The 288,358-nt window shown below is 39.7% G+C and overlaps 2 protein-coding genes across 12 annotated transcripts; one reads left to right on the forward strand and one right to left on the reverse strand.

Moving 5' to 3' along the window:
- Positions 1-46,637: 46,637 nt before the first annotated feature.
- On the reverse strand, positions 46,638-160,452 carry COL21A1 (collagen type XXI alpha 1 chain). The gene is made up of 30 exons (XM_089531143.1): positions 160,363-160,452; positions 138,365-138,490; positions 133,460-134,011; positions 128,891-129,059; positions 128,534-128,750; positions 126,590-126,763; positions 123,940-124,017; positions 123,453-123,461; positions 122,175-122,258; positions 119,585-119,647; positions 109,949-110,002; positions 109,114-109,167; positions 105,870-105,923; positions 104,521-104,574; positions 101,032-101,085; positions 100,844-100,897; positions 93,992-94,045; positions 75,420-75,464; positions 74,802-74,855; positions 69,245-69,298; positions 68,189-68,242; positions 67,176-67,247; positions 61,700-61,735; positions 59,832-59,876; positions 58,836-58,868; positions 56,454-56,600; positions 56,297-56,351; positions 55,068-55,265; positions 50,606-50,683; positions 46,638-48,073 (listed from the first exon to the last, which is right to left on the reverse strand). Exons 2-30 carry the CDS (start codon positions 138,450-138,452, stop codon positions 47,886-47,888), a joined length of 2,871 nt encoding a protein of 956 aa, XP_089387269.1. The 5' UTR covers positions 138,453-138,490; positions 160,363-160,452; the 3' UTR covers positions 46,638-47,885.
- A 10,645-nt stretch (positions 160,453-171,097) lies between these two features.
- LOC149311482 (doublecortin domain-containing protein 2C-like) lies at positions 171,098-242,998 on the forward strand. 11 transcript variants are annotated; one of them, XM_089528582.1, is made up of 14 exons: positions 195,194-195,243; positions 195,817-196,133; positions 201,811-201,859; positions 205,757-205,833; positions 209,176-209,307; positions 212,178-212,315; positions 213,639-213,698; positions 217,913-217,961; positions 226,485-226,638; positions 230,622-230,722; positions 231,729-231,791; positions 238,780-238,842; positions 241,543-241,623; positions 242,062-242,998. In XM_089528582.1, the coding sequence occupies exons 2-14, from the start codon at positions 195,835-195,837 to the stop codon at positions 242,149-242,151; spliced, it is 1,356 nt and encodes a 451-aa protein (XP_089384708.1). In that variant the 5' UTR covers positions 195,194-195,243; positions 195,817-195,834; the 3' UTR covers positions 242,152-242,998. The 11 variants fall into 11 exon arrangements, with proteins under 11 accessions (XP_089384719.1, XP_089384708.1, XP_089384718.1 ...); XM_089528592.1 differs by having other exon boundaries at positions 226,485-226,595; positions 242,062-242,121; XM_089528583.1 differs by lacking the exon at positions 195,194-195,243 and adding an exon at positions 195,417-195,488.
- The last annotated feature ends 45,360 nt before the right edge of the window (positions 242,999-288,358 follow it).

Genomic DNA, 288,358 nt, shown 5'->3' on the forward strand with positions numbered 1-288,358 from the left:
GTGCCTCTGTTACATAGCTAAGTATGCATAAAGTTACATAATGTACTCTGTGATAGAGGATTCCAACCATTATTATTAATTAGATAGCCAATCCCCAAACTGTAAATTTTTAAAGGTCAAAGCCAGTAGTTTTGATTGAGCCCAGAAACATATAGGACTGCAGTGGAGAAAACATAATATTGTGTTATATGATGAAAGAATCAGTCTCTCATCAGAGTGACTGCTGCTTTCTTAATGTTTGTATTTTAAACACTAGAATCCATGCTCTGAGCAGGGAGCTGCCAGTGATTTCAATATAGATAGATAGATAGATAGATATGAATACAAGGGTTTCCCCCACTTTTGGAAGTGGTGAAAACAGTATTCAGCTTTCATATAAAAACACAAAAGAATGCTGAGAAGCCTTCTACATGGGCTCTAGGTTGAATAAATGTATTTCGGAATATTCTGAGTACAAGTTTATACAAATCCATGTCTATGTCTTTCACAGTCTGGTTCAAACATGCTTAAAATATTGACTCAGCCATAGTGCACTGCATGAATTGACCATGGCCCGGTAGATATGGGCCTTTTAGGTGCCCTCGTCACGTGCTAGGGGTTGGCTGAGGGCGGAGCGCCAATACGCCCTGCAACCTTCGCACGTGACAAGGGCGTAACAATGGTGGCACCCTATATACATGGGCGGCACCATTGTTATGTAAGTGCTGCATGGCGTCCGCACGGCACTGCATGGCACTTACGTAATGAGTGTGCCAGTAGCGCACTTGTTATGCTGCCACCATGGCTTCAAAAGAACCCGCTTTTTGCGGGTTCTTTTTCTGCCGGTGGGAAGCCTCGCGGTTTGGTGGTTGAGGCTTCCCTCCGGTGGAAAAACAGGTGCCAGCAGGCTGCCCTTTTTAGGTGGTCTGTACCCCACCCATGATTACCAGTCTGTTGAATTAAACCATAATTGTTGAATTAGCAAAATGTATCTGGCTTTGCACAACTAGATACACTGAAGGTTTGAAAAAAATTAGAGCTGGACACATTATGCCTGTCTCAGGGAATTCATGACTGTTAGAAACCCTGTGTGAGCCCACAACATGATGCATCTCTCCAACCTCATAAAAGAGGAGTATAGGCATCTCATACATGTGTGTATGGGGTAAATCCCTCAGCAGTGGGGGCAGCCTTTTAATTTTGTACCATGGAAGACTTCAAAGAGTATCTGCTGGTTAGAGAAGTCATCTAGTGACTGAATATTGTACTGCAAAGTTTGTTTGTTTGTTTGTTTTAAAAAAATACAAATTTAAATTAACTTAAATATTAATTCAAATTAGTTTAAAAAATTAAAAACAATCTGAAGGCAAGCACCCATAAAGGGCATTAATATTATTGCTTATTATTTGCTGTCAGGTCACCTTTGATTTATGACAAATGAGAGATCATCAATAGTCTTGCGCAGGCCCTGCAAATTCGGGATCATGGCTTCCTTTATTGAATCTATCCACCTGTAATGTGACTATGCTCTTTTTGCTTCTGTTTCCACTTTACCAAATATAATCATCTTTTCCAATGAGTCATGCCATCTCATGGTACAATCAAAGTACAATAGTTTCTGTTTAATCATCTTGGCTTCTAGTGAGAGGTCAGGCTTAATATGCTCATGGACCCATTCATTTGTCTTTTTGGCAGCCCGTGTATCTGTATTTGCTCCACATTCCAGTCACCAGGTGCCACAATAGGTTGTTACAGTCCTTAGAATTCTCTGCTAATGAACTCTAATACAGTGCACCCCATCATATATGGGTGCGCTATAGGTGGCTTTCAGCTTACGCTAAAAGGTGCATGATAGAGAGGAAATGGTGTGTGTGCCTGTGGCATGGGCGCCGCACCGCACCATGTGCACAAGCCCCATTATTTTCAATGGGGATCAAGCATATGCGCAACGTGCCTTATGCAGTTTGTGTGTGTGTGTGTGTGTGTGTGTGTCCGGAACATAAGGCAAGGGCATACTGTATTGTCATTCAAAGGGGTGGACTGCAGCTTTCTAGCTAAGAATTGTGCACTACTTCACCAAACTACAAATCCCTGAATTTCACAGGATATAGCCATAAGAATTAAAGTAGTAATAAACAGAGCCTTGCCTAAGAAAACCCTCTGAAATTCATGGGGTAGCCATAAGTCAACAGGCACACATACTGTGTGTGTGTATACACACACACACAGATACATTTTAGGTTTCATGGCCTTGGAGCTATGGTCCTGACAGCCAGGCAGACATACTTTTTTATTACTATTTATAGTTCACATGTTTATGGTAAAGTATTAGAAACCAACAAAAATGACTTATGGCCAAACATGCTTTGTAACACACTTCATTGAATGAAAGAATGAGAACATACTCCTGAAAGAAATCTTTTGAGTTCCTGTCCTAAGCATCTTCTGCCATCTAGTGACCACTGCTTTATAGCACTTAGTAATTGAAGGCCTGTGTGAGTATGCTTCCTAAATGCAACCATTTTTTAGTTTTTGTGGAGACATTTTCCTTTAAGGAAAAAACAACTCAACCCTATTGCTTTTCAGACATATTTCTTGGGGCTCATTCTGTAGTAACTTCCAGCAGTCATCTCCCTTCCCCTCCCTCCTCCTTAGAACACCCTGAAGAGAAATTGACAAGCAACTGCTACAAATGTGGCTTAAGGTAGGAATTAGATAGATGAGCAGAAAGCAGTGTGCACAGTCTAAAACAAATGGACCATAAGCAGCAAAGTGCTCAAAGAAAGTAGGAGAATAGTACAATGTATTAGAAATAAATGCTTTGGTATGGGCAAATCCAGATCCAGATTCCAAATGAGGTTAAGTAAATTCAGAATGAGGCCTATCTGTCACAAGAAATGGGGAATATGATCATGGCTACTGACCAAAGGCATAGACTGGAGGAAAGAAGTAAACTCCCTCCCCATTGCGAGCCCTACTACTTTGGCAGAACATGGACTGGGGCCAGGCATAGGCAGTAATTGACTGGAGGCTAAGAGGCAGTGCCCCTCTCACTCCATTGGTATCTACACCACTCCTGAAGCTCAAGCCCTCAGTCATGCAGGTTTTCCAGCTGTATGGGGGCTCTGGGGCATGTAGTCAATCATTTATTTGGTACATTTATACTTTACCTTTCCTTAGGCTTGCCATATCCCACCTGGGGGCGGGACTTTCCCAGTTTGGGGTGGGGCCACACAGTCCCGCCCCAGTTTGGCCCCTCCCCCAGGACAGCTCCCCCCCCCCCCCCCAGCAAGGCCCTGGAGGCAGCTCCACCCCTCCCTCCCCATGGCTGTGTGCCACCACCCTCCCCGCCTCCCTGCCTGGCTTAGCCTAGAGAGCAGGTCTTCAAGACATCTGCCACTCAGAGCTATTGCCAGCCCACTTGGTATATATACCCTGCAAGAGGCATTACTTTCAGGTTACAGTGAGCAAAGAAAAAAAGGCCACCAATCGTTCCTGTTTCCCTGGGAGTCTAAATGCCTCCTCATCTTTTAAATGTCTACCGCTCAGTATTGTTGTAATTCTTTATCACAGGGTCGTTTTTGAGGCCCTAAACACCTTTCCTTGTAATATGCAAATTTCTCCCGAAGCTGACCAATGGGAAAGAAGCAATCAGCCCCCCTCCCCTTGGGTTGGTTTTCAAGGGCTTGGAAGGAAGAGATTTTGCCTTGCTTGTAAATAGGAAGGGCTTTGGGGTAGCAAAAGGCTGCAGAAATAGTTTGACCCCCCCCCCTTAAACATCCATGGCTCAGTGCTATGGGATTCTGGGAATTGTAGTTTCTTGTGGCACCAGAGCTCTTTTGACAAAAGGAGACTGAATGGAGGCATTGCCTGGCTGGGGGCAGAGCCTCTTGCCAGCAGTGAGAAGGCTGCGATGATGAGGAAAAGCAGGGGCTCCTCTGGTGGTCCTGGCCACTTGCCTTGGCTCCCTCCCTCCTCCTCCTCCTCCTCCTCCTCCTCCTCCTCCTCCTCCTCCTCCTCTCAGAGCTCATTCACACTCCCTGGCTTTTCTCTCCCCCCCCCCCCCCTCTGCACTTTGAGACCCCTTTAACTGCCAAAGCTCAATGCTCTGGAATTCTGGGGTCTGTGAGGCATTTGGCCTTCTCTGTCAGAGAGCTCTGGTGCCACAATAAACTACAATTCCCAGGATTCCATAGCACTGAGCCCTGGCAGTCCAAGCAGTGTGTTTTGGACACAGAGATCCTCCAAATGAATCCAGTCCCTAGCTTTTATATCTCTCACACACACTGCAGGAATAATAACCCACTTTGAGACTGCTTTAACTCAGTGCTAGGGAATCCTGGGAATGCGAGTGTTTGGGAGACATTGAGACTTCTCTGTCAGTCATGGCTCTGAGGCCACAATAGACTACAATTCCCAGGATTCCCCAGCACTGAGCAGTCTCAAACTGGACCATTTCCTCAGTGTGGATGCACCTGGGGAGGAATTCTGGGCACTGCAGTTCAACTACGTTTGGAGGGTTATGGGACTCCCTGTCAGAGATAGCTCTGGGGCCACAATGTACTACAATTCCCAGCATTCCCCAGCACTAACCCAGGACAGTTAAGTCACTCTCAAACTGGATTATTTCCTCAGTGTGGATGCAGCTTTGGTGAGGAACTCTGGGCATTTCAGTCCAGCATTGTTTATTTCTGCAGTGTATTTTGGACCAGAGACAAGGTGACCAGGCATCCTCCTCCTTTTCCAGGACATGTTCTCCATTTGGATCATGGCTAAGAAGCATGGATTTATAATTACATGGGTGTTTTTAGCTTTTATTTTTGGCCATGTCCTACATTTTTTTGCTTGGGTGCCCTACATTTTGGGGTGAGGGCATTGGTCACCTTGGTCAGAGAGCTTTCCAGGGGTTAACTGCCATTCTGCTGTGGTGCTGGAACAAACCACCATTCCCAGAATTCCATAGCATTCAGGCAAGGCAGTTAAAGTGGTCTCAAACCAGATTATTTCTCCAGTGTAGATGCAGCCCAAGCCTTTTGCCTCTCTTATGCCTGAGATTTCAAAGCCCAGCCTTGGCACCACAACAAACTACCAATCCCAGGATTCCATAGGATGGAGTGATGAGAGTGAAAGCAGTGTGGCAGCAGCCTAAGTGTGCTTAATGCAGTTCTTAACATGGTGCACCTCTTGCCTACAGAGTCTCACAAGACTTTTTCGTTTAACAACTTGTACCCATTAACTCCATTTCATGTCTCCTTTATTTAGTGGGGAGGAATACAGACAAAACAAGTCAAAATGAAGAAAAACCAAAGTCTCTTGACCAAAGGGTTTGGTTGTGGAATAAGCCTCTGAAATATGCAAGAGGCAATGTTAAAATAAAGCCATGTTCAATGCCCAAATGTGCTGTTTGGAATGGGGAGAGGGGGGTGGCCAGAAAGGGAAGTACATTTCCGTGATCTGTCTACGAATAATGTCAAAATGTCCTCCATTTTGATCATGCCTAAGAAACATGGATTTATATTAACATTTCTAAAAAAGCCTCAATTTTTTGCGTGTCCTCCATTTTTTAAAAATGTGTCCTACATTTGAAAATGTTGTCCTGCATTTGTCCTACATTTGTCCCGGTTTGGAGGTCCTCACCTATGGCAACCCTACCTTTCCTCCAATAAGCTCTTCTGTTTCCTACTTTATCCTTAGAAGAAAGGTCCGTTTATACCACCTATTACATCTGGGAGGTAAGCCAAGCTGAAGGAAAGTGTGCGAGAGAGATAGACTGCCCAGAGTCACCCAATGAGTTGTGTATTTCACTGGTAACTTGATCCAGGATCTCTTAAGTCTCAGGCCAACACTCAGATCATTACACCACACTCCCATACTTTTACAGTGGCCCCTTGGATTCTGCTGCTGTTTGGTTGCAGGACCCCCTGTAGATACCAAAATCTGTGGATGCTCAGGTGCCGTAAATACAATGACATAATGAAATGGTGTCCCTTATTTAAAAAGCAAAATCAAAGTTTGCTTTTTGGAATTTATATTTTTTTGAATATTTTCAAGCTGGGAATGATTGAATTCATGGATAAAGAATCCGGGGATAGAGAGGATCAACCAGGGGACATATGGCTGGGAAGAGCTAGCAGATTCATGAATTGTAGAGCATTTTTCCAACTTAACCACCCTATTTCCTTTCTATCTGTTCATTCCGTGAATTCATGGAAAGGAACATCAGAAGAAGGTTCAATCTGGTCAATAAACGTAACACTCATGGTTTTCAATGGGACTTGAGCAGTTGCCACACTGCAGAATGAATGCAGTTTGACACTGCTTTAACTGTCATGATTCCATCGATGGAATCCTAGGATCTGTAATTTGTTGTGGAGCCAAGCTCTCTGACAGAGAAGGCTAAATATCTCACAAAACTCCAATTCCCAGAATTCCATAGCATTCAGTCATGACAATTAAAGTGGTGTCAAACTGCATTAATTCTGCAGTATAGATACAGCCTTAGCTATGCCCAGCTTGATCTCAGTCAGGGTCATCATCTCTAATGTGTTCAGACTAGCGTTCCAAGTGGTCTGTGTTCTGTATCTAAAGGTTTATCCCGAGAGGAAAGTTCCTGGAAGTATTGAGACGTTCCAGTTTTGTTGTTGTCGTTGTTGTTCTGATTTTATCTACATAATCATGGTTCTGCATCCAAACTCTTCCTTGAAATATCCATTCCCCCTCCCTTCTGATTTTCCTTCTTCCCCTTCCACTGATCATGTGCCACATCTAGACTCAGGCAATGTCTCAGAAATTTATTTTCACAAATTTCTACCGAAACCTTTCTAATTAATATTCTGGAGTTAGAGTCAAAGTGTTAAACTGCTTTAGCAGTATTGCACCACTTAAGCACCAGGGTGATTTTCTTTTATTGCTAGCATTCCTCTTTCCCCCACTTGATCTCTGTTGAATCTGGGTGGGTCCCGGAAACCATTGCTGTGTGATTATGTCCAGTTTAGCTAGTTTCAGTATAACACAAACAGGCAGTACATGGAAAGGTACATTTCATTTCATGAAAAAATGAGTTAATTTAAACCTATTTGGGGAGTGATATTGAAAGGTCCTTGGTAATGCTGGGATTTCCCTGGGGATAATTTGGGATGGAGAAAATGCCATGTAGAACTTCTAAATAAAATCTTTTTGTACAGGTGGAAAACCTAGGATGTTCAGATACTTTTTTTTCTTATCTGGAGAGGTTCTTAATAGGGTCATTAGTATGACCAGCTCACATGACAACTTTTGCTTAAGGTATTTATATGGAGGCAAGGCAACCATAGTTTAATTTAAACCATTTATTTTATTTTAAAAATAGAATAAAGTCCTCCGTTTCAACCGATTTTTTATCCACAGAGCCAAACATCCAGGGCTTCTAAATATTCAAAAATATTTAATAATAATAATAATAATAATAATAATAATAAATTATTTATATACCGCCTTTCCAAAGGATCAAGGCGGTTTACTAAATTACATAAACAAATACATAAAATACAAAAATTACTTACACAATACTTAACGTATACAAACTAATACGTTTGAATATTTTGATTTTTCCATTTTATGTAAGAAACACCATTTTACTAGACCATTGTATTTCATGGGACTTGAGCATCCATGGATTTTGATATCCACTTGGAACCAAGCCCCGGTGGATAAGAAGGGCCCACTGTATTTTTCTTGTTCCGCAGATACGTTCTCTCACTTGCTAATGTATTGCTGATGATCTGGTGACCATCAATTGAACTCTGTCCTGAAATCCTGAAAAGGAGACAAAGACCAGACAAGCACTTGAAACGAACCTTGCTGGATGTCTGTCTTGCTGTTGTGGCAGATGTCATAGCTGTTGTTTCCCTAGAGCAGTCAGGTTTCAAACAAGCACTTGAGATTAATGTCAGGTGAGCACTCTGTGTAGGTCTCCCAGGCGATCTCTGGTTACCATCTCCCTTTGAAAACAGGCAGCTGCACTTGAAATGGCCATCCGCTCATCATTTTGGCAGGGTGGCAGAATGAAAGCTTGATGGGGCAAAGGCAGATGTACTTCATTTATCAAATTTTAGAGATGCATGAAGTAGTGCAAAGAGGCACTCCGTCATAATCTAAAGTAGAAGTACTCTGTTCATATCTGAAATAGCAGTGCTCTATTCCACTTGTTTAATGAAGTGGGAGATTTAGGGAAGTACAGCTTAAAATAAAGTAGTACGTACAACTGGCTCTCTTACCTCCCACATGAATACTTTAAGCAAGAATTATTCTGTGAGATGCTTCTCCTCATGATCCAACTTTAGCCAGATAAACACATGAAAGATGAAGACCCTGACTGAGCTTAAGGTAGGCATGACTAAGTCCCACCGAAAGCAATGGGAGTTAAAGTCGCTTTCTTTTTTTCCAGAACAAGAGCAGGAACATCATTTGCCAAAATACTGGTAAAATTGCCAAAAGGCGAAATTAGAGGGGAGCCAACAATTCCCTGACATTGAGGAAGTGTGCCAGGATTTCACACAAGTGTGCTTCCTTAACGTTTCAGCAGCGATTTACCAGCACATACCCCATGGTAAGCTCTGGTCTGATGATCTTCATTGTTTCAACATAGGGGAAATAACAAAATGAGGAACAAAGGTCAGATACTTATTTCCTTTTCTTTGAAGGAGGTTCTGCTTCACGCTGTTAGTTTAAATCAAGCATGGGAGGTGCATAACCTTTCAGATTTTAATTACTATTCTACCTTTTCCTCCAAAATGATGGTTTACAGTAACTTTGAATAAAAAAGTACAGTTACAACACAAAGCAAGCTGAAATAGTAAAACAAAAGGAAATTAATTAAAACACAATTTAAAAACACATCATTAAGGAAAAGACAGCTGCCGATGAGGCCCTTCCTTGGTAACTGATGAGTTGTCAAGAGTAGGGTTTGATTTTAAACATCTTTGCTTACTGAAGAAAGGGCAGCAAAGGTTGTTTAGCTAAGACCAGGGCCTTCGCTGAAGATCTCAAATCTTGGCGAGTCTCTTATGGCAAAACATGGTCCTTCAAATTGCCTGAATTCAAGTTGTAGGGGACTTTATGGGTCATAACCTGTACTTTTTAAAAAATGTTTTTAATTGTACTGTTTTTAATGCTGTGAAGCCGCTCTGAGTTCCAGTCCTGGGAAAAGAGCGGGATACAAATAAATAAATAATAATAAATAATAATACTTTGTATTGTGCTCATAAATCCAAGTTATCAGTAAAACTGTCATAAGAGTGGAGCTCTGTGTTCGTTGTAACTGGCCCCACTGACAGTATGGCCACAGCATTTTGGAATACCTGCATTTTGAACACTTTTAGAAGGAAACATCATGTAGAGTGTGTAATAATAATCCAACTAGGTTGTAATTTAGGCAATTGTCAGAATAGCCACATCAGGCATCTCAAGGAATGGGTGCTAGTGACATACTAGCTTCAACACTATAAATGCACCCTTGGCCTCTATCAAAACCTTAGCAGTATGGCTTAGGGATGAATCCAGGAATGCACACAAAAAATCATACATGAGTCTTCAGAAAAAGTGTAACCTCATCCTACAGGGGGTCATTTTTTGTTCCCCCACTTGTTGTTAGACTGGAGTCTTATGAGATCTAACCAATGTAGCAATTCTGAAGTGCCTTTACTTCCAAATTTACAACTCTAAATCACTCCTCTATTCATAGACATTTCTAACTCCTAAAGGGATAATAGGGGATGCAATCCAAAAAAATATCTGGAGTGTAATGGGTTTGCATCAGGGTGGGCCACATACAATCCTTTGGACCCTTAAATACTGCCCTTTGGACCCCTTCCACTTTTAAAAAGGGGCAGCTTGGGGGTTATTTTATGTCCCAAACCCAGCAAAATCTTCCCAAACTACTTACCAAAGCAGCACTTAGCTTCCTTTAAACTTGCCCAGACCCTTCCCGAGTCAAACATTGGTCAAAATAGCAGCTGAAAGTGACGTTGCATCACTTTTGACACATTGAAACATGCTACCATAGCCACGTGTAGGAAAAACAGGCTCCCATCCCATGCTCAACAGCACCCCATTTTTGCGTTTGGGGGCTTTCTTTGTTAACAAGCTGAACCAATGAATCTTTTGTTGTTGTTATCCACCGAGTCAATCTCAACTCATGGCGAACCTGTAGATGAGACATCTCCAAGACTCCCTGTACTCCACTGCTCTACTCAGTTCCTGCAAATTCATACCCATGACCTCTTTTATAGAGTCTTTTGTAGAGCCTCTTTCCTCTCTTTCTGCTTCCTTCCACCTGTCTTAGCATTATTGTTTTTTCCAATGAGTTGTGCCTTCTCATGATGTGTCCAAAGTACGGCAGCCTTAGTTTAGTCACCTTGGCTTCCAGAGAAATTTCTGTTTTGACTTGTTTCAAGACCCATTTCTTTGACTTCTTGGCTCTCCACAGTGCTCAGCACTCTTCTCCAGCAACACATTACAAATGAGTTGATTCTCTTCTTATCTGCTTTCTTAACTGTTCAGTCCATACATGGTAATAGGAAATACAATGGCTTGGACGATTCTGACTTTCATGCTCAGTTGCATATCTTTACATTTTAGGAACATTTCTAGTTCTTTTATAGCTGCCCTCCCAACAGTCTTTTTCTGATTTCCTGGCTGCATTCCCTGCTCAGATCAATGTTTGATCCCAGCTATGAGTATTCTTTTGCCTAAATTGAGTATGTGTACATTTTTCATGTTCATTATCTTTGGAGATTATCACATGTGAAAAAAGAAGCTCCCATCATCGCATGACTGCATGAAGATTATCACAGATGTCATGCTTATCCCATCATTATCCCATCAATGAAGTGGAATTGTCCCATCACTTTTCATTAGTGGAAACTTCCATTAATGAAAAGTGAAGCAACAATTCCACTTCATTGACGGATAATGACAGGATAAGTCCAGTGTCATCTGATAATCTCTGTGCAATCACGCGATAAGGGCAGGAGCGATCTGCTTTGCTTCCATCCTTTTTCACATGTAATAGGCGGGTTATAGACCGCCATTTCGGACGTCCTCAGGACGTCCTATTTTAAAAAAGGGGCGTCTCTTCTAGACGCCCCTTTCCCTATCACGGACTCAGTCCGTGACAAATGGCGGTGGCCATTCCACATGGCCGCCGCCATGTTTACATCTTGGACGCATAGCGTCCAGACGGGTCGCAGCTGTTATGACGTTGTGGGTGTGCCATGGGCGCCTCGCAACGTCATAACGGCGCCGCAGGAAGAAGCTCCATTTTGGAGCTTCTTTTTTGCTCCGCGAGGGAGTCGCGCGGTTTGTATGCTGCGACTCCCTCGCGGAGCAAAGAGCAGCGCTGGCAGACCGCCGCAAAGCGGCGGTTTGTAACGCCTCCTCATTTTCTTTGTTTATCTCTGTGGTCACTATCTACAGAACAACTGTCTACAAAACTGCAGTTCTACTGATCCTCATAAAGTAAATAGGATATTAAAGTATATACTGCTGTACTTTGGTGTGTAGTGATTGAGGGATATACACACACAAGACAAAAGACAACTTGTGTCCTTTGTGAGACATGATTGGACATTTTAATACATGACCCCTATGCCAGTGTGGTGTAGTAGTGTAAGCATTGGACTATGACTCTGGAAACCAGGGTTCAAATCCCTGCTCAGCCATGGAAACCCACTGGCTGACCTTGAGCAAGACACACACTCTCAGCTTCAGGAGAAGGCAAAGGCAAACCCACTCTGAAGAAATTTTGCCAAGAAAACCCCATGATGGGTTCATTTTAGGGTCGCCATAAGTAAGAAACTACTTGAAGGTGCACAACAAACTGCTTGAAGGTGCACAAGCTGACCTAGGGTTACTGCACCATGAAGCCCACAAATTTCTGGCTGTAGCCGACAATTCCATGTCACTTCTCTGAAGTTACGCAGAGCAGGCTGCCATGTTCTCTGGCCTTCTGTTGCAGCCTATGCAATACACAGGTAACCAGGAATTTCATTTTCACCCAGAAAAGAAGGAATCCCTTCTTCAGGAATAATCCAGAAAAGACATCAAACATTTTGTACACTAGAGGGCAGTACTTTCTTTTGAATATTCAGCAAAAGTGCATTCACTGTTAAGTTTGGAAGAACATTCTGTATTTTGTATGAAATCCAAGACATCCATTCAGCTGCTTTAGCATTTCAGTGGGCACTGCTTCTTAATTCTTGGTCTGAAAAACTGATTTACTGGATATGTAGATGTTGTTGTTTTAAGCCATGCTGGCCTAGGTCTTCAGGACCACCTCAGCCATGCTTCCCACCTCCCTGCCTCAGAACAACATTGAAAGATCCCACACAAACTCCCTCAGCTCTACCACAGGATTTCCTTGGCTGTAGTCCTCATATTTCCAGACTAGTTACAATGCACACCTCCAGGATTTGTTCTTTCCTTCCTTGCATTAATAATCATGGCTTGATTCTTACCATTTCTGTTCACCAGCAGCATAGTATTAAAACCTGGGCACCCCAAGATGTTTCGTTAACATCTTTATTCTATATTACTTATCTCAGTATTTATAAGCAATCCTAAAAGGGGATATGTGCATTGATTGATATTTGGCTTTGTTCAAGCATAAACATAACCCATACCTTCCATTGAGCTACCTTTGCCATTAATCCTCTGTGGTCCCACTGTTTTTGGTTGTTTTATAAAATGGCCCAGTTTTTCTCTCCCTTCTCCCATTTTCTCATTCATCCTCAGCATACTTCAATGGCTAAGAACTAATTTCAGTTTTCGGTTGCTTTTTAAAATGTCCTAGTTTTTCTCTCTTCCTCCCATTTTCTCCTTCACCCGCTGCATATTTCAATTGCTGAAAACTGACTTCAAAGTGCAAAAGTAACTTGGGTTCAATTAACTCAGTGAAGAGAGTAAGTTTGCTCTTCTCAATGATTAAAGAGGGATCATACACAAGCTGGGGAGCTGCAGCAGTTTGCTTTTCCCTATATCTACTGGGAAGGGCAAGACTCCACCTCCTCCTCTCCTATCCCTTCCTCCAGAGTTAACTGTGTGCAAATTACTTTTTTGCACTTTGGACTCAGTTTGGTGCAACTGAAGTCAGTTGAGGACAAAAGGGAAGAGTGAGGGAAGAAGAGAGAAACTGGGACATTTTAAAGCAACTGGGAAAAATGAGATAACAGAGGATTAATCAGGACTGTTTATGCCAAATCAGGACAGTTGGAGGATATGTCAGCCTCGGTGACACAGATGTGCCAACTGGTATGTTCCAGCCCATTATTGGTAACTTAGACAAACTCCACACCTTGAAAAATGGAGTTTTTCACTAAACATTGCTGCCAGAGAGGGTCTGACTCAGAAGCACCTTGGCTGCTCCCCAGCTTAAGAACCTGGCTGCCCCTGCTTGAATACATAGTACTTAACATTCTGTGCATGAAAAATGTAACATAGCACACTTGGTACGTATTGTTCTGCTGCTGTGAATGAGTGCCTGCAAACACTTTAGCTAAGCCAGTTCTCTGAGCACTGTAGAGTTTCTCAGTGAAAAAGAAAATAAGATTTTACAAACATCACTAGGGGGAAAAGTGCTATTTAAAAACATCTTTGTGTTGGAGGGGAATGGAAACAGTTTATATTAAGCCAACATACACATCTATTCACCATATGTTTTGAAGACCCAAATTACTCTGGACTCTTAGGCTGCCTCTGCTCTACAGGATTAATGCAGTTTTACACTGCTTTAACTGCCGTGGATCAGTGCCATGGAATTCTGAGATTTGTAGTTTTGTGAGAGATTTAGCCTTCTCTATCAGAGAGCTCTGGTGCCACAAGAAACTACAAATCCCAGCATCCCATAGGCTGGAACCATGACAATTAAAGTGGTGTCAAACTGTATTAATTCTGCAGTGTGGCAGCAACCTTACTCACCTTTCCAGTATATTTATCACTGCACCACAATGTTTAAGGGAATTTTCCAATGTTTTTGTTGTTAGCTGTCCTCTAGTCAAGTTTGACTCATGGTGACCCTATAGATGAGACATCTCCATGTCTCCCTGTCCTCCACTGCTCTGCTCAAGTCCTGCACACTCATGCTTGTGTTCTCCCTAGTTGATTCTAGCCATCTGGTGTGTGGTCTACCTCTCCTTCTTCCACCCTCAACCTTTCTTGGTAGTATTGTCTTCTCATGATGTGGCAAAGTACAACAGCCTCAATTTAATCATCTTGAGGCCCATTCACACTATGTTATAAGCCAGTTTGCAAACTGATTTAAAAGGGGATTATTCATACTTGCACTGGGTTTTCCCAACCCAAACGCACCCTTGGCCTCTGGGATATTTCTAGCCTGATTCACTCAAGAACCCATTAGTTTGTCTTTCTGGTTGTCCACAGAACTCTTCTCCAGCACTGTGTTTCAAATGCATTGATTTTCTTTTTATCTGCTTTCTTCATAGTCCAGCTCTCACATCCATACATAGTAATTAGGAATACTGTGGCTTGGACGATTCTAACTTTGGTGCTCAGTTTACTCTTTAGGATCTTCTCTAGCTCTTTCATGGCTGCCCTTCCTACTCCTCCCACAGGACTCACCTTCCTTCTACCATTCCCACCCCCAACATAGTCATGCAGCAACTAGAGCAGGGGTAGGCAACCTTTTTGAGTCGGGGGCCAGGTTGCTGTCCCTCAGACAACTGGGGGGCCGAAGCCGGGGGTGGAGCTTCCACCCTCCAGGGGCGGAGCCACATGCCGGGGGTGGAGCTTCCACCTTCTGGGGGCGGAGCCACATGCCAGGGTGGAGCTTCCACCCTCCAGGGGCAGAGCCACACACTGGGGGTGGAGCTTCCACCGAAGCATCATCATCATCATCATCACCACCACTATCATTGTTACAGCAGACCTTTGTTACAGCACTTTGGAAAGTCACACTCTCACCTTCATAAATAATAAAAATAATGAAATGAAATAAAAAGCAATAATAAAAATAATGAAATAAAAAACAAAAATAAGTGTTATATATTTTTAAAAATTAATGGAAAAAACCCAAGGCAGACCTGAAATGACTCACCTTTCCACCTCCTCCCCCTCTTTCTCCTCCTCCTCCTCCTCCTCCTCCTCCTCTTTCTCATTGAGAGGGCATTTTGCAGAAAGAACACCCAGGGCAAGTAATAATAATAATAATAATAATAATAATAATAATAATAATAAAGTTATAAGCAAGGAAATTACCAAAATGCAATTGAAAATAAACTGCAGCAAGCATGCACACAGTTTCAACCCAGAAAAGCCACAAGTTGGTGAGAGAGCATTTTGCAGAAAGAACACCCAGGGCAAGTAGTAGTAGTAATGATAATAATAATACTAATAAAGTTACAAGCAAGGAAATTACTAAAATGCAATTGAAAATAAACTGCAGCAAGCATGCACACAGTTTCAACCCAGAAAAGCCACAAGTTGGTGAGAGAGCATTTTGCAGAAAGAACACCCAGCTAACCCCCTCCCCCAATGAACCAACCTCTCGCCTTGCTGTGGCTGCAGCTGCTGCTCTGGCTCCCTTTCTCCCTCGCTCTGTACTCCTTCCTTCTGCCTCCTCCTCCTTTCCCTGCTCTTAGGGAGGAGGAGGAGGAGGGCGGAGGGCGAGGTGGAGTGGAGCCCTGTTGGAGTGCTCCAGGGGCTGCACCAGGCCTACTAGATGGGCGCCGCCATTTTGTTTTTCAAAATGGAGGCCGAAGTCTCGCGTGACCTTTGCCATCCTGAGGTCACGCGAGACTTTGGCCGCCATTTTGAAAAACAAAATGGCGGCCGGAGCGGCGCGAAAACGGGGGAAATCGGCGGAAATCGGCGGCAGGACTGCGCAGGGGCCGGTAGGAAGGCCTTGGCGGGCCGGATCCGGCCCGCGGGCCGCAGGTTGCCGACCCCTGAACTAGAGGGTAGTGGTGTGAACTAGTGTGGCCAGCTATGTCCTTATAGCTGACTGCTCAATGACAATGTCATCCTCTGGGACCTCTGCAGGACCTAGGGGAGGTTCCACTCTCCCTTGGCCACTATGTGGCTATGCTGAGTGATGGGGGTGGGTTGCAGGAGGAAAGTGAGCTTTGAGAGTAGTGAATTCCTCCCTCTACAACAGTCAAAAAGGACATATACTAATAATCATTCAAGGGTAGCTGTGTTGGCCATTTAACAAATGCATCAGTGATACTTTTATTGGCCAATTGAAATGCACAATATACTTGTTTACTCAGGCCTTCCCTGAATAAAAATGATCAGCCAAAAAAGAACGATTACCACCTCACACCGGGTATTTGCTGTCATCTTGCCCATGTTCTGCTAATTTTAATTAGATATTTTAAAATTTTGATTTTAATTGTGATAGATTTCATTCTTTTTTAAGGGGGGGGGCTCTATCTGGCTCTATCTGGGGTTAGGGTTACGGTTACGGTTAGGGTTTAGGGTTAGGTTTTGTGTTAGGGTTAGGGTTAGGGTTTAGGGTTAGGGTTAGGGTTAGGGTTGGGGTTGGGGTTTAGGGTTAGGGTTTAGGGTTAGGGTTAGGGTTAGGGTAGGGGTTAGGGTTAGGGTTAGGGTTAGGATACCCATCAGTCAGGAGAGCTTTGATGATGTGTTCCTGAATGGCAGGGGGCTGGATGTAACCCAAACCCTAACCCTAACCCCTAACCCCATGTTGTAGCATGGATGTAATTTTGTGTGATAGATTTACCGTAATTCTTTTTTAAGGGGGGGGGTTGTAGCATGGATGTAATTTTGTATAAGGATATTTTAATTGTTACCTGCTTTGATTGTGTCACCACAGAAAAGCGGGATATAAATAAAAGTTTTTTTAAATTGTATTTATTGTTGCAAGCTTTCGAAGCTCCATGGGCTTCTTCATCAGGCAAGATGTTACAAACCAAACAGGAGAAAAAACCCAAAAGAATTGGAAATGTTAGTCAGATGCCTGCATGTTGTTTCAGTCCTTAGTAAAGATCGTATACTTGGGAGAGTATATTTTGTGCAGGCAGGCTCCTCTTCCTTCTTGCCATGCGGCAATAGGGAGATTTTCAAAGTCCAGGGAATTTAAAGTCCATTTGCTCCTCCATTCCAGTGAGGTCACAGACCTCTTTGTAGGCAGAGAACAATGAATTCCTCAAGAAGTTTCCATGTTTTTGCATCAGGAATATTTTGTTGGTTTTTGTTTTAACATCTCCAATTGTGTTGTTGTTGTTGTTGTTGTTGTTTTCCTTTCTCCTGTTTGGTTTGTAACATCTTGCCTAATGAAGAAGCCCACGGAGCGTCGAAAGCTTGCAACAGGTTGGCCAATAAAGGTATCACTGATGGGTTTTTGTTGACATATACTAGTGTAACAATGGTCTGTCACTAAAGGAATGCCAGCTGTTGCTGTTGGTCCCTATCCTTCACACTGATTACTGTGTTTACATTTATCAAGTTTAACAGTGCTCCTGGCCCAGACCTTGAAAAAATTTCCTTTTAGTTTACAGTGCCCAGATTTCTCCAGCCAACACTGGTACTGGGATAGTGAAGGTCCAGAACAGGAAGTTTTGATACGTATGCCGCATACCTTCCAACTGTCCTAATTTGGCTGGGACAGTCCCGATTAATCCTTGATCAGCCCACTTTTTCAGTTGCTTTTAAATTTCTCAGTTTCTCTCTTTTCCTCCCACTTTGCTCCTTAGATCCCGGCTTACTTCAATTGTTGCAAACTTAGTTCAAAATAATTTGCACTTAGTTAATGCATCAGAGAGGAGAGGAGAGGAGAGGGCAGAAATTTTTTCTTCCCTGTAGATGCAGGCACGGAGCAAACTGCTGCAGCCTCTTCTAGGCTGTGTGGCCTTCTTTGTTAGTAAGTTTTGCCATCTTGGCCACACATGTCCAGGTTTCCTCCCCCCCCCCCCCACACACACACACAGACCAATTCTTGTGGGTGAGATGGTGACTGTGGGTACACACACATATGTGTGTAAGTATATGCACGTGTACATGTGTGTATCAACACTCCTCTTTAAGGGGCTTGTAATAGACATCATAGAGATATACTGAGAAAAGCTACATAAAAGACAGGAAATGGGCTTCTTTAAAAAATCTGCAGATATATTGTTACTTTCATAGCCTTTTTCTATATAAGCAAAATAATAACTCCTTAGAAAACCAACCTGTTCAGAAACAATGTGCAACTGCAAACAATGTTTCTATAGCAATATATAACTATCACACATATGAAAAACAAATCCCAGTGAAAACCTAATGATCATTTAACTGCCTTCAGACTCTTGGAACACTTGTTTAAACACATTTTTCAAGAGGAGATGCTAGAAACCTGAATGACTATCATAAGCCATTTTTGTCTTTAATGGCCACAGCACAAGTGTGAATAGTGCATTAGAGACTGAGGACATCAACAACCTCTTGCTAGATTAAAGGCATTGGAGCCAGAAAATGAGTGCCAGGATGTCTTCAGACCATACCTTCCTCCACAAGAAATTTCTGAACCAGATATGGAAGCTGACAGAAACTGATGAATTTCAGGTCTGGAACTGGACAGGAGCTGGAACTGAGTCAAGCATAGAGTACTAGATTCAGTTGGAATAGATTCCAGAAGGTGTCTCATGATTTCTTGTGAATGGTGTTCCAAAGTAAAAGCAAAATTATCCTCTATAAATCTTCTAGTAAGTATCATATACTCACTTAGATCAGGAAGCTGCTGTCAGTGAAACTGGGTATGAGCAAAATACTTTGTATGGTGTAACTTCACTAACATTTATAGCAGGTGAATAGAACAGATGAGATGGGAAACACATATACGTGGAGACACACACATAAATACACATACCTAGAAAAGAAGGAGCACTCTTTAACTGCCCTGGATAAATCTTTGATATGTAGACATTCTAGGAGGCTTCCTTTGACCTGTATTTCTGTCCTTATTTGAACTGCAAGAAAACTTACGCATTAATGCCTCAATGTCTCTTTCAATAAAAGATGTATTAATTTTCACATTTGGATCAAAGGATGCCTCCTTAATGAGTTATACAGCCTTTTCCCTTTGCAGATCTCAAGTAGTTTTACAGCCCAAGTGGTATACCTTCAGATGCAAAGCTTTATACGCCTGAGTCTATTTGCAGCCCTTATATGGATAGATTAGATGAGGCAACGAAAAATTTGCTTTCAGCGTGTAGTTAGTGGTGACAGATGCTATATGCAGAAGAAGCTGGTGGGTTTCATGGGAGTGTGGTGGTGAATCTGTTCTGGGGTTTAGTTCTAACTTCAAAGGAGATATCCAAGGTGTGTAACTCTATTTTCAAAATAGGTTTTAAAGTCCTGAGTGAAACCGGGAGTAGATACACCATCCACCTGTCATCAAATGCACCTGGTACCCTTGCATGTAGTATCCTTACTGCTATTCCTATGGGCCTTCAAGCTGACATCTGTGTTTGGTAACCCTATCCAAAGGTTTTATTGCTAAGATTCATAGGAGGTTTCCCCTTTCTTCTTCTTGAGCTAGGAAAGTGTGACTCCTTCAAGGTCGCCCAGTGGTTTCTGTGGCTGAGCAGAGATTTGAATTTGGCTTAGTCCAACATGCAAACCACTATATCATGCTGGTTCAGTATAGATAGTAAATAAAATCACAGCATATTCCTTAATCTTTGGATGTTTGGGGACTTGATTTCTACCACCACCACCCCATATTCTAACAACAGCTACAGAAAGAAAGAACTTTTCTGTTCAATCACTAGATTTCTCCCCACAGCTCTGTACAAGAATGCCTAATAGCATTATTTTGCCTTTCCAGATTTAATAAGAATTTGACAGGGTTTCCAAATCACCATATATTACATCATTTAAAGCCCAAAGCGTTCAAAGCTCCGAAAGGTCTGGGAACTGTATGCAGAGAAAACAGTATTCTGCAGATAAAAATCTCTGAACCATTTTGACCTTTGCTAAGGGAGGGGGCTGACGGTTATGGCAGGATATCTTCAAATTAGAAACATGCCTAGTAGAAGGCAAACTGTAAGTGCAGCTAAAGCATATTTTTAATATATACCCTGAGGTTATAATAATAATGGCTGTTAGTAAAGGCGTCTCCAGATTGTCTTAGCCTGTTTACAGCAAGGAGTGTAATGTTTTAACATTAGGCAGAAAAGTAAGTTTCCAAAAGCACGGCCTTAGCAACAAGCAACAAGATGCCTTTTACCAGCCAAGACATGTGGTAGTTCTATTAGCACTGTGGTTTCAAGCAAGAATCCCTCAAGATCAACTGCACACAGAAGCTGCTTAATTTTGTTTCAGCTGCGTGTATCCCCCCTCCCTAAAATTCAGCACACACTGCTCAAATAATTTGGCAGAATATGAAATGATTCCTGGAATTTAAGGTTCTTGGAACAATATATGTTAAAAGCGACTTTCTAGCCTTTTATCAATATGTTTGAACAATTAGGAAGAAAAAGAAACCACAGAAAAAAGTTAAGATGTCAAGATGAAATGGGAGATGAGTGAAACCATCCAAGAGGATTCTGAAGAATATTCCAAGGAGGCCATATTTCATGGAACTTGGAAACCAGGATAATTCTGGACAAAACAGGGTACTTAATTCAAATCCATCTGGTCCCACATCAGCTATTTGTCTTGACCAATACTGTCTGTAGATCCTGGCACTTACTAAGCTCTGGGCCACCCCTGTTTAGATTTAGAGAGTCCATAGGGAAGGATCCATACAGGTTGCAACTGCTAGCAGGTCTCATATGTGCTATGCTAATAGCATACCTCCAATTGTCCCGATTAATCCTATGTCCTTCCACCTTTTCAGCTGCTGTCCCACTTTTCTCTCTCTTCCTCCTCCTTTCTCCCCAGCTTACTTCCATTGGTGCAAACTAAGTTTGGAGTGAAAAGCAGTTGCCATTCGGTTAACTGGAGGAGGGGAGAAAGTGTGAAGGGGGCAGAATCTTGTCCTTCCAAGGAAGCTGCTACAGCCTTTCCTAGTTTGTGTGTAGCTACATTAATACGTTTTGCCAGTTTGATCACAGTCTAATGTTGCTTGGGCAAATGTGTCCCAGTTTTCATTTGTGAAATGATGGAAGGTATAAAATAGTAACATGAAGCTGGTGAATTAGAGGAGAGTTATGGTTTCTCCCTGTCAAGCTATGAATTTGTGTTAATTGGAAAGACAAGTAGACTATGTCACCATTGTATACAGTTGCATAATTGCACTGGTTTGTCTGAATCATAGACTCATATAACTGGAAGAGACCCCAAGGGCCATGCATTCCAACCCCATGCCATGCAGGAACACACAGTTGAAGCACGCCTGAAAGATGGCCATCTAGCCTCTGTTTAAAAACCTCCATAGAAGGACCAGTGGTTAAATTTGTTAAAAGATGTAGAGACTGTGGAGGTTAAAAGGGGAGCCAGGAGTACCAAAGGGGAGGAGGAGGAAGAGACCAGAGGGGATGAGGAGGACAAAGTGGTAAGAGGGTCAGAGGAGAGGGAAGAACTGGATCCTCTGGAGCCATGAGAAAGAGCTGGGGATGCAAATATGCTGAGTGAGCCACCATCCAGCATAGCTGCTGCTGCCAAGGGCCAGATGCAGAGCTGAGGCAGCAACATTGCCAGCTCCTAGGATCCCAGCAGGGAGGCAGTAAACATAACCAGGTGAACAGAGACTGGTTGGGCACATTTACAGATGTACACTTTGGTGGTGGATAGACATAACTTATAGTTAATTACTTTGAATGACACTACCAGTTATATATGTTGTGTGCTTTTGAGTTGTTTCCAACTTATGGCAAGCTTAAGGCAAATCTATCATGAGGTTTTTTTAGCAAGATGTTTTCAGAGGTGGTTTGCGATTGCCTTCCTTTCAGGCTGAGAGCATCTAAGGTCACCCGGTGGATTTATGGGATCAAACCCTGGTCTCCAGAGTCATAGTCCTATGCTCAAACTACTATGCCAGACTGGCTCTATATATATTTTAGCACAATGTAAAAATAGAGTGTAGGTAATGCTGGATTCCACCATTGCATAAACATTAATTATAGTGCCATGGTTCCACTTTAAGTGCCACAGCTGCATCCTGTGAAATCCTGGAGTCTGTAGTTTGGTAAGGTACTGGAGCTCTCTACATTGAAAATCTCAGGATTCCATAGGATGTTGCCTAGTGCTATGATTGTGTGAAATGGCATCTATTGAAGCCTTTAAAAAAAACAACACCACAGTAATAACCCCATTTCCATCACAGCTGGGTCCCTTCCACACTACACAATTATACCAATGTGATTCCACTTTAACTACCACAACTACATACTACAGAATCCTGGAGTTTGCAGCCTGGTCAGCGTCACTAGAGGGGCTCTCTACCTGAGAATTTTAAATGCCCCACCTAAAAATGGAAGAGGAATCATAGTGCTATAACTGTGTAGTATGAAAGGATCCTGGGCATTATCAGAACCATAATAACTTGAAGGTTTCCTACTTGAGGGAAAGTGCCTGGGGAAAAAGGTGAACAAGGAGCTAACATTTGCAGAAGAGTCTGGCTGTCTCCCAGAGGGAGTACGGGAAGAAGACACCCATTTAGTTGTTAATGTTGAGATTGCTTAATGTATTTAGATCTTCTAAACCTCAACTGTTTTTATAGTCAAATAAATAGTTTTAAGTTAAGTGCTGTGTCTATTCTCAGCAGAAGCCTGGAAGCACCACTGAATCTTTATTACCACAGTTCTCTGTCCCCTTTTCCTTCCTCTAGGTCCTGTCTTTTGAGCTTTGCATGAGGGCAGACTTTCTGTTGTTATTCATCTGGAAACTATTCCAGAAGTCCTCTCTGGCTGAAGACTGAAGTAAATGGTTTAAATAAGTGAAGGAATAATTAATTTGTGAAGAATTCTGATGCACAGGGATATCAGGGTTATTTGGAAGATGCTTGGCCCCCTTTCTCATTTTTCATTCTACAGGTGGCAGAAGAACATATACTGTAATTGGATTATTTGCAGTACTATATTTTTTAAAATAAAGTATTATTGTAGATCATATCTGTCCCTAACCACTATAATGACAACCATGTGGCCTTGGATAAAATATGTACTGAAGTTTCTTTAAACAACAGATTACATAGTATATGAAAAGGATTCTGTAACAGAAACTTTCAATTATGTATGAAAGCAAGCTCTGGATTTCATCAATAGCCTTATGTACAGATTATCCTGGATGGCCAGTATCTACTAGTGTTGCCAGATTTTCAAAATAGCAATAAGAGACAGTCGGCATTCATGACATGCAAGTTGACAATCCAGAAATAGCTATTAAGAAGGTCGTATTCTATCTAAATACCAAATGAAAAGATCCACAGGGAGAGGTGAGAAATACAAATACAATTTATTATTATTATTATTATTATTATTATTATTATTATTATTAATTTTGGTTATCCTAGCTATTTATTTCTCTGTCAAATTAACATAGGCAGGAATTCTGTTGGCAGCTACAAATGTGTAATTTAGAGTTATGCATTTGTGACAGTTTCATATTCACAATTCCTGCATAGCCCCTATTTTAGGGTATAGATAGGGACCATCGAACTTTCCAAATCCCCACTTACCAGTCAGTAATGGAGCAGCTGACTGATGGTCTCCCCACCAACATATATGCAATCTCTAGCATAAGGAGGAATCGCAACAGGGGTTTTCCTTCTGTCTGTCACAACAGAGACTGTTCATGAGTGGAGGTGGGAATATCAGTTAGCTGCTTCCTGATTCCTGTTGCTCACAGAAGCTGCTGCTGGTGGTGATGGTGGTGGTGGGGAGTTGGACAGTAATCATATGTAACATTGGCCTGTTACAGACAGCCAAAATAAAGCTGCTTCGAGTCACAGTGGAGATATGGTGTTTCAATGATGCATGTGTCCTAAGAGTCCAGAAGCCACACCAAAGCTACGTTCCAGTCCTTAGGGCTGGAGCGTGGCTTTGGTGTGAATTCTGGACTCTTAGGATGCATGCATCATTGAAACACCATATCTCCACTGTGACTCGAAGCAGCTTTATTTTGGCTGTCTGTAACAGGCCATTGTAACTATAATTCTATACTCTGTATAATCTACCCTGTACACCTGGCACCCTAGGATTCACAGATGTATCATACAACACCAAGACTACCCACCTATACACACACATCTGGAAGTAAGTACTACTGGATACAGTGGCACCTACTTCCAAGTCCACATGTATAGAATTGTGCTGAATTTTCCTTATTCCATCCCTGGTGATGTGCATTTTGTTTGTGTCATCTCTTTACAGCACTTTTGTATAAACACATATTTGAAAGAATGGTTTGATGGGGATGGGGAGGCTGGGTGCTAGAATTAATTCTGGGTATCCAGAAGTTCAAAATTTAGTTTGGCCATAGAATATAAGTGGTTTTAGGCAAACCACTATCACTCAAAGAGAAATTACACACCGCCCAGAATAGACAGGTACAACCAGCCTGATCTGCAAATTCATTATAAGGAAAACTGAATAAATGCATGTGGATTATTTGCATGACAAGAAGTAAATCCAATATTATACAGCAGTATTGTGAAATTTGGGCATCTTTCCCTTGAAGCCCTCTCTGGTGCCAAAACCCTAATTTGGAGAGTATCTCAGCTCTCTGGAGCAGGTTTTTAGGGGGCATGGAGTTGTCTCCCAATTGAAATTCTTCCTCTCATTAAACTTTCCTCTAGTACCCATATTTCTTGTACTGCAGTAACTTCAACCTTCAGCTGATCATTTAGAAATACAGCACAGGCATCCAAAGAAAATGACCAGGCAGTTATCAAGATTATGTGATCACAGCAAATATACTGTAAGAGTTCTAGATGGGAACAATTTTCAGTGTCTCACTCTGTGCAATGCTAGAAATTTGAACACTAAAGGAAAATTTCATTTGGGCATCAGGATTCTTATTCAGGGAGCAATGCCCTCATTATTTTGCTCTCCAGTAGCTATACCCTTTTTGTCCCACTCCTGCTTTAACTAATGGAAACTGCTTCAGTAAGTGCAATGACTACATTGGATAGTGGCCTAAGTAATTACTACATACGTTAGAATTAATAAATATAATTATGGTATAATTTCACCAAGGCATGATTTTAGATTGAAATTTTTTAAAAAGGAGTATGGTAACTGCATTTATGGTTGTCAGTAACCGAATGTGACCTCAAAACTCACCTTTTTAGCTTGGCAGCACCCTAACTAAACGGTTTTGGAGGTGCTGCAGTTTAGGGCACTGGGGAATTACATTTGCTGTTCTTTCTTTCTTTCTTTCTTTCTTTCTCTTTCTTTCTTTCTTTCTTTCTTTTTAAAATATCTTTATTAGTAATTTTCATTAAAAACAAAATTGTAACATAAGTACACTTTTCCAGCAATAAGTTTCATTTTTCGTTGCAAATTATTTTGGATTTTCATTTCCATTTGATAGGTTCAAGTGAGCAGATTCTCTGTTTATGATATTTGATTCCTCTTTGTAACTTTTGCATCGTCTTTTTTCTATTACTTCTATAGCTTAAACCCAGTTTTCTATCAAAGTTAATGATTACTTCTATATTATGGTTATTTTGTAATTTGTACGGTGCTTGCTGTCCATTCCCCTCCACTTTCTGTGATATTAACCCATTTTATCTCTTTGATTTCCTTTTATAAGGAGAAATCTACCTCTAGATAAATAATAATCTGAAACAACCTCTAATTGTATTGTTTTTCTGTTGGGTGACCCATTCTGGTTATTGTAATCCTTCTTTGATTAGCTTTCTTAATCCCCCATACTTCTTTCCAATAGTCTACTATAGGGATCCATTATTTTTCAAATTTTGTCATGTCTATTTTTTTTATCCATTTCTCTCAATTCATGTAGTTTTTGTAACCAATTTTCAATTTCTGGTGTCTCTTCATTTTTCCAATTTTTCGCTATGATCAGTCTGGCTGCTGTCATTAAGTGTATTAAAACTCGCCATTCTCTTTTTTCTTCTGGACAATTCATTATGGATGTCAAGTTTAGTAGATAAATTTCTGGTAACATCCGAAATTGGATCTTGTACATTTTTGGGGGATTATTTTATGTATTTTTCTCCAAAATACTTGCATCTTTTCGCATGACCACCACATATGGTGCATTGTCCCTTTCACTTTCTTTCATCTCCAATATCTGTCTTCTTTTAGATTATACATTTTTAAAAAATTTACCGGAGTATAGTACCAGCTGTTGTAGATTTCCAAGAAGTTTTCTTAGATGTCTTGTGATGCTGTAAATTGATGTGTTCTTTTCCAAGTTTTCTCCCAGCATTCCAGACTTATTGTGTGTCTAACATCTTTGGCCCATCTAATCATACAATTCTTAATTATTTCTTTATCATTTTCTCTCTAATACGATTTTATACAAATTTGCTATTTTCTTCTTATCTGGTTTGCACAGTATTTCATCTATTTTGTTTTTCTGTTCTTCAGTTCTTTCTTTTCTTGCATCTTCTAGATACTTATTTTTAATTTGCATATAGTTGAACCAATGTAGATTTTTCTTCTCCTTTTCTTTTCTTTTCTTTACATTTGCAGCACTTTCCCAGTCATAGAGCCCATTGATCCAACCAGTTGCAACAGCACCCCAAATGGTCCTCAGTATGCAACCAGTGCCCTGAGCTGCTGTGTCTTTGAAATCCTTCAGATGAGGTATGTTCAGGCTAAAAAGGTGGGTTTGGAGGTGCTTTTGGCATTGTCAGATATAACTACAGCAATGATGCTCCATCATCATAGTCCCTTGAGGCAATGCAGGATCTAAGCCACCGTATTCAAGTCCTTGAATTTACCACAACGGGTACAATTAATCCAGACAGAGTTTGGAAATGAAGTTAAAAATCTCTAGATTGAATTAATTCCCATTTTCCTCCTCTAAAGATGTTTCCTGCTATTTATTCCTGCTGGAATTATTGTTGCTCCCTGATGGAAAAGAGTAAACAACATTTTCTCCATCCAACATTTGGAAACTCCTGTGCTCTGCAAATCCAGAACAAGTATAAAATACTATCATTATCCTCCAAGTTCTTAAAAGTCTCAAGAAAACATCTTTAAGCAATAAATCTACTTTCCCCTTTTACTTCATTGTAGTACATTATTTTTTTCCATAGAAAACCTCAACCAATGCTATGAATTGAAGACACTTCACATTTTATCCCTTAATAGTAAATGTGCTAACTTTTTGTTTAATCCCATTAGGCATTTCTAAGGCACATGATGAGATCTAGACCAGGGGTTCCCAACCTGTGCTCCAGGAAGATCTCAGCTTCACATGCACTTCCCAGGTGCTCCTCGGCCACTCCAGGAAAATGAAAGAAAGAAAAAGTGAATGAAATCAAAGAATAAGAATACATTATTATATATATTCCTAAACAGCATTAACTTGTAAGACATAAGATAAGCCTCTTAGAGCCTCTGCCATAGAAAAAAGAGTTCCGTGAGTCAAAAGGTTTGGGAACCCCTGAGCTAGACTATACTTATATCATTTTTAAAGTTATCTCTCTCACACACACAAAAGCTTCAAGTCAGAAACTTCACAAGCATCTGCTAACTGCCCACCCTTACCTGGAAGGTTAATGTGATGGCAAAATAGTGCATGTGTGAAATTGAGGGAGAGACTCTTTGACATGAATAGTACAATTGTTTGCCTTCTCTTTTATCTCTCTGCCCCAGTTCCTTCTCATCAGAAGTATTAAAGGTGCCAAAGCATTTTAAAATTTAAAATTGATTGTTTTGATTAAACTTGAAATAGCAAAAAGGCCAATAACTGATACTCCAAATCAGCTACTTGGTTAAGTATGTGTAAGTAAGTAAATGAGCATTGCCTCCTGGCCTGATTCCTCCTGAGCCCACCATAACAGCCAGCAGCTGCACTGGACAACAGAAATCTGTTCAACCGTTGATCAGGGTGCAAGGAGGAGTATGTTTCCACACCAGAGAGAGAGGCTGCAATGAGCAATTGTGATGGGGCCCTGCTTCTCATTGTTGCAGGTCACTTGCTGTTGGGAAGTGGATGGAATCATCATCCTTTTTGCAAGCTAATCGGCCACTGAACAGACCTTTTTTGCCCAATGCTGCTGCTGAATATTAAGGCAAACTTGGGTAGATATTTACCACTGTGGCAATAGTGCCATGATTATGAATACATAAGACTTACTGAAAACAGAGCAGTTACAGATCCATAACTCTAGGTTACAAATCCCTAACTACAATACAGAATGCCAGCCATTTAAATTATTACATTAAGCACTGGGTAGGCACTATTTCGCAAGATAATCTAATAAATGAAATCCTTTCCTCTTGTAGACGTAATGAAATGTTACAATTCCCAAAAATCATTCCTGTCACCATAATAACAATCTAAAATATATTTCAATTTGTCAGTGCTCCCCCCCTTAAAGGCCCTAGGATACAATCACTGATACTAATTTGTTGAAACATTTGTTTTAAGTATTTTTATATGGAAGAACATTTTGTTATTCATTTATAAATTGTAAAGGATCCAGATATTTCTCTGGTAAAATGAGCCAAGATTGTTCTGGTCTCCGTAATTCTTTACCTGACATATTAACAACACAGCTGGAGTATGTTTTCTGCTACCAGTGGAAGATTGTCATTGCATCTGAGATATGGGAGCTGACATTCAGCTTTAGTCAAGATGGCATTTGTAAGAATTTTGCAATATGCTCATTATACATGATCTATTTCCCAGAGGCTTAGTTTAAATGAAATCCATCAAGACAGAGCTGGAAATATAGAGTAAAATATTCAATATGGAACCTAAACAAACATTCTGGCACACATAGGATGGTTCAGTTGAACATGGGTGCCATGTTCCAGGTGCTGGGCCTGTTTCTCTTTCCCAGAAACCCACATAATTTCCTCAGACTTTGTATTGAATAGGAAGGCCAGCCAATCAGAGACAGTCTGGATGATTGGCTGGAGGTGGGCTGGGAAGCAGGTGAAGGCTTCACACCATGCTAACAGTCTGTCAGCTCTGATCACCATCCTTACTTTCTCTGCCCCAGAAGTTGGGGTTATGTATAGATTATTGCTTTGTTAATTGCTAATAGTCATGAGTAGGCATGATTCATTAGAAAATCCAATGATGCTAGGAAAGGTAGTAGAGAGTAGTAGAAAGAGAGGAAGACTGCATGTCAGATGGCGGACTCAATCAGGGAGGTCACAGGATTTGCAGGATCTAAGCAGAGCAATGTAGGACAGGAGAGCTATATCATCCATGGGATCACCATAAGTTGGGGGTTGACTTGAGAGCAGTTAACCACAATAATAGTGATTTCACAACTTTGTGTGGTTTTCGCATGGGCGGGGGGGGGGGGGCTGATCCACTTGGGAGTAAACAGAGTTCATGAGCTCATCATACTTGATATGGAGGACATGCTTTTAAGTAACCTTGAAGATTAGGCAACCAGGACATCTCCAAGTCAGGGGGAGATGTCTCTGTGTCACTTCCAGGTGACAGAGGAATCATAGAATGGCTTCTACCTGAGTGGATTCCCACATCAGTTATTCCATTGCTATACTGCAGGTGGGCTGGATAAACAGATTTCCATTGTCTGGTAGGCAGGTTCACCAATGTCTGGATCTGAATCCATGCTGTGGGCCAAACTATTTACCTGCAACCAAAAAAGTTGTAGCCTTTTCCATTCCAACAAAATGGAGTCGATGCTCATTGCTGCTAAAAGCAAGGCCTCGTGCTTATCACTATGTGTCTGCAATAAGCACTATGCTCCAACTCTCATTATTTTACCTACCCACACACAGTCTGATTCAAGGAATTTCTTCTTATTTACTGCAAGTCAAAATTGCAGTATGATCTTATCATTGGATCGTAACCCATAATCTATCATGGTTTGTGGTTGTGCAATTCTAAACCAACCAAGATTGCAAATCAGCTTCAGTCCTGGTGTGGAAGGTGAATACAAGACATAATTTTCCATTTCTTACATTCTTTCTAATAAGGGAGTAAGGCGGGTTACAGACCACCATGAAAGTACGCGCAGAGCGCGTACTAGGGTTAGGGAGGTGCGGTGCTTCCGCACCTCCCTAACCCTAATACGCACTCTGCACGTAAAAAATGACGGCGGCCGTTCCAGACGGCCGCCGTCATCAGGACGTCACGGCCGCGCCGCCTCTATACTGGGCGGCGCGGACGTGACGTCCTCGCTCCACACCAGGGCGCCTAGGGCGCCCTTAGCGCGAACCAGGAAGGAGCTCCGTTTCGGAGCTCCTTCCTGGTTTGTGGCGCCGCTTTGCTTCGCTGGGCGCAGCCTTCAGATGGCTGCGCCCAGCGAAGCAAGGGAGAAAGGGGCCAAGCGGCACCTTTCTCCCCCTCCCTGCCGCCGCGGGGTGTCCTTGGGGCTTGAAGCCCCAAGGACACCCCTTTTCAGGCTGCGGGGCAGCGGCGTTTTGCCACTTCCCCGCAGCCTGAAAAGCATCGGATTGGCTGCTGTTCTGACCGCTGAGGCCCCGATACACTGGGGAAAGGGGCGGGTACAGCCCTCCCCAAACAGGCGGTCTGTAACCCACCTAAGACATTCAGTCATGTTGCACATTAAGAAGAGTAAAAAGAGGTGAGAGGGAACCTATCAAGGCTGGAATCCTCTTGGTTAGGCCTGCTGAATCAGTCATTGAATGTTGAGTCAATATGTAAGTATAGCCAATCATATAAATGGCTCTATTAATTTTAATAGGATTTAGGCTAAGCACAGTTTGTTTTTGTATCACCAAACCATTGTTTAATGTTATGTCTGAGCCAGTGGATATTTTCTAGAGCCACAAATGTTTAGCTGTTTTCTAGAACCAAAAGCCATGGGTTGGAAGTGAACTTATTGCTCAGGTTTTTATCAGTTTTGTATAGAGAAAACAAAACAAACAAAAATTGTGAGTTCTGACATTTGTTTTTAATAGACTGAATGGATTTTTTGTGTGTGGGGGGGAACTCTCCCTCTGCACAGGAACCCTTGACAACCACTAATGAGCTTCAGGAAACCCTCTGGCACAACATTCGCTAAAATACAACAGGCAGTAGTCCAAATAAAAGAAATTGGCAATGCCGTGTCACTATAACTAAGTACTTTAGATGTGGCCGCAAAGCTCTTTGGATCCTTTGCCTCCAAATATATTTAGCAACAGAGAAAGAAGGAGTCCAAATGACATTCTTCTGCACATATAAGCTTCATGCTTCCTGACTTCCTTTCCAAAGAACAAAAGAATCCAATACGATTAGCATCCAGGCACCTTGCTGTGATATTTCCTTGATTAGTTCTGTGGGTTTTTAGTAAGATGAACTTCCAGCTTGCTTGCCTAAGGCAAAGACACAACAGAATTTAGAGCAATGTCAAGGACCTTCTTTATTCAGAAAGAAAGAAAAATAGATACCAGTAAACACCATAGCATCTGGTGTTTCCTTTAACTATAATGCACCCAAACCATTTGTAACCAATTTGAAAAGTTACTTTTAATGGGTACTTTGGTATGTAACTCAGTACAACCCCTCTTCTGATGTAACTTGTTACTGTAAACGTGGTAATTCATTGTGTTACTTGTTACTTTTTCATTATTTTTTATTGTGGAGAAGATTTTAAGATTTATGAGAGACTGGAACAAAACCTGCAATTTATAAGTTTGAAATGATTTTATTATTTTTGCTTTCATTTTAAAGAAATAGATTAATTTGTATTTGTAGAAGTTATATAAATATCTATACTCAAAAGGCCACTAGAATCATTAATAGGGACAGGGAAGAATGTAATCTGGTCTCTCTCTCTTTCTCTCTCTCTCTCTCTCTCTCTCTCTCTCTCTCTCTCTCTCTCGGCTAATTTTGCCAGTTTCTTTTCTTTTTTAAATACTGACCATTGCGTTTTAGTGGATGCTATGAATTTCCTCCCAAACTGTAAATAAAATCATTAAGGGGAAAAAACATGAGCCTTGAAAATATAAAATTTGAGAGAAAGTAAAATGGACTGATTTGTGTATCTAAACAGAATACCTAAGAGATTAGCTCTTTGAATGTTTAAGACACTGAATTAAGGTTGGCTCTAACTGTCTTTTCCCCCCTGACATTCATATTTCCAACTAATTCATGACCAGTATATACAGCACAGTCCTCTTTATGTTGGTTTTAAAAAAAGTTAAGAAAGGTAGCTAGAATTGCTAAAAATTAAATGAAAACAGACTAACATAAGTGCTGAGCATTATTGCAACAGCATAATTTTTATTGTATTTCAGTGACTGCCATGTCTCCTTTTCCGAGAAATAATGTGAAAATGTTTGCAACATATATCAAAAATCTTATTTGCTTTCATAAAAGCAAACACTGCTTAGGAACTTTTGTTTCCCTGCCAGTTTCCAACACAGATTTTAGATAATGTCCAGCTAAGACTCAAGATTTTTTTGACCTGGAGTACTAGACATTTCCTAGCACTCAGCCCAGATAGTTTTCTCTAGAATTTGCTGTGTAAAGTCATCATTGCCTTGAACCAGATGCACAATTACTATGTTCAGAAATTAATGCTTATCTATATAACATTTACAGCAGTGTGAAGCAAAACTTGAGCCATGTTTATACCAGTGAAAAAGATGTTAAAAAATGAGATATGGTGAAAATGTGTGATTGGTCATACATTACTTCATTCAGTTTATCTGGCTCATGCTCCTATAGGTATTTGGAGAAGACAAAATTGACTTGGAGGCATGGACACCCAATTATTTTTCCATTCATACAGAACTGTGTGTTGGCAGCTAATGAGACATGCAACTGAGCGTGATGTACAATGTGAGAAACATTTGAGTGGCCAAAGAGAAAGGCTGTCATCTTACAAAATGTCTGACTCTGAAAAATCACTAACAATGATTAATACCTGCTCATGCGAATTCTGGGTACTATTATTGCTAGTGAGTGCACATACTCACACACATGTGCACATACACACGTAGACCCCCCCCCAAAAAAACCCTGGAGATCTGTGCCTCCATGGAGAGCTATTTTCTCCTTAAAGAAGCCTCCTCCTCCTCCACACACAGACACACACACACACTGTAAACAACCACTTTTTTAAAACAAAATTAATCGTCTGTTCACTTCCTCACTTCTCCAGCAATTTTTCCTTCTGCTGGAGATTATTCATGTGGAAGCAGGTGTCAGCCAACTACTTTTCAATTATCAGAGGAACAGACTGCCATCCATTGCATTGGCTGCTGCTAGATAAGTAGAGATTGAGGGCATTTCAGGATCTCAACATAACTCCTAAACTAAGGGGCTGCATAGGGATCATGAATACAGAAGAGTCACAAGTGCACAACTCTAAGTGACATATTCATAACTGCCCAACAGGATTCCAGCCTATAGTTGCAAACAGAATTCAAATTGCTTTTGACATGGAAAAAAAAACTAGCATCCTCACTCTGAATGTCACTCTGGATTTATGTTGTTACACAATCTGTTGTATTTTTTTAGAGGTTGCACAAGCAGGGTATACGGTGGTGGCATGTTCAGTCTTTGTGACTGCCACTGGGTGGTTGGACAAATTCAGCCCTTATTGGTAGATGAAGAATCATAGAATCATAGAGTTGGAAGAGTTTGCAAGGGCCATCCAGTCCAACCCCCTGCCATGCAGGAACTTTCAATCAAAGCATCCCCGGCAGATGGCCATCCAGCCTCTGCTTAAAGACCTCCAAAGAAGGAGACTCTACAACACTCCAAGGGAGTGTGTTCCACTGTCGAACAGCCCTTACTGTCAGGAAGTTCCTCCTAAGGTTGAGATGGAATCTCTTCCCCTGTAGCTTGCATCCATTGTTCCAGGTCCTGTTCTCTGGAGTAGCAGAAAACAAGAGTTGAAGAGTGAATAGAGAATCAAGAGCCATGCTACACATTGTGCAGTGGGTTATATAACAGTTTAATCCACCAGAACTACTACATCATATCTATGCTTGCTTAATTTTTTGTAATAATAAATGAAGTCTTGGCCTGTGTGACTCTGCTAAGCATGTCTTAAAAACAAAGAATGACCACTGTCTTGACTCTCATTCTCAAGCCAATGGAGGCAATGGCAAAGGAAGTGAGTACTGAATATGATAGTTGCGGTAATCTAGCAGCAAATCTAACAGTATGGAAGCACTGCTTCTTCTTGGTATGATGAGCATTGAATCATTACAAGCATGCTCCATTTTTCATTCAAGGTGTAACATGTGGCTTATTTTTTATATATTCATTACTCTTTTCTTCTTGCTAGCTGCAGAGGAGAATTTGTGACATACAGAACCCTTAATCCCTCCCTTGGCCATCCAATCCCATCCCATCAATACCTGGTCTACTTTCTGCCTCCTTGTCTGTACAAATGGAAACCAGAGATTCTCACAATATTACCTTTATATTAATTAATTAATGTTACTGTAACCAATGTGGTAAAATAATTGAACTATATGACTCTGGAGAATAGTGTTTGAACTCCCACTTGACCATAGAAATCCATTGGATGACCTTGAGCAAGACACACTCTCTCAGGCTCAGCGGAAGCCAAAGGCAAATCCCCTCTGAACTTGTTAAAAAATCCTTGTGTTAGGGTTGCCTTAGTCATATGTCCGAAATTGTTTAAAGGCTCACAATAACAATCCATTTTTTAGTATTTTCATTTCACCCTTCCGTCTAAATGAACATCACAAACTTTTGGCATAAATATAACAGCTTGGATCCTGAAGTGCTCTATTTTTCGCACAAACAGATAGTGACCCCCCCCCCCTTTTTTTTTTTTTTTTCATTCTCCTGTACCATTTCCAAGTGTTTTCCAGCCTCCAGGAAAAAGTAGCAATAAATAATAATTCTTGGATACTGCATGTTAGGGTGAGACAAGAAAGCCTCACTGCAAGGATAGCTCTGTGTTCTGTTCATGGACAGGAAACTATGATCCAAGCCAGTGTAATTTAAAGGCGAAAAAAATTACCAATAAAGCAGGGCAATGAAATCCAAACACTTCTGAAAGTTAAACATTAGGAAGAGGAGCCAGAGGCATAAAATTAAAGTTGGACTAAAAGAAAACTAAAATAGAGCCAAACAGACCTTCCTTGGCAGAGGGTTCCAGATTCGGTACTGGGGGCAGAGGGAAAGACCTTGTTCCTTCATGCGTGCCTCATCACACCTCCAAAGATGCAGGGACATGGAACAGGGACTCTGGTATCAATTTCAATATCTAGGTAGGTTCACAAATATGAACAGCATTTTTAAGGTAGCCCTCTGTCTTCCTAAGCCTGGCATAGTATAGTCTTAAAGTTTCATGAGTCCTCTAATTGTAGTCTATGAAACAGACTATCTTTGATTATGCATGACCAACTCATGCATGAAAACAGTTCTCAGATCTGGCACTGAAAGTATGTTTTTGGGCCACACCACACTGAGCTGTGAGTCAGAGTAAGCCCCGCCAACATCATACATCCACAAAATGTGTAATCTGTAGAGGCTGCCGCTTTTTATATGCTTCAAAAACCGATTCCAGTATTTGACCAAGGATATACTGAAGACAACATTTCCAGCTCACATTACGAAAATGTCAAGCTTGATTATTCTCCTCCAACATCACTAACTCTCCATATTCTCTTATAGTTTTCTTGCAGTTTTTAATAATACACACAGCATTCAGAATAAATACAGAACCTCATTACATTTAATGGGAGATGCAGAAAGATCCTGATCCTGATTATACCAAGATTTGAATTCTATTAATAGGATTGGTAGAATCCAGCTAGTAGATACATTGAGAAAGAGCAGTGATATTGAGAGAAACAATGGTGAAGATGCCATAGTGCTCATTGGAAACCACAGAGGCAGAGGAAAGGAGGGAGGCAAAATACTTATGTGCCTGCATCTAAACTAGCTGGTTTTCAGTCATTTAACATCATGAAACTAACATTTTAGTTTATGAAATGGATGACCCCATGCATCCCTATGGATCAAACACATGAAGTACAATGTATTTAGGACTGTGCAGGTCACTAAGGGAGAGCCAGTGCACTGTAGTGGTTTGAGTATTAGACTAGGCTCCTGGGAGACCAGGGTCTGAATTCCTGCTCAGATACAGAAACCCACTGGGTGACTGTTGGAAGGTTACTCTCTCTAATCCCCAAGGCAAGTCAGTGGCAAATCTCATTTGAATTAGTATTGCCATGAAAAATCTGAGTTGATCAACATAAATTGAAGCTGACTTGAAGGCTTGTTGCTGTCTCCCTTCAAGTCATTTCCAATTTATAGCTACCCTAAGGGTTTTCTTCACAATATTTGTTCAGAGGAGGTTTGCCATTGCCTTCCCCTGAGGTTGAGGGCATGTGACCTGCCCAGGGTCACATAGTGGGTTTCATGGCCAAGCTGGGAATCGAACCATGGTCTCCAGAGTTGTAGGCCACACTCAGACCACTACACAATACTATCTCATAACATAGTCCCCATTGAATTCAGAAGGATCTGTTTCTGAGCAAACATGTTTAGGGCTGTATCTTACTGAAGTTTTGTTTCTGTCTTTCCATTAAATATATTGTTTTGAGATATCCTGCCAAAGACCACACAGTAGACCATAGTAGTGCCAAGAAAATAGTAGTTTTAAAAATACATTTATGTACTCATTTGGTTTCCAAACCTCAGGTTCCAAAGTGGCCTGAAGTATTTTATAGTGCTTATTAGCAGGGGATGTTATATAAAGTGTTAATAACACCAGGAATTAAACACAAGATCAGAATCTTTTTCTGATGGAGCACCAGTCCAGATTATATGAAACTGTGCTGAATTTTCCAAGCTGTTACTTAATAGTGGGATGAAAATAAAAGAAGAAAAAAGCCTTTATGTCAGCATGATGGACAGACTGTGTGGACTAACTCATAGGAATGCATTTGGAGAGGCTGATGACTGCGACTCTACTAACAGATGAGAATTGGACTTCTTGGTCTGTTTGAAGGGTGTCTAAGTCCTTCAGATGCTGTTGGAATACAATCCCAGCATCCCTGGATAAATGTCAGTTATCTATAAAGAATCACAAGTTCCCATAATCCAAGTTTAATTGAAAGCAAGAGCACACCATGAAGTTACTACAGGTTGAGTTTGCTGTTTGGGGAAGGATGGAGCATCCAAGTGCTGGAAAATAGCACTGAGTTCTTTTCTTCTTCCCAGAAGGTCATGTGGCTTGTGTGGGCTTTGAGGGAAAGCAGGAATCTCCAGCCAGTAAATTGAGATCATTGAGTAGTGAGTAGATACTGGATTGACCCAGATGTAAGTTTTATTTGGGTCAGGAGATGGCTTATAAAACAACTCCTCCAATGCTCCAATCTCAGTTGCCTTCAGAACTCCATCTTACCCTCCCTCCTTCTCATGTGTTGCATTCTATTAAGCTTGTATTAATGTATCTGCAATGATTTTATACTTCTTTGTCACAACGTTCTTGTGGTGGTTTGACATGGGATCAAGATCTAGAAGGAAAGTATTCAGGGTCCACATACATATTAGTAACAAAAGGGGGGGATCTTCTTACAGGGTTTAGGGGGTGTAATAGATAAAGTCATGCCCAGCTTGAGGGGCATCCATCTTTGTCACACACACACATGGTGACAGAGGTATTGCACAGTGGCATCTATCCATAAGGAATCCTACCTCTTTCACCTCATTGGTCACCCTGCAAGTGTGCTGAGTTTTGTGCATCACTGATCAGCAAGCAGATCAGTCGATGCCTGAATCCGTACCCATAGGTGCAACAAATCTATGTGCAGCTGTAACCAATAAAGGCTGTGGTCTATTTTGTTTCAAATAAGATATGTCTCTGTGTTTTGTATATAGGTACAGCAGGATCCATCCCGGAACATGCAAGTATATGACAGTACCCCTTTCCAGGTGAGAGAAGGCAGCAAGGAACAGATTCAGTTCAGTCTGACCACTTTGCCATCAGAAGTCCCCCCCCCCTCGCCTTTGGATTACTTCTCTCTTATGCTTTTCGGGAAAACAATTAACAGTAAACAGGGAGCCTTTTCCTTGGTTTATTAATTACTTTTATCTGTTTTGATCAAACTGTGGTTTTAATGTTATTGGTAGCCATCTAAGAAATCCTTGTGATTTAGGATAATAAGGATAATAAACCTTACAAACAAGCAAAACAGTTGAATGCTTTCCATGACATACAAGGATGTTTGCAACTCTGGATGTTATCCAACTAAAGTTAAACAATTTGAAGTCCCATTGATTTCAACAGACTAATTAATGGCTGCAGTATTACTCATACCTAGATGAGAGTAAGTCCCATTTAACTCTATGAAACTTCTCAGTAGAACTGGCATAAGATTGGGCCATGAAGCATTTGCTTACTTGTCCCATTGAAATTTAAAAGAGCCAAAACTTGGATAATACACATGCTATAGAATAGGGACAGGCAACCTGACATTTGCCAGATGGTTTGGGTTACATTTCCCATCACTCTTTAACTGTACTGGCTGTACTGGTTGGGGCTGGTGGAAGTTGGGGTCCAAAATAGAGAGTAACAGAATCCTTATTTCTCATATAGAGAACCATCTATACTTTCCTTATTTATGTGGTACAGGTGTATACAGAAATTAGAGCAAAATGTGTCTCAACTACAGTGAAATAAAGTAAATTTAAAAAATCACACATTTAAATTAGTATGGAATTATGCCAATTTCAGTTTTCTCATATAAGCTCCTGTTTGCATCACAAATGCATATTTGGTCCAAAGTTATAAATACAATTGAATATTGATTCACAGTTTATTGGCATCAGATTGATGCAGTTTAACTTGAATGGCAAAAAGAGCAAGGCGCTTTTGGGATTTATTACTTTTGCTGTGGCTGCCATTGGAATGTTCCCTCTGGAGTCCAGAAGTGGTGGACGTAAATAGAACATTTTGTTGTTTGGAGTTTCTTCTTAAAAGATGTCTTGCTTCTAAATTAGATCAAGAAGATTATGGTTTTAAGCATTCTAGACAAATTCTTTGCGGTTTAATGATGAAGACAATGCGCTGATGATGACTGTAGTAGTACTTGTTGAGATGGTGATTGTGATGATTGAGATGGGGATGTTTAAACAATTTTATGCTGTTTTAAATTATTGGTGTTTGAACTGGATAGTGTAATTGCTTTTTAAATGTTCCTAATGTCTTTTAAAGTTATGCTTTATTTTTAAACTTTGTTATGGATAGGTTTGGATCCCATGTTGGGGCTCAGGAGAAAGGTGGGATATGTATTAACTAATTAACTAAGGTGGGAATCCTCTATGGTATTGCATATGCATAAGCACCATATCTATGATGCTATGCAATGACTCCCAGCCAGATGCAACCAATCCCCACTTACCAGGAAGCAGCTAGTACAATCGACAGGGGTCTGTTCCTACTTATCAGGAAGCAGCTGACTGTTGCTCCCACCCCCTCCCTTGAGCAATATCCAGTGCAACATGCAGAAGTAGGCAATTCCCCCCTTGTGCTGGAGATCACATGCACAAGTGGAGTGGGACCATCAGCCAACTGCTTCCTGATTAACATGGAAACAGACACCTATCAATCACAGAGGCTGCAGTCTGGTAAGTAGGCACATTCACAGTCCCTACATAGACCCTAAACTACTAGCTATGTAGGGATCATGAATACAGAACAGTCATGAGTGTGTAACTCTAGGTTACACATTCATAACTGCCACAACAAATTCCGACCAACATAATTGTGCACCAAAATTCTACATTAGAAACAATGCCACAAACCTATCTTAGCAGCCAGCAGCCACATCATGAGACAGAGGTCTTTTCTGTGGCCATCGAAGCACAGCAAGATGACATTTTCAACCATCCCTAGATCTCTAGTGCAATGGCCAGGTGCAACGGTGGTCCTGCTTCTGATTGTCACATCAACTTTGGTGGGACAGAGTTGAAAATATCCTCTTTCTCTTCCACAAGCACCAGCAGAACAGACCTCTATTCTGGTTGTTAAGGTAGGTTGTGAATGTGGGTGTGTCAGGGAGAGGATTTATGATTGTGACAATAGTACCATGATTGTGAATACAGAGGATGGATGAATACAGAGCAGTTACAGATCCATAATTCTAGGTTACAAGTCTGTATCTCCTGTGTAGGATGCCAGCCGTTGTGTTTAGAAAGCAGAAAAAGAGAAACACACTAATAAAAGAACAGCCAAAAATGAGTGTCTGTTACAGAATTGTCATGGCTTCCTGTCCAATAACACTGTCCCCGGAGACTTGGAATTATCCACTACCTTATGGGGAAACTTGTCTTATGCATTCTGTTCCTTTAATGTTCTTCTAATGGCTTTTGTTTTTTTAAATGACCGTGGGAAAGTCTTACATTACTACATATATTACCACTGCCAGGGGGGAAAAACAGTAAATACTATGCAATGGAGGATCAATATTTGTACTTACTGGCCCATTTGTCATTAATTCACTGCATACAAAATGTGTCAGTTGAACAACTCATATAGTTACTATCCAGATGTTGCAAGTATTCACTGAAATGTATAGAGATAACAGCATAACACTCTTTAATATGGCTTATATTCTATATTAGCTATCAGTAATTCAGAGGCTGAGCAAACAAGCCAAGATATCATAGGATGAGGTTGTGTTATTCTAGTCCCAATGCTCACCCGGGTTGGTCACTGGGATGACGTGGAGACAGGCAGATGTTTAGACACCTATTCTAATGCTGACGTGGGACCTGCTATCAGCGCTATCACTCCTACTACAAATCTACTAAGAATCCCCCTGTCACTGCATCTGATGCAGAAACAAGGCATCTGGCTGCACCCACATATTTTCAGGTCAGATGCAGCAACAGGTGCTTCTCAGCACCAGTAATGGCATAGCAAGATAAGGAGAATGGGGGAGGCATATAAAATGTCAGGGTTTGTCATGGAGTTTCCAGGTTTGCACTGGCTGTAGGAAAAGTAGCTGATCGAGAATACAGGACTATATTGTTCCTTTGTTGTGGTTTGAATTGGTTTGTTGAAGAGCTGATTTGTATATACAGTGAAGCCTCCACATTCACTGAGATTAGGGACGCAGGACCCCTGTGAAAGTGGGGGAACTGCAAATTAAAAAAAATTGTTTTGGATGTCATGTAGTGAGTTTATTAGCATGCTGTGGGCAGGCTTCATTGTTTAGAAACAGATTGCTGAAACCTTGGAGTTATGCTGCATTGCAGATGTGAGAATCACATGGGGATGGGTGGGTGGCTGTTCACACACCTATCTTCATGCTGACCTGGGACCAGTGCATGCTCCTTACCTTACCTCTGCTCCCATTGCTGTGACTGACATGATACCTGACCACATGGGTGCAGCCGGGTGCCCTGTTTCCATGTCCAGGCGACATTGCTTCCTATTGACCTAAATCAATTTCCCCATTGAATATAATTTGTGGGTGCCCTCCTCAGACCCTCTGCAATTTAGGTAACAATACTCAGCTTTCTACTTCTCCTGCTAACACTTTTTTTTGGCTGTAGGTCTACAGCTAACCTAAAATGCCAACATCCATGGATTTACATGGATAGCTGAGTTATTCTTGTTAATTGCCACCAAGTCAGCTTCTGACTCACGGCTGCAACTTTCTTCATTGAGTCTATTCACTTGTAAAGGTGTTTTCCTATTTTCTTATTGTCTCTAACTTAAACAAGAATTTCTGTCTTTTCTAACCTTCTCTAGTTACAAATTGCTGAACTCCAATCCTCTACAGAATACTCACACACATAGGAGCTTATCCCATGGCTTACTAAAACGATTTACCTCTCTCTGGTTTAAAGCTTAATTTGGGTGGCATCCTGATGTTATCAGAAATACAGCCTGGGTGCATCCCCACTTCCCGGAGCGCACTGGCAACCATTTTCTTGAATCGGAAAACTTCCAGATCCAAAAAGAGGCACCAGGAAATGTCATATTTATTTTATATTATGGGGAGGCCCTGGTCACCTCATTGCATTTGAGTGCTATGAACATGGGGAGAGGGGGAGGTTGGAGCTGTGTTGCATGAAGAAGTAGGGCTGAATTTTTTTAGTTGACTTTTGGGTCACTTGGAATGCCTGAAATGGCCATTAGAGGGCCAAAAATGTGACAAATTGCCCGGCCCAACCACTCAGGGGGTGTAGGGAGGCAGTTGAGATAGGAAAAACAAATCTAAATTTGCAGGGATGTAGTCCTCAAAGCCCTCTGAGGGGGACAATGCTGCCTTCATCTCCCAAGTTGGACACTTCTGGTATCAGACATGCTTTCAACATTCCAGGTGCCATGCCATGGATGACAGTTCAATTTGTCTCCCCACTTTGCTCCATCTGATGTTATGCCAAATAGGCTTATTTTGCAGTAGGACATCTTCCATTGCTTTGAAAATCAAGAAGGGCCTTTGTTTTCTGGGTTATAGAAGCATTTGAAAAACATTATTTGATTCCAAAATGTCAGCAGTTCAAAATATACTCCAGTAGCTGAAGTATTCCATACTGGCAGAAAAAACAAAAATCTTTTAATTTCTGGTTGTTTTCTTCTTCTTTAAATCAGTGCTTATCCTACCTCCATCCCATTGCAAATAACACGTGTGGGGAGCCCTTAGGTTGGGACTGCATCATAGACACTAAAGATTACCCCCACATTCCATGTCTTGGTCCTGATCCAGCTCACCCCCTCAACTTTTGAAACAAAGTGGATGATCTCCAATTTAGTTTGAGCCTAAAATTTCATTTAGAAGTGCACCTAAGTGCATCATTTGGTAAAGTAGTCTTTGGTCCAAAACCCACTGTAGAAATAATCCCGTTTGAGACCGCTTTAACTGCCCTGGCTCAATGCTAGGGAATTCTGGGAACTGTAGTTTTCTGAGACATTTAGCCTTCTCTGTCAGAGAGCTCTGGTGTCACAATAAACTACAATTTCCAGGATTCCCTAGCACTGAGTCAGGGCAGTTAAAGCGGTCTTGAATTGGATTATTTCTGCAGTGTGTTTTGGACCTTACTGAGTTTTCAAAGAAAAGCATATATAAATAAAACTGCATTTTTGTAGAACAGAGGCAAACAAGAAGACTATTTGTTATGCAGTTTAAAAATCCAATTGTTTTGTCAGCCTGCCCACTTCAGTCACATTTCGGATGCACTTGAAACAGATGAGTTTGGAGCAGGAGGCTAATTCTGCATTGAATCAAGGCTTTAATGCTCTGAGAGCTGTCCATTCATAAATTGTATGGTGCACCATTTGTCTTGACAATAGTTCTATTTTCAGCTCCAGCAAGACATGCCAAATAGATATAGCAAGAGAGATGTTTGAAGAATCTCACTTTCAGATCCCTGAACAGGCACTATTTCAGATTTCTTCTACCCCTTCTTCTCTTACCTTTTGAAGTAAACATATTGTTTTAGCTTGAGTCAGATGGAAACTGGCACACACACCCTTCCCACACACAAGTGGAGACTGCAGCCTGTTTACTGTGCATCAATCTGGGGATATATGCCATCAATTTCAATGTGTTTTAGCTGTTTACATGTGTGCTTCCTACAGCTGCTCCATATACAGTATATAACATTATATACATATAACATCCAATCTAATGACTCCTCAGGAATAAAAGTCCATTTGTTTCAATGGGACCTTTTCCCCATGAAGTGAGAACTTCTTTTTTGTGCAATGGTTTATGTGGGCATCACAGGGCTTCTGCAGTCCTGAATAGGATACCAGCCTTGCACAATCTCTGAGAAAGAGGAAATATTTGTGCAAGAGCATTTATGCCAGGGTAAAGTGACAGGAAGTTTCGGACCCTAGTAAGTTGTTCCCAATACTGTGAATGAAGGTTTAACTGTCTTTACCAACAACCAGGACCTGAAAACCAAATGACAGTGCATATAGAAGCAAAGTTACTGACATTCTATCTGAGCGTAGGAGAGAAAAATATGGGACTCTAAACCACCCTCTTCGCTCTATGTCACCAATTCCTTGATTGTCAAATAGCATGCAACAACCATTCCATCAGGATATAGAGTAAGGGCAGATGGAAAGCCAAGCACACCTTCTGGTTCAGGTGAGAGACTGTAACTTCTAGGCTCCTTTCCTGAAGTGTTTACAACATTTCTGGTATTATTTATTATTATTATTATTATTATTATTATTATTCCCTTATTCTTCCTCTCCTCTCTTCTCTTTTGTATAGGAAGGAAAGTTCATGTTTATCATTGATCTTTAATAAATCACCTGGCTTGGAGGCTTCCTGGCTAAAAAGGGAGGCGAAAATGCATGTTATTTATTTATTTCATTTTTATACTGCCTTTCTCCAAAAAAGGGACCCAAGGCAGCTCACAATACATACATATCTACAAACAGTATGTAACTGAGAGTAGAAAGGATCATGGACCTGGGATAACCTCCAGGTCAGCCTTAACTGTTATCTTTGCTTATCCAGGCCTTAAAACATAGAAACTTTAATACAGCTCTCACATACAATCCTAAACACATTTAAAAACCCCCATAATGAACAATTGCTATTCCTTCACACTACAGTCTCCCCTCCTAATGCATGGATCTCAGATCCGCGTTCTTGAATATATACGGAGGGGTGATCTCCACTATTTGCAGTGGCGTGTGCACCTGGCGTGTGACTCTTGCCACGCACATGCAAGCACGCTCCATTCAAGCCTATGGGGCTTGAATAAGTGTGAGCTTCAATTGTGTGTGGGGGGGTGTGTGTGTGGTCCGGAATGGATCCCCCGCAAAAATAGAGGGCCAACTGTAGTTCCAAAGAATTTTCCAAATCTAACTAAGACTGCAAACCTATGTTTAGGATTGCAATCCTAAATAGATCTGGAATTTGGTTTGGAACTTGTTGATAAGACTGTCCTCATGAGCACTCTTCTAACTAACCTAAGTTAAAAATTGTATAAATTAATGTATATTACATTCATTGGGTAAAATTAGTGCCAAAGGGTTTTGCTTTGCTGCCACCTGCTGGATATAACATGTGAAGTAAGACAAAGTATCCATAGTAGTAATATGTATTGCTTTATAGCTTCCCCTCAAGCTATAAGTGCTGTCATAGCCTCAGGGGGAGGCAATGGCAAGTTTCCTCTGAACAAATGTTGCCAAGAAAAAAACCCGTGATAGTTTTGCCTTAGGGTTGCTATAAGTCAGAAACACACACAACAACAATTGTTGACAATATTGTTGGTTTTCATTTTTCAAAGTCCATAATCACTGGATTTATTATTTTCTTGAAATTGTCTTTCAGATGATACCTGATTTCTGACTTTATCACTTGCAGGAATCCTTCAAATTAGAAAAATGCTTAGGCATTGCATTTTAACTCAACTTCATTAAGGTTGTATTTGAGATAGTTCAGATTTATTATTAGGGAGCTATACAAGTTACTCCCTGTGAATTCTTGTAAGATGGAGAGGAATATTATTATGGGTAATAGAAAACATATATTGGGAAAATGTCTTCAGAAACCCCTCCCGTAACATCATATTAGGTTTCTGCATATGATCAAGCACCCATCCTGAGATAGCTGATATGGTGTGATGCACTCAGCATGAGCAGAAAATTCTAAGGTTAAAAATATAACTGATTATCATTGACATAAAGATGATATGGAAGGCCATGTGACAATGTAAGATTACTCAGGGATACAGTATAAAAAGAAAACAAGAGATTAAGGACTGAACCTTGTGGAAGTCCAAATGAAGAGGGAAAGATGATGATGCATGGTCTCCAGCCAACACATTAAAAGAAGAGCTGGAGAGATAAACCAACTAAGAACAGGTTACAGGTTAAAATTATATTTCTAGTATGGATGCAACCTCAATTAACGTTAAGGGAATCCAGCATCCTAATATTTAAGACTTAAATGTCAACACTGCACATATAGGCATGTTAACACAGGACCAAACCTGACTAGAGATAATGGCATATATTTCCTAAAAAAAATTCATTTTATTTTATTCAGTTGATAGAGAAAAATAGAAAATAAAATCACAAAACGTAACAAGTAGGAACAGCCAGAAACTCATCTGAACTATTCATCAGATTGGCAGCACACATTTTCTTTTTGTCAGCCATCCAAACTGAATTTCTAGTCCTTTTTACAATAGCCTACTTGTAATAACAGTCTAGACATTAGAAGCAAAAACTTATCTCTTTGAATCCATGTATGAAAATTCAGGTTCCCAGTGCCTTCCAGACTATCTGGGAACACATTTTCTCTGCTTTCAATTTCCCATCATCCATCTACTTCTGTCCTGCTCCCAGCTACTTTTGTCTTAAGCTATGTGTAGTTTATCTACCACACCCCTTTTTCTTTGGCTAATGGAGCAATGTATGCACATAATGTATACCCCAACCTTTGCAGACATAAAGGGAAATCTGTGTGTTGGTTCAGAACATGGTCCTACAGAGAAGACAATGAGAAACACATACATGCATTTGTTGGACTAAATTCAGAGATGACCGAACACATAATCCATTGGGGAAATGATAGTTGCAAATGATGCCTTGGACAGAAATGCAGCTCAACAAGTGAAAAAAACATACAAACAAATTAATAAAAACGACTTTTATTACCCCAATTTCTGTAAAAATTTATTTTACCTTGAATGTCAAGCATATTACAAATGACAAGAGAAAAACCAACAACAAAAGGCCAGTTATAAAGCTTTGAATAAGTGCAATAACAGACTCTTTGCATTAATACTTTAAAAAGGATTCAAATGCTGATGGAAATTGTACAACTGAGTTGATCAGAATGGCAGCAGTGCTTCGTGGTCGCATCTCATTTCACAATATAAACACAGAAATGCCTTGCTTAAAACGTACAATGAAGCAGCATAACAAAACACTATAGTTACATAGTGAGCATAAAAGTATATCTTGTAAACTTTTGTTTGACAACTGCAGTCCTATGGAGCATAGCAAACATGACAACATCAAGCTCTAGAGTTGGGCTGAAAAATTAAATATGGTTAAGCTTTTTGTGCAAAGCTTTTGCTGTTTTGTTGTTGTTTTACTTGATAATTTTTTTCCAGATTTTCATTAAATGCATTTTGTAAAATTGTTTTAAGGAGCCTCCAGAGATTTCTTCAGTTGTAGATGAAAATGGATCATTGGATATTTGCACAAATTCTTTGAGGACAACATGGGTCATAAAAATTGCATTAAAAAAACTGATATTAAAATAGCCAACAAAAAAAGTGATGACAACTTGGTTCATGAATTTCACAGAAGAATACTGTAGGTGATAAAACATGAAACATATAGGGACTGATGATATTCACAAACATCTGAAATAACTTGCCATGTTCCATTAAAATGACAAGAAGCTGTATATATGGGGTTAATGCAAAATAGTTCACAGTGATTTATACCTGATCACCAACCACTGGAGGCCCAATCCAGCATCTGACAGTCAATAAAAACATTATTAATGGACTTTTAAAAAAGCAAGTCTCACTGGGCAAACGTCATATGTTAAAATACACTCCTATGATATCAGAGTCCCAATCCAGATAAAGTGAGTCATGGCTGAAATGAGTGGGAATTTAAGTTAATGAGCTAAGAAGGTTTTATTATTATTATTTTCTCCTTCAAAGGATAGCGATAACCAAGTTTAACTGGATCGGGGCCCAGAGATTTAATTAGACCAAATGCCCCACATTTTTAGAGTCTCACACTAAATATGGAATATTTTACCATATTACATTTTACATACCGGAGGTAATTTAGTTTCTGGGGAAAGGAGTGATTGCCAGCCATCTTCCTGAGACTTGAAAGATCATATAAGGCAAGCACCAAGCCTAGTCTGTCACTAACACATTCCAGCTTAATAATTTGGTCCCTTTCTAAATGGATCTCGTCCTACAATTACACTAAAGCATAAAGATGGATCACAAATTCCAGGTGGTCCAGTTCGTCCAGGAATTCCAGGACTGCCACGTTCTCCATCTTTACCGGGTTCACCACGGTCTCCAGGACGCCCTTCTTTACTTATCCCAGGTGGGCCTTCAGGTCCTGAAAAATAAACAGGAACAGATACATGGAAAATATTTGGGTCCATACACTATAACTAGATGAAGCTTTTCGGTCTGATCTATCTGGTCTGGATAAATTAATGACTATGGCTGCAAATCTGTATCACCAACTTAGCTACATAGAAACTTTAGTGATGTAGCTATGAAGTGTCTCCCAACCTGATCTCCACTTACTGGGCAGCAGCTTATGTTAGTGATAGCGGTCTGTTTCCCTGTCAACTAGGAAGCAGTTGACTGATGTTCCCACCCTCTTCTATGGGTAATCTCCAATGCAAAAGGTCCCTGTGGTAATCCCCTGTCTCACTGGAGATAGCTTGTGCAAGCAGGGTGAGAATATCAGCTGCTTCCTGATTGACAAGGAGGCAGAACTGTGTCATTTGCCTGGTTGATGCCTGCTAAAGTGAGGATTGGAGGGCTTTCATGGTCCCTACATACCCCCTAAACTAGAGAATATGAAGAGATCATGAATACAGATCAGTCATGAATGCATTACTGTAAGCTTTAGTGAACCTTGGCCTACTTGTTTTTTTAATCTAGATCATGGATGGGATGATGTTTTCCAGATGGTCTTGGCTTAGAGCTCCCAGGCTTAACTAGCACAGCCAGTGATGAGGTATTATGGGAACACTCCAAAAAACATCTGGAGGGCCACAAATGCCCACTCATTGTTTAGATTAAAATACTATGGGTGAAATACTGCTTAATGTAAATCTGTACATGCAGTTACAGATTAATTGTGCTATGCAATCATTGTGTAGAAAGGCAATGTTATGCAACGTAATGCATTGTACTTGAATGTGCAGCTAAATGTGCAACTGAATGCGCACACACATGTACATTATCATGCACAACAGCACTTTGCTTCTGAACCCTTGAACTGAATACAGCCATTCCGCATCAGACAAAAATTTCCAGCTTCTTCCATGGAGAATAGTTATGAATGCATGAGATACCACCATGTTTTCAGCTGTAACTAACACATAACAAGAGATTGTGCCTTCAAAAATACAGAAATAACCTGATAGGGTAGTCATGATGCTGTTCACCAAACAAGTCCCAGCCATGGCAGAAGAGCATCTCCCTGTCATCCTGGCAAGTAAGTTGATGCTCTTTGCTGTACTATTTTGGATCTGTACAGCCACCAGTTGGGCAACCTTTGCATCTCAGTATCCATCACCCCGTATATAAAATAAATGCAAGAAAAAAAATGACTGTATAAGAGATAGGGGAAATGTTGCTTCTGAATGGAGAGCTAGGAACTGTGGATTATGTGCACTGGAAATTTACCAGCCAACATATTAAAAGATTTATAGAAATAGAATATTCCCTAATATACAAAGACATAGATTAAATCAGTAAGTAAAAGGATCTGGCAGCACCTTTGAGACTAACTGAAAGACAGAAGTTGGTAGCATGAGCTTTCATAAACTTGTGTCTACTTCCTCAGATCCAAACATAACTACAGTCACAAGAAATGAGCTTAAATTTTGGCAAGTTCATACTCTGTCAGTATTTTTCCAGAATTAAAAATTTCAGTCTCTTTCAACTAAGAATGAACATCTTTAGTTTTCATGGTACTTACTGAAGTTTTCTACTTTGGGGTAGAAACCCAGGACCTTATTGCACCAACAAAAAACCCGACTGCTTCCCAACTGGATAGAGTTGCCTTTTGGATTGCTTCCCGGTTTGAAAAAATGGCCTCCAAAGCGCGGCTGGGACCCAGGATGCAGTTGGGATGCAGCTATCTGGTGACAGTGGCGGCAAATTACATGTGATAATTCCCAGTAGCAACCCGAAAGGCGACTGTATCCCATTGGGGAGCAGTCAGATTTTTTGTCGATGCGATAAGGTTCCCAGTTATAAGGAAAAGCTGTTAGTACATACGTGGGCCCTTCTCCAGTTCTGATCAGAAATTCAGCTGCTGTGAAGCATTTACCAATTCAATCCTTTAAACTTTCCAGTTCAATTAGTCAGTATATTGGCAACGATCCTACATCATGCTTGGTAGTGCAAGCCCAAACTCACATAGTTACACACTAATTACATTACACCTCCCTTCTGCTCAATCTTCTTATGAGACCAAATATGTATTTGCTAATGTGCCTGCTTATTGTCCCACTGTGAAACGGAGAATGCATAGTGGATATTTCTGCAATCCCAGGGAATAAAGTGGTATATTGAAGTCAGGGATTAATAGCTATGCACCATTCAAGAATGTACAGCTACACTTCCACTTGTGGAACTCCACTCATGCAACCATGAATAAGATACATCTGTTGCACAATGGTCCCAAAGGTACAATCATAAGTGTAAGTCCCCTTACACAGCAACAGCAGAAATCCAGTCTGTCTTCCTTGAATAAAATCACAATTTCAGTTCATATATTCCCAATGACAGCTCCTGCAAAACTGTCCCACCAACACCAGCCAATTTAGGCAGGAGGAATCAGGTTAAATCCTTACAACACATGTGTTCCAGGCAATTAAATAATAAAAATATAAGCAAACAATACCTGGTGGTCCTTGAGGTCCCGGTATCCCAGGAACCCCAATTCCTTGGCTACCTTTAGCTCCATTTTTCCCTGGTGGTCCTGCAATTTAACAGACACAATGAAGCTATTTAGTCAATAATTCTCAGATGGTGTGCACTAAGGCATATTAGTGTATTTGAGAAATAAAGATTTAAGATTCACCCCTTAGCTCAATTGATCCCTTTTTGAATGATTCAGTGCTTTGACAGCTTATGACTACAGAAAGGATCAGTCTCCTGCATTTCTGCATATAGTACGATGTTGCCATTCAATCATTTCCAGTGCAGATAGGGAGCAGAATTATGTAGCCTCGGAGGAGACTGCTCTGTAAGTCTCTGTGAGTCACTCTTCTCCTTCCATTCCTAGGACATGCCAGAACTAATGATTTATGCACAATGCACTGGTTTCCACAATCATCCCAACTGCAGGTTACTTTCACATGCTACAAGAATCAATTAAATTTGGGGAGAAATGTTAAACAAGTTAAGGATATATTGGCCTGAATCCACTAATTATTTCCTATCAAATGCATCATCATCCCAATTCAGCTATCATATGCTACAAGTATCAATTTAAATTTGGGGGAAAATGCTAAACAAGTTAGTGATATATTGACCTAAATCCAATAGTTATTTACTATTAAAGTAGGCCACTGAATCAATAATAATAATAATAATAATAATAATAATAAGTTTATTTATATCCCGCCCCTTGAGGTCAATCGGGGCGGCTAACAGCAATAAAATACAATACATTGTAGATCAAAATTCCCTCCTCCTCTTAAAAAATTATTAAATCAATTATAATTAAAACCAACTAATTAAACAACATTAACACATACACATTATTACAAGACAAAAACAAAACAGAACAAAACAAATAAAACAGTAAACTACAGTAGCATTTCCAAGGAGGACCTTGGGGACTCTCATAAGAACAGGGTTCCTGAGGCCAGGGTTATCTATTCTGGAAATAAAAACTCAGTAAGTCAACAGTGTAGTGTAGTGGTTTGAGCATTGGACTGTGACCCTGGAGATCAGGGTTTGATTCCTGTTTAGCCATGAAATCCACTGGGTGACTTTGGGTAAGTCACATGCTCTCAGCCTCAGGGGAAGGCAATTTCAAACCTCCTTTGAACAAATCTTGCCAATAAAACCCCATGATAGTTTCACCTTAGGGTCACTACAAGTCAAAAAAGACTTGACGGCACACAACACCACAGCACACCACACTACACACACACACACACACACACCAATAGTTATATAAATGCCACCAATTCCACAGATCTAAATTGGGTCTTACAATTGGATTTAGTTACTGTTCGTTGTTGCGTGCCTACAAGTCATTTCTGACTTATAGTATCCTTAGGCAAACCTATTGTGGGGTTTTCTGGGCCTGAAAATATGACTTGGACAAAGTCACCCAGTGGGTTTCCATGGCTGAGTGGGGAATTGAATCCTAATGTCCTCAGTTGTAGTCCAGCACTCAAACCATTGTTGTTCTTGACTGCCCTCAATTCTGTCCTGACTCATGGCATCCGTGTGAATGAGACATCTCCATGTCTCCCTATCCTCTACTACCAAGCAAAAATCTCTATTCATCAATAGGCAGCCTCAGATCCATCACTCATTCCCTAACTAAACTCATTCACAGGGTTGTTGTGAAGCTAAAATTAGGTTGGTGGGCTTTTAGGCTCCTTGGATATCAATTTAATAAATAAATAAACACATAAATACAGTGCGCCTTTGACACGCGGGCGTGCCTTGTGCGGCTTTCAGCATATGCTGAAAGCTGCGCTGGGAAAAGGGGCAGCACACCCCATAAAGGGTAATGACGCGTGAGCCCGTGGTGTGTGTGTGCTGCTGTGCCACCACGTGCATGAGGCCCATTCATTTAAATGAGGTTTGAGCATACGCAAAATAACCTGGGGGGGGGTCGGAACGGATCCCCTGCGTGAAGGAAGGGCGGACTGTAGTCTAGGGCCATGGCATGTGTGACAAAGATGACATGTGTACCAGAGATGGCATGCGAAGCCATTTTTCCATGGTACGTGGAGGGCAGGGGAAAGGAGGAACAGGTGTATCCCTGTACCCTCCTGGGCCTTCATCTGCCTCTAGGGGGCAAATGAAGGCCCAGGAGGTTACAGGGGGAGGAGGAGGAACAGGCATGCCCCTGTTCCTCCTCTTTCCAGGCCTTCAGCTGCTCCAGAGAGGCAGAGAGGCATGCAGCTGTTCTTCTTCTTACCCCTTCGCCCCCCCAGGCTTTCGTCTCCGGGGAGGCAGATGAAGGCCCAGGAGGGTAGGGGGAAGAAGACCTGCCCTGGAAGTCCTACCCCCAGAGGGCAGATGTCCTGTCCCTCTTGGAACACCCAGTGCCAGAAAGCCTTTTAGTTTGGGCACTCAGTCCCTAAAAGGTTCGCCATCACTGGTTTAGGATCCTGAGCAAGTTGTAGGAACAACATTCCAGATATAATTTAAGGCTGCATATCATCAAATGTAATTACTGGAATGTGAAACAACCAAAAATATTTTTACTGTCAGACTGCATACTGAAATTATTCTGTTTATGCTTTCAGACCACAGACTTCAATTAAAGATAGGCTTGCACTAATACTGTGGTTCATGGATATGTTACAAAAATTAAATATCTGGAAAAGCACAAACGCAGCAAGAATATGAAGTCGAAGGCTTTCATGGCTGGCATCCATAGTTTTTTGTGGGTTTTCGGACTATGTGGCCGTGTTCTAGAAGAGTTTCTTCCTGACGTTTCGCCAGCATCTGTGGCTGGCATGTTCAGAGAATGCTTGCCTGGAAAGGAGTTGGGTATGTACATCCTGTGTGACCCTGGGAAGGCAGGAGTGATTTGCATGTGTATTGTTCTGTTGCTAATGGCAGGCCTCAGGGTGGGAGGGCCTGCAAAAGAGGATTAGTGTCTGCTTGATTAGTGCTCATTGTCTGTTGGGAGATTTCTCATTTGCATTGAGTTTTTATCTTGCTGTTTTTCAGGACTTTTTCAGTTCATATGATTAGATTCAAAAAGGACTGCTTTACATCATGGTACTTACAGACAGTAGCTGCCTGACTATGGCCAATTGTGGTCTTTTACTTTATGAGTCAAATTCTCCTTTTGGGGAGGAAGAGGAGTTGAAATTGATTCAAAATCTTCTCAAATGTTAATGGGTCATTATTTCAGAAGCTGTAGTCTCACAATCTGCATGCCAACTTTTTGGAAAACATTCACAATATAACTGAGCTTTTCTAGACAAAATTAACACTGCAAACCTGTACCTATGTACTCAAGTACTGATTGTACATGTGTGTGATTTACAATCTCAGGTTACAGTCCTAAGCAAACCTATCAGAAAGTATGTCCCATTTAACTGAATGAGACTTATTTTTCTGTAGGAATAAACAGAATTGCATTGTTAGTTTTGAGTAACAAGGTGGTTTTTGTCTTGATGTATATACTGCTGCTGTTGTTGCAGCTGAAGTTCAGAAGCTTTGCCACAGATTGAAAATATCTTTAATGCTGGTTCTGCCTTCTGACCATCACTGATATTTTCCAATAATTATTCTCCCTTGTCCATAAGAGCTTTCAAGGGTGAATGGCAGATTTCCCAGACCTTCCAACATAAAACACAGGAACAAGCCCAGCCTAATCCTTAAGTAGGTGGAATTATTTAAAAGGGAAAAAATCCATCTGCTCCCAAGGCTCTGAAATTTCTTCTATTAAATTGCCTATACAAAATTGTGCAATTTAATAGAACAAATGGACATACAAAACCAGAAAATGCCTTTAGCAATGTTAGGGAAACACCACTGTTTTTAATAGCATGGACTCAGACATGAGCATTAGCAAGGAAAACTGAACTGTACTATGGATGGAAGCTGTTAGGGTTCTCCTGATTTTATGTCTCCCATTGAGTGTCTTAAAGGAACTGAGTTATAGAAATTGGAATGCAAATTAATAGAACATGGAAATATAAACCAAGTTCAAAGAATGTTCATGCTCTTCAAATAACTGTGCTAATGCAATCCTCCTGTGAGAAGTAAGCACAGATACATGTGGACATTTTACTACAATAATTATTTTATGGAGTGGTGTTTTCTTCTTTTGCAATAGTTCTTCGTTTTAGAAGGCAATGCAAATGGAATGGAAGCACTAGCAGATTTTAATAGGCTAGCAAGGCTTGGAGTAAGGGCCAAGTGATGGACTGCATGTCTGCCATTTGAGAACCAGCATAACTGAACAAGGACAGAACATCACTAGGATGTTCATCAATGGAGGATGAACTGGCCAAAGTTGCATGGAATAGCTGCAGTTTTCATCTGTGGAGGAACTACCCATATCAATAAAACCGTCCATTTTAAAGTTATTTAGCTGAAAACTCATCTTAAAGCTCTAAAGAGAAATTTTCTTTGCAAGACATCCATACCCATACCTTTCACCCCACGAGATCCATGGCGTCCAGGAGCTCCAATTAGTCCTGGAAGGCCATCATTTCCTTGCAAGCCAGGAAAGCCTCGGGGACCTTGTGGACCAACTGGGCCCGGGGGACCAGGAGGTCCTGGGGCAGCAGCATGAGACTGGCACTGATCACAATGTAGCCTTCCATTCCGAAGTATAGTTGGTAACTGGGCTAAGGAGAAGACAAAACAAAAGTACATCAGACACAATTGTTGTTAGGTCAAATATACGCCCAGCTAAGCTAAGCACTACAAGGTTACTGATTCCAGTGATAAGAGGCTTAAGACACATCCTTACCTTTCCTTATGAAATAAGAGTTTAAATGCACTTAATACTAGTTGGACTGTTCCCAAAATCTACTATTTACAACCTTCGGCATTATCACACTACACTTTTATAGTGCTGCTATTCCACTTTCACTGCTCAGGCTGCCTCCTATTGCATTCTGGGTTTGTAGTTCAGTGAGCTTTCTGACTGAATATTCTAAATGTCCCTCTCTAAACTGCAATTCCCAGAATGCAACAGGAAGCAGCCAGAGCAGTAAAAGTGGAATAACAACTCTATAAGAGTGTAGTGTGATTATCATTCTTGTGAATATTGTAGATATTATAATCTTAACGGATAGAATTGTTTAATCCTTTTTTAAGGGTGGGAATTGTATATATTGTATTTTTTAAAGGTTGTACGCCGCTTTGATTGTGGTAACAAAAAGCGGGATATAAATTAAAGTTTTATATTATATATTATAAGAATGGGGAATGTTTTTCAGCTTAGGAGCCAAATTCTAATTTGGGAATTTTGTTCTGACAAAATTTGAATATTTTCCCATCAAGTGCACAGAGTTCAGCTCAATTTAATGCATGCCAGCTAAGGAGGAAATCTCAATACAACAATTTTCTTATGTATAAAGCACAGCTCATCCCTATGCCACAGCCTTTTGTGTTACAAAGCACAGCTCATTTCCATGCCACAGTCTTTTGGGCTGCAAAACATAGCTCATCTCCATGCAGCAGTTTTCCAGGATTTCAACAGATTTGTATCTCCAGTCACTGAATGGACATACAGCACAAGGAGCTCGCACTGCAAGACTGGGGGATCCCTGTGAGCTTTATCCATCTTGGGGCAGCAGAGGTTCCCTATCCATGTTTTAGGGGACACTGGCCATGCAACTCTCTAAATTAGCTGTGATAACTGAGGACTCACTTCTCAGCACATCTGCGCAAACTTGTCGAATAAATTCTTCTGAAAAACCTCTTCCCTGAATTGAACATAGAAGTATTAGAAAGATTACATGACTTCATTTTAAAATTAAGTCGACCAGCATGAAAGAAAGGCTCTTTGTCTCAGCTGCCATACGTACAGGTTTCCCATCTGACCCGGGAATTCCTGGAGATCCCCTCTCTCCTTGGCCTCCCCTTGCCCCTGGTGGACCAACCAAGCCATTCATGCCAGGTTCTCCCTTTTGTCCACTGATGCCGCTAATACCAGGATCACCCTTCTCGCCTTTCTGAAAAGAAAAGAAATACTGTTAATTGCTTTTACTGAATTTTAATTATCTATTTATTTAATGAATGTTTATTATATTTTGTTGGGTATCATTTTTATCTTCTACTCTGCCTTGAAAACATTCTACCCTTAAAGACAGCTAAACAATATTTTTATACAAATTACAAATCAAGATGCAAGAGAACTATCCTATCACCATCAAAGAGATTTGAGGACAGCGCACTCGCGACACAAGCGATGTGTGGCACTGTGCAGGTGCTGTGTGGGCACTGCACAGTGCTTACATCACAATAGTGTACATGGGACGCCGCCATTAGTACGCCGCCAATCCATATTAGGGTTAGAGACCGTGTGGTTGGTGCGCGGTCCCTAACTCTAGTATCGCTGTTGCCACGCCACAAAGTGTCCATCTGTATCGGGCCTCATTTTTCTTTTCTATAAACTCAGCTTCCATGAGCCTTTTTACATGCACTGAGTAAAAGGATTCAACAGCACCCAGCAGTCCCTGTGCTCACTCAAATTTTTGGCCATCATCAATGCTTATGAGTATAGAAGGATTTCAGCTCTCTGTCTCTTTCTTATAAGCAGAGGTGAAAATGATTACACATCAAGGGAGTCCATCTACATTGTAAAAAATAATGCAATTTGACACCTCTTTAAGTGCTGTAACTCCATCCTGTGGGATCCTGAGATTTGCAGTTTTACAAAGTCTTTAGACTTCTCTGCCAAAATGTGCTGATGCCTCACACAACTACAAATCCCAGGATTTTGTAGGCTGGAGCCATGACAATTACAGTGGTATTTCTACAGTGTAGATGCACCGAGTCTTTTATTCTTTAAATTATATGCAAATACATGCGAATGACTAAAAATGTGTACATTTGAAAAATGCATGCAACCAAATGGACCTTAGTCAATGGGAGGAAATGTGTAAAAGCATGTACATTTAAAAAGATCTGTAGAAATTGCATGCATTAGGAAAATGTGTACCAAAATATGTAGAAATTTCCATATAGAAATTTGTCTTTAAATGTGTTGTGATTCATTATAGAACCTGGGACAAGAATGCTGGTGAGAACCTGAGGATCAGAACAAAACTGAAATTGATAAATTTTCACATCCCTAGTTATAAGTAAATCTACCTAATAATTTCAGCCTGAAATTTCCAGAAATTTTGTAGCCATAAAGGGAAAACTCTTTTGCCTTTTTTTGGGGGGGGGAGTGTAAAACATGATTTTTTTGAAACCCTGAAATAATGTGATATTAATGCCCTTTACAGATTGAAAGTATTTTTCTTATTTTATGAACATGAAAGGTATTATGTATAACTTGATTTGGCATAAAATTATCATATTTGGAATATGACAAGTATAATTCATTCAAAATATAATTACAAAATGGTTTTGTTATAGAGTTACAAGGTCCTGAACTTTAAGAAACACCTGAATAGTAAAGGAACATCTTTGGTTTTACTAATTTATAGGACGAAGGCCAAAACAATAAAAACAAATCACAACATCAGTATTAGCAAAAAATATTATTTTGTCTCTTCTAGTCCGCCACAGTGTCAAGCACCATAAAGCACCCACTCTATACAAAGAACTGAGAAAAGGAAATTAAGAACAGGAATTCCAATCATATGATTTGGTACATAAAGGTATTTCCTTGACACAGACTATATAAAGTGTTTTGAGGGAGTAAACATATGGACACCTTGTCTAAAACATTTTATTCATCATTCTAAAACAAAATATTAAATAATCAATTTTTCCTCCATGCGGGATATCGGGGGGGGGGGGGGGGGGGACAATTAAAAAACCCCAATACTTCTTTAATTTTCCCATTCAAATGTCTCCATTCCCCCCTCAGCCTTCACATCTCTCCTTGTAAGTCTGGGAATCAGTATACATCACCATGGATTATTTTTCTCTCTCATCTATCTGTCTACCACAATTACTGAAATTATTTACAGAAAGTATAGGTTTAAAATCATTACTACCTCACACACCATCATAACTCCTTTCTAAAAATATTACTGAAAAACAGGTGATCTTAATTTGGAATCATATTTATAAAAAAATATACACCAACCCTTATGTTTCAATTTGTGTTTTTTAAACTGTTGAGGTGGCCTATAACCACCAATAAACACAAAATAAAAGCTGAAACATTCCAACAGAAAAGCAATGGGAACAACAAATACAAATTTCAGAACAAAAAAAAAGTAAATGCATACCTCTCCTCTGGCTCCTCTAGAACCCATGTCTCCCTTTTGGAAATAAAATTGGACACTTTATGAGTTATTGTCATGATCTGTTATTTCTACCAATACAAGGTTAAACTGAGAATCAACATAATGAAGTGGTTTGAGTATTTCACTATGACTGGAGTCCTGGGTCAAAATCCTCACTTGGCCTTAGAAACCCATTGGGTGACATTGGACAAGTCAGACTCTCTCAGCCTTAGAGGAGAGCAAAGGCAATCCCCCTCTGAACAAATTTTGCCAATAAATCCTGTGAAGTGAAGAACAACTTGAAGATACACAACAACAAAGGCAAACCTATAAAGAATAAGCATCTTAGGCAAGAAAAATAACATGCCAGAGATTTGGCTGAATATCTAGCGGTATAGTGTCAGTGGTAGGTTGTGAATTGAGTAAGTGATTGAGGAGACACCCAAAATGGTGAGATAGGTGCCCTACCCACATTGTGTTGTCCATGAAAAAATCTTACCCTGAAAAATTCACTCTACAAATGTAAAAAAGGGAAGACCAGTATGAGTTTAGATACAAGCACTCAGTATTGAACCCAGATTTCCTGTGACACAATATTCTCTTTGGGATATGTGGGGCAGCTGCCTCCCACCCAAATTCCTCTTTACAGCCACAGGTCCTGAAAAACTGTTTGGAACAGTGTGGAAACCAACTAGAACAGTGAGTAAGTGGGTAGATGTGGTTGCAAGCAAAAAGTGGCAAAATGCCACCTTGTTTCGTTCAGCAGGATAACTTTATGATGCTCTGCTAATATATCTGGATCTGAGAAAAGCATCCATAGCTTCCATGCTGTACTGTATTGTAAGGATGAATATTTTTATAGATAATGATAAAGGTCTGCATCATAAAGGTCACTGAGCAGGTTTCCTATGAATCATATGTAAGGGCCACTTCAATATGCATACACATGTTTTGCAAAAGTATTAAGAGTTCTTTTCCTATCGAATTTTTTTTTTTTACCTTTTGGCCTGGACTACCTGATCTGCCACTTTCACCCTTCTGACCCTTTTTAAAAAGAAGAAGACAGAACAGTAAATATGTCATCACACGAAAAAGGATATTAGATTAGAACCAGAGTAAGTTATATTTACAGAAGACCAACTGAAATCAGTGGGATCTAAGTCATAACTAACTGAAGTCCAATGATTTCAACAGGTCTGGTTTAAGGACAGCTAACTCATTGTAGGCATCCATTTATTTATTGGTATAGGTTGAGTCTCCCTTATTCGAAACACTTGGGACCAGAAACGTTTTGGATTTGGAGTTGTTGGGTTTGTTTTTTTTCCTTTTGGATTTCAGAATACCTGTATTAAGATACCTTGGCTATGAGACCCAAATCTAAACACAAAATTTATTTATGTTACATTTACACCTAATATACATAGCCTGAAGAGTCTGCATATTTTAAATAATTTTGTGCATGATGCAAATTTTGCATGCACTGAACCATAAAAAAAGCAAAGGTGTCACTATCTCAGGCTTCCATAAAATACATTTTGGGTTTTGGAATATGTCTGACTCTGGATAAAAGAGACTCAACCTGTATTTACATTCTACTCTTCTAATTTAAAGTGACCTTTAATAAGATCACAAAATCATATAAAAATCCAACTATTTATTTTTAAAAATATTAAATAACAGAAGTTTACAAACAATATATCTTTACATACACACTTCTTTTGAAAAAAACATTTGGGCAAAAAAATATTTTCTGCAAAATATAATGTTTTGGAGGCAAAATGTTACATTTTACAAAAAATATTAATAGTTGGTATCTTGAAAAAGTATTTACACTATTGTAAGCCAAATTTATGATGTCATAAACATTACAATTACACAATGCTCAGACCCAGTTCAGAGTAACTTTGATAGCAATGCGACTGGCCAGCTCCCAGGGACCATTTGGGAAGGTAATTGCCTGTTGTTGCCATGTTTTGCTGCAGTAGATAAAAGGGGGGAGGTTTCGAGTGAAATATGAGGCCAGAATACTCTGGAAGCAGTCCAGTATTCTGCCAAATGTAGATAAGCCCATAGTTACATCTACACAGCCCCATTGTTACAGCTAAATCTGACGATACAAGATCTAGGCCATTATTTTCCTCATAAGGACAAGATTACTTATACATTTTCTTTATAGCATAGCATATCTCTATAGCAGTGATGGTGAACCTTTTTGAGGCTGAGTACCCAAACTGCAACCCACAACCCACTTATTTATTGCAAAGTGCCATGTCCCTCTGGCTTTCTAGTAACAAATTCTGGCAAACTCTGTGCTGGGACAATGGCACATGTGCCCACAGAGAAGGCTCTGAGTGCCACCTCTGGCATGCGTGCCATAGGTTCGCCATCACTGCTCTATAGCATAGCAACCAAAGTTGGTAAAAGTTTCTTGGACAATGACGAACTTTGGACATCCAAGTTTAAGAGTTTCTAAGAATTAAAATCTTAGCATAATAACTGGATTACATGCATGCCAAAAGTCCATGCTGTTTACATTAACCCAGGGTTAGGAAGATGGCATGCAAAAGGCACAAGATTTTAACTTGTCATTTTTTGATACATATGGCTAGCTTTAAAAAAATGTACTGCCTTTTAAATCAGGTTTTGGACAAGTAATGGATAGGTTCATTTAAATGCCATTTCTGCACTATGATGTTTATGAAGGTTAGCAGAAAATGCCTTTGATGAGCTTGATATGGTTGGTGGCCTTTTCTACTTTACAGTATGCTGTGATATACTGTGTCAAAAAGATTTATTACAATTTTAAAATATTAATAGCATTTTTTACATAAAGCAAATATTCCCAGTTAAATGTATAGGAAATATACCTGGATTCCTCTTTCACCTGAGTTTCCTTTGTCTCCCTGAAAAAAGGAAAACCATCATCATTTTTATTATAGTTGGAAAATATTTTTATAGTAATATCATTATATCTTTTTATAGCTTACATTTCATGTGCACATACTTGTGTAATCACTATTGTAATTCACTAAAGCAACAAAAATGACACAACAAAAAAACCCTTGCATAATAAAAAATGTGCAGCAAAGGGCAAGCTTACACCAAAAAAGACTATGTGGCTATTTATGTGCAAGAGTTTTGTTTTTTCACAAGATTTTTTTGGTGCAAGATTTCTGTTGTACAGATTCTAGTTGAACAAGATTACTGGTTTCAATGTAAAAACAGCAATCTTTTTTAAAAATTAAAATTTTAACAAGATGTTTAATCTTGATACCATATTTTCTGGCGTATAACACGACTGGGCATATAAGACGACTCCCCAACTTTTCCAGTTAAAATATAGAGTTTGGGATATACTCACCGTATAAGACTACCCCTTCTTCCAAAGCACACCAAATACAAATTAAAAAAAAACATCAGATTTGATTTCAATACGGTAATTTTAATTCAAATGACATGCAGGTACTTAGCAAGAAGTCTTGTTGTATACAAAGCCTGCTTGGATTGGTCAGCACTCCCTGCTTGCCCAGCCTTCCCTGTCTCCAAGACTATCAGAGCGGTAGCTGCTTTCATATGATCGTCACATACGGTGGGGATGTGGCCGCGGCCGTTTTTGAGCTCCCCCCACCATACGCAGCGACCGCAGATTCTCCAGTCCAACTCAGAAGTTTCAGCACCTGCCCTATAAGATGATACCCGGTATATAAGGCAACCCCCGACTTTTGAGAAGATTTTCCTGGGTTAAAAAGTAGTCTTATACACCAGAAAATACAGTATATACAATAAGCAATAGCAAGCAACAGCATTCACATTTCTATATTGCTTCATATTGAGCTAAGCAATCTCTAAATGGTTGCCTCCCAACAAGCTGGGTACTTATTTTACCAACCTTTGAAAGGATGGAAGGGTGAGTCAACCTTGGAGCCCCTCAAGAATGAACTCACAATGTTGTGGCTGCAGTACTGGCATTTAATTATTGTGCCACCAGGCCTCCTTCCTGTACAAATATTGTAATTTACTTTTTTACCTTTCTCCGTCTCTTATCTCCTCTCTTCCTTCCCATCTCTAAATCATGAACCTTTATCCCTGTCAGTCACCATGAATACGAATTGTCTTCCAAATAATTACAAGTTGTTTATATATAAACCATAATCTTCAATACTTATTTTTACGAAACCTCTCTTGATCCAAAAGAGGTTTAAATCCAACATTGCCTTGAGTAATATAAACAATAAATGGCATCCAAGTATTCTCAAACATATCTTCTTTTACATCACTTCTTGTGACTCTGTTTTATATGTTAATGTTTTTGTAAGAGCTATGGACTATTAACCAATACACAATGGATATGTAGTGAAGTATCAACATACCCACAGGATTAAAATTGTGAAAATGAACAGCCGATATTAAGGATGGCCAAGATTCTGTATTGGCTATTTAATTTTGTAACTATCTTGTCATTTTTGTTACATAGCTAAGTGGTATCTTACAGCCTGACCACCCACTCCTGACATATTGGACTGCAGCCATTATGAGCAACAGAGTCTGCTTTCCTGTTGATTGGGATGCAGCAGACTGACATTTTCACCGCCTTCCCACAAGCAATATCCAGTGTGGCAGTCAGAAGTAGGATACTTGTCACAATTCCTCCTCACACCAGAGACCATTCGCAAGAGGTGGGTGAAAATACCAATCTGCTGCTTTCTATCAATGTGAGACCAGACCACGCCAAATGCTTGTAATGGCTGTTGCTTAGTAAATCAGGATTAGAGGATTTCCGCAATCCCTATGTATTTCTTACTCTATTGAATATGTAGGGATTATGAATATGAATCGATTACAAATGTGTAACTCTAGGTTACACACTCATAACTATCACCATCAATTCTAGCCCATGTTTGTAAATGATAATCCAATGCTTCCATGGAAGAGACAAGATTCCCATGGCTAATTGTCCTGTGAGAAGAATTTCTCCCCAGCCCCATCAACTGATAGCTGACCAACAGCTGGCAATGACCCCAAATTTCTAAAAACAAGGCAAACCCATATAAAGAAGAGGGCAGGGGAACACCAGAAATGGAATGAGGGCCAATTCAGCACTCCTCCTTATCTGGCAGAATAGAGTGAAGCCTGCCACTTCCAACATCCACCACCTGAGACACATCCCCAATGCCTATGTCCTGGTGATCTGGAAAACTTCAGCATCACTTCAAGATCTGCACCCAAAGGGAAATCTTGGTAAGCAAAGATCAAGTACATTTATTTGGCTCCATTAAAATATGCTTTCCAAAATTTAATTTGAGCAACTAAGCATGTATTATGGTAAACATGTAATGACAGTGACTACAGTGACTTTATTTCTGTGTAAAATATCTTTAGAGAAAAGTGAGAGCAAGACCTTTCAAAATAAATAGGAGTCTGAGTAAAACATTCATCTTAAAATTGTTTATTTTTTCTCACAGACACATTGGATAACCTGTCCAGATTTGCATTCACTCAAGTAAATATTTCATCCATCTCAGTCAAGATCTCTTTCTGTACTTGAAACTGACAGGACAGTAAATAGCTGCCATAATTGAATTACTTCTCCAAAAAAGTATTACAAGCCAACATATACGCAACACTCAGTCTAACGCGTTAATTGTTTTTTAAAATGTCCCTTTCACGATGTTGGCTATTCCCAAAATTATCCAATATCAACATATTTTTTTCTCATGGGTTTTATGTTTCCAACTTAGTGTTTTTCTAATTTGAAACATTAGAAAAACTACAAATCCAAATCATGGGATATCTTCCAAACTGGCTGTTACAAGCTTTAATTTTGGCTCACTTGCTCTCTTTCTCTTGCATGGTAAAAACTGACGTTGGCCAAAGCATCTTCCTCTAAAATGTCTCCTATTAAAATATTTCTAAGACTTATAATAGTGTCTAAGAAGCTTTAGTTTGTAATATTTTTCTCAAAGCTTTGCCAAGTGAGGACAGCCTTGCTGTACAGCCGTAAGAAAAGAAAAATAAGTAAGTTAATATATTAAATGTTATACTGTATCATTCACAAGTCAAGTCATCATGGCTGCAATCCCAAATTTAACTGATAAATTTCCTTCTGCTAGATTTGGGAAGGAGTTAATTCCTTTCCCTCACTAAGTCCCCCCCCCAAAAAAAAAAAAACAACCCATGCTTGTGATGTTTAGGAAACAACTATTTTTTGCATGGTGCAGAGAGATGCAAGAGGAAAAGAAGAATCCATGATACTGGCAGATGACATGTTTTTAGCCCTATTTTTACAAAGAGTACTTATTTTCACTACATTATTGCTATTTGAAAACAAGACATGATCTCTGCACAATAACCCTCTAAATTTATCACAGTTGTGATGGTTATCCAAAATCCATTGGCTTCAACATGAAACAACACTGGTTTAAAACTACATATTTAAATGATAGTATACTGTATAATGCTTTGATCAAGAGAATAGAAAGTTCTGTGGTGAGGAGAGAGGAGAATATGATTAGGTTGACCCAGAAACCTTGTAAAATGTAATTTTCTGTGGTCTCTAAATTGTCGTTTCTCTTACACAGATGGGTTTCCATGGCCAAGTGGGATTCAAACCTTGGTCTCCAAAGTCAGAGTCCAAAGCTGAAGTCACTATGCCATGCTGGCTCCAAATATAGTATTTTTTTCTATGGGTTTATATGTTAGAGGTTTCTGGAAGGCGGGGAAGGGGGGGGGGTAGAAGGAACAACTTGCCATACAGTGCTCTGCTGTTGGGCTCCTCTCTTGTAGTTTAGAGTAAGCCCAGACACAGGAGTAAGAGCGAAGAAGAGCTAAGAGGAAGAGAGCAGGAATGAGGACATGCATTTACCATGAAGGATTCAGATAATAAGGAGTGCAACAGAAGTGATTCTTGAACAACTTAGCTGTCAGGAAACCTATTTACATAATACTTTAATTCAAGCAAGCGTGGTGTAGTGGTTTGAGTGTTGAACTGTGACTCTGGAGATCAAAGTCTGATTCTCCATTCAGGCATAAAGACCCACTGGCTGACCTTGGACAAGTCATACTCTCTCAGCCTCAGAAGATCACAATGCCAAACTCTTTCTGAATAAACATGCCAAGAACTCTATGACAGATTTGCCTTAGGGTTGTCATAAATCACAAATGACTTGGAGGCATACAACAACAAGAAACTATTAATTAATAGTAGTTACTTAATACTTCCTTCTGTTAAAAATAATCAAATTGTTGAGATCTGATTGCTTTTCCTTCTTGTGCGTTTGGATGCCCCTTCACCACCAATCCAGAGGCTACATAAAGCTCTCCAAGCCAGCTTCAACAATGTTTGCCCAGCATGGAGATGTTTAATTTAATTGCTAGTTCAAAAGGGAATAAATCTAATGAATCAATGGGACCTATTGGTGTACTATGAAAACGTCATATTGGCAGGCTGGCGATCCATGGATTTGACCGCCCACAGATCACCATACCTCATTTAATTCAATGGTGGTGCATGCAAGCAGGCACGTGGTTCCATGTTCATGTCACCTTCATCGCATAATATGGGGTGTGACTGTCTTATGTTTTTGCCACCCAAGAGGGGCTAGAACTAAACCTCCATGGATGGGAAGGGTCCATTGTACTTTCAATACATCTACTGTATTTGGGGCTAGTAAATGGATTTAACCCTGAATTGTTTATTAATAATTTCAAATCCAGGAAAACAAGACATGTGGATTAATGGATGAGGGAATATCATATATGCCAAGAATGGTAGGTACAGAATTTGTGATAAAACATATCACTGATAAAATATAACCAGTACCTTTTGAGATACCACAGTTAGGTTAGCTTTCCTGGCATTTTTCACACACGTTGAATTTAAAATCCCACCATCCTCATCAACTCAGTGACTTTGGGTTTGTAGTCCAAAACATCTATGAACTATCAGGCTGGGGAAGGCAACTGAGTTAAACCAGCAAAAGCTAATCAAGCCAATGGGTCAAAGCATCTTCTCCTAAGATTTCTTTTAAAACCAATAATTTAATGTTTAGCAATTAACTTAATGCATAGGAAAATCTCCCCAATAACAATATCATGAACTGAATTAAAGTTGGCATCTCTTTAAGTAAAATCTTGATGTGCATTCTGTACTAACTCTGATTTTACCAACCACTGTTGTAATAGTAATTTACAGTTAACATCTTACTAGATTGCTATGAACCACATTATAAAAAGAGCACAGGTTCATCTTTTAGTCTCATGATGGTGGCTGCAAAAAACACTCTTACCACTAGGTATTTATAACACATATCAGAATGCATTAAATGGCAGTAGACAATGACATACCTTCAAACCCGGTGTGCCAGGTATCCCAGGATAGCCTGGTTCCCCTGATGTACCTGGTCGGCCTTGTTCTCCCTGAATAATACAACAGCTCCATAAATCTGAGATTACATAATAGATGATTAAAGTATGCATAGCTTTTGCCATACTTAAGCTGCAACCATATTTACATGTCCTACTGAACTACAACATTTATTCTAAGTAGCCATATATAGGAAAGACTTGCAAAAGTCACAAACCTGATTAAAAGTTCCCAACATTTTCATTTTTCTTAAGGATTTCTCATGCGACCAAAATATTAATATTAATAAAACTGCTGAACTATTTCTAGCCCTGTTCATAATCCAGCATGGAGTTATACATAACTAAACCCACTCCTTCCAAAACTAAATTAAACATTTAAAAAGAACCCTGTACTAAACAAAAACAAAATGTATGTTACAAAATTTCACAACTTCAAACATGACAAAATTACAAAATTTCAAGAACAAAATTAAATAAAATTAAAAATTCTACCAAAAGTGATCAACCAAGAAACTAAACTCTCTGTTCATTCCAGTGGAAAAGAAGGGCTTGACAAACCATTAATGAAGGAGACACAAACCTGACAGTATGCCCACATGGCTCTTTTCAATATGCCTTGCACCTTCACATCACTAACATGTGAAGAGGGATCTGCTGCGCATGAATCATGACTAGCCATGGTGCAGATGTAATTATCATTTATTTGTATAAGAGGAAGGAGTGTGGGGTGACCACTATATATTCACTGGCACAGTAATGTAGAGTCTCACATGCTCATGGGTTTAATTCACAGATGAATGGTACTTTTGTTTCAGTTTCGTAACTACCATAAAATGGTGTCGATTTTCAACCAATCACTGATTTAATTAATTCATGGTGAAACTTGAACCAAGACACTAGACACAAAGAAACCATACCACTTTCATATTGATTAAGCCATACTACTTCAAGCCTGATGATTACATTACAAACTGAAACTCAGCCACATTTACCTTGACACCTGCCACTCCTGGTTTCCCTTGTAGTCCTTGTTCACCCTTGCCGCCCTGTGAATATACCAGTTTAACCAGTTGATGGAGAAAAATAAATACAATTTTAACAAAGTATCTGTCAAACAGATCTGGCTGTCAACACAAATTCAAGGGCCAACATCCAACTGGTTACTTTTGATGGCTCTCACTCTTTTCTTGGTGGCTCTGATCTCTCCTGCAGTCCCTCTACAGCCTCCTAACATGCTAGGAGGTTAGGAAGCAGGAGGGCTGCAAAAGGAAGGAGGCACCAAGTTTGGCAGAAGCAGAAGTGGGATCAAGTGGAAGTACCAAAATGGATCCTGCCTCCCTCCTTTTTTATGATTTATACCTCATTGTGATACAGCTTTGAAGTTAGTTCTCCTCTATGAATTCACCAACTGCAACAAATACAGTGGAATGCTGCCAGCTGAGTGTGAGTGCATTTCAGGGTGAGAGATAGAATAGAGGAATGTAAGAGAGAATGATGAAGGAACTGCTACAGTTCAGATTGTCTCTTTTGCTACTTTGGCATGGTCATTATGAAGAGGTGAATGCAGTGAAAGAAGAAACAGCCCTATACAGCTGACTCTGGATCTGAGGCTGTGCTGTTCCCTAATGTTATAGTGATTGACTGCATATCTAGTGTGGACATAAGAGCTTATACATCTATAGTTGTATAACTTCAACATACTACTGTATAACAAACGAAGGCCTGGGACAGACTGCTGGGAAACGGTGGTGTCCCGGCGGCCTAGTTTCCTCTGCAGGGACGGCGCAGCCCCCAAACAGCATGCCGTCACTGTGGAGGAAAAAGAACCCGGAAAAAAACAGATTCTTTTTCTGGCGCCACAATGATGTTGCATGGCAACAATGCAGATGCCATGCGGCGCTTACGTAATAATGGCAGCACCGTGCACACAGGGCGCCGCCATTGTTATGCCGCTGCGCCAGGGACCATGCAGTTGGTTTGCAAAAGTTAGAATTGCAAAGCACTCAGCATTTCAAAAGGTTTTATGCAAGTGAAGTCACAGAATATACCTTAGGCCCAGGTCCACCAGGTAAACCTAATGATCCCTCAGGTCCAGGTAAGCCCTATGAAAGAGAAATAAAAATTATATGTAGCATGTAGTTGTGACCAATAAGGGAGACCAAGCTATAAGCATTTAAAACTAAGGGAAGGGATGGAAATTTGGGAGCACTACCATAAACAATATATACACTGCTGCTATACTATACCAGCTTTACCTAAATATGAATAAATAAAAATTTAAAAATGCATTCCTATTGCAACATGTCTTTCCCAGTTTCTCTTAATTTTATTCTTGTTTCAGGACTGTAGTCCACCACAATGGGCTCCTTCCTTAAGGCAGAAAGATAGGAAACAAATATTTTAAATAAATAAAAAATCACAAATTGAAATATAAGCTTTTGCATTGATTTAGAGCAGGACTTGGGTAAGCTTTGTGGGTCACGCCTCAGTTTTCTGCTGCAGACCATACTATTTCCAAAAACCAGAAGTGAAAGTCAACTTTTAGCTTGGTAAAATTTGTTGAGGTGTGACAGCTCAGCCCCTTGTTTTAAATAAGAGCAGTCATTTATGGAAGCTTCCCACCATTCATTTAAACACAAAACCAAATCCCATGGCTTTTGGTGTTGCTCCCTATTTTAGCCTTTAGCCACCATTAAAATCAGTATCCAAGAGCCTGAGTAGAAAGAAAGGAACCCGGGGGGTGGGGGGGGGGGAATAGTGTTGAATCCTAAGGATTGTTTCTGAATTTCAAAGTGCAGCTTGTTGACAGCCTTCATTAAGTTTGGTCCAGAGCAATATCAAGTTGAAGTGAATTGGAATCTTTCTTTCAGATTTCATCACAATGATTTCACACACATTTTGCAAGCACAGAAGCCCATTTAACTGAAAGAAGGATCTCTATGCCATCCTTAGAAGATTATAAGAGGCAGTCCTATTTACTCATAAAGTTCCGAAGAACGTCATTTTTCATGAGTTCTGCACAAATATAATTTTCTTGCAGAGTATGTGCAAACTTCACATTTGAAACCCAAAAATGATGAATCAACAATTTAAAAAAAGAGGATAATATTGTTTGAGGAAAAACAAATGGATTTAGTAATACAAACCATTACTGCTTCTTTCTAGAAAACTGGCCACACTTGTGGAGGATAAATCAATCAATGATTGAAACTGGCAACAATAATGGGGATAATTGTTACTTAACAATTATTTATTGCAGAATCTCCCTAATGTATTACATATAAACTGTCAACAGGATTCCCATCTGTTCTTTCTGGAACAAACTGTATGACTCACAGTAGGAAAATCCCACTCAAAGGGTCACACTAGATGTTACGGGGAATGGATATTCCATGTGATTAACAAATTTTCCTTCTCACAGTGGTGTTTCCTCAGAGATATATGGTTCCACCATCAGACTTGCACACTAAGCTAGTGTGACCTTCCAATGGCCAATCATAAAACAAAGCACATAACTGTAGGTAAGAGAAAGCAAGAGATGCCTTTCATCATTTGAAGCACAGATCTTCAAAATATGTGCTAAACATACAGTACAATATAGTTTGACCCACAATATCCAGATCTTCGAAGGATTAGGGACGCACTTTTCCCAACAGAGAAATGGAAACAGAAAAGAGGTAATCTCAAAATTAATTATATTACACTATTAAAAATAAAATAGGTGTCATTTCTTAAGACATAAAGAACAAAACAAAACAAAACAAAAACTCAAACTACTGATAGTCTCCTAGTCTGCGTTGGAACAGAGGTGCAGTACAGATGGCGTGAATGCACCATGCTGGCATTGTACTAGAGTTAAGGGACCGCGCAGCAACCATATAGTCCCCAACCCAACTATGGTGCAGCGTTGTAACAATGGCAGTGCCCTGTATACATGGGCGCTGCCATTGTTATGTAAGTGCCGCATGGCATCTGCACATTGACGCGCTGCGCTTACATAACCACTTGTTACGCCGCCCTTGCTCCTTTAAAAGAACCCACTTTTTGCGGGTTCTTTTTCCTCCGCAGGGAAGCTGCGTGGTTTGGTGGCTGTGGCTTCCCTGCAGAGGAAAAACGCCACCGCCAGCCCGGACAACACTGAAGGTATGTACCCGGCCAGTGTGACATTGCAGTCCTAAAGTTTCAACAAAGATATTTCAAAGATAACATCCAGCAATTAAAAGTGGAATAAAGAGATATAAAGCTTAAGTATAACATCCACAAACAATGCCTGGACAACAGGGCTCGTTGCCTATGAAAACTCCTCGCTGTTTTTAATAGAAAAAATGTTGATGTGTGCCTTGCCACACTATACAAGCAGAAGGTTACAAAAAGCAATGTCAGGAGGGGTAGACTTGGAGGCTTTTTGTTACTTAGTGAAATTTTATTGCTAACCTCTATATAGACCACAGTGACTCACTTAGTCCTGTGGATCTTGTTCATTCTAACCAAAAATTTTATATCATCAAAGTAGTTCAGAACTAGGAAGGCTATTTATTTGCTCAGTGCAGACATGGTGGTAGTATATTAACCAAGATTAGGAACACCACACACCCACATGTTTCACCCCTACCTTTCCCTCTCATGAATCCTCCTTCCCTTTACTTGGAATTGTGATGAACCTGGTGTGATAACAACTCTACAGTTGGCTTTTAAAGTGACATGAAATAAAATGGATTGTGCCCCTCAATATAAACTAGTGCCAGTTCAAAGGTCATGTTGCACCACAATTAATAATAAGACTGATTTATATTTCCCACCTCTCCTGACAGATCAAGGCGGAATTACAACAAAGTAAAATACAAAGTCATAATAAAAGTTTACAATAACCCCAAACTCTTGTCCCATTAAAAATAATGGAAATTCAACAGTTAAAAACAACTTCAATAACATAATCTAAATTAGTCAGAATGGAATGGGCCGTTACAGACCGTTAAAGGTTATCTTTCTTCGGAGGGTCAGTCTGGGAAGACCTGCTGGAAGAGATCCATCTTGACAGCCTTCTTGAAGGCGTTTAAGGTGGTAATAAGACAGATCTCCTCCGGCAGATCGTTCCACAATTTCGGAGCAGCAGAAAAGAATGTCCTCTGGGAAGTTACAGCTAATCTGGTCTTCTGTGGCTGAAGTAGATTCTTCCCAGAGGACCTGAGAATGCGGTGTGGATTGTATAGGGAGAGGCATTCCCGCAAGTAGCCTGGACCCAAGCCTGGTAGGGCTTTAAGGGTAATAATCAACACCTTGTACTGCGCCCGGAAGCTGATTGGCTGCCAATGGAGAGCTTTTAGAACAGGTGTTACATGGCTGAACCTGGACTTGCCAGCGACCTGTCTGGCTGCCATATTTTGAACTAATTAAACTTTCCAAACTTGACACAAGGGTAGCCCCATGTACAGCACACTGCAGAAATAGAGACATTGACCAGAAACAATTAGAGGAGTTCTGAGTGGGGGGAGGGAGAACAGAGACCCATAGCATGTTTCTAGTTTACATTTGCTAGACTAGGAGACTATCAGTATCATGCCTTCACTAGGCCACTGTCTCATATGCCAGCTACAGCACTTCCTAGTCCACAGCTTAAACTCATATTACATTAGCTGGCATTTATAAATCAAACCTCCTGACCTTAACTAAGAGAAGTTCCTATAAATAATTGAAACATAATCCATAACTCAAGAGCTATCAAGCAGACTAAAGCTTCAGTTCAAAGAGGAAGCATCCTCCAAAACCATTCTCATACACAATGAAATGAAAGAAACATCATTTGCCATTGATGCTGAACTTCACTGATGAGGCCTACCATCTGCTGAAAATTAATACCATCCACTCCGGAAAAAGAGCCATTGGTGGAAGTTATTAAGAGATCAGAACAGAGACGCCTCACTGTTATAAAAAGAACTTAATATGGTAGAAACAATAGCCATTTTCAAGTTCCTTAATAACAGGGTGACACAGGTCCTGTTAACTCACACACAACTCTTAGAAACAATATTTAGGACAACAAATCACTCCTTTTAAGCAAGACATTTCGCTTAGTTTGTACATAGCACCCATTCTGTATGTACCAGAATTCAGAATTCAGTACAAGTTGACTCTCCTTTACCCAAAATGCCTGGGACCAGAAGTGTTTTGGATTTTGGGTTTTTTTTCAATTTTGGAATATTTGCATATACAACATGAGATGTCTTTGAGATGGGACCTGAGTCTAAACAATAACATAGCCTGAAGGTAATTTTATATAAAATATTTTTAATAATTTTATGCATAAAACAATGTTTGTGCACAGCAAACCATCAGAAAGCAAAGGTGTTACTATCTCAGCCCCCCATATGGACAATTTGGGATTTTGGATAAGGGGAACTCAACATATAGTGTGCTCCATGTAAGGGGAATTCCACATGTGCTGGAGCCCCATTGGAAGTAGTGGGGCTTGTGCCTGCGATGCATAACCATACACCACATTACTTCTTCTGGGGCATGTGATGGGCTCTTCTGGCATGACTTTCAGCATATGACTGACTTTGTACTGTTTTAAAATGCATGTATATACAGTGGACCGAATGCTGAAACTATTGCTTTTTCCCCTTCAACAAAATGTGTTTGCATTCCTTAAGGCAATGAAATGCCAAAGAAATGGTTGCTATTATATGTATACTACACACTTCCATTATTTGTTTAATTTACCTTGTTACAGATGGCCCCCATAACCGTAGATTCTTAATCCACAGATTTAAATATTCATAGTTTTTAATATTTTTAAAAAATTCATAAAGCAAACCTTGATTTCTTCATTTGATATAAGGGACAGCATTTTAGTATGCCATTGTATTATAGGAATTGAGCATCCATGGTTTTTGGTATTCATAGAGAGAGGGGTCTTGGAACCAAACCTCAGTGTATCTCATTGATTGCAATGTCAGCATGTTTTATTAATAACCTATGCAGGTATAAGTCCAACTTAAGCCTGCATGCTGGGTCTTATTTCTCTCTCTCTCTCTCTCTCTCTCTTTTCCTTTTTTTTTTTTTTTTTTGTCTTTGTGGAATTCTCTACCTTGCTCACATGACATCCTACTTTTTTCAGGCTACCTCCCCCCACCCCACATTTAGCAGCCAGTGGAGAGCAGGTGACATCTGAAAAGTATATGGCTATATGAGTATAGCCAGAAGCACAACGATGGGAGGATCCCTGAGGACCTTCTATGGATCCACTGGTGTTCCTGGAAGATGATTTTGTTATTGCACATTTCACTACTGCAACATAGCCAACTATCTCTCAGTCATTCTGCACTCTTCAATGGCCTCTAAATGTTTGGTGTGGGTGGGTGGTGGTCCTGTGGGAGAAAGATGACTCCTGCAGAAGAAGAGAGGCGAAATGTATTGCAGTTCCATCACAGCAGAACTTTATGATGTGTCTTCTAATGCAGGATCTTGGTGGACAGTGCAGACACACAGGTATTATAAAGGACATATCTTGTTCCTTCATCCATACTAAATTATTGGTTGCAATGCAATCATCCTACCTATAAAAGACTATTCAGCACCTAAACATATACAATCATATAAACATACAGGCGTCCCAGATGATCCTTTTGTTCCTTCTTGTCCTGGTGGTCCAGTTTCACCCTAAAATTGAAAAAAATAAATAAAATACATTCAGTATTTCTGGCTCTGACAAACCTAGTGTAAACAATACTTTACACAGGGGCAATTTCAAAGGGCTAGAATAACCATAGGTGGAAAATTATATTCTCATCGGTCATGTTCAAAGAGGCAGACCAGATTTTATATTCATTTCATGGACACCACTGAGATCCTCTTCAGCCACTACAGAATAGCCAAGAAAGTAGCAGTGGGAATGAGTCATGCCTTTTCAGTCAGTGGTCCCAGGCAACTCAACATGGGCAAGATACATGTCCCACATCTCTTGTAAGAGATACTGAGACGGCCAAAATATGAGAAATGCAAGGCTCGGCTTTCCACATTTCTCTGGAACCTAAAAAATGGCTTCAAGGCAATTTGATCAGACACAAAATCCATCCTTATAATACAGAAATTTATTTATATTTCAAAGCCATAATCTGACTATGACAGAAATACATACATAACATTTAATCTATCATATAATGTGGAGAAGAACAATGAAAAATGTTAAGGATCTATATTCTAATGTCATATCCTTGTGAATACCTTTTCTCCTTTTATTCCTGGAATTCCAGGCATCCCAGGCATTCCCTTGGGGGGGAAATGGAAAGATATTTAAAGTTAATTAGTAGAACATCATTGGCATTTGTCATGCATGCCTTTCAGAAACACAGTCATTTCACACAATCAAACAGGATCAAACAGAAATGAGCATGCAAACATCTTCTGCTACGAGTTTGATGTGCCAGTGCAAGATGATCTCACACACTGTAAAAATAATTTGGTGCTTTGCGTAAAATATTACTTCCAGGAATATCTTTCGCCTGATGTGTTTATGAGAATTTATAAAGTTGATTTGGTTATAGCGTAAAAGGTTTGTTGCACCATCATGGATTCAGATTTTACTAGTTGGTTTCAGCTAGATAAAAATCTATCTTTATGTATGTATGTATGTATTTATTTATTATCATGAACTTCTTTTTCGTTTAGTATCCTGAAGCTTCACCCCACCCTCCCTGAAGGGAGATAGTTGGAAGAGTGAGCTGTGACCTCCAGGCCTCAATTCAGTTGGGCTTCAATACTCCCACTTCTTTCCCAATCCAAGAAGCAGAGCAAGGGGTAAAGTTTGCTCAGGGCTCAGCCACAGACTTCAGGAGTATTTCTCAAGGCTGTGGTTGAGCCTTTATTCCTCCTTCACCTTTCCTAATCTGGAGGGCACAGGCAAAGCAAAGCAACGCTAGTGTCTAGTCAGTACCTATTAAGAGCAGCAGCTCCAGGCACTGGTCAAAACCCTTTACCCACCACCTGCCACTCCCATTGGGATGACATGTGGTGGGGAAATGCCAGAAGGCAACTAGGCCAGTGCCAAGCACCACCGGAATTCTTTTCTTTGGGCAGAAAGAATCACAGTTTTCAGCCTCTCTCTATATGGGTACATATAGAGAGATGCAACGTGGGCCAGATGGTGCCTGGGAGTAGGAGAAGACCTGCCTCTGATGCCTGGAGGACATTTAGCCTTCCAGGTTGGTCATAGGGAGCAATATGTCATCCAGAGCCAATCCTGTTTCTCGTCTCTACTCAGAAATACTGGTCCTGAAAGGTATAGCATATTTTTCTGGTTTATCTAAGCTGTTTCCTTTTTCCTCTTTATTCTTTATGTTCATTTTTTATTTTCCCCCAAAGGGCTTAGTCATCTTTTATTTTTCTATGAGGAAATTTTGGGAGACAAGAAAATTATCCCTGCAGGCAGGGCTGTTGTTTGCACTATGGCAGAAGTGAGCCACTCATAAAGGAGGCTAGCCACAAACAGAAAGTGCTATAGTTTTTTGTGGGCTTTTCGGGCTATGTGGCCATGTTCTGGAAGAGTTTATTCTTGATGTTTTGCCAGCATCTCTGGCTAGCATCTTCAGACAATAAAGGCAGTGATTCTTTAAATTACTACTGAAAGGGCACACTGAACTGGAGGTATGTAAAATGGCAGCCTCTGCTTGTGGTGAATATGTCTCAATCTATTTTTCTATAGGCATGAACTGTCATATGAAATATTAAACAGGATCTATGAATTCAACCTCATATATTGCATCACGCTGTGATTTTGAACAAGACAGATGAAATCAATTTGTATAGAATATTGTTTACAACTGGTATGGGAAGCTACAGAGGGTGAACTGGCTGCCACCACTTCTTTTCTCACTCCAAGGTCCCTGATCTGCACTGCCCCTATGGAGAAACAGGAAGAGACTGAAATAGTGCCCCTTTGTTTTTTCTCTATATGCAATATTTTCTTTTCATTTCTGGGGCACTGGGAGGGATATGGCCTTCAGGAGCCACATTAGTCCATGTGTTGCACAATTCCCATCCCTAGTTTACATATATACACTTGCAAGTGAGTAAGCCTCACAACAGTACAGAATACTGTAGCATGTATCTACAGCATCTTCATCAACATTTCATCATGAAACACCGAGAACAAAGATCATGTTTCAGCATCTATTGATTCCTCCTCAACTTGCCTGACTTTCACATAAATAATAATAATAATAATAATAATAATAATAATAATAATAAATGTTATTTATGTTTCCCCGCCTCTCCCAGTGGATTGAAGCGGGGCTACATACTAAATATTCCAATATATGCATTGTCTGAGCTAGCATCTAACAACATAGGTGGATTGATATTATTTATCATTTATACCACAAATTTGCAAAACACTATTTATACTTTTACAACAGCCCTCTGCTATAGACCACCATGTCTATTATAAAAATGGAAATCAAAGCCAGCATGAGAGCAACTTGCTAAAGACTACAAAGTATATTAATGGTACAGGAATCAAATTAAGGACTCTCAGAAGGAAATGTAGCTTTGTTGTGTGCCTTCAAGTCATTTCTGACTTATAGCAACCCTATGGTGAACATAGCATGGGGTTTTCTTGGAAAGATTTCTTAAGAGAGAGAGCTGTATGTGTCTTTTTCTGAGGCTGAGATAGTGTGACTTACCCAAGGTAAACCAGTGGTTTTCCATGGCTGAGTAGGGATTCAAACCCTGGTCTAATGCTCAACCCACTCCAATATGCTGGCTCTCAGAAATATTTCACTGCTAACAGTATTCCTTACCTAGTGCCTTCTAAACATTTTGAACTACAACCCCCATTAACTTTAACTACTGGTCATGATGGCAGTGTGCAATGGGAAATGTAACTCAAAATGTCTTCATGGCATAAGGAAGCTGATGACAATCTTGCATGATGGGAGGCAAAGGTGAGCCTCCTTGCAAAACTCTTTCAATCAAGAAAACCCTGTAAAAAGACAGACCCAAGCAAGACAGAAGGTAGTACCAGAACACAGACTTAGAGAAAGAAAGGGAAATCACAAAAGAAAATTCATCAAGGACATAAAAGAACTCAAAGATGGGTAGACAACAAACAGTCATACTCAACAATGCAAACCTAGTCAGAAGCAGCGCTACACATATTATAGGAATGTGGAATGTAAGAAGCATGAGACAGGGGAAGCTAGACAATAAAAAAAAGGAAATGGAACACATAACATAGCTATACTAGGGGTGAATGAACTAAAATGGACAAGAATGGATCAGACAGTATTCTACTTAGTTAAAGAAAAGTCACAAAGAAACCGGGTGGCTTTCATAATAGGGAGAAATATAGCAAAAGCAGTCAAAGAATACAATGCAAAGTCAGACCAAATCATTCCAATAAGGCATCAATAAAAACCAATAAACATTACCATAACCCAAGTGTATGCACCAACCACAGAGGCAGAGGCAGAAGAAATTGATTCTATGAAAAAGTACAGGAAGAAATTGACAACACATGAACACAGGACTTCAAGCTTATCATAGGCAACTGGAATGCTAAAGTAGGTAGCAAAGAAGAGTAAAAAACAATAGGTAAATTCAGACTAGACATAAGAAATGAAGGCGAATGACTGATAGAATTCTGTGAGGCCAACAATAGGAATACCTTTTTCAGAGAATGAATATTTTCAGACCAGTGCTTACCATGGGTAAACACGACTAAAATGTTTGGGAAGCACGTATGTCTGAAAAGCCTGATGTGCTTCATAACTGTCAGGGAATTGTCGGCTCCCCTCCAGCATCCCTGAATTGTTTGGGGAGCAGCAATTTCCTATGAATGGAAACTTTGCCTTCATAGGACACTTCCTAAACATTTTAGCAGTGTTTTACCAGCCCTTACCCCATGGTGCGAGCTGGTCTGAATATCTTCAATGAGAGAGAAGACTATACACATGGACATCACCTGATAGCCAATATGAAAATGAGATAGAGAAGCTCTATTCACTTGGCCAAAACAAGACCAAACACTGACTGGAACAGATCATGAACTACTTATATCAAAAATTAGACTAAAGCTGAAGAAGAAAACAAAACAGTCATTATACCAAACAATCATCTGAACAATATACCAATAGGATTTACAAACAGTGTAAGAAATAGATTTGCTCTATTATGCATAATTGGCTAGGAACCAGAAAAATTGTGGTCAAAGGCCAAGGACATAGGCAAGGAAGAATGCAGAAAGATTCTACAAGCGAGAGAGAAAGAGAGAGAGAGAGAGAGAGAGAGAGAGAGAGAGAGAGAGAAGAAACAAAGGGTAATAGAGGAAATACTTCAAGCAGTAAAGGAAAGAAGAGAATCAAAAGAAATGGGAGATAGGAACAAAACCAGAGCTATGAGTCCAACTGTCCAATGACTACTATGCAAGGATAAAGAAAACTATTATAATACCCAATGCAAAGAAATGGAAGACAACAACAAAAAAGGAAAAATAAGAGACCTCTTCCTCAAGATCTGAGAACTCAAAGGAAAGTTCAGACCAAGGGCAGGGATAGTCTACGATCAGAAGAGAAACATACTACAAGAATAAGAAGAAATAAAAAGACAATAGGAGAATAAACAGAAGAGCATCATAAAAGAGGAAAATATGACCAGTACATGGAAAGAAATGCCATACAAAGATGAACCCCAAATCCTAGAGAGTGAGATGGAGACTGCTATAAGAGATTTTGGAAAGAACAAGAAACTAGAAACAGATGATATTCTAACAGAATTGTTACAATCCACACAGACAGAACTCATTCTAGTGATAACTAAAATATGTCAACAAATATGGAAAACAAAAAAGTGACAACAGACTGGAAACAATCAATATACATCCCCATCCACACAAAAAAGGAGACATAAAGGCCTGCAACAAGTATAGGACCACAACATTAATATCTCATGTAAACAAAATTATGCTAAAAATACTGGAGCATACACTGCAATCAAATATGGAGAGAGAAATCCCAGAGGTGTAAGCAAGATCCAAAAATTGAAAAGGCACTAGGAAGCACACTGCAAACATATGATGGTTAATGGAGCGCACTAAGGAATTCCACAAGAAAATCAGCATGTGCTTTATAAATTATAGCAAAGCCTTTGACTTCATATGTCATGAAAAACTCTGGATGACTCTTAAAGACATGGGAGTGCCACTGATGCTCCTGATGAGAAATCTGTACTTGGCTATAGTCAGAACAGAAGATGGTGAAACAGAATGGTTCCCCATTGGCAAAGAGATCAGGGAAGGCTGCATATGAACACCCTCCTTGTTCAACTTATATGCAGAAAATATCATATGAAGAGCAAACTAAGACTCAGAAGAAAGATAAGTGAAGATAAAAGGAAGGAACATCAACAATCTAAGGTAAGCAGATGATGCCATACTACTAGCAGAAAACATCATAGACTTGGAATAATTACTAAGTAAGGTCAAGAAAGAAAGTGCAAAAGCAGGCATACTGCTTAACATACTGTTGTTGTGTGCCTTCAAGTCGTTTCCAACTCATCTTGGCAAGCCTTGCTCAGGGGAGTTTGCCATTGTCAGCCTCTGAGGCTGAGTGTGATTTGCCCAGGATCACGCAGTGGGCTTACATGGCTGAGCCGAGAATCGAACCCTGCTCTTCAGAGTCATTGTCATTGCTCAAACCACATTGAGTTACTGCTGAACATAAAGAAAACAAAAATAATGACCACAGAGTATCAGGAAAACTAAATAGTTAAAGACTTTCTGTACCTAGGATCAAACATTGATTGGAATGGAGACTGCAGTCAAGAAATAAGAAGACTAGGAATGGGGAGGGCAGCTATGAAGGAACTATACAAGGTCCTAAAGAGTAAAGATATACAACTGAGCACTAAAGTTAAAATCGTCCAAGCCACTGCATTCCCCATAATTAGGTATGGATGTGAGAGGTGGACAGTGAAAAAAGTGGATAAGAAGAAAATCAATTCATTTGAGATGCGATGCTAGAGAAGAGTGCTGAGAATACTATGGATGGCCAAAAACACAAATATAGAATAGATCAAACTTTAAGTCTCCCTGGAAGCAAATATGACAAAACTGAGGCTGTTGTACTTTGGCCACACCATGAAAAGGCACCGATCATTAGAAAAGTCTATAGGGAAAGATAGAAGCAGAAATAAAGGAAGACTGCCTGCCAGATAGGTAGACACAATGAGAGAGGCCATGGGCCTGAGCCTCCAGGGCCTAAACAAAGTGACTGAGGATGGCAGGTCTTGGAGATGTCTCATCAGGGTCATTATGAGTTGTGGCCAACTCAAGGGCAGTTAACAAAAACAAAAACAACAAAAAACATTTTGAAGCATTTTTCTTGTTTTCAGTGTTCTACTAGAACTGTTTATTTCACATAATCCTTTAATGACATAGTCCAGAATCAAGTTGATGCATGTCTTTCACATAAAAAAGAACAGTTGCACCTTCTTCCTGGGCCATGCAGCAATAGCAAAAGAAAGATGACAAAGACAAAGCCATTGCTGGCAAGAGCAAGACTGTCAGCTATGGCTGCCCTCCCAGTGTAAGGGGCTCTTTAAAGCCAGACACTGTGGAAGGGCTCCCTGTCCTGTGGCACAGGCAATTGTCCAAGATAGTCTTCCAGAGCACCTTGGAGGATTGACACATGATCAGAAGCTACACACTGGATTAATAGGCTCTTAACAGCTGTTAGTCTCCCCCTCCTGCCACTGACTGCTGTGTCCTTCTTCCTTTGCCAACAGTGTACCTGTAGTCACTGCCTGCACCCTCATAGTTACTGAGGGTTTGCAGTTTTGGAATCAACAGCAGCTGTTTCCTTTTGAGCTAAGCGGTGGCCAACAGGCTTAATTCAAGTGTTTTCAATCCATTTGTTATTTTGAAGTCTGTTAAATATCTATGGAAGTTTGTGCCATAATGAATTTGTCAAGTGTGAAGATGTTACAAGACACTTGTTTGAGAAATCCTTTTTAGTTTTTAAACATACCGTAGCTAAAAATAAGGGTAAGAGTATCACCAATAACAAAAAATATGTTCATTAAATGAGTTCCTTTCCCCCAGAAATCTGTGCAAATCATTGGACTCTACTTTGCATGGTCCAACCAAGTTTCCATGTCAGATTCTAACACTGTAATTCACACAGTAAATTTGTATGAAGAACAACTCAAGAGGGGGATAGAATCACAGAACATCTGGATGAATGCTATTAAAAGGCCAGACACATTTACTTCTTTGTTCAAAATTGAATTTCCTTGTTACATAACCTCTTTTCCTTGATACTCAGACAACTGGCAAGGGAGCAACCAGAACAGAGAACATTTGGCAGGAGATCCATGCTGACTGTTCCATATATAGTGAAGGTTCTAAAACTGTAGGGTGAAACTCAAACAGGTTATTTAAGAAGCCCCAAAATGGAGGGTGGGGTGGGAAGGGAGAGTTCCAGGCATGGAAATGACCTGGAGGAAAGTGGAACTTTCTTCCACCCATTAAATTTTAAAAATAATATGAACTGAAGAGCTCTTAGCTAAGAATAGGTCATTGGGTTGGTCAAACATTGTACAGCACTGATCAAGGAGTTGTAAAGCATTCACTTCAGTAGAACAGAAAACAACCCCCAAAACTACTTTAATCGGCAGTTTTGACATTTGTGCTGATTTCAATGGGTTAGATGTTATTGTGCAAGAACCAAATCAACCTTTAAAATTCTGGTGAACAATTGGGAATGCAGCAAAAATATTGCAGTATAGAGTGCTGCTAGTTGAGATTTCCACAACTATTTTGTATTCCCCCTGCCTAGCAGCTACCATTTCATGGCCTCTGAGCTCACTTAGCATTCACTTTAATATTTTTCAGAGCTCTTCCCTGTTAGAATTTTTTTCCTCTTAAGATCTGGGAAGGGAGTAACCAGGTGGTTCTGCTGAATCTGCATACCTGCTCTAAGTGTCTTTGTGGCTACACAAGCAATGATACTAGATTTTGGGAAATACCTTTTAAGATTAATGAAATAAATGCATTGTCCTAGCACCACTCAGTTAGGGATGGCTTCAACATGTCATTACATTCATCAGTCTTTAAAGTAACTTCTCAAACTCTGAACAACAGTTAGTTCCTGAAATCTGGGAATACAGGAAATGATTCCGGCAATGAATAAACATTCTGCCAAGGAATGGTTTCTGTAAATATTAACAGTTCTGCTTACTGGTTTCTGTCAGGAAACATCAGGATCAGTCACTAGTTGGAATGCTGATTTTTTTTAAAGGGGGGGGGGATTAGAATAGAAATAAAGCTAGTATTAGTCAGTTATTTTTAAAGAAGGTTTTTTAAAAATGTTTTTACTAACTAGGTAGCATGGGTTGTTCCTGTCAATGACCTTTTGCCAGTAATAACTGTTTGCACAACTGTCTGGATAGCAGAGGCCAGTTGTTTTGGTTTGCTTCTTCACTGTACTTTCCTCTATCTTTGACAGATGATATTAGAATAAAAGCATACAAACTCAAACTGCCACCTACACAAGGGCATTCATAGTTCCATGGAATACTTGACAGTCTGACCCTAGTCCAGTAATATTTGACCTGTCAGTTGAGTGGCTTGCCAAACATAGCTCTAGCAGAAGATCATTACTGCTACTTTACAGGCAACTACCCACCTTTTATTCCTTATTTTAGTTCTTCTGTTTTTAAAGTGGTCTCCTACAACTCTTTTCTCCTTCATCCCCTTTTACATGCAACTCCATCTCAACTTTGGCACTGTGAGGTTTTCTCAGAGCTCACTCTGACTAGCCCTCTCCTTGGTGGGAGCTAGCTGAAAGTGTGATAGATACTAGGCAAGATGAAACGGAACCAGAAATACACTTTGGGATAGTGGAGATATGTAATTCCATGCCATGCCTCACGGCACGATTTGAAAAAAAAGAAACAGCTTCCACTGTATTTGTGATGAATGTTTCTTCTTCCACTGCTTCAACTTTCTAGTGAAATGTGGGAAGTGGAGCTCAGGAAGAGCTCCTATTTCTATCTAATTCTCTTTTAAAGCAACGGGTGACTAATGTCTTGTTTGAGCATTTTTCTAATGCCAATATTTGATTAGTATCCCTGATTCAGGACTTCCTATATGTAGGTTAAGCACAATGGCTGGAACAGAAGAATGATTTTAGGGAAAAGCAGAATAGGTGCATTATAATAGACTAACATCCTATTGTATGTGGCCCCATGGCTGCATTTCGCTTGCCCGTACATTAGAGTGTAGATGGCTTCCTAAATGAAGGCTAAGTTGAGTACAATGCAAGGCCTTCAGTAATGTCCATGTGGGGAATTCAACAAGCCTAGGACTAATTTGGGAGTGTGGCATCCAATCACATGAGGGTGGCTACTGGTTGCCATGCCAATGTGGAGTTAATCTGTTCTGACTACAAATGTTCAGAGGCAAGGGCCTCCAGATTATCCTGCTCATCAGTCAGTTGATGATGATAATTAGGTCTGACAGTGTGAGTGTTCATCAGCAGTAATATGGGAAGGGCTCAAGTCCTTGGATAATAGAAGAAATGTCACACCCTGAAGTAATGGGTGGGGATAAGATTTAGTTCTAGCCTCACTGTTGGCAGGTTAGTCCCAGCTAGAGAGGTAGTAGGATCTATCCTCTCAAAATCTCTCAGAGATCACTTACTTTTGCATGACTCACTTCTTGACATCTCAACAATCTGGGTGATACTCCAAATACAAGTAGTAAATGATTAATGCATGGAGCATTTGGAAACCAGATTACAAGATGTAGTGACTGCTGGAATAGTGGCAATCTCCCATTAGCTTTATTTTCCTATCGACATACTAGCAGCTGCAAAAGTTAATTAATGTCCATTCAAACCCAAAAGGACTTACAAAACTAAAGTCATCCTATTTTTTTTTAGTACTGTATAGTTTTCTGTTTCATAAACTACATTTGTTGTTTGTTGATGGAATATGTGTATGTTCATAGGAGGATATCCAGAAAAGCACTAATAAATCTTTCAAAAGTTTTTTCCACACTTAAAACCATGCTGGTTATGTATTTTTTGCTTGCTTGTTTAAAAAAAACTAGTGAACAGATTTTTTTAAAAAAAACTTGCAATGCTGAACTCAAAACTGAAACAATCAAACAGATAATGTATTATAACAGGTTAAATTAAAAGGGAGAAATTTCCCAAATTGTAAATATTATCCCAATTGTGTAATATTTTTGAAGAACCAAGAGGTCTGTTATGTCTTTTCAGCTTTGCAATAATACTTGTTAAATTAAATCTGTGCCATAAAAATAAAATTTCTTTAAGTGTTGCATTAACTGAAATGATAAGGAATGTCTGTCCATAATCAAAGGCTAATACATAACAGATTATTCATGCAATTGTTCAACCACCAAGGAAAACAGAATATTTGGAAACATTACAAATGGGAAAAATGCCAGTCTCTGAGAGAGTTATAAAAACAGTATGGAATAAATCATGATTTGCAGGCTTAGAGGGGAAATTGTCTTTGGGGAAGTCCTTTAGAATTAACTCTCTCCAGTAACTTTTCTAATTGGAAAACAAAGGAATGATTTCTACTTGCTGTCCAATTTCTATTTCTTTGGAAATCTTTTGGAAAGCTTGTCTTTATAACTTACAGGGCATAAAAGTTATAGTATTTATATTGTTGTAAGTACATTTTACTAATATACATTTAAAAGAGTAATTCATATATCTCTGTTAAATTAAGAAGTACCATTGCAAAATCACATATCTTCCCTTGCTCTTAAGTTTTATCACAACACCAGTTTCTCCATCTACTATCACAGGTGATATTATCTCCCAGTGAAAGCAATTCTTGTTTAATAAAAAAATCAAAGACAGATTCCAACTCAAAACTGCTGAAAAAGAGTTATCAATCTCTTTTTTATGTCTTAATCAGCACATCAATGCAAGAGATTTGCATTACTACTCAACAGCTGATTGTTAAAGTGCTAAAGTGCTATTAATGTCTGTTGTTTTGATCACCTTATGCAAGTATGTATATTTGTTAACTGAAGTAACATTCCATGCCTCTGATGAAATGGGCTATCATCCATTAAACCTTATGCCATTATAGGACGTGTTAGTAAAGCTGAAGAAGAAAGCAAAAACAGTCATCATGCCAAAATGTGATCTGAGCAATATCTCAATAAAATTCACAGACAATGTAAGAAACAGATTTGCACTATTAAGCACAATCAACTGTGGACTAGAAGAACTATGGTCAGAAGCCAGGGACATGATCAAGGAAGAATGCAAGAAGACATTATGGGGACCAAAATGAAAGGGAAGGCACACTGGGTAACAGAAAATGCTACACGCAGTATTGGAAAAAAGAAAAGCAAAACAAAAGAGAGGTAGGAACAAATAAGAATCATGAATGCAACTATTCAATGATTACTGCACAAGGATAAAGAGGCCTACTATAATAATCAATGGAGAGAAACAGAAGACAACAAAAAAGGGAGAATGAGAGATCTTTTCACAAGATAAGAGAACTCAAAGGGAAGTTTCAACCAAAGGCCAGAATGCTCTGCGATAAGAACTTACTACAAGACCAATAAGAAATAAAAATGCATTGGTTGCAATACATGAGAGAGTTATATAAAAGAGATTTAAAAATGAATTACATGGAATATAGTATGGCTAACAGAGTACACCAAGGAATTCCAAAACAAAGTCAGCATGTGCTTTAAAGGCTGTAGCAAGGCCTTTGACTACACAGAACACACACACCCAAAAACCTATGGAATGTTCTTAAAGACATGGAGTGCCTTGATAAGCAATCTGTACTTAGCACAAGAAGAAACTGTTAGAACAGAATAAGGAGAAACAGAGTGGTTCCCAACTGGCAAGGGGATCAGGAAAGGTGCATATTATCACCCAACTTGTTCAAGTTGTACGCTGAAAATACCATACAATGAGCAGGTTTAGACTTATAAGAAGGAGAAATAAAGATAGGAGGAAGGAACATAAACAATCTGAGTCTGAACAAGCCTTGTCTAAAAAACCCCACGATAGGTTGCCTTAGGGTTGACTTGGAGGGTAAACCTCATGTTAGGGAACACTTGCCCCTAATTTTTGAATGCCTCCTCTCTCACAAAAAAAGCACTGCACCAATTCTCTTGAAATTTTGCAGGTTTCTTAACTAGGGTCACATTTTGTGGAAGGGGATACATATATAGACACATTTGTGCTGCATATAGATTTCATAACAATTACCACAAAACATAAGTGGTTCCTATCTTTTTCTTTGGTAGTCCCCCAAGCTATAAAGGCTGGTTGTAAAGAAAACCTTTTCCTCCTGTTCTGAGAGAACATTTTTCACTTCAGAAGGAGCAATTGTCCCTGAAAATTTCATCAAGTTCTAGCAAGAAATAAAATTTATCAGCAATTCTATTACTTTTAAAAAATGTAAAGTTGTTTAGTTCAACCTCTGCATCTTGTTTTGTGAAAGGTACAAGCCAAAGCTGTCTTCTGAAGGGCTGCTAAGCCTGGAAATTTCCAGTGTATAATTTTGGCAATTACTATATAAATTCTGGGAATTTTGACAAGCCAAAAAAGGTCATAGGCTTTTGCTTATTTCTAATAATAATTATCATCAGTGGAAAGAATAAAAAAGTGGATGAGGAAGTTCCCATATTGATCTTAACGAAAATGGACCATTTTCCAAATCACCAGATTAAAAAAAATCATGTGATGAGTGATCCTTTCTTCTCCAGTGTGTTCTCTGTGAACAAGGAAGTATTTACAAAGAGAGCTTAAGAATAAATGGTTACTATGGGTAAAGCAAAATTCGACTGGCTGGAGTTATTACTGATTCCTGCAGAAGGCCACTTCTCCTGATTAAGATAGATATCTCTTGGAAGAGATCCTGAGAGTGTCCACCTCAACATCTGTTGATACACTCTCTATGGGAAAACAAGGATATAATGCATTGAAATAATTTACCAATTGCTCTGGATCATCTGAAAAGATCCAGAGACCTATATTCCTGCAGTGCTGCCATGGGCTGTTTGCTCTGAGGTTAGACTGAGGTGTCCAGCATCTGCCTCACTGCAGGAATGGAGACCAAGGTAAGGGGTCAAGTCAGGGCAGCCGCAGGGTCAGGATACTCTGAGCTGACCCTGGATTATCCTGGCCAGTGCAGACAACTCCTCTGTTATTGCATAAAGTTAATTCTTTGTCTTGAGTGAATACTATATTGGGGGGGGGGGGTAGTTTTTGTAGTGATGTTAATCAGTTGAAGTAGATCATATGCAAACTACAGGTCCACCCAGCTCTTACATTTTAAAAAAAGAGATGGCTGAGATCCTGCATGGGAGACCTAGCTATGATGGTATAACTCTGATCCATCTTCCAAACCAAACCCCTAACCCCACCTTAAAAGCTAGGCAGCCACGCCAACTGAAAGGTTTCTGCATCTATAGTGAGCAGGCTGCAGAAGCATCCAGCCCCCTCTCACCAACAAAGATGCACAGTATGATAAGAAACAGAAGGTAGATTTTAGGAAGCTTTTGTGATAATGACAATGATGCCATGATCATAAATGAATATCAAAATTTAAGAGTTGGTAAACCTAGTTGCTGTAGGCTGTAGATGCTGTAGATGCTGAGATGCTGAGCAAGATGCCAGCAATTTTAAAAATCAATTTCTTTTGCTTTGAAAAAACATTTGCAATACATACTTAAATACTTTTGGTGGCAGTCATGTTGGAATAATGACCCCCCCCCCCCACTTTTTCAGAAAAGCTTAAAGGCTGCATGTCCAGCAAAGAGTCAGGAAGTCTGACACTCAACAATTGCATCAATTTGCTCTGTCTGACTGTGGGATGCATTTAGCAATTCACTTTACTAGAAAATTATTTTTAAGTGCACTTAGGCCCATAACAGATGGGCAGATGGGGGCAGCTTCTAGCAACTATCTCACTCATTTCTGCCATTCATCCCCATGATCCATCTGTGTAGTTTCTGAGCAGTCAGTGATTCCAGGTTACAACTTGACTGCAGTCTCCACTCTGATCAATGTTTGATCAAAGATACAGGAAGTCTTTAACTATTTTGATTTCCTCATTGTCTAGATCAGTGTTGGCAAACCTATTGCACACTTGCCAGAGGGGGCACTCAGAGCCCTCTTTGTGGGCATGCACACCATTGCCCCAACACTACACCTCACTGACTTTCTGTTGCTGTTGTTGTTCTGCACCTACAAGTCATTTCCGACTTAGGGCAACTCTAAGGCGATCCTATGATGGTCACCTACCATATCTTTCTCATGGTGTCACAATGATCAGGATCTTTGGTAGTCAGAATTCACTACTGGAGAGATCCAGGTCACGTGGGAAATCATTTTGAAAATGGAGATGCCTCCATTTTCAAAACAGTCTGGTGCCCTGGGAATGTCCACCACCTCTTCCTCCTTCTTCCCCCCATAACTGCCATACCCTGCCTTCCTTGTCCTCCTTTCTCCTCTTCCTCCCCTCAGCCATCCTGTTTTATCTTGTCCTTCCTCCCCCCCCCCCCCCGCTGCCATGTTGGCACTTTGCCATAAATATGTGGGTTTTGAGTTGCAGTTTGGGTACTCGGTCTCTAAAAGGTTCGCCATCACTGGTCTAGGTTGAATTTATGTAGATCCTCCATGGTCATTGTTTTTGTTTCTTTTATGTTCCACAACAAGCCTGCCTTTGCATTTTCTTCTTTGACCTTCTTTAGTAATTATTCCAAGTCTATGATGTTTTCCACTAATAGTATTGTGTCATTGTATGATATTTTCTGCATACAACTTGAACAAGTCGGGTGATAATATGCAGACTTTCCTGATCACCTTACTTTCTTTGAGGGTGAGAGACTATGATTTGTCAAAGGTTGCTCAGTGGGTTTTTCATGGCTGAAGCAGGATTTGAACCCTGGTCAGTCAGAGCACTAGTCCAACCCTCAAACCATTACACTAGACCAGCTCTAATATGCCCTGAGCAAACACATCAAATAGGCCTGAAAGTATAAATTGTAATAGGTCTTCAATGTTCAGAGATTTATTTTGAGATGTACAATGATAGAAAATGGACATACACTGTCTGACCCACCAAGCTTCAATTTGTATTTTGTGGTCACTGTGTTTGCCATCCCATTCTGAGGGCACTGATATCTACTCATCTTTAGGACATCTGCTCATCATAAATATAATAATAATGTTGAACCAGGCTCTTATTAATTCAGAGACACAGCAGTGTTAGTCTGGAATATCTGTATACACAGGGATCTTGTAGCATCTTTTAGACTGACTGTGTGAAAGAAATTATAGTACAGTCTGTCCTCGCCTTAGGCGGGGGATCCGTTCCGGACCCACCCCCCTGCGTAAGGCAACTTGAGTATATGCTCAAACCCCATTCGTTTGAATGGAGCGCACCCCTGCGGTGACATGGCCCATTCGCCATATTAGGGCTCACTGTCCATGTGACCTCAAGTCCGCGTATGGCGAGCCTGCATACAGCACAGGTGCACTATACATTATTTTGTAGACTTAGGTCTGAGGAAGCAGATCTAAGTCTATGAAAGCTTATGCTATAATTTCACACAATTAATCTCAAAGGTGCTACAATATCCCTTTGCAGACTGATTAAAAGAAACATTTTAAACAAAGCCCAAATTCAGACTTAAAAGGAAATGATGGCTTGTTCCAGGATGATCCTCATTCACTGTAGTTCAGGTCTGGTCATGATAGAAGCTTTTGGGTTCCTCTTCACAGCCACATAACCAGAAGGGATAGCAACAAGGAATGCACATTTATGAAATGGGAAACCAATGTTTCCTATCACTTTGGACCCAGATATTTTGTTTTCCTATATATCCCTGTGGCAAATCTTTCACATTGTGATTCAAAGAATATTACCTATCTGGCTATCTTTGAGACTTTATATGCCACCTTTTTACAGAGGCAAAGTGACTAATAGATAATAAAGCACAGAACATTTTTTTAATATAAAAGAAGATCTTTGTTCCTAAAGTTCACTGGCAGATGTGGAACATTGTTTGTTTATAGGGAATACAAACAGTGATTTTCCTGGCACCAAATCTGACTGAAGTCAGCACAATGAACAAAAAATGCAAACTGTAGTCCAGGCATGTTTCTCAAGAGTCTCTTACTAGTAGAGATTTTTGGACATGGAAAGGTATCATATGTTTCTGCTGACCTAATTTTCTTCTTCCTTACTGTAACTGCAGTGATTACAGTGTAACGTCTCTGGACTTCATTCATACAAGTAACTGTCATTCTCAGATATCATTATGGGCCTCAGTAACCTAAAGATACTAGATCTTGTCTGATTTTGGAAGCTAAGCAGGGTCAGTCCTTGTTAGTATTTGGATGGCAGACCACCAACAAGTACCAGGTGCTGTAGACTATATTTCAGAGGATGGAATTGGCAAAACCACCTCTGAATACTCTTTGTATAAGAAAACACTATGAAATTCATAGAGTCACCATAAGTTGACAGGTGACTTGAAGGTACATACACAAATACATTTAGTATTTGTAAGGTTCTGTAGAAGCAATGTTCTCTGCTGTTTGTTTTATTCAATTCATTCAGTTTTATTCAATACATTTTATTTGTATGTAATCATTGTTTTAGATTTTAAGGATTTAATTATTACCTAAAAGCCACCCAGAGGGCTTTTACTTTTTGGATGTCATATAAAGAAAAAATGAATGAATAAAATAACAGTATATTGAATACAAACCTAATTAAAAAATAATTAAAAAGATTGCATGTACAGCGCTGTGTACATTTACAGTGCTTTATAAATAAAGGCTAATAATAATAATAATAATAATAATAATAATAATAATATTTAAAACCTTTTTTTATTATAGAGAATCTGGAAGTATCAATAACTCACCTTTTTCTTTCATGTTACACTTTATGTACTAGGATATGTCATCTGCTAATGAACTCACCAATCAGTAGAAGCACATTCTCCAAATCTCTTGCTCATCAAATATTTATACAGTCTAGTAATTCTGACAAATTTCTTGCTGACACATACTTCATTTGAAGTAGAGGCTCAGGATTTTTTTTTAAAGTACAAATACATTTTATTTATGTGCATGATGTATGCCAGCGGACTGATTCAGGGAAGCATCTTGTTTCCCCACACAGTGACTTAGTGAAGCACTGAATCAAATCCATGCAGAATTATAAGGCAATCCTATACTTCTTTAATAAAAGGTACTTTCCAATGTGTGTAAAGTGTTGCTGAAGTATAAAGGAAATGCTAAAGTAAATTTAGTGCTTGTTCCCAGGTGCTATGTCCCTTCTTTCTAAAAGAAAAGACATTCACCTGCTGAGCGTGACCAAGCCAAAGCTTGGGATGGTGGCTTGAGAGGGGATCAATTACCTTTTTGAATTCAGGTGTATTACCCAAATTCGCAAGTAAAGTTGGCCCTCCATATCCACAGACTGTTTATCCATGGATTCAAGCATCCACAGTTTGAAAATATTCTAAAAATATATATATACATTCCAAACAACAAACCTCGATTTTGTCATTTTATATAAGGGACACAATTTGACTATGCCATTGTATTTAATAGGATATGAGCATCCACAGGTTTTGTTCCTGGAATCAAACCCCAGCAGATACCAAGGACCCACTTATTTCAACCCACATTTTCATGGGATCAGCAGTCCTGAAAGGGGTGGAAAATGCCCAGCTCTAAAGAGAAGTAGTAATATGAAGAAGAAAAATATGGGGGGGGGGGGTGGAACTATGTGCATTTTCTAGTGGAAATCAACACAGACAGTGGTGGGCTGCTAAATTTATGGGTGATCTGTATTAGACCAGGAAGAATTATTGAACTGCAAATATTTAATAATAATACTAGCTAGGAATTCTACCATCTCACCCTGCTTGAAAATAGTAGATAATTTAAATGAAGAAAGCTTGCAGGAAATGCAGGAATGGGTGTTTGTAGACAGACTTATGAACACATTTCTGAGATTGACAACAAACCTTCAGGCTGACCATGCATTCAGGGTCACTGTGTTCCTTAGTTCAAAGTGTGCATCATAGAATCCTAAAGTTGGAAGGGGTCACAAGGGCTATGTAGTCGAACCCCTGCCATGCAGAAATACCTACTACATGACCCACTGCTGAAAGATGTCCATCCAGCCTCTGTTTAAACAACCCCCAAAATGAAGAGTTCACCTACCCCCAGACAATGCGTTCCACTCTCAAACAGTTCTTACAGTCAAAAAGCTCTTCTTAACGTGCCGCTGGAATCTCTTTTCTTGTAATGTGACTCTGCTCTATCACCACTATTTTTCACTTGTTACTAATAACCAGTGGAAGTTGGTGGCTTTTCAACGTTTATTCTGCTCCATGTTTTAGTTAGATTCTAAAGATATCCAATGTGCTGACCTTTATCCCCCAAATAGTTTCAGCACCTTGTATGTTCCTTCAACAGATTGGATTAACACCTAGAATGGATTTACTGCCTCACCAACATGGAAACCACCAGCTGTCACTGCTCTTAACTCGAATCAGTAAGTGGGCATGAGACTGTTAGGGGGACAAAGCCAAGCAGAACTTGTAAGCCTGAAATCAACCACTTATATGAACTTAAAGATGGGCTTAAATTGTTTCACCCCACATTTCTAAAGATTTCTCACATAAAACCGAACTTCTGGTTGAGATCAAGAGATAAGTTCAAAGGGTGTATGGTTATAAAATTTGTTGAAAGACTTACAGGGTCTCCCCGTCTTCCTTCTGGTCCTGCAGAACCTGGTTGTCCATCTTCTCCCTTAATATAGATGACATGAAGTTCAGTAATCAGATAAAATTATAACTTTTCATTGAAGAATTAAGACTTCATTACATAAAAGGAAATGAGCCTTATTCAGCCAATAGCTAATACACAAATCCTGCTGGGAAAATGAGATATCATCACATGTTTCTCAGCACAGTTCCCCACCATTATAAGTCACTCTTTAAACTCCCAGCTGATAACTGGATTGCAAACTGTACCTTAGTTCTCAAGACTTTTTTTTTCAGGCTCTGTTTAAGACTTGGTCTGATGCACCATAACCTCTTCCTCATAGGAATTACATACAATGGCTAAAGTCTCAAACAAAAATGACTAAGTTGTTTGTTGACACAGTCATGTTTATCTGCTATTAATACAAATCTTCAGTTATTTTGTTTTGGCACACAAGAACAAGATTTTCTCTTTATTGAATGGGAGTATAAGAATTTCTGTGATTTCTCATTGTACTTACAATTTTCCCCCCTATAATTTTGCTAAAGTATTATGGCTTGTCGTTGTTTTTTGGCAATAATTTTTCTAACTTTTTTTTTCTACACAAAATATTTTTGTACACAACATTTTGTATGTTTTGGGGGTTTAAAATACAAAAGTTTCACACATAATATTCTGGATTTTGCACAAAAAGCCCAAGACACTCTGTACAAAACTCCATGAAATCTTCACAAAAATATTCTGAAGTGCAAAAAAATCTCACAGTTCTTGTTGTTTTTTTTAAAGGGGCTGCCTCCACACATCTTATATGTTTAAGAATACTTCTTATATCCCTAGTGTGTGTACACACATACCAACTTGGTTCTTTGAAAGATGGAGTAATATAATGGAATAATAGTTCCTCATTATTACTACTGCTTGAAGTTTTGAGGAAATACTTCTGGTAACATGAAGTGGGGGTTCCTCCTTGTTTTGCTCTTTTTTTATTTTTTGGTGTTTACCTTAACCTTGTTGGCACCTGTTAGACAGCCACAGGAGTTGGCTCCTTTAAGCCCTTTTAGTGGCCAAATTAACTTACATTAAAGCATCTGTCATAGGAAATTATTACATGGGAGGGACAGCATCCTTCTCATATTCCTAAAGTCAGCTAATCACGTGACCAGGGATCACACATTCTGCCATTCTTCTCCTGTGGGCAGAGTGTCATGAAACCATCTCCACACACTTCTCCCATTGGTAAAGTGTCATGGAGCCGTTATTTGGTATTAACGGGAACCCCGATCAAGTGATGATGATGATGATGATGATTATGCTTTATTTATATAGTGCTGTAGATTTACACAGCACTGTACATACAATCAATAAAATAGATAAAAATAAGCCTGCCTATGGCGTACATTCTACAAAATAATAAAATAATACATATTAATACAAAGGAGGCAACAAATTAAAAGCATCAAATAATGATCATGCAATGTCTGGGAACACTTCTCTGAACAGTATAGTCTTTAGCTTAGAGTTAGGAGGGGCGACTGTACACTACTTGCATTATATAGTGGGCCCCTCTTAAACACAGATTTTTTATACACCGATTCAAGCATACATGGTTTGAAAATGTTCAAAAAAGTACAAATTTCAAATATCAAACTCAAAAATATTCCCACTTTTTATAAGGGACACCATTTTGTTATGTCATTATATTTAATGGAACCTGAGCATCCACGGATTTTGTTATACACAGGGAATCTTGGAACCAAACCCCAGCGTATAACAAGGGTCCACTGTAGTTGTAGGTGATTAGCTGCAGTCTCTCACGTGTGATAATCTCCATAGTGTTACGCACCCCATTATATAACAGTGGACTAAAGAACTGATAGCATTGTCTGTCTTTGATTCTGTCTGCCTATACAGGCATTCTCTCGGTCCCGCCACCATTCCAGGCTCGCAAGATGAGGACACGAGAGACAGCCTTCTCAGTGGCTGTTCTCTCCCTGTGGAACTCCCTTCTGTGGAAGGCTAGCCTGGCTCCCTTCCTGCTGGCCTTTCACCAGCAAAGAAAGACATTTTTGTTCAAGCAAGATTTTTAAAATCATGCAGGCCTCATTTTATTAGGGGATGGGGGTTGGTTTAGATTATTTTTAACCTCATATTTTTAAATGTTGTAGGATGTATTGGTTTTTTTTTAAAACTTTTTCCTGTTTGAATTGGATTATTTTAAGTGTTTTTTAAAGTGTTGTTTTAGTGTGTGTGTGTGTGTGTGTGTGTGTTGTGAGCTGCCTTGGGTCCCAACTTGGGAGAAAAGTGGGATAAAAATAAAATAAAACAAATAAATAAACAAATATGGGAAATAAATGTGGGCCAACAGACTAGAAATGATCAATATTACATCCACAGCCACAAAAATGAGGGCACAAGAGACTGCAGCAACTATAGGTCCATAGCACTCAACTCCAAGACTCCAACCACACATGGAGAGAGAAATCCCAGAGGAACAAACAGGATTCATGAAAGGTAGAGGCACTAGGGAGCACATTACAAACATGCAATGGCTCCAAGGAACTCCAAAACAAAATCAACATGTGCTTTATAGACTATAGCAAAGCCATTGAGTGCATTGATCATGAAAAGCTATGGAATGCTTTTAAACACATGGGAATGTCAATACACTTGATAGGTCTGTTGAGTAAACTATACTTGGGGCAAGAGGCCACTGTCAGAACAGAATATGGAGAAACATAATGGTTCTCGATAGACAACAGTCAGGCAAGGCAGCATATTATCATCATACTTGTTCAACTAGTATGCAGAAAATATCATACAAAGAACAGGGCTAGACTCAGAAGGAGGGGTGAAGATAGGAGGAAGAAACATCAACAATCTAAGAATCATAGAGTTGGAAGAGACCACAACGGCCATCCAGTCCAACCCCATTATGCCATGCAGGAACTCTCAATCAAGGCATCCCCAACAGATGGCCATCCAGCCTCTGCTTAAAGACCTCCAAGGAAGGAGACTCCACTACACTCCGAGGGAGTGTGTTCCACTGTCGAACAGCCCTTACTGTCAGGAAGTTCTTCCTAATGTTGAGATGGAATCTCTTTTCCTGTAGCTTGCATCCACTGCTACGGGTCCTAGTCTCTGGAGCAGCTGAAAACAAGCTTGCTCCCTCCTCAGTATGACATCCCTTCAAGTATTTAAACAGGGCTATCATATCACCTCTTAACCTTCTCTTCTCCAGGCTAAATATCTCCAGCTCCTTAAGTCGTTCCTCATAGGACATAGTTTCCAGACCTTTCACCATTTTAGTTGCCCTCCTTTGGACACGTTCCAGTTTTTCAACATCCTTTTTAAATTGTGGTGCCCAGAACTGGACACAATATTCCATACATGGCTGACACAATATTAATAGCAGAAAACATTGATGACTTGGTACAAAGGAAGGTCAAGGAAGAAACCACAAAGGCAGGCCTGTTGCTGAACATGAAGAAGGAAAAATGACCACAGAGGATCTACATAAATTTGAATTAAACAATGAGGAAATTAAAATAGTCAAAGATATCTCATACCTGGGATCAGAATGGAGAATGCAGTCAAGAGATAAAAAAAAAACTAGGATGGGAAGGGCAGCCATGAAAGAGCTAGAGATGATCCTAAAAAATAAAGATATACAACTGAGCACTGAAGACAGAATCGTCCAAGCCATGGTATCTCCAATCACTATGTATGCATGTGACATCTGGACAGTGAAAAATGCAGATAAACAGAAAATCAACTCATTTGAGATGTGGTGCTGGAGAAGAGTGCTGAAGATTCCATGGACAACCAAAAAGACAAATGAACGGGTCCTTGAACAGATTAAGCCTGAAATATCACTAGAAGCCAAGATAACTTAAATTGAGGGTGTTGTACTTTAGTCATATCATGAGAAGGCATGACTCATTAGAGAAATAAAATGCCTGGAAAGGTTGAGGATAGAAGAAGAAGAGGTAGAGCACACACCGGATGGCTGGATACATTTAGGGAGGTCATGGGCATGATCCTGCAGGACTTGAGCAGAGCAGTGGAGGACAAGGAGTCTTGGAGATGTCTCATCCACAGGGTCACCAAGAGTTGAGGTTGACTGGAGGGCAGTTAACAACAACAGTGAATCCCAGACCCTGATTTTGAGAAAATCCTAGGAAGGGATTTACCATACTTAATATCAGTGCTAATTTCTGAAACCACTGTTATGATGTAGATTTGCTCCTGCTCAAGAAAAGAGGGGAAGGGAGCTGTGGGATGCTCCTAAAGTTGTTCCCTAATTTGTTAAATGCAGTTACCAAAAAACACAGCATGATGTCTGCAATAGTCCAAAGCAGAGCTATGGCTCTCACAAGATGCTCAAATATCCTGCAGTTATGGAAAGGTCATAGGGAGCATCTTGTGCTGGGTGTGCAGTCTAAACTGCCAGGAAATTCTGCAGTTTGGAGTATTCATGAGATGGAGTTTCACCAATCGTTCCTGGTGTTGCTAAAGCTGCAGCACAAAGGGTGATGTTTTCTGGATCCAATTTTTGTAGCATTTTGGAAAGCATCGGAAAGGAAAATGAGAATTCACCCAGTTTGCAAATGCTTATTATATTTGGACCATTCCACTGAAGAACATCCCCATGTGTGTGACCACACAAAGGCCAACTGCAGAAAGTATGGACTTGGTGTACAGCAAAGTTATTTCTTCTTGTTTCCAAGAATAAATATGTTTCTGAATTTTTCTAAGAAAAAGGAAGACTCCAGCAGAAATCTCCAAACATGTCTCCCTTGTTAAGCGTCTCTGATTTTGATTACAATGAGCCCAAAGTAAAGTGATGGTTTATGAAGAGCAGATGTTGACGGGCAAGCTGACAACATTTTATTCCAATATGAATAAGGGAATACTACTTTTATAGTTTAAATCCAGCTGAAAAAGTGCTATAAAGCATGTTCCTGTTTGCATTAGGATCACCTAAGATTGACTGCAGGACCTAAATACCCTAAAGGCATCAAAACCCATCTAATCTTGGAAGCTAAGCAGGCCTAGACCTGGTTACCACTTGAACGGGAGACTGCCAATGAATACCAGGTGTTGTAGGCTATATTTCAGAGGAAGGAACAGGCAAAACCACTTCTGAATATTCCTTGATTAAGAAAACACTATGAAATTAATGGAGTCACCATGAACTTGAAGGCACTGACAACAGAATGCAATCTTTTCCAAAGTAGTACAGTCCCCCCTGTTCTAGACCTCCCCCCGTGAAAACAAAAAACACCAATATTCAAGCGCCATTGGTTTGAATGGTGGTGCCTGGCTGAGGGTGCACTCCCCATTTTGTCCCCCTCCATTTGCCCCTCTTATATAAGTGAGGGACCCGGAACCCAAGTCTGAGAAAATGGAGGTGCGACTGTATATAGATATAAAAAATTATATTTAGAATATTACATTGTACAATGTTTGGAAAAGTTATTTTTGTGCTCTTCCAGAATTCCCCAGCCAAAGCATAGTCCACCTAAGGTACTCAGCCCATATGAATGTCAGGAAATAAAATGTAGATGGCAATCAACCACATTCTCCTCATTCTTTCAGTAAAGAGCACTGATGTTCAGCAAAAAGTGCTATTAACCAAGAAAGATATTTCTATATGTTCAAGGGATTCTCGAAGTAAGCATAAGGAGAAAAAAATGGAAAAAAAATATTCCCAAGGAGATTCCCCCCCTTCCCCACTGCCATTCCTTTCTCCTTTTGAATTGTGTCTTTTTAGACTGGAAAACCAGAGGGCAGGGAACTGTCTAATTAACAAGCTCTAGTCTAAGCCATTTGGAGAGCTTTTGTGGCTGAAAAGCGAGGTATAAATACTTTAAATAAACAAATAAAGTAAAAGCAGAAAGCATTTTACTATAAGGGTGGAAACAGAAGCAGCAGTCAAACAAAAAATGTATGAAATAGCACCCGTGCATGTTTCTTTAACTGAACCTGAATGTCAACAAGCTATCTACTATTTTTTAAAATAACCACTCAAGCTCCCCCCCTCTTCCTTGAACACAACCTATGGGGCTTATTCCATTCACTCATGTTTGCTTTGGCTATTATTAAGAAGACTTGTGCTATACGATCTTTAATATGTTTTGTCAGAAATAAGCCCCACTGCGTTCAGTGGGAAACACACATTTGAGGTGGCTGCTTGTATATGCCATTGAGCATTATCTCCCCTCAGTGGTAGAACTCTATGCAAATACTTCAGTATTCACAGTATCTGTAGAACCCCCTGTAATTCGCTACAAAAGTTTGGACAACAAGGGACATGGATGGGGAGTATGAGGCCCATATGTCTCCCTACATGCTTCCTTTCAGTGTGTGGGAGAAGTCATCTGACACCTACTTCCATGTGTTAACTTGTTGAGAATTTTGCTTTCTTCTTTCTGCCAGAAGAATTCTTCCAATGCAAATGAATGGACATTGAGTCCTCTATTTGGCAGCCAAGGCCAAAGTTCCACTTGGTAGCTGCAATGAAGCCAAATCAACAACAAAAGGAGGTTAACCTGGCCCTAGCAGGACATGACTGCTTGACACATACAGACCATTTTGTTCTGGCACTGTCAAACTGATCTTCTCACCACTCTCCTTTCCTTCTGTGTGTCATTGTTTTTTTAGACATAGACTGAAAGTGCCTCATTCTCTTATTGACATGGGCTATTTGGGGGACCCCCCTCCCCGAAAAATAAAATGTAATAAAATATTATTTAAAAAACATACAAATGTGTGTGTGCTGGATAAAGTTCACTCTTGATATTAGCTGAAATAATATTTAAGTCATTGCAATATTTCAAATACCTTAAAACCAGGACTTCCAGGAACACCATCCTTTCCACTCCTTCCGGGATCACCCTGTTGATATATAGTTAAGATGCTGTTATTTAAATATTCAATAAGAAACTTAAAAAAACACACCAAAAAAACAAAACAAAACAAAACAAAACAAAAAAGAACAAATTAAAACATGTTTTTAACAAAAACCTTACAGGTCTACCGGGCATTCCTGGAAATCCTCCATCACCCTTTTCTCCTTTTGCTCCCTATTTTAAAAAAATGAAGAGTAAAACTGTTACACAAGTTAAATCTACAATATCAGCAACTATACACCAGTAAGTCAATTTCACCTAAGGTAAGTCCAGAATCATTAATCCATGACAAGACATTGAGGCACATGTGGTGAAGGGAAGTCATGTTATAATAATAATAATAATAATATAATAATATAATAATAATATAATATAATAATAATAATAATAATAATATAATAATAATAATATATAATATAATAAATTTTTATTTATATACCGCCCTGTGGCGAACCAATCCGGGCGGTTTACAGCATTAAATTAACATACAGCATAAAAACAATTTATTTCCCTCCCCCCTTAAAAAGTAATTAAACAACATATCTAATTTAAAACCACAATAACTAGTTAAAATAACAATAAATTAAACAAAATAATACCAACCAATAAACCACTGCAACTTCAGTTCTAAAGAAAAGGGGGCTTTGGAGACATTACTGAGGAGGGGGAAATCCTAAGATCCTGAGGCCGGGATATTTCAGTCTGGGAAGGCCTGCCTGAAGAGATCCGTCTTGACAGCCTTTTTGAAGCTGTCCAAAGATGTTAATTGACGGATCTCATCCGGCAGGCCATTCCAGAGCCTAGGGGCGACAACAGAGAAAGCCCTCCGGGAGGTCGCCGCAAGCCTCGATTTTTGAGGCTGCAACAAGTTCCTCCCAGAGGACCGGAGAGCGCGGGGAGGATTGTATGGGAAGAGGCGGTCTCTGAGATAGCTTGGACCCAAGCCATTTAGGGCTTTAAAGGTAATAACCAACACCTTGTACTGGGCCCGGAAACCAATAGGCAGCTAGTGGAGGGACCTCAAAACCGGAGTGATATGGTCCCTTCTGGATGTTCCTGACACAAGCCTGGCTGCCATGTTTTGAACCAGCTGTAGTTTCCGAACCAGGCACAAGGGTAGCCCCATGTAGAGCTCATTACAGAAGTCAAGGCGTGAGGTTACCAGCGCGTGCACAACTGTCTCGAGATCCCTTACTTCCAGAAAAGGGCGCAGCTGGCGTATCAGCCGAAGCTGATAACAGGCGCTCCTGACCGTCGCATTAACCTGATCTATCATCAGGAGCGACGAGTCAAGGAGCACCCCCAGACTGCGAACGCAGTCACTAGAGGAGAGTGTGACCCCGTCCAGGACTGGTGGTTGCAACCCAATTCTTGGTTTCGGGGCCGCTACCGTGAGCACCTCCGTCTTGTTCGGATTCAGCTTCAATCTGTTTTTCCTCATCCAGCCCATTACCGCCCGAAGACATTCATTGAGAGAAGAGATGCCATTAGAATTCGAGGCCGACGAACGAGACATGGAGAAATAGATTTGGGTGTCATCAGCGTCCATGTGGCCATTGAACAACATATTGGCCAGTTACTAAAAAAATGGTGATATTTGTACTGTGCAACTGAATGGCATGCAAGAAGCAAAAAAAGGGGGAAAAGGGAGTTTAGACAAAGTATCTTATATACTAGGGAAGATATACACCTTCTGTCAAGACCAAAATAGGTATTGTTTAAGAAAGAAGGTGAAGGGAGCTAGGGATATAAGGAGTACTTACATATTTTCTTGTCCTCAGTAAGAAAGGTTGGTTGGCATCCTATCCAATTGTTATGAGATCATAAAATGGGTTTATAATCTTGTAATTGCTGGAGATTCATGTTTATTGGCATTAAGAACCCAAAATGACCCCTGAATCTCAGATTTTCAGGTTTTCAACAGGTTTTCGAAGATGCTGCACATTGGAGTGCCAGGAAATGATGCCGGCAGAGCAATCCCAGTTGTGGGTACACTGAGACAAACAGTTGCAGCAGGACCCCAAGGTGTATCTCCAGCTGCCTGTTGTTGAAACACATTCTGACCAGGAGAGTGAAGTCATGTCATTTTCCAGCACCCTGATTTGCAGCATTTCAGAAACCTTTGGCTTGTGGCATTGCCAGATTGTAAGGGTGGGGTTTGGAGCATGGCATCAGCATCCATAACTACAGTGATGGAGATCGGTCATATCAGTTATATCTGGCAGTTCAGGATCTTGGCCATTGTCTCCACACACTGATGGTGCATCTACACTGTAGAAATAATGCAGTTTGACACTACTTTAAGTAGTTTAGCTCCATCCTATGGAATCCTGCGATTTGTATTTGTGCAAGGTCTTTAGCCTTCCGTGCCAAAGAATGGGGGTGCCTCACACAACTGCAAATCAGGATTCTGTAGGGTGAAGCCATGGCAATTAAAGTGGTGTTGGATGTACTCTGAGATATCCCATTAAGAAAATAAGACATTCTTACAATAAAATTAATTTGTGCAAAAGCCCCTTGCTTTTTGCACAACACATCTTTGGACAGAAAACCACATATTTTGCTCAATATTCATTGTTTTCTACACATAAATATTCTCACAAAAAGATTTTCTGTGCTAATTATTTTTTTCATAAGGAAGTCACATAAACTTTCAAAAAAGCACAGAAACTCTTATAATCATGCTCAGTGGGTAAAAAACTTTAAAAATTATTTATTCCAGTATGTCAGTACAAAATAAGCAATGCTTTACACCCCTAAAGGGAGCACCTCAATGTACTGTTTATCAATGTAAAGTCGAAGGCTTTCATGGCCGGCATCCATAGTTTTTTCTCTAAAGATGCCAGCCACAGATGCTGGCGAAACGTCAGAAAGAAACTCTGCTAGAACATGGCCACATAGCCCAAAAAACCCACAAAAAACTATAGTACTGTTTATCATCCATCACAAAAGACAGGGCCCAAATTCTGCTAAATTCGAAGGAATCACATCCTTGCCTGCTGGCCTGAACAATATAACAGCATATTTAGGAATCTGAGAGGCTTCAAGCATGCCAGTGTTCAGGCAATAACAGAGAGGGACCTTGTCAAAAAGGTATTGGGCATAGGGAGAGATGCAGGAGCCAAGGTCTTCCAGAGCAAACACCAGCCTGGTCATGTTAAGTGCAAAACAACTGGAGCAATTGCCATGTCAAACATATCAGGCTAACTACCAGCACTAGGCATTACCACAAAACTCTTTGTTACTTCCTACTTATAACAGTTCTATTACAAACAATTTGAAAGAGTCAGTGCTATTCCAGGTCTTTCTGGAAGGAATTTTGAGAATTTGTCCACAGTCTACAGAGTCAATGTTTTCAAACTGTTCCTAGTTCCAGAAACTGGGCAAATAATGCCCTCATTCCACTACAAAAGTTGTCCTGCAATCATAATATCCTTGCTTGCTCCTCATTCAGGCTATACTAGTTACACATACATTCATGTCTGACAACACCAAAATGTCTCAAATCTGACATTAAGTTCATTTATATTACCACGCTGAATTTTGCTTGCCACTCTAGCAGTAATACAAATCTCTTGCTTCTGTATTAAATTTTAAATTTTAACTTGCCTTTTTTCCATAAATTCCTGGTGGCCCTGGATCTCCTTTTGGACCTCTGTCTCCCTTGACAGAAATAAATATACAAAGATCACTATGAATGTGGTATTTAAGAAAACAAACTGCATAGTGAAAAACATAACATGTTAACATACAACCATACAACATACACATTTCGGGTGAGATTAGAGGAAACAGTTTAAGTGATATGGATTGCCACAGGTATGAATGTGGAAAATGAATAATATGCCTAAGACTGCATCTACACTGCAGAATTAATGCAGTTTAATACCACTTTAACTACTGTGACTCAATGCTGTGGAATCCTGGCATTTGTAGTTTTGTAAGATATTTAGCCTTCTCTCTCAGGGAGCTCTGGTGCCACAACAAGCTACAAATCCCCAGATTCTATAGGATGGAGTCACAGCAGTTAAAGCAGTGTCAAATTGCAACAATTCTGCCATGTGGCAGCTGCCTCAGATGTATCAGAATGCATAACATAATTATTTTCATACAAGGCAAACTTGAGACTGACATTAGGCAATAAAACAAAGACTCATAGTTTCTTTCATGTCATCTGTATGAAAGAAATAGAATAGGCCAGTTTCTACTATGGAAAGGGGTACACAGGAGAATACAGTCAGCCCTCAATATCCATAGATCTTTTATCCACAGAATCAACCATCTGCAGCTTGAAAAAATATATTTTTAAAGATATAAATTCCCAACCCAAAATCTTGATTTCACAATTTTATATAAGTCACACAATTTTACTATGTCATTGTGTTTAATGGGACTGGAGCATCCACAGATTTTGGTATCCACAGGGAGTCCTGGAACCAAACCCCAGCAGATTCAAAGAGCCCATTGTAGTCCCCTTAGTATTGTATCACAGCCTCTTTAATGAAACCTGGAGCTCACCTAATTTCAAAGAAAAGACAGTCATGTTGCACAAAACTGCCACCTCAGCAGGCACAGTTATCTTTTTATACCACTTGACAATGGCTGACATCTTGCTGAATTACAATGACATACAAAGGTTCCTGGAGGTCCCTGAAGATGTGTGTCCACACACACACACTCCAATGACCAAGAAATGGCCAGGTTTGTGAGGGAGGGCTGCAGCTAAGAAAAAGAAGAGGGGTTGGATAGGAGATGTCTTGTAGCTATGTCACTCAATACAGGACTGCAGTCACTATTTCAAAATGCTCTTGAAAACAGAAAGAAGTAACTGGACTAGCTGCGATTCCAACTAGAACTTTCATTTTGGATGGGGTACTCAGTACCATTTTTGCTCTTGAAAAATCCCTTGATACTTCTTAACATCCTACCCATTGTTACAAGAAGCATTTGGTTTGAACCTTAGATGCCGGCATCCCATGTAATCCAGGGAAACCTGGAAGTCCATGTTCACCCTAAAAAAAGGAAAAAGAAAAGAAAAGAAAACCATGGGAAAGTACATAAGACAACAAAAAATGAGCAATATGAAGTTTTTACCTGTTAAAGAAAATGAAGTTCTATGCTTCCTATGCTCAACATAAGGGGTAAAAAAATGCTGTGGCTCTGGTGGCCAATGTTCTGCCTTTAAGATTTTGGGGTCAGTTTTTGGGCACACATCTTTAGACTTATAAAAAAGTATTTATGGTAATTCACTTGGGGAGTGGAACTGAGGAAGTGGCATACAAAATCAGATACAAAGTCCAGTGCTCTGGCTAAAAATTCAACATGGGCTCAAATATCTGCCAGACATGCCTCTCAGCAATAGCACTTTGAAGTCTGCCAAGAATGAGCTATCTGGAATACACAGACACACAGAGGCCAAAACTCTCCAGGATTCAGCTTGCCCTTTCTTTGCTGGCACCATCAATAGTCTAAGCTTAGAGAGGCAGCCACATCCACTGTTCCTTATGGCCATATTGAAGACAATGTATATAGTGTATGCACTATCTATTTACAATTGGTATATACTACAAGCAACTGACAATTAAAACAATCAAATTAGTATATATTTGTAGGAAGTTGTCCACAGAGAAAATTTATTGGGAAGCACTTTGTAGGATTGTCATCACCAGAGATTAAACTGCACATGAGTGTGTATTAAACTGCTGATAATTTATTTCTAAGTTCATCTTGACCTGTTGCGCAGCAAGACAGATGAATCATATCTTCCCACCACCTGAAGTGAAGTGAACCTTTAGAAAGCTGAACTGGCATCATCAAACATAATTATAAGTCAGTGTCTGGGCAATACATTCCAATACAACTTGCCACACTTTTATTCCCATCCCTTGAAACACATTGCAAAAGGAGTCCCTAAATCCATTGCTACTAAGGTTGAACAGCCATCATACATTTTAGTTTGACAGAAAAGTTATGACACTTTTCAAAATGCCTGAAATTAGCATTTTTCTTCACCATCATAATTACAGGGAACAGTGTGAGCACACAGCCTTCCCCTTTCAAACATAAGATCTGGTTTCAAGTTTAGCCTCAGCCATGAATTTGTCTAGTTACGGCAAAGTTTTCCCTCCCTTCAAAGAGAATGAAGAATTTAAACATCTATTTTGAAAGTTTGCTGCACAACTTGTAAAGCTCATGGAGAGATCATTGTGAACACTGCTTTTTAGTTCATTCACTATAAATATTGGTGACATTTCTGGGTTCCCTTTTCCCCTGTACTTGTGGGGCTGCCTTTGAAATTACAGAGAACAGAAAACTGTGCACTCACTGAGATCTCTCTGTACACAATGAGGAGTGCACAATGACAAAAACCTGTTTTGGAAATGTTAAGAATGTTATAGGAAAGGATGATTAGTAAAAGGATGCTGTGCCACCCAAAATGATGCTATGTCACATGAATAATACATTTCAGAAAGTGTTGAATTTGCCCTCCCACAACCATTGCTGTTGTTGTTGTTGTGTCCAAGTCATTTCCAACTCATGGCAACACTGAAGCAATTCTATCAGTGGAAAGATTTGCCACTGCTTTTCTCTGAAGCTGGGAGAGTGTGACTTCCCCAGTCACCTAGTGAATTTTCACTGCTGAGCAGGTTTTTGAATCCTGATCTCCCTAGTCCAACACTCAAAGCACTACACAATGCTGGCTACTTATGATACTATATTATGCATGACTTGGCCAACATCACCCAATGGATTTGAACCCTAGTCTCCAGAGTTGTAGTCCAACACTCAAGCCGCTACTGGCTACAACTTTATTATCAGAGAGGAATCTACAGAACAACAACACGTGAGATATATGGCTACTCATGTAGGAGAAGCTGGAACCATAGGGAACATCCTCATGATTTTTCATTGTCTAATTTCTTTGAAGGGGAATAGGGACCCAGGCAATCTCCTCAAATAGTGTTGGTTACCATTTTTGATGTGGAATTCAAAAATGAGTCAAGGAACTAATTTCCTTTGCTTCTCAAGCCAGATGGCATTGAGTTGTAGGCAAGGCTCCTTCACCTTTCAATGTATCTGGGAGACTCTCCTAGATACAAATTAGCTAACCAAATAATTGCACCCTGCCACTACAGCAATACAAACAAATCTGGCCTCATTACCTAAAGAAGAAAACACAAGCTTCAGATTCCCAAGTTAAATGTCAGAAGCTTCCACAGACAGAAGCAGGGAGCATGCATGAGCACACAAATGAGCCAACATTCCTCTTCATGACCCTCCTGCCTCTTACTGAGAGAGTGCTATTTTGCACACGTGCAAAATAACATTTTAAAAGCCACCTGAAGCCCATTTGAAAAGAACATATATCCTCCTGGGTGTGGACATGACTATACTTTACATACCAACACACTAATTTCTACCAGGCCTAATTTATAAAGATCTTGTTTAAATGCACTCAAAAATACCCAAACACAGATGTAACTAGCTCTTTCAATATGCTTAAACATCTAATATTTATAGAAAGATGTGAAGCATAGAAAGAAACAAAGAAATAATGGGTAGCTTGTACAATGGTAAAAGATGGCATTATTTTGAAAGCAAGGATAATCATTTTTAGAGCTAAAAAGCAAATAAGACAGTAGGAAGTCATAACAGGAAGCATTGTTATTTATAGGGAGCTGGGGATGTTTAGCCTGGAGAAGAGAAGGTTAAGAGGTGATATGATAGCCCTGTTTAAATATTTGAAGGGATGTCATACTGAGGAGGGAGCAAGCTTGTTTTCTGCTGCTCCAGAGAACAGGACCCGGAACAATGGATGCAAGCTACAGGAAAAGAGATTCCAGCTCAACATTAGGAGGAACTTCCTGACAGTAAGGGCTGTTCGACAGTGGAACACACTCCCTCCGAGTCTCCTTCCTTGGAGGTCTTTAAGCAGAGGTTGGATGGCCATCTGTTGGGGATGCTTTGATTGAGATTTCCTGCATGGCAAGGGGTTGGACTGGATGGCCCTTGTGGTCTCTTCCAACTCTACGATTTTAAGATTCTATATAAAGGTAATTACACACACACACACACACACACACACACACACACACACACACTCTAATCAGAAAACATCAATTTCATCCAAAAGAACTTTTCAAATATTTATTTGTCAGTGCTTTGTACATAAACAGGAACTGCAATTATTAAAGGTCTTACCTTTGCCCCATCTGACCCAGGTTCACCTTTAATGCCAGGAAGCCCACGGGGTCCCTAATAAAGAATTAGTATTTATTAGAACTTTTATTGAGGACTGAGATTGACTCCACCAACAAAAATAGCAAGAACTCAGAAGCATGGTGGTAGTCTCCTCTACAGCATTCTCCTATACAGGTGTGAACAGCCAAGTGGGGTGAGCACTTCTTAGTTATTGAAGTAGGCTTATCACATAGATTGGTTGGCACCAAGCAAGCATAGATCAAGTAATAAATAATCTTGGTCGGTTCAGACTTATTTCTTGAAACAGAATGCTTTTGACTATCCCTGCAAAGAAAATGGTTTCTTCCTCCATGGTTAACCAGGCTGAAGCCCCTTTCTTCCATTTGTTTTCCAGCCTAAACATATCATGAAAGTTTTTAGAGGTAAAGAAAGGCCTATATAAGATATTATCAGGAGCAGAAACCTTTGTTCCCATTCTGGGCAAAGGAAGTGTGCTGTCCACCCAAAGAACTATTAGCCTACAGGGCAGCACCTTGGTGCCTTTTAGAAACTAGATCAACTAAGACTGCAAGGATTTCAATATCCATAAATTGACAGGCAAGTGAGCTTTCTTTGCCTTTGCCACTTATATTTTGCACGTACACACGAGTCTTGCACAATCAATAAGTTGTATTATTGTGATTTTCTTACAAAGTGACTATCTTACACATTAAACTGGTTTGACTGGAGCCTGAGTGGATCATTAAAACTTTTTTTATGATCCCCCCTCTCATTTATACTTGAGATAATCATTATGCAAGGAGTTCCTGAAGTTTAAAATAGTAAATGAACTTACTTGAATCCCTGGGGTCCCTGGAATACCTGGAGTTCCTCCTATTCCTTGATAGCCCTAAGAAGAGAAATCCAAACATTATGCCAAAGTACACAAATGTTATGCATTTGTAGCTCAGTCCTAATGTATGGATCCAGCTGAACCAAATGACCAGGATGGGATGTAGCAAACTGTATAAGTAGAGCAATTCAAAATATGATATAATGTCAGTATCAGCAATAGAGACTCCAAAATAACCTTTAGAAGAATCAGTCTATAAGCCACAAAACAGGTTCAAGAGAGATTCATGAAAGTACATTTTAATTATATATTATATTTATATAGTTCCTTATTACAAAGACAACCAAGGTAGTGTGCAGCAAAACTAAACCGTAAAACAGCAACAGCAACACCAACAAAAGTAATAAAGTATTAAAACTATAAACAATAAAACTACTTTATAGTGATTTTCTTTCTATGCATTCAATCAAATAAGTTCTGTCAACTGACTTAAATTTAGTTTAGCTGCTCTAAGTAACCATACAAAACCCAAACCAGATGGAGGCTACCATACAGAAGCAGCTGTTCAAGTTGCTCATTTTAATGATTAATCTGTCAGTTTATGTATTTTTCTTCAAAGATTGTTTATATTCCTTAAAGGTCCAAAATAAATAAATGTGTGTGTGCTTCTATTTTTTTGGTATAACTTGTTTTCCCCCTTGTACTTGTAATACTAATAGGAGGCCCCACACAATGACTTACATTCTGTGACCTTCATGTACTGTGGATTTCAAAATGTGAACATTTTGTATTATGGTGGTGATATGGAAGCTGCAGCCTGATTTCCGCTGGGACCATGGAGAAGTGTATTCTACTGCTCTCCCCTTACCACTGCATTCTATCCAATAACTGGAACTATTGTGTCAGCAGCCAGATTTCTCATCACAGAGCAAATTTATTATTAGAAATGATTTATAGTACACTTTTACTTATATCATGATTGGCACAGAGAGCATTTTCCCAACCCACAACTACTTTAACTTTACAAGTTATTTGGAATGTACACATCATCATTATTCAGGAGAGGCCCTTCTCTCCATCCCACCACCATCACAAGTGTGGTTGGTGGGGACACAAGAGAGGGCTTTTTCCATGGCTGCCCCTAAACTCTGGAATTCCCTGCTCAGGGAGGCCAGAATGGCTCCTTCCTTGTTATCCTTTCAGGACCCCCCCCCCCCCCCGTGCATACCAAAATCCATGGATGCTGAAGTCCTATTGTAAACAATGGTGCAGCACAATAGTGCCCCTTATATAAAATGGCAAAATCAAGGTTTGCTTTTGTGTGTGTGTGTGTGTGTGTGTGTGTGTGTGTGAATATTTTTGAACCATGGTTGTTGGATCCATGGATGCAGAATCCATGGATATGGAGGACCAACTGTAATAACGTTTTCTGAAAACAATTCACTGTTTTTCTACTTTCCATTTCAATGAATGTTTTCAAGAAAAAAAGCTTAAAACAGATGCAAAATGTGTATACAGTCACCCTCCATATCTATGGATTCTGCATCCACAGATTCAACCATCTACAGCTTAAATATATATATATATATTTAAAAATAATAATAAAAACCTTGATTTTTCTATTTTATACAAGGGTCACCAATTTCCTACACCACTGCATATGATGGGAATTAAGCACCCACAGATTTTGGTATTAAGGGGTTCTCAAACCAAACCTCAGCAGATAATAAAGGCCCACTCTATTATATATGCAAGCAGCACCTTCTCACAAATATAAGCCCTGACACTCTATCTGTAACAAAAATGCTGACTTCCATGACAAGTGAGACTGTAAAGCTGTTCCTGCTTTAAAGAACTATCCATGTTGCTGAACCATATCCCCCTGGCATATTCAGCACCTTAGATACCTCCACTAATGTTCAAATTAAACCAGGAGCAGATTTCCCATTCTCTAGATAAGGGTGTCACCAGTCACTGCTGTGTCACACAAAACATGTATAGCACAATGATTCCATTTCAATAGTCATAGTTCCATCAAATGAAATTCTAGGGTTTTCAGTTTAGGGACTGGGTGTTCTCTAGTGTCTCTGACCAAACTACAAGTCTCAGGATGTAGCCATGGCAGTTAAAGTGGAATCATAGTGCTACCTTATTCTAATGTAAAAGGGCCCCCCAAAAAATAGATGAGCAAGACAGACACTAGTAGCCTATAGGCTGAAAGCAGGTACACTTACCCACCACACAAATGCCTATAATATTTATTAGAAAAAAGCATTGGCAACTACTACCAGTACTAAATTAATAGAAAATGCAAAAGGCTCTCATTCTCTAAATCAATTCCTTGATTGCAGATGGACACTCAAGCTCTGTTATGTATCAGAGTCACTGGCAACACATAAGACATAGATGTGAGATATACTATTCTTCTGTATTAAGGATTTGGATCTATTATCATCCCCAATTCTATACGTACATAAACTTTAGCATGGATTAGCATCTCCAATTCTGATGTTTGGGTGGAATGGGGAGGACCTAGTTCTAAAGAGATGAAATGCTTTGATAACAGAGTCTTTAGAAAGAGAAATGTGGTGACACTGTTCAATGCAGGTAAAGAGTACAGTAAGCAAATCTTAAGAACTATGCTTTTAATGTCTACTTAAGAAAGGAAATTACATGTTTTCTAGGACAGTATCTTCTTAGGTAGGGATCACTAAAACAATCGCAAGGCACAGCCCATAGTGTGATAGAAAGATAGGAAGATGGCCATATCAGTGAAAAAAATATTATCACTCATTAGAGAAAGAAAATAAATTGCTTTTTAAAACCCTTAGCCTTTTTTTAAAAAATGCTGTTAGTGAATCTGGCTTTTATGCAGAGTACATTGTGTAAGGAAGATTCATCTTTAGGTCATGAACAATAAGAAAAGCTCAAAAGTGCTGGACAGAAAATCAGTAACAATATCTTGCAGCTTTTTTGTTAAAGGAAATGCTGGCACAACCAGAAAAAAGTACTTTATTAGGTGAGACATTTGATATTGTTTTAAGAATGTCAAGAACAATAATCCACGTTTAGAGTTTGCATCTGGATATTTCGGTAAAACAACTTCTGCCAGGTCATTTTTAAGTTGCAAACCATTTATTTAACTGGACATTCAGAAGGAAGAATATTTTTTTGAAAAAAATATTCCATTCCATATTGGTGCACATCTCTTTAGGAGATCAAATTCTTCATATTTTTAAAAACACCCTCAGTTTGGAAATCTTATTTCACAGCAAACAAATCAGGAATTACATTGTTTCACCTATATTTCCAATGTAGGAGGGGGGAAAAGAGGGGGCAAAAATGAAAAAAAAGTACACTGTCCTCTTTTTGTTTCAATGACCATATCACATTGTCTCTCTGACATACCAAAGAAGAATGTGGAATAGAAAAGAACCTTTGGGATTTTATTAACAAGGAATTTGAATATAACAAATACTGAATTCCATTTATACTGATATGTCTAGCATCTGTTTCTACTGATGTTACCTTACCAATACATACATTAACTTGTTTGTTTAAAACATTTATATGCTGCCTTTTATACTTTATATATTTCAAGGCTCATGCTCAATGAAAAGCATCCCACCGCTTCTGCTTAAAATAAGGCCCAAAGACAACTCTTCAAATAAAGGTACCAAAACTTGATAAAATGTAACAAAATTTCTATGTAGATGTCATTTTAAAAAAAGAAAAGAAGAGATAAATGCAGTTGTGTAGCTGAGGAGGTGGGGGAGCAGTCTGGACTAGAAATCTAGTGCTGAAGAAGAGTCAACTCTTTCCCCTGTTTGTTGAGGATAACTGCCCTTGCATTGGTCTTGACCCTTGGCAACCATGCTGATGAGACATCTCCAAGACCCCTTGTCTTCCATTGCTGTGCCCAGCTCCTGCAAACTCATACTCATGATTTCTTTAATAGAGTCCATCCATCTAGCATGCAGCCTTCCTCTCTTTCTACATCTCTCTACCTTTCCTAGCATTATTGTTTTTTCCAATGATTCATGCCTTCTCATGAGGTGTCCAAAGTACAACAGCCTACATTTTGTCATCTTGGCTTCCAGGGAGATTTCTGGCTTGATCTGCTCTAGGACTCATTTGTCTGTCTTTTTGGCTGTCCACGCAATCATCAGCACTCTTCTGCAACACCACATCCTATTTTCTTTCTTAACTGTCCAGCTCTCACATCATATCTGTACCATATGATAAATTATTTCAGAATCACCCTAGACCCGCCATTTATTCTGCATGTGGTGGCATACAGATTCTTATATCACACTCAAAATAACAAAATATCTTATGATATCTGAGGAAAAGGGGATAAATATGATGTTACATGTGTAGACTTCCAGTCCTGGCATGGGATTTTCACCTCTTTTTGCTTGCAGTCCCCAAAACTATTCTGGACAGTCCTCCACTTCTTCAGGGAAGACATGAAGACACACAGTGGCTACAGCAGAAAGTTGGAATTCAACCAAATAGCAGCATCCATTCTGCTGGTGGAAGGTACTACTGATATGATACAATGTATTAAGCTGGCATCCAAGGAAAGAAAATTCTCAGGATATAACTTAATGAACTGAAGAAAAGAAAATTCTTTCTTTACACCTACAGTACTTCCTAATACACACAATGTATTTTACCCTCTGCACAAGTATTCACAATCTTCTCAGCATAGATATTCATACTGAAAATTGCTGCTAACTGCATCAGTGGTAATCCAGTTTACATGTTCTTGTTAGTATATATTTATGCCTGTGAAAAGTGAGTTCTGTATGCATGGAAGGAAAATGGTTGTAATTCAATGTTCCATCTTTTTAAAGCTTTACTAGACAGGGCTTTGTGTTTTACTAGACCTGCCCACGCAAAACAGTTTCATCAAAAAAGAGATCTAGCATCACACAATGTCTGAGCATGGGGGTTTTTATTACTACATTTTTGTCCATTTTATATGAACTCTAGTTAAAGCAAAATGATATACTCTGAGGAATAATCATTTCTACAACTCAGTTCTTAACCCAAAGGGGGGAAAAATAACAATACTTGGAAGTCAATTCCACCAAGTTCAAAGTGTGCTCAGGACTACAACAGCCTACAAGCCGTGACTCATAGGATCACTGAGTTCAAGGTGGTTAAGAACTTTTAGGATTGCAGCCTAATGAATGACTCATAGGAGATTCCAGCTTTAAAAACTCACTGAAATCAGGCAATACAATTCTATCCATGTTGGGCTGCGGGGGGGGGGGGGGGGGAGTCCTTATGAGTTTGTTGGGACTGCTTTCCTCATTACTATGTATAAAATTGCAGCCTAAAACATAAATATCTATATGGGGTAACAGTGAAGGGGAGGTCCTCAAAATAGGATGCAAAGGCAAGTGGGTTTCCATGACAAACTGGGGAAACAAATCCTGATCTCCAGAGTTGTAGTTCAGCACTCAAACACGGGCTTTCGAACACTGGGATATTATTATTCTGATATTACTTCTAAGTTACCTTGATATGATCTGTAACCTTACAACATACAAAGAGGAGGAGGAGGAGGAGTTCTAAAAGGCGATGCCAGTATCTTGCACATGGACTTGCACAGAGGGTTAAACAATCAATACTAGGGTGTTTCTGGATCATCTTTATTTTTTCCTCTATAAGAAACTTTGCACAAACATTACATGATCTTAGCATATAGTTTCTGAAATATAACTTTTTCTTGTTCCAGTAAAAACTGAAAAGGGCATTGAAATCTAGTCACTGTGATCAAATGCAAAAACAATTATTCATCTAAATGCCAAATATAACTATTAATCTAAACTTGAAATCAAATTCAGAACAGTAACTCTGTTCTACAATAAATAGCTGAAAATCTCACTAAAGCAATGTAACTTATAACTATCTAGTATGAATGCTTTCTGTGAAAAATCTACTGCTATGCAATGAATTCAATTTGGCTTAATGCTAAGTTGTGTTGAAGATGATTTCTGCTTTGATCATACTAACTTTAATCTAGTTTTTTTTTTTAAAAAAAAGCAACTCTTCACAGTTTCACCACAGATTCTAACCCCCCTCCCTCTTGTTTTCTTAAGTACTTATGTAAAATATCTTTTCCATAGTCAGAAAAATGTTCAGCTTGGTAAATTATGACTCATCTGAGGAAAATACACAGAAGTGCCAAATTGTAATAGTACAAAAAAAAATGATTTATTTTTTCCTCCATGGTTCATTATGCAGATATTTATACCATTACTAGGAAGTTAGGTCTAAATGCAGAATCAAAACCTACCATGAAGACATGAATATCAGCTTTTTAAAATATCAGAAATATAATGCCTTACTTTGCACTGACAAAATGTTATCTTATCACTCTGTGTGTGTGTGTGTATGTGTGTGTACCTTCACAATGCCTGCTGACTTTTGGCAACCTTATGAATTTCATAGGATTTTCTTAGGTAAGGAATACTCAGAGGTGATATTTCTGGTTCCTCCCTCTGAAATGTAGCCCACAGTCTCCCATCGAAGTACTAACCAGGGCTGATCCTGCTTAGTTTCCAAGATAAGATGGGATCTGGTGTCATTAGGGCATCACTAACTCAACATGTAACATTACATTGCATAGTCCTTATTAGAAATATGTTTCCATTGTTTCTGAAGGAAAAGAAGAAACTACATAAAGTCAGAAAGCTATGAAAATCATCAAGGTTATATAGTGGTAAAGCAGTTGGAATGATCAAATTTATGGCACTATTCAGCCCTAAAACTTACTAGATGACCGTCAGCCAGATATAAATGGAGAGGAGAAGCATATACTGTATGTTACTTTGAACAACTTGGAGAAAAACCAGGATACAAATGAGTAACGAACAAAGAAACCTATCATTCATTTGTTCATTCATTCATTCATTCTAGTGCATAATAATTTATAAAAAGTGCCTGCATCAAAGTATGACACTAATTTTCTTTGTTGGATAAAGAATGTGAAATTTTTGAGAGGTATAAAATGTCTGCTATCACAATGAAGAAAGCAACTGTACAAACTGAGACCAGTTGGAAGCAGCCTGATTTTGTTCCACTGGAAAAATAAAGTTCCTTCCTAACAAAGTAAGCCAACTGGTACAGAGACCAGACAATGGTGATTGCCAGAGTGGGGAAACTTCATAAAATAGACTGGCTGTCCCACTGGTTCCTTGCAATTGTAACCATGACTCAGGTATCCTCTCCCTTTGATAACTGTTATGGCCATAACCATGGTTTTATATTATTATTTTTATATTGCTGCTGTGCTGACCATAATTAACACTATGCAAGCACCTCGCTCCTATCCTGGGCCTGCAAACCTGCTTCAAACCTTGCTTCATGCTCAGATTAATAACTTTTCTTAATTTAGTAGGTTTGGTAGCTGCAAAAAGCAGTCCAAGGGGTACATGCAGCCCCAGGTCCATGTTTTTCCACTCTGGTTGTAAAAATTACTCAATTAGATCCTATAAAGGGATATATAATCTGTACATGTATGATCTCATACATGTGCTAGGGAAACATGCTTAACCATCTATACATGTGAGGGGGATTCCATGTGATCAGGAGCTCCAATGGGGTAAGGATAGAAAAGTTTGATTTTAAGGACTACAACTCTCAGAAACCAATGGCAAGTTTGGATGGGTATTCTGTGAGTTGTAGTTCAAACATCTGGCCAAATGTACAGTACTCCTGGCTGCACAAGAATAACTGTATATGCGACTATGGTGCCTGTAGCTGTGAGCCCCAATAAAAGCTTGAAAACATTTTTTTTAAATGATCACTGCTTCTACTCACTATTAGTTCTTTGAACATCACTCCAAAATTTCTTATTCAAATTCTTGGACATTCCCACAATTCAATCTTTAGTACGTGGAAATGTGTATTTTTGGTACTATCTTCATAGCAATACTGTGTCAGCATCCAAAGGGAACCACCACAGTAATTTCAACCATCTGTTATGCCTCAGAACATAGCCAAAATGTAGCTAAGCAACCTAAATAAGAAATCTGGACATTTTATAGTAAGTGACATGCAGCTCTCTAAATATTTGGCAATATTCCTAAGATTTATACAATTCCCTGCAAACATTTATCTAAGACTTTCCATACAAAGCATATATAGAACTCAAATGTACAATCAGCATAACCAAAATGTAAGATTCTTACCAGACACAGATTATGAAATGCATAAAAGTCACAAGCAGTGTACATTCCGAGCAAGAATGGATCACCTTAAGTGGCATGAACAGTAATGCCAACCATGTTGCTTAACTTGCAGATACTTTAAAAAAAAGAGTTCTGGAAACATTTGAAAGGCTCTGCAGAATTAAAACAAATTCTCTAAATACATTATAACCAAAGTTAAAAGGAGGAGAATCGTTGCAGGGGAAATCTGAACTTTCTGAAAGTTTCTACTTTTCTATTTCAGCCTTTTCTTAGTTTCCTGCAGTTTTAATTACATAGAAAACTAACTCACTTTAACCTTTAGAATCTCTTTTCTCTCATTTCCATGAACTGCAAATGGCTCCTCTACTAATGATAACCATCCATCCTGTCCATATTTTTGCTAGAACTAAAAGAAACAAGATGTGACACAACTGCCCCATTGTGGAATCTCGTTTTATTTAGAACAGGGCTGGAGACCATGCACCTTCAAATCTTGTTGGATTATACTATCAACAGATTTAGCCAGCATACTCAACAGCTGGGAATGGTAGGAATTGTACTCTAACTATAGACCATCTGGAGGACCATGTCTTCCCCAGTCATTTTAGAGACTCCTCTGGCTCTTTTAAAAAAAATCCCTATGTGTCATCCATTAGGACCTATCCAGGTAAAGAATCCAATTGGTTTTCTCTGAGTGATGGGAGGCCTTTTATATTTTAGTCAACAGCTTACGTTAAATGGATGGTCAGTGGCATTCTGTGACCAGTGTGCAAGTGGCATTCTGTGACCAATTTAAGAAGGGGCTGAAAACACACTTTTTCGAGCAGGCATACCCCTGACTCCTGAATGCTCTCCCTCCCCTCCTGACAGCACTGTTGAGCTGGCATGAGATATGGTTTATTGTTATTTTGTATATTGGGGTTTTGAATATATTCATGTTTTTAATATTGTAAGTTGTATATGTTGTTAAACCACTTTGATCAATGGAAAAGCGGTATATAAATAAAATTTTATTATTATATTATTATTTCTCAATGAAAAACATTTGTATTCACTCCTAGCTGTACCAAACATCCCACCTTTCATGTTGATATCCAGAATGGCTATTTAGATTATTTAAAATGAGTTGGTTTAGTGGTGCATCATCAGTTACAGTGGGCTTCAAAATCTAGAAGGGTAGTGAAGAGATTACAAATAACTTCATTAAGTATATATTTAAAGAAAAGGGCAGCATTAGGATATTCTTTCTATGGCATGCATTTTAATACAAGGTATGAATTTTGTCAATTCTGCTTCTTAGTTAAATGGAACCACACATAACTGACCTTATGAATCCAACAGAACTATTTGTCAGACATTACTTGTCTTCTCATATAATTTTAAATTCATTTGCAGTAAGATTACTATAGATGACTAAGTTTTTAGTACTCACAGGCTTACCATCTGGACCAGGTTCTCCTGGATAGCCATGATTCCCAGGTTGTCCAGGATCTCCCTAGGGAGAAGACACAGGTGTTAGCACAAAACACAATAAGTAGGGATAACCAATCTAATGTTGCACATATTTTTATCCTGCTTTTAACACTATTGCTACTGTTCAGAGTTCCATCCTGGAGCATCACCTTGATATTCAGAATCACTGGGGTGAGGGGAAGGTATCAGATGAGGAAAATGAAATGGAAAAACAATTCTTCTCCCACCTGCTCTCTGGATATCTTCTCTAACTGTCATTAAAACTGGTTAAAATCACAGTTTAAAGGCTGTTCTATTGCTACAAAGTGTGTGTGTGTGGGGGGGGGGGGGATGCCTAACCATCAGGAGACTGATAAAGGATAGAAAGAAGGTGTTTTTTTCTTTTGCTCCTTCCTTGAATAATCTCATATAGTGCTGCTAGATTCACTTTCTTTAACTTTATTTACCTCTCTCTTTATAAAACAAACTCTGAAATTTTGGCTTCTGTGTGCTGTGAAGCTCTGAATCACAGTGATATGGATTCAATAAGCTTGTTTCTCTCCCTATTAGAGGAAGGAAAGTTCTCCAGTGGACCAGACCATTTAATTTCACCCATGTTCCTTATGGACAAATGAAGAAATCTTGCTTTTGTTTGCCTTCAGTTTGCTTGAAGCAGCTTTGGAGAGGCATAGGTCCAAACCAATTGACACCTCTTGCTTTCATTTGTGTCTTAACATAGGACCACATAAGGTGTGTTGCTAACTGTGCACATCCATTTTAAGGTGTACATTTCTCAAGATGTAATCAGAAACTTTAGTGGGGCTGAAGTAGCAGTGGGGCCATAGGGTGAGGGTGGGGGAGGGAGATTAAGAATTCTCATCCTGTTATTTTACCTGGAAAAATCACACTTACACACACAATTCAAAGGTAGTCTTTTCATATTGAGAGTAGCTTTGATTCCCTCAAAATGAGGAAAGAGTTAAACCCTGTGGCTTAAGCACACATACACACACCGAACACCTGGAATCTGCCTTTCTTTTAAGTGCACATTGACTGCACCTCTAGTCTGACTTGATCTCACAGGTTCTGTGACCCATGCCCATATGCAGGTGAATGGATTTATTCATTATGCTTCCATATTTTGACACTCCAACAGGACTATCCTTATCACTAGGCAGGTGAAGCAAACAACAGATGAGGAGGGGCAGAGAAGGAAGTGTTGGACTGATAAGAGTGCATGTGCCAAGCAGTCTTAGCAGTCCTGCAGTGCTCAGACATGGCACAGGATGCTATCCTTTTGAAGTGAGATTCAGTTGCAAGCCCAGTCAGTTATTAGGAATGAAATTGGTAGGAAGGGGTGCATCTTGTCCTTTTCCTGAAGCAGCAAAACATCTAGAGCCAGTCCTGAACTTCAGGAAATTACACTTTCACAGATCTAAACCCTTGGAGGTAAGCCTAGAGACATTTTATGTAAGAGCTGGTCCATACAATCAAATCCTTAATCTCCCACTAGGGTACCTCCTCACTGACTGTTATTACTGTTTTCATCAGATATGGCCTTATGCATGGTATTTAAAAAGTTACAGACTTTTATAATATCCATAACTAAATAAAAACACTTTGAACTGATGATGTTGTTAGTGTATATACTGCTTGATTGGAGACTCAGAAGGTTGGTTAACTTGAGATCTTTGCCTTGGGGAGCATATAAGGGTGTCACAACTTTGTAGTGGAATATGTGGTGCCAAATGAAAGACAACAAATTTGGTCACCTGCCAAGTGTTACAAGTGTAGGACCCAGAACCTGGGCAAAGTTGCCTAATCTTAATTTTGAAGCTACATTAAGTCTTGGTGCCATGCTAAATGAAGAGAAACTGCTTGTAGAAATTTATTCATGCATTCGATTTTAATTGCTATGTTTTAAATCAAACATAGTAATGATAACCCAAGTTATCTGGAAACCAAATTTATTTATTTATTTAGACACCAGTTTATTTCAGAGATGGGCATCTAGGTCAGGGTGGGTGTTTCAAAAAAAGAATCAGGGCCACATGTGGGCTACAGACCTCACACATACATAAAGAGAGAGAGAGAGAGTTTAGCAACAATAGAACAATAAAAGTGGAGGGTGGATAGGAACAATAACATAACAAACGTTCCAAATAGGCAAAGAAATCTCTACAGTGACCTCACTGATTATTCAGACCTCACTTGAGTTCAGTTTCCAATAACACTACCACTAGATGTTGTATTCGACAGTTAAAAAAATAAATAAAACCATAGGGCTTCTTGGCTATCCTAGCCATTAGTTTGTGGTGCCTATCCCAAAGTAACTTCAGATTACATTGACTAATTATAGTGGCAAAATGAAATCTGATGCTTAGTACTTAGTTTATAGAACCCCCAGTTCCAGACATTTTGCACTATTCCTGTATAAAAATTTGAATTGGCTGAGAGTCTATGGACATGTGTTTTGAACTACTGTTCTTGGTTTAACATATTTTGTATTCAACTCACAGAGTTAAATTCAAGCAAAACACCTGCACATTAAAAATGAACTCAATACTCACTTTGGGTCCTGGTGGTCCTTGTTTCCCTGGAGGACAAATACAAGGAGGTGGTGTGGATCCTACATCACTAGGTCCATTCATGCACTACCAAAAACAAAACTTGTTTTCAGACATAGATACAAAAATAACATTACATTTATTAATGACTTACTCCACAAGATTCTACACACTGAAAATCTCACAGCAGCCACAAAGCGGTCATGACTGTGATTTCAGAAAGCCAAAACATTAATGAAATAAGAAGGTGGCTCCATTTTCAAGTTGAATATATATGTCCTTAAGTCAGTAGTTACCATAGTGTATTCCATGATATATTAAAGAGTCTGAACACCTAAGATTCCTTGGAGACTATATACCCATCCACAGAAGAGGCTACTTACAGTCTCTGCAAATTCCATATTGTCTTTTGCATTGTTACAATCAGCTATTTGGGGGTAGAGGAGAATGATTCTGATCTGTGCTTAAATTAAATGAAATTGGATCTTGTAGAACAAGTCGAGGAAATTGTTCCATTTGCTGCCTGGATTTGCAGGCCCGAGGGCTCTACCAAACAACTACCCCACACAGAAAACACACACATTTTTTATGCTCAAAAAGGAGAATTGGAAGAAACGTGGAATATAAATCCCATATATAAATAACTGAATAAAGCATGCTTTCCTGTCAGAAGATCTTAGATCCAGCACTTGGCATTTTCAGATAATAATAAAAAGATCAGGTAGCAGTATGATTGGAAAGACATCTGTAAGAGCTCTTGGGAGCGGCTTCTGGTCAGATTAGGCCAGCAATGGAAAACGCATGGTTCTCCAGATGCTGCTGGAGTCCACCTCCCACTATCTCTCAATTACTGGCTACCCTGACTAGCACTAATAGAAGTTGCAGTTCAACAACATCTCATAGGGAAACTTGAGAAACATTTCTAGTGAATTGTGCCTATATTTAACATCCAATTAATGTAATTTATACAACTTCATTTCAGGATGAGATCTCAATGCCACTACCCATATAAAGCTATTTTAATTCTAAGTGGAGCATAATTAACACACCAAATTTATTACAACAGTAAACAGCTAATTCACAGTATTAGTCACTTTATAAAGAAAAGAATTTCTAAGTTCAGAGCCAGGAAAACAATCTGACACCACTGCAAAAATGGTCTGGCAAAAAGACCCTACCTCAAACAAACAGCTTTCTCACCTGATAGAATAATGGTGAATTAACTATTAATATTAAAACACTACCTTAATGTCAGTATGAATAGGCAAGATTTTTGCCTACCTCACCATTCTGGAATGAAAAGAACAAACATTTTAGAAAGGTCATCAAATGTGCATTAAAACCATAAACAGATACAAAAATCTATATTTATGTATTATTATTTATTTATTGTGCTTATATCCTATCTTGGGATCCAAGCTAGCTTTATACACCTACACACTCCAGAGTTTTAGAGAAGAAAAGCAAGACGCTTGTGGTTAAGTGATATCAGAGTACAGTCAAGTTGGCAACATGGGGCAAAGCGGACAAGTGGCTTGGACCCTTGGCTGGATGCATGAGGCAAAGCAGACTAGTGGCCTGGAACAATGAGTCCCTTGGCCAGCTGCTGCAGTGGTCAAAAATGGACTGCCAGCAGGGAGTGTTTTTTTATCGCTGGGTTTGGGCCACCTTAGAAAAGAAGGGCTTTATAAGACATCTCTCCTCTCTCCTATTAAATGTTATTTAGAAATATCCCAAAAACCTCATAGAGTTTCCCCATCATACTCACAAAGCCAGGTATCTCACAGGCTGTTTCTCGATTGTTTTGTTCGGGGTCACAGTAGATCCTTAACTTTTGGACATCAAACTGAAATGCAGATATGATCAATCTCATTACATAATTATTTCTGATGGTCTTTATCATAGCATTTTCATATGAGAAGAAAGATGCCCAATTGTCCCTTCAACAACTGAGAACAGCTAACAAAGCAATAGACCCTCCATCTGTGTACTGATAGCAATATAAGAACCCTGGCAAGGCAGGCAAATAACCTATGATTTGATGCTGGTAAGAAACAAGCCAGAGAGACACAAGCCAGAGTTCTATGCCTGGATGTCACAGTAGATATGTTCAGCCATTCCTACTTATAGCAAAAGCAATCAGGCAGCAAGTACCCACGTACTGCCTTACTCACAATAAGCCAAAATTTGAAAGCACTTCTAATATTTGTCGTAAAAGAGGATTGAAATTTTGTAAGAAATAAATTAACTCAAGTATTGGAAAAGCCACGAACAGAGGAAACACTAATTAAGATTACTCTGGAAACAGGTTTATCTGGTAGGGCAGTTGCAGACTGTATGTTAAGCAAAGTTTCGTTTAGCACTCTTCGACATTTTAAGCATCTTACTGCCAGTCTTGAAGTGGCTTATAAGAACAACTCCTGGAGCTAACCGATCAGGTCTGAATCTAACAGCTTAGTATACAACTTTCTATACTAACCTGAGAAATAACATGATAAGAATCATTATAACAGCCTCTGCTAGCTAATTTTGCAGTTCAATGGGAGGAAATACACCTAGACTCCTCCTTCCATGTAATGTGTAGCTACTATTCAATTCCCAAACAATTATTGCTAGAGGCTATGCTGGGCTATGGTGATCTAATGAATTAAAAACAGTCATGCAGGCTCTCATGCACATCTCTGCTCCCTCAGATTGTTTAAATGAGGTATCCCAAGAACAAAGTGTAGAACTTTCCTCATGCAAAATCTATGCTCTCCGATTGAGCTATGGTGCTCCTATAATACAAAAATTTTAAGGATACATATGCTGCCTTAATAATGATTTGACTTTGTTGACTGCAGTGTGAATACTCTAGCTGCGTTCTTCCCCCGCCATCCTGCCCTAGTATCTTTCCTATTATAAAATGTATACTGTAGATTTGTACATCTCTACCAGTACATTGGGTAATAATAATAATAATAAATAAAATATTTATTTATATACCGCCTTTCCGCAGATCAAGGTGGCTTACAGTATAAAATGCAACAGTACAATAAAACCAACAAGGAAATTACAGTTAAAATAACAAGCACAGATTAAAATAACAATGTCCAGCTAGCTCGAGATAACAAAACAATAATGGGGGGGGGGGGGGAGGGGGGTAGTGGTGGCTAAGCCAATGGACAACATGTGTATTAATGTTCCTCAAGATTTTGTGCTTCAGGTGATCCAAAGTGAATCAATCGCAATGTTTGTCTTTGTTAACATTGGTTTATAGCATGGTTATGTAATTTGATTTTTTAAAAAATAATAATTAAAAACTAAAAACAATATCTGTAATAACTTGGAACATCTTACACTGTATAACCCATTCCTCTACTGCTAAGGAATGATTTGTACAGTACACATTATGCTTATCTCTATGGCAAAATGCAAATGTACGCTGAAAGTGCTGAGTGTTCTTCAAAGAAATATATCAAACACAAAAACAACAGTTTACACGTTAGTTTTGGCAGTTTACAACAATGCATCTAAAATTACATTTTTGAAGTATGATGTCAGCAGTACATAAGAAACAGAAGAGCACCAAAGTTCACATTCTGTGTCCTCAGTACTACCACAAAGGCCAATGACTGAAAAGTAGAACAGCTGCTTTCCAATCCTGCTTTTCCCCTTGTAGAAATAACACACACCAATTACTCCATTTTACAAAACCTTTGGAGAAAATTATTTCAATTTTATAGGAGGAGGGTTAGCTCTGGCTCCCTGACCATCTGCCACACCTTGGATGTATCTTGAGAGGCATCTAATGTTGGGGGAGGGGGTCACCAAGGAGAAAAGGAAGAGGGGGCTGCTTTAAACCAGAACTCAGATCCCAATAATTGTCTCCAGTCTGGGTTTTTATGGAGCTCCAGTGGCCAAATGGGCAGAAGGAAGCCTTGCCTAGAACAAAGTGGCAGCAGTAGGAGAGATCTCTTGGCAGCAATTGGAGCAGGGTTCCCACGTGGAGCCTGGGAGGAGAGCTTTCAGGGAAGGACTCTTCCTGGTCAACTCTCATCTGGTTACTATTTTACCGTATTGCTCTGCCTATAAGTCTACCTAGGATTTTGGAGTCCATTTTGAGGCATAAATTTCTTGACTTATAGTTGAGTATGTACGGTATGCCAATTGCCTGAACCAGAAAGTGTACACTGAAGGAGAAAGGATGGTCAAAACAGAATATTAAGAGAGGCAAACATTCATATGGTGGTGGGTAGTGGTGGGGTAATGATGGTGATTATGATAATATAGTGGATAACAACTAAATTGGGAACTATATTTTACTAAATTTAATGGAACTTGTTCCAGGGAAATCATGCTCAGGATCAAGCTGCCAGCCTCAAGTTGGGCAGGTGTAGCTGTCTTTTGCAAGGGAAGCATTCTGAACAGCACCATACCTGTACAGTCTCATCTTTCCCAGAATATTTTCCTATTTGAGTCACTCCGCTAATATAGATCCCTAAAACAGGATTCAATGGCTTCACTTCTGTTTCTTGATCATCTATGTATAACGTTACATCTTCTTCTGTTACTAAGAGACGAATTTGATGCCAGCTTTCATCAAACAACATCTGGGGAGGGGAGAAATGAGAAAGTACTGTAAACCTATACACATATAATTCATGTTGCTAAGTCAAAAGACATTAAATTAACTGATTTCAAATATACTTGCTGCCATCAATCTAAATTAATATTACATCCAGTAATATCCATTATCTATTATAACAAGTTAAAGAAATTATGAACTAAAATTATTTTAGACTATTATCTCAGAAGAATCCAAAACATAGGGAGCAAAGTGATTTCCCTCCTCCACAATTATTGCCTGTAAACTATAAACACACCAAGATTCATTTCTACAGTTTGTGGCTTCTGGGAGAAAGTTACTAAGGTATTACGAGGGCCTAAAGCCAGGCTTTAGTTGTTATTACAGTATATCCACTGAATGAATTACTACATGATAAACCTATGCTTGGAGCAAGCATGGTGTAACTAATCTTGCCAAGAAAACCTTATGAAACAACTTGAAGGTACAAACCAACAACAAAGCCTATATTTATGCAAATCACATTGATTCAATAGCACTACTCTTGTTGGGACTATCAATAGGGTTGCTATGTTATGAAGTCATTGTTTATTAGTTTATTTGTTTGGGTAGTTATATCTCATTTTTTAGGCTAAAGGAATGCTCAAGTAGAAATACATTTCTGAATAAAGCAACAGGAAGCCAGAACATGACAACCTAAATTGATACCACTTTGCAAATTGCAAAAGTGCTGTCTGAAGAAGAAGCACAGATACTACTAAAATCACATCATTCTGTCTTAAGACTTGATGCCTTTCAAAGGAAAACATGCCAAACTTTACATGGCATGCCATTCAAAACTGACAAACACCATGAGGATTTTGTACTCATATATATATATCCTCAAGAATGCGCTCAATGTGTACTCAAGGACTAAAGGTAAATCACTGCTGATCCTTAGTTATGAGAGTGGTGAAGCACTCTCTTCGCACCAAAATGCACAGTTAGTTATAAATATTTCAACCCATGAGTGAAGTGGAACTATTGTCATGAAACTCACTGGATAACCATGGGCCATTTGCTCTCTCTCATCATAATCAAACTCACATGATGGCTAAGGGGCAAAGCAGATAGGCCAGGGACCACAGTGACTGGATGGTCCACTCTGAAAGCAGGCCACTAACGCAGTCCCAAATGGGCTGCTGGCAAGGGCTGGACTTTTGCTGTTCCTTTTGCCAGTGGCTTCAGACCACCTTTGGCAGCCTTGGAGCAGCTTCCAGATGCATCAGGAGCATATGTCATCTGCACACCACACCCCCAAAGTGGCCAGAAGCCGCATCTTTCAGCCCATCTGTTTTGGGCCCATGAAGATGAAGTGGGGAGGAAAATGAATTGGGGAGGAAGGGGGCCATGAGCTCATCAAGGAACAAGTAAGATATCCATGCAATTAATGAATTAAAGAGAGTGTGTGATTTGAATGTTGGACTAGGACTCTGGGAGACCAGGGTCTGAATCCCCACTCAGCCATATGAGTCTACTTTGTAACCTTACACAAATCACACTCTTTCAGTATAAAAGAGAAGCAGCAGCAATCCTGTCTAATGAAATCTTGTCAAGAAAACCTTACAAGAGAGAAAGCATAGTGTGGTGATTTGAGCATTACATGTCACTCTCTTTCAGCCCCAGAGTAAGGCAACGGCAAACCTCTTCTGAAGAAATCTTGTCAAGCAAATCCTAAAATATGGTTGTTCTAAACTGGAGTTGACTTGAAGGCCCATAACAACAAAATAAATTGTAATAAATAAATGTTCATTACCTTTACACGGGGTGCAGTAAACGTAACAACCTGAGTGTCATTTACTAAGCTTGTTGTAGTAAATGACAATGTTTTGTCTTCTCCATTTACAGTAACAGCTATCTGTGGCCTTCCATCCAGGCTCAGAATTCTCCACAAATCCCATGTTTTTCTGACCTTAAATCTCTGAGTGGATACAAACACATATGATGGAGGAAGGCCTTCTGGAAAGACATTCCTGGAAAATATTTTTTTAAAAAACTGAATAAATGACAGCATTCTTCAAAAATTCCAGAACAATTCTGGAACAATTACTTAATACATTATAAGGAAGACAGGTTTCAGTAGCAAGTGATATAAATCTCTAAAAGAAAGTACCTTGTCAATTCTGACAGATCAATGCGTGAAGTTATTTCATAAGCTTTTGCATTAGTAGATGGGATCTGAATTCTTTTTTTCACCTTTTTCTTCACACCTAGCCCTAGGAGGATGTCAAACCCTTTTTCATCCCGAGATGCCACAGGAATTCTGGTTGGGCAAACTGATTCTGCAGAGCAACAACAACAAATTAAAAATATAATTAATTGGTATAATATGAAAGTAGCATAATATACAACTTGGAATCATATGGGACAATACTCTATTTTACACTACAAGGTCAATTTCCAACTGATTACTCAGTGCATTATACAGTGCGGCCGCATTATAAACAGGCGCGTTTTATGCAGACTTAAGCGTATGTGCTCAAGCCGTGGGGAGTGCGTGGACCGGCGCATCCCTTTCAAATGAATGGGACGCGCGCCCATGGCATCCCACATGTTCCTGCGCCACCATGCCACTGCACACGAGACCCATTCAAATGAATGGGGCTCCAGCATACGCGAAATTAGCCTTACACAGGGGGGTCTGGAACGGATCCCCGCATAAGGCAAGGGCCCATTGTACGTAATTCAGTTACTGGACTACGTGGTCTGGCCAATCAATTTAAAGCATTTTCTGAAATACTTAAGGAGATTTCATTATTGATTTTAGCCTGATATAAATGTTATTACCATTTGATAATAATTTTACTAAATGAAATATCAACACTGTTACACTACCAATATCACTGACAGTGCCTGATTTTATTGTGGGAGCATGTTAGAATGCTATGAAACATCTTCATACATGCAAACATCTTTCCATGGACTGCCACTCATATCACAGCTACTCGTGGGGACCTCTCCGGAATGGTGGATCTGCTTATTTGTGTGTGCATGTGTGGTAGACAGAGTAAGCATTCAGCCATTCATGTGGTATCAAAGAATATTAATCAGCACAATGCAACCATTTGCTTCTACAACGTTCTATTTGTCCTGTTGTGTTTAGAAAATTACTGAATCTTTCACTGTGGTACACAGAATTCTACCCAATTCAGTTTCTCCAAGAATGAAGGCTTTTGAAAGAGACAACCATGTAAATCAGTGAAAAACTCCTGTCACCCCTCAAAGGATAACTAATTAATTAGTTTGTTTTTTGTTTTCTGTGGTCTATACAGTCCGTCCTCGCCTTACGTGGGGTATCCGTTCCGGATCCCTCCGCGTAAGGCGAATTCCGCCTATGCTCGAGCCCCATTGGAAACAATGGGGCTCATGCGTGGTGGCGGGCGGCGCGCAACGGGCGCGCGCGCCCATTCAATTGAATGGGATGCGCGCACCCCGCGGCTTGAGCGCGTATGCTCAAGGCCGCGTATGGCACGCCCGCGTATGGCACGGGCGCACTGTAGTTTACTCCATCAGATTCATGGCATTTAATTGGGTACTTTGGGTACATGCAAGTTGTGTGTAGGATGATAAACAGTGAAGTTAGAGGCAAATTAGATTAAGCAAATAAAATGACAGCAGGAATGACACTATTAACGCAGGCCATTCACAAAACGGTTGCTGTGTTAACATGTAACAATAGCTAATCCAGGTCCTCCTCTAAATTGCAATACTGGTACAGGTTAAAAAGCTCCATGTAATGTGCTTACTTCTTCCTGATCCGAAAGACATTCTGCATAGCTGTGAAGACGCTTGGCATCCCACTGGTGTGTTTTACATGTAATGCTAAACCATGAAAAGAACAAGCTGCTGTGAGGTTTGGACTCATGTATTCTGCATACCCTTTGCCTTTTTGATGTGCACAGAACGTGACCTAAGCCTTCCACTTTCAGTTTTGAATTAAGTGCAGTGTATTCAATAAGTCTGAACTCAAGAAACTGTGGTTTACTTTAATTATTCTGTTTTAATTAATTATTAATATAGCAAGGAATAACATTTTTGGATATAATTGGAAACAATAGTTTATTGAAAACTGGAAAAAGGGACACTCAGTCTCTTCCTCTTGTACATGAAAAAGGAGAAAAGAAAGGAGAACAGAAGACACTAGCCTAATACTTGCAACACCTAGCTCCCATGACATTCCAGGCATGGGCAACTGTGACCTTCCAGATCAGGCCTGTACAACGTACGGTCTGGGAGTCTCATGTGGCCTGCCAAAGGATTTGGGGTGTCCCACAAGGATGTAGAACAACTTCGACGCTTCTCTGCCAGTTGGCCTCCTTCTGAGGAGAGGGCCATACAAAGGAGGAGGAGTTAAGGGTGAACACTCCTGAGAAGAAGGCAGGGTGGTGGATCGGTGAATACCTGCACTGGCAGGCTCCTCCGCTGCTCGACTTTCTCCTAAGGAGGACAGGTGGAGGAGGATGGGCAAACACTCCGCTGTTCGGCTCTCTCCTAAGAAGAAGGATGGGTGGAAGGAGATGGGCAAAAGGCTTCTCTTTTGCCCAGCTTTCTCCTGGGCAGTGGAGGAAACTTGCAGGGCAAACATTTGCCGGTCTACCTCCTCCACCACCTGGCCTTCTCACTGGGAGAAAGCCAGGCAGTGGAGGAGCCTTGAGGGGCAAGCATTTGTCCATCCTCCACCTCCTCCTCCTCCTTCCAGCCTTCTTTATTTTCCCATTAAACCAGTTGTGCTTTGCCTTCTTTGCATCTACTGATACTGCTATGGACTTGAAAGTGTATTAATTCTAATGGGGTATGTCATGCTTGTGAAAAAAGATCCAAGTTTTCTGAACAGTATTTTTAAATACAGACATACACATACAATACAATATTATGTATTTAAGCTAGAATGTTAAAGGAAGTTTTATAATACAAATGCCAACATTTTTTTCCTGATGCAGAACAATATAACAATCCTCTGTTATTCAGACTTCTTAGAAGCCCTGGTGGCGCAGTGGTTAAATGCCTGTACTGCAGCCATTCACTCACAAACCACAAAGTTGTGAGTTCAATCCCAGCCAAGGGGGCTCAAGCTCTGCTCAGGCTTGCATCCTTCCGAGGTGGCTAAAACGATTAGCTTACACTTTGTAAACCACTTAGGGAGTGCTTAAATGCACTGATAAGCGGTATAGAAACGTACTCGCTACTTGCTATTGCTATTCTTAGGGGGTGGAGAACTTAAATTTGTCCCCAAAAAGAGAAACGTGAGATGAAGGGGGAAAGCATACCAAAGTACTATTTGAGGATCCACATGGAACTTTCTGTGTGCAACAAAAAAAAATCACCGTCATCATATTTTACACTTAAAGCCTCCGGGAAGTAGGGCTCTCCTGAAGAACATGTATGTCCCTGAGTACCTTGCTTAAGCCTTTAAAATGCCAAAAAATCTAACCAGAAATAACCTTCTTCTTTTTCTTTTCTCTCTCTCTCTTTCTTTTTGCATTTCTGCCACCAAATGTTGGTGACATGTAGTAGTAGTGGGGTAATGCCACAGTGGGTTCCAGGAAAAAAAGACCCTCAACCCACTGAAGTTACTCATCCCTTCTGTAAACTGAAACATGATACTGAAAACATAGGAAGATTAACTGCTGGAAAACAATGGCAGTGGAAGCAGGAGGACATGTTGTGGCCCTCCTTGAAAATTTCTACATCACACAAAGATAAAATACAAACTTTAATAAGAACTTGTTGGCAATTTTCTTCAGTCCATCTTTTTATTATTATTATTATTATTATTATTATTATTATTATTATTATTTTCTCATTTCAGAACCATATTGATAAATCTAATGGTTGACACTCGTTCAAAGGAAAAGTCCCTCTCAGGCCCCTCCACTATCGTGTTTGCCTCAGCAGACTGGTAAAGCTGCTGCAAAGACCAAGGGAGGGTCAGCCAGATAAGGTTTCATACACTTAACAGCTAGTCTAGACTTGGGAAGTGCCAGATGTAGTGATTACAAAGTCTGACTTGGCAGTGAGTTACATTTCCTCACTTCTCATGCAAATACTTATTTTTTCATAATTTGAAACCTATGCTTCTTTTTATTGAACACACCCCTTCCTTGTTAAATTCACCTGCTTATTTAAGGTACTGTAGATAAAATTTCAGATGTCAGTTCACACATGAACTTGGGATCAACATGTATACACAAAGGCACAGCAGGCATTCCCCTACATCTTCCGCTATCTGCAGTAGAAACTGAAATATCTTGGGAACGACTCCTCTTTGAAACCCTGTTTCTAGTTGACTTGCCAGTCTGCAATAATGATAAACTAAATAGTTGAATAGCATGAGTTTGTACTAGGTAGGCCCAGTATATCCATAAAACATATGTGGTTGAAATAAGTGAGGTCAACACACCACAACTGCACATGATACAGTCAGCTCTCTGTATCCACAGATTCAATCATCCATGGCTTGAAAATATATATTTTTTTAAATTACAAAAAGCAAATCTTGATTTTGCTATTTTATATAAGGGACACCATTTTATTGTACCATTATATATAATGGGACTTGAGCATCCATGAATTTTGTTATCCATGGGGGCTCCTGGAATGCAATCCCAGTGAATATCAAAGACCCACTGTACATCTAAAACAAAACAAAAAAGATTAATTGCAAAAATACATTAATATTTACCTTCACAGAGTTTCTGTTTTATTACTTCTCTTATTCTGGATATTGCAATATAATCTTCAACATAGAATACATAGGTTGATGAAGGCTTGTTGGCAATTGCTCGCAGTTCTTCCTCTTCAGTTTCTGAACCGACTCCAATAGCAAACAGGGTGATCTTGTTTTTTCTTGCTTCGGCTGCCACGTCTTTGACGTCATCTTGTGACTTACCATCAGTAAGAACAACAGCAATTTTTGTAAGAAATCTTGAGGATTTGGCAAATAGGTGGTCAAGAGAAAACTGAATTGCTTTCCCTGTTTGTGTATTTCCACCCAAGTACTGTATATATTCCATTGCTCTGACTAGGTTGTCATTGGAATCGTGGGAACCAAGTGGAATTTCAAGTACAGGATAATCACTGTACTGAACTACTCCAACTTGAATAAACTTTGGTCCTATATCAAAGTTACTTGTAATGTTTACAAGCCATCTTTTGACAATTTCAAAGTTTTCAGGGCCAACACTGTAGGAGCCATCCAAGATGAAAACTAAATCTGTTGGGGCAGTACGGCAACCTTAAAAAAGAGAGGCGGAGAATTAAAAAATGTATGTTATTTTTGTTTAAACCAAGTTCAGATATCAATAAAAATAGTCTCTTCAGGCCACTAGCATTCAAACGTGATGAATTCTAAGAGTCTTTGATTGAATGGCAGTATAGAAATCTTTCAGACAATCAATTTGTAGAGTCATTTCCATCCAAATACATGCTACATTAAGTGGTTATTTGTTCACAAGAAAATCAGACAACATTAAGGCTACTGTAATCTGGAGTGTAAAACCCATTGAAAACATTCAGACTTACTTCTGATTAAACATGCACAGGACTGCATTACATCTCTCTTTTTAACTACCGTAAAAGGACTTAAATTGGTCACAACTAACAGAGATTTATTAATCTCACCAGGGTTTAAACACAACTAACTTTCTCTAGGATGGAGTTTGTATCCTGTATTTTTCTAGGGACTTTATCACAGGGAGGCAAAGTGGTGGCAAACTGGTTAAATCCTATGCAGGAACAGGATTTTAAAATCCTCAAAACACCAACTTTTGCAGGTTGGTTTTCAGATGCATTGACATCAATGAGAAATAATGTGACATTAATCTGAATGCAAAGTTGACAAAACACACTCCTTTTTACTTTCAGGAAATTTCCAAAAGTAAAAAGGAACGGGTTTTGTCAACTTTGCATTCAGATGAATGTCTCATTGACGCAAATGTCATCTGAAAAACTACCCACTTTTGCAGATTATTTCTAATTTCTGTTCGGGTTAACCCTGAACGTCATGTGAAAAACAACCTGCTTTTGTGGGTTTTTTCCACTTTAAATCAAGTTTCTGCACGCGATCCATCCTGGGTGATAAACCCCTAGGTTGGAGTTTATATGTGGCTATTTTCAACCTTTCACCGAATGCCCACTTGGTGACTTTCTCTTATGGCTACTGGCAAGCTAACTGACAAGTTTGGCAAGAAAGATCAAGAGGCAGAGAAATCTGCAATATATGAATGGCAGTATAGAAATCTTTCAGACAATCCATTTGTGGAGTCACTTCCATCCAAATACATGCTACATTAAGTCGTCATTTGTTCACTTTTTGCTAAATCTTTATTGTCTTCCTTTGTTAATATATAATTTGTTGCATACCTTTAGAAATTACCTGAAAAAGGTTGTATTAATAAGACTGTTTGAGAACTAAGGACTGTCAGGGTGGGGTGGTGATGCAGTAAAATACATAATTTTTCCACAGTATAGAGGGAATGGTTTAAATGATTTAAAATCCTGGTTTGTGGTTATGACAATTCACCCGAGTGAAACCACAAGCTTTAAAATATTCTCAGGAAGTGGTCACATCTAACCACATTTAGTTGTCTCTAACCACATAATATTTAACCATGTACAAAAGTATACCAGATTAATATGTACTCAAATGGTCTTCTTTTATGTACTGTACCTCTGTCCATTGAAGGTTATCCTATCTCTGCCCAATGAATGGCGAATTGTTTGAATACATCAAGTAAGTTAACAGAAATTGCCTGTTTCTGAGTAATACAAATTGCCTGCGGCTTGGAGTACTTCACATGCATAAGAATCCTGTTTTTCTTCTGGGATGTATAAAGCTATCTTCTAATATAGGCTGTAACCAATGTGCAACAAGAGTTGGTAGATGAAAGCAAGTGACCCAATCAGTTGATTTCAAATTAACAGGAAAAATAAATAAATCAAGACTACATTTTGAATTTTTTTTCTGGACGTAGATGTGCAAAGTGTGAACTCTGGGCCCCTCTATCCCCCACCCAACCCAGAAAGAATTGGTATAAATCAACCAGTTCCCCTCAAAGAAAATATGAGGAGGAAGGCTGGCTATTTAAAGGCCATGCCATCCCAACAGGTCTGTTTGGGGCTAGAAATATTCTTTTTTAAAAAACAGAAGTGCTTGTAAAACCTCCCAGGTTTTGTGATTGAACAGAAATTTTACACGATTTAGGATCATCTCTGAAAACAACGGGGTGCCAGTTCAATATCATCTCAGGCCAAAATCTGAGAGTTAGGGTGCATCCACACTGCAGAAATAATGCAGTTTGATACTGCTTAAACAGTCATGGCTCAATGCTATGGAAATCTAGGATTTGTAGTTTACTGTGGCACCAAAGCTATCTTACAGAGTCGGCCCTTCTTATACATGGATTTTTTAATACACGGATTCAAGCATCCACAGTTTGAAAATGTTCAAAAAAACTATATATTTCAAATATCAAACTCTGATTTTCCAATTCTTATAAGGGACACCATTTTGCTACGTCATTATATTTAAAGGGACTTGAGCATCCACGGATTTTGTTATCCACGGGGGATCTTAGAACCAAACCCTAGCATATAACAAGGGTCCATATCTCACAGTTCTTAGAAGACCATAGCATTGACCATGGTAGTTAAAGTGGTGTCAAACTGTATTATTTCTGCAGTGAGGATGCAGCACTAGTGACATACCTGGCTGATATAATCAAGGATTGAACATTAGCGTTGCTTACAGTTTGTGTTCAGACAGACACACACAAATATACACATGTCATATTTTCCTGTTTGGAAATTAAGGCACAAATCTAAGCTAAAGGGGATGTTCTTGGATCAAGGTGAAATAAGGGAATAATTTCTTCTCGCTTACTTTGGAAGAAAGGGTAAGGAACATTTAATGTAGCTTACTTGCTTCTAACCAGAAAGGGGATACAGAGCAGGAGATGAGCCCCTTTCTGCCATAATAAGTGGAAGGGAAGGATGAAGCTAACTAAATAAAAACATCACCACCCCCTTCGCTGACAGTCTTTGCAAGTTGCACCAACATATGCTCTACAAGCACAAAGCCCTTTCTTCTTGTCTTGAGCTGAGCCCAGGACAACTGGCAAATCTGTCTCCCATTTGAAGATAACCCACAAAAACAGGAGACTCAGGACCAGGCACAGATCTGGCAACCTAAGCCCACATATACTCCATTTAGTACAAGAGGCAGACTTTAGTTTGGCTCTCGCCATAATGCACATTATGAAAAAGAAAGCAAGTACCATTGATCAAAATGGAAGATGGGGCCAAACTATACAAGACACAGGAGATTCATGGCTTGCTTTCCAGAAAATTTGTTTAAAAATTCTAAGCAGTTGCAGAAGGGAGAGGAGGGGAAAATACATCTGGGAAGTAATGCTTGGGCTGGGGGAGGCTCGCCTGCTTCCACACAACATTTCCCCATCAAGATTGTGTCTCCCGAGACTGATATTAATTCTGCTGTGGAAATAGCACAGGTATTTGTATTGTTTTAGTCTTCTTTCACTTCTTAGTGAACCTGAATTCCACATTTTTATGGCTGACTTTAAACAACCATAATGTATAAAACAGAGATGTTAAGTAACCTCAGTCTTGCCACAGAGCTTCTACACAGCATCATTATATATAGCTTATTCTGAGACAAGCAAAGATGTGATTGACAGCAGCACAGAACATGGTTTGTTTGATGATAATGCAGGGAGTGGGCTTCAGATTCATCTCCAAGTATGATGGATTGCAACCTGCTTAGTACAGAGCATTTGAGCCACTTTCCTTGTTTAGACACTACCAAAAATGGTGATTTAACAAACTTGGGTCTAATCTTCACTGCAGAAATCATGTAGTTTGACACTGCTTTAACTGCCATAATTCAGTTCTATGGAATTCTGGGATTTGTAGTTTTTGAGAGATACTTGGCCTTTTCTGTCACAGAGCTCTGGTGTGACTGCAAATCCCAGGATTCCTCAGCATTGAGCTATGGCATTTAAAACTGTGTCAAACTGCATTATTTCTGCAGTGCAGATTAGACCTGGGAAGGCTCTATTAAGCCAGGCACACAACAAAAAGAGGGGGAAATGAGTGTGTAAACCTGGAAAACTTCTTACCCAAGAGATTACAGGTTTTTGGACACTGAGCATGATGTCAGAACTGGGTCAAAGTGTTAAGAAGCCATGAGAAAGCAATACTGCAGACACAAGGAAAGCTTGCAGTTTTGATGCAGGTAGTGCCAAAGAAGGTAGGGAATAAAGGTAAATTAGCATAGACCTCTTTCCCAGCTTTAGAAAAAAATATCGCCTGCCTGTAAAACAACTGGAGAAAGAAACTGGACTGTCTGCAGTTGTGATTTTTTTAATTGTCATACTGTGTAGTTTAAATACAATATACTAAAACTAGAGCTCTAAAAGTTTAATTATAAGGCACATATACCCATGACAAAATATACAATTTCTTTAAACATACTTTAAATGAATCCATTACAACGCATATTGTATCTTTTTTAGGAAAGCCTTCACTTTTCATTGATAAGCCATGGTTAGAAAATAATGTTGATGCTTACTTGATCTTATATCACCATCTTCAGCTGATACGTAATCATGAAACAACAACATTAAAACTGTTGAAAGAAATTTTATGTTCTTTGCCATGTATACAGTATTTCCAGAACTTCAAATCCTGAAATAAACTGGGGAAAAACATAATTTGTTTTAATACAATTGTATTAAATTCAGTTAAACATAAAGCATCAGAATTGTTAGGGCTTTTTAGAAAATCAATCCCTGTGTAATCATGAGTCTTGCTTTCTGCATTACATGAGTTTAATGATGTTGGAGGATACATGGTTTAATGTATAAAGCTAAAATGTTTGCACATTTTTCTAAAGGAGCATTATCATAAGAAGCTAAAACTTGTAATAATCAGAGATAATAAGATGGACGGGAAGTTTTTCATTTTTGACTTTACATAGTTATTTTGCAATCAACAGGTACAGCCCAACGTTTACCACAATAATAAAGGAACAGTCTATAAAAACCCATTTAATTCAGCATGCACAAGTAGTTATAGGTACATGGAAATAACTATGCAATTTCCCCTATTCTGTAGCAGTTTCCAAAAGTGGTAAACCACTTGATGAATGCAATACATGTCCACCTCCTAGAGCATCTCACAAACAGCACACAACAACAACAAAATTGTTAAGTAGTCTTATGCATTTCCCCAAGAGTGGTGCTTCTCAAACTTTGGTTCTCCAGATGTTTTGGACTTCAGCTTCCAGTATTTCTGACCATTGGCTGTACTGGCAGGGACATCTGGGAGTAGAAGCCCAAAACATCTGGAGGGCCAAAGTTTGAGAACCACTGAAATAGAGCCTAATCTTTTGAACCTCAGCTGTTCAAAAGAGATCATATTGATGTCACATTTATAGAACACAAAAAATGTCACTGCACACAGTGTGAGTAGCAAGCTCTCACACAAAACCAACTTTGAGAACAAGGTTTGTTAATCAGTACATTATTTCCAGACTATCTGCTGTACTGGTTCCAATTATAACATGATAATCATACTAAATTACAGCCTACAGTTAGGGTCAAGTAGTAGGAAATTGAATTGGCCTTTGAGCTAATCAGTGCCAGCTTCAAGTTTTCAGTCTTTCAGGCAAGATCCCCTCAGTGAGCTGCCCTCTACTTGTACACAAATGATGGAGTCGGTGATAGAGGATGATCCCGTCTTGTCATCAGTTCTCACTCTCTCACTCGCTCTTTCAATGGCCATACAGTTGGCAGCACAGGTATCCTACTGATTCATGGGGCTTGGCACGGGCCTTGGCACAGGCTCAACAGTGTTGATGTTTGATTAAATCCCCGCACCTAAACTCAAACTTCAGCTCAGCTCTGAAGGTCTGGGGTCAACCAAGGCATTTAAATCAGACTGTCCTAGTATGGATAGACCACAATAATCCTATTATAATTACATGCACACAGATGTATCCCATCATCTTTGTATCTCCTTTCCTATTCTCGCCCCACACCACTTTACAATGTAGGACAGGAATCTATCATTCTTTGCTTATGTTACGCTATGAAATGAAACATCCCATGATGGTCAACTGAATTATTCTTTATTTCATATGAAATAGTTAGAGAAAGCCTGCTAAAAGTGGCGGTCACTCACCGGCGGCCCCCCCCGGTAGTTATAGGTACATAGAAATAACTATGCAATTCTGTAACAGTTTCCAAAAGTGGTAAACCACTTCATGAATGCAATACATCTGGGAAGGGAGAAAAGAGATTGAGAGAGAGCACTATGCCCCCTCCACACGTGCATGGCAAAGGCAGGGAAGAAGGGCCACAGAGCCACTAGGCCTCCCTCCAAGGCCACAGGGCTCATCCGCCACCCTCATGGACCCCCGAGGAGACCCTGGCAGTGAGGCCCAGCCCAGGCTGCCACCCCCCCCTCCAGGGCCCAGGGGTCTTTAGGGCACCTTGTCCTCCCTATGCTAGCCCCCTCGCTGTACTGCTCACTCGCTCTCGGTGGGCTCCCTCTGCCAGCCCATCTGTCTGCTTGACCAACCCTCTGTGCCTCACTTCGCCTTGCCAGCTGCTGCTGCTGCTGCTGCTTCTGCCATTGCCTCCATTCAACTGTTTTCCTCCAAGCACCTTGGGGGCGAGACGACCCTGCCATTAGGGACAACACAGGTTTGCCGTCCGCGGATACTCAAATCCACAGAAGGCAAGTCCGCAGATACCAAGGGCTATAGTACAATGGAAATAAATATACTGCTGGTCCTTGACCAATTGGAAAAAAGATAATTACTGGACTCCTACATCTGATAGTTCTAGAAACATCCTGTGAGGTTGTTGTTTTTTTTACCCCAAAATAAACAGATACAAATTATTTTCATTCATTAAAAAGAAAATATTTTTGCTTTGGGGGGAAAAAACCTGAACCCTGTAACCATCTCCTACTGAGTTTTACGTAAAGGTATAATTGTTTACACAAAGCCTAGTAATTAGCAGCATTTCCAGTTACTTATTGTGAAATACTGAGTTCTACAAAAATCTGAGAACCTGCTTAATAGTGATGCCAAGTTTTCATCGGGTTACGCAAAACTTCCTCAGGGCTCAGGTATATGGAAATAAACAATCATTTCCTTTTCTTTGTGAAGAGCAGCCAAATGGACAGAATGAAAAGAATGCCATTGATTTGCCATTAGAGACTATACAGCCATGCAGTGGAGTAACACTGCCAGCTAAAATTACCTGCCAGCCCAGAAAGAAGATGAAAAAAGGAAAAAACAAATAACTGCAAACTTTGACAAGCCTTTGGTTTCACAAGCAACAGATGCTAGAGTTTTAATGGGACGGTGATCAAAATAAATTTGAAATAGCATACTTGGCTTCGAACATGCTGACTAATGGTTCTGTGTGCCAAATGGAGTGTCTTCTATCGACATATTTGGGGGTTCAGATTGTTCTATCTTACGTAACAATCATGGTTTAATGAACAGTGGGTATATGAAATCACTGCATTCTCTTGTTCCCCCTCAACACTACCATTATGCACCCATGTTGGCATTTCTTACATGGGTTTTTGAAAGTTTACCATTGCATCCAAACTAAGCAACTGTAATTTAAACTGCTGTTTAGTCTTAGTTTAAAATAAATTTATAGTTTGACATCCTGGTTAGGAAACATGCTTCAAACGTAACTGAAACTGTGGCTTAAACAAATGATTAAAGAAACACAAAACCAGCATATGGGGGAAAGAGTGAAGGAAAGCAAATGACCACACCACTTATTCCAATCCAAGATTGTGACATCTAAACTACACACCATTCAACTTCCTCATGCCCACATTGCTTAGCTCCCACAGAAGTCAATGGAGAAAAGCAGCCTAACTAGAATTGTGAAGTCGATCCCACCTCCCCCCCCCCGGGGGGGATGGGAATAAAAAACAACTTTTATACCTGTCCTCCCCCCACACCAAAAAAAAAAAAAAAAGCTTTTTTAATGGGAAAATTTGGGGAAATAGATTTTGGAATATTTTCTTTTCTAATATGATGCATATAATGTTTAAGGTGTTCATATCTTAATTGCTCCCACATTATTTTGAAAAACTATGCAGCACATACATTTTAATGTAAGACTATGTATAGCAGTGCTACTCCAAGCGGTCATCTGCAAACCATTGCTGGTGGGCAAGCCACTGGATGCCAGTCCAGAGCACATTTCCAACACATTTTAATGAGTGACGTTTTGTAATACTGTAACAGGTTAGGATTAGGGTTATTAATGCTCACTTTTGTATGTATGTTTTAAGTCCCATGGTTCTTAATGGCAGCACCCACACACGCAGCCTCTATACATCAGCAGCATGCACAAACTGCCATTAGCAGCAGCAATGGAGCATGCCATCCTTGGAGGCTTAAATTCGTGGATGGCAAGCCTGTGGTTGGGGAAGGCAGGCTGTACTTAGGCCTCAAGGTGACCACTATCCTAGATTGTGATAGCCAATGGGTTCAGCGTGATAAAGTCTGACGAATTCTCCTTATAAATTATTAAAATAAAATATCCAGACAAGAGATATAGAAAATAAGAAGAGTGAAGATTTATTATATAATGAATAAAATATAAAATATGGTTCCACATACACAATAACCTTTCTGTTTCAAACCAAGTAACACTTTTCTTTGAACTCACTCCACATTCTTAGGACCCCAAAGCCCAGTTGAGATCTTCTCCCTTCCCTTCCCCTGGACTAGCTCTCACATTCTTTCTCTGACTGCTCTAACTCTATTTCAACCTGTTTTATATAATTCTTTAACAAAGATCCTGCTAGGATCTGTGGTTTCCCTGACAGTACCCACTGCTCCACCTTCACAACAATCCAAAAACTGTGATTGCCTGACTCTAACCAGGCTTGCCCAGTTTCTCACTTTACACAGGTGTAGTCAATGGGCACAAATATGGTACAGGCCCTGAGCATATTTGAAAAATAAATACTGGTCTCTTTTCCCCCCAAACACACACCTGAGAAACACTAATGTAAACTATCGGATCATTGTAATTTATGGTTTTGGTTCCCTTTCTTGGTTCTTTTTACAGAAAAAAAATCCTTAATGTCTGTTTGACACTATGGAGGACCAATGGAGACAAAATAATTTTCTCTCTTTTACTAATCTTTCTTCTGGGAGTCAGCATGATGTAGTGGTTTGAGTGTTGGGACTAAAATCTAGAGAACAGGGCTTGAATCCCCCTCTCAGCCATGGAAACCCACTGGGTGACCTTAGGCAAGTCACAGTCTCTCAGCCTCAGAGGAAGGCAAAGGCAAACCCACTGAACAAATTTTGTCAAGTAATCCCATGATAGGTTCATTTTCGTGTTGGTTGCCTTCAAGTTGTTTCCAATTTATGACAACCCTAAGGTGAACTTATCACAGGAATTTCTTGGCAAGTTTCTTCAGAGAATGGCCATTGCCAGCCTCCGAGGCTGAGAGAGTGTGACTTGCTCAGGGTCAACAATGGGTTTTCATGGCCAAGTGGGAATTCAAGCCACATTAGGGTCACCATAAATGAGAAACAACTTGAAGGCAAACAACAACAACGTTTTCTTCTATTCCAATTGTTGTTTGTTTTTCATGACATGCAAAATCAATGAGCCTCCTTACAGCTAAGGTGTTCGTATACAACAGCATTGTGTAGCTCCATTTGTAAGGGGGGAAGAAAGAAAATGTAAAAAGAAAATTTAATTTGAAATTGTTTTCTGAGTACTTATTTTTAATACACCAAACATGATAATTCTAAGCCAAACGAAGTTATATATAAAAATGTGGTATGTTTTTCAAGTAACAAAGTGACTTCCAATTTCAACTTCATTTTCCCTCCAAAATTTCCAAATGTAACTCTGTGTCGGGCTGCAGCCTTAGCATTTCCTAGCTTGAGTAGGTAATTATTTTAAAAACTTTTTGGATGAAATTGTCCATTTAGGCTAGAATTTATGATAACAAGCCAGAATATTGATTTACTTTGGTTTTTAACTAGAAGTGTTGCATTTTTGTAGAAATAAATATTCACCCATTTCAGTCTCTCTAAAAACAAATCTCTGGATATTTTACTGCTGATGCTTGGACCATTTTGAAATGAAGTACAAAACCAACAATTATTTCCATACAAAAGGTTCCTAATAGTTATATAAAAGGAAATCATTCCAAAGAAACAATATGTTCTACATAGAAAGAGGCAAACACTGGGGGCCATTTTCCTTCCCCCAGGATCCCAGGACAAAGACCAACTCCTCCAAGAAGTCAATTCTATATTTAAAAAATTATTATTATTATTATTATTATTATTATTATTTTGTTTTTAAAACAAGGTTATAGAAACACCTTGTTCTAAAACACCTTGCTTTGGATGGGAAGGGGAGGCTGGTTCTGGAAAATTTCAGAGCCATGTGCAGCCTTTGAGGTCCGTCCAGCTACTTTAACAAGTATCAGAAGCATTGCTTGAAAATAGTAGATCTCACAGAATCCCCCAGTTGGAACTTCCACTTCTGGGACCATACAGTATTACCCTCTGCAATCCCTAAAGTTGCTATCTGCTACCACTTTTATATCCTTTGTCCTTGTATGTGAGAGAGCATGTGTTTTTGTGTGGAAGATGATTTCCCTTTCAATGTCATAAATAAAACTATATTTGCACCTTGCATTCTGGAGTTCTGTTTCTCAGAACTGGTATACACAGGCGTGATCCCTGCTTTTAGTTGCCGAAGGTGCTCTCAGCAGTTTTAGTTGAGCTAATAAAATTCCCCCTATTAAATACTGCTTATGGGTGCCCTCTGGGACCCTGGCATTTTGGGTAACAATGGACAACAGTATTAAAGAAGATAGGTCAGAATTCACTAAGGCAATTACGAATGTGTTAACTACCTTAATTAGATAGCTACATAGTGTCTCTTGGCCTGAATCTCACACACATCTTTACTTAGTGGGTAGCAGCCACTGTGCACAACAGAGGTCTGTTCCCCTGTTGATCAGAAAGCAGCTGACTGATGTTTCTTCACCCTCCTGTGAGTGATCTCCATTGCCACAGGAAGAATCAAGATCCCTGTTGTGATTCTCCTTCACACTGGAGGTTGCGCATGTGAGGAGGGATGGAAATGCTAGTCAGCTGCTTCCTGTTCAATAGGAAAACAGATCCCTGTCACTAGGCTTCTGCCTAGTGAAAACTGGGTGACTTTCATCAAACATGCATATTCCCTGAACTACTGAATACTTAGAGATCATGAATATGAACCATTCATGAATGTGCAACTCTAGGTTCCACATCTTGACTGCCTCAGTGAATTCCAGCCATAATGATTATCTTTTACGCACACTGCAATTTCCTAATTCAAAAACACTTCCCATCATCACCACCAGCAGCTGGTATTAGCCTACTTGCATAAAATACATGGATAAAATACAAAATAACCTTTTTCTTAGGAGATATAACAGCAATTTCAGCAAATTTTCTATTTATATGGGGGAGCCAGTGTGCCATAGTGGTTTGAGTATTGAACGATGACTCAGGAAACCAGGGTTCAATTCTCAGCTTGGCTGTGAAACCCACTGGGTGACCTTGAACAAGTCACACTCTCTCCGACTCAGGGAAAAGCAATAGCAAACATCCTCTGAACAAATCTTGCCAAGAAAAACCCAGAATAGGGTTGCCTTAGGGTTGCCATAAGTCGGAAATGACTTGGAGGCACACAACATCAACACAAACAAAATGCCAGCTTCCACAGTACCAATATTCTTATCATGTGGAGTATGCCTTATAGATTAGCACTGCTATATTTTCAGGCCTAGTATAACTAACTAGGGAGCAAGCCTAGTGCTTAGAGCACTGCCCTTAGGATGATTTATGTGTGAGTAAACATGCTTATGACTGCACCGTAATGTTTCAAATGGGACTATAACTGCAGAATTCACCAAAGCATTTAACAACAGCATCATAACATTAATAAGCTAGCTTTGTCAGTTGAAAAGCCAACAGCACAATTGTGTAGGAACATTCTCTTGAATACAAATATGGTTATTATACTTGGGAGAAAAAGAAGTCCCAGGAAGAAGGGATTATTAAAGAAACATGGTAATTGTTTATTACCACAACATGTTTTTCCATACTACCAATAATAGTATTACCTAGAAGGTAACTGAAATCAAAAGTGTCAGCATAGCATAGTGGTTTGAGCACTGGACTATGGAGACCAGGGTTCGAATCCTCACTCAAACATGGAAACCCACCTTGGGCAAGTCACACAGTCTCTTATCGTAACTTAAGTTAAACTTAATTTTAAAATTTTAACTCAACTTAATAACTCAACTTAAAATCGAAACACAAAAGAATCAAGTTATGCTTGCATTAAGCATCATTCCCAAATTAACATGAACAACCTATTAAACAGAGGGATAATTTTTAATGTAAAACAAATTCCAGATCAAGACAGAATATTGTATCACAAAGAAAAGCCAGAGAAGCTCTGCAGAAAAAGTCAATTTATTTAAAAAATGAAAGAAGTCTAGACAAAGCATCTCAGCATACCATGGTTAAAAGAGGCTCCTACAGAGATTGTACTGATTATCTAGAACACATAGTTCAGTTCAGTTTAGTGATGGCCCAAATCCCTCTGGCATGATTTGGCATCATCTTGGTATTTGGGAGTTTCCTGTGCTCAACTGTTCCTTGAGAGTTTGAACTTGTAATGCTGATACATGCACTGATGGTGCTACAACCACATATATACTGTGCCCTGGAAATCATAACTTTAGCCTCACTTCCACCATACTCATCAGCCATGCTAGAGAGCCACCTGGTATTCCAACTCTCCCATCCCCCTCCAGCATGGTGTAGTGGTTTGAGCACTTAGACTATGACTCTGGAGATCAGGTTTTGAATCTCTGTTTGGCCATGGAAACTGACTGGGTGGCAATGACAAACTCTTCAATAAACTTGCCAAGAGAACCCTGTGATATGTTCACTTTAGGGTCACCATAAATCAGAACAACACACACAACATACCACCATCCTGCCCCTTGGGAAAGAGGGTTGTTTAGTGCTGGATGAGGAGAGCTAGTAAGCACACAAAATACCGGGAGTAAGAAGGAATCAAGAGAAATCATTGTCTTCTCTGTTTGGACAATGGTTTCTCTTGATTCTTTCTTTCTTCAGGCATTGTGTGTGCTCACTGTTGCTCCAGAAAAAAGACTGCTTAGAAGGTGGCACGGTCATGCAGTGCACAGCAGTCAACAAAAGGTTCATCAATAATAATGAACCAACGTTAAATAACTTCTGCACACATGCCTATAAACCAGCCAGTGTTAAGCACATGCTCACTGTACATGTACAGAATCTCATTCAACACTTTAATAAAGCCATAAGGGCAAATGTAACATGTAATATCCAAGCATTAGAAGCCACACAAATTTGTACACTGAACTAGATAATTACAAATTTTATTAACATCTTGCTAAGTACTCCAAATGAATGAATGATTCATTAATTACACTCAATCGTTCTGACAAGAAGCTTTCATGTTAATGAGAAATGATTCCTCAAGTTAAAAAAAATGTCTTTTTAAACTGTTTTGAACTGCTTTGAGTCCCAAAGTGGGAAAAAGTTAGTTGAGAAAAAGAGTAAGAATAAAAATAGGAATACCTGTGCAGAGGCCCTGGAAAAAACCTCTCCTCACAAATCCTGGTGCAGACTTAGGAATCACCAGAACACAACAGCTTGCAGCTTGCAAAAAGCAATCTAGGATCATTCTAACACTGTGAAATACCAATAACGTGGTTTTATTTTAAATCCCCAACTGTAATCTGTGGAAATTAAAACAGCCCAGATCCAATGTATGTAGCCTCCTCTTGGCTTCCACATCATATATAGTTTTCTCCTTCCAGCTTGAGACATTTATATCCATGTGGTTCATGGGCAATTGAAAAGGCACTGTGTGCTGAAGTTCCTTCATGTCCTTTTTGCTAGCTGATCTTCTCAATTCTAAAGCCAAAGCAGTATGATTTCAATGTTTTTCCAGTCTTCTCAAAGTATGTTAAAGGTCATTTAGATTAGCCTGTTATCCCAAGAGCAAGTTAACACTTCTCTCATGTTGCACTGTGACGTGAATCAGGCCATTACATTTGGCTTATGTACTGGAAACCGTTTTAAAATATCATTGAATTAATGAATGAAAGGACAGACTCTAGAAGGGTCTAAAGGACTAAATGTCTACTTTACTTCATTCACCATTTGGAGCATAGTAAAACTATACATACTTACAGAATAAGGAAACAACTAAGTACTCATCATTCATTATACATAACAGAAGTAAACAAGGCATGATCTAATGTTGTGACCAGCCTAGAAAGCAAAGTTTGATACAGAACATATTGCTTGTCATGACATGCTGAACATGATGGCAGAAGCACATAGCCAGCTTGCTAAGAACTAGGAGGCACCATTGATAATAGGTTTCTTTTCCCAGGACTTTAATGCAATCAGATAGATGTGTACAGCATCGTGCTGCTTAAGGAAGCCAGCTGTAAGCAAGATAATCCTGACTGAGGTCTTAAATAGTACATAGCCTGTGCACTTTCAGCCTCAGACTGAAACAGAACTCCAGTGTGCAAGTACAAATATAGTTTTATTTGTAATAAAAGGGTATCCCCATTCACACAGACATTCACTCACGTACACATACAAGAACTAAGGATATAAAAGATGGTAGCAAACAGCAGTGGAACGGATTGCAGAGGGTGATACGGTACTGTTTCCAGAAGTGGGGCTCCAATTGGGGGGCACTGTAAAATGAAATGGCTCAGCAGGTGCCTGTGGCCAGTGGCCAGCAATGCTGAGGAGTCAAGCAAGAAACTGACACACAGTCTGCCTAAACTTAAGTGAAACCAAACTGGGGTTCCTGAGCAGGCATATTTATAGGGCAAAGCATATCCCAGAGCAGATTTGTGGATTAAAATAAGGTTTCCAGAAGAGAAGAAAGAAATGGGAATGGCTGGACAATCAGTGCAAATCTCTCTGGACAATGGGATACTGCTTTCAGAGGGAAGTACAGCGCTCCTGCGTCATATGCGGGCACCTTTTACATGGCTTTCAGCTTATGCTGAAAGCTGTGACGGAAGTTAAATGGCGCGTCATGCACGACCTCCTTTTTTTTCAACGGGGCTCAAGCATACACACTCTTTGCCTTACGCGGAGCGGTCCGGAATGGATCCCGATGTAAGGCAAGGGTGCACTGTATTCTTAGTTTTTTGTTCATTTGTAAACACAAGGTCTATCACACACCATCACTTCTATCAATTAAGGGATTATGCATATTCCCATCTTGACTGATCTATCATTGGCTATGTGCTCATGAGCTTTCTCTATGCTGAGCCTCTCAGATATCCAAATACGGTCACAGATTTCCTTTTATGGCATGGCTAATATCGCACATTGGAGTCGCCCTCTTGGCTACACACCTCAAACATCCATTTTGATATCAAGGGCCAGACCTCAAGGTACCAATGGGAAACCAAATGAGTCACAATGAAATATGGACACATTATTAATTGGCTCTATTCCCCTGCTTCGAGAAAAGAGGATGAATGGGTTGGTAGAGAGTAAAGGGACTGAAAACAAACTACAGACAACTACTGAAGTCTGCAAAGCATGTTACCAAAGGTGGAATTAACACCATTGAAATGATATATTTTTTTCAAACAGAAGAAACTGAACTTTTATTCTTCATATGTTTCAACAGAGGCCACCAAGCCCACAGACTCCCTGTCTACAACAAGGGAAGTTCTTGTTGAGTGCCAACATTTGAAGCAACACAGAAGGTCTGTATTCCTAAATGCAGTTTGTTCTGGCAAATGATGCCAACTTTAAGATTACATTGTGCCAGACAAGAAGGGTAATTAGCCATTAAGAAGGCAAGGGAAAAATTGTAATCATAGCATAGGATACCCTGTCTTGATAAGCATGATTTACTGGCAAGTCATGTATACTGTATAGAGACTGAACATGCCAGAACTGCTAGTTCAAGATCTTGGCAGTAACAACCAATTAAGTCCATGCCTCCCTGGAAACGATGATTTCATACTGTGTACCAAAAAAAAAGAACCCATAGATATCATTTCTCCTTTTATCAAGGAACATGAGATCCCACTTTCCCTTTATAAACAAATCAAAGAAAACAAGATAATCAATGGGGAGGATGGGCACTGCAGACTCTTCCAAGAAAACTGACAACATGCTGGCCACACATTGTATGCACAATTTTATAAAAAAAGGCCTACTTTTAAAAAAATGAATACTTTGGACATTTGCACATTACAGAACTCAAAATCAACTAATTATTAACTTACTGGGAGAGCAGGTGTGCCCAGTACAAAAGATTCCTGGCATCTCTATTCAAACAATTACTGCATGTAGTAGTACTAGGGTATACTGCAGAGAGACAGAATGAGAGTGGGAGGGCAGAAGTGCAGGGGAATGTATTAGAGCTCTCTATAGCAGATAATTCTAAGTACCTCACCAAACTATAAATCCCAGTCTTCCAAAGGATGGAGCCATGGCAATGAAAGCTGAAATAAACTGGGATAAATGTACAGTGACAGTGCCCTCATAGATCTAACAGCTGTATTTCTTTCACTGTAACACACTCTGGATTCAGGTTTGTTCTTACTGTGTGCCTTCAAGTTGTTTCTGACTTATGGTGACCTTAAAGCAAACCTATCAAGGGGTTTTCCTGGCAAGATTTGTTCAGGGAAGGTTTACCCTGAGGCTGACAGTGTGGCATTCCCAAGGTTATCCCATGGTTTTCCATGGCTGAGCCACTCAGGGTACTATCTCCCTTATCCCAATCAACATGATTGCTGCTTATGCCCCTGAGTTGTGTCTCCCTCACAGCCCCTTTGCTATATGTAACATTTTGGTCACTCAGCAGTCTTTTGTTTTAGCCACGTTCCCCAGTTTTGATACGACCATAGCCATTTCTGTTTTCACAGCCTCCAGCTCTGCCTTTCCCCCCCAACACCACTTGCCTCTCCTGTCAAATGTGTCACAATTTGCCCTGACGGGAGGATGGCACAGAGGGGTGCACAAAGAGGAAAGGAAACCCTTAGGCAGGTGGGTATGGAGCAGCCCTTGCTCACAAGGACTCACATGGTCTCATCCTTTAGGAATGAAAAATGGAAGCACAAGTAATGGCTGTGGGATGAATGCTGTGAAATTAACAAAATGAAAATACTGCTTATTCCCTGGGTGGAAATTGTGGAGAATGAGAGCAAGCTGGGAGGTCAAGTGGGGGGGGGGGGGCTGAATGGAAAGCAAACCATACCCCTCCTGCCCCTTTGTAAAGCAGAGTAGGGCGGCTTGAGATGGCAGCTTTGGGTGGGGGACAGATGTTCTGAAGTGTTCTAAAATATACAATATATTTTAAACTCCTGTTCTCTTCACACGAAGAGACCCTAGTTCTTAGCAGTGTTCTTTTCTATAACACACAGATGGCCTAAACAGATGTATGTAACAAAACTATTTAGCAGGGCCTAAACTCATGTATAAGAAGAGCCAATCTCTGCCTATCTACAGGGATGTAATGACTTTCACGCAGATCTGTAACTTTCTGAAGCACTGAAAGACAGTTTTATGACTAGTAATACACAGTGTTCTAGAAACCTGAGAGGAACACAAATTGCTCTCTATGCCAGAAATCTGACATTTCTAAAGGTGGCAAATGCATTTTCATGTGTATTTTGGAGTTTATTTAAATTCAGCAAATAGTCCTTGCTTGGAAATATTAGAATAGTGGCCAGAAGAAGAAAATGGGTGGAGGAGCTTATTAAAATTACAATGGGCACACATACTGTGTATGCATAATTTAAAGTAAACTATATTTTGCTTTATGTTGCAAAGCTGTATCAGCCTATGTAGAGCAGGTCTCTACATTTTACTGAATGACAGCTCCCATCCTCCCTGACCAATGCCCATGCTGACTGAAGCTGATGGGAGGTAGAGTCTAACAACATCTGGTGGGTTAAGGTTCCCCACCATGAAGAGGAACTTTTAAGCATAACTCTATAACATTCCAATATATTTTAATTCTGGTACTGATTATGAAATTATAAACTCTCAAGGCGATAGTAACCAACTTATGGAGACTAGCGTATCTGTTACACATTAAACCTTGGCTATAGTGCAAGGACAGAAACATTTTAATAAATCAATCGATAAAACCCACAGAGAAAGGAACATTGTTGTTGTGGTTGTTGTGTGACTCCAAGTCATTTCTAATTTATGTCAATGTGAATGTTGGCAAGATTTCTTCAGAGGAGATTTGGTGATAATTCCAGAATTTAAGCCTCCAATTCTCATCAGCTCCCCCAGCATAGTCCATTTTACCTTATCCAGCTCTAAATGTACTATCATAAATTGCCCAAAGCCTGAATGTGAATAATTTCAGGTAGAATCAGATTGAATCAATGACAAAAATGTGAATCTTATTACAAAAACAACATATCATGAGTTCAGTGGTCATCTTGTCAGGGACGTAGCTAGGATTTTAGGAATAGGGGGGGTCCAGACTAAGTGCCACCATTATAATGGGGCTTGGGTGCGGCGGCGCAGCAGCACACACCATTCATTTTTCTTATGGAAGGGAGGGGGGTCTGGACCCCAAGAACCCCCCCCCCCCTTGGCTATGTCCCTGATCTTGTGAAGGTCACTGGAGCTGCAGTCCTATACAGATGAATGGCATTATTCTCACTGAAGATGATAGGAGTTATCTCTGTGTGGATCTATAGGATTACACTATGCAAATCCTCATATGTACCTTATTAGCATCTAAAATGATCAATTTTTTTTGCAAGTATATGCAAATTAAGATTCACCATCCTTGTAATAAGCATTTACAGTATGCCCTTTGTATCGGCTGGGGTTTGGTTGCAGGACCCACAGTGGATACCTACTGTATATACTCATCTATAAGGAAAGAAATTTATACCCAAAAATGACACCAAAATCCCAGGTTGACTTATATACGGGTCAGTATGGTAAAGTGATAGCAGCTCTTTCAGATTTCTCCACGCAGTTGGGATGGCAGTTTATTTCTCTCTTGCACCATGCAGAAAGAGTTCTGTGTGACTGATTGCTTTTAAACAGAGTCCCTCTCTTGCTCACTGTCTGGAGAGAGAAGGATGAAACAAAAGCTGAAAGCGAAAAGCATCAAGTTAGAGTCTCTCTTGCTACATGCACACATACAAACACTGAAGGAGCCTCCAAGTTTTACCCTTGACTTATTCACAGGTCATGGCAAAATCCATAATTTTGGCCCTTGACTTACACTTGAGGTAGACTTATTGTCAAGTATATACGGTAAATCCATAGATGCTTAAGTCCCATTATATACAGTGGCATGGTAAAAAGGTGTCTCTCGTATAAAATGGCAAAACCAAGGTTTGTTTTCTAGAATGTATATATATTTAAAATATTTTAAAGATCCACAACTTTAAAATATTTGAATTGATGGTTGAATCCGTGGATACAGAATCCCTAGATACAAAGGGTACACTTTATACAGCAAGTGTTCAAGTTAAATCATAATGATGCTGCTGCTGATGATGATCATAATCCGCTATCAGAAATGATAAAAATTGAACGTCTGGCTTGGAAAACATGTCATAATGGACACAATGCAAGACCTGATAAGAGGCTGGGGTTCTATCACATTTATTTTTCCCTTTCAAAAAATGAATGTGAAATTTATCTTGGCATACTTTTTAAATGTTCTCAAAACATCAAAGGGTTTTTTGAAACCTGAAAACCTCAACCACTAAACATTTCTTCATGGCAACAACATACAGTATGTGGATACCTAGTCAGAGACTAATCTATTTTTATGCATCATTTACTCTGCAAAAATAATGACTCGTTTTTACAATATTCATGAAGCATTCTGGAATGTTTCTTGTATGTTGCCAAAAAAACCATTTCATGAAATCTTTGATCTTATAGTACAAAATAGTATAATTTGGTATAATGGATGCATCTAGCCAACTGCATGCTATTTCTTTTCCTTCTTTTGTTCTCCTTATTCCATTTTGAACATCATAGAAAACCAACCTACACCTTGATGGAAATTGGATGTGGAATTTTTAATATTTGCAGTTTTGATACTTTCCCAAAGCAGTACCAACAGCGACTCTACTAAGGCTAGTTTCTCTCCTTGAGTTCTTAAAGGATAAGTATCGCCAGGACTTTATGATTCCATCAGCCAAAACCTGTTATGAATCTCTCAAACTGAAGAGGACACATTGCTGGCTGAGGAAGGTAATGTCAACGTAAGGGGATCATAGAACAGAATAATAGAGTTGGAAGAGACCATAAGGGCCATCCAGTCCAACCCCCTTGTCATGCAGGAAATCTCAATCAAAGAATCCCCGATAGGTGGCCATCCAGCCTCTGCTTAAAGACCTCCAATGAAGGAGATTGCATATAACCAATATCTTTCCAGCTTCAAAGTAGGAGTGGCAGTAAGTTTTAAAATTGCAACAGTACAGCCAACTAAGGTGCAACCTGCAGCCGCCTCTTTTCACGCCGGATTGGGACTGTGGTAACCGCATGCCACAGCCCCAATCTGGCCTTTCGAGGGTGCAAAAAAAAAAAAGAGTCGCAAAAAGTGGCTCCTTTTTGCACCCTTGAAAGGGTGCCAAAGCCGTGGTGGCACAGCTATACAGTCCTTCTTCAGTGCTGTGTCGTATGGACTCAGTGCACCATGTGGAACAGTGCACAGTGTCCTGGTGCCCTGGGGGTGGAATCATCATCTGGATGCAACACCCCAGCTCTGCCCCCAACTCTGCCCCCAGGCCAGCCTTTCAGGCCGGTCTGTACAGGGCCTAAACCATGTCAAAACACTGCTTTTCCAAATCCTGGAGAGCACAATAAAGTCTTACACCCTTCCAATCTACCCAAATGTGACTCTAAACTATCAAATACCTGTTCAGTAAAACATAAAAACCCAAATCTTAAAACTCATGATCACACTGTCTTGCACCAATATATAGGAGGGTTTTATTGAATACTTAAGCAAGTTTGACAGAATTTTCCTTCCAGAAACTTGGTGCTGTGATCATATTTATGTTAAACGCTTTGCATCTTATTGCCGCCCTTCATTTTCCAAAAATAGTACAGGAAGAACTAGCCAATATGCCACCAGAACATAAATCCACTGAAAATTACCTTTTACTCTGTTTTTTCCCCTTTAATAGACACTGGCAGCAGTATTTACAACCCAGATTCTTAGAGCTGGAAACGAGCAGTTGGTCCTCAATATCCACAGATTTTTTTTATCCATGAATTCAAGTATCCACAAATTGAAAATATTAAAAAAAAATCCAGAAAGCAAACTTTGATTTTGCCATTTTATATATGGGACACCATTTTACTAAGCCATGTGTTTAACGGGACTTGAGTATCCACGGATCTTGGTATCTACAGGGGGCCCTGGAACCAAACCTGAGTGAATATCAAGGGCCCACTCTACCACACAGGGAAGATCATAAGCCTTTGTTATTGTGGTGTGCCTTCAAATAATTTCCAACTAAGAAACAAAACTAGACACATGAGGCTAAGCTAATGTATGTACATATGCATGCTGGATTTAATGCACTAGATAGTAGGGATCTGCTTCAAATAAAATGTGAGGGCTTTCATTAATCAGAATTACTGTAAATTTGGTTTCTTCTTTTCAGGCATCTGTCAATCCAAGATCTTAGGGCACAGCATTAAAAGAAAGCCCATTTTGCCCTGACCTTGCCAATATAATTTTCCTCCCAAAGCTATATGGATGAATGTCTTGTCCTGTATTCTAAAGATTATGAAACTGCATATATGCCTGCCAGGATTCTATATACTTTCCCCCCAAGTTATATGTAGCCAAGGAACTCCCAAGCCCGGATTTTACAGATGTTGCAGAAATACACTATTAACCCAATACAGCTATCCCATGGCCTTTTTTTTCCACTCCAAGGCTGCCTGATGGAAGAATAGCAGCCATCTTTTTATTATTATTATTATTATTATTATTATTAATAGTAGTAGTAGTAGTAGTATCTCACTCTCTTTCCAAAACTGGGACCCTTGGTTTGTCTTTATAACCAAGGTCAACAAACTCCTTTTAATGCTTGCTAGTAATATAGGGCCCACAAGGCTCGACCCTACAATGTCAAGCTTTATTCACACTTGTAAGGCCTAGGCTTAATCTTCAGTTTGTGGTGAAACAAGATGGCCCTAGAGCAAGAGCAGACACTGAAGGGGAAGAGGAGCAAGTTCCCACCTTTCTCTACTTCCATCTACTTTGTAGGGGAAGGGGAAAATCTTTTTATAGAAAAATAAACCATTCTCTGTTCTGTTTATAGAAAAAAAATAAACCACTCTCTGATCTGTCCCACATTGACAAAAGTTCCTGCAGATCAAACCTACAACTTCTAGTATTATGTAAAACAAGACTGGTCTCCCGGTTTTTCAGGTCCTTGGCACTGTGTCCTCTACTGCACCATGAACCTTATCTTACCATGGTGCCTTTTAAGTTGCAGACAGTTACACACAATGCACTGGAACATTCCAAGGATTTTGGGGTGAAATGAGATAAGCAGCAGTGGACAAGTGAGCACGTGTGTAAGTGGGTTGGAGAGATGGAAGGAAGCTTCTTCCTGGGATCCCCAGATGGACCACTCTGGGTGGCACCAACCCTAGTGATCTGACGAGTTGAGAAAGCTGCAGAAAAGGGCGATCAAAATTATCAGGCGCTCAAACAATTCCCTACATGGATGGGTTACAATATCCAGTGCCGTTATTTGTTGGTCTACAGACAAACAAGGGAGAACAAACATGACAGGTTTATAAAATTACAAAAGATGGAGATTTCTTCTCCCACCTTCATAAGGCCAGTACTGAGAATAATCCAACCAAACGGAATCGTTGCAGATTCAAGGACTGACAAGAGGAAGTACTGTACTTCTTCACATCATTAACTTCAAACTGTTAAACTGTGGGGAATTCACTGGCACAAGAAAAGAATGATGGCTGCCAACTAAGATGTCTTGAAAGGCAGATTAGGCAAATTCATGAAGAAGTGTAGTGGTATAAATGAAACCTATTGGGTGACCCTGGGCAAATCACATGCTCTCAGCCTCATGGGAAGGCAATGGCAAACCTCTTCTGAACAAATCTTGCCAAGAAAACCCCATGATCAGTCTTGGCAAGAAAATCCCATGATAGACTTAGGGTCGCCATAGATCAGAAATGACTTGAAGGCACACAGCAGCAGCAGCAACAAAACAATAAATTCCTGCTTTATTGTAATGGCTGTTTACTATGTGCAAGATCAGAGGTAATGAGCTTCTGGATGCAAGCTTCTGGGAAACAAGGGCGGAAGATACTTGCTGTCCTCGTGTCTTGCTTGTGTGCTTACCTACAGGCATCTGGCTCGCTGACCATGACAAAATCAAAATACTGGATTGGACAGACCACTGGTGTCATATAACAGTACATTTTATGCTCTTACAGATACTAAATCATTTTGCTCTTAGTGAAATAGAGTAGAGACAGATATATTATGAGAGTTGGAGGGTCACTTTAACCTCCTCTGGACTCTTGGCAGAACCCAATGGCATATTTACCAGTAACAGAAAGGCAACCAGGAGTAATTTCTGCTTACTTCAAGATGGGTTGAGGGGGTTGTGCTATTTTTGAGTGAGGGTCTCCAAGATAACTTTTTACAGCCCCCTGGACTCTATTTTTGGGGGGCTACAAAAGTGCTTGTTCTGCTGAATTGGGTTCTCTCACACCAATTTTTTTTTAAAAATCAGGGACTAGGGGCCAGGGTCAAGAGCCATGCATGATTCCCCCAGTGGCTGCACATGGCCTGTAGGCTGTGTGGTTCACATCCCTGGATTAAAGCCAAACAAAGGCCATTGTGCTGCCACTTCCAGCCAAAGTGGTTCTTCAGTACAGCATGAGGAGACTGGTTACCTTGTCCCAGAATACATATACACTGATACATACACTTTTCTTGGGATGGAAGCAAAGTGGAAAATGGGCTATCCAGCTTACTTTGGCACATAAGCCTCTCTTATTGTACTACAGTGTTCAGGCTCTAGAGTGGGAATACAACCTAAGCGGGAAATATTGATCTTCTTTTGAAAGACTCCAGGCTTTTTTGGCTACCATCATTCCACCACCTTCCCACAATTATCACTTTAATTGTAAGAGACTCAGAACTCCATGCAGGTTTTTCCAAGCCCCAAAATCCAAAAGTCTGTCTTCTGTTGTATAAATGTGACAAGAAACTAGTCAGCATGATTGAATCGTTGTCATCTTCTTCTCCATTTGGAAGATCTTCTTTTACGCCACTGAGATCACAACAACATAAATACTTGAAGTCCTTTTAGCCTTCAAAAAGTTGTTAGACTTTACAGTGACTTACTCAAGCAGGCCCTTTTCAGTCCAAACCACAAGGACTCTGTTCCATGTGGCAATCCATATAGCCTACGCACCACACAGATCCAGGACGTTGCCACCACAAATCAGAGTTTGGAGAGTGTTCAGTGGCATGGCAAAATATACATGGCAACCATCAACACACAGCTGGCTTGCCATACGAAGCAATCACCATAAAGGTTTGAATTTCAAATTTCAAACCACCACCATGTGCTCCCTTTTTTGTGGGAATCAAGTGCTTCATCGGGTCCATGAACTGAGCCACATCTCACATTAAGACAAGCAAAATACATAGTAGGAACATGCCATGGCATTTCAAAAAGAATGATACAGTAACACACAATGTTCCCATTTCACTGTTTTACAATGAGAGCCAGAGCCAAGATTTCTTTATTCAAATTTCTCACATATAGACAGCCAACTTTCTATATTTCCCTTCAACTTCATCCAGGTATCCCTAAGATGAACAGCAGAGCTCCTTAAAGATTTTAAAATTATCCCCATAACTGGCTTGACACCTACACCTGTCATTTCACACAGAATACTTTTTCTGTTCATCACAAGCCACCTCAAGACAATTCTGTACAACTAAACTGCCATAGTCAATATTTATGCAGCCCACCCTTGAGCCAAGTTCTTTCCAGTCCTATATCTTATCAGTACCCAACACAACTTTTTACAAAGGACAACGCTAAGGCTGAGAGAGAGCAAGTTATTTCAGGCTGTCTTCCTACCAGACTCTGCATGTAGCAGAATAAAAGCCTTCCCCACCTTACTGCCAATAAACAGGTGTGAGTTCAGATTACACAGCTACACCAACAAAATGTAGAAGGGGATGCAATTCCCTGATGCTGACACGAATTCATATTTTAAGAAAAGCCCTTCCACACTTTTAAAGAAACAGTGATCTCATCACATTCTTGCACTTGGCTACAATACTAAGGAGCACTGGGGAATTAAAAGTCACACATTATTACCAACACAACCAGCCAAAGACAGGCCAAAGCCTGAAAGCCCACATCCATTCATCAAAGGTTGCAATCACTCAGTGGAATTGACTGTCCAATAAAATGTGGACAGAATTGGTTTGCAGGTCCCTGGCACACAGTCAAAATAATGTAAAGGCTCCCAACACTGAAATATCCTATCTAAGTGATAATAATGCCTAAGGAAAGAAATCCCACTCAGCCATGAAAAAACACTCAGTGACCTTGGGCCGGTCACACTCTCTCAGCCTCAGAGGATGGCCATAGTAAACCCCCTTTGACAAAACTTGCCAAGAATACCCTATGATAGGTTCATCCTATGGTCCACCATAAGTTTAAAATGACTTGGAGACAGAGAACAATTATAATAACAAAGATATCAAAGGCATAGCTGTGTTAGTCTGGAACCTCAGTATGCATAGGGATCTTGCAACACCTTTGAGACTCACAAGAAAGAAGTTAGTAGCCTGAGCTTTGGTAGACTTAAGCCAACTTGTTTGGAAATAGACACAAGTCTAGAAAGCTCATGCTACCAACTTCTTTCTTTAGTCTCAAAGGTGTTACAAGACCCCTTCGCATAATAACAAAGAAAGAAACGTGAACAAAGGAAGCAGGAATCCCAACATGATTGATAAACAGATAATAGACAGATAGATATAAAACAGATAGATAGATAGATAGATAGATAGATAGATAGATAACAGATAGATAGATAGATAGATAGATAGATAGATAGATAGATAGATAGTAGAAGATGGATGGATGGCTAGATAGATAGATAGATAGATAGATAATGGAAAGATGGCAGATAGATAGATGGATGGATAGATAGATGACAGACAGGTGGTCTCCTTCTGCAAGATGATCCCCTTCGGCCCCTCTGACTTCTGCACCCATCTGCTCCCCCCCCCCCCAGCATTCCCAAGCGCCAGGCTGAATGAAGAGAGGAATGAAGGCTGGGGAGAGCAGAGCCTTTCTTCCTTCTGCAGCTGCCCCTCTCCCTCCCTTCCTCCTTCCCTGCCTGAAGTGCCCTGTGTCTCCTACCTGCTTCAGTTTGGCCAGAGAGCAGAGAGCTGCCCAGGGCTCTCTGTCTGCTGCAAAATCCCCAAATCCAAGTGGAACTCAGGAGGAGAAAGAGGCTGGAGCAGAAGAGCAGCAGAGAGCCAAGATGAAGGCGCGCGAGGAGGAGGAGAGCAGGAGCCCCAGCAGCAGCAGGAGGAGGAGGAGGAGGAGGAGGAATGCTCTTCTGCCTCAGAGCCAGGCGTCTCCTCTTCTTCTCCCCCCAAAAGAAGCCCAGCTCCTGCCTTGGAACTGGGAGGGGAGGAAAGGGGAGGTCAGCCTGTCTCTTCCCTCCCCTGCGGTTTTGGCCAGCCTTGGTCTCCAGGGCCCTTGCTTGGGGGCTGGCAGTGGGAGGAAAGGGAAGCCCTGCAAGGAGGGGGGGGATGGGGGCCTGGGGATGGAGAGGGAGATGGAGAGAAGGGCCAGGGGACCACAGGCCCTCCTTGCCCAGGACCTGCCCTCCATTTCAACCTCCTCTCCTGGAGGACTTCCAACAGGACCTCCATTTGGAGCCTCATTCAAAGAAGCACAGGTTTACGCTTCCATTAATTAGTCCTCATTACCACTTACAATAATAATAATAATAATAATAATAATAATAAATAGCAGTTTGCGATCCGAATCGATGGATTGGTTCGACAGCGGAGCATGGCTTCCGCAACATTTGCCCCCTGTAAAATAACACACCTGTGGTTCATATTTGCAAACAAATCGGTTGAAAAAAGGACCCACTCCAGCCAGCTGAAGGGCGGGTTTAAACCGATTCCTGAACAGCATCAGGTTCACACGCTTGCACAGAATCAGTTTCTCAAAAAAGATGCGGAAAACAACAGCGTCAAAATGACGCGGGTTAAATGGGTCTGGCACATGGCCCTCCCTCTCCAAATCGCTTCAGCCAATCAATTCAAGTGGGAGCCAGGGTCATTTGAACTGGTTCAACCCAATTCGCAATCTGGTTTAAAAGGTAGTGGGAATCAGGCCTAAGTGTTTTTAAGCTTTGAGTTGGTCATGTCCTCCATTTTCCCTCAAGGAAATTTGCAGTGAGGACATCTGGCCACCTTGGCTGGGGAGGCATTATCCCCCACAGCTTTTGTTATGGCTGTAGTTGGGGCAGAGGAACAGCTGGAAAGGGAATTGTTGTTGTTGGACAGTTGTTGTTTTGTGCCTCTTGTGTCACTCAGGTTGCATCCACACTGCTGAAATGATCCAGTTTGACACCACTTTGATTGCCATGGCTCAGTGCTGTGGGATCCTGGGGATAGTTTTGGGATTCATTTGGCCGTCTCTGTCAGAGCGCTGGTGCCACAGTGAACTACAAATCCCAGAATTCCACAGCACTGAGTGACATCAAACCCGATTATTTCTGCACTGCCAATGCAGCCGTGTGTGTGTGTGCGTTGGGTGCCTTCAAATCATTTCCAACTCATGGCATCCCTAAGATTAACCTATCCTGGGGTTTTCTTGGCAAGATTTGTTCAGAGGAGGTTTGCTGTTGCCTTCCCCTGAGGCTGAGAGAGTGTGATTTGCCAAAGGTCACCAGTGGGTTTTATTCAAAGCACTACAATTCTCAATGGGAAGTCAAAGGCTTTCATGACCGGCATCCATAGTTTTTTGTGTGTTTTTCAGGCTATGTTCTCTGAAGATGCCAGCCACAGATGCTGGTGAAACATCAGGAACAAACCCTTCTAGAACATGGCCACAGAGCCTGAAAAACCCATAAAAAACTGTTGGTCCAATGATGGTAAATCATAAAATATAACAATAATAATAATAGGTTTTATTATTATATTATATGGGAGAAGTGGAGTAAAAACCTGGGTATAAAAAACAAGAAGTGACTACCAATCAAATATTTAAATAAAGATATCAATGAAGACTTTGGAAAGATAAAGATCAAGGGATTTAAAATAATTGGAGACTTATATGATTCAACAGGGGCACAAATACAGGAAGAAAAATTAACTATATTAATTGGAAATCAATACTGGATTCAAATGAAAGGGATAATAAAATTATTAGATGAAATACAGGTGCGTTACAGACCGCCGCTTTGCGGCGGTCTGTTGGCACTGCTGTTTGCTCCGCGAGGGAGCCGCAGCAGCCAAACCGTGCGACTCCCGCGTGGAGCAAAAAAGAAGCTCCAAAATGGAGCTTCTTCCTGCGGTGCAGTTATGACGCTGTGAGGCGGCAATGGTGCACTCGCAACGTCATAAGTGCTGCATGACGTGCAGACGCACAGTGTCCGCTACGTCAATATGGCGGCGGCCGTGTGGAATGGCCGCTGCCATATTGTACGTATTCACTACGTAGTAGGGTTAGGGGGGTGCGGAAGCACCGCCCCTTCCTAACCCTAATACGTAGTGAATACGTACTTTATGGCTGTTTCTAACCCGCCACAGTTGAATATTTTAGATCAGAATGAATTGCTAGAAGAAATAATTTTTAAAAATTAGAGAAAATTCATAAGATTATGTTACTAACCCAATTTAGAATGATAGAGGGACTGACAATGAACTGGGGAAAAGATTTATTGATTGATACAGACAAAATTAAAATTTGGCTACAAGAAATTGTTAATATTAAAAATGCAAATGTCAAAGAACAACAAATGAAAATGATTGGAAAATGGTACAGGACACCACATCAATTAGCATTTATAAATGATAAATTTCAATCAAAATGTTGGCATGGATGAGGAGTTAAGGGAATTTACATAAATATGTGTTGGGAATGCCCATTTGTTCAACAATTTTGGACAGAGGTTAAGAAACAGATAAATATAATAATAGGGATAGAGATACAATTAAGTAACAAAAACTACTTAACTCTCAATTTAAGGGAATTAAGATTGTTTTATTATATATCTTTGATTACTATTCAATTTCCAAAAGCTGCTCATGCAGTGATTTCTTATGGATGGAAAAACAAATCAAATTGGAATAAGTCTTGTTTAAATATATTAAAGAATACATACATATTATTTGATTTCCTTAGGGAAAGAAGACTTAAATAAAGGATGTTTTACGGTCCAGTTAGCCATGAGATTCATTTCACTGTAGGTCTCTTCCATTCACCAATTGTAAATCTGAGACACCTGGCCTTTTATGCTGTTTAAAGAGGCAATGTAAAATTCCTTAGATTTACTGAGTGATCTTGGAGGCCCTTCAGTATGTCCTAGTGCTCTTGCAAAGGAGCTTCCCTGTATTCTCTGATGCTGCAAGGCCTTCAACTCTTTGCAATATAATTCTCACTGTTTCATAGGGACAAATTGCCTTTGTCCAGCAACTCTCACACTCAAGAAGCATGCTACTCAGGATATCAAATAAATGCATCAGCAAAGCAAAATTTAGGGTGACCAAGAAAGTGAACTGTGGTGCAGATGCGTGTGCAAGGATTTGGGAATATGTCCACCAAATTCCCATCTCCTTTCCAATTCTTTTCTGCTAAGAGTCAAGAATGGAAATGCCACCTAGCTTGCATATCACATGATCTATCAACATAATGTGCTGTTCACCGCCCTGATCATTGGAAGGGCGGTATATAAATAAAATTTTTATTATTATTTATTTATTATAATCACCCACGGATTTGGCTATCATTCTGAATTGGGTGCAATACCTGTTTCAGTTGGAATGACTAAAAATATAGCATTAAGTCCAGGATAGCAAGTCCTCTTTCAGTTGCTGGACTGTTTTGTACACACAGGAATCTATATCTTTTGTCACTACTTTAAACACAACTAGTAATTTCTGCAGATAAAGAATTTATTATCTGTCGGTTGAAGAGGGATTATTTGAAAAAAGTGATAAAATCTGCATGGCTGATTTTTCTAATAACTTGTAATTTTCTTAACTTTCCTTAATGTTAATTTTCTTAACGAATTTTTATTATTTAATTTTCCTAACAGCCTAGCTTTTAGAGAGGACTCAGACCCCTCTTTTGCTTAACCCATTTTAATGACAGAGATGTAATTTCTGTAAAATATCTGATTCAGAGTCTAAGAAATTGTTACATTCAGTCATTTTTCATTAGAATAGCTTTGTAGGTGTTGTTGTTGTTGTTTTTTTTTTTTTTTTTGTAATGCAACTTGTGAATAAATCTTGATATCCCTTGTCATCTGTGTTGCTTTGGCAATGAGGTATTAAAATGCATGATCCTAGTTTCAGAGTAATTTATTATGAAGCCTGTATAAAACTGAAAATATTCCATTGTTGATTTTACAATTGGAATGTCTGCTCCTGAATTCTCCAGGAAGAGAAGAATAATAACAGACCTACAAATTAATCAAGTTGGCTTGACTGTTTATTTGAAGCACTTTAATCTCTGGATTAGCTCTTAACAAGTTTGCTGGTGGTTCTACTGCTATGATGAACAAAATGGAAAGGGCCCCATCCCTCTACTAAGGACAGTGGTTTGGAATCAATTCTGTTGTTATTCATGACTGCCTTGGGCCCTTAAGCCTAGTAATTAACATAACAAATTTGTAAAATAGCCCAGTTTTCTTAGGAAGTTTCTTGTCCGTCCAGATATTTACAGATAGCTATTATGTCACTTTGCAATCTTCTCTTCTCCAAGCTCAACATACCCAGGTCCTTCAGTCATCATTCAGAAGATCATTCCAGATCTTTGATCATCTTGGTCGCTCTTGTCTGTACACATCGCAGCTTGTTGATATTCTTGCTGATCTGTGGTGGACACAGTATTCCAGATGACATCTGATCAAAGCAGGACCGGGTTTCCTGAATATGGACACTATATGCTTGTTGATGCAGCTTTTGGGGCTGCTGCATCACATTTTTGACTCAGGTTTAGCTTATGGGCTACTAAGATGCCTAGATTCTTTTCACATGTATTGCTTTCAACTCAGGTCTTATTCATCCTATATTTGTTCATTTCATTTCTCCTGCATAGATGTAGTACCTTATATTTGTCCCTGTTGAAATTGATTTTGTTATTTTTGTACCAGTTCTCCAATCTGTCAAATTTATGTTGAATTCTGTCCTCTGGGGTATTAGTAGCTACCCCCTCCCCATTTGGAGTAATCTGTAAATTTGATAACATGCCTCCTATTCCATTATCTCATGTATAAAGATGTTTTATAACCCCGAGGGACATCACTACTTTCCAGGGTGAAGAGCAACCACTGATAAGCAATTTCTGGGTCCTGTCAACCAATTACAGAGCCACCTAACTATAATACTGTACTGTCTAACTCACAGTTCATCAGTTTGCCTGAAAAAATGTAATGAACGACCTTGACAAAAGCCTTACTGAAATAAAGATATATTAGCAGAAGACTAGTTTGCCCAACCTGTTTTTGAGAAATCCAAAATGAATTTTAGTAATCACAGCATTCTTTTCCAAATGTGTACTGTTTAATAATCTGTTCTAGAATGTTTCCTGGTATTGATATCAAACTGATTGGTTGCTAGTTGCTGGGATCCTCTTTCCCCCCTGCTTTTTGAAGAAGGGGGCAAGATTTGCCCTCCTCCAGTTTGCTAGGACCTCTCCTGTGCTCCAGGAAATCTCAAAGATTATAGACGGTGTCTTTGAGATTATATCTCCAAGTTCTTTTTTTACTTTTGGAGACATCTTAACTGGTCTTGGAAACTTAAGTTTATTTATAGTAGCTAAGTATTCCTTAACTATCTCCTTACCCATTCTAGGCTGTAGTCTTCTTAGTGCATGAATTATTCTATTTTCACAGGTTAGAGCACTGTTATCGTTTTGGGAGAAGACTGAGGAAAGGAAACTATTAAACAGTCAGCCTCCTTTCTGTCCCCTATTAGCATTTCATCATCTTTTCTATTCAGTGGCCCTACCATTTCCTTGTACTTTTTCTTGTTCTGCACGTAGCCAAACCTCCCACCACCACCTTTTGTTATTTTTAAACCCCTCTAGGGAGCCTGAGATCATCCTGAGTTTTAGCTTTTCTGGCTTTCCCCCTACAAGTATAGGCTATTTGTTTGTATTCCTCATTGGTGATGTCCCCCTTTTTCCATGCTAAAGAGGAGAAAAGTTGTCAGTTCTGGAATAAGATCTGAACTTCACCAACGTGTAACTTCTACATTTTGGACATCTAGTACATCATGCATTGACTAAGCCAAATTTATTCAATAATATTTTTTAAAACTGACATATGTTCAGGTTGCATAGAAATGATTCTTAGAATGTTTTTATATGTACTTTCAAGTAGCCTGTCAACTTTCCTCAACCACATACATTTCACAGGGTTTTCTTAGGCAACGACAAAGTGGTTTGCCATTTTCTTCCTGTAAAATATAACCTACAGCACCTGGTATGCATTGGCAATCTCCCATCCAAGTACTAACCAGGGCTGACCCTGCTTAATTTTCAAGATCAGAAGGGATCCAGTGCCTTTAGGGTATTTAGCCCTTGGTCTTACATGTTTACATGAGTTCAATTCAAACAATACAACCTAGCCATCAGAAGAGGGAGATTACTGTTGCATACCTAATTCCCTACCTCCCTCCTCCATCTACTACAGTGCACCCTTGCTATCCATGAGAGATCCATTCCAGATCCCCCTGCAGTTAGTAAAAAAAGGAGGCCCTTAAGCCCTGTTCTTCTCAGTGGGCACTCGCTGCATGCACACATGCCCATTCAGAAAGCCAGGGCACAAACTGCAGATGGCAAGCCCGCACTTCATATGGAGATGTCATATCTAAATTACAGCACAACAGTTTTGGGTTACAATTTAGAACACAGTTCCAGTTTAAATGTGCAGAAGCAGCAGAAATGGCATGCCGCACTCCATGGAATGGGCCAAATTAGTATGGTCCAAACCAGCCCATTTAAGTTGCATCCATTTATATCAGTTTGACGTGCCTTTCACATAAAATGTCAGTGAATAATATTTCATCTCATTACAGTGCTGTTTAAACTGTTTACTTTGCTTGGTGTCATTGTTAGGGATATGCTTCAGAAAGCCTAGATGTCAGAATTTATTTATTTCTTTTACTCGAGCATGGAAATACTCTGTTTTTCCCTAGATCTAAATGTTATGGCTAGATGAAAACTATCTGGTTATACAGCAGTTGCTTTGGTTTCATGGCCAACATTATTTGGGCACAAATCTATAGAAGAAGACGGAATATACAAATAAGTCAATGTCAGCTAAAAATAAAAGCTGGGTAGGAGATTCCGGAATCCTGATGAGAAATGTAGAATAGCATATTAAAAACACTGCGAGAAATGATGTTCTGAATCCAGTTAGTAGATCCAACTAGAGTAGGCTTACTACATCAGTTGTTGATTGGTGAGTCAACACTTATGTAAATCTCCTTAATTTTATGAACTTATTTTAGTTGTGGCCACCAGTAAGATTCAGGCCAATGTGTATAAGAAAACATGAACTCATCATACAGATCTAAAGAAGCTTGAATCCAGACATATCATGCAGTTGATACTAGTAGTGGTTACAGCATGGATCGGAATCTGATTCAAGTTAGTATTTGTGGGGTATGTAGCATCTTCTGTAGAAAAACAGATTGCATATATTAACCATAACACAAGTTACAAAAGACAGTATGTATTAACTGGAGAAACAGATAGCTGAGTGGGAAATGTGTGATCATTAGATATTGTTGGATAACAGATCCTACCAATAACAGTCAGCATAGCTGATATGTTAATGGGAGTTGTAGTCCAAGGATCATCTGGAAATGCAGGCATTCCCCATCCCTGAAACATACTGAACTCAGCCTTTCCAGGTTTGTTCCCATGCAACTGAGTTCTGATCTTTCCCTCCACACTTTCTAGTAAAATCCACAGGTCTTTGGTACCTGCAATTTTGTTGTATCTAAAACCAAAGGGAGGGCATTGGAGCTGAGACAGTGAGTATAGATTTTTTTTTTAAGTTTCCCTATTGTTGGCCATATTGAAAAAACACTGCCTGCAGGAACAATATTGGGAAGTGATATTTGTTAGCGAGGACAGAGGAGCAGGGAAAAGAGGACATGGGTGTCCCCATCTAGACAGAGGAAGCCCTATGCAAGTATGCCCATTGGCACAGAGCCACCCTCCAGGTGGATGTGAGTACAGTGGACCCTTGTTATACGCTAGGGTTTGGTTCTAAAATCCCCCGTGGATAACAAAATCAGTGGATGCTCAAATCCCATTAAATATAATCACATAGCAAAATGGTGTCCCTTATAAAAAATGGAAAATCAAGGTTTGATATTTGAATTTTATACTTTTTTGAACATTTTGAAACCGTGGATGCTTGAATCTGTGTATAAAAAATCTGTGTATAAGAAGGGCCAACCATATCATGCATTGGCCAAGGTGGCATGGCCAGTGTGCACTTCAACCTCTAGAGTATGGGGAAATGTTCCTCACATTCTAGAGAGCCCCATCTTATGTTCAGTACCTTCAGGTATCAAGTGCCTAAACAGATCTCAAATATTTGTCAGAATAACATGTTCTGGCTTCCACTCTGCTCATTTTTAGGCTGCTTGAACCACACTGAAGTCATTGAGAACTAAGCCGCCAGACTGTACTTGGATTTGCTTCCTTCCTGAATCAGCTTCTTTTGGCCTGAGGTGGCTATAAATGAAAACTATGTATTCTCAGTGATCATTGATTACTCAGTATGAGTTATTCAGCACATAGCATTTATTGGATTCAGTCCAGATATGAATATACGTTCAAATACGAGGAGGGAACAACTGCCAAGCCTTAAGGTTGGCATGCAGAGAAGGATAGTTCAATGGCCAATATTTGCAAATTAGACATTTTAACAGTACAGTATAGTCTGTATGTATCGGAAGCCCTATTGAGTCCAACAGGATTTATTTCCAGAAGAATGAAGACTTGTGATATATATTTCAGTAGGTAGGTAGGTAGAGTTCTTAGATCTTTTTTCATGATCTATTGGGGTTTTGAATATTTTTCATAAAATTTTGGAACCCAGTGGTTGGAGGACCAGTGAAAGATCTTTCTCATGTTTTTCCAGCAAAATGTCATTAATTTAGCAGAATGTGGGGAACCAGCAAGAGAAACGCAGTGTGGAAAATGGGCATCCCAAGGGTTTTAACTCTGCATACTAAAAAGAGTTGGGCATTCAAAAATGAGTTTTTGTATTCTAAGAATCTAATCCAAAACTATGTTATAGTCACTTATCTTTAGGACTTTGAGCCCAAGTTTACAGAGAGGGGGAACTTAACTAGCTTGAGAGAAGAAGGAGCTGGAATCCTGTTGGAAAGTTACAAATGCATAAGCTACAGTCATGCACTCATAACTGTTTGGTCCCTACATATTCCCTAGTTTAGGAGGCAAGTAGGAACTTGAAAGTCCCCCATTCCCTACTTATTGGCAAGTAGCCACCATGATCTAGTCCATTCCGCTGTCACTTGAGAAGCAGCTGACTGACATTCTCAATACCCCTCATCTGAGCAATCTCTGGTGCAAAGGGGAGGAAGGGGAAGGGTGCAAATAACACAAAGGACAACCAATTGGCAAGAAAAGGCCACAACTTTATTAAATAGACCAACAAGTGAAAAGAGGGTTAGGCCTGAAAGCATGAGGTCTGGATCTAACAAGGCCAATGTGATTTTAGGCTGCATCAATAGAAGTATAGTGTCTTGATCAAGGGAAGTAATAGTGCCACTTTATTCTGCTCTGGTCAGGCCCTACCTGGAATATTGTGTCCAGTTCTGGGCACCACAATTCAAACAGGATATTGAGAAACTGGAGCATGTCCAAAGGAGGGCAACTAAACTGGTGAAGGATCTGGAAACCATGCCCTACGAGGAACGACTCAGGGAGCTGGGGATGTTTAGCCTGGAGAAGAGAAGATTAAGAGGTGATACGATAGCCCTGTTTAAATATTTGAAGGGATGTCATATTGAGGAGGGAGCAAGCTTGTTTTCTGCTGCTCCAGAGACTAGAACATAGAACAATGGATGCAAACTACAGGAAAAGGGATTCCACCTCAACATTAGGAGGAACGTCCTGACAGTATGGGCTGTTCAACAGTGGAACACACTCCTTCCTCGGAGTGTGGTGGAGTCTCCTTCCTTAGAGGTCTTCAAACAGAGGCTGGATGGCCATCTGTCAGGGATGCTTTGATTGAGATTTCCTGCATGGCAGGAGGTTGGACTGGATGGCCCTTGCGGTCTCTTCCAACTCTATGATTCTATGATCTTACATCCACCAACCCTCGTTGGCTGATGAACCGAATTGCCTGGTAACGGCCAGGCCTTGGGATGACAGAGGGGTAACTGGCCTAAAGTGTGCTTGCCACTTAAAGAGCCAGCTATGCACATAAGCGCATCTTCGCCCCATGTCACCAGGGAATGCTGAATCGATGTTGCCCCCGCACTGGCGACATCGGTAGCCCTCAGCACCCTCAGGTCCTGGTGGGACTACCGGTCAAGTGCTCCGCAGCACAGTAAACCATGCCCATCAGATCCGAGACCTATGCTGCCACCACAGGAAACCTCCCCTTATGAAATTTGTGACAAAGAGCACAAGCAAAACAAGGGGGGATGGTGGGGAGCCGGCAGAAAATGGTGCAGAGAGATGGCATGTCCAGGGCCTAAATAGGTCCATTGACCAATGAATGGTCAGGAAGCTGGGGTGAGCCCGCCCCCTCCTGGCCTCCCACCCAATCAGGAGCCAAGACTCCGCAAGTTGCCCAATCAGAGCCACTTCCGCCCTCGCAAGGAAGGCTGGGAAGCGTAGTCCCAGCCAGGAAGTGGCCCAATCGCAGCCCCACGTGGGCCATGAATGCTGTGGCCGCCTCCAGGGACACCCGCCCATGGCCAAGCCGGAACCCAGCTGGGCCTGGAGCTCGCAGGCGGGCATGCAGCCGTACCACCGGGCCCCCAGGAAAGCCAGCCCGTCCTCCCCCCACAGCAAGTGGACCAGCCCGGTAAGTCGGTTGGTCCCATTTGTGAAAGGGATCCTGCATCTGCCTGTAGCCACGGAGGGGGTGCAACATCAGTCAGCTGCTTCCGGATCAACAGGAGAATCAACCCTTGTTGAGCACACAGGCTGCTTTCCAGTAAGAGGGGATTAGGGTAGTCAGATCAAGAGTCACTGAGTAGCCACACTACAGTGTTTAAGCATTTTTAACTCCCCAAGAGGATTCTAGTCTGGGTGGTTTGGGATTTTCGGGTTTTTAAAGAGCAGGGAATATGGGCAGGGTGGGCGTTACAGAAGACAGACTTAATAGGCAGCTGAGAGTGGCTGTCAAGAAAAGTCTAGACTGTCTGCGAATGAGACTCAAGCCAAAATGAGGCAACCCTCTTTGAATCAGCACTGCTTTACACTAGAATGCTTATCAGTTTGCTACCATACAGTGGCTTTGTTTCTAGGGTTTAAATGCCACAACCCAGCCAAATGACCTCATCTTCCTTCTTACCAGAATTCTAATGGAAACGGGTCGCTAGCATTGAAAGTTAGGCTGTTTGAACATCCATAGACCTGTGTGCCCCTTCCCAGCCACAGCTTGCTACTTACAACTCTCTACACAGTTTTAAAATACAGTACTTACAACTACTTTACTGAAATCAACACCTTCGAATTCTAGGATTCTATTTATTCCTGCATGGCAGAAGCGGGTTGGACTGGATGATCCTTCAGGGTCCCTTCCAGCTGGGGGACTCTGTGATTCTATGACATTAAACCAATATTATGGGAGCAAAGCTCAATATTGTCACATAGTAGACAAATTGATTGAAAGCTTGAGAGGAAACAGAAGTAATCACCATCATGGAAATTTCACAATTAGAGTTTTTGTACAAAATTTTCAAATTAAAAATATATTGCCAACCCAGTTGATCCCCCAAACCTTCACAGGGACTAGTAGCAGGAGTGGTTTTGAAGTTCCTGGGGTGCTTTGGATTAAAGATGCTTTCAGAGCACACAAAGGGTGTAAATTGTGAGTTAGTTTTCTTTTCTTGGGCAGGATATTGTTGTTAATTAACATCTTATAATATGAATTTCGCACCCCTTTCCTTTCCCCAAAGGGCCAGTCCATCCCTTTCATAGTGGCTTTAGACCACCAAACATCAAAAAAGGCAGGAAGTTCAGGAGCAGTAGAGAGATGGATTGAACCAGAACTGAATGAGTAGTAGGGGGTTAGTAGTGGAGGAATTGCAATAATGGAGACTTTTTAAAGTAAAAATTTATTTACATTGTCTCAAAATACAATTCATATTCAGCTATAGCAATATAATGTTTCATGTATATATCATGCTTATCTTTTAACGTATATGCCTACTATTTCTAACCCCCCATCTCCCTTACAAGTTGACTCTAATATTCTATAGCATATATGTCAAATTAACAGCTATCTTAGTTATTCCTCCTACTCTTCTTTTTCTTTACCCTATCTTGCTATCTCTTATCCTTCTTTTTCCTTTCAAAGAGTGTGTTAGCATCAAATGTTCATTCTATCTTTGATTCTTCTGTATCTTCAAAATTTGACACATGGAGACATTTGTAAATGCCCATGCCTATTACTACTACCCCATATTATGAATTTACCAATGATTTACTAACAGACTTACTAATAGTTCACTAATGATTTACTAGCAATTTACTAATATTTTGCTACTGGTTTACTACCAGTTTACTACTAGTTTACTATTGATTTGCTCCCAGTTTTACAAATCCTCTATGATGGCTTATATTGCATGACTTTCCTTAATGTCCACCCACCTTGTGGAAATAAAGCAGTTTGACACCAGTTTAAGTGCCATAACACCATCCTATATGGAAATCCTCAAATGTTCAGTTTGTAACATCTTTAGCCTGTAATGCTTATTGGATTCCCATATGGGATTTGTACTGTTCACAAGATCTTCAGCCATTTCTGTCTAAGATTGCCAGAGGCCTCACCAAACTCCCAGGATTTCTGTAGGATGCAGCAGTTGAAATAGTGTCAAACTGGCTGGCCCTTGGGATCCCTTCTGTTTGGACTGTGCAGCAGATGCATCGGAATTCACCTCCAAACCTTGGAGTGGATAAACAACGTTCCAGCACGAGGCTAACAGATGATTTGGCTCAGTAGGTTTTATGAGTGAGCAACTAGTATTGCTTTCATACCAGTGACGTCTAAAGTTTTTTGCTCAATTCCATTTGTCCTAGTGGCAATAAAACCAGCCCTTGAGTGTTTCTTTCAGCATACTTCCAGGCAGTCTTTGCAGTACAATTAAACAGAAATATCAGAACATACCTTCATAGAATCAACAGTCTTAAACAGTAGAACAGCCTTCATATTTCAGTTACAAGCCTGTCAGCTAATCATACAGCCATCGCATCCCAGGACTACTCTTCTGTCTGGTTTTGGGATACCTGTTATTATATCTGTTACAGGATGACTCAGTTGTTCTTGCTGATTAACCTGAATCACCTGTCTGCTTCACAGCTTGTTTGCTACTTACAACTCTCTATTTCATTGTAAAATACTTACAACTATTTTACAACTATCAATACCTTCCAACTGTAGGATCCTATGTCTTCATGCCTGGCAGAAGGGGGTGCGACTGGATGCCCCTTGGCACTTTCTTCCAATTTTCGGATTCTCAGTATTCCTGCAAGGCAGAAAGGGTATGGACTGGATGCCCCTTGGGCCTCCCTTCTGACTCTAGGATTCTATTTATTCCTGCTTATATCTCTCTATGTAGTTGTAAAATACTTACAACTACTTAATTGCTATCAACACCTTCCAACTTTAGGATTAATTGTATTGCTGCATCGCAGAAGGGGTCTGGACTGGGTGTCCCTTGGGAGTCCCTTCTGTCTCTAGGATTGTTTTTATTTCAGCTGCTAATTAAAACTGTAGGCATTTCTTCACCAGTGTTTTAATTGATGACACACAGTTTTTCTTTAGCTTCTGTGTCCTTTGCTGATGACAAAGGCATGGACATGCTGGAGGAAAAACACAGTCGGGGGCAGGGGATATTCCTTCAGAACTGGAAATAACATCAATCCAATTGTTTTAAGTTGCTGCATATGCAGAGTGGAAACAAAACAACTACAGAACACAACCCAGTGCCGCACCATTTCCTAGCCTTCCATCCCAGTGATTACTTGTGGTTTGTGTTCAGTTATATTTTCCCTCATTTCCAGAGCAATAACTCTCTCTGACCATGTGTTCACTCTTAGATCCAACAGAATGTTCCAGATATCACTAGCCAGCTTATCTAGACCTAAAGTAGAAATGATTGTCTCCTTTTATTCAATGCTTTGAAGGCTTTAAGTCTTTCGGAAAACTCTAATTTCTTTTGCAGCATCAGAGTATACTCTTTCCCTTTGAAGAAAATGGCTTTATTGCTAAAGAAACATGGAGAAACTTCATCTAATGGTTTTCATCTTTTGTGAGCATCTGTATAGACAAAGACAATTGCATCTTTAGACATCAGAGGTAGCACCATCTTGCAACTTATGATGTTCTGGCCTCATCACTGGCAATTCCAAATGATTGTCCTAATGCAGCTGTGTGAATAAATGCTGTTGTGCCAGTGCTGATAACATGAACTGCAAAAATGTAAGGCTCTGAAGTCCCCCTTCATATGCACATCTACATGGGACTCACTTCCCCAAAGGTCTAATTCCACACAGCTGCATTTGAACATGTCCTACTATGTTAGTGGGACCAACTGCATGGAGGATCTTTCATCTACTTGCCACCAAGATTGGAGGTGGACAGTGACTGGGTGAGAAAGACTTGGGTGATTAACCCCACCCAGAAGTATCCAACATTTACATACATAGGAAAGTACGGCCTACCCAACTGTGATTTTACTTAAAGAAAGCCTCTGAGACAGAACTCGAATGGAGTCACTTCAGTGCCAGATGCACACACAATCTAAGTAAGACTACAATTTAAGGTCTCGGATTATGAGGAGTCTCTAAATAATAAAATAAGACAATAACCTAAGAGACCCAACATGGCACAGTGGTTTGTATGTTGGGCTAGGACTCTGGAGGAGCAATGTTCAATTCGATCAGCCTTGGAAATCCACTGGGTGACCTTGGACAAATCATGCTTTCTCAGCTTCATAGGAAGGGAGTGACAGACCTCTTCTAAACAAATCTTGTCAAGAAAAGCCTATGACAGTCACCATAAATTGGAGTTTACTTGAAAGGTACATAACAACAACAATCACTCAAGGCCTCAGCATGTCTTAATCACATCCTCAGTCACTTATATGCTATCCTAAATTTTACATACTTGATAAACTTGGTGGGAGGGAATCATAAAATCATAGAGCTGGAAGAGACCACAAGTCCAACCCCAGCCATGCAGGAACACACAATCAAAGCACCCCTGACAGATGGCCATTCAGCCTCTGTTTAAAGACCTCCAAAGGGAGTTAATGTGTCTCATTACAGAAACATTTTCCCAGGCTTTCATGAATGTCTGTACCACCAGAAAGAAAGCTGCACGGAACTAGTCTAAATATAATAGCATTTGTTTGGATAGGGTTCATTCATTATTCTTATGTATTGCCTCATCTGGGAATGGAAAGGCTTTCTCCCAAGTGAGATCACTCATCAGTCAGTCTAGCATTATCTATAATATGCACCTCAGCTCCAGATCATTTTTTAAAAAAACTTTCACAAGAATCAAGTGGCAGACTTTCCTGGCTAGTACCAATGCAGAGTATAGGTAGAAAGCTGGCATGTTTGGGTGCATTCCTTCTTGTAAGCAGAAAAGTGATCTATCAAGGAGGAAGGTTCAGGCATACTATTTATGGATACAGGGAATTTTTTCTCTCTCCAGGTGAAATATTGAAATATGGGTCCAAAACACGCTGCAGAAATAATCCAGTTTGAGATGGCTTTAAAGTCAATGCTAGGGAATTCTGGAAACTGTAGTTTTGTGAGACATTTAGCCGCCTCTGTCAGAGAGCTCTGGTGCCACAATAAACTACAATTTCAAGGATCCCCTAGCACTGAGGCAGGGCAGTTAAAGTGGTCTCAAACTGGATTATTTCTGTGTTTTGGACCATATATTATTTTTACCTGTTGCCACAACTAGTTTAGCCTAGGAAGAACATTCATTCAGTTCTCCCAACTGTACCTCTGCTCACTCACTTGCTTAACAATGCAATCCTAATTAAGGATTTTATTCCACTGAATTCAATGGAACTTTCTTTTTTTGTAAATACATACCGCATATCTCCTAACAATATCTGCTCTGGAATCACACCTTGATGGTGTTTACCATGCCATTCCTGTCCTTACTAGCGGCATAGCCTGGCCTCAGCCTCTAAGTCCTGCTAGCTGTATATAATTTTTTTATGGTGTTCATCTAATTCAGTGATATTTCAACAACCATGGAAGTTAGCCAGCTGCACAGAATGCCTGTTGTATTGCAGCTATAAAGGGATTGCAGCTGACAAGCTGCATAAGAGAATACATCTCCTGCTTCACACACATTTGACAATAACATGTTAACTTTTAAGAAAAATCAGAAAAACACACCGTAGACTTTTTGGAAGATGTTTCTGGTTTGGTGATATTGATTACTTTTCCATAAAAAATAATATGCAGGAACATTGGGGAGGGGAAAAAGTAAACAAAGCTATTTTACCCACTACCCCATGACCCTATAGCCATGTGGAACAACTAGTTCCACTTCTGAGGCAAATTTTGATGGAAATGTTGGCAGGAAGGTAGAATGCTAAATAAAGATCAGTTTCCTCTCTTGGGTTCAACTTGAAACTAGGTTGGGACTAGTTACATTCAGATGCTTTCCTTTAGGCCACTATAACTGGAAGAGCTGAGACATGGAAACAGTACTTTTCCTTTATTTATTCTGTTGCTGGATCAGCTCTGCCACACAATGCCAGTATGTTGTGTGGAGCTGTGTAATTAAACTGTACCATGATTGCTACTACCAGGAAATTGGCATCACATATGGCCTTGAATTACTGAACAGGTACAGCTGCATATGGAAAAGATAATTAAAAGAGAATTCACTTTAGTCTTAATTTATCACCCTGTAAATGTGTTCTTACTTTTAACAGATACAAAACTAGTGTCCACATAAAGCACAATATTCCACTGAAATCAGTTCTAGAAAATAAATAAATCAAATGTCATCACAATGACATAACGGGAAGGCCTAATTCTCATTTCCATCAGCTTGATCCAGGGACACTATGGAAACATGAGTGGAAATTTTTGGGTGGGTTAGGGCAAGGAAACAGAGACTTGATCCCAGTAAATAGAGTGAATACAGAAACCTGCTGATGTGGATGGAGAAATGGCAAGGGTTTTGAATGAGGTTGAGCTCGGCTTGAAGGATCAAGTATATAGTTGGGGCTTCTCCTGGCCACAGTGTTATCTGTGGAGATGCAAGTGACATATGTATCCATGAATGCTTTCTATCAACTTCTGATTTCCCAAATATGCCCCAGAGCAGATCTAGCATTGTTACCTATATGCCTTCAAGTCAGCTCTGACTGACAGCAACTCTATCATAGGGTTTGCTTAGCAAGATTGAGGCTGCTGAAACACTGCAGAATTAATGACATCACTTTAACTGTAATGGTTACATCCTAGGAAACCCTGGGATTTGTAGTTTGTTGTGGCATCAGAGCTCTCTGACAGAGAAGGCTAAATGTTTCACAAAACTACAGATCCCAGAATTCCACAATACTGAGCCATGTTCATTAAAGAGTTTCAAACTACATTGATTCTACAGTGTAGCTGAAACCTTATTCAGAGGTTTCTCTTTAACTTCCTCTTGGGTTGAGAGAGTATGATTTACCAGATTAACCAGTGAATTTCCATAGTTGAATGAGGATTCAAATTCTGGTCTTCCATAGTCCTAGTCCCAAGAATCCCTTCCCCAACTCTGCACCATGCTTGCTCTTGTCATCTATTCTCTAGTCACATCTATAACAGACTACTGTAATATATTTTACATAGAGCTGTCTTTAGAGATAGTTTATCTGGAGCAACTGAAGCTACTTAGTTGCTTATAAAATATAAGAATCAGTAGTTTCTTATAGATGTGACAGGAGAACAGATATTTAAAGTGTTGGGGACTTTCATTCAAGTGTGAAAGCAACTTTAAACTTCTTTAAACTTTATTAGGCTTAGGTTATTTGAAGTAGTGGTATTCATATGAACCTGCCCAGGCTATAAGATGGATCAAAGAAGCCGATCTCTCTTGTGTCACAGAAGGATCTTTTAGGTTGGTGAACAGGAAAGACAGGTCCTTTTCTCTGGTATTGCTTCAATGGGGCCCACTTCTGATTATACATGTATGAAATTATGGTTGGAATTCACACTGCAGCTACAAAAAAGTTATGCATCCATAACTGATCTGTATTCACAGCCCCTATGTATTCAATAGTGTATGGAATATGTAGGGATTGTAAATTTATTAGAATACCATAAACCCAGGTTAATGGCAACTTCCCATAGATCGTTTATGGCCACAGCCCCCAAACTACAGAACAGCCTACTGGAAGAGATCCATCTTATCACCACCTTAGATGCCTTTAAGAAGGAACTTAAGACGGACCTCTTCCGGCAGGCTTATCCATCCGACCTCTTATAGGAGATCTTTAAGATAAAATGCTTCACTTCTGGTTATGATGTATGTTTTCTAAATGTTTTAGATGTTCTAGATGTTTTAACTATTTTATTGAATTAATAATAATGTCAGTGTTTTATTGATTGTATTTTATATCTGCACTGTATTAATTTGTTGAAGTAATCCTGCCTCGATCTGCAGGGAGAGGCGGGAAAATACAAATTATTATTATTATTATTATTATTATTATTATTATTATTATTAAATGGGTGTACTAAGTGTTCTTTTCTTTTCCCAAGACATATGCATTTCCTCTTGTTACAAGCCTCATGACAAACTGGGCTGATGAGTTTCTTACTACCTCCATCACCATGGCAAAGGGAAAACCTGAATTCCTAATGTGTGTGTGTGTGTGTGTGTCCTAACCAAGGTACTTAACTCTTCAGATCCTATACCATAAATAGACCCAGAGATCAGAAGGGATTCATGGGACAGTAATGTATTCAATCTTTGTGATCCAGACTTGCCAGACTTATAGCCACTTGGGGTCATTTGCCGGATGAGCAGATTCCAACCCCCAAAAAGTAGCCCTGATTACTGTACTTGCCCAGAAACACAATCACACATTCAGAAACACAAAAGTTTACTGGAATATCCACAGGTTTCCCTGCACCTGACACCACCTGGATCTCACGCGTTGACAAGTCAGGGGGTTCAGGATGCTGTTGTGTTCTCCACCACTCTATTATCCAAAGAAAGGTGGAGGACTGGGGGATCCCCACCAAATACGACAGCATCACTTTGATTGTTGGGGAAATTAACTTTTGCAAGAGGCTGGGTAAACTTTAGGATTGTTTGCACCTTTATATATATGTAATAACTGAGCAAAACTTGAGGTTTGGATGAATTAAGAGAGTTTTATTTAGAAAAAATACAGAGTGTACTCACACATACAATACCAATTCACACAGAGCTAACCAAAATGGAAATATGGAAATGGGATGGTGGAGTTTGAGGGGTTTGCAAGTAGGGTAATCGTTACCTGTCTGATGAGTAGACCACAGAAAGCTGCAGTGACTCAAACTGGGAGGTTTGAGGGCAACACAGAACATACACTTAGTGCGGAATTGCATGCTGGCTATGTCTGCAGAGGCTAAGTTTCTGAAACCAATATTTATACCTGATCACGAGTCTCTAAGGTATGTTTGATGATCTCTAACACTTTAATAAAGACCTGATGGCTTTCCCAGACATCGACAATGGGATCCTGGGTTCGTTGATTAATTTTCGTGTGACAAAAACAGCAAGTGGATAGGGATATCCCCAGGATGGATGGACGGACAGGGATGTTAAGCTGGGAACACAAAAGGGGGCAAGGAAGAAAACTGGCTTATTGCTTTGGGTGCAAGGAGATCCTTTCTTTGAAGCTGCAAGAGGAAATGCAGATGACTTGGAGGAAGAAAGGAGTACCGGTACTTAGTACATCCATTTAGATTTGATTATCCTATAGCCTGGACGTGCACATGCCTTGAGTCACACTCCTTTTCTCCTGAGAACTTGGCCTGATGTATCTAAAGGTCATCAGGACCTCTGAAGAACATGCTGGCTCCAGATATGAAATATGAAATATGGGGACCCTAAGTTCAGTGCAGGGTTTGCAGGATGTGCTAACAGGTGGCTAGGAGATACTACTTAGTTAAGTATACTTAACATAATGATAATAATAATAATAATAATAATAATAATAATAGGATTTATTTATAACTTAAATATACCTAATTAAGTAGCTGATCTAGAATCTTGGCTTATACCATCAGTGGTGGATCAAGGAGCCAAGACAGAGGTTTATAAAACCATGAATGGTGTGATGAAAGTGAGTAAAGATGTAAAGATTAAAAAAAGTTCATGTTCTATAATAATCAAAGCTTGACAAATTAAAGAAATAACATCTTCACACAGTCCATATTTAATTTATAGTCACTGCTGGAGACAGGCTGCTAGACCTTTGGTCTGATTCTTATATGTTGCTCTGCCAAGCAAAGAAACTTACATTTTGATTCTGCTGCCTACAAAACTTGACATATTTTTTTCCTCAGAATGTTTCCATTGAAAATAATTAACATCTGGAGAAAATGACAAAATTTGGCAACATGCGCATTACATTTAAATTGCATTAAAATGTTAAACTGTGGAAAGGACAAGGCGGGTGGGTGGATGGATGGGTGAAGCTCCACACAGCAGGAGCTGAACCCCCTAGTCAGCAATGTTCCAAATTGCTTGCTACTGCTTTTAATTTATTCTTGTAACATTAACCCTAATGAGAACAAAGAGAAAACAAACATAATAAAAATTGTACCTATCTATTTTATGTTGCCTTGGAGAAAAGCAGGATCCAGAGCAAAGTTGTGTAGAGGATTGGAATAGGAGTGAGAGACCTGGGTTCAATTTCCACATAAGAAGAAAGCTCAGTCCATGACTTCGGGCAACTCACCATCCTTCAGCTTAACCTGCCTCACAGGGTCATCATAAGAACAGAAAACACGAGGGTTGGAAACAATAGCCTTTAACATGAATTTAACACTCTTTGACAATAATGTAAGCTCCTTGGAGAAGTAAAAATCTCATAAGAGAAGAGGTTTTACTGCTCAGTAGAAATAAAAGTACTGGGGCAAAGAATGGTAACCTCTGTCACTAATACTGAAATTACTAGTAACTCTTCTATAACACTTCTTCCTAATGGAGATTGACCTTCATTTCCCACTTGCTCAGAAGTGCTCCTCTGAAGTGCTCCTCAGTATTGCTTCACATTACCCAAAGCTAAATTCAACACAGGAGATGAGATTTGTAGGGATGAAAATTGCTGTCAAAATTTTCTTGTCCCTGAGGAAGGGCAGAAAATATATTTACTGTTCTCCCACATGTGACCTATGAGAAAATTAAATTGTTCTCTCTCACACACACAAAGCAGAGCCCACCCATCCCAATTGGAGGTGTGGATTTCCATTTGAAATTCAAGCTTCTGGGTGGTTTTATGGTTTTATTGCTTTACTATTAAGTTTGGAACTGAGTCTGTCTCTCATATGGGTCATTTCTTTTTGTTATGTGCCTTTAAGTCATTTCTGACTTATGGGCCCGTTAGAAATCGGCCGTTTTGTGCGTGCGGAGCACGCACTAGGGTTAGAAAGGGTGGTGCTTCCACACCCCCTAACCCTAGTGTGCGCTCCACACGCACAAAATGGCGGCGTCCGTTCCACATGGCCGCCGCCATGAGGACGTCACAACCGCGCCGCCTCTATATGGGGCGACGTGGAAGTGACATCCTCGCTCCGCGCCAGGGTGCCTAGTGCACCCTTAGCGCGGAGCAGGAAGGAGCTCCGTTTCGGAGCTCCTTCCTGGTTTGGTCCGCTGGGCGCAGCCTTCACACGGCAGCGCCCAGCGGACCAAAGGAGAAAGGGGCTAAGCGGCCCCTTTCTCCTCCTCCCCACCGCCGCGGGGTGTCCTTGGGGCTTGAAGCCCCAGGGACACCCCTTTCCAGGCTGTGGGGAAGTGGCATTTTGCCGCTTCCCCGCAGCCTGAAAAGCGGCGGATCGGGGCCTCAGCGGCTGCCGTTCTGACCGCTGAGGCCCCAATACTCCGGGGAAAGGGGCGGGTACAGCCCGCCCGAAATGGGCGGTCTGTAACCCGCCATGGAGACCCTAAGAAAACCTATCACAGGGTTTTCCTAACAAGATTTGTTCAGAGGAGGTTTTTCATTGCCTTCCTCTGATGCTGAGAAAGTGTGACTTGCCCAAGGTCCACCAGTGGGCTTCTGTGGTCTAGCTTGCTTGGTGCTTTTTGGGGCCATCTTAGATTATAGTAAATAAAGGCAGACTAGTACATACATATTGACAAAGAGGTATTGAAATTGTGTGTTGTTATTTTTGCAAATGACTAGATTCAAATCTGTCAACTCTAAAATACCAAATGTCACACAAGGGAGGGAGTTACCTTGATATAGTTTATGAGAATACAGTAAAGACAAGCTGAGATCAGTTTTCCAGTTCAGCTCCTTATGTGCTTCATTCCTACCAAAATTATCTGTTGAAGAAATGCTCTGTGTATCTTGGGATATGCAAACACACACTGTGGTGTGATACTAGTCCTCACAAGCAGCTCCCTGAAGAGACTATAAATACTCATGCAGTGGTATTAGTCCTTATCTATCAGAGCAGACTACAGCTCCTGTAGCTGGGTGAGGGATTATAGGAGCCATCATCCAAAATGTTTCTAAACTCTAATTCTTTCTCTCCCCCTTACACCCTCTCCAGTGCATACCCAATTTATTTGCATCAGCTAACACGCATAGAAAATATAATCCAGTATAGTGGTTAGCATGTTGTACTTTAGGTGGAAAGATCTGGGTTCCCATCCTTGATACAGCTTAAATTCACATTGTTACCTTGCAGCCAGAGAGTGTAAGGCCCACCTTACAAGGTTATTATTAGCATAATATATGGGTATTATTGGACTTAATGCAAGCCTATGTATTCCTCCCTGAACTCAATGGGGGATACAGATGTCCCATTCAATTATGCAGCTATTTCTTTTTAAAAGACAAATGGGACTTATTTTAAGCAACTTTTGGATCCAGAAGGTGGCATAGGTCTGTGAAATAAGAGGTATAGATTTCTCTTATCCCAATTAGCTTTAGAATGCAAGAACTCCCTTGCTGGTACTTTTCTCTCTCTCCAGGTCTATTCCACAGACACAGGCTCCTTCTCATATGTCCTAAAGCCAACTGCAGTCACTGTAATTCTTGCATCTCATATCTGAGCTTAGCTCAGGATGCTCCATCAAGTCTGGAATACAATATTTTCCACATGTTCAGTGAACCAAAATGGCATACCATTCAACATGCCATGATAAAAAGCACACTTTTCAAGAGCAAAGGCCAGTGCTACCTTTAGTTAGAGTGAAGCAACCACAAACCAGTAGCTGCATAAATGATGATGATGGTAGTTGTTGTGGTGGTGATGATGATGATGATGATGTGGCTACTCCCAGGTATAGGTCTTTTCAGGTTTTTCTGCCTCTTTTCCAAACTATCTTGGCTATCCTTGGGTACTATGTGTCTAAACCTGTGTAGAGGGAGAGGATCCCGTTTACTTTTTTGCCTCAAGTACATGATGTCCTGGAAAGCCCAGAGCAATTCAAACCCATCAAACAGACTCTGGAGTGGAAAAAACAACAACAAAAATAATTTCAAACAATGGTTGCATATATATGGTATAAATGCTATTCTCTAGCTGTTTTAGGAGCTTATCACATGGCTTAATAAATCAATTTACCTCTACCCAGTTTAAATTTTAATTTGGGTGGCATCCTGATATTATCGCAAAGTTTTTGCTGCCTAATTTGCCACCTAGATACAGCTTGGGTCCATCCCGCTTCCAGGAGCGCTCTGGCAGCCATTTTCTCAACTCAGAAAACTCCCGGATTTGAAAAGAGCCACAGGGAGTGTTCCTGGAAGTGGGGATGGACCCGGGCTGTATTCGGGCGGCAGATCTGGCAGCAAAAACCTTCTGATAACATCAGGATGCCCAAATTAAGCTTTAAGCCGATAGAGGTAAGCCAAATTCAAAAGCCAAATGATAAACTCCTTAGATTCCCAGAGTCCTAGTCCAACATGCAAACCACTAGAACATACCGGCTCTCACACTACATTGGCTTGTTGGTACAGACTATGTTTACCAAGCTGGATTTACTTCTCTATGTATTTTTCTTTTTACATTTTTATATATCTGATATTGTTTGTTGACATGGGTTCCATAGGTATATTGTATCACGTGACACTACTAGTACAATGAAGCAGAACTCATGCCTTAATATAAACAGTGTGCTTAATTAGTCTAAGTCCTGCAGAAAAGTTGTTAGGCCTACTGTCTTCATAACCCACTCAAACTTTGAGTGGCTTCTCTGCCACTCCTCCTGTGCTGGACCAGTTCCATGCTACTGCTACTTCTGAGGTCTATATATTTTGTTACCTTCACCACTGGTGGAGCATCTTGGCTGTACTGAGAGCAGAGATTCCAGTGGCAGTAGTACAACCTGCCAACTTTTCTGGAAGTAGTTAATGCTAAAGAAGCTCTGTTTTTTGTTTTATTTCTTTTCCTGCATTTTGAAGTCTTTTCCTTATGTACAGAGAAAGGCATTTAAAGGAGACAAGATAGTGATTCTAGCTGTTTTAAGGCGAGATATTATGAACTGGCACCATGCCTCACATCTGAACACAGAATGGTGCCTAAGGCAAGCAGGAGTGCATCTTCTGGACAGCCATGAAGACCCACTTGAAGACATTCATAGGAGCAGAACAGTATGAAGTATGCAGGGAATACAGTGACAAACAACAAAAAGAGATGTTGAACCCACCTGGCATTCTCTCCTGCCCTTGGAAGGAAATAGGAACCAACTTGTTCAATATCAAGGACAGGAGACCTGGCATCACTCTGTACAGGAGATAAAGTCTGTTTCAACATAAATACCCTAAAGGCACCAGATCCTGTCTGATTGTGGAAGCTAAGCAGGGTCAGCCCTGGTTAATACTTGGATGAGAACCCAACAATGAATACCAGGTGCTGTAGGCTATATTTCAGAGAAAGGAACTGACAAAAACCACTTCTGGATATTCTTAGCCTAAAAAAACCCTATGAAACTCATAGGATCCACATAAATCAACAGGTGACTTGAAGACATGGACACACTCACAATTATGTGAAAAAAGAATGACAAAGAGGCATCCTTCAGAATGTAGTGGGAGACAATTCCTAAGAAACTGTTACAGATAGTGGCCAACAACTGAGATATAATCAAAGGCAGTTGTGAACTGCAGGCAAAATGGAAACACAATTACATAAACAAATTCAGGACAAGGACCAAGAGAACTTAGACAACTGATCAGTTGCCACTGAGTCCCACATGGGGAAGGAAGCTGCCAGGAATTGCACAAAGGAAAGAGACACTAGCAAAGTCCAGTGTACAAAACAATGGTGCTGACAGCACAGAAGAAAGCATAGTACTCAGAATAAAAAAACAAGGAGATGGAAGTTGGTACCACATCCAGCATACCTGAATGATTATGAGACTTGGAAGATCACAATAGGCCAGCGATAAAGGCTACATCATTACGATGGGCTGTGTGCTGGTAACCTTCAGTTTGTTGATGTTGTGTGATTTCAGTTCATTTCTGATTTATGGCAACCCTAAGGTGAACCTATCAAGGAGTTTTCTTGGCAAGATTTGTTCAGAGGATGTTTGCCATTGCTAATCCTCTTAAGCTTAGAGCATGCACCTTACCCAAGGTCACTCAGTTGGTTTCATGGCTGATCTTGGAATCAAACCCTGATCTCCAGAATCATAGTCCAACTGCTAAATAGCTTTTGTTGTTGTTGTTTTTAGAATCTATCAAAAGGAAAAATATCACAATATGTAGAGGTGTCCAAAGTAAAACTATCAGTAGCATGAAATAAAGAAGTATCAGAAAGCATGGAAAATGAGTCACTCACAGTCCATGAGCTAGGCATGGAGAAGATTGTAGGCTGATAACTGCTCACTAGGACTTATACTAAATACTGTAAAGTTCATGGTTTACAGTAAGATGAGAGTAACACTTTCATTATATAGTGTCTAATGAAACAATGAAAACCAATCTGGGGCAATTTGGTGGTAGCTGAAGTATTTCAGGATTCTAGTCAGTAGTTTGTTGTTGTTACTATATGCCTTCAAGCCATTTCCAACTTATGGTGCCCTCAAGGAGAACCTATCATGGGGTTTTCTTGGTGAAATTTGTTCAGATGAGGTCTGCATTACCTTTCTTTTGAGACTGAGAAAGCATGACTTACCCAGGTTCACCCAGTGGGTGTCCATGGCTAATTGACCTGAACCCTGCTCTTATAGAGCCCTAGTCCATACTCAAACTTCTACATCCTACTGGTTCTTGCTCATTAATACAGTGGTGAATTTTGAACTGCAAACATCAATTTTACAGTATCCATAGCCACACTTCACTAGGAGAATCCAAAAATTCAGGCAGCCGTACTGATCTGTTTCCATAAATTAGTCCTAGCTGTTTTCAGCTCCACCAGTCATAGGTTTTTTTGTAAACCTAATAGAACTAAATTGCACATTGAAGATCAAGCCACGCAAAAATAGTTTGCATTAAAACAGGTATAGCTCACAATAAATACAACATTTTTAGGAAAAGCCATCCCCCCCATCTCCAGCTACTGTGAGAAGTTCTTCTAAGCTTAGGGGAAACTGAAAAACCTCAAGGGTGTAGCTGGTGAGGTTGTCACCCATCATAATACAAAAAAGTCAAGGGACTTCCATCCTGCTGGCCATAGTTTCTGTGAACCTGTTCCCCTTTCTTCCCACTACGTATCACCCCCAAAGGAGTTCTCAACTGTGGCAGAAGATGTGGAGCTCACCAATGACACCCTGTTCTCCCATGACACTATTCCGCTTCTATCAGTACAGTGGTCCTTCCACATTCACTGGGGTTAGGGGTGAAGGACCCCCGTGAATAGAGAAAAACTGTGAATAAAAAAACACTTCTCCAGGAATCTCCGGGGCTTCTAGCACATCTCTGTGGTCAACATCTGCCAGAAGCTGATCTCAGAATCACGCTGGAAGACCTAAAAATGCCTAGAGAAGTGTTTTGTCTCAGAACTTCTAGATTTTCCAGCACAATTTTATGGTCAACTTCTGGCAGAGTTGTATTGGGGGATCTAGAAATCCCTAGAGAGAATATATTAATCAAAACCACAAATAATCAAATCTGCAAGAGTCAAAGCCACAAATGTGAAGGGCCAATTGTAATGCAAACACCAGCGTTATAGGGATACAAGGGAGGTGAATACTGTCTTCCTTGCTGCTGCTGCTTCCAACTCACTGATGTGGAATCACTGTCTTCAATGTGTATAATGTATAAGTCAGCAATGGGACACTGACGGTGGAGGGGGTGAAGAGAGAACAAGGTGGGTGGTAATTTTTATTGCAGATGGAGAGAATTTCAACTACCACCCACTGCCATGATCTTACTGCCTATAATAAAGACAAAATACCCATTTTCATCTGACTTGGATTTCGGCCACTAATTCCAAATGTTTGAATAATTCCAGAGCCTATTGTTTCCATCTTGCCAGAATGCAAAAAGCAGTGGTAACAAATAATGAGAAAGCCATCACCAAGCCTCCCCCCCCCCAATTTGAGAAAAAAAAAGAACAAATTAAGGCAGTTAAAATGTTATCAAGGAGAGAGAAACTTGTCATGATTAACTGTCTCTCTCTTCCACTGAAGCAACAGCTGTAACTGTAGTTGCTATCAATTTAAGACAATTATTCGTAATGCATGCCAAAGGCTATAAAGTGCATGGTTCTCTTATGGAGATCTAAATGGAGGCAATATTTGTGTATGTAACTATTTGTTTGGGGGTCTCCCAAATTTCAGCCAGAAGGGGCACACAGCAAAGCTCCAACACAGCAAAAACACGGTACTATGCTGCCACATAGTGGACAAGATATCACAGGGAACCAAATATTTCACTGTTATCTATCCATTTAACATGGCATATTCCAAGAGCCTGAAAAAAAGGCTTATCTAGAAAGTGGGAAAAAAGGCCCTGGAAGTACTGTACCTAAACTTTCCAGTTCTTTTTGTTTTGATTTTTTCTTCCACATTCATGGTTTTGCATCCAAACTTTTTTCATGAATTATCCTGAGTTTCCCTCCCTCCCATGTGTCACATCTAAATTCAAGAAATGATTCAGAAATTTTCACCAGTTTCCACTAAGCCCTTTTTAATTATCATTCAGGAATTATAGTCAAAGTACTTTACTACAATATTACACAAGTAAAGCACAGAGTGACCAGATGTCCTAACTGCAAAGGAAGACAAGGCACTGTAAAATGCAGAACATTCCCAAATAAAAGCTAAAAACACTCATATAAATATATATTCGTGCTTCTTAATCATGCTCAAAATGCAGGACATTTTAGAATTCCTCCTGGACAGAAGGTTGAAATGGAGGGCATGTACTGGAAAAGGAGGACCTCTGGCCACCCTGGTTAAGCATTATGGCCATTTTCTTTTATTGCCAGATCTTGGGGGGGGGGGGGGTCTAGGGTTTGATTTTTTTAAACTCTATTGTAATTTGATGTATTTTATTGTTGTAACCTGCCTGGATTCTTCGTGATTGGGCGGGCTAGAAATAAATATTTTTTATAATAATAATAATAATAATAATAATAATAATAATTATTATTATTATTAGTTGAATCTGGAATCTGAAAGAAAAGGGCTATGCTCCTTGGCAATGTCCTATCATTTCAGGAAACAGTGAGTGAATTTAAACTGACCTGGGATGTGGGAATAAAAAGTACTTGGTAATGCTGGGAGTTTCTTGGGAATACTTTGGGATTGGGAAAACATCATATAGATCTCCAAAATAAAATCAGTGTGTACAGGAGCAAAACTTGGGACTTTCAAATACTTTTTTTCTTGTCTAGAGAAGCAATAAAAGAACTTTTCCCCAGCAATAATAACCATATTACTGGGTTTACTACCACTGCTTTTATTATGTTGCAGAGGAGATCCATGTTTCAAGCATGGAAGGGAAGGGCTTACCTCAAAGGAGTTTGACATCTCACCATCCCTGCTCAGACCAGAGGCAACTAGTACTATTTTGTATTTGCCAGTATACCTCCCCACAGAGAATCGCATGAAGGGAGCATCCCTGACTATTAAGACCATTTGCCCAGCACCCCAAAATCACAGAATGTATAAACTCATTTTTAAGCACTCTGATTTTCCGTTCTCTTCAAACCTAGCTTTACATGTTTTTCCACACCTTAAAATGAACATTTAGTGGCCAGAGGAGGATTCAGCTAACAGCAAAAGTATCTTCCAGAGAGCACCATCATAGCCATTTAATAAAAAAAAAGTGAAAAGCCTACTTTTTATCTTTTTTGTTTGTTTATTGTATTAATCATTGATGTATATGGGTCTTTGTCGGTGGTGTGTGCCTTCACGTCATTTCTGACATATGGCAACCCTAAGGTGAACCTATCACGGATGTTTTCTTGGCAAGATTTGTTTGGCAGAGGTTTGCCATTGAGTTCTTATGAGGCTGAGAGCATGTGACTTGCCCAAGATCACCAAGTTTCATGGCCGAACTGGGAATCGAACCCTGGTCTCCAGAGTCTTAGTCCAACATGCAAATCACTACACCATACTGGCTCTCATATAGATCTTTAGTGAGTAATATGAAGAGGAAAAAACCCTCAGGCTCCTGCGACAAAGGAGAGAAGACATGGAAAGCAAAGGAAGGAGAATTATTTCATGTTCAGTATAAGGGGTCAGGTAAAATAGCTGTACCCATTATATGTACCTTGTTTTGCCCAAGATCACCAAGTTTCATGGCCGAACTGGGAATCGAACCCTGGTCTCCAGAGTCTTAGTCCAACATGCAAATCACTACACCATACTGGCTCTCATATAGATCTTTAGTGAGTAATATGAAGAGGAAAAAACCCTCAGGCTCCTGCGACAAAGGAGAGAAGACATGGAAAGCAAAGGAAGGAGAATTATTTCATGTTCAGTATAAGGGGTCAGGTAAAATAGCTGTACCCATTATATGTACCTTGTTTTGCCCAAGATCACCAAGTTTCATGGCCGAACTGGGAATCGAACCCTGGTCTCCAGAGTCTTAGTCCAACATGCAAATCACTACACCATACTGGCTCTCATATAGATCTTTAGTGAGTAATATGAAGAGGAAAAAACCCTCAGGCTCCTGCGACAAAGGAGAGAAGACATGGAAAGCAAAGGAAGGAGAATTATTTCATGTTCAGTATAAGGGGTCAGGTAAAATAGCTGTACCCATTATATGTACCTTGTTTTAATTACAAGTTAGTAGCAGATTGTTAAAGATTAAAGCCAACTCTGACATTTTTCTGACAATAACAATATGTATTATGTAAAGAAAGCCCCTTTGGACAGTTAAAAATGTTTGACGTTTCAATGTAATACTTATTGTCCTTTTGGTTTAATGGATTTTGTTCACTGTGTTAAATAAGTAACTGCAGGGATTGATTTTATAACATGCAGGCCTACTGGAACATATGTTATTATGTGAAATTGCTTGTTAGGCCTGGGACAGGCAATGAGAGGATTACAAGTCTTTTAATCATTTACACAAGCAGTTCAGGAAGCAAAATGACTCCCAAATTAAAGAGTGACATGTTGCAACTCTATTACAAGGACATTCACATTACAAAGACACACGTTCTTTGTTTTTCTCCTTTTCATCTACCCCAGTCCCAACACACACATGCACAGAGTGCAAATGTTTTGATGATGCCAATTTTTTAAAGCTTTTTGTTCTGATTTGGAATCAACATGGTTGGAGAGAAATGAGTTACAGCCTCTTGTACACAAGCCTGGAGGTCTTCTAGATCTTGGATAACCTTGTACACCAGACTGTCTGTTGTATCCCTTTAAACCCATTTGGCTCAGCTTTCCATAAAATGAAAGCCCATTGTGACCACATAGACCTAAGATGGGGTGGAAATCAGAAAGGAAAAGGTATGAGGACATACATACTTCTAAGCAGTGGCATCCCTAAACCCTGGTGCAATCCGGTGTGTGTGTGTGTGGTGGTGATGGTGGTGGGGCTATTGAGGGGAATAGGAGCAGTGAAATAGGAGACTAGGACATGGGACAGTGGATGCAAACTACAGAAAAAGAGATTCCACCTCAACATTAGGAAGAACTTCATGACAGTAAGAGCTGTTTGACAGTGGAAAACACTCTCTCAGAGTGTGGCGGAGTATGTTTAAAAATAGTGTGGCTGGCCATCTGTCAATGGTGCTTTGATTGTGTGTTCCTGTATGGCAGGGGGTTGGACTGGATGGTCTTTGGGGTCTTTTCCAACTCTATGATTCTATGATTCTATCGTGTGGGAGGCACCAAATGAAGGCATTATTATATCAATTATATCCATGATGGCGAACCTATGGCACACCGTACACGCAACCGTGTGCATGGGAGCGCACTGCCATTAGAATCAACAGGACTTGAGGTCCCTTGTATTTTCGCATACACAGGGGGGTCCAGAACTGATCCTCTGCATATACAAAAGGACCACTGTATACTTTACCGCTTTTTCTTCATTATTCATTTCCTTCTTCTTCAGCCCTCCTTATCCACGGATTTTTTATCCACTGATTCAAGCACACACGGCTTGAAAAAACTTTAAAAGCATGCAAATTTCCATAGGCAAACCTTGATTTTGCCCTTCTATTTAAGAGGTACCATTTTCCCAGACTAACCTCTCGTCATATAGACCTAGATTGCCCTCGTTTCCCCAAAGATCTCTCCCCGATCGTGCCTATTTTAAATTTAGTTTATTTTAAAATTGAATTTTAATCTGTATTTATAATGTGGTTCTTTTAGTGTTAGTGTAATTATAAAGTTATTTTAGTTTAGGTAAGGGATAAGATATATATAATTTTGATTATGTTGTGTTATGTATTTCATGTATTTTATGTAACCTGCCTTGATCCTTTGGGAAAAGGTGGGATATAAATACATTCATCATTATTATTATTACTATTATTATTATTATTATTATTATTATACTATGCCATTATATTGAATGGGATTTGAGCATCCATGGATTTTGGTATTCACGAGGAGGTCCTGGAACCAGACTCCAACGGATATCAAGGACCCACTGTACTATTCCCTTTGCTCAAATGAACATCCTTGCCTATTGTTTTATTAATCTCTCTTATCGCTTCACCCCAAAATTTCTGAACAAAAAAACAATCCCACCACATATACATAATAGGCTTTGGAAGTATGTGTCATCTGAATGCACTACTGTGAAAGTGGTTGGAAATCACTTTATTTAGCCCATGTGTTTCACCTGAGCCAGCCAAGGAAGCTACAGCCCTGAGACTGCAAGACCTGAGCAGGACAGGTCTCTCCTGTTGGGAGAGGCAGGGTACAAATAAATTATTATTATTATTATTATTATTATTATTATTATTATTTGTGTGTGTGTGTGTGTTTATATTTGGTTGTTGTTGTGTGCCATTATATTAAAAAGGGTCGAAACCACATTGCAGAAATAATCCTCTTTGAAATTGCTTCAACTGCTCTGGCTCAGTGCTAGGGAATCCTGGGAATTTTAGTTTATTGTGGATCCAGAGCTCTGTAAAAGAGAAGGCTAAATGTCTCACAAAACTACACTTCCTAGAATTCCCTAGCATTTACCCAAGGCAGTTAAAGCGGTCTCAAACTGGATTATTTCTGCAGTGTGTTTTGGACCAAGGATAGATTAGGAAGTCACAGCACAGCTGTATGCATGTTGACAGTATTTGCCACCACACTGCAGAAATAATCCAGGTCAAGACCGCTTTCACTCAGTGCTAATGAATCCTGGGAATTGTAGTTTACTGTGGCACCAGAGCTCTCTGACAGACAAGGCTAAATGACTCACAAATCCCAGAAGTCCACAGGCTTGAGCCATGGCAGTTAGAGTGGTGTCAAAACGGATTATTTCTGTAGTGTGGATGCAACCTAGGTGACCTTGAGCAAGTCACACTTTCTCAGCCTTAGAGGATGGTCATGGCAAACCCCCTCTGACCAAACATGCCAAGAAAACCCCCTGATAGAGTCGCCACAAATCGGAAACGACCCTTATGGCGACACACCACCACCACCAAACATCAAAAGATAGCTTGATGTTTTTAATAAGTTTTGTAAGTCTTTAAGCAGAGGCTGGATGGCCATCTGTCGGGTATGCTTTGATTGAGAGTTCCTGCATGGCAAGGGGTTGGACTGGACCTTGAGGTCTCTTCCAACTCTATTATTCTATGATTTTATGATATTGAAATATTATTTACATTCCTAAAGTCCAGAAATTGACAAAAGTACCTAAATTGATGTGTGTGTGTGTGTGTGGATTCTGTCAGAAAAGAGAGCCATTGGTTGCAGTGTTGGACTACTTCTGACTCTAGAGAACAGGGTGCCTGCCATTCATGTTTCAGCCACGAATCATGAAAACTTTGGGTATGTCATACTCTCTCAGCCTCAGAGGAAGGCCATGGCAAACCCCTTCTGAAGAAACCTTGCCAAGAAAAGCCCATGCACTGCCTTTGGGTTGCCATAAGTCGAAAAAGACTTGAAGGCAGAACAATAAGGAGGGGAAGGGCAATTTCCAGTGCTGAGTGTAGTGGAATTGAGCATTGGACCATGACTCTCGAGACCAGGGTTCGATTCCTGTTCAGCCATAAAGCCCACTGGGTGACCTTGGGCAAGTTACACTCTCTCAGCCTCTTCAGGGGAAGGCAATGGCAAACCCCCTCTGGACAAATCTTGTCAAGGAAGTCTTATGACAGGTTCACCTTAGGTTCTTGCTAAGTCAGAAACCAATTAACTAGTGCTGTGTGTGTGTGTTTGTATGGCTTTTTGGATCACATACAGTTCCCACAAAGAGAGAGGCAGCGTGGCTTAGTGGTCTGAATCTTGGACTCATATGACTCTGGAGACCAGGGTTCGAATCTCAACTCGGCCAGGGAAACCCACTGGGTGACCTTGGGAGAGTCACACTCTCTCAGCCTCAGAAAATTGCCAAAGAAAACCCCAGTATAGTTTCCCCCTTTAGGGTCGCCATAAGTCGGAAAGGACTTGGAAAGCACACACCAGTGAACTAGTTAGTGGGGTGGGGGGAAACACAACAAAACAACCCTTTTTGGACCACAACAAGCAGCTCCCAGAGCCCAGCTGATGGAAAAGGAGGATGATTGTGGAGGGGCTGTTGCCCAACAAGCAGAACAACCAGATGCCCTAGCCATGAAGAGGGCGAAATGGAGGATCTTGAAGGGAAAAAAAATATTTTTAATTTAATTTCTATATGTCGCCTTTCTCCCAGAAAGGGACCCAAGGCGACTCACAAAACCAAAACCAAAACGGAGGACAGAAACTCCACACTCAAAAAAGAACACTCCTATAAATCCCACGGTCACAAATAGAAGGACCTTTGGAAGGAGAGAAAGATGTAGCACCGTCAAGAAAAAAAAAATATTTTATTTTCATTTCTATATGTCGCCTTTCTCCCAGGAAGGGACCCAAGGCGGCTGGCAAAAAGCAAAACCCCCAAACAAAGCAACAACGGAGGACTGAAACTCCATCCTCCAAAACACACACACACTCCTACAAATTCCTGCTTCTTCTAAGCCACTCTCAGAATGGAAGAAGGAGCTTGGGACAGTCGAAGGAGAGAAAGAAAAACAAATGTAGGGCAGCAGCATTCTCCCAAACCAGAGCTCCAAGGCACTCTTGAATGTAATGCCACGCTCTGAATGGTGGGGAAAGGGAGGGGAAAGGTCTGAGCTCCAAGCCCCGCTTAGAACTCGCCTCCAAGCCCATTCAGCCTTGGAAGGGAGCCGCCTTTCCAAAAGGTAGCAGAGGCGAGGAAGGGCAGGGCGCTTGGGCCACTCCCTGGCCTCCTCCTCCTCCCTCTTTGCGCGCTTTCATGGCTGTGAGTGAGTCACAATCCCTGCCTCTCTTGGCATGACGTCCAGCCCTTTGGGGTCTCACAAGTGGGGGAGCTGACCCCTTGCAGGGAAGACCTGGGGGGCTGTGGGGTGGGCTGGACCCACTTTGGGAAGGCTATGAAGTAGGGAGCTTGGAGAAGGAAGGTCCAGGCTGAGGTCAGGCATTCTTCTCTGGAGCCTCCTCCACCTCCAGTCCTCTTTGCCTGGTGAATGGGAAGTGAATGGGAAGGCCACAGCTGGGGCTCTTCCTGGCTTTGGATGCACTGTGGGGCCACTGCTCTGACCACTACCCCTTCCTTCCCCCATCACCAGCCTTCCATCTTTTGAACCATGGTGGGAGCTGCCCGGTCCCGGCAGGCATACAGCTTGACCGACATCACCCCCGCCCGGACCATTTGGGTCTACCGGAATGGGGACCCCTTCTACACGGGTCGGAAGTTTGTCATCAACCATCGCTACGTGCCCAACTTCGAGGCCTTCATGATCCAGCTGAACGAAGGGGTGCCCACGCCTTTCGGGGTGAGGAACATCTACACCCCTCGGCAAGGGCATTCAGTCACCGACCTGCCCGACTTTCAACAGGGAGGCAAATATGTGGTGGCAGGCCGGGAAAGGTTTAAGAAACTGAAGTAAGTAGGAAGGTGGCCAAGAAATGGTGCCCCTGGGCAGATCTTGGGTGACGCAAGCCTCCAAATGGTCAAATAATTTTGTTTCCCCCCCCCTTTTTTAAAAGGGTTCTTGTAGTTCTGGAAGGTTCCGAGATATTCCCGCTCTAGAGCAAAAATTTAAAATATTACTCTTGCACCTGTATTCCTAAATAGTAAGATGTTTGACAGTATAGTGGGCCTTCTACATCTGTTGTGGTTAGGGGCACAGGACCCCCATCAAAGTGCAAACAAAGAACACTATTATGAAAGTGCAAATGAAAAACTATTTTTTTAACCTGAGAGAACACCTCTCTAGGAATTTCTGGGTCCTCCAAAGGAACTCTGTGGTCAACATCTTCCAGACGTTGACCATAGAATCACACTGGAGGGCCTACAAATGCCTAGAGAAGTGTTTTCTCTCATAATCTCTAGGTCCTCCAGCACAACTCTGTGGTCAACCTCTGGCAGAGTTGTTCTGGGGAACCTAGAGATTCCTAGAGAGAACGTATTAAATGCACAAAAAATTAAATGAGCTAAAGTCAAATTTACAGAAGTGGAGGGCTAACTCCACAACAGCAATCTGTGTGTCATATGTGGCACCCAAGTGTACCATTGAGAAATAGCACTGTGACATTAAGGACTCCATTTTGCAAAGAGTATTGTAGATCCTAGAGTCAGTATGGTATAGTGGCCTCATGTTGGACTGTGACTGGAGACCAGGGTTCAAATTCCTACTCACCCATAGAAATCCACTAGAAACTTTGGGTGAGTCACACTCTCTCAGCCATAGAGGAATGCAATGGCAAACCCCCTGTGAACAAATTTTGCCATGATAGATTTGCCTTAGAGTTGGCATAAGTTAGAAATGACTTCAAGGCAATTGACAACAATCGTAGTAGATCCTTCTACCTTTCTGATTTTGTTTGGGGCCACCTGTATTGTTTGCCTAGTCCTCCTGCAACAAGGTGTAGGGTTTGGCATCCTTGAGGGCATGCAACCATGTAGAAATGCTGCCAATAGATAGGGTAATCTAGAACAATGCTTTCCAAATTATTTGAAGTGGAGGACAGGCAATTATATTTTTCCATTGCATCAAGAACTGGTACCATATTTTGACCCTTTGGCTACAACTGTTTCAGAGACTTGCAGCCTATGGCTTGTGGATCAGCACTGGTCTAAAACCCACCACTTATTTTATTTTTTAATAGCACTGGTGTAGAATTTTAATGCCATAAAACTTTCCTTCCTTTTCTCTTTCGTGGTGCAAGCTTGTGGCCCTGTTTCCTGTTGCGTTTTCTCTACCTATGTTGCCTTCCTCTTTTAGATTCTTCTGTTTTAAAGGGATATAAAACAATAGATTTGCTCTTCTGTCTGTCCTTTCTTCTCCTACCAGGATGAGAAAGGAGACAGAAAGATAAGACGGGCATGTAAAGAAGATACCTCTTTTACTTATATGCCTCTTTCTACTTCAGTTGGGCAGTTGTCCAAGAAGGAACAGCTGCAGGACTCTTCTTGCCAAATCATTTTATAGAGAGTGGAAAGAGATAGCAAAGCATGGTCTGGGCTTTGCAAATAGCTAGTTGAAGAGGTGATGGTGCTTGGCCCATCATCCATTGGCCAAAAAAAACAGATATTGCTAAAGAGTCTATACAGTGCCCTCTGTATCCATGGATAAAGAATCAACTATCCACAATTTGAAAATATTTTTAAAAGTATAAATTCCAGAAAGTAAACCTTGATTTTGTCTTGATTTTATATGAGGGGCTTTGTTTTACTATTCCATAGTATTTAATGAGACGTGAGCATTCATTGATTTTGGTATCAACAGAGGGGTCTTGGTACCAAATCCCAGTGGATACCAAGGGCCCACTGTATTTACATTAGTGTCCAACATCTGGCTATATTAGTTTCAGAAGGTTGAGGATGTCACCCATTTAATTTGGGACAGAGACATTTCCATGTTTAACTCTGGTTCTTTTATCATAGGGTTGCAAGGAACCTCATAAATTATCTATAATTACGTAAAGATGGTGCTCAAGTCTTTCTTAGCAGTCCTGAGCAAATTTACTCATATTTATAGCTCCCTAAGAGAATTAGAAACAGGGCCCAAATACCCTAAACACTGCAGATTATGTCTGGTCTTGGAAGCTAAACATAGTCAGTCCTGGTTAGGACTTGGATGGGAATCCACCAACAAATACCAGGTACTGTAGGCTATATTTCAGAGGAAGGAACTGACAAGACCACCTATGATTATTTCTTGCCTAAGACAATCCAATGAAATTCATACAAAGACAAAAAAACCACTTTGAACAAATCTTGCCAACAGAATACCATTATATGTTCACCTTAGGGTCACCATAATTTGGAAACAACGCACAATAACAAATTGTGGTGATAGCTGTTTAATAGTTTAAATGTACAAGTTTTAACATGTACATGTTAAATTCAGAGTGGTGATCTTGGCCTCCTTCGTTTTTCTTGGCAATCCTTTTTACAGTGATGAATTCCAATGTGAGTGCATTGTCATTTTTGTATCTGTGTTAAAATAGTAAGGTATAAATAACAATAAATTGCTTTTTATTGTTAATTGTTGTTAACGTTGCTGGTATTTATTATGTTTTAAATTTTATTTTTGATTTTGATTCTGTTTTACACTTTATGAGTTTGTGGTGTAAATCATATTGAGGTTTTTTTTAATAAAGAAAAGGAATGCATAAATTACATATAATAATAACTGTGGAATTGGAACTTGGGGTGATCTCCCCTTCCTTAAGGCTCTTAAAACATTCAGGGCACAATCCATATACAGTATAAATCTGCATAAAATTTAGAAATAATGTGTAGATAATTGTTACAATTTATTTGATTAAATTCTCACCCAAATTGTGCTACTAAATTTAATGAATTCCCCTCCGTTGTGATATGTAATCATCATTACCTCCACACATCAGATTCAATATAAAATAAATTGGTGTACAGTTCCATTTGAGGGGATGGGTGTTCAAAAAGCTGGATGGATGGATGAGTAGTGAGGCAGAGGAGGAGTGGAAAGGGGGCAAGGAAAAAGATTAGAAAGAAGAGGGTGAAAAGAAGGAAGAATCAAGCAGATTCCCTCATGTGGGAAGAATTAACATTTCCCAGTTGCAACTCCTTGAAAATTGCCCCCTTGTGTAGTAATTAGGCTGAGAAAATAAAATTGATTTGCTTCGCTTCTCTGGGAAATATACTTGTGGGCCCAGCTCTAGTAACACCCATTAGACAAGGAAAAGGACAGAACTTCCTTCTGTTCAATGGCCTTGGAATCCAAGCCAGTAAAAATAAATGAACGGTAAAAATCAGTTGAGTCCTGGATAAATACCATCTTTTAGCTTCACTTTCTCTTCTGTAAAATTAGAATAATACTTGTGGTTGGGAAAATTATGACGAAAGCAACTTCTTTACAGGTTGCAGTGTTATATACATAATTCATAATGAAAGTGGAAACTATGAAATTTGTTTAAATTGGGAATATTAATTAATGTCCTCTCCTGTGTTTTATGCTTAGACTGGTTTATGGGTTCCTTATCCAACAATGTGATGCCTTTTGTATCAACTCATGTTTTAGAGACAGTTGCTTTAGATATGTAATTAAAAGGACAATGCTACTTGTCATGTACCCAAGCAATTAGTATTATGGCTTTTTGAAAGCAAGATACAGGAATGAGAAAAAAAACTCAGATATGGTCTATCATGCTAAGTCCTATTCCAAGCCATGTAAAGCTGGGAATTTCCACTAATAGCTTAAGAAACAAAAGCAACATCACTTCGTATCATTTAATGGTCGCATTCTTACTGCTGGCATTCTATACCTGGGGTTACAGATCTGTAAGCGCTCCATATCCACTAACACTATATATTCACAATCATGGCACTATTGCCGCAATCATAAATGCATCTCAAACGTACTTCATCAGGCAGCAGCTGCAGTGAGAGATGGCAGTCTTTTCAGCTGGCAATCTGGAAGCAAGATGACAATATTTCTACTTCCCTCCTGCCAGCAAGTGAGGCTGCAATTATCAGAAGCATGACCTCTGTCCATAATTTGCACTTGCTGACAATGTGGGGATGGAAACATCATCCTTTACTCCCATCACAGCTGAACAGCCCTTGATCCCTTGGTATTGCTGCTGCCTGGTAAAGTAGGTTTGGAGGAGTTGGTCCAGGAGGCATTAGTTACACATTTGGAACTAAGCAGGCGATGTAGAATATAGGCCATTATTTTTCTATCCAGAATCTTGAATTAGTGCATTAATTAATTAATCTAAGACTTCTCCCTCTCTGTCATAATTACTGATAATGCAATTTGGAAATATTCTTTGGAAATATTCATTCAATCAATTGTTCCCATTTCCTCATCCTTGTTAGTATTTGGGAACAGAGGAAATTGAATGCATTTCCTCCCTTCCCCAAAGTTCACTACTTTTAGAATGAGAATGGAATGCAGAATTTCAGCTGCAGCTTAAATAGATATGTACTACTTTTTTAAATAAGTGATTTGTGAAGTTTTGTGTTGGCTGGCCCTCACAAAACTGAAGGGTTGAAGACAGTAGAATATTTAAACTTTTGTCGTATAAAATAAACAGAAAGACTCAGTTAAAACTTAGATGCTATTTATTGATAGAGAAGTATATTGTGAGTTTACTACATGGTTTCCTTTCAATAATTAGGCATTTATTATGAAATGATTATACTGTACATGAAGAACCTGTTAGTATATGTGGGCTTTATCAGCATGATTAAGATAAATAAATAAAGGTGTGGAAACCAGTTCAATTGTTGTGGAACTGAACTAATAAAATGAGATGGGTTCCTTATGACTTGCATGCCTACTCTCCAGCCCTGCTTTGATTCTTGAAAACCAGTAGCTGTTTTACAGGCAGATGCCTGACTGTACAAGTATCTTTCAGTTAATGATTAAATGTGTTCCTGGGCTTTACTTCTTTAACAGAAAATTTGGTACTAGAGGCAGGTACAACATGGAAAGAATAGGGATACCTTCTGAATCTCTTAACGTTCATGTGTGGACAGCAAAACAGAGAGACTGCTTACCTTGCCTGTTGTACTTGGGCACATTCAGCAACAGCAGGATTGTCTAGTGCAGAATCCTGTTCTTTCCCAACAGAAGCTTTATTGCATTAAGGCATGCATGCTGCTGCAACTAACACTGAAAATCTTGTGTTTCTCCAGTCCTCCTTCACCATCTAGTTTCTTTGTCAGAGAAGTTGTAACTCAGCTATGCCTGTATTTGTTGATCCAGATCAGATAAAGATCTATTTTGGGGTTGGTACTAGTTCAGAGGTAGGAGTCCTAGAATAGGGCCTTACATTTGATGAAGTGTTAATACAGTAGTTGCTTCTAATACAGGGGAAGGAGTCAGGCCTCAAGACTGCAACTTACAGCAAGCATAGACAGCATAATTGATTGTGAGAAATTATGGAACTTGCAGTCCAACATTAACTGTAGGGATGTATGATTCCCACCCCTGGAGTAGTTGAATCTGTAAATGCTTCTGTAAAATATGAGACCAATGGATATGCTGTATTAGATGAAAACACTATAATTGAATATGTATAATACTTTTGAATTCTTTAAAAATCTAATCGTATTTTTTCTTCAGTTATTTTAATATAGGGGTAAAGAAACCATACAGAAAGAAGGAGGAAGTAGTAAGTATTTCATCTGTTCCATTTTTAATACTTGAGAAGAGGAGGAAGCAATTGCTAAGGTTTATCAGTCCATCATGTATCAAGCTAATTTAAAAGGACAAGTTCAAGACATGGTTGAAATGTCACCATTTTCTAGTTTGGCAGTATTTAGCCACACTGAATTTATGATGGCATTTCATCTGTTGTGTATTAGGCCATCTGTACCCTACTTTTTAATTAGAATACTCTGTCAATGAAAAAGGTAAAATTTGTTATAAATAATTATAAAGCTATTTCTATTTTTTAAAAATGTTTTTGTTTCCATGTGTGTGCAAGCTAAAAAGTGTATGATAAATCAAACATAGTCACCATTGGTTCATTGGTACATAAGCGAAGGGAGTGCATATAGTTACCATAAGATGCATCATTGATAGATGAAAGTAAGGTGGCTCTCTACATCAAGAACCAATGACTGCCTTCAGACGTCACAATATCATAATCAATACATAGTACAAGACTGATTCAAGAAGAGTTGGATTCCTGTCTCATCAGGGATAAACTCTATGATAGTGTACTCTGCCTAATTGCTCCCACTTGTGCTCCAGTGGTGACAAGTGTGTTGCAATTTGTGGGGGAAGGACAAATGACAGAAATGTTGTGTTGAGTGAGAAGGTCATAACATTATTGCTTATAACGCCTGTTCAATCTTTAAGTGTTGAATGGAGCATGGGCCGGTATTTTTAATTGATTCTCTGATTGTCCAGTGCTCAGCCAACTCCACCCATTAGAAAAATCAAGGCAATGTCACACAAACACACTGCCTAAGACATCCAAATATCTCTCACATTCACCCAGATGCTATCCTATTACATGACTGTCCCTTCGATCAGCCACACATTTGCATGTGCAATCCTCCGCTGGTTCAGGGCATCACTGCATCGGTGTGCAATTGATACACTGGCAAAGCACAATCATGGAGCCCCCCTTGCATGTTCCCTTCACCCTTGCTTCACCCCATGCCCCCTGTTGGACTGTCTGGTTTGTGTATATTGTTATTACATCCATTGGCATTGTCACACTTTCATTTCTTTGCTTTGCTGCAGTCCCGCACTCATGTCAGGGCATTTATATGCAGACAGAAAGATGTGCATTTTCTGCCTTGGGTCAGACTGTTACAGCTTCTTTTTGCTCTGATTTTTAGCCCCAGAGTGCAGCTTCAGTCCAGTTTCCAGCCACTTTTGAAGCATGCGTCATTTAAATGCCCTGCCTTTAAAGTAGCTGGAAACCACTTTATTTTGTCCAGCTGTTTGACCCCTTTGACTCCTGTATTTTTTTGGAAGTTATAATGATACAGGTCCAAAATATACTGCAGAAATAATCCAGTTTGAGACCACTTTAACTGCCCTGGCTCAATCCTAGGGAATTCTGGGAACTGTAGTTTTGTGAGAGCACTAAAGTTTCCAGGATTTCCTAGCACTGAGCCAGGGCAGTTAAAGTGGCCTCAAATTGGATTATTTCTGCAGTGTGTTTTGGACCACTGACACTTCCTGATTATTGTAGATGTCATGCAGTAGGTAATAAACCTTTCTTGATGTATGCCTTTCCATGACAGCAAATAGCTCTTTTAGTTTCAAAAAGTCTTCTTACACTGATTTGTAACATACAACCAGATGATCAAATGGATCTTGGAACAGGTTTGAGTTTTTCAAACTCTTCCACTTGCCAACATAAAATTCTGTAACATCTCAACATTCTGAATGATTCAACAAGTTCTGTTTAGCCCAGAATTTAGAATTTTTTGAGTCTAGATTTTTAAACCTGAGGACCAACTGCTGATTCATGTTTCCTCCAATTTGAGACAGAAGTAAAGCTTTTAAAAGGCTGGTTTTATTAATATGCCTTTAATAGTATTCTTGAGCTTCTCACATTAGTTTTGTTAAGAGAATGCGTGCTAGTGTATGTATATATATTTCTTCCTGATTCCAGATACAGTTATTAGTCTGACCTTGAGACCATGTAATGCACATTCTTTAAATCATTTTTATTGGCTAGTATCTATAGAATTGTGCAAAAATACATACTGTATACCTGAGGGGAATTTGGATTTGTGTTTTCCCAAAAGGGGACCCTACAGTCTTCAAGGTGCCCACTTTTGAAAGTGGAGATCGGATGCTTTTTTTCGTTGTGCTGCAGTGCCCTTAATCCTTCCAATAGATTTGCACAATGTTTAGTAATACCATAGGAAAGCTTTTCCTGCAGTCCATTAAAAACAGGTGCCAGATTCATATGGCCCAATACAGACTGCCCAAGGAAGCTGCAGCGGACAAATGCACAGTTTCCTTGCACAGCAGAAAGAGTCCGCAAAAAGTGGGTTCTTTTTGCGGCGCGATACTGATGCCGCACTTGCAGAATCATTATCGCACCGTGATGTGCAGATGCTAAGCATCCGTCATGTCAAAATAGCAGCACCCATCTGTACAGGGCGCCGCCATTTTGACATATGGAATACGTGCTAGGGTTGCAGAGCGTCTGTAAGCGACATCCCGAGGCAATCCTAGCACATCATCAGGACGTGCATCGAGCCCTGTCTGTACCGGACCTATGTCAACTGCTTAGTTAAGAAGACTTAACTATGTAATGTCTCCTGCCACAACCCTCCCTCAGTCCACTTAAAGAGCTAGTTTTTGAATTGGGCAAAGGAGTTCCATTCAGATGGGGATTGGGGCTCAAGGAAGAGGATGTTTCCACTCCCTCTGACCAGCAAGTGAGACTGCAACCCAGGTCCTGCTTCTGATAGCTACAGGTTTGCTCACTGATCAGAGGAGAGTGGAAATGTCATCTTCCTTGTGCCTGGATCACCAGCTGATCCAGCTGCTGCATCTTAAAGTTATAGGAGGGCATGATTACCTAGCCTTAGAGCAGCTGCACATTCTTAATTTTAGGTTACAAGCCTGTCACTGCAAACGCTGAATGCCAGCCAGTTTTTATAATTTAGTTTTAGCAAAGAATGTTGTAATGTAAACAGCGTTTCCCAGATTTTTACAAAATGTTAATAGCTCTGAGATCTAGGGATTTAGAAATTAGTTTATCTTGATTACTCCTCCCCCAGTTGCTGTTTGTCTAGAAAGCTAAATGTACAAGTACACCTGTGATACCTATAAGGTTCTCTGGAAGGACAAATAGCCACATCAAGTGGTGTGACATGTGTTTGTGTGTGGACTACACTGGGTGACACCCAGAATAGGGGTACACATGCAACCTTTCTGGCTGCTCCGGCCCTGGGATTCCTCTTTTTGGCTGCTGGACCCCCGTGGCACTCCCTATGCGCTGGATGACACCTGTCATGGGGACACCATCAGGAAGATTTTAAATAGGAAAATGCATTGGGGAGAGGATTAACTTCCCTATTTTGCCAGATTTATGGGTCCAGTCTCAATTTTTCTCTCTTCCAGCTGCTGCCATTAACAATGGTTTAAAAATTGCAAGAGAGTTAGTGTTTCTTAATAATAATAGTGAAAGCCTTTCTACAAATGTCATCTGTCTAGTGGTGTATAACTCAAAATAAAGCAATACCTAAAAATGATAAGACCATATTAAACAGCATTAAAGCAATTTTTTTATGCTGTGTTTGGCCTGGGTTTGATTCTAAAGCAGGAAAACTTTGTCTTACTACTAGATTATGTGTTGCAAAGTTCATCCTTGTAAGCGGTTGCGATTGGGTCTTAGGAAGTAAAGAACAGGTATGAATTTGACCTTTAGAGTTCGGGCATATCTCTCCAAATTCATTATCTGAGTTTTTATCAAGTGCATAAATGATGATGTGATTGTGTCTCCACATTGACTTTAAGTATGACATCTTGTAAACAAGATCTTGTAAACATCATGTAATCTTTGTGTTACTGTTCTTTCTTTTTGCAGATTCGACCAGTAGTCCACAGTAATATACAAGTACCTTCCAAATGGCATTCGATATATAATAAGCCACGAAATATTAAGTAAGGATATGTTTTAATTTATTTAGCAACAAAATAAGTAATTAACAAATTTTGTAATAATTTATATCCGTACAGAAAAAAAAGCCTATAATAATAATAATTTTAAAAAGAACACTATGGCCCCATACAGACAGGCCAAAATAAAGCTGCTTCGGGTCACTTTGGAGGTATGCTGTTTAAATGATGCATGTGTCCTAAGAGTCTGGAAGCCGCACCAAAGCCACAATCCAGTCCTAAGGAATGGAGCACAGCTTTAGCACAGCTTCCAGCCTCTTAGGACACATGCATCATTTAAACATACCTCCAAAGTGACCCGAAGCAGCTTTATTTTGGCCTGTCTGTATGGGGCCTATGAGAATGTTAGACCAGGAGAGGCCTGAATTCTAATCTCTGTTCTGCCATGGAACTAAATGAATGGAACAGTCAATATCTCAGCATAACTCATGTCAGGATCCTTGTGTAGAGAGTGGGAGAGAACCATATCAATTATCCTAAGCTTAGAGAAAGGGTGAGATAAAAATGAACAAGTACAGAAGTTAGTTTGCCTTGTGCATGGGAAACATATCAGAGGAAGCTTTTCTTTAGTGCCTTTATAAAGCCTTTATCTTACATAGATAAATGGGGTTGTGGGGACTTGCAGTCAAAGTTGTAGTCTGAGATGGGGAGGTGAGCTGGGTGGCCTCTCATGGCCACTATTTAGTGAGTCTTCTTCCCATGGAGCACTGTAGGAAGGTGAAGGTGGCAAGACAGAGAGCCACTGAGAATCAAGCTGCCTGCTTGCTCATCATTGCCTTTCCTTTGTGACCAAAGTGAATACTGCAAGCTTTATGGTCTTCACTCCAGTTGGACAGAGTGACATATATTGTTGCTTGTTCCGCCAGCCGGGGCAAGTTCTTTGTGAGCTCCTGTTCACCCTCCTAGCCTTGTTTCCTTGTTTTCAATGATTCTAGTTCATGTTCTGTGTGCTTCTGTCACAAATATGCAGGGTGGGGCATGGGCTCTGGATCTGGAAAGGTTTTAAGTACCCTGAAATGGGTACAGCTCAGGGTTCCCTTATAGTATCTGAGGTAGGGAGTGAGACAGAAATGGCTCACCCAAGCAGGCATCGGCACGTTTCCAGCACCACTACAAGGACACGTAGGTGTTCTCACCTGGGAGGACTCCTCTTCAGTCAAGTCCCCGTTGCCCCACTTTCATTCTCTGGCAGAGGCCAGAGGTTTGCTCTCATTAGGAAGCAAGTGGACTGGCCGATGCCCAGATCCTATCCTATGCATGTGCTAACTAACTGCACAATAAATAGTTGTGGTCGTTTTCAACTCAAAAGTGTATGTGGAGTTGCACTTGGACACACAACAGCAATATTACTCAGCAAAGAGTATGGTCAAATGATAATTTCTTCAGAATAACAATGAAATAAATTCAAATAAAAGTTTACATGACTTTTTCAGCACAGAACCACTTGTATTTGGGATTGCTACTCTAAGTTTTTTAAAAACAAAACACAGTAATTTTTTTCTGAAATAAGTAAATAATTTGTGCTTTTCCAGAATTGTACTTAAGAGTTTTATGTGAAGGTGTTACTTCACATGACTAGAAATTTCATTTTTTTCAGAGTTTTTCTCCTTGAGTATATATATGTGTGTGTGTTTGTATAAAGAGACAAAGGGCATTGCCACATGTATAAGTTACTTTACTAACTTGAGGTGTCCTTAGCTGTTAAGAACAATAGGTACCATTCTTGCACCCTTCATTGTTCTTGTTGCTGTGCACTTTCAAGTCATTTCTGACCTATGGTGACCCCATGGTGAACCTATCATGGGGCTTTTTGGGCAAGATTTCTTCAGAGGAGATTTGCCATTGCCTTCCCCTGAGGCTGAGAGCATGCGACTTGCCCAAGATCATCCAATGGGTTTCATGGCTGAGCAAGGAATTGAGATCTGGTCTCCAGAGTTGCAGTCCAACATTCAAACCATTATGCCACACTCGCTCTCATTATTATTTGAAAATGAAAATTATTTCAATACAGGATCCACATTTTGTATCTCTACTGTCAATTCCACTAGATGGCCCCAAATATCCTTTGAAAACAATCTGTGTTAAAAATGTTTTCAGTGAAGCAGCCAGGCATGCCTCTTTGAAAGTAGACTTGTACAATATATTTCAGTAACTGACGTCTAAGTTGTAATTTTTGGTGTGTCACTGTATGAAGGATGCAATTTGAATGTTGATAATGTTACACTTATAATGAAGTAGCAACCCCCTGTTGTTGCAAATAATAATAAATAAATAATAAAATATTTATTTCTAGCCCGCCTTTCCTGTGATCAAGGCGGGTTACATACACATGCCAATACAGCATAGCAATACAATATAAAACACAATAAAACAACAAATACATTACATTAAAAATTGCAATAGCAATTACAAATTACAAATAGTTTTATTGCGACACTGCTGTAGACATAGGCTAGGATGTGAAAACAGGAGGCATGTCAGTGTGTCAAGTACACATAGTTTAATCGTCCAACACTGCTTACATTACTATAATAATATTCTTTTCCACCTTCCAGAAGGTCACCAGTATTGTTACACCCATGCTAACTGCAGTGATCCTTGTTGCTTTATTTCTTGGGTTGCCTGATCTTTTGAGCACACTGTTTATACTAGAGGAATGATACACATACTCTTCCCACACCATACCTGAAGGGAAAAATTGTCTGGGATGAGAACCAGGAATAGCCATCCTGGAAAAATATATAGCCATTTAAACAGCTTTGATGTTAGTTTCTGATCTATCCAGACTTTTCTTTTTCTGAAAAGGAGACTTTTGCAGCTCAGTCCTAATCGTATTTACCCAGAAGTAAGTCCAATTGATTTCATTTTGATTTAACTTCCAGGTCAGTATACTTGAGACTACAGATTTAGTCCCAGATTGCTTCCACATATCTTTGCAGGCTGAGGAAGAACCATTTTCTAATATGGGCTTCCGTGGAGAAATCAATTGATTCTATTATCTCTTTAAAAGGATTGTACTTTATTTCCTCTGGGAATTGTTGAGGACATTGTTGGTTGCTATAGAGGGAAGGTAATTGAATTTTCAAACTCTGTATCTTTCTTGGGTTCTCCAAATGGACGTATTTCATTTCTGCCTCTCATACCATTTCAGGTGGAAACATGTAAAATATACAATATTATCTGATCAGTTTAAATGTTTTATCCTAATAAGTTAAGATTTAAAATCTACCAATGAAATCTAACTTGCAAGATTCCCTAATGAAACACACTGAACAATTTTTTCAATAACTTTTCCTATACACTTTCTTGTGTGTCTTCTTAATATAGTGTTTTCACAAATGGAGATACGTTGATACCACCTATTAAAATTCTCATACCCAAGTTTACACTGAAAAGTTGGAATGGTGTCCTTGGACTGGTAAATGAAAAAGTATTTCCTCACTCTGGAGCTGTTCATAGGTAAGCAGTGCACTTTGTAATTTAATACAGCTACTATAACAGAGGGCTGGAACAGACCGTCAGCTTCAGCCAACTTCAAGACAGCTTGGGGGCATCGCATTTACATGTGCCATGCCCCCAAGTCCAGCCTAATTGGGTTGGCTCCAAGCCGCCCCATTGGGGCCATCTGTTTTGGCACAGAGTGTCTGATATTTTAATTTGTTTTACTCTTTCTGGAATTGTTATGCTAATTAAAGTGGTCTTAATATTTTAATTGTAATATCCTAAAGGCATCAGATTTCATCCGATCTTGGAACCTAAGCAGAGTAAGCCCTGGTTATTACTTGGATGGGAAACCACCAATGAATGCCAGGTGCTGTAGACTGTGTCAGAGGAAAGAACTGGCAAAACTATCTGTGAGTATTCCTTGCCTAAGAGAACTCTATGAAATTCGTGGAGTTGCCAGGAACAGGTGACTTGCAGGTAAACACACAAGTTAAGACATGTCAGGACAATTGTGAAAAAATGTCCACATCTCTTTTTGTTTCATTTTTTAAATTTTTTTATTTATATACCGCTATTCCAAAGATCATAGCGGTGAACAGCAAGTAAGCTAATTAGCAAGTAAGCAGTAAGTACGAAATTGTATGAGTCACATTAACCATGACACTATCAAATTCATCATATGCGTAACAGGACAGTTGCAGAATTGTGATTTACTTTAGAAGAAGAGGCATCACAGAAATGAAGGTTCTGGTAAAAAAAAAAGTTTAAAGGGAAAGTCAAGATGGTCAACCATCTCCAGATATCTTGTGATTTGTTGAAAAACAGGGTGATCAAAGCCAGTGGAAGCTTGTGATGGTGGGGAAGAGGCTCCTTCTGAAATGGTGTGGAGAGATACACACTTTTCAGTCCATGAGCTGCCTTTAACACCAGCATAGTTACTGAGAAGAGTCAAGTAACTTATTAGAAGCAATAAGACTTTGTAGAAGTCTAGTCCCCATGAGAAAAGAAAGGAACACAAAGATCTACCTCCAGCAAGCAAACAATAAGAAGCCTTCCTCAAGAATTTGAGGAGTACATTGCCAAAAAATTTAAGAGTAAAAATTAAATATAAATAAAAAAACAAATATGACAATAACAGGAAACTGACTAAGTGGGGGTTGTATTGTCAAAAAGAAGATTACTGTATATATTCATGTATAAGTATAATTTAGGTTCAAAAATTGACCTAAATAACATAAGTCAACATATCCATGTCCAATGTAAGTACTAACTTTTTATAAAAGAGGACCCATCCCCTGATAAAAGGCAAGAGGCCCCCCCTCTGCTTTCTCATCCATCCAGCTTTTAGGGTGAGCAAAAAACAGTTATGCCTGCTCAAAATTTGTAAGTTCTTTGGCATTGTTTTCCTTTGCTTCATCCATTAGATCCTTTGTTACATGCCCCTAAATTTTACCCTCAACTTATACATGGCTTATACCAAAATCTATAATTTTGGCCCAAAATCCTGTCTTCAGTTTATGCATGAGGTCGACTTATAGGTGAGTATATATGGTAATTAATTATTTCCTTCTGTCTTCATGATGAAAAATGTAGGGAACAAAGCATTTCCTGAATTCACCTTTTCAGGAAGAGGGTTCAGAACAGGGTGACCAAAAGAACCAGGGCTCTGAGGCCTATGGGGGCAATGCATTTCAACTTAGAAAGGCTTAGGGGGAAAGTCTAATAAGGGATGGGGACATGGTAGAGGTTCATAACAGCATGTCATAAAATTATGGTGTTAACAAAGTATGTTAGTTTGCACTAGAAGCCATTGTGAATTCGGTTTGGGAGAAAAGGATAATGGATGGGTGGCTGGACAGGAGTTTTTCTCCCTTCCCTATAATATTAGATCCTGTGGTTATCCTATGAAACTGAATGGTGTGAGGTTTGTCACAATAAAAAGGAAGTGCTTCTTTAAACTATGAACGTGATTATTCACAGAATGTGGAGAAATCATAGTGGTTACATGTTCCCTCCAGAATAATATGTAGCCTTATTTTTTTGTGGGTTTTTCGGGCTGTGGCCATGTTCTAGAAGAGTTTCTTCCTGACGTTTCACCAGCATCTGTGGCTGGCATCATGCCGGCCACGAAAGCCTTCGACTTCACAATATGTAGCCTGTTTCTGAATACCATTTGCTGAGAATTAACAATAGTATAAAGCTATTGCTCTCATATCCTGCTTGTGGTCTTCCTATTGTCATCTGATTGGTCCCTGTGCAAACCAGGAAACAGTGAGTGAGAAAGAGCTGCTATATTTGGAAGTTTTCCTGTATTAGTGGACACATGCATCCAGCCCTGGATTCATTAAAATTTTGGATTTCTCTCCTGATCTCTGGTGGCAGCTGTCACATTTGTGCCCAGCAACATTGTAAAATGGCTTCTCACAGCGAACCAGGGAACTACATCTCCATATTATTAGATTTTCTGCTATATCCTTTTATATCAATGCATCTTTCTGTCCTTCACTTCATCTTTCTCCCCCCCCCCCTCTCTTTTGTTTCTTCTTCTCTCAACGGTGAATCATTATACAATGGCCACTGAACATACACATTCTTCATTATGTTGTTTGATAAGGGTTCCTCCCTTTTAGACCCCCCCAACTTATAAAAAGTTCTTCTTTTTATTCACACTTTGGAGCTCCCCTAGTCTACCAGCATCTCTCATTTGCATGAGTGACTGCTGCCAGTTTGGCAGTCTAAATACAGTCACTCTCTACCAAAGGTCAAAAAATAGAATATAAGATAAAAACATAATGAAGATGATAATGTCATTGTCCATATTCGAAGGATTTCATTATGTTTATGATTATAAAGTATTTACTATTTTCAATATGATTTGCCTACAGGTTGTATACTTTAAATGGCCACTTTGTACATGGTCCTGATGATTTAGAAGATAACCAGTTTTATGTTGGATGTGGTAAAGAGAAATTTAAACACTTACCATACTGGCAGCATCCTAAAGTTCCAGAATACATTCGGCGGTAAGTTCAATTTTAACGTTGCTTTATTTAATCTGGTATTTATTATGTTTCTTGGATGCAAAAAATGGCCTTTTTATCTCTGCCAAAAAAGCCCTCTTTGCTGTGGTTAGGTTAAGGGGTTTTGATTTGGGCTACAGCTTCTTCACTGGTACAGTTCTGTTGAGACGAAATGTGCATGTCTAATTTTGGGAATTCCATTGAAATCTGTTGGCTTTAACGCAATGCCAAGCATTTAAGTCTTATTTAATCCAGAGCTTCACAGCACACTCAACAGTCTCTTTTCCGTGCTTAATATGTTTAAGATCAGGTTTCTATAATAAAAGGTGCAAGTGAGTTACTAAATAAGTTGAATGGTTAGTTTCTATAATACTGATTCTCGTTCATAGCAGTGATAAATATTTTGTACCAGTTACATCTACTGTCACTGCTTGTTTCTTATTTTGCTATTTCCCATGCCCATTTATGTAAATATAATTAATAAAGTTAACTGTTTCCTTTTTAATATAAAATGTAAAATGTGTGCTTAATTGCTAGAATTATTTCTAAAGCAAATTCAGAATTGTATGTTATGTTGTGAGATGCATAGAAAACCCCATTATAAAAGATTTCTGCATGACATTTACAAATCCAGAATGAGTTTTATAGAGATTTCTATTTAGAGCTATTGAAAAAAACCAGCATTTTACTTTTCATTTGTTAGATAATCTGACTGAAGGGAGGTCATCTTTGCAATGGGCATTCAGACAAAAGAGGGTGGGGTTGTCTGCCATCAGAGAAACCTCCTTGGTTTGTTTCTTGCTGAGTAGCCCCCTCATCATATCTATTTTCTTTTAATGTTCATTACTTCTTTTTCTTTAGTCTGTCTTATTTTACCATTTTACCACCTAACCTTTCTCTGGTTTCACCTCTTTCCTTTATGGTCTCTATGCTACCTTTCAAAGCTTGCTGTTCTAGCAGCTGTAAAGTTGCTTTGTCTGACAAACACAACAAGTGTCCTTTTTGTCTGGACAACTGGAGGTCAGTGGTCAGTTTACTGGGGTTTCACTGTGGTACCATCGGTGCAAGACCAGTCAGAGCCCCTGGGACTCCAGGGCATGGGATGCTGCAGAATTTGATTGCATCATGTTACAATCTTTATTTCTGTGACTGGTCCCAATTCAGACGGTAAGCTTTTCAGTCACCCATTGTGTGAGGCACAGAGACCATGATGAAGAACAACAGGTTGCTTATCTGTAATGGTTCTTCAAGTGGTCACCTGTACCCTACACAACTCATCCTATCTCCCTTCTGTTTTCTGCTCTCAATATTCTATATTTCCAGCAGACTGGAACCTCTGCAGGTCCTTGTGAGGACAGAGAACCAGTCGAAGAACCACAGTTATGGGTAAGCAACCTGTTCATATCTAGACACTTTCCACTGTGGTTCTTCTGTCCCCAGTCCTTTGTTTATTCAACTAACAGATTCATTTTTTCATCACAATTTGATTTTTGCCTGAAGAACAAAGTTAAGGTGATACTGAACAGATTAGCTATCTTTGCATCATAGGTCTCAATCTTTGTCTCAATGCTGATTTATTTTCTTGATCCATGAATCAGATTTTGTGTCTGCATACCAAACTAATGTTCTTGTAAGGTTTGTGTAGAATATAATCAGATGTCTGATGTTCATTCCCCAACCTAATTTTCTAAGCCTGTGGCTTTTTGTCCTGAGGATATCACATTATTTTTGCTTTAGCAAATTCCTTAATCTCCTCCTAGTTTATGGGGTTGGAGTTGAGGGCAAGTCATTTTCAGGAAACACTTGTCAGGGTACATGCTTTAATAAATTTCCATTTGCTCTGATTTAGCTCAAGATGTCCATTCCTGAAGGTCAGTGAGGTCATTTTATTAGAAAGTTTCTGCTCTGTCAGACTCCTTTAGTTGAGATGCATCAGGTGACTGACCAGTTGGAACTCTGCCCATACTTTCATTAAGACTTATTATCCTGGTATAGGTCTTGACTTAGATACTTTTTCATAGCAATTATTCATTCCCTTGTCTCTCTGTTTGTTTAAATCATGGTTACTGAGTTTTTCTTCTCTAGATTGTCTTAGAATACCCAATTTTTATGGATACAATTTTAATATATAAGCTTTCTAGAAAGAGGGGTCCACTTGGATTGAGATGCACAAGTATTCTGTGTACCACTTTACTATGTTACTGTTCAAAGTTTGTAGTTTGGTCAGAGACACTGGAGGAGACCTCTGGGTAAGAATCGTAAAGATCCTTTGCTAAATTGGCAACCCTAGGCTTCCATAAGATGAAAGCATGACAGTTAAAGTGGAATTGTAGCAGGGTAATTGGTTAATGTGAAAGGGCATCAGACCAAACATGTACAGCCCTTTAACTGGAAGAGCTAATGGTGGCTCACTACCACCACCAAGTTTGGTCTTCTTCCAAAATAAACACAAATGCTAAAGAAGAACTTCAGTACTGTTCTCATAATACTTCATCTCCTAATGAGCTATTATTTATTGTATGGTATTTCTTGGTGGCAGTGATGGGAATCATACTGCTGGTAGACCACATGCATCTTCCAAAAGCCATCTGTGGTACTTATGAACTTTCTGGAACATCTACCCATCTTCCCTATTTGGCACCATAACGGGTGCAATTCTGGCATAAAACAAGTCATGGTTCTGAAGCTTGCTTTAGGCCAAAAGGTCATCTAGTCAGTTTGGATTTCGTTGGATGGGATGTCTGTGGCCTTTGGGGTCCAGGGGTGTGGGGAAAATGGGGCAGATGTGACCATCAGACTATCTGTTAACCCTTGTTTTAGAGAATGCTAAATCTACAGCTTAGTGTATATACTCAACTATAAGTCATCCTCATGTATAAGTTGAGGGGCCAGAATTGTGGATTTGGATATGACTCATGGATATGTCAAAGGTAAAGCCTGCAGGCATGTAGCAAAGGTTATAAAGGATGAACCAAAGGAAAATGATGCAAAAGAACTTACAAAATTTCAGCAGGCATTGCTGTTTGTGCTCATGCTAAAGTCTGGATGGACGAGGAGGGTACTAGCACTGCCATTTTCCTGTCCAGACGTTCCAAAGGGACAGAGGGGGTGCCCCGGCGGAGAGACTAGAGGTGGTCAGTGTTTCTTGTAGATTTTCCCAGGGCAGATTAAGCTTCTGTTTTTGCCACTCTGCTCAGAGAAGGGGATGGTTCCTTATTTGATAAGGGTTACAGTACATACATTGCCTTGTGTGTAACAGAAATTTCAGGAAACTTAAAAATCTAGGACTGACAGAGCAAAAGAATTGGCAAGAGGATCTAGTAATTGAAAATCCATAAGTTTATTTCCAATTGTCGACAAAGGAAAACAATGAACTCAGTGGAATTCAAGTTCCAAAAAGCTGAGACCCCGAACAAGACAAAATGGCTCTTTTTATATTATTGAAGACAAAGAAGCTTCTTCAATACACCTGGTTGGCTAATTACAATTTAAACATACATAATTCTTACAATCAGAACAGAAATACATGCATACATTAAAACTGCATCATCACTCCTTACCCCCTCCTTCCTTCTAACCTTGCTTCTGAATGTCAACTATGTATGCTTATCTCAGTAGTTTATGTTATGTCTTTTTTACTGGTGCCAGCTTCCATCCAGGTCAAGATGCACTCATTATTCCTTTGCTCTAGTTTTTCTAAACTCCAAGCCTTTATTTCAAAAACCATCTCTCTGGCTGACAAAGGTGACTCCATCTTTCTATAGCTTTTTTATTTCAACAAGGAATTTCCACCACATTCCCCCCTTTTGATGCTTCATCAATATTTCATATTGCATGATACTATCAACTATTAACTATGTTTATATGACACTCTAAACTCAGAACAAAACAAACCTGTCTAGCAGTTACCAAAATATTAATATTCTTACCATCACCAGGCAGTAACATCTTCCAGTCGGTCCAATTTCAGAAAGACAGTGTATAGCATTAATTAAACACACATATTCTCATTGCTTTTTAACTCTTTGACACCTGTTGGATCTGATTCTCTGGAGTTTATTCTCGACACCAAGCTAATCTTCTAATAGTGATGTATTGCATATTTGTTTCATGATTCAATAGGAAAACTCCACTATAAAGAATATTGTATCTGCTGTCAGAATCACATCTCATTGAGAAACTATAATTTTTAGCCTGATGTTACAGACTCTTGCCAAGCAACTGTTATTATGCTTCTCTGGACTACTCTCATAACAGAATAGGAATGCCCAGGGTGCCACCATGTTTCAGATGTTCTTCCACTCCAAACACAACTATTTCCATTATATACTGAAAACATTACAAAGAAAACAAAACAACCCTTTTCTATTTCTACTTCTACATCTACAAAAACTACACACTTTAGAACTATACAGTGGGCCCTTACCTTACGGGGTGGATCTGTTCTGGACCCACCCACCCTGCATAAGGCAAAAAGCGCATATGCTCGAGCCCCATTGGATATAATGGGGCTCATGCTTGCAGTGCGGCCATATGCGTGCACAATAGGCGTGTGTGTCATTCTCCCTTTTGCCGTGTGGCTTCAGCGTAAGCTGAATGCCACATATAGTGCACCCGCGTATGGCACGGGCGCACTGTACTAAGTTATAAAGACAGGGGTTTTCTAGTTCATGGTATCAAACTAACTTAGAGATTTATCGTAAGAGAAAAGAAAGCTGAAATGGAGACAGACAGTAGCGGCTTTCTCCGTACCTCTCTGTATGCCATTTTAGGACTTCCATTCTCTTCCCAAAGAGTGCCTTTTGGCAATTGGATTTTCCCAGTGTGACAAAACATATGCTTTTATTATCATCTTCTGTGGGAGGCAAACAGAAGTGCTATGACGGCATGCAGATAGGCATGGAGAAAGCCACTACCATCCAGCTCCATTTTGGCTTTTTTCTAATGAAGTAAGGCTGTTAATTCAACTTCCCCAATATATTCTAGATTTAAAAAAAAAACACCTAGATTTCTAATAGTAATAATGATTAATTCAGTTGATTATTAATATATTAATATTAACATATTTTCCAGTTGGTCCATTTGCATATTGTATAATATGATCAATATTTTGTGCCCATTTTACGGCACATTCTTTTATTTGTTCGTCTTCTATCTCAGTTTTTGGAAGTATTTTATATATGTTGGTTATTAGGTGATCATCATTGGAATGCAATTGTGTTGCAAATTCTGATCTAGCAATCTCAAAATCATACAATATCATCCATTTTAAATTGCTTAAACAGTTGCATATACAAATGCCATTAAATGTTTTTTGTGGTTGATTTTTAGATGAAAATTTTTTGATTTGTACATGACTATATATGGTAAGTTTGAAAAGTAACAAGAAATATTACTAGTTACACCTATAAAGTAGCTTTATTCCAATTGTTAGATTACTTCTGTATAGTAACTTCTTTGTACCAGAACTTGTAATATAATACAGATAACTATACTCCTTGTTATTATCCAGGGGCTAGTTAAATCAAGACAGTTACACCAACTGTACTGGCTTTTACATTTATTTATTTACTTTAGATAAATTGTGTCTTGTATTTTAGGAATTTTTCTAACTCTCTTGGACCTCCAGAAAAGCCCCATTCAAAAAAGGTAAGAATCATATCATTAGATGGTTTCAAACATTATTCTTCATACCTAGCTAGGTTTGAATTGTGCGTACCCTTTACAAAATAATGAATAAATAAAAATTGCTGCATCAAAAGCCTCCAACTGCTCCACTGGTCGATTCAAATTTGTAGTTCCAATTATTAGTTGGAATGTAAACTTTTTTCCAAGTCTAAAGACATGAAAGAAAATTGGGAATAGAAAATAATAATAATAATAATAATAATAATAATAATAATAATATATTTATATTTTCCCGCCTCTCCCAGATGGATCTAGGAGAGATTACAGTCCACTAAAAGACCACATGAGCCACTTTTTTCAGTCTTTACTCTATAATATATGATTTTCATTTTATTTCTCATATTCTGATGTTTGCAAAACATTCCATTAAAATGGAATATGAGAAACAAGTATATTGCTATCAATGACTTTAGTTTTTTCCCCTTTTTCTATGACAAAAGTTACAATATGAAATAAAACAATTATTTAAAAATATCTCCAAATGTATTTTTAATTTTAAAACTATAATCTAGCTATATTGGCTTTGGGCTATGTTTCGTCTGGGTGATCCTAATAGTTCTAGAAATTACCTGACTATTGGATATTTTAACTGCAGCATTAAAGAGTGAAACACACAGTATTCAATGAATCAGTTTTAAGAAACAACAACAGGTATGGGTTGGAAAAATCATCCTGATGCTGTTAAATGGTTTCTGATGAGGAAAAAAATCGATAATAAATTATTAATAAAAAATCTACAATAACTTATTAATAAAAATACTTTTTTAAAAAAATAGCAGGGCATACATAGTTTTGCTTTATGTTTTTCAGTTCCTGAAAGATCCAAGTACTGTGTTTCTGTAAATATGTATTTATCCTTTCTTACTCTTTCCCCCTGCCCTAATGCCTTGACAAGTGATGACATGGGTGAGTAGGGCACTTGGTACTAGTGATGTCACAAAGATTCTAAGGGCTTACCACAACTGTTATTCATCCATCCATATACAATGGGCCCTTTTCTTACGCGGGGGATCCATTCCGGACCCCCCCCCCTCGCATAACAGAAAAAATGTGTAAGCTCAAGCCCCATAAGAAGCAGTGGGGCACACACCCCATTACTCCTTCCGGGGCACGGGAGGCATTTTTCCGGCGTGGCTTCCAACGTATGCTGGAAATCACTCCATTTGTTCTCCTGATTCCTTCTTGGAGAAAAACCAAGTATTTCCTTCTGTTGTGAAAACATAAGGCCAAAACAGACTGTCATCATGCTGCCCCAATGTGCACCGAATTGGAGCTGTGGCACCCACACGCTGCAGCCCCAATCTAGTGTTTTTTCTGTCCTCAAAACAAATGGTGAAATGCTGCTCCTTTTGGGAGCAGAAAAAGGGCACCCTTGTGCTGCTGCCGTGGCTTTTCGGCATTTTGGTGTCACAGTGCGTGTATATGCCAAAACGCTGTGAAGCTGCCACACGCGCAGTCAGCTGTGCGACTTCCCAGCGGCATGGTGGCGGCATCAGAGCATGCGGCATCTAAACGCCGGACTCAGACGCTGTCCCCAACACAGCTCTTACTGCCCGATATTGTCTGAAAACAATCTTGGGGTAGAATTGTATACCCACTTGCCTAGGAGTAAGCCCTTTTGAACTCAAGTATGGGATTGTCAATTGGATTAAGCTTGTACTTAGTTGTAAGTGGTGCCCTTCAAGAATTGCTTTGCACTAAGCAGAAAAAGGCCCACTGGTATCAAATTACAAGGTATCAAAGGAACAAAAAGACTCAATACTTCAGATTTGCTTGTTTTGTAACTATGGAGGGATACAGATGAACAGAAAGGAGCGCCAAGACACTGCCCCTTTCTGCCCCACATGGAGACCACAGCAACCAAATGGCACCACCTCCTGGAGCCCTAAAAAGAACCCACTCCTGGCAGATGCTTCTTAGGGTGCACGTGGGGTGCCATTAGCACCCTTGTGCGCAACTATGATGTATGTGCGGAGCCATGCCGTTTGGAGACAGTACCGCATGTATGTCATCACGGCAGCCCCTGTGTGGATAGGTGTGAACCATGATGGCACTGGGAGTGCACGGTAGGGCTTGGGAGTGTCTGGACGCTCTGCATTCCTGAGCCCTAAAATTGGCCCCATGCAGCCACAAAGTGGCAGTCTGTACCGGGCCTATATTTTTATTTTGGGCCTGTGTTTAGTGTTTTCAGGAGCTTTGGACAAAAAGCAGCAAATAAGTAGTAACTTAAGAGAAACATAATACTTGGTGTTAAATGCAACAGAACGCTTGGTTGTTGAGTAACGTTCTGTGGGTAAATTACTAGGAGTTTACTTGATTGCATGTTTCTGTTTGTAGTCCATGTTGTTACATGAATTCAGGATGGATAGTAGTGCTTTAGGGTCAAAACAAAAACTTTCTGTGCAGAGGAAAAATGGAGGTGACCAGATCTATGACGTTGCTTTGTATATCTTACCTTTCCACAAACGCTATATGTTTAAGTTTAAAAACAGGATTACTGAAAAATATCTAGCAACCCCAGATATATGTCTCAAAGGTGGTGGTGTCCATAGGTGGTCTAGTCACTCTCAATTATCTAGCCAGTAACCAAAATCAGTAAAGAATAACAAATTTGTAATACTGTAAGGATTCAAAGATACACTTTTGTTAGTTTCAGGAGTGGGGAGATATTTTTAAATAATAATAATAATAATAATAATAATAATAAATTTTATTTATATACCGCCCTTCCATCGGATCAGGGCGGTTTACAACAGTTAAAATACAATAATACAGTAATAAGCATTAAAATTATACAAAATTACGTAAAACATAAAAACAAAACAAAGCAAAAAGGCCCCCCAGGTTAGCCAATCCCATTGCCAGTGCCGCGGGGAGGCCTATGGGACCTTATTCAGGGAATGCTAACTCAAACAGATGGGTCTTCAAGTCCCGTCTGAATTGGGCCAGGGAGGTAGCTGAGCGGAGCTCTATGGGCAGCGTATTCCAAAGGGCCGGGGCGGTGATGGAGAAGGTCCTCCTAGAAGTGGAGACCAATCTCGCCCCGGGAACCCTAAGTAGCTGCTGCCCAGATGTTCTGAGGGTGCGGGGCGGAATGTATGGGGAGAGGCGGTCCTTCAGGTATCCTGGGCCCAAGCCATTTAGGGCTTTATAGGTCATCACCAACACCTTATATTGCGCCCGGAAGCGAATGGGCAGCCAATGGAGATCTTTTAGTACCGGTGTTATATGGCTGGCCCTGGACGTACCGGTGACCAGCCTGGCTGCCATGTTCTGCACCATTTGTAGCTTCCGGGTTTGGTATAAGGGTTGCCCCATGTAGAGTCCATTGCAGAAATCCAGTCTCGAGGTTACCAGGGCGTGTACCACAGTTTCAAGGTCCCTCTGGGCCAGATATGGGCGCAGCTTTTAACTTGACAACACTGACTCTAGAGCTAGAAGAATTTCCAGAAAAATAGTAGTGAATGGCAGAGATGTTTATCAGGTCTTGGAAACTGATAAAATATAGCATAGTCACCCAAAACTAATGACATAATGAATATATTAGTATTTATGGTAAGGTAAATGTAAAGGTTTCCCCTTTGATGAGGTTGTCAGGTTGTATACAACTTGTAGGGGATGGTGCTCATCTCTTTTACTAAGCTGAGGAGCCAGGGTTGTCAAAGACAGCTCTGTTTTCATGTAGACAGCATGACTGCACAGAACGCTGTTACCTTCCCACCAAAGTGGTACTCATTGATCTAGTTGCATTTGCATGCTTTTGAAATGTTAGGTTGGCAGAAGCTGAGATTAGTGACAGGAGCTCACTCCATCACACAGCACTTGGGCTTTGAACTGCCAACCTGTTGATCTTGTGATAGTCAGAATCAGTTTCTTAACCACTGAGCCACTGCATCTCTTCTTTATGGTACAAGAAATAATATAAAGAAGTAACTTTATGAATTATCTTGTAATTGAGTCATGGCTCTTTTGGAAAAAATCTTTGGAAATATTCAGAAAATACTCAAAAACATGTTTTTCAAGTGCCAGGAAACCCTGATGAAGAGAATTCTGGACTGATAATCTTTGCACTTTGGAATTCTGGACAAAATGTGTATGTGGTCCTTTTTTCTCTATGCAGGAAGCACCATTTTATATATACAGATAATATACAGAAGTATTATTTTCTATGCAGGAATGCTGTTTTGAGTACAGAAAATCCTGTTTCCAGTGCAAAAAGACCATATGTAAATTTTGCACAAAACAAGTACTGAACTATAGCCAGATTCTAACACAAAATGCTGCTGGGTTCCCCCCCACACACACATTTTGCACAGAATAAGTCTCAAAATATTAACTGTCTTTAAAAAATTGCTCAGTTTTCAAAGAATTTCTTACACTGAGATGAAAATTGTTAAAATTACTCATTGGCGCGTTACAGATGGGCAAAAGTAAGTACTAGGTACGTACTAGGGTTAGGAAAGGGCGTCCTTTCCAGATGCCCTAACCCTAGTACGTATCTAGTACGTACAAAATGGCAGCGCCCATTCTACATGGGCGCCGCCATTGGGACGTCATGATGCGCCGCCTCCAAATGGAGCGGCACGGAAGTGACATGCTGGCGCCATGCGAGGGCGCCTGGGGCCCTCTTTCCTTGGTGCCAGAAGGAGCTCCGAAACAGAGCTCCTTCCAGGTTTGTGTCGCTGGTGCCGCCTTTACACAGCTGTACCAGCGACACAAATAAGAAAGGGGCTGAGCAGCCCCTTTCTCTTTGTCTCCGCTGCTGTTGGGTGTCCTTGGGGCATGAAGCCCCAAGGACATCCCTTTCCAGGCCGTGGGGAAGCGGCCTTTTGCCGCTTCCCAGTGGCCTGGAAAACAGTGGATTGGGGTCTCAGAGGCTGCCACTGTGGCACCTGAGGCCCCGATCTGACAGGGAAAGGGGTGGGAACAGGCCACCCCAATAGGGCGGTCTGTAAACCGCCATTGTTCCTTTTGAGACCAAAATTAGCAAAAAAAGTTTGCATTCCGCTCCCCTTGCGACAATTCAGGGATGCTAGAGGGAGTGACAGTTCCCTGGCAATGGAAGAAGTGTGCTTGGCTTCTAAACATGCTTGCTTCCTCCACCTTTTCAGGACATTTCACAGATGTTTTAGCAGCAAGAGAGCCAGGTATGGAAATCTTTTATCTCTAGTCATGGGAAGACTTTTGAAGACAATAACTGTTGCTTACATAATAAACATGTTCTGTGATTTATATACAGCACCACATTTTCTGGTACTTCCTTTAATTGTTACCCTATATTACAATGCTGCTAAGGTACTCTTGGAAAATCCAGGAATGTTTGAGAATCAGATACATTTTAGGTCATGGTCAGTGCATCTGTTGTAGCTGTAGGTAGGATAATGGTTCTAGACAGTCTCATAAAGTGGTATCAGGCTTCAGGCAGTGGAAATATCTGTTCTTTTGTCTGTACTGTGTGTGTGGGAGAGGGAAAGATAGTATAAGCACTGGTTGCACTTATTGTATTGAATTCTTGTTTGTTTACCAGCTTCTTTCATTCTGGCAGTAGGCACTGGAGCCATAAAATTGTAGTGGAAGAATAATAAAACAGTAGTTTAAGAAAAGGTCTTTAGGAAACAGCAATAAGAAGAGTGATATATTTACATGCCATATCTATATTATAAAGTTTCCTTGTTAATGTGATATTATAGGATTCAATGAAAATAGTGGTATATGCTTCAATACATTCATTTTTATTTATTTATTACATAATACTTTTGTCTGACCAGTTATTAAATGTGAAACATAAACTGACCCCAAAATGTATATAAAACTTTGAGAACTGGATGAAAGTATATATGTTAAAGAGAAGCTTTTGTTTCTTTGGGTGAGGAAGAGAAATGTATCATAGAAGCTTCTTAATAAAACTCAGCAGTTTAATGTATTAAGCCAGATACATAAAGTTCACAGAAGAATGCATGCTTCTGAGGTGACATTTTAGATTAGTGATCCCAGGGACAAAACAATATCTCATAATAAATGTGAAACATTTTTGGTCATCAGTCAAGATCATGAAGAGGCTACATCAAAGTTCAAACATTAGCCAGTCTTACATTTTAATAAATGCACAGATTATAAGCATGTCCTGTGGTGAAGAATGTAGCTTCTCATTTAATGATGAGTTTCTCTTGGAAAAACAGGCAAACGTCTTTTGCAAGGGCCTTCAGTTTTGTTACACCCAGAGATGGGTTCAGAACAAGACTTCAGAACAAGCTAGTGGTTTCTGTCATGTAGACCTGCTGAGCAATTTAGTGAGTTGACACTTGGAAGGTTTCTTCTTCCTCTTGAGAAGATGAGAACAGTCAGTTTTGGAATGGGCCTGTCTAATAGAGAAACTCTGTAGGGTTGTTTCACACTACATAGTTATAAAACTATATTCCATTTTGAATGCCATGGATGCATCCTATGGAATCCTGGGGTTTATAGTTTGGTGAGGCCTCACTAAACCACAAATCCTAGGAGTCTCTAGGAAGTTGCCACAGCAAAGTGGTATCAAAGTGCTGTAATTAGGGAGAGTGAGTGAAACCTATGAAACCACGTGTTTGGAGATTGCTTCTTGTTTCCATTGTGGTAAAATAATTTCAGGATATTCTTGGATTATTTTTGTTTGTTTGTTTGTTTTTTATGGGTAATTTCCTTCTTATTTCCTATCCCTGAAAACAGGACTTTTCCCATTCAGCAAAAACCAGTGGAAAGTCTTCCAGTGGAGTGAGGGAATGCATTTTCTACAGTATAGCAAATCTTTACACACACTTCTTGCACCTGATCAACCTGGTAGACTGGGCTCAGTCATTAAGTGTCAGTCAGGAAAAACGATTTTAAAAATAGACACAAAGTAATCCCCCTCACAACAGCAAGGTATTATTTGTGGAGAACAGAGGAAGGGCAAGTTAGATCTCTGGTCACAACCAATTTGTGTGGTGATGAACACCATCCCAATAGGAAAAGGTGAAAGATTCCACCCAAATTTTGTTCAGTTCATCAAGCTATCTTTGCCCCTATAGCCAAGCAGTCATTTATTTTGCCTTGTGGTCTATTAGTGTAGTTTTTCAGCATTATCAGCTAATGAATTTTTTTTTCATTTAAATAAAGCAGGGGCTGAAAATTAAATTTCAGGATCAAGTCCACAAATACAGACACAAGAGCACAAAAGCTTTTACTTACCTCCCTCTGACCTAATCCCCCTGGGATTTAGAAAAGAACTATCATACCTTAAATGTGAGGATGGTGCATAAGTTCTGCATTGAAAAACAATTCCATCAGCAGAGGCCCTTGTCTGTGTCCTTCAAGAAATCAAACTGAAGAATGAGAGTCTCACAGCCTCCTTAGCTAGGTGGGTCAGGGAAGACATAATATTTACTTCCTTAGCATCCAGTTCCTTCACCTCTGGAAAGCATTAAAGCATGATCAGTCAAAGTGGCTTCTATCTTAACTTCATTCTAGGAATCACTTTGGAATAATGTTTGGAATAATTGCATATGATTTTGATTTTTTTTGAAAAAAATGGGCTGATATTCTTGCTTTAAGTCTGTCTATCAGCTGATTTTTCAAAACAGGAGTGTCCTCCCATTTCCCACAAAAGCGTATGAGGTGGCTCACAGATAAGATAGTTTAAAAACAATAAAACAATAATTTTTCAAAACAACAACAATTAAAATCATCTTTCTAAAACAACATAAAATTACATAAAACATAACAAAAGTTAAAAAACATAACTAGCAACCCTCCGATATAAAAGCCTCCCTAATGGTGATTATATATTGAAAGCTTGCTTGAAGAAAAATGACTTCGCCAACAAAAGGAAAGCAGGGAAGGGGGCAGCTGTGGAAGGGCATTTCAGAGGGTGGGAGTTCTCTCTTGTGTCCTCACTAAGTGAACCTGAGATGGTGGCAGGACTAAAAGAAAGCCTTCTCCTGAAGATATTAGGACCCTTGCAGGTGTGTATGTGAAGCTATGCCTATGATGAAAACCTCTCCATCCTGATCCCTTAATTTCCCACAGAGGAAAGAGCTCTACTGTCTACTTCTTACCAGAGGTAGGGAACCTGCAGCCTTCCAGATGCTGATGAACTTCTGCTTCCATCTTTCCATACCACTGGCCATGTTTGCAGGAGCTGAAGGGGATCAAGAGTCCAACCTTTAGTTCCACATCCCTAATGTAGGCTAAAAGGTATTATGATCCTAACCTACTCCCAATTAATAACCATAGTTCAGTAGGCAACAGTGTTCCATTGAGACTAGTCCAGGTCATATGGCTGAAGCAAAATCATCAACATCTAATGCTCGTTACAGTGAGAAAGATGTACTTTTCAAAAGTTACATTTGCAGTGTGAAAGTGTATTAATTTTTGAACCTCTAATTTTAACCTCTCTAACATTTGAGAGTTCATTCCAGCTCTAAAGAAATGGATCCAATATATGATCATATTGTTTTTTCTTTCTTTCAGCCCCTCATAGAACCATCTAAGAAAGAAGGCAGTGCTCGCCCACCCATTCAGCCTTTGAAAGGAGAAGGAGAAGGAGATAGGCCTTCAGTATATCATGCAAAACCTGAGAAGGCAAGTCGTGAAAAGGCTCCTAGACTGCTGTCATCTGATAATGGTAACACAAAATAATTTGGTACCTAAACTCCATATTTGCATGATCAGATTTGGTACTGATGTACTGGCCTAAACCTAGTTCTTAGTCATCACTAGAATAGACCCTTTGTATTTGCAGAATGCATGTGTAGATGTATGTTGATGTATCAAGTTCCCATAGATTCATTGGGACTGCTCTAGTTGGGACTTAGGCTAGGATTTAGTGCACTGTTTTGTATACTCCACTGATCTTTCTTTGATTCTAAAATGTACACAATGACTGCTTTCACCATAATATTTGTACTCAGTGTAACCCGTGCATCAGAGCAACCAAGGCTATTTAATTGCTTCTTATGAAGTGTTTGCAAACCAATTTGAGTTTTATTTTCCTAAGCAGGTATTTATTTTCTTATTAATAGCAAAGATCTAGTAAACTGTGGAGCCAGTTCTGTCAGGAGGGAGAATCAAAGATTATATTGGACCAGGGCAGTTAATACATGAGCCTAAGCAGGCAGTATCCTGGCTCTGAAATTGTTGAAATTACTGTATCTTTGTAGACTGTATACCTAAATAGGATTTTAGAATTGCAGTAATAGTGACTACAGACTGTGTGATATTTAATTGCCAGGCCTTTGTTCACAAACAATAAGTAATAGGCTACCTTTGGTGCTATTTATGACATGTTAAGATTTATTTAACACTGGAGTTGTTTGTATACTGTACAGAGTACAAAAATAACATAGTAGCTACTTGGACCTTTTATGATCTTATTCCAGTCCTGAACCCTATTCAGTGGAGTTTACTTCCTATTTATGGTCTTAAGGCAAGGCTATGGTTGTCAGGTAGGTTTGTGCAAAATAACAAAAAGAAGAGGGTGTAAAAGATGGCATGACAGAAAGCCCAAGCACAACTTAAAATGAATGAGGCACTTCTTAAGAGATGATAACATGAACAACATTTGGAACAAAGAGCCATATGAAGATGAACCTGAAATTTTAAAAAGCGAGGTGGAAGCTGCAATAAGGGAAGTGGCAAAAAAACAAATCACCAGGAACAGATGATATCTCAATCAAACTGTTTCAATCCACATTGACATATGTCAACAGATATGAAAACCAAACGATGGCCAACAAACTGAAAACGATCAATGTACATCCCCATCCACAAAAAAAGAGATTCAAAAGTCTGCAGCATCTAAAGAACCATAGCACTAATCTCCAACATGAGCAAAATTATGCTCAAAATTCTGCGACATAGACTCCAACCAAAATGGAGAGAGAAATACCAGAGGTTCAAGTGGTGTTCAGAAAAAGAAAAGGCACAAAGTGCCACATTGCAAACATACAATGAATAATGGAGTACACCAGGGAATACCAAAAGACAGTCAGCATGTGCTGTATAGACTATAACAAAGCCTTTGACAGCATAGATCATGAAAGGCTATAGAATGTCCTTAAAGCCATGGGAGTGCCAACACATCTGATAGTCCTGATGAGAAATCTGTACTTATGACAAGAGGCTATTATCAGAACAGAGCATGGAGAAACGGGTCAGAAGGGCTGCATCTTATCCTGTTCAACTTAAACGCAGAACATATTGTAAGGAAAGCAGGCTTGGACACAGAAGAAGGCAGAGTGAAAATAGGAGGAAGGAATATCAGCAATCTAAGATATGCAGATGACACCATAATACTAGCAGAACCCCCCCCCCCCCCAGACCTGGGACAGTTATTAAGGAAGATCAAGGAAGAAAGTGAAAAAGCAGGCTTTCTGTTGAACATAAAGAAAATTTAAGAAAATGACCATGGAGAATCTAAACAATTTCAACCTAGACAGTGAAGAAATAGAAATAGTAAAAGAGTTCTCATACCTGGAATCAAACATTGATAGCAAAGGGGACAGCAGCCAAGAAATCAGAATATTAAGAATGGGGAGGGTGGCTATGAAAGAATGAGAAAAGATCCTAAAATGCAAAGATATACAATTAAGCACAAAAGTTAGAATCCTACAAGCCATTATATTCCCTATTACCATCTATGGATGTGAGACCCAGACAGTTAAGAAACAAGATGGGAAGAAAATCAATTCATTCGAGATGTGCTTCTGGAGAAGAGTTCTGAGGAAGCCATGGACAGCCAAAAAGACAAATAAATGGGTCCTAGAGAAGATCAAGCCAGAAATCTTCCTGGAATCCAAGATGACAAAACTTTGGAGATTATTACACAATTTAAAAAACCGACTTACCGCTGCCGAATTCATTCCAAATTTGGGATACATCAGGATTTTATAGCACATGTTTTTGCTGCCGACGCTGCCAGGCGGATGCATCCAAGGTAACATCTGGCTAGAATCTGAGTTCAGCCGTCTGATTTGAAAAGCTGGGAGCTTAGAAGAAGTGGTAGAATAAGGGGAATTTAGGGAAATGCCATAGGTCTGGAGAGATAGAGTCATAGGGCATGTCTAAGTGGGCCAAGTGAACCAGTTTCCCCCTGCCTTCATGGTACTCCATCTTCATGATGCAGGAACAAAGCCCCAATTTCAGTGTGGACTGTCTCCATGACAGGCGGTTAGTTCTGTACTGAATTTAGCCTGCCAATCCCTTAAACTTAAACTATTTTTTTTTTTAAAAAAAACATGTCTTTGCTCAAGATTTTCCAGGAAGCACCTTGGAGTGACACTGGGCAGCCTTGTACACATGTGTCCTTCTGTACCACATGATGCCACCACTGCTGGCACAAGTCATTCCCTCTGACATTTCAACAAATTGCCCAGCTATGTGATTGACTCTGGATGCCTTGTACTTGACCTCAGAGAGAATGACTCATGGCAGCAGTACTGGGCAGCACAGCAGGACACATGGAGTGCAGTACTGGGCAGCACACTGGGCAGCACAGCAGGACACATGGAGTGCAGGATGGATTAGCAACCAATGGGAGGGGGAGCTATGGGGAGCAGCCCAGAGTATTCTGGCTGGTGTAGACCCGCCCTTAGCATTAAGGTAAAAACGAAGTTATAGTCTATGCCAGGACTCAAAAAGGGAGCAGACAGCATTAATATAGTGTTGTTTTTTTCAGCAGCAGGAGTCCATTTTCTATTGGAGCCCCAGCATTTGTAAAAGCAATGTAACATGCAAAATTTAAGCAGGAGTAACTTTTGTCAACTTTTGTCAGGTGGTGGGCACACATTGAATTCTTGCATAATCTGTTAGGGAATCAAGGATCTCTTGTCAGACAAAGGCCAGACAAAGATACAATCTAAGGAGTTGTATAATCACAGAGACATGTTTAATTGTACTGAGTAGGTAGTGTAGAATGGGCTGTCACGGTTTTTTCATTAAATTCTATCATTTTCCATGCTTTTGGCTACTCCCTAGGGTAAATGATGATATCAGAATAAAACATAGAAAACCCCCCTGATAATCTCAGTATAAAGTAAATAATGAGAGTAATGTTTGCTGTTCAAGATGATTTTTAGTAAGTTGTTTATAGTCAGTAAATCTTTACAACATTAGTTTCCCATTGGAAGTGATTTTGCTTCAGTCTATTTTGTTTTGTGTTGCTCCATGCAGGATGGATTAGCAACCAATGAGAAGACTGTGTTATTTCCTTCTTGAGTCCTTAACAGCAGTCTAATGTTTAGAAATCAGGTGTTTTTCAAAATTAGTTACATCACAATTGCCATTTCTCTTTATGGAGGCTGAATTTTCACCATTGTTCATGTTTGTATCAATTCATACTTAAAACTTTGAATAACATTTTCTTCTGTATTGTTTATGATTACTGAAGTTCTTTAATACATAAATAAAACCTTTCAACATTATAAACTTTATGAGGCCATCATTACTGAAAAATTGAACAACAACTTGCCTTTATACAAATAATGTTCATCAAAAAATAATTGCTTTCTTCCTTAAGGGTTGATATAATGTATTTATTCTAATCATTTTGCTAAGAGTAGTTAATTGGTAGATAGTAGTTAATTTAAAACAAATGCCATTTATTTTCAGAATCTAGTGTCTATAAAGCTCAGCAGTCCCCCAAAGAAATTGAAGGGGCTCAACAGATACAAGACGACAAAAATATACAAGTGGAAGTACCTTTGGACCAGGTAGATGCAATGTAAATGTCTTTTTCCTGATTTAGAATAACTTTTCTACCCGGCTGTGATTAGAAACAAAAAGCAGACAGGAATGATAGAATGACATTCACCCAAACCTATTTGCATTTAACTTCCATTAACCAGACTCCAAGCTGCCCTGTGCAAGAGCAGAAAATGGTTCTGTGTACCCAAACACTGCTGATGGGAATTTTCACTCCTAGCTGCAGCCTTCAGGAGCTCCTCTGAGATTCATCCAACTATTAAGATTAATTTTGGGGGTGGAGTGAGATGCTGCAGAAGGAATTGGGGATGAGAGAGAAGTGAAGTAGGATTGGTACCAGGCAAAACCATTTGAATTTCAGATGTTGTTGTTTTTTAATTGTTTTTTTAAAGGTTTTACAGAAACATTGAAGTAAACATAGCCAACAAAAATGCATGAATACCCAGACTGTTGGGGGCAAATTAGCTTACTTGCTGTTCACCGCTATGATCTTTGGAATAGCGGTATATAAATAAAACAATTATTATTATTATTATTATTATTATTATTATTATTATTATTATGGTGCCTTGATGTATGCGTTCAGACCCCTTTTTATCTAGCTTTTTTTTTATCATGCAGGGTGCTTTTTTGTAAAAGAGGTGTCCAGTCATGGGAGCCTTCATATGCATTATAAAGCTTCCCAGTTAAATTTTACAAATCCATTTGTGCTTATATTCTTTAGAACAAAAAGAGTACTTGGCTTTCAAGCTTTCAAATACAACTGGCTTGTTTTCAGGCGAAATAGGAAAGGAAGTGGTTGGTTGGCTATTAAAGATATTTAGACAAATTGTCATAGAATGTAAGAAATGTGTGTGTGTGTGTGTGTGTGTAGAATTAAGTATTGTACAGTAATCAGAATTCAATGTATGGATCTTTATAATATTTTTTTTAAATGATAAAATTATGTGAGAAGGCTTTTTTTAAAATTTCCATCTGTTTTGCAAATCTTAACTGGAATTTATTTTACCCAAGGTTCCAGCTGAGGTTGTCCAAGAAGAAGACATCTATTCAAATGTTGGGGCTAGAGAAGAAGAGGTTAGTTTTGTGTTTACAGTGCTGCAGAACAATGTTTGAAGATTCAATTGGTATCTTGAGCCTAAGATCAATTTGTTAAAAGGGGAAAAAAAGCAACAAGCCCTAATAAACCAAGCCATTCTGACAGTAGCATCTTAATCTACTTGTAAGAAAGACTGTATCCCAAACCACTCAGTGCTTTATTCCAAATGAAGAATCAGCATAGCTTCAGATGGACTGAGATCAATACACTTATTAAAGGTTGACGCATTTCAGATGCAGAACAATGTAGTATAGTATACTGAACTGATGTTTCTTGACTATCCAAGTAAGAAATCTCCAGCTGACATGACAATTATATTAGTGTATCTTTCCAAAAATCAACATGTGAAGAAGGAGAAATGAGAAGACTGGCATTTTCATTGGCATAACTAATAAACCTGTACTAATTCTCATAGAATTTAGACTGTTCTTGGCTAGCTCTAACTTTTTCAGTTAATTTCTCCATTAGCATGTTATTCCAGACTCAATGTAACCCCTGAGAAAGTAACAGGGTATTTAAGCCTTTCCAGTTATGTGCAGTCTCTAAGTGTGCTGCCAAACATAAATACATGATGACCTCTAGATAAGAAAGAGACTCAGGGGCTGTGCAGTCCAGCCATTAAGGTCAGCCTAGGGGTGGAGTCGGGGTGGAGCACCCATATGACACATGACCTGTACTCCGCCTCATGGTAGTATGACGCCACGTGCTGCCATATGGCACACGATGTCACGGTGCTCCTCTGGCGCTGTGTTTAGATGGCACCAAAGGAGTGCCGTAGAGCCGTGGTGCAGTGGCTATGGCACCCTTTCTAGGGAGCAAAAAGGAGCTACTTTTTGGAGCCACAGAAAGGCCAGATCAGAAAGGCCAGATTGTGTCACAGAAAGGCCAGATCAGGGCCACGGTGTACGGTTGTTGCGGCTGTGATCTGACAAAGATGGAGGCGGCTGCAGGCTGCCCCTTAGGGGCAGTCTTCACAGCTCCTCATTTGCATTATGAAAAAGAGACAGTAGTCCCAACTCCGGTGATTAAATTGTTTGTGACATAATTTTACTGATTTTTGCAAAATTTCAGAAATGAAGTACTTGTGGGCATCACCACCACATATGGTGGTAAGACCCCAGCTCACCTCATTGTCATCTGTAATATCCATAGGAAGCTTTCGAAAATGCTTTCAATTTCATGGGTTTCAATACTACCAACTTATTAATTTTAAACAGTGCTCTTTGATATTTGATAACAGAGGTTTAATTGGCCCTTTTAACCACACATTGGCGGGATACAGACGGGCAAAAAGGGTGTGTTCATGACGTCATGAAGGTAGAGCCTTCAGACGGCCCTTACCTGAATGCCGCCATGAACACGCCGCTCGCACGCCCCAAGCAGGAAGAAGCGGCATTAAAAAGGTGCTGCTTTTCCCCGCTTCTTTTCTTTATGCTGCGCAGCTGCGCAGCTCCGTCTGTAAGCTGCTGCACCGGTACGCCAGAATTGTTACGCTGCTAATTTAAGTTGCCCATTTAAAAGCTCCGAGTCAGCTGCGTCGCATAATGAGTCGAGGTCCTGGAACATGTGCAGTTTGCACCGAGGCTCTAATTAGAGCGTCAGATGCCATGCAGATGTGGAAGCTGCAGCACAGCTGCACTCTATTTTAATGCTCATAACCCTAACCCTTGTCAGGGATGATGGGAGTTGTAGCTCTTCACCTCTGGCTCAAACTCACCACCTTGTTACGCACCAGCGCTGACCAGTTTTGGCCAGTGGTTAAAGCTTTGCTATAAAGCAGCAGAGTTACAGAGAATAGGCTGAAGACCCTGACAAACTCTTCAAGCCTTCTCACTCTTGCTTCCACAGAAGTCTTCACACTTCTTCAGGATCCAGCTGGCTCTTGTATCTTCACCCAAGACACCAGACAACTCAGTAGTCTTATATAAAAGATCTACTTTATTCTACTATATACAGCTCCAAAACTATCCAACACAACTCCAATATTCCTCAACTATCCACTACTACCCACAAAATACATTGGGATTCATAGCAATTATTATAGCCCTTGGAGAACACCACCCACTCTTGTCAGTTTCCACCCAGTGGGCGTGTACATCCATTCTCATTGGTTCTCTTGGTTCATCCCATAATTAATGATTTCATCATCTCACCTTGTCCACTTAACAATTCTCAGGTGTGTTCAATTATCCACTTTGCACTTCTGTCCTTGGCATTTAGGACTTGCTAATTACATTACCTTTTACACCTGTGTGGCTTCTAATTGCTTTTGCTGAGTCATCCTGACTCTCACATACATGTTTTATTTCTTTCACTGTATATCCCATGTTGCTTTTTCCTTAACAACCCTAACCCTAGAGCAACATGTACGCATGCGCTGCTAGAATTGTGGAAAGTTTGGAATTTAAAGTGAACCCCTACACACATTCCTGCACCATTTTCACCTAACAATAAAAAAACGCTAAAATTTTAAATATTTACATATGTACAAGGGAGGTGATGGGGGATGGCAGGGGGACAGCGGTGGCAGCGGCGACAGCTGTGGCTGTGCATTGCAGATTCATCAAGAGCGCGGGTACCAAAGGAGAGGAGGCATCCATGATGCTGGTGACATTGGCAACATGCAAGCGGACAAGGATGCCAACACCAGCTGATCACCAGCTGGCAGGAGACCACCATTGTTCTTGGGCAGGGCGGGGGAAAAGTTTTAAAGGGGCTTGGGCGCTTTAAATGTGCACATAGGCTTTCTGCCGCCGCTGCTGAGTGCCGCAGCTGCGCATCCGCCAGCCGGCAAAAGAAAAAAAAAAGCCCCGTTTTTGCAAAATTTCAGAAATGAAGTACTTGTGGGCATCACCACCACATATGGTGGTAAGACCCCAGCTCACCTCATTGTCATCTGTAATATCCATAGGAAGCTTTCGAAAATGCTTTCAATTTCATGGGTTTCAATACTACCAACTTATTAATTTTAAACAGTGCTCTTTGATATTTGATAACAGAGGTTTAATTGGCCCTTTTAACCACACATTGGCGGGATACAGACGGGCAAAAAGGGTGTGTTCATGACGTCATGAAGGTAGAGCCTTCAGACGGCCCTTACCTGAATGCCGCCATGAACACGCCGCTCGCACGCCCCAAGCAGGAAGAAGCGGCATTAAAAAGGTGCTGCTTTTCCCCGCTTCTTTTCTTTATGCTGCGCAGCTGCGCAGCTCCGTCTGTAAGCTGCTGCACCGGTACGCCAGAATTGTTACGCTGCTAATTTAAGTTGCCCATTTAAAAGCTCCGAGTCAGCTGCGTCGCATAATGAGTCGAGGTCCTGGAACATGTGCAGTTTGCACCGAGGCTCTAATTAGAGCGTCAGATGCCATGCAGATGTGGAAGCTGCAGCACAGCTGCACTCTATTTTAATGCTCATAACCCTAACCCTTGTCAGGGATGATGGGAGTTGTAGCTCTTCACCTCTGGCTCAAACTCACCACCTTGTTACGCACCAGCGCTGACCAGTTTTGGCCAGTGGTTAAAGCTTTGCTATAAAGCAGCAGAGTTACAGAGAATAGGCTGAAGACCCTGACAAACTCTTCAAGCCTTCTCACTCTTGCTTCCACAGAAGTCTTCACACTTCTTCAGGATCCAGCTGGCTCTTGTATCTTCACCCAAGACACCAGACAACTCAGTAGTCTTATATAAAAGATCTACTTTATTCTACTATATACAGCTCCAAAACTATCCAACACAACTCCAATATTCCTCAACTATCCACTACTACCCACAAAATACATTGGGATTCATAGCAATTATTATAGCCCTTGGAGAACACCACCCACTCTTGTCAGTTTCCACCCAGTGGGCGTGTACATCCATTCTCATTGGTTCTCTTGGTTCATCCCATAATTAATGATTTCATCATCTCACCTTGTCCACTTAACAATTCTCAGGTGTGTTCAATTATCCACTTTGCACTTCTGTCCTTGGCATTTAGGACTTGCTAATTACATTACCTTTTACACCTGTGTGGCTTCTAATTGCTTTTGCTGAGTCATCCTGACTCTCACATACATGTTTTATTTCTTTCACTGTATATCCCATGTTGCTTTTTCCTTAACAACCCTAACCCTAGAGCAACATGTACGCATGCGCTGCTAGAATTGTGGAAAGTTTGGAATTTAAAGTGAACCCCTACACACATTCCTGCACCATTTTCACCTAACAATAAAAAAACGCTAAAATTTTAAATATTTACATATGTACAAGGGAGGTGATGGGGGATGGCAGGGGGACAGCGGTGGCAGCGGCGACAGCTGTGGCTGTGCATTGCAGATTCATCAAGAGCGCGGGTACCAAAGGAGAGGAGGCATCCATGATGCTGGTGACATTGGCAACATGCAAGCGGACAAGGATGCCAACACCAGCTGATCACCAGCTGGCAGGAGACCACCATTGTTCTTGGGCAGGGCGGGGGAAAAGTTTTAAAGGGGCTTGGGCGCTTTAAATGTGCACATAGGCTTTCTGCCGCCGCTGCTGAGTGCCGCAGCTGCGCATCCGCCAGCCGGCAAAAGAAAAAAAAAAGCCCCGTTTTTGGCCGCCCGTGCAGAAGCTGCCTCTCTCTTTGCAGCGTCCTCCGAGGCGGCGGTTTGGAAACTGTGGGTCAGAAACGGCCCCAGGTGAGGCGTCTTCACTGCCCCCCATGTGGAAGCCCCATACACCTAAGCCACGCCCCCGGGGTGGGCGGTCTGGAGGCTCCGTATTCAGCAGAATACACCTCCAAGACGTCTTCCCCTGCCCGTCTGTATCCCGCCATTATTCCAGTTAGAATCAGGGATGGTTGTACTCAAAGGTTTTCCCCAGAATAATTTTATTCCTAGATCATTAGAAAAAGTAACCAAAGTTAGAAATGTAGGCTGGAGGCTGTGCCTTTAACTTCAGTTTCACTTGTAGTACACAGTGCTCAAGTGCTTTCTCTTTTCTGCATGGGATGCGGAGCACAGGATCTTCATGACAGAACAGTAAAAGTTTTGGAATATTGTACCTTTCAAAAAGAAGACATGCCCATTCAGGGCTCTGGACCTAACAGTGAGCAAAGATGCCAAAGAGTTCTATGCTTGGCCAATTGTCTATAGCCTTATAAAATCTGAATCTTTATTGGCCAAATTGCCTACCAGTTTCCTTTACCCCCCCCCCCCCCGACTTATAAGTCTGGCGATGTCTGTGTAGAATCAAAAACATCACCCAGGAAGTCCCAAATGGTAGTAAAAAAGGCTTTGGGTAGTGAGAAATATTACTTTTTTTAAATAGTTTGGATAGGCCCATTGTCAATTGGATTACAAACTACTGTATTTACTAAAGATGATATCCTCCAGATTGAAAATGACAACAAGCCACTTCAAAAATGGTACGTTTTTGGTGTTGGGGCATCCAAAAGTACTGTCCCCACCCCTTTTTGCACTGAAAATGATTTGTTCCCAAACATTTAGCACAGGTCTATATAAAATATTTAACATAAATGACAAAGATCTAATTGTGCACTTTAGAATCTATCACAAGTGGAACTGGTATCTTCTTCCTCTCCTGATCTTGCAGCCTGAGGTCATTGTAGATTATGATGGAAGCAGGGGATTGCAGTGCAAGTATGCTATTGCATGCTTGCCTGAAACTTTATTTTCCTCTGATGTCTTTTCTGTTATATTGTCTTGCAAACTTTGAATCTCGGGTTAATGTTTTACTTACGGTAACTCACTGACTTTCTTGATGCCAGATAATCCATTCCATGATAGCACTACTTTAACTGACTTGCTTTTCTGTCAGTCTAATTCTGCAAAAAAAACAAACAAAAACCCAGCTCTATTAGAATTTTTTTTAGCACTTTCTTTTCACAATTCACACAAATGATAATGAGCTCCTGGTTTAGGTTGCAAGATATACATGATAATATGTATAGTCAGCGAGGAATTAAATCGTTCTCTTTTTCCCCCTGCATGCAAGAATGATGAATTTTAGAAAGTTTCTCTCTGCCAGGCAAATTACAAGAGTTTTCTCATATTAATGATTTTTTTTTTTTTTTTTTTTTTTTTGCATTCTGACCCTGTTTTGTGAAAACATTTTGTGCCAAAAAAACAACCTTGTACTTGTGCATAAGATGCTGTTTTCAATGTAAAACGTTGGGTTTAGTGCAAACATTTTTTGTTCTTGCTTTTGCACATTTTTTTCAACAAAGTCCTGAAAAATGGAGGGGGGGATTCACAGAATTAGACCATCTTTCGACAAGGTGGCGGAGTGGTTAAATGCCTGTACTGCAGCCATTCACTCAAAACCACAAGGTTGCGAGTTCAAGACCAGCAAAAGGGCCCAAGCTCGACTCAGGCTTGCATCCTTCCGATAAGGTCGCTAAAATGAGTGCCCCAGACTGTTGGGGGCAAATTAGCTTACTTGCTGTTCACCGCTATGATCTTTGGAATAGCGGTATATAAATAAAACAAATTATTATTATTATTATTATTATTATTATTATTATTATTAAGGTGCCTTGATGTATGCGTTCAGACCCCTTTTTATCTAGCTTTTTTTTTTATCATGCAGGGTGCTTTTTTGTAAAAGAGGTGTCCAGTCATGGGAGCCTTCATATGCATTATAAAGCTTCCCAGTTAAATTTTACAAATCCATTTGTGCTTATATTCTTTAGAACAAAAAAAGTACTTGGCTTTCAAGCTTTCAAATACAACTGGCTTGTTTTCAGGCGAAATAGGAAAGGAAGTGGTTGGTTGGCTATTAAAGATATTTAGACAAATTGTCATAGAATGTAAGAAATGTGTGTGTGTGTGTGTGTGTGTAGAATTAAGTATTGTACAGTAATCAGAATTCAATGTATGGATCTTTATAATATTTTTTTTAAATGATAAAATTATGTGAGAAGGCTTTTTTTAAAATTTCCATCTGTTTTGCAAATCTTAACTGGAATTTATTTTACCCAAGGTTCCAGCTGAGGTTGTCCAAGAAGAAGACATTTATTCAAATGTTGGGGCTAGAGAAGAAGAGGTTAGTTTTGTGTTTACAGTGCTGCAGAACAATGTTTGAAGATTCAATTGGTATCTTGAGCCTAAGATCAATTTGTTAAAAGGGGAAAAAAAGCAACAAGCCCTAATAAACCAAGCCATTCTGACAGTAGCATCTTAATCTACTTGTAAGAAAGACTGTATCCCAAACCACTCAGTGCTTTATTCCAAATGAAGAATCAGCATAGCTTCAGATGGACTGAGATCAATACACTTATTAAAGGTTGACGCTCAGGCTGTGCTAAAGAGGCACAGTTGTGAGATTTTTCTTTCTGCTTTAAAATATATTTCTATTTGACATTTAAAATAATTAAAAATAGTAAATAATAAATACAGGGACTTTCTTTTTTGCAGTGTAATTACTAATCAAAAGAAATAGAGAAATCCCACCATATAAAACATAGATAATTTTTTGACAGTGAAGGTGAATCTGTGGTATTCCTTAGTCCTTTCCTTCTTCCTCACCCCTTTCTCTGACTCATAAATTGTTTTTGTAGTACTGCTTTGTACACAGCAGTTGGGGTCCTGAAGATCATCCAGTAGCCTCAGGACAGTGTGAACTTCATCAGATCACAAAGTGATGAAAAAATTATGGAGTGATGTTTCGGAAGAGTAAGAGTCATTGCCCCATCTTATGCATTAGCTTCCTGACACACCAGTTCAAACTATTAGGGTGCAAATAGTAGGTTTGGAAGGATAAGGCTCTCTGTTTATTGTAACTTGACATTTGTACAGTTGACCCTCAATATCCACTGATCCTTTATCCATGGATTCAACCATCCAAAAATATAGAAATCCCAAAAAGCAAACCTTTCCACTACGCCACTGTATGTAATAGTACTGTGGTATCCATTGGGGGGGGGGGTCCTGGAACCAAACCCCAGTGGATACCAAGGGTCCACTGTAGTTAATTTGAACACGAATTTGACAAGAATAACCTTAGTTTAGTGGATCAAGGGTCTGTCAGTTCTAACATTGGCCAGATACTCATTTCTGAAGATAATTGTGTTTCACTGTTCCTAGCATGTAGTATTCAGAGGAGATTTGTTTGTTTTCCCCCCCAGAAACAAACTCTTCTAGAACATGGCGACATAACCCAAAAAACCCACAAAAAACTATGAATGCTTGCCATGAAAGCCTTTGACTTCACATTGCTTTTTTGTTTTTGTTTTTGTTTTTTGGCTTGTGGACATGGAGATTCTCTTTAGCCATCATGGAGTCCAGATTGTCATGTGGGAAACCTCCTTGGAGCCACATGCCAGTAGAGAGCATAGATTGAACTAAAACTAGGCATGGTTGCCCACTCTCCTGCAAGCATTGACACATATGTGCACACAATCCATTTACTCATGTGTGAACCTGTGTCTGCAACATTCATTCATTCATATCCTCCCACCATTCATTCAGAAACACACAGACATGCTTCCTATTCCACCACCTTTAGCTTACTTATGCAAATCAATTGAAGGAGGCTCCCTGTTCCGCAGTGAGGAAGGAAGGCATTTTTGGATGGGAAACCAACATGGGCTGTTCCTGACCCACATGATTGGGGTTCCCTGTGCCTCACTTTTTAAATAATATCCATAACTATTATTAATTGCTTCTTTGTAAGTTTTCCTTTAATTAGTACTTGTCTAAAAGGCACTGCCCCAAAATGAAGGTAAAGAGTGGCTTGTTCATAAATGAGAGCCTGTAGTAATAATATCGAAATATGAATTCTTACATTCTGTTTATGCATAAATTAAATTATTATTATTATTTATTATTATTTAATCTGCACTGCAGAAATGATACACTTTGACACTACTTTGACTGCCATGGCTCAATGCTGTGGATATTTCACCTTCTCTATCAGAGAGCTCTGCTGCCACAACTAACTACAAATATCAGGATTCCATAGGATGAACCCATGGTAGTTAAAGAGGTGTCAAACTGCATTATTTCTGCAGTGCAATTAGATCTAAGTTTATGTATATCCCACTCTTTCCCCAAGATTGGGATTCAGTGTGGGTTACGAATTAAATAGAATTAAACTATTAGCAGTATTAAAACAATTTAAAATTCTTTATCTTTTTAAAGCTAGAGAAATTTAAAGTACAATTGAAAACAATAATGCATACTTTTACAGCCCTGTCCTAAGATTGGGATCAAATTGTCTTACAAATTAAATAGAATTAAACTGTTAACAATATTAAAAGAATGTAAAGTGCACACTTTAAAAAGATAAAGAACACTTAAAACACCCTCTTACATGCCTTTCCACAAAAGGTCTAAAAGCCTGTCTGAATAAAAAAAAACCTTTGCCTGCTGATGGAAGGATAGCAAGGAGGGGGCTATTCTAACCTCTCTGAAAATGCCCTTTCTTGTGTTCCCACCAACTGTATCTGTGAAGGTGGTGGAACTGAAGGAAGAGCTTCTCCTGTGGCTTTTAGGGTCTGGGAGGGGACATACAGTCTGTCAGATAGACTGGATCTAAGCTGTATAGGGTTTTATAGGTCATAACCAGCAGTTTGAATTGTGCCAAGAAATGGACCACCACCCAGTGGATGTTTTGGAGCAGGGGATTGTATGATCTGTGTAACTAGCCCCATTTAAGATTAGAAAATGTTGTACATCTTAGCAGGTTTTTTTAAATAATGAAGGCATAAAGAATTAAACTTCCTTTATTTATTTTTTTGTGTAGTCTGCAGAAGAGGACAAAGGAAGTTATTATGCGGAAGAAGAAACAGAAGAAGAGGGAGAAGAAACAGCTGAGGAGAAAACGGTCTGTGCAGAATCCAGACATTTCAGTATATAAAAACTATGAAACAGCAAAAGTTGAAGTAATATGTAGAAGAAATTAGTGTCACCCTATTTCTTTATAGCAAGCATTTATTCAGAAGTGTTTATTTATAATTACAAATGAAAGAAAAAAATATTACTTTTGTCCCTCTCTTGCACTGAAGCAATGGAATTATCTTTTTCAGATATCTTTTTTTCTGTGCACAGGTTCACGTTATCCTGGGTTAGCTTCACAGTGGAAAGAAATGTCTAGAGGAAAGGCTGCTTGCAATCTGATCTGATCAATTCAATATTCCTTTGATTTATATGTAATTAGAAGAAACATCTGCAACTAGTTTAGTAATTCATAAAGAATAAATGTTAGATGCTATTGCAAAAGTGTTTTCCTTTGCAACTAATATGTACCATTTCTTAATGCCAGACTGAAATGAATGCCATGGTAGAATTAAGGAGGAAGACCTATATATCTCAAAGTGGAATCGTGCCTCCTGAGTTTTCTCTGCTACTTTGAAGGTTATATGCTTCTTACTAGGGATGCAATTTTGTGCTAACTTTCTTCTTAAAAGAAGTAATGAATAATTTTTCCCACTGTGAGAAGGTCTTTGAAAACTGAATAATTTCAAAAACTATTCTGATTTCAGGACTTATTCTGTGCAAAACTTCCATGTGGTTGTTTTTTTCTTTTAAGGCTTACTGACATGGTTTCGGTTCCATGAATATCCATTTTAATTCAATGAATTCAATGCATTTTAACAGTAATGTTTTATTTATTTTTATTTATGCATTAATAAGAATAAGAATAAGAATATTTATTTATAGCCCGCCTCTCCCCAAAGGGGGTGGGTTACAATAAAAATAAAACATAGTAAAATAATATTAGCAAGTGATTTTACATTACATTACATATATTTATTTGGTTGATGACCAGTAAAACAAGTGATTTTATCTGTATTTGATTTAATTTTTGTAAACCACTTGAGTCCCTGATTTGGGGGAAAGGCAATAAATAAAGGTAGTAATCATAATTCCCCCCCCCCCCGGAGGGCTCCCAGCATAAAATATTACTGTATATACTGTATGTTATTTAGCCAAATATAAATCCCTTTTCCTTCCAAGTTGCATGTGGTTGTGATATTTCCTATCCTTAGGGTTGGCGTCATCCAGTGTGGTAACTCATGGTGCAACCCACCCACTCCCAATGACCTCTTCCCATACCACACCTATCCTTAGTAATGTTTGTGGTACTAATATTATTTGTAAATTGTAATTTCCATATATCGCTGAATGTTATGTGACATAAACAACTAGCAAAATTAAAATTATATTTGTATATCTTGTTGAATTTGTTTAATGCTTTCCTGTAGATCCCTGAATTTTCCATCTGAACTTTTCCTTTCCAGTTCTATCTGTTGTTGGAATTGCTTTGTCATAGCTTCTTTCTCCTCCTTTATTGCCTCCAAAAAACTTGTATTTCTAAAAGAAAAATTTAAAAGCGTAAGAACATTTTAAAAAACCTGAGACCTCTCCTTTCTCTGCTCACTGTGCTTCACCCCGCTCACACCTTCTCTTCTACTGAGCTCTTGGGTATTAAAGGGGTGTGGGTGAATGCCACAGCCCATTTCTGCCAAGATACATTTGGGAAGCAGTGGTGTCACCCTATTCAGGATATACGCCACACATCACCTGGTGTGGCACATATCCCCTGCACTCCCCTAGTGACATCCCTGGATATTTGTATGAATACTGAAACTACACAGATGGGGCCAGTCTCATTTTGGTGATGTACCTGTATGCCATGCTTCAGAGTAATAGCATCACATGAAGAAAATTAAACTATGGGAAACATAAAGACTTGAGTCAATTTTAAGGGGAGAAAATCATGATGCCGTGGCTAAAAAAATGCTGAAGGGTAGTGGTAAAAAGCAACACCTTTCTGTTTGGTAAATAATATTTGTAGAGCATGAAAGATATTGACTCTGAAAACATTATGAAGCATTAGCTATGGGGTTAAAATGTTTGCCAAGATCTATAGGAATAATTTATTATCATTCTTTACTTTAGCAATCTATTATGAGCAAAGGAGTTTCTTTAATTAATAATGCCAAAACTGTCGATACAATGTATATTGCTTGATGAAGTATTTTCTTTCTCACTGAAATATTATAACTTATTAAAAAACAACAACCCAATCTGGATTGATTTACTGATTGTTTTTCCCTTCTTTGGTTACATGTCTTTACTTCCTTGATAGTATTCTATGGCTACAATTAAGTATTTTAAATCTTCCCTTGAAGATGGGATTGATATTGATCAAGGCTGAGCTATTAGCATCAGCAATTATTGGAGAAGAATGAGTTGGGAAAGTCTGCAGTGGTAACATCTGTGATCTTAGGCTCCAGCTGTACACATAGGAGGATTCATAGTTCTACGCATATGTACCCAGAAGAAAGCTCATTCAATGGGATATATTCAGAAGTGTAGGTGACAAGATTATAATCTTAAATTGTCTTACTTTACTCAGAAGACAATAGGATTTAAGCCAGCTGTGTGTCAGATAGCCACTTCAGACTTTTATCTCATACTTGTATCTCGTGCCTGAGTAAAAGTTAAGTAAAATGATTATAGTAATGTTTACATGACACTTTTACATAATGGAAAGATGACATCAGTTTAAAAAGTACTATTTATTCTTAGATGGAGTGTGCCCAGGTATAATACTTCCCATATGCTTCGGATTGAGAGTAGTTATTTACTTGTTTCAGAGAACGCTGGATAGTGTATGCTTGTAGTGTTTGTTCTGTTGGCTCAAAAAAAAGGTGTGTCAAAATATAATCATTAAAGCAAAGTTTATAGCTAACCTTAACCCCTTGGAGTGAAGAATGCACCACACAGTCTTTTAAATAATTATCCCTTTAAACTGAGTTGTTCTGAGTCAATCACAGTACTATCAATCTTCTGTGTCCCCTATTCAGAGTACTTCACTTTGAATTAGTCAGTTGGGCTCTGAAGAACAGAGACTAGCTATTACGTAATAAACATCCATTAGCAATTTGTCGTCTTCTGAGAGAGAATGCTTCAATAAATCCAGCACTGTTATAAATCTTATAACTTTTAACTGCAGGTGCACTTTGTTTAACACATTATGAAAGCAGATTTATTATAGCAATTACTATGCTGACATCTGTGAAATATGCTGAAATTTCATAGGGATTTAGATTGCTTGATTTTTCTAGCCTGTGGTACCGTCTGTCAACTTTTATCCTATTTAAAAAGTTAGACATAAAATCCATATCTTACGGATGACTGTTGTTTCACACAGTTTTAAAATACATATTTTGACCTCACTCTTGGACCACATGGTCCTCTCATTCATATGCTGTGCCTATACTGTGTTATTCCTATGTCCCTTCTCTCCAGATAAGGCACATGCTTTTCTGCTGTCCAGCTCATCACTCAGAGAGAGAGAACAGACATTTGGCTTATGGACAAGCTGTCCATATTTTAGCAGTCTCTTCAGCCAGTGATATATTTCCTTTCTTTCCCTTTCCACCATTGTGTGAGTAATCTTGGCCTGAGCTATGGGGGATTTTGAGCAAAATAAAGACAGAGCTCATACTAAGCTCGCTAAAACACTCTCAGATAATGGCACTACAGTGAGCATCCCAGTTTGGCTTATACTTTGTTCTCTAGCATGCATAGCATGGATGATGGATCTATTGAAACCAAATAGTACCTATCAGTAAGTAATTAAGATTTTGAGTTGGATTATTCTTCTATTGTGAAAATATAAATGGGTACCTTTTATTTATTATTTGAAGACTTATATCTCCCCATATGAACCTGTCAAATCACTAAGATATTTAGGGGAAGGCTTTCTCTCGGTTCCACCACCATCGCCTTTATGGAGCATGAGTGTTTTAGCTTTTGTATATCTTTTATGCAATTTTATAATGTTTTTAGATTATTTTAATTATTTTGAATTATATTGTGATGTTTTTAATTTTTTTTGTCTGCAAGCCGCCTTGGGTCTCTTCTGGGAGAAAGGCAGCATACAAATGAAATAAATAAATAAATAAACCCTTTGGCTTCATTTGAAATGCAGACAGATGATCCAGGGTTTTAGAATATTGGTGATTTTTTTCTTGATGATTTATAACAATGTTTTGTTCTTGCACTTGTCCAATAGCATTAAAGATTTGGATCCGGATATTGCCCCTTTTGACCAGAAAGACTCACACTGAGTCACTAGCTTTTGCCAGTTTACCATTCTTGCTGCAACCCCACCACCACAATCCCATATTCTTCTGGAAGGTCTTCAAGCCCCCTTCAAAACACATTCTCAAGTACATTAGGGGCTTTGGCAGGCAGGGGAAGGAGAGAAGCTTAGAGAAGCTAAGATCCAATCTATAGTCTTTGGAAAACATTGTAGTTCTTTAGCAATACTCTTGTTTTCTGTGAACTGCAATAGTTTTGATACCCTAACTAATGATGATTTCTATTTCAGGAGAAAAAAGGCATTTTCAAAAAAATGTTTGGATTCTTTTTCAGTAAATCAAAGAAGAAAGGTATGTTATCCCTTCTGTTTCAGCACCACAAAATCTTTGCAAGATAAACACGAAAGATGATAGATATTGTGCAGCTAATCAGTTCTGTCATTATTTTAGGATTATTGAAGGTTTTTTTATTTATTTTTTAAGAACATAAAAATGACCCTGCTTGGTCAGATCAGTATCTGTCTAGCTTCGCTTTCTTTTCACCAACAAGGTAACGAGAGAAATACTAAGGATAAATTTCACAAGTGGGGCAAAATGCCAGTAATCATCCTTACTCATTTAATCTCCAACATCTGGTGGACAGAAGTTTACAATTTTTTTAATATGGAAATTATGGTCTTAGCTCTCTGGGTTAGTAAGTAGTTTGTAGTGGTAATCATCACAGCATTCTTTGGTAATAGGTTCTGTATGCCTGGCTGTACATTTTATATGCTTTGTTTTATCTCAAATCTAGTTTAATCATTTTAAAAATTTCTTCCCTTTCTCCAGTTTCTTCCCTTTCTGCAGTACACTTAATTTATTATAAACCTCCATTACGTCTTTCTTGGGGTAGTTTTAGAGTTTACATAGAGCAGAGCACGGAGAAACGGTCCTCTAGATCTGCAGTTCTCATACTTTGCCAATGGCTGCTAAAAGTTGTAGTCCTAAACCTTTGGGAGGATGACACATTCCCTACCTCAACATAAACTCAAACTCAGATTTGCTAGGGAGTGCACATTCAGCATGGTAGTGTAGCCAGCGATGTTTAGATGATAAGTATATGTGTGCGATGCATATTTTTGTTTTCACTATTTTTGTAGTAATGTGTACATTTTAAAACATTTTAGTTATGCAGTGACCTGTGCAATGTGGTTGTGAAGTAGTTCTGAGTGTTTAAGTGTTGAGGATGGTAACTTGAAAGTAAAACATTTTCTTTAATCAGCAGATTTAAATTTTGATCTGAACTTTGCTCTGAATTTCCATGTAAAAGTACTGTAGAATCATAGAACTATAGAGTTGGAAGAGACCCCAAGGATCATCCGGTCCAACCCCCTGCCATGCAGGAAGACACAATCAAAGCAATTCATCCAGCCTCTGTTTAAAAACCTCAAAAGAAAGAAACTCCACCACACTACTGTCTTTAGATAGTATCTGAGCTTGCTATAATAAACACATTTCCTTTTGCATTGAATTATAAATTTACTCATTTTGCCATCTTTTTTTTTTTTAAAGAATACTTCATTGTATGTGTATATGCCTTCATGTTACCTGTTGACTTATGGCAAGGTATAATCAAGGATGGTTTGCCATTGCTTTTCATGTAAATGTAGCCTACAGCACCTGGTGTTCCTTGGCTTAACAGGATCTAGTGCCTTCAAGGTGTTTAGAGCTCCATTAGTCAGCATTTAATCTTTATTGATAAAGCGTATAGCGAATCAAGCACTGATAGTGTACAGTCTTTGATTATTTGTGCAGAATTTGCAGAGTCATTCTTTGCAAGCACAATTGAAACTAACAGAGACAGTGTGGAAATGGTATCTAGAAGTCTACTGAAACTACTCTGTGAAGGCATGCCCCCTCTCAAGATTGGCAATGAGGGAACATATTCTTCCATATGAATGTTGTTGACCCTTGAAGAACACTAAACCAGCCATTACACCATAATACAACCTGAAGAACATAAATGTACACTTTAAAGATAATGTAAAAGAGTTTTGCACAATGAAGCCAGAACCATTGTCAGAGAGGAATATAAAAAGACACTATCTGCAGCCAAAAAGAAATAGAAGTCTCAGTGACAGATGAAACTCTTCAAGCAGTTAAGGATAGATGAAAAGCAAAAGTAAAAAGGAATAATAATAATAAGGTCAGAACCCTGAATGCAACTGTTCAGAGGCTTGTACACAGGGACAAAGAGAAGTACTATAATAATCAATGCAGAGAAATAGAAGATGACAACCAAAAAAAAGAACAATAGATGTCTTCCACAATATCTGAAAACTCAAAGGGGAATTTAAACCAAGGGCAGGGATGCTATAGGATCAGGAGGGGAACACATTATGTGACCAAACAGAAAAGACAATGGTAACAATACATGGAATATATAGAAGAAATAAAAAGATGACGATGAACCTAGAATTTTTAGCAAATGAAGCAGAAACTGCACTCAGAGCACTCGGGAGAAATAGATCACCAGGAACAGATGGCATCCCACTAGAGCTGTTTCCAACAACAGAGACAGTATCTAACAGGGACAGTTCTCACTAAAAGTCACTAATAACTCACTGAATAGGACAGCAGACTGGGAACTAGGAAGTGGGAGTTAGACCCTTGTAAGAGAGCAATGAGGAAATGGCTCCTTACCTTTTTAACATTGTCATACCAGCAAAATTCATGTTATGGACAAAAGTGAGGAGGTTCTTAGCTGGAACTTGAACCTACACTATGAACATCAGAGAACAATTCCCTAGCCATTTAGCCGCAGTAGGAAACAACTACTGTATTATATACAGTGTGGGGCATTTGTCTCCTGTCTAATCTCTCCTTCTCATAAAATAGCAGGAACTCAAGTGCTGCAGGAAGAGGAACCCTGGTCTAGAAGGAGATCTCACCTTTTTTTTTTTTATTTTAGGAATACCTAGTTTAAAGATACAACCACACATGGGAGTTTATCACCTCCTTCATGGCATCAGACCAAAGAAATGTAAATAATCCAAACAAGATTACTAGAAGTTTTTTTTTTCTGGGTCAACTGCCAACACAGAAATTCAGACAAAGGAAACTGAAAAGGAAATAGCAATAACCCATACAAGTGACTTGGACTGTGAGGTTTTTTATTTCTTTAAATTATTCGTATGCCATCTTGAAAGAATACAAATCCTTTCAAGGTGCCTAGCAATTAAAATCAAAATTCAGTATGGAAATTTTAGTAAGACAATAATGAAAAAAAGAATTCACTAGGAGTGTAGACACACTCTAGACTCAAGGAGGGTGGTTATAACACTCTACGCGAAAAACTTTTGATCTCATATTATTTGAGGGAAGTTGTTTGAGTCTTTCAGGATTTATATACCGTGTTCAGTACCTGGAGCAAGCATGGTGTAGTGGTTTGAGTGTTGGACTGCAACTCTGGAGTCCAGGGTTTGATTCCCAGCTTGGACATGAAATTCACTGGGTGACATTGGTAAAGTCTCTCAGCATCAGGGGAAGGCAATGACAAACTTCCCTGAACAAATTTTGCCAAGAAAACCCGATAATAGGTTCATCGTATGGTCACCATAACTCAGAAATGACTTGACGGCACACAACAATAACATCATCTTCACCATGTTTACATACAACAACTAGAAACTACAAAACAGAGGTGTTAGTATTATACGGATGTGTATGACTTCCTAGAAGTTGGTATAATAGGGGCCTGTACACCCATAAATTTATAAGCCTTTCATACAGCATATATGGCAGGTTTGGTCCCTTGCAATATGTACCAGTGAGAAGTGTTTAGAACATTTGCATTTCCCCCCTCATTTTTAAGAAGAGGTAGCTGAACACCTAGAGATACCCTGTGAAAAAATGTCAACCACTGTGAGGGGAAGAACTTGTAGTGTCATGATTTTAAAAAGCACTGTAGAACAGTTCCTGTTTAAAAGTATTTTTGTAAATGGACATGTACTTTTCATATTGTTTCAGACAGTGCTAAATGCTTGTTATTTCTTCTGAAATCTTCCAGTTATGTATTAAAATCTGGTGACCCATTCATCATAAGTCTTACACCAGTTATCTCATTCATTCTCAAGAATGATTATCTTTGTTCCTGTCATGGCTATTAAAACCCATTTTGTCAGTCTGGAAGATAGCGAACACCCATTTGCAAGCAGAAGAAATGATATAATGGTTGTGGCAGTGAAGCTGTGTTCATTAAGGAGCACTATGTTGTGGTTTTCTTCCATTTTCTGAAGACAAAAGCTTAAGAAATTAATTTGGGAAATATTTGTCTTTGACAAATGCATTGCATTTCAGTAAATAATAATAACAACAACAATAATTACTACTACTACTATTACTTCTTACTCTCCTTTCCTTATGGTTCAAGGCAGGGAGCAACAGATTAAAATAAGGCAATAGGTACAACAGTTAAAAACATGAACAACAAGTAAAATACATATTCATTTGAAACAACATAACATCAGCTTAAAAAGGATGTACATTCATAATTTTAAAAAAATCAACGCATAATTTAAAAACTCATACTTTAAAAACCATCTGGATAGGCCTGCTGAAAGAGATAGGCCTGTAAATGCTGTTTTAAACTCAAACAGTGTTCCCAGCTGCTGAATTTCTTCCAGCAATTCATTGTTGTCTGAAGAAAAAGTCCTCTGGCTAACAGTTGCCAGCCTAGTCTTAGCTTATTTAATTAAATGCCATGGAGAAGTCCTGAGTGTACAGGGTGGGAAATATGGGAGAAGGCAGTCCTAGAAGTAAGCTGGAACCAAACCATATAGGGCTTTAAAGGTAATAACCCCCCCCCCCCCCCGTGCATACCAAAATCCACATATGTTCAAGTCCCATAGTACTCAATGGTACTCCTGACTGACCATGTCCCAGGGGTCGCCCAGCCACCCCCTCCTTCCCATCCCCCTGGGTGCCACAGCCAGTCATTGGGGAAGCAAGGCTCCAGATTGGGGGGCTCTGAGCAGCAGGTACCTTCCACAGCATCCTTATACATGGTATATTTTGCAGCCGGTGGGCAGCTGGTGCCTCCTCCACCACCACCACTTCCTGCTCTTCCTCTGCCATTCCTCCTCCTCTCCCCAAGCTTGCTGTCCACGGATGCTTGAATCCTCAGAGCAAGTCCGCCAATACTGAGAGTGGACTGTAATCAATACATTGTACCTTGCCCGAAACTAATTGGCAGTCAGTAGAAGTATTTTAATATAGGTGTGATGTGATCACTCCTAAATGCACCAGTAACTATTGCCATGTTTTACACTAACTGAAGCTTCCAAATTTGGTACAGAGGTAGCCAAACATGTAGTCAATTGTGGAAGTGCCTTGAGGTTACCAATATGCGTGCTATCATCTGTAGGGAGCAATGGATCTTGAAGCACTCCCAAGCTGGGAATACCCTTTTCAGGGTTAGTGTAACCCCATCCAAGACCTGTTGACCCACGTCCAATCCCAGTTTAGGACTGTTAACAGTAAGTACCTCTGTCTTGCCTGGATTCAGTTTCAGTCAACAATTATCCCTAGAGGATCACATCTATATTAAAATAGTTTCACTGGCTGCCAATTCATTTCCTCATCCAGCCCATTACCTCCTTCAGGTATTCATTCAGAGGAGACATGCTATCTTTAGCATTTTGAAGGCATGGAGAAGTTTATTTGGGTGTCATTGGCATACTGATAGCATCCTATCCCATGCCTCTGGATGATCTCTCCCATTGATTTCATGTAGATGCTAAACAATGGCACTCCAGTATATGATCTAATATCAAATTCCTCCTGGCACCATTGCATGCTTGACATTCTTGGAACTCTTTCTGGTGAGAGAACTCTGTCATCAATACATGAGATAATATGTACCTGCATAAAGAGAAAGACTGTGGGGAAAATGCTTTTGGCTGAAAGCCACTCTTCAAAACCGAAAGCAAGAGGTAGAAATTTAACACTAAATCTGTGGAAGAGTCTATCATGGTAATAGGCACAAACATTATTAGATGGTCTGATGAATTCCTCTTATACTACTAAGAAGGACCATGTGGAACATCCTCTTACAGTGTAGGCAATGTCTGCTTTCATAATGCTGCCTATGGAGTGTCAGGAACGTTTCAGCTGCTTCTGAGGTACTTACCGTTGCCTACAACATTATTCAAGTCGAGGTTTTGATGACATTAGAGAATTTAGGAGAAGATTCAGTTTGGCCCATCTGTGTTCTGCCATAGAGTGGGCTGGCTGAATGAGTGGGCTAGCTTGACAAATTAGGATTTCCAAACCAGGACAAATAGTGGATGAAGAAAGTAAAGTAAGCTTTTCTGTCAAAAAAAACTTCTGGTTGCCTTGTACCTGCCATTTTTGTACATCCATGTGCTTTTTTGTCTGATGCGGTTTGGTTGTTATTTTCCCCCAGGCTAGGGCTTAATGAGTAGCAGATATCCATATACTAGAACTTCAGTTTTCTGTGTTTTGTTCTTTTCTTTCTTGTACTGCTTGTTAGCAGGAACATTCCAGTGACTGAACAATAACAAATGTTAGTGTATTTAAAATACTTACATCCTGACTCCTAGCATACAAAATTCAAGTTGTTTAACAGCAGTAAAAAAAATAAAAACATTAATTAAAACATTTCAAAGTGCAAAATTAAACAAGAATTCTTAATAAAATAACAAGAGAAGAAAAAAGACAACAGTAATAAAACAGCAAAAAAAATAGTAATAGTAAAAATAGCAAGAGATCATGAATGGAGCACTTCAATTAAAGTCTGTGAGGGGAAAAAAACATGCCTCTAAGATAATGGAGGAAGTGCTGTGTAAATGTCCTTGGGGAGGAACCATGGCCTGAATCAATATATATCTGGTAAGTGAAATCTCCTTTTAATAGAACTTGAAGGGTAGGGCATTTTGTAGTAACATTCTACTGTTAGCTGCTTTGGATGTAGCAGAGATTCTATGTAAGTATTAAACATAATTACTACATATAGGTTTAAGGCAGAAGGGCTTAACACCAGTTAGGTTCTGGTTTGTATGTGAATTAACTTCTGGCTTTGATAGCACAAGTGTAGAGGTGACAATTAAAGGCAGCAGCTTGCATCAGCAACACACCCCAGGAGCAAGACAGTACTCTTAAGTACCATTGCCATGGAGTTTATCACATCAGATGCTTCCATTGCCCAAACGTCATCAAACTGGGGCGGAAGCGTCCATGGTGTGATCGCGCCTAGCACTACTGAAGGGAAACGGAAGCATTTTCATAATTGAATCACCAGGGAATCATCAGGAAAACAGTCCTTTTCTTATTAATGATTTAAACCGTTAATAAGAAAAGGGCTGTTTTCCTGACATTCCCTGGAGATTCCATGACGAAACGCTTCTGTTTTCCTTGAGTAGCACCAGGCGCCCCATTTTGTTGATGTTTGGGTGATGGAAGCGCCTGGTGTGATAAACTTCTATGTAAGCCATGGAGTTCACTGGCCATATGTCTTCTCCCTGAAGTATTGCCACATTTTGTCAATTACTGAATTGCTGGGTTTTGAACACTGAAAGAACACTCTCCTTCATTCTCCAATGAGGCAGAACATCATATCCAAAAGAAGCAAGGACAGAAGATGAATGTTGAAATCCTTACAAGAAAGTGGGCAGTGATATCAGCAGGAAGCGAATCATAAAGTGAGGCCTTACGCCCAAACCGAAATCACTACCAGTGAACATGAGAGAAAATCAGACTCATATGGATTCGCATGACAATCATAATGATTAGTCACTCTGTGTCCCAGATAATTTTAATCAGTCATTTGCTTCAAATTCCATCTGTCAAGGATATATTATGTAGTTGCCAAAGTGGATATGAGGCTGCATAGCACCAGAGCTTAGAAATAATTAGTTAATTATAAATAAATTTCTATCTCCAACTAAGTAATATCTTCATTACATTAGAATTGTTAATAAGAGACAACTTCACTTTTAGTGTGTGACTGTAGCCTTTAAGTCATATAGTAATGGAGTATGTGGTTTCACTAAATGGTAGAGGAGGAATATTGCATGCTTCAAGTCCTGGCTATACTAAGCTCCTCTGTCTTGTGCTGCTGCAGTCAGACTTTTTTTTAAAGGAAACTATAAATATGATGGCAACCTTGGGTGGGCTTTGGAACTGCAACTGTTACTAATTAATTTTTAAAGTAGATTTCCAAGCTCTGCATAACATTACTGGTCACTGGAAAATCCTGTCAGACATTATACTGCCAAACTTCCTCCATCATTTGAAAAGCTGAGTCAAGCTACTAGCAATTTCTAAATAATTATATATGCATCTGTTACTCATCTAATCGGATTCAGTTTATTGGACCATTGAGGTAATAACAGGATCTCTCTTCTCCCACCTTGCTGAACACAGCTGGAATAGAACCTGAAGATGCAGATGAATAAGGCGCCATGTTCTAAGACCTTCATGCCTCTGAACATTGAAAAATGCTATTTGCTAAATGTATCATATATTGAAATTTGAAGGGAAAATAAGAGATTTGGCAAAAGTATTTATTACGAGTAATTACATGACTACTCCTTCATTTAAAATTGTTATCTTGGCTATAAAATAGGTAAACAGATGAAGAATGGAAGAAACTCCTGCTATAGCTAATTTGTAAAGGGAAAACATTAATTGAAATTGACGTTATGTTTGAATTTAAGAAGGAAAGTTAATATAGGCGTGCTAGAAGAGGAAATGCTACAGACATAATTATTAAATGAGAAATATTTTGGAATTTGTTTGATAACTTTTGATTGTGTTTAATTATAACATAAGTAAGCAAAGGATATGGAAAGTAATTGTTATAAATTATTGTAATATATTAATGTATAAGCATAATGTTATGGAAGCATGGGAAACGGAATATGTAGAAGAAGTGAATAGACTCGAAACCCCAAATAAAGAAGGAAGTCGTTTTATTTGTTGAGTTGAAGGAAGCAAGAAGCCAGAAGAAGACGTGAAGAAATGGGGTTTTTTTGGACATAAGATAATATACACACACTCACAATGTGAGGAGTGTAATTTTTAATCTTTGTTGTTTTTTGGTGTATTTAAAATTTCTATATTGCTTGCTGATTGTTTGTAGATTGAAAATAATAAATATTATGGGGGGAAAAGAAAAATGCTATTTGCTTCTGTGAAATAGCTAGATGAATAGGAGAAGATATGGGAGACAATTTCAGTATTGTCACTGGGATAGGATAGATTTGTTCAGGAACATCAAGAACATCCTACATATATAATCAGATCTATGCTGAGTCAACGATGAAAATGCAACATCATGAAAAAATCATTAGGCAAACTGAAGATATGGTTCCAGTGTCTGCTCTACTACTGACTTCATTCCTGAGAAAAATATCTGTGTAGTCTTTTCTTTGCCACTGGATATTGTAAATGTTTCTCTGTTATGGAATAATGAAGAGTTCACAGCAACTACCAGTTCTGTACATCAGTGTCAAGTCCATCCTTAAGTTTTATGCCAAGAGGAGTATCAGGTTTAGAGAAATCCACTGAGTACATGGATTGGACTGTTTAAGAGCAATGGTGCTCAGCAGCTGAACATTTTTCATAACTTTTCTGAATAAGGCTTGGTTCTACTGGATGATCATCTTTTATATAGGTATAAACAGAATTGGTTCCACAAAGCCATCTTAGATTCATCTGGAAATGATAATACCTTCTACTGATCTGCCTCCATATTAACAGGAGCCTCAGAAAGGCTGCTGAGCAATGCCAGTCCTTCATCATGACCTGATGAGTTGAGTATCCCAGTGAGATGCATCATTGTACCTTTTAAGTGGCACAGCCATTTGGCCTGGACACCATTTCATGTACCTGTTTGCATTTCTTTGCACGTGAGCATGAGATAACAGTTAGTGTAGTTGGATCCCTAGCAAAAACTGAGAGGAGCTCAAGCAGTATCAATAATCCTACTCCACCTTTGTCTCCTCAGCTAAGGTACCTCAGACTTCCTCTTCAAGAACGGATGGTAAAGAAATTGAGGGAGCTGTAGAAAAATTGCCTCTTTCGAGAAAAAGGATGCAACACTCATACTGTCTATCTGGAAAAAAGATAGTGGTCAATCAGAGCACCATATGGACTATTGTTACTTTTCTAGACGTGCTATTGATACAGAATCGAGTTGGAGATAAAGAATTGATCATTCAGGATGGTGAATAGCATGCACAAGATGTTACACTGTGTTGTTTGTTACCTGGGTTGGCACCGTCTGCTAAGTCTGTGCTTGACTGCTATAGAGAGACTAGGGGTGCTGTTGACTTTAATTTGAAGTTTGGATGTTGTGCATCTATGCCCTGCAGGGACAATATCCTTACGGGAAAGGGAAAACTCTTCCCTGGTGATGATCTGCTGCAACATTAGGTTGCAAATGGGTTAATTTGGAACTAGTGAGAAAGTAAGGTGGAATAGTGTAATTCTCCTATGCTTTAAAACCACCCAATCCCCATACTTTGGGCCAGGACCTCCACCTCAATAAGGACAGTGATGACTGATGTTGGATTCATTGTACAACTGCCCAACTGATCAGGTGGTTTCTACATCCCTGAAACCTCATATGTTCAGTCCCATTTGGCTAATATTGTCCCTGTCTTTTTCTTTCTTTTTTTCTTTCTTTCTTTCTTTCTTTTTTTTTTTCTTTTTTGCTCCCCACTCTTCCATCTAGTCCCTTACTTAGTAAACCTGGTTTGTCTGTATGGTTCATGCTTGCCTAATGGAACTAGGCTTTTAGTATGCTTTATGTAAAGGCCTGTGATGCAAACTGTGAAAAGGAAATGTACAGAATTATTGGATCTAATCATTTGTGATTTGTGATATAGTTAGAAGGTCAGCTGGCATTGGTTTCCAGGTTTGGGTTCAGTTGTTCATATATTAATTATGTAAAGTTATTTCAGACAAACATGTCCTGTTGTTCAGCTGTCTTTGCCTTCACCATATCATACCTCACTCAGAAATGGAAGATACCCTCTCTTCTAGTCAGCACTACACTATGCTTCCTCCTGCTTGTAATATGCATATTGTTCCATGGACCTGTCTTCCTGTGCCCCACTACTTGGAGCCTCTGAGTGGTGACAGTCATTTTCCTTGTTTTTTCCCTCTTGTGTAGTAATCTTTTGAAGTATCTGTGGAATAGACACAAACTGCTGTGCCTCATGTGCCATCTGATGGGTGAATTGAAGTACATCTCTGATCTTTGGTTATATGAATATATTCTTCACCACTTGCTTAAACATTGCTGGCTGATGACCTAACAGCTAATTGCTTTTGAGGCAGAATTATTTTATTGTTCACTCAAACTCTTGTTGGTAATGATAAAATGTATATATGATTCATAAATCAATCTAGTCTAATGATTTCATAAAGCAACAGCCAATAGGTGGCTGGTGAGCCATATCCAGTGTCTGCTATGAGACTGCAGATCCCCATCATTCCTAGCACAGGCTGGGGTAGTCACAAGTTTTTCTTGTGCTGGCATTGATATGAAAATTGACTTTCCAAGAATAGCATGTGAAATAATACTGTCAAGGCCAGTTCCTGCAGTACCTCCAATCTGTTATGTCCACTTTCCAATGAAAAATGAGATACTTTAGAGTCATTGGGGTTATTATCACATCAGATGATCCTGCTTACATGCTTAACTATATAAATAGTTAAACACAAGTGTTATGTCACTAGATCCAATATTTTTACTATACTGAATCTTGAGTAAACTCCTGTCTTTCTTAACTGCCCCATTCCTTTCACTTCTGCTTATGCCTTCATGCTACAGTTTCCCCAGTCTCCATTTACAGTAACTTGGTAAATCTATAAGACTTTTATTGAGCTACTCACAATGGATCTCACTTAAATTGTTCCAGAAAACAAATGTACTGACCTCTGTCTATTTCTGTCTCTATCACTCTGTCCCTTTGTATATTTATATATTGGACTACATACATATATTCACATATGTACTCCATGTAGAAGTCTTCTGGCACAGGTGTATTATTATTATTATTATTATTGCATTTGTTAAAATTTCTCTGCTTTTAGTCAGTGCATTTGGTTCTGTAGCTTAGGCAAAAATGCTAAAATACCCCAAAGTTAATTTTATAATACCCAAATTTCCATTGCTATATTAGAATTCATGAAATAACGACAACAGCCTATTTATTCTTTCTCTCACATATAGTTTTCATTTCTTGGTTGATTAACTTTAGGTAGATAATTGAGTATCATGAAGGTAATGAGAAAAAATGCATTGTGCTTTCAATTACTTTTCTTAGGGAAAAGGTGCAATCATAGGGCCTAAAAGGTACCTCCTATGTATTATTATTCTCTTTATATTGCCAATATCTCAGTAGTACTGTGCCAGTAGAATTGCCTAACACTCTCCATTAGAAGATCCTATTTTCATTTCCATTGCTATGTTCTAGGACCATTTTCAAGTCTGCCTCAGGCTGAGAACTTCAGCAATAATAGTTATGCCATATCTCAGAATATGATTATGTATACAATCACATTTCTCCTGATGGGCATATGCCTTCTTTCACTGAGCTCTTCCACATATTAGATCAGAAATATCATTTCTTTCTTTCAGCTGTCTATCTTATGCAATCCCTAGAGCATAGTGCAATTTTAAAAATAAGACAACTTCTATCTTTTTTCTATTTGGGTTCTTGTGACAGTGTACCCCACAGTTGTAATTCTATGCATATTGCAGAATAAGTCCCATTCAAACATATGAGATTTTACTACCAAGTAAATATACATAGGGATCAGAATGTAAAGAATGCTAATTTGTAGCATAGAGGAAGGAAGAATCAATGTCTTTGGCCTTAAAAAATGGACTGTGTGATTATGTTTTTAATTGTGGGGACACGGAAATATTTGGAAAAATGGAGACAATAACCTGGAAATGATTTAGTGTTGGATAATGAATGAGCTGTCAGTTCTAGGATTCTGAGGATTCTGTATCATGTATTATTTATTAGAAGGCTTATTAGAAATAAGACACTTGTACAAAGCAAAGAGTAAGGATAGGAATGAAATTATGGAGAACTTGATTAAAATCCCTACTCCATAGCTTTGTTGAAAAACAGTATGGCATAGTGAACACAGTGTTGCTCTATAAAGGTCCAGGCTTAAATTTCTTGCCATTCTTGTATTTCTGGGTGGAATTAACTATTAGGAATATTCCTTTTAGCCTCTGGCTGAAAATGAAAGCCCTATGTTGAGTTTTCTCTTGCCACGGCATGTTATTCCTTGTTTACTTACACTGCTTTCCTCTACCATAAATAGATTCAGGGCTAGGAAAATCTACAGTGTCAGGGCATGGGAAGTTGGGATAAGATGCACTAGATTTAATAGGGAAAGAGTAATCTAAAGATAAAGCTGATGTTTCTAGTGGCAGTCTCACTGTTACAAAGAACATTAAAAGCTGCTTTTGTTATTACTCTTGATCCATCAACCATCTCCCAGTTTAGGTTACCCTGTCAACAACCTTGAGATTTAAATAGGTCCATCCCATCCAACATCAAGGTCCCTGGAGGAAAGGAAGGAATAAAAGGAAACCATGATAATTTAATTCAAGTCTTCTCGGCCTAAACCACAGAAATGTATACCTAACTTTCTGTAGTGCTGAGTGTTTGAAACTCTTATTGTTGGAAAGATATTGCTATGCAATGCCACAGTGTATTTAAGGCCATTGTTTTTGGATAGCAGTAAACAAGGCTCCTACTGCATAAAACTAATTCCATATTTTATTAGGACTGCTTGTGCTGGGTTATATACTATTTTTACATTTGATCTGATTTAAAATTATAGAAAATTTTATTTATTTTAGTTAACACTGAAGCAATTAGGTTCCATACAATGGAACTGTTTTGTGAAGTTAAAGACACAATTGAAGTAATGGTTAATAGGTTGTATTGTAAGATCAGCTGCTAATGGCTGACATGTTATTCTTTCAAAATAACTCTTCAAGCTTTGTCCATATAAGATATATTGTTTACCGTGATACAAATGTGTAGCTCTTGATTTAATGTATAAATAAATGTACCTACTTTGTAGATTCAAAAGAAGGCGATAAAATTGAACAACATGCAAAGAAACAGACAAAGCCTTATTCTGCAGACAATGAATTTTTTGATGCATATGATTATGACTGAAGGGACTATTTTGAAGATCAAGCCAGCTGTTTTTATAAAGGTATTATAATGCTTTGGTATTTAATGCATATTCATTCTGTTGCACTTATAGAACTCTTACACCTTGTAGAAAGGATTTAGAAGTTACTAGATTTAACTAATATAAGACGTAGTAAGATATTTCTAATTTCGCAAGTGAGCTGCAGCACTTTCTATTTCTACTTAGAGGTTATATACTATTAAGTACAGAGGGACCAGGATCAGAGCCTTAGGTTACAATTCTATGCATCCTTATCTGAGAGTAGGCACCATTCCATCCCCTGGAATTTACCTTTGGGAAGTATAGGATTAAATTATTACTATCAAAATACAGGGCATAGTTCTTGTATTGATTTCTTTGCAAGTCCTCTTGTTCTTAAAACAATTATTTTGTTCTGTTAAACTTTGCAAAGTTATATTACCATAGATAAAAGGGTGAAGAGAAACAATTATTTGACAATCATTGCAGGACAGTCCTAGGGCAGCACAACAGCTTCCTCTAATTAAGCAGACTGGGCATGATGTATGGCAGTTAAATCTGTGCCAGTTACAAAATGGTACAAGCTAATAACAATAATCTATGTAACATAACTTTTTTTTTCTTTGTGTTTTTTATAGGATTTTAAAGTTGCAACTTATGGGACATCATGTTTACCATCAGTGACATCTTCAACTCAGTCATTTAATATATTTAAATAATAATTTATTTCCAGCACAGTTAGAAATGTAAACTTTAATTATGGGTTACGTACTCCCTATTTTGTGGTTGAATATGTGCATGTTCCCCATTAGGGTTTGGGTAAGGATGGAGATGTTAAATTATTTAGCAAAACTCCCACATTTAGTGATTTTTGCTATACAAGTTGTTGGTGATTAATTCTTTTTGTAATTTCCTGATGAATTATTTCCCTGCGTCTGCCTAATCAGCAGGCCTGCTGTGAAAAATAATTGCACTTGCAAGAAAATTAACGTCTCATGAGATGAATAAATTTGACGATTAAATTTGGTAGAATGAAGTAATAACATTCAAATACCCCAAGCAGAATGGCATGCTGATCCTTTGCTATGATTTGATGATCCTTCTAAAGACCAAAATAATGTTTTAGAAACAGTTTGGTGTGTCACAGCTCACAGCATAGCAGAGAAATGTTTAAAGCACGCAATGCTTGGAAAATAAAGGAATTTCACTTTGGTTGATTTAAAAAAAATACCAGCCTTGCTCTGGGGTCAACAAAACATAGCTTGCCAATTTTTCTCTCTCTTTTTGCCCCCCCCCCCCATCTCCAAAGTCTGATAAGGAAACATATTTTCTACTAAATGTAATTACTAAACTGGATCTAAGTGTGGTAGTAGCCTGGCATTCATATCAGCAGGAGACAGACTTCTGTGCAAGTAACATGAATTATCTGTTGTTTTCTGCACAGACAAAAAAGACCTTTCCCTACCCATATTTTCCTCAGTGATAAGCGTTATGTTTTTCTTCTTGCCATCTTTTAACTTAGTACATTATTTTTTGAACTTACAGCTGTTCTTTCATGAAATGCAAATATTTGATGTAAGGCCAGCTAAATCCTATATGAGAGCTGACAGACTCAAACTACAGATGTGGAACAGCTTTTGGAGCTCTTTATTTCTCAAGTGCTCTGTGAAAATGTCCTTGGTGTCTGTAGAATGAAGCAAGTACCCCATGTTCTGTTTACTCAGTTCATAAATATGCCTTGGAGGAAAAGCCAGACCTAAAGCTTCATGGGTACATTTTTTCCTTGTTGATATTTGGAAAAGAGAAGAGACATATACAGCATGCCTTGGTGATGGTAAGGGAACATCCCCAGACAGTTAACTCCCTAATTCCCTAAATACAGGGCTTCAGTGTTTTATTGAATGAAAGGCTCATTACACATACTAGTTATAACCATCAAAATACTGTAAAATGAATTGTTTCACAGAATATATGTTAGAGACAGTGTGGTTTAGTGGTTTGTGTGTTGGACTAGGACTCTGAGAGACAAGGTTCAAATCCCCCCTCAGCCGTGGAAACCCACTGGGTGACCTTGGACAAATCATTCTCTCTCAGCTTCAGAGGAAGGCAATGACAAACTTCATCTGAATAAATCTTGACAAGAAAACCCCAAATAAATCCTAAGGTTCACCTTACGATTGCCATAAATCAGAAACAACTTGAAGGTACACAACAAGAAAAGGCACATTAATGTGAAACTCACCACTTTTCCAGAAAACTAATTGGGGGCAGGGAGCCCTCTCTAGAAATTCACTTTGTACGTTCTGTATCTCTTCCCCTTGATTGATTTGGTACCACCACTGAGAAGGTCAGTTTTGAATAGCCTGGCATCTGTAGGCTTTGAGATTGATAAATATCCAAAGGCAAGGTGAGCTGTAAGGAAAGGTATGTATCACCTCCCTATCTGTGGGGAATACAGTCCCATACTTACAGTTTCATACTAAGAAAATGAAAATTGCAGATAATAGTGAACCCTATACTGTATTTCCAGTGAAGGTTGACCAGAGTCACGCTGGAGGACCTCAAGCCTAGAGATACCATCTTTTTTCAAATGTGGGTAAATGAAATCAAGAGCACTTGTCCCATGGATACAGGAGTTGTATCAGTGAAAGTTTTTGCCAAGATGCTTTTTTGTTATAATTTGGTTGACCATCACTTTCTGTTTTATTTTCTTGATTGTAAAAACATATCCTCCATGCAAATATAATAATAGAATTTAGGATGTGCAGCAAGGAAATAAGCCTTCATTTCAGGTACATTCTGAAATTTCTGTCTGTTCTGTATTTAAAAAAGTACATAGGAAATGTGTAAACTATGGAGACCGGCAGGAGAGACACAAGATCTAAAAGATAAACAAGAACAGGCCTTATTGCATTTACCCGTACCTAGGCTGTATGCAGCCCATATCCACCTGGGGAGCCCATCTGCAACCCAGACTTCTCCTGACGCTTTTTCAAGAATGGAGAAATCTTTTTTAGATCCCGTGTCTCTCCCACTGGTTTTTCTGTGTGCGATCATCTCCTATTTTGAATGTTCTGTACAGTAAAAAGAAGAAGCAGTAAAATTGAGTGAATGAGGTTAAGCAATTCCACAGCAAATCTCATCAGAAAGCACATTGTCACATCTGGAAGCCCACTAAATGCCCAGGGCATTATTCCGGTACTTGTGAGAAAAGTAGAAGATGAGTGCAGCTACATTGGAAGAGCTTAGGGAGAGAGAGATTCACATCTGGAAACTGGGTGGGAACTGATCCTAAGTGTCAGAGAAGATAATGACCAAAGGCCCCTGGCTCAGAACAGATGGAATACCAGCATGGCATGAGCAATAAACTGAACAAATAGTTCTGGGACCAATTAGAAAGGGAAACAGGAAAATGAGGAAAAGAACAAAAGAGAACACAGATTTGAATTAGGAAGGTGCTAATTGTAAAATAAGTGAGCTAGCATGGTGTAGTGGTTTGAGTGTGGAACTAGGATACTGGGAGACCAGGGACTGAAACCTTGTTTGGCCATGTAAATCCTTTGTGTGACCTTGAGTAGGTCACACTTTCTCAGCCTCACAGGAAGGCAAGGGCAACCCCCCTCAGAACAACTGTGTCAAGAAAACTCTCTGATAGATTTGCTTTAGGGTCATAATAAGTCAGAAATAACTTGAAGGCACCCAATAACTATAATGAATAAAGGCCAAAACACCCTAAGGGACCAGATCTCATTTGATCTTGGACACTAAATAGGGCCAGCCCTAGTTAATATTTGGATGGGAGACTGCCAATTGATACCAGATGTTATAGTTATTTCAGAGAAAGGAACTAGCAAAACCACCTCTGAGTATTCTATGAAATTAATACATTCACCAGAAGTCAACAGGTGACTTGAAGGGGCATGTGCATGCACATTCACATACACACAGAGTAAATAACTGAAAAGCCTTCACAGTCCTAAAGAAGAGTCATGTATAGCTGGAAAAAAAGGAGTAGGAGCCCAGTCAAGAAGGAAGTCAGGCAGTGGACTATAAAATAGAATGATACAGAAATTGTCAAATATTTATCTAGAGCATACTCTAAAATGAGGCCTATTGAACATAAATGGCTAGTATATTGCTGTTCTCCTGACATGGTATGCAGACATACACAGATTAGAAACCATGACCAAGATCCTACATCACAGGCTACGGGTCTAACTTTACGATGATGTAGCTGTGTCACTGACATGATACACAATATGTTAGAGGATTGTAACAGTGCAAAATGGGGAACCATGCAAGATGTCTCATCATGCAATTGAGGTTCCTACCAGAAAACAGGAGGCTGTGAAAGGCAAGGACATTTTTCTGGCTGAGTGCAGGGCACCTATGACTTTCTATTGCCATCCGTTCTGGATTATCAGTGCCCTATGATTCTGCTGGGGTGTGTTTCCTCTTTCCTTGAGCAACCATTATACATTGTCCCACGATGAGCTTACTGTTTCATGTGCTGTTGCAGAATGGCCATGCTGCTTGCTTCGTTTGTGCAATGCTCTTAATGGAACAGCTACGACAAAGCTCCCTTCCTGGGAATACAACCGTTGCTCAATGCCTCCGTTCTAAACTGTGCAATCATAAGTCAGTTTACGAAGCCATAAATTCCCAACAGGATGCCAGACTGTATTACTTGCAAAAAGAAGAAAAAAGAAGTTGACTATCATTTTTCACCTGTACACTACTATTCATTTCTATTTTAGAAAAAATAGGGAGGGAAATATATTTCAATGGCAGCTTCCATCACTAGATGCCCAGATTAATTTTGCTTTGAACATCTCCTCTCCTCCTTCCTCACCCGAAACCGCTGAGCTTCAAACCTGGTGGGTGTTCTTAAAGTAGAAAAATGCTTGCTTTAGCCTCTTCATTTATTTAATATTGGAGAAACTTCTGTTCACAGGAATACTGCTGTGATCTGGCGGAAAACATAACTGATGTACCTGGCGCATTTGCTCTCTCTGTTAGAATATTTTGAACACTGGTTTTGAGGTATCTTGGCATTGCAATAGAAGTTCAGAAAGTAGAGCAGTAGAATGTCAATCAGTGTTTCTTTAATTCTGAAGTTATAGAAAACTAAAACAAGATACATTAGAGAGCCCCCCATATATTGCTGAACATTCATTACTGTGCACTTTTATACTGTTATTACAAGAAATGCCTCAGTATGGTCTTTGTATGTGGCTAAGCTTTCTATTTACATTCAAGGTCTTTATGAATTCCCGTTAAAAGTATGTAGAAATTTAGTTGAAATGGAAGCAGACTTGTTAGCTAGTGATCTAAGTGTGTCTTGACGGAAATAATATTGTAGGCCGTTTTCTTTACCTGTGACAGAAATGAAATATGAGCTATACAAAGCGGCAATAACTTTGGGATATGCAACATACTACAGCGCCATGGATTAATTAAATGTGTATTTTACAGAAGCCATAAAATACCTCAAGCAAGTTGTGCCTATCATCTGAATGCTGCTTCAATGAGGTGTTTTATTCTGTAGTTCCCTCTCCAGAAAATAAAGGTTTCAGTATTTGAAAAATGTGTTATAAAGTCTCCTGCAATTTATTTAAAACTCTTGAAACACAGTCACAGGAGCAAATGTCCTCTCACACTAAGAAAAAGTGCAAAATATTAAAATGCAATAATTGAAAATGAGAAAAGTACAAATGCTGCCATACTGGAAAAAAACTTTTGTGTAGTTTCTAGATATCAAGTTTATTCTTAAAAAAAAAAAGGTGGGCAAATGCAGTGAGAGCCACTAAGGCAGGGAAAGTATGCATGGTAATATTTTTATTTGTTTGTGAAAAATGCAACCAGGCTAATGATTGGAAATCACTTCCAGTTTTTACTTCCTAGGGTTTTGGGGACATTTTTTTTTTTTTTTTTTTTTTTTTTTTGGCCAATTGAAGTTCATTTGGGGGGGGGGAGATGGGATTCAAAGGCAATTCATTACCTGGAACATGCCCCATTTTTCACCTTATCTAGATTTTTTTAAAATGGGGGAACTAGGGCTCAGGGGAGAGCTTGGAGGCACAAAATTAGTTGGATGGCCACCCTTAATTAATCCCTTCTTTGACAGAGACCTGCACAGCAATGTTGAGAGAATAGTTATTGGCCAAGATACTACACAAGCAACTTTAGATTCAAATGTGTAACTAAATATTATCCCTAATCCACCACCACCCAACCTAAATTAACAGCCAGCAGCTGCACTAAATTATGGAGGTCTCTTCTGCTGGTGATCAGGGTGCAACAGGATGATGGGTCTAGACTCCTCCTGGCAGTGATCTTCAGTCTGACAAGTGCAGCCTTATTACTGAATCTGGGCAAAGAGGCCACATGACTCATGGCTCTTGGACATCTCAGCGGCTTTCGATACCATAGACCATGGTATCCTTCTGGGGCGCCTGGCAGAGGTGGGAATCGGGGGCACTGCGCTTCAGTGGTTCTGGTCCTACCTCTCCGGGAGGTCCCAGATGGTGCAGCTGGGAGACGTGTGCTCCGACGAGAGGGCCCTTAAAACTGGGGTCCCTCAAGGAGCCATTCTGTCTCCCATGCTATTTAACATTTACATGAAACCGCTGGGAGAGATCATCCGGAGACATGGGGCGCGGGGTTATCAGTACGCTGATGACACCCAAATAATCTTCTCTATGTCTCCGACTGATGCAGTGACCGAGGATGGCGTCTCTCCTCTCGTGGCCTGTCTGGAGTCAGTAATGGGCTGGATGAGGGAAAACCGACTCAAGCTGAATCCAGAGAAGACGGAGGTACTCGTGATAGGTTCCCCTGGTCCAGGAATGGCGGTGGTTCCACCTGTCCTGAACGGGGTCACGCTCACTGTGAAGGACTCCGTGCGCAGTCTGGGGGTGCTTCTTGACTCGTCCCTTCACCTGACTGCTCAGGTGAATGCGACGGTCAAGAGCACCTGTCATCAGCTTCGGCTTATTCGCCAGCTGCGCCCATACCTGGCCCAGAGTATCTGATAACCTCGAGACTGGATTTCTGCAATGCACTCTACATGGGGCAACCCTTATACCAAACCCGGAAGCTACAAATGGTACAAAACATGGCAGCCAGGCTGGTCACTGGTACTTCCAGGACCAGCCACATTACACCGGTGTTAAAAGACCTGCATTGGCTGCCGATTCGCTTCCGGGCGCAATATAAGGTGTTGGTGATGACCTATAAAGCCCTAAATGGCTTGGGCCCAGGATACCTGAAGGACCGCCTCTCCCCATACATTCCGTCCCGCACCCTCAGAACATCTGGGCAGCAACTACTTAGGGTTCCCGGGGCTAGGCTCGTCTCCACTACCAGGAAGACATTTTCCATCGCCGCCCCGGCCCTTTGGAATACACTGCCCATAGAGCTCCGCTCGGCCACCTCCCTGGCCCAATTTAAAAGGGATTTGAAGACCTTCCTTTTTGGTACTGCATTCCCCGATTAAGATGTCCTATGGACCTCCTTCCTCTTCACTGGCAAGGGGACTGGCTAACTCGGGGCTTTTTCTGTTTTTCTGTCTTCTATTGTAATGATACTGATGTTTTAATGTATTGTTTTTAAAATGTTGTAAACCGCCCTGATCTGTGGAAGGGCGGTATATAAATAAAATTTTTATTATTTATTATTTATTATTTGTCCTGCATTCAAGTGGCAGTGACATGCCACTTTGGCACAGCGTTTAGGCATGCTGTTCAAAAGCAACCTGGAAAAGCTGCTGCCGCTGCAGCTGCAGCAAGTAATTTTTTTTTATTTTTTTGCCCCTCTAAAAAGGAGCTGCATTTTGCCAGTTCTTTTAGAACTGGCAAAACTCTGGATTTGGGCCTATATGTGTGGTTGCTGTAGTCCCAATATGGTCCTAAAAGGGACAGCTTCAGAGCTATCTGTTTTGCCCTTGAGTAGCTTTTTGGAACAAGCCTCCCAGGTTCTTCAGTGGTGGGGAAACACATGACTCTCAGACCATTTATATCTGAGTTTCTTTTATAATTTTTAAAATTAAAATAGAATGCAAAAACAAAAAGAGAACTTGCAATATAACTATAGCTCAACAGACGTAATATAAAACCATCAGACTGATGCTGTTATGGAGGTCATTAATCCATTGAGGAAAGTTAAAAATCCATGACTACAATATATATCTTGGAGCAGATGGAAACCACATCATTCCATAAACTCAAATGTTGAGACGGCGGCAGATGAGGATGTTGTAAAGAATTAACAAAAGTCAAGAAGGGAGACCATTTCTCCTTGAATGGAGTATGACATGATGTAGAGCTGTTAATCCTGTCCAATAGTTTTTCCATTATGTAATTAAGAGGTTACAATGAACTTTGGAACACCAGGTAGATTTCCTGTGAGAAAGGAGTTGTAGCCCATAACTGCATTGACACCTAGAACCTGCTGAAGTGACCTAATCCCTTTCTGCAATGGCCAAAATGAGATGATGGATTTTGGAATTACGATAAGTAAATAAATAAATTTGCTTTGTCATCTTAAATTGAACTTCATCTGGTTAGTTTCTAAAGTGATCTGTGCTTCAATTATGATAGAGGTTTATAGTCCTGTCAACATTAAAGGCAAAACAAAGCGGTTGAACGGCTTATCACCATAACAGGAAGTTGTGCATTTAAAAAGCACAATGAAACATAATAATATAATTTAATTTTTCTACTCAACCAGTACATGTTCTCTCTGCCCTTTCATGTATTATCTTTCAATGATCCGTGAGCTTTTTCAGCTACATCAGAAATTATGTGGATACAAACAATCAAGTACAGGTTAGCCTTTGGCTTGTTTTGTTGACATTTCTTACTATACTCCTCTTCCCCACCAAAAAAATGTTTGCTTTTAGGAAGTCAGTGTCATTGTTTAGAAGACAAATATCTCTGGTGTAGTAGCATAATGTTTTCTACCTTGCTGAAGTAATTGCTGACAGATCTGGAGAAATAGGACAGGGAAATTTTGTTCCAGAGGAAATAATTTATCAGAACAGCTCCTAGTGATTTCTGAAATGGATTTTCAAATTATGGCTCACTTTGGCATATTAAAGTGTTTTGAAGTATTGATAGGTGTGAAATTGAGTTGCAGTGGGAAGCTGTGTATGTTATTTTTTTCCAGTAATGTGAGGGTATATGTTTGGATAATAAAAAGAAACCAATACATATCTTACAAATAAGGTATTTTCATGTGTGGTTTGTCAGATAATTTTAATGAACGTGTATACACTGAGGGGTCTGCTCAGCCTTCATCCTTTCTTTTTCTTTTTTGGTAACTCTGTGAGGCCAAGGGATATAGGATCAAACTGTCAGAACCAGGCTGTAAAACAAGCATTTTTATAGTTGATATCCATTAATCATAGACAGGTCCATATTAAGAGATCATCTTTTAAAACTTAGAATGTGCTTTCATGCGATATGATCTGATACGTACACACAAGTGAATTTACTCTGTACTAGTTCCTTGTGCATGACAGATTTAAGCAGTTCCTGAAATCTGGTGGTTGGCTACTAAAGGTTTGACTATTTTGGGCATGAAAACCTACTGTGATAAGCTCTTACATGAGAGGTTTGCCTGGCTTCCTCACAGATGACTTTTTGGTCTGTGTAATGAAAATATGGCTCTTCCAAAGGGCATCTGAGAATGCCAAATTGATGGGAAAGAGTATAGTCATGGATAGATGAACTGACTCAAAAACCAGCCAATCAGCTGTCCTTCACTTTCTTTGGGAAGAAAGGCAAGATATCTGGCTTGAATTTAGATCTGAATTTAGTCCAATAAAGCTTTTGGACTGGATTTAGATCTGAAAGACTGTTTCAGCACACCCCCTGTATCTGCAGGGTTTGCATTCCAAGAATGCCAGTGGATACCTGAAACTGTAGATGATAGGGAACCCTATTACTGTATATTCCGGCGTATAAGACGACTGGGCGTATAAGACGACCCCCAACTTTACAACTTAAAATAGAGTGTTTGGGATATATTCACCGTATAAGACTACCCCTCTCTTCCACGATAAGTCAGAAAGGAGCTGAAGGCACACAACAACAACAACAGCAGCAGCAGCGACAGAGGAGAAAGAGGGGAAGGAGAAAGAAGAAAAGGAGGGGAAGAGGAGGGAGACTCCACTACACTCTGAGGAAGGAGTGTGTTCCACATTTGAAATAACAGCATACACAACATTATTTCACCTGCCTCGACAACTCCTCCCGCCCTTCCTCTTGGTGCATCTACATTTTCGAATTAATGCAGTTTGACACCACTTTAAGAGCTGCTGCTCCATCCTATTGGAATCCTAGGATTTGTAGTTTTATAAGGTCTTTTGCCTTCTCTGCTCAAAGAATGCGGGGGGGGGGGGGGCGCTGCTCCAAACTACAAATCCCAGGGATTCTGTATGGATGGAGCCATGGCAGTTCAAGTGGCTCCAACTGGAATCAAAGCCCAGGAAGCTTTGTGCCAAATAGAAACGTGTTAGGCTGCAACAGCACTGCAGAAATAATCCAGTTTGACACCCTTTTAATTGCCATGGCTCAGTGCTATGGAATCCTGGGAATTCTAGTTTTCTGAGACATTTAACTTTCTCTCTCAGCAAACTTTGGTGTGACAACAAACTACAATTCCCAGGATTTCATAGCACTGGGCCATGGCATTTAAAACGGTATGAAACTGGATTGTCTCTGGAGTGAAGATGCAGCCTGAGTTGGATCCAAGACACACTGCAGAAATAATCCAGTTTGAGACTGCTTTAACTGCCCTGGCTCAGTGGTAGGGAACCCTGGGAATGGTAGTTTTGTGAGACATTGAGCGTTCTCTATCAGAAAGAGCTCTGGTGCCACAACAAACTACAATTCCCATGATTCCCTAGCACTGAGCCAGGAGAGTTAAAGTGGTCACAAACTGGATTATTTCTGCAGTGTGTTTTGAACCTTGGTTATTAAAAATGCTCAAGGTCCAATCCATACTGCAGAAATAATCCAGTTTGAGACTGCTTTAACTGTCCTGGGTCAGTGCTAGGGAACCCTGGGAATTGTAGTTTTGTGAGAAAGAGCTCTGATGCCACAATGAACTACAATTCCCATGCATCTGAGGAAGTACGCTTAAGTCTAGGAAAGCTGCCAACTTTTCTTTGAGACTCAAAGGTGCTACAAGATCTATCTCTCTATCATCATCACCATTATTATCATTATTAAATCCAAATGCACCTGCAGAAGTGGACTTAAATTGGCAACACTGATATACTATAGACTCATTCTCTGGGGCTGGGATCTGGAAGTGTGGAGGCAATTCCCTTGAAAAACCAGGGAATCCTGGGAATTGTAGTTTGTGAGGGCAGGGGGGGCGACCACTGTCCTCTCTCTGATTGGCTGTTAGTGTGTCTCCATCCAAACAGGATTGGTTGCTCTGTAGCCTGGCTCTCAGAGGGAGTCAGGGGCTGAGAGAGAGAGAGAGCCTTTTCCCCATTTTCGTGTGAAAGTCACCAGATTGGCAACACTGCAGGGAAGGTAGAAAGACCTTCTGCCATCTGCTGTCCTCGCTTTCTTCCTGGGCACCCGGGAAAAGGAGGACAGGAGGGGAAGGGAGGGGAGGGAGCAAGGAAGGAAGGAAGAGAAGGAAGAAAAAGGAAAGGAAGGAGGGAGGGAGAGAAGGAAGGAGGGCAAAAGAAAGGAAGGAAGGAAGGGAAGGGAAGGGAAGGGAAGGAACGGACGCTTCTTTGCCTTTGGGAGAAGGCTTTGCTGCCGAGGGCTCTCTTTAGGACCCAGTGGCTTTCCAGCGTACAAGACGGCCCCTGACTTTGGGGAAGATTTTCCTGGGCTAAAAAGTCGTCTTGTACGCCGGAAAATACGGTATTTTCAGTTAGATATATGACTTCCAGCCGAAGCACACCATAGAAGCACACGGGAGGACCTAGCAATGCCTACAGAGAACATTTCTCTAGGCATCTCTGGGTCCTCCAGCACATTTTGATGGTATGCTTGGGCTGTAAGTTGACTATCGCATTGCACTGGAGGACTTAATATTGTTTATAGAGAAAATACTATTTTTCAGACATGGATAACTGAAACGCTAGATACCAAATCTGAGGACATGGGGGCCATACTGTTTAAGAGTGTGTGTGTGTGGTTTTGGACTTTGCAAAGGGAGAGTGAGGGCACTTTGGAAGTCCTCCTCGACAGGGGGGGGGAATGGAGGACATGCCTTGGAAAAGGAGGGTATGGAATCAGGCAGGCTTATGGACCCAGCCTCCTCCTCCTCCTCTCTCTCTCTCTCTCTCTCTCATGTGTGTGTGTGTGTCTTGTGTGTGGTTTTAGGAGTTTGCAAAGGGCAGCCTCATTCTGCCTTTCTCTGAAACACCTTTTGGGACTTCTTTGTGTGATAACCAATAGCAAATGGGATTGCTTTTCTGGGATGCCACCACTTTAACCATTTTTGGGATGGAAGCACATAGGACCTGTGTGTGATAAAATCCATACTTAGTGTGACATCGTGTTGCACTTTTCTCCTCAATGGACACAGTTACTCTACCTGAGATTGTACCATAGTTGTGCCACTTGGTTTCAGAAAATGGGTATAAGGATGAAATGCTGTGTCAGTCCATATTGTTAATTTATTCTATTAATATTAAAGATGCATGATCTGGCACAGTAGTCTCTCTTCTGATTCCAAAGGCATGATCACTGGGTCTCACAGGCATAATTTGGTTGTGTGCTTTCTTAATATGGTTTATTATTCCTTGTTATTAACTGTATTATGATTCTACCATTCCTTGCAGGGTGCACAGAATAGCATACATGATCCCCCCTACCCATTTCAATAATGTGATGAGTCACAATAACTGACCCATAATTGCCCCGTGACCTTCATGGTTCAACAGGGATTTCAACATGAACCTTAAGAGTTTCAACACCCTTGATGTTAAGTTCATGCTGGTTCTCATTTTTTTTCCAATGAGGCAACACCCTAAAACTTCAGTAGTTACTTGTACCAGGCTTTGGTATATTTAGTATATATTTATATATCTGGTATATTTAGTAATTATCAAAATCTTGTCATTATTTTTGCAGGAGTTAAAAAACTTTGCAAAACTTTTGTGCTGAGCTTTGATTCCAACCAGCAGGAGTAACCTTGGGAGAGGCAACTGATCAATAGTAAACCCATTTTATACTGTAATTTTGTAATCTCTATCCCAATGTACTAGCTTCCTTCCCTTCCTCTCCTTTAGGCAGCATCTACACTGCAGAATTAATGCAGTTTGACACTAATTTAAGTGCCATGCAGTTTGACACTAATGCAGTTTGACACTAATTTAAGTACCATGGCTCCATGCTATGGAAGTCTGGGATTTGCAGTTTTGTAAGTTATGCTCTGGTGCCACAACAAACTACAAATCCCAGGATTCTATAGGATGGAGCCATGGCAGTTAAAGTGGTGTCAAACTGTTTTAATTCAGCAATGTAGCAGCAGCCCCAATTAATTATCCCCCCCTCTCCCCCATTTCTGATATTTTTTCTACCCAGAACAAGTTTGCTCAGAGATAAGCTACTGAATTCACATTTCCAGGTAAGTTGGAAAGGACACGAAGGCACACAACAACAAGAGTGTGCAAAATTTTTCCATCCTTCACTTATTCTGTACATCCCATCCATGTCACTCTAACCAGTAGCTTCCACAGAGACATAACAGGATGATCTGCCTTTTGGTTGTTCTTAAGTTACTTTAGAAACAATAATTCCAAGAGTCTTCTCACTTCCACAAAAACAGTTCACTGAAACCTATATTTTGCTTCATACTGTGATTAGGAGCTACAAAAGCCATGGCCCCTTGAAATAACTGGGGAAGCCACTCAGCTGGCCCTGTGGGTTCAGACTACAGACAAGTTGAACCAAAACAAATTGCTACCATCTCCTGAGTTCGAGAGAGCAGTAGGAGAGATAAGTATGATTTATTCTCTATCTAAGCAAACCCTTTGGGTGTGATATGATACCCTTGGAATCCATCCAAACCTGATGTTAATTTAACTACCCGAATCCCAGATATTATTTTATTAATTCAACTATGTTTACTAATTTACTAGAACATATCAAGTAGCAAATGAGTAAACATTAACATACATTTATTTATGGAACATAACATGGGGACCAAGGAGTCATTTGAGAAGAAAAAGAAATAATGGCTCAGTCTAGCCTCTACTAAAATAACTGACCACATTCCCTAACTGCATTCCTTATGCCTGACTTTTATGACCTCTCTCCCTCTCAATTTAACTCCTCCAATTCTTCTCTCCACTTAGTACATTAGTGCTGTTTTGATAGGCAGATTTATCTGATTGTCTTTAATTGTATTTTTTATTATTATTAATGTGTAATGTAATGTGTAAAGTAAGAAGGGTGGTATAGAATAGCATTCTATAGCAATGATATTCCCCTTCCCTACTTCACTTCTCATGCTATCATACTCTTGTCACTGAAGTGGGAATTGCAGCTATTTTGCATAAAACCTACAATTTCTTTCAGACATGCTTTGACTGATAACATGCTGTTGGGTTGTTGTTTTTTTAAAGCAATTACAGGAATTGAGAGACAAGAATGAGCTAAAGCTCCTTCTCCATCTAAAAAAGGTGGAAGAAGAAGACACATAGAGCATTATGACTTATTTACTTATTGTGTGCTATAAGTTTCAGTGCTGTGTTCCACCCTTACAAACAGTATAAAGTAATGATGCATAGCTACCCATCTACTTCCTTGAATTTTCATGCTTGTTTTGTATGACAGTGATAATGACCAGAATTTAGGCTAGTGGGCTTTGGGTATGTGTTTTTAAAGTCTCTCTCCTTCTCTCTCTCTCTCTCTCTCTCTCTCTGTGTGTGTGTGTGTGTGTGTGTGTGAATCATAGAATCATAGAACTATAGAATAATAGAGTTGGAAGAGACCACAAGGGCCATCCTCTCCAACCCCATTCTTCCATGCAGGAAATCTCAATCAAAGCATCTCCAACAGATGGCCATCCAGCCTCTGCTTAAAGACCTCCAAGGAAGGAGACTCCACTACACTCCAAGGGAGTGTGTTCCACTATCAAACAGCCCTTACTGTCAGGAAGTTCCTCCTAATGTTGACGTAGAATCTCTTTTCCTGTAGCTTGCATCCATTGCTCCGGGTCCTAGTCTCTGTAGCAGCAGAAAACAAGCTTGCTCCCTCCTCAATACGACATCCCTTCAAGTATACTATCATATCACCTCTTAACCTTCTCTTCTCCAGGCTAAACATCCCCAGCTCCCTAAGTTGTTCCTCATAGGGCATGGTTTCCAGGCCCTTCACCATTTTAGTCGCCCTCCTTTGGACACGCTCCAGTTTCTCAACATCCTTTTTGAATTGTGGTGCCCAGAACTGGACACAATATTCCAGGTGGGGCCTGACCAGAGCAGAATAGAGTGGCACTATTACTTCTCTTGATCTAGACACTATACTTCTATTGATGCAGTCTAAAATCGCATTGGCCTTGTTAGCTGCTGCAGCGCACTGTTGACTCATGTTCAACTTGTGGTCTACTTGGACTCCCAGATCCCTCTCACTCAGTTTTGTTTTTAAAAAAATGTTTTAAAACTAGAATCTTGAGCTCTACCGAAAAGACCCTAGTGTAAAAGAAGCCCTGTTCAGGCATCCAATAACTTCATCTGGTGTTTGTGCTCCCACCTTTCCTGTTAAGCAGTAAAAAAAAATGGGTCTGGGCTTTTTTCCCTGGTCCTCGGATCCTCTGCTGTGGGATGTAAACAGGTCTATTTTTTAAAAAAAGGTTATTGTTGCTGCTGCTGTTGTTTTAATGTGAAACTGTACAGGAGAGGCCTGAAAGCTACTGAAAAGCTCAGTTGCCATTCCTGAAGGCTACCAGAAGAGGTAACTCTCTCCTTCCCTCAACCAACTTTGGGCCTGGAAAAGTTGGTTGAGGGATGGGGAGAATTTGGAGCTATCCAAGCTCTAAATAACACACAGCACCAGGGTTCCACACTATTTACTTCTCTCATAAAGGTTTAAGGGGAAACAAAATAATGTCTACCAAAGCCCAGTTCCAAAATTGCACACAGCCAGGAGCACTGCTTCATTGGGCTTCTCGGTCATGCAAACCTCTGTAACCATCTCACCCAAAGATTACATTTGTCCTGTCAGATGTTCCCATCAGACATGGGAAGATGCCATAGGACTGGACAGGGCCACAGTGCATGTGTCTTTTACTCTCTTCAGATACTGTGGCTGATCATTTGACTAGAATTTAAAATCACGGGGAGGGGGAGGGGGCTCTCCAATAAATTGTATTGGTTACTGAGTCAACTGAGGTCCTTTTCAAGCGAGGCCACAGTTCTTCCAGACAGATATCCACTTTTGGTTATTATATTATACACTCCAAGGCCACATTCCCACTATGAAGGTTATCGCATCAGTGCCTGAAACGTTTCTATTCTGTTCCCAAAACGTTTCAAGATGTAACGTTATGGGAACGGATATTATCGCATTCAAAAATGTAAAGCATTCCGAGAACGTAACGGGAACACAATTTACCGCATTTGTCCTTATAGGAAGCGTGATAAGTATGAGAACGTTTCAATATTCGCGCATGCGTATTTATTTCGGAGGACCTTGTAATGATGACGTAATCACTCTACTGTTCCTTTTCACCCGGAACTGAATCAGGTGACCTTTTGTGGGGTGTAAAGTTGGCGTCTAAGGAAGTGTTTTTGGAGCTACTGTGCAGTATTATAAAGATTGATGAAGAGCAAAGACGGAGGAGAAGAAGTCACACTGCAAAAACTCTATTTCTCTTGAAGCGACGAAAAGCTGCTTTAAGAAAATTGTTAATTTTAGCTGGCAGTGGAAATGTAAATATTACCGGTTGTCTCGCATGGATGTCCACCTGGCCTCGCATCCCTCGCTGGTGGGTGAGACCCCGCGAGCGTTCCAACTGGTGGAGCACAGAAGTCCTCCAAAATTGGGATAATGAAATGTGGATATCCAATTTCCGCATGCCCAAAGAAACTCTTTTTGTCTTCCCACAGAGACTGGATGGCCATGTGTCAGGATTGCTTTGATTGTGATTTCCTGCATGGCATGGTGTTGGACTGGATGGCCCTTGTGGACTCTTCCTACTCCATGATGCTAGAAAATGCTTCATTATGGATGTGAAGAAAGAATTAAAAAGACACAAAATATAACGTCCCCATACAATTTTGTTGTAACCAGCCTCTGCTGGCTCATGTTTTTTCAACCTTACATTATTATATTACCTCCTCGACATGCAAAAAACTCCATTTTTACAATGAAAGCATAGTATTCTGATCCATGTCATCAGGGAATACCGTGGTCATGACCATCCATTAACACACAATTCATCTTGAGGATTGTTGTGATAAATTTAGTTAATTTCACTTTCCTAAAAAAAAAGCTCCATGTCAGGATCTTTTTAACTACTAAGATAAGGTTACATGTTATGGATGACATGAAAATCTAAGAAAGGTGCAAGATAAGAAGTCAACAATCATCAACACTTTACATATTTTACGCACCACGTACAACATACCAGTAATACAGCTTTTGATCGTATTGGACCTATTTGCTGCAGTACTAAGTTTTGGCCCATTATTACTGAAATGATACCTCAACCACATTGTTTTATTTATTATCTCGTCCATCATGTATTGTGACAACTAATCATTAAAGCAAAAAAACTACTACAATCATCTTTATGACCATACATAAAGATGACATACAGTGTATTATTGTCCATGAGTACCACATGCACAGAAGGAAAGGATTTCCCAGAAAAAAATTGTTTTCAAACACTGCCTTGATTTTTTATATACACATATAGACAAACACACACACACACACACATAAATATGTAATATATACATAATATATATATATTACACACACACACACATATATTATATATATATATATATACACACACACACATATATATATATAATATATTACACATACACACATATACATATATATGTAATATAGCTATAATATATAAATATACATATATATTGCCAGTTATCTATATATACAAACATTGATATTACTAATCTATATAGATGTCATTTATATATGTGTGTGTGTGTGTGTGTGTGTGTATAAAACATGTTTTCTATTTATTACATATTTCACATGTTTCTTATATATATATATATATATATATATGTTGTATATACATATGTATGTATATATAGAGAGATAGAGACAGAGCGAGAGAGAGAGAGTTTTCCATATACATATATATAATACCATAATTATACACACATCTATCTACACATAGCCCTCACAAATGGTGGGGCTTGATTTTTTTTCTCTATTTATTTTACTCGATCAGTCCCAGGGAGAGCAAGAAAACCGACGCTCTAGGAATGGGGAGGAATGCAGGGAGGGAAGTCCGTTCAGCCAATCAAAACAAGGCAGATCATGAGAACGGAAGTAAGAACGGTTACATTACCGCTCTCACATTTCTTGGACCGTTTTAAAAACGTTTCCACAAGCTTGGATCACTTTCTCATCCGTTCCCTCCGAGGAACACATATGGAACGCTTTGAGGGGTATGTAGAACGCGATGGGAACCCGATGGGGACATAAACGTGCGGTAAAGTTAAAAGTGTTCTGTTCCAATCGGGTTCCAATAACGTTCTCGGAACGCGATGCGATAAGCTTCAAAGATTTAAATTGAATTGTTCATCGGGTTATATGATCATTGTTCACATCTGAAACCAGTTCCTATTCTACTGTGATCTTTTTCACTCACAATGAAATGAGGCAAATGCAAAAACCCTGCTTTTTTCTGACGCTAGTTCTTTGGCAGTTCTTTTGAAAAGAACGACGGATTTGAATTGCATCATTCTGGAGGGGAGGGACTAATAGCAGGGGTGTTTACCATCCCTCCCTAGTTTTTGGTAGATCCACCATTCCTCTCCCCACCCCAGCTCTGCCTTTGTGCTTGTGGTGTGACCAATGGGTGCATGATTTAAAAAAATTGATAGAAGATTTGATTCATTGGTTTTTGTACTACTTGCAATTACCCAGGTGATCCGATGGCAACTCATAACGAGGCAAGTAATTTCCAAGCCGGGCTACCCGGGTTGCCACTTATGTCATTGATGACGCACAGATGATTGACATGCATTTTGAAGTGGCATAAACTAGTGGGGATGACAATCATGCCAAAAAAGAAGCGATCACAAAGGGATAATGAAAGGATCTGCTTTCATAGTGGGAACGACGGAGCGAAGGCAAATTGCAAACTAGTTTGAATGTAAGTGGGAACGAGCCCCAGTTGTCTCAGTTTGGCAGGGATAGTCCCAATTAATCTTCTGTTGTCCTACTTTCTCAGCTGTGTTTAAAATATCCCAGCTTGGTCTCCTCCCCCTTTCCCACTTTGTCCTCAACTTACTTCAATTGCTGCAAACTCAGTTGAAAGTGCTAAAGTAGATTGCACTCAACTCAGCAGAGAGGAGATTAGAGAAGGGGCAGAATCTTGTCTTTTCCAGTAGGCTCAGGAAAGGGAAATGGTTGCAGCCTCTCCCAGCTTTTGTGTTCTTTCTCATTAATAGCTTTTGGCATCTTGACCATCTATACAGGTCTCAATTTTCATCTGTGAATATTAGAAGGTATGTCATCTCAAGCCTTCTTCATTCAAAGATAGGGACCAGCGGCATAATTTTGTGGCTGCTCTTATGAAACTGTCAGGAATCAGTAATCCTTGTTCTATGTGGAAACATTCAAGATCTATTCAGTAGATCCAGAGCTATCTTCTGCTCTACCCTGCTGTAAGGTACTTTTCTCTAGTTCTTTCTAGATGTCCCATGATGTACAGTAATACCATTCTAAGCGACAGATTTCTAAGAAAATGCTAAGTACTGAAACCTATTTTGACAGACCCTGGAACTTCCCTAGTGAATATGTGAAACAAAATGGAACAAATCCTTATATCCATTATGTAGGTCACATTCTGATAATATTAAATTAGAAAAGGGGAAAAATAAACATATGAGTCACCAATTATGCCCAGTTAGATTAAACAGCCCTCGCTAGTGTGAGAGTATACAGGGAAACTGGGTATCTTTTCAATTTTTATAGTCCCTTAAGCGAATGGTCAATTAATCTTTATGATGATAAAACTGCTAAAGTGAAACGCCTAAGAGTCTTTGCTCAATGATGTGTGCATTTTACTCAAGCACAGTTCAAATACTGCCTGTTCTGTGACTGATAACTCTGTCGGTTTGTGATCACAGCCAGATACATCATCACATACTTAATGACAAGATATCTTGCTCAGTCACAGACAAAACAAACATTCCGGATTAGTCTAAACCAAAATCCTGTCAAAGAAGAAAAATAAACAAATGGTGAGGGTACTGTTTAAAAATAAAACCTTGAAAATTTGAGGAGATACTTTAGGAGGGTTGTCAGTCAGTTGTTGGGTTTTGCTTTTGCAAAATGTAATAGCAACTCACTAGGTCCCCTATGGAGAGAATTCAGTAAATATGAAGTGAGAACATAATATTATGGAAAATGTTGTGCTGCCATGTCTAACCATATGCTGCATAGGTTGCTCTCCATTTTGGAAGTGTGACTATTATAAATGTATTTCCTGCATGGAGAAAATTATCATAGCAGGTTCTTCTAGTTAATATGCTAACTTTCCCCTGGCAGAGAATTTTTAGTGTGAGAAGCTTCATACATACAAATATGTACAGGAATTTAGTAGAACTCCTGTCCTTTAGTAGAATTTAGCGAACTCCCATTAATGCAAAATGCTGGTCAATGACGCTTCAATGATGGGACAATGACAGGATCTGCGTGACGTCATTTGAAATTCTTTGGCATAATTGCAGTCAATCGTGCTTTCCAGATGGGATAATGTCTGGATAAGCACGATGTCATATAAAAATCATCTCATGATCGAGCTATGAGAATGAGAAAAGGACAGGACAAGGACATTTCATCCCCTGTCTGATAATCTCCAATGTCGCAGCAGTGAGCTCTTTTGCTTTCAACTTTTCCTCCTGATCTTGAAACTTCTTTCTGCACTCTCTGTTGAAGGAGAAAGCCAAAGGTAGTGCCCAGAAAAGGTGGGAGTGGGTGGGAATGGAGAGCGAAAATAGCAATATCCTTCCAGATCTGAAGTGTACCCACTGCCACTGGATTATGGCATTATGGCATGATATGATTATATAGGACCTTCACTGTTTATGGCACTTTACAAGTAAAAAAACAAATACAGAAAAATCCCAGGCTTGCAAAAGTGTACAGTCTAAAACCACCAGACAGACAGACACACCGTCAGTGGTATAGTGGCTTGAGTGTTGGACTAGGACACTGAGAGACCGGGGTTTGAATCTGAGTACTTATCTGAAATAATAATTTTAAGGCAAATAAATATGCCTGCTCTTTACAGCTTCTGCCTTAGATGCTGAATACTTTAAATATTTTTCATTGTTTCTTGAACTCACAGTTGTGTCCATTATCTATAATTAACTTCCCATATATAGGACTATAATTTCCTTTTATGTCTTCTTTTTATAAACAGAAATTTATTGTATGCTAATAATGTGACCTATATGGAGCTTGGATTTTGTAGCCTCACATATGTTATATGGTTCTTTAAATTATATCTATATGAGAAAACTTGGAGCCTTTCTTGAATAATTACCTCAAGGATCAAAATCTAATTACTTTTCTACCCTACTGGTTTGACTCATAAAAATAATGACAGTTTAAGGAAAGCTCAGCTCTTTAGTTTGATGATGGAACCATTGACAAATGATGCTAATTCAACCCCTAAAGGTCAGGACCTTTTTGGTAACCCACATGACCTATGACTTTCTCTCCATATTCAGTATACAAGGGAAACTTTTAGCTGGCTTCTTTCAGAAAAGGGAATTCATAAAACTGGAATGCAGCTTGCAGATATTACCATTAACAGAACTTTGTAAAAACAAACTGTTCATTGCTGGGCACTTAGCAATATGTTTTGTAAAAAAAACAAAAACACATTCCAAAGCAATGCTATTTAACAAGGAGGCCCTATAACAAAATCTTGCCATGTGGTACAGACTTAGAAGTGTGTGTGTGTGTGTGTGTGTGTGTGTGTGTGTGTGTGTAGTACTTCTATGGATGGATGACATCCAATGGCTTTCACAATCAGCTAGGTTTCTGGCTTCCTCCAGAGAACTATGTAACCCTTTAATTTTTCTTCCCCCATCAATCTACCTGCTAATCCAGGCTTTCTGCTCTTTGCTTTTCTTCTTCCAATTTTTTTTCCTCCTCTCACTTTATAACTGTCTAGTTTCTTTCTCCTTCAGCTTTGTCTCACCAGTCCTGTTTACCAGTTCAGTTATTATATTAAAATCCTAGATTTCTCCTTTAATTTCTGTGGGCATTTCTTATTTCTGTCCCCGCTGATATTCAAAATAGCCTCTCAATGTAAATTGGAAAATGACATCTATCCAGAGAATGAAATGGGCCTTTCCACCCTTATTTGTTGATTGACTGGTGTATTTATATTTTATATTTTTATATAAATCCTTCCTTTTCCACAATATGGGACCCCAAGCTTTTGTTGATGTTTTGTGACTTCAGAGTAAATTCCAAGGCGATCCTAAGGCAGAGGAGGTTTGCCTTTGCCTTCATATAAGGCTGAGAGAATGTGATTTGTCCAAGATCACCCAGTGGTTTTCCATTCTGGAGCAGGGATCTGAAACCTGATCTCCAGAGTCAGTGCTCAGACCACTACACCACATTGGCTGTCCCCCTAAAGTTTTTTACATCTATCTGTTTCTTTCTTCATTGCTTTTGTTTGGTTTCCAGTTCTCTCCTTATCCTTTCTTTGTTTATTACTTGCTTTCTCTCTCTCAGTAAGCCTTGTCCTCCTGCTATAATTTTGAAGCTTCTTGGACTACTATTGCCAGTTCTAGCCAGCCAGCAGGCAGCCGATGCCATTCCACCTTCTACCACACAGGTTTCTTTTCAAGTACACTATCAACAACCTGTGACTATATATCATGTTAAGTCTTTGTTGGGTATTTTTTAGGGTGGAGGTGGGGTTAGGGATTGGTTCACTCACATTTGATTTTTGTTTATCTAAAATCATTGGGTTTACTTGAGCATTCTTATACCTCCTTGTTGTTGTTCAGTAGCCTCATTTTGGGCTCTAGCAGAATTCAGGATCAAAATAAATGGTGAAGGATCCTAACCAAAGGCCATTTTGTGGACTGGTGTATAATTTTATCTTTTAGTGGGCACCCTCTGAAAGTGAGTTATGAGACAGAGAGGGCTCTTTAAAATGTTGAAATTGTCCTTAATTGAATCAATATCAATGTGTACTGACTGATCATGTGCACCATGATTGAAGAAGGACTATATGAGCATAGAGAAACCAACCTTTTGTTGTCCACAACTTTATTACTAACAGATCTAAAGAGACATGTCCTCATATGAGGTACTGATCCAGTCATCAGACAATCTACCTTTTTACTGATGAAAACCCAGCTCCTTTCTTTGTTGGAGGGAAATGTGGAAAGACAAGTGGGATCCATATGGGTGAAAGCCACCACATGGTTCCTCTGTCATGTGGGAATGAGGCAGGTCCAACAACCCATGATTTCTTGGATGCCACCACTGCAAAGGGACCCCCAGACAGAGAGGACCAGTCTCCATGTACTGTAACTACAGATCCAGAGGAAACAATTCTTCTGTATAAGCTTCTGCAGCTCCAGCCCCTACTGGCTTTCTATCCATCACCCTAATTAGAAACAAACAGATAACAAGTTATTGCAATCAGGGTATATATGTGGATTTAGTCACCTAATCCTTCATGCATATGTCAGTCCCAATCAATAGCCAATCAGTGCTATTAAGGCTCCTGAACAAACACCTGCACACCTTTCAATCATTACCTTTGCCCCCCCCCCAAACACACACTCACACACTGATCTGGTTACTGGGGGAGCATGGAGTGAGAGAAAAGGGATCACACAAGGATAAAAGCTTCTGCATGGTTCCTCTTCCAATTCAGGTCTATAGAACTGAACTGAACCAACATCTATCTATCTATCTATCTATCTATCTATCTATCTATCTATCTATCTATCTATCTATCATCTAGTGCAAGCCTAAGCATCTTTACTTGGAAGTATCTCTTTATCTATGTATATGTATAGTTAGATATCTTAACGGGTGAACATTCTTAGATCTCCACTTTTCTACTTTAAACAGAGGAATCAGTAAGCCTGAAAGAATGTTTGCAGTCTCTGTTTTCAGTTGCACAGTGGCTTTACTTTTTAGCTTCTGAGACTTGCAAGCAGTGACTTGAGCAGTGCAGATAGCAGTGTTCTTTCGGGGAAGCAGTAGCAGCAGCAGCAGCATTTTTTTCCATTTGAACTCTGCAAGATGCATGGAAATATTACTAATTTTTCATTACAGCATTTGATATGATTGCAGCATCTCTCTACAAACTGGGAGGGGGATATATGTGGTGATCTTTTCTATGCTTTGATTTTACAACCACATCAATGGTGTAAATCACTGATAACAAGCAGCGGTTTGGAGAGGTAAGTACATGTGCTTTTACTGCCAGTGTGGGAAATGTGTGACCTTCCAGGTGTTGTTGGACTACAATTCTCATCAGCCCTCATCAGCAAACCAAGTTGTGATGGAGAGTGAGAGATGTGATCCTGCAACATCTGGAAGACCTCCCCCCCTCCCCCCAATCCTTGCTCTGCTGCGTGCCTTGTGGAATTTTTCAGAGGATCACTATTTTCACAGCTGCTAGTCCATTCATCCATTTGGCCTCCAAGACTGTGAAGGCTGAAGAAAGAATAAAAGGTTGCAAAGAGAGAAGGCTGTCAAGAAATAATAAAAGTAATAGGATATGAACAACAACCATAAATTCTGATGAGTTGGTAATCCTTTCTGTTAGGAAAAAGAAAAGTTTTCAAAAAAGCACCAGTCATGGTATAAAAAGGAACATAGGAAGCAGCTTTGTAGCAGCTGGGATTATTGTTTTGTTTAGCCCAATGTTGTACTGACTTCTAAAATGGAAGATCTGCACATTACCAAGGTTTTCAGGCAAAGATCTTTCCATGATCCTTTTAATCTGAAGCAACAAGTATCGAACTGAACCTGGGATTTTACTCATCCAAAGTAGATGTTCTACTTCTGAGCAATGGTTTCCTATCCCACTAAAGATGATGCCAGGTTATGTCTTAAACAGAGACACAGACTCAATGTTGGGAATGTAAGAGGAGAGCTTGTTACAAGTACACTTACACCTTTTCTATATGCCACTACTCACCTATAAAACCCAGACAATGTCTTCATAAGGGTCACACTCACTTTCTCTCTGTGAATTAGGGGATGAGAAATCCGAGTTTCACTGGCGTCTAGAGGCAATATTTGACTCATACCCACCCAAAATATATGGATACCTGGAAAGGTGAAAGGGGAAATGTATAGTTACTTATTAGCATTCACGGTTACAAATATTTTTTTAAAAAATCCTTCATATCTTACCCCTCTACCTTCCACCAGCCAATTGAAAAAAAAATCATTAATGAGAAATAAAAATCAAGATTTTAGGCAATTATATACTTATGTGGCATTATTTTGCAAAATGAAAAGGGGGGATTTATTGGTGGAGTTGTTGTACACCCTCCAATTCACTTTCAGTAATCAAATGTAACATATGATATTTAAGAGCAGTTTAAGTACTAGGTACAACAGATTTTTTTAAAAGAAAAAAAATCTAGTAGTCAAAAATCTAGTAGTCAGGGTGAAATCCTGTGTCCATTTACCTGAAACTAAGCTCTATTGATCACAGTGCAACATGTTGTTGCTGTGTGCCTTCAAATCATTACCGACTTATGGTGATCCTAAGGAAACCCTATCATGGGGTTTTCTTGGGATGATTTGTTCAGAGGGGGTTTGTCACTGACATCTTCTGAGGCTGAGAGAGTTGCCCAAAATCACCCCAGTGGGTTTCATAGCAGAGTTGAGAATCAAACTCTGGTCTCCAGAGCCTTAGTCAAATACTCAAGCCACTAAGCCACTCTGGCTTTACTTCTAAGTAAAGATGCACTGCATGTGTCATACATTTACTCTTTCCCACAAGAAATCTGTAACACTTCAGAGGATGTAGCTTTGGCTGGATTGCATGTTCCATCCAAGCTACAGTGTGGTAGCTTGGGACAAAATGAAACAATGATGCTTGGTTTCTGCTAAAGAATAGTCTTGGCAAAAAAAAATCCAGCATTGTGTCCTGTCAGCAGAGGCTGCTGCTACATTGTAGAATTAATGCAGCTTTAACAGCATTATCCTGGGATTTATAGTTTATCATGGGTCTAGAGCTCTCTGACAGAAGGCTAAATGTCTCACAAAACTACAAAGCACAGAATTTCATAGCATATAGCCATGGCAGTTAAAGCGGTGTCAAACTGTATTAGGTCTGCCGTTTAGAAGCAGCCAGGGTTGTCTCTGTTGCTAACACTGTCAGAAAATCACTGTCGTTTGACACCAATCATTGCAACTGGAAATACCTTTCTTCTCCTTGATCACCCTGCCCTAGTGGGGTCAAGCAAATTAATGAGGCTAATGCCACCAATTGAAATAAATGCATGTGTACTGAAGTGGAAGGAAGAAAAACAAGACCCTGGCCAAAGCAATTCATTAATACAGATGCAGATGATCATCCTGACACTGACAGTTGCTGGATAAGAAATGGCTTCTGCACCTCTGTAAGTTGCTCTAAAATGGATGAAAATTTGTTTGCCAAAAATATTGTAGGAGGAATGCTGACCTCTTTTGCTGCACTGGAAATCTGTACAGCAGAAACCTTGACCTTGATTAATATTCAAAATACTGTCGCATGCCAGGCTGCAATCGGGGCAGGATTCATTGTGCTTGGCCCAAGGCAAGCAAGGGAGGCTGTAAAAATAGTGAAATCTATGAATAAAATTCAGATAATACATTACCCCCAAAGTAATCTACAGTATGAAGAGCCCTTGGAATGGCGAAGTGCACCATTTAGATATATAGGCACCTCAAGTCCAAAATTAAGCACTTTTAACTCCCCACATCCCACCCTAATAAATAGGCCTCAGCTTTATCTCAGCAAAATCCATAGGACTTAAAACTAATGGGATATACCTTCAATTTTTAATTTTAATATTGTGTAGCATATTTGATGTACTTCAGAAATCAGCTAGAAATTCTACTATGACAAAATTATCATTGTTTAGTAAGCTCACTTAAACTGTGTAAACATAGCCTGGCATTCTGCATAAGTCCTTTATGTAAGTGGGTGGACATTTTTTGCCTGTTGCATATTAATGGCTGCATTCAGTTGAAGATTATGAAAATGGAGTTACGCATGTGTTGCCACTGTACATCTTGTGCTTTTCATGTTGCACATTGGTGAGCACTGTGCATTAATTGTATGGGTTGTGCATTGTACATTTCACATCAATTCAATCAAGGCATAACTCGATCAGGGTAAAGTTCTGTTATCTCTCCTCTACTGTCTCAGCCATAGAGAGCTCAGCGCTCACTTTTTGAGTCTTCATTCCCAGCTCCCCCAATAAGGCCCTAATCCATAAAATGCTTATTCCAGTGCAGTTTTACTGTAGTCAACCAGGCAGCTCCAGCATTTTTCCAGGGTATCTCCACACATCTTTGAAATCTATGATACGCACATTTTAAAAAATGGTGGAATTGTGAAATCTAATCTATTGCCAACATATCTTCATCTTACCTTTGAAAAGTCTGTTGAGACTAACAAGTTAGCTCACTAATGACTGTAAAAGAAGTAAGGCCAGGCAATTAGATTGTTATGAGTCACACATTCTCTGCTGGCTTCAGCGTTTTTAGAGTATCTATTCTATACATCCATTTCTTCAGTGGTGAATTGAATGCTATATTATATATAATCTGCAGCATTTTCAAAGGCTTTAAATTCCCACCTCCCTACAAGATATTCCCTTTAATTCATTTCATCATCCATCGCCCATAGCTACTATGAAACAACTTGGTCTGTTTCTTTGTAACTTATAATAATGTTTTATAACTGTTCTTAATGATGTGTCCTTTCAATGATGTTATGTTGTTTCTAATCAGCATACTGCAAATACTTCTTTATTGATTGTTGTGAACCATGAAGAGAAAGAAGTGGACAGCTGGGTTGGGCCAGCACAAAGCATTT

Source organism: Sceloporus occidentalis, unplaced genomic scaffold (genome assembly GCF_023333645.1).
Source record: "Sceloporus occidentalis isolate IW3139 unplaced genomic scaffold, rSceOcc1.0.p SCAF_6, whole genome shotgun sequence".
Classification (NCBI taxonomy): domain Eukaryota; kingdom Metazoa; phylum Chordata; class Lepidosauria; order Squamata; family Phrynosomatidae; genus Sceloporus; species Sceloporus occidentalis.

Bases quoted from the DNA above. Each gene is read 5' to 3' on its own strand.
- LOC149311482 (XM_089528582.1), top strand. From the start codon at position 195,835: ATGGTGGGAGCTGCCCGGTCCCGGCAGGCATACAGCTTGACCGACATC. The intron at 201,860-205,756 runs GTAAGTATTTCA...TTCTTTTTGCAG, and splicing joins ACAGAAAGAAGGAGGAAGTA to ATTCGACCAGTAGTCCACAG. The intron at 212,316-213,638 runs GTAAGTTCAATT...TATTTCCAGCAG, and splicing joins GTTCCAGAATACATTCGGCG to ACTGGAACCTCTGCAGGTCC.
- COL21A1 (XM_089531143.1), bottom strand. From the start codon at position 138,452: ATGGCAAAGAACATAAAATTTCTTTCAACAGTTTTAATGTTGTTGTTT. The intron at 67,248-68,188 runs GTAAATGTGGCT...TGTATTATTCAG, and splicing joins CAGGAGTGGCAGGTGTCAAG to GGAGAACAAGGCCGACCAGG. The intron at 56,601-58,835 runs GTATGCATTTAC...TTTTCTTTTCAG, and splicing joins CTAGAGGAGCCAGAGGAGAG to AAAGGCGAGAAGGGTGATCC.